The sequence below is a fragment of the Hakea prostrata genome, chromosome 8, assembly GCF_041222555.1.
Source record: "Hakea prostrata isolate BN-2017 chromosome 8, UWA_Hpros_2, whole genome shotgun sequence".
Taxonomy (NCBI): Eukaryota; Viridiplantae; Streptophyta; class Magnoliopsida; order Proteales; family Proteaceae; genus Hakea; species Hakea prostrata.
Window position 1 is genome coordinate 15491161 of NC_142607.1, and position 288358 is coordinate 15779518.

At 38.7% G+C, this 288358-nt stretch overlaps 9 protein-coding genes and 1 pseudogene across 15 annotated transcripts; 7 read left to right on the top strand and 3 right to left on the bottom strand.

Moving 5' to 3' along the window:
* Positions 1-3564: 3564 nt before the first annotated feature.
* On the top strand, positions 3565-19692 carry LOC149007255 (uncharacterized). Its single transcript, XM_089164942.1, has 9 exons — positions 3565-4119; positions 4237-4263; positions 5816-5884; positions 6027-6296; positions 15567-15626; positions 15889-16023; positions 16146-16418; positions 16952-18307; positions 19102-19692. The coding sequence occupies exons 1-9, from the start codon at positions 3904-3906 to the stop codon at positions 19621-19623; spliced, it is 2928 nt and encodes a 975-aa protein (XP_089021068.1). The 5' UTR covers positions 3565-3903; the 3' UTR covers positions 19624-19692.
* A 4733-nt stretch (positions 19693-24425) lies between these two features.
* On the top strand, positions 24426-54554 carry LOC149007256 (uncharacterized). Of its 4 annotated transcripts, none has more exons than XM_089164943.1 (11): positions 24426-24534; positions 24625-25001; positions 25107-25133; positions 28655-28714; positions 28829-29095; positions 32549-32608; positions 32916-33059; positions 33181-33456; positions 34095-34973; positions 40796-41002; positions 53625-54553. In XM_089164943.1, the coding sequence occupies exons 2-11, from the start codon at positions 24720-24722 to the stop codon at positions 53847-53849; spliced, it is 2427 nt and encodes an 808-aa protein (XP_089021069.1). In that variant the 5' UTR covers positions 24426-24534; positions 24625-24719; the 3' UTR covers positions 53850-54553. The 4 variants fall into 4 exon arrangements, with proteins under 4 accessions (XP_089021069.1, XP_089021070.1, XP_089021072.1 ...); XM_089164944.1 differs by having other exon boundaries at positions 24426-24524; XM_089164946.1 differs by having other exon boundaries at positions 24426-25001; positions 32925-33059; positions 53625-54552.
* On the top strand, positions 29814-32539 carry LOC149007257 (uncharacterized). Its single transcript, XM_089164948.1, has one exon. It carries the CDS (start codon positions 31669-31671, stop codon positions 32140-32142), a length of 474 nt encoding a protein of 157 aa, XP_089021074.1. The 5' UTR covers positions 29814-31668; the 3' UTR covers positions 32143-32539.
* A 639-nt stretch (positions 54555-55193) lies between the features above and the next one.
* LOC149007258 (uncharacterized) lies at positions 55194-67491 on the top strand. The gene is made up of 7 exons (XM_089165543.1): positions 55194-56358; positions 56856-56912; positions 61495-61614; positions 61862-62128; positions 62270-62557; positions 62683-62958; positions 65379-67491. The coding sequence occupies exons 1-7, from the start codon at positions 55999-56001 to the stop codon at positions 66957-66959; spliced, it is 2949 nt and encodes a 982-aa protein (XP_089021669.1). The 5' UTR covers positions 55194-55998; the 3' UTR covers positions 66960-67491.
* A 518-nt stretch (positions 67492-68009) lies between these two features.
* Positions 68010-83766, top strand: LOC149007259 (uncharacterized). Of its 2 annotated transcripts, XM_089164771.1 has the most exons (8): positions 68010-68744; positions 68866-68898; positions 69325-69381; positions 71345-71470; positions 71609-71884; positions 76892-77170; positions 77617-77889; positions 79359-83766. In XM_089164771.1, the coding sequence occupies exons 1-8, from the start codon at positions 68475-68477 to the stop codon at positions 83208-83210; spliced, it is 5166 nt and encodes a 1721-aa protein (XP_089020897.1). In that variant the 5' UTR covers positions 68010-68474; the 3' UTR covers positions 83211-83766. The 2 variants fall into 2 exon arrangements, with proteins under 2 accessions (XP_089020897.1, XP_089020899.1); XM_089164773.1 differs by lacking the exon at positions 76892-77170 and having other exon boundaries at positions 79359-83765.
* A 3659-nt stretch (positions 83767-87425) lies between these two features.
* On the top strand, positions 87426-97372 carry LOC149007260 (zinc finger CCCH domain-containing protein ZFN-like). Its single transcript, XM_089165308.1, has 7 exons — positions 87426-88295; positions 88383-88415; positions 88883-88942; positions 91632-91760; positions 92146-92418; positions 93402-93665; positions 96413-97372. The coding sequence occupies exons 1-7, from the start codon at positions 87561-87563 to the stop codon at positions 96503-96505; spliced, it is 1587 nt and encodes a 528-aa protein (XP_089021434.1). The 5' UTR covers positions 87426-87560; the 3' UTR covers positions 96506-97372.
* Positions 97373-106151: 8779 nt separating this feature from the next.
* Positions 106152-208373, bottom strand: GSL8 (glucan synthase-like 8). The gene is made up of 51 exons (XM_089167276.1): positions 207773-208373; positions 201969-202066; positions 201679-201809; positions 198466-198589; positions 197088-197198; positions 196752-196877; positions 196438-196527; positions 190316-190413; positions 190003-190120; positions 189613-189738; positions 186625-186701; positions 186437-186515; positions 178284-178376; positions 178093-178195; positions 177855-177978; positions 177560-177746; positions 177317-177369; positions 176579-176639; positions 176334-176415; positions 172052-172101; positions 168756-168842; positions 168520-168605; positions 168389-168416; positions 162042-162136; positions 161810-161891; positions 161571-161731; positions 161264-161384; positions 146775-146872; positions 146548-146638; positions 146309-146469; positions 146121-146230; positions 144163-144297; positions 143924-143992; positions 143656-143833; positions 136154-136271; positions 129097-129216; positions 126849-126964; positions 126676-126759; positions 116574-116686; positions 116005-116057; positions 115748-115924; positions 115596-115643; positions 115278-115436; positions 114927-115040; positions 114738-114826; positions 114462-114620; positions 114220-114322; positions 109961-110080; positions 109036-109086; positions 108722-108904; positions 106152-107214 (listed from the first exon to the last, which is right to left on the bottom strand). The coding sequence occupies exons 1-51, from the start codon at positions 207978-207980 to the stop codon at positions 106978-106980; spliced, it is 5685 nt and encodes a 1894-aa protein (XP_089023402.1). The 5' UTR covers positions 207981-208373; the 3' UTR covers positions 106152-106977.
* Positions 208374-209543: 1170 nt separating this feature from the next.
* LOC149007262 (pectinesterase/pectinesterase inhibitor 18 pseudogene) lies at positions 209544-210068 on the bottom strand (annotated as a pseudogene).
* Positions 210069-215420: 5352 nt separating this feature from the next.
* On the top strand, positions 215421-220024 carry LOC149007263 (succinate dehydrogenase [ubiquinone] iron-sulfur subunit 2, mitochondrial-like). The gene is made up of 2 exons (XM_089166503.1): positions 215421-216172; positions 219506-220024. Exons 1-2 carry the CDS (start codon positions 215514-215516, stop codon positions 219681-219683), a joined length of 837 nt encoding a protein of 278 aa, XP_089022629.1. The 5' UTR covers positions 215421-215513; the 3' UTR covers positions 219684-220024.
* Positions 220025-221586: 1562 nt separating this feature from the next.
* On the bottom strand, positions 221587-235777 carry TNO1 (TGN-related, localized SYP41 interacting protein). 3 transcript variants are annotated; one of them, XM_089164836.1, is made up of 10 exons: positions 234900-235777; positions 234379-234732; positions 230910-234308; positions 229444-230299; positions 228691-229343; positions 225392-225539; positions 225233-225314; positions 222733-222839; positions 222387-222430; positions 221587-222251 (listed from the first exon to the last, which is right to left on the bottom strand). In XM_089164836.1, exons 1-8 carry the CDS (start codon positions 235320-235322, stop codon positions 222737-222739), a joined length of 6018 nt encoding a protein of 2005 aa, XP_089020962.1. In that variant the 5' UTR covers positions 235323-235777; the 3' UTR covers positions 221587-222251; positions 222387-222430; positions 222733-222736. The 3 variants fall into 3 exon arrangements, with proteins under 3 accessions (XP_089020962.1, XP_089020963.1, XP_089020961.1); XM_089164837.1 differs by lacking the exons at positions 221587-222251; positions 222387-222430 and adding an exon at positions 222437-222587; XM_089164835.1 differs by lacking the exons at positions 221587-222251; positions 222387-222430 and having other exon boundaries at positions 222437-222839.
* Between the last annotated feature and the right edge of the window lie 52581 nt (positions 235778-288358).

Genomic DNA, 288358 nt, shown 5'->3' on the forward strand with positions numbered 1-288358 from the left:
GCTGGGAGACTCACCCACCACAGCCAGGTGTGGGACCCGGGTCGAACACTGGATTAGTCAGGGCAAAGCCTTGGAAACCAGGGTTAGCCAGTTGATAAATTAGTACGTATTGCATTTTCAAATTTTTTTATCCTATCCTTGTTTATTTTACTTAGGCACATTCAAAAGGATGCTTTTCTAGGATTATCTCAATGAGATCTTCTATTTAGGTCTCAACAAAATGAGCTTGGTTGAGATCTTGTGAGATGTCCAAGCATCCAACCATGGTCTTGGTAATATGGAGATTTTTGGTGTTGTATTTTTTAGAATTATCATTATATGTTTCTTGATATATTTTCTAGTTTTCATGCCGATGGTATGTCCTACCATTTTAGTTTTAAAAAAGAAGAAGAATTAAAAAAAAATTACATGTGGATCCTCTTAGCTAAGCCTAAAATCTTTTTTTTTTTTTTTTTTTTTTTTTTTTTTTTTTGTAGAGTTGGGTTTTCTTAGTAGGAAACCTTACATCTAGATATGTAATTCCAACATTGTAGCTGATAGTTGAATTCAAATTTTAGAAGTTAAAATGATCAAAATGTCCCTCTTAGGCCAAAGGTGATATGTTAAAAGTGGTTAAAGATCCAACTTTCCTAGGGAGGTCTTGGGTTTGCACCCACGCGGCATTAATATAAAAAAGCTCTCTTGAGGATGTAAATCGTGGTGCGCGCAAGCATGCCCGTATAAACCTCATATCAAAAAAAAAAAAAATGTCCCTCTTAACAGTTAATGAAAATTTTACAAAATAATCCTTCATAAACTCAAATCAAATATAGTCTCAAATGCCTAAGCGGGAAGAGGGGGGAAAGGCTCGAAATTACCACCAAAGGAAGGGGGGGAGGAGTCAAAAACCGCCCCAACCCCGGGAAGTGGAAGGGGGCCTCAATCTCACCCCCTTCTTCCTCTTCCCCCCACCCCCCACTGTTCACCCCTTCCACCCCACCTGCCAACGCGCCTAAGGGACAGAAAAAAGGGCGGGGGAAGATATGGGAGGATGAAAATTCGAACCCATGAGGCCATGACTTGTCGCCATATAATAGATTGCCACAACGGCACTAAAAGCACGTGAACAAATTATTTTGTTGAGACTAGGAGAATCAATTGTTGTCACTCAAGTGTCTTGCCTTTTACTTTTTGTAGATGTCATTGTCTTCTACTTCTACTCGTTTTTGTTTTTACTTTAGGAAAATGGGGTTCAAATTCAATGCGTAGCTTATTGAGCTACGTATGACCACGATCAAACCGAGTGGTCATTCATTTTGCATTTTCTTTTTGGTTACAGGTAGACCGGTTTAAAAAAAAAAGAAACAAATGGTTGAGATTTTAACTCCACCACTCATTCCATCCTCAACATGCACAACTCAGTGCTACCGGCTATGTATTAATTGTGTAGCACTTTAATGCCCATCATTGAGAATCCGAATCATCTCCCCGTCGGAGGAGCAATCCATGGCTTCCTGACCAAAAACCAATGGGCCCCATTGGTGGAAAAAATTCAAAAAGTGTTTTTCACCGTGGGCCCCACTAATTTTTGTGGTCAGGAAGCGTCGGGGAGCACTCCCCATCGGGGTCGCTAATCCGGACTCCATCACTGAAGCTCTATCCAGAAAATGACATAATAGAAGAGGGATCTTAGTTATCTGAGATGCCACATAAGCTGAAACAGTAAGCATAAACAGTAAAGGTGACAGAGAAATGCTTACCTCACAAATATGACCTACAATTTCAATTATCAATTCCCGTGAATCTTTTTTTTTTTTTTTTTTTTTTTTTTGGGCCTTTCGGGTTAGCCGTCCTACCTAACCGAAGTAACCTCACCAAGAATTTTCTTTTCAAAGATAAAAGAGCAAATTACATTCACACCCTTTCCATTTACAAACAATTACACTCACACCGCTTGAATTTATTCTATTACAAATGCTCCCGGTACCTTTTGTCTTTAGTTTTAAACTTTCATTTACAAACAATTACATTCACACTGCTTGAAATTTATTCTGTTACAAACACTCCCTGTACCTAATGCCTTTGGTTTTTAAACATAAAAATATATATTTACCTGGATTGTATCTTAATCTAAGTTGTAAAAAAGTAAAAATAAAATAAAAATAAACTCACTTTTTTGCATTAATAAAGTAGACTACAAGTGGACCCTCCCTTAAATAAGTGATGATAATGTATGAAGAATATAATCTTCTATGGATAAAGCATCCCAACTCCCATATTAAAGTGGAGTTTTAAATAATAAGAAAAGATTGGCATTTTCATTTTGTTTGGGAAGAATCAAAAGATTCATATTGGACCAGTAATTGAAAATTTTACATCGTCATCTGTGAGACGTAGGCATTTGGAAAAAATCCTTAGTGCACTTTTTATACCATATGATAGTTTGAGATTGGTATCAAAAAAATAATAAATAAATTTGAATTTAAATTTAAAAAGTTTACAAAAGGTCTGGTAATTTTTTTGATTTTCTTAGCAAATTATTTGGTATATATATGCGCTACAGCAATGCGCAGAGCTCAGTAGATGATACGGGTGGTTTTCTATGACCATCTCTAAACCCGGGTGTAAGGTTTAAAGTATCGGTATCAAGTATGTATCGTATCGGTCAGGTGATTTTAAAAGATGTATCGTCCTGTATCGAATATTGTATCGCTATGGCTAATGTATTTTAGTGTAATACAATGAAGAGACGTATCGAGATGTATCATATATGTTGAGTCAAATATGGATACGTATCGACTAGTATCGTATGGTATCGTGAGATACTTTAAACCTTGTTCGAGTAGGGCTAAACCAGACACTTAGTTGGGACCTTTACCGATTTACCAAAGAAGAGCGTCGTTTACGCTGGACCTACATGGCAACAATGCACTATATAGAAGGTCAACTACAAGGATGATCGAGTGGGACAGTCGACAAGGAAGCATAATCCCAGGGGAAATAACAGCCATCGTCGGAAAACCTACCAAATCTAGAAAATGTAACACATACACTATTTAAGCAAGGACTCATCCCATTGATAAGCATCTAATACATTATTAACATAACATTGTGTAGCTCTTGCATGGGATCTCAATTTGTTCATTGTCTGGATTTAGCCATCGAGGCGGTTGCCCAACATATGAGCCGGCCCGCGTCTAACATTTCTTGCAGGACTCATATTCTTAAGAACCAGAAGGGGTTTAGTCAACATCTATATCATAATTGAGACGCATTAGTAGAGTTTTTTTTTTGATATCTGAGGTTCATTTGAGCCAGCTTGTGCGCACCTCAATTACATCCTCGAGAGTAGCTTTAGTGCCTGCAAAGGTCGAACCCAAGATTTCTCCACTGAAAAATATGAATCTTTACCCCCAAAATTATTGTGCTTGTCGATCATCTCCGCTCGCTGATGTTTCCTTTTCCTTTTATCTTTCGCCAAAAGAGAAAAATCATTTTTTTCTTCAAAAAGACCTTAATGCCCTTAATATCTCTCACTTATTTTAATCTTAATTTTTTCAAAGTTACTTTATAGTTCGAGAAGAAAGAAAGTTGCAGGAAAGGGCGAAGAAGGACGAAGATGACAGTGACATCTACCAAAGATAAATGGAGGAAACCTAAAGAGACTGACATTCAGTTCATTGGACGACCGAGAAGACCTTCACTGTTAAGTAAGGGCAGGTACCATCGGCTACTTTCCTTCTCATCTCTTCTCTTCCCAGTTGCCACACTTGCAGATCTGGTTTCCATGCATTCACTCACTGCGTTCATCATCTATTCTCCTTTTTAAGACACAGTAATGTAATATAGAAGAAAAGGTTTCCAGGAGATTGGAGAGATTGGGGTATTTCTGCTAATAGTTGGATCACTCTTGTCGTTTCTACCATGGCCTCTATCCCCGTCTACTTGCTTTCTATTTCTGGGAAAATCAGTGTCCTCTACTTGACCTATAAAGCCATTGAGAAACTTACAAGAGAGTTATGGAGTTCTTCCTCTGTAAGTGTTGATACTGGTGCCCCTGGGGCTTCTGCGGTTCCCGCTGTTTTTCCTGCTCGTGTTTTGGCTGCTGTGGAAAACCGAGAGGAAGTAGATGAAAATGAGGTGCCTACTTTTGATCTTGATCAATTTGCTCATTTGTTTGTTCATTGATTTTGCTTACTGCTTATTTCATAACCGATCCTGTGGTAATGGACAATCACTTTATTTGTGTTTTGACAGAGATCGACATCGCCAGGATCTTCCCAGGTTAGCTTTTTCTGGGCTTGATCTTCCCCTCACTACTCTCTCGCCTCTCCTGCAACCCCTTAGATCTAGGACCAAAGCTGTGTGCTATATAATCTAGTGTGATTAGTGGGTACGGGTGCTAGTACATCACAGTTTGGTGACTTACATCCTAGGATGGTTTACCTTTAGTATGTTGATGATGCAGCATACATGTTTGTGGTGTCAAATAATGTGCCATTATTCTTGGAATCTATGACGTTGAATTCTTATGTGTCACAATCTGAGCCCATTGCATATTAGAGTCCAACAGAGTTACAGTGAGATTGAGCAAGTTCGACAGAGCAGCTTCTATCAGTCTATAAGAGGAATTTCTTTGGTTTTGTATCTCCTATAAATCTAAGTTGTCATGCAAACTCTTATTCTTTGCACGGCTTGCACATGAATTGTATTTGACATTTGGCTACTAATGATGTATCGCCCTATGTTTTATTGTGTGATGCATTTTCTAGTATAAGTTTAATGTTTTACTTCATTATTAATTGAAATTGCTTGTCATTTATTTTAATTTATACTTTGAGCATGTGTAGATATGTGAAAATAAATTCAATTTTGACTGCATATAACCGAGCATGATTGCGAATCCAAATGGCCATTGTGGGTTGTTTTCATTAAACTAAACATGGATATGTGTTTATAGGCCTTAAAGTAAGCTAACCAAGAAGAACCAAACCCAGACCCAAAAAAGGCATTAAACCCACCGAAACATATCACTGAATCCTGACAAATTTTGTACCAGGTTTTGGCAGGGTTTCAGCCAAAATATCAGTACCTCAGTGGTTTCGACCCTACCAAGATGCTGAGACGAAAACGTGATCTTAAACATAATGGATCCCACATTATCTGATCAATTTATTTAACCCCGTGTACATAATTAAGATTTAAGAGTCCAGTTGTGGGTTTATAAAAGGGGCTCATTATAGTATCAAACCCAAAAATAAAAGAAGCATTGTCTATAAAACACAACCATGAGCCAAAACAAAGTGTTGCAAGTCTCGATTGGCCAAGTCTCGAGTGTGCTACATGCATGTTTGTGATGTGAACTAATGTGCAATTATTCTCGGAGTCTACGATGTGGGATTCTTCTGGGTCACAATTTGAGCACAATGCACATCGAGTCCGATAGAGTTACTATAGGATTGAGTGAGGCCAACATAGCAGCTTCTATTAGTCTATGTGCTTCGCTTTACACTACATTTGCATATATACATATACCTATAAATCTCAATTCTTCCCAGGTTGAGTTTAACTCTTGTTAATGCTTTCATGCAAGCCATCTGATTGTTGCTCGTTACTGACTAATGGGTCTTTTTGCCCCTTCATAAATAGGAGCAATTTGGGATGGTTTTCCTGATAAGAGACTTTATTTGTTTTAGGTCAATTTTCATTTGCATATTGTAGTTGTCAATGCATGTTTGATCAATAACAGATGCTCCCCAGTTTATAGTATGCTATGGCTTTTGCAGTATAACCTGTGGCTACAAGGATTAATACCCTGGAAATCTTCTACTTGCAGGAAAAAGAAATAGTGTCACAAGACTCACAACTGCTAGAGTTTAACTTTCTTGACTTGCCAATTAGACCGGTAATTTTATCCTGTGTTCCTTTTCCTGTTCCAACTAATCCATTAGAACTAATAAGTCTGATAGAGTGATAGTTATAGCAAATATTTATTTGGCTCTATGTAAGTGTACTCAAATTGTGGTAATATTTACTTTTGTGGAAAGGGGGAGGAAGTGTGCTGGGATTATATGCATGATGGAAACTGCAAGGATGGACACAGTTGCAGATTTGATCATCCTAATCCTATTGCTGTTGTTGGAGGGGATATTCCTTCTGGTTCTGTGCAATTACATCTGCCTAATGCATCACAACTAGCTTCAACATCTGGGTCTTTTCCACTGAATGATACTATTCCTGATCAAGATGCCGCCAATCCTCCCGTACCAGTGGTGATGCTTCCACCTCAAGGGATTCTTGCAAGTAATGGTGATCAGGTAATTTTTTTTAAAACTCCTACTCCACTCTTCTTTCTCATAGACTGTCCTTTGATATCTTAACACAGCGCAGATAGTCTACAACATCGTATTTAGAGTAAGCCTCGAGGATTCAAGGGGGAAGCTTGGAAAGAGTCACATGACACATCTAACATCCAAAATCAATTGCTCTTTTCTTTTTATGCTTTCTACTACTGTGTTTGAACTTCCTAATCATCATCCTTGATTTCTAGCCTATGCTGGCCAGTTGAATTCTAATACTACTACTATGTTTATCTGGTGTACCCAATAGTGACAAGATTTAATTTTTAATCTCTAAATGGCTTTTGCTTTAGAAAATCAAATTGTTTGTATCATTTCAGATGATACTCAGTCATCCCAAGCAAGTCTTCGTGAACAGAAATTGTATAACATCTTCGAAGCATCATTTGGAGTGTCCAGTAAATGACATCTCCACCCTATCATTGGTTTGTTTTTGTTCAAGTGGTGTTGTACCCTAATATAACATGTTCTGCAAATTGGTTACCCCAAACATGAAAATTTTTGTTCTAGTTGCTTCACCTAATTTTCTATTAAATCTGTCTCAACTATTATATTCCAGAGAGCAGGGTGATCATCTGAGTCTAGTGGATCCAAGATTCATTTACCTACATCTTCCTCTGGTGAAATGTAAAACTTCTGGCTCAATATGAGCTTTGGTTCATAAGTTGAATACAAGGCGGCACCCTCTTATAGATTTATGTCCTTGAAAACCACAATTTATTCCACTGGGAGTCATAGGCTTGTCTGCGATGTTCGTCATGTATTTACCAATGACATCATTTAGTCCTATCAATAGCAATGATTTACCAACTCGTTACCTTGTTTAGCATGCAATGTTATAGAAATATTGCCTTAAAAATATGGTTGTCATGCTTCTTCATCTAGTGTTCATCTCAAGCCTCTACCTCTCGATATGTTGCCATAGAGATCATTCTGAGATTTCTTCCAAAAATCAGATCTGCCTTAGAATATCTATCTTGTTGCTTGCCTTATTCTTTTGGATTAGATGTAGAATGAAGGTTTCTTATGATTCTGTTTGTTTGAGTTACATGGCCTATGATCAGAGGCTTACATGTGTAATGGGATGGGAGGAGGATGTAATCTACCTTAGAATATCGATGTTGTTGCTTGCCTTATTCTTTTGAATTAGATGTAGAATGAAGGTTTCTTATGATCCTGTTTGTTTGAGTTACATGGCCTGTGATCAGAGCATTACATGTGTAATGGGATGGGAGGAGGATATATGGTTCTTGGTTCTTGATTTAGGTACTCATGCTTTAGTTGTATCCTCCTCTTCTACCACTTAGGTGACTAACTTTGGTGCATCCAGCCGCGAGATTGGTCATCTAAACCTTTCCCCCCTTCTCGTAATACTAGCCATCCATCTAGCCTGAGGCCTCCATCCCGTCTACCGTGGTCTCTAGCCATTTCTTTTTGTTTTCCTCACATTCCCTTTATCACTGTTTTTCGTTCTTCATGTTCCACAATTTACCACGATTTGTTGTCAATTAGTCAATTTACTAAATCAATAGATTGCTGCTCTTTCTATGTTCTTATTGTGCATTTCAAGATCTTTAAATCGGAAGGACGAATGGTAGAGTATGATTATTATCGTTACTTAGGTCTTTTGTCACCCTTCAAGCTCTAGTAATGTCCATGAGTATTGCTCTACACCAGGTACCTCTATAAGTTTGTCTATTTTCTTTAATCCATTTGGATGTGGGGCTAGTGGTGGCCAACAAGGAGGGGGTGTGGTGGTTTCCGGCGGTGGTGGTTGAGTTCTGGCAAGTTGTAGGAAGAAAATGGGTGAAGAGTATAGGGGGAAGGTGGAGGTGGTGGTGGCCAATAGGGGAGGGTGTGTGGTGGTTTCTGGCGTTGGTGAGTAAGTTTTGGCAAGGTGTAGGAGGAAGAAGGTGCCCCTTCATCCACCTAAGTATTAGGTATGGGATGAAATACAAGGTTAGTTTAGTAATTTAACATTGGGAGGGTTTTTTGGTCATTTTATATTAGGAGTTAACTGGGTACTAATTCAAACTATTAAAGTTGTGGTAAACGTAATTTAGGCCACTTAAGGGAGACAACACGAGTTTTGGCCCATTTTAAGTGAGGCAAATATAAAAAACTCTAAATAAAGTCTGCCAACAAAATTAGGATGCTTGATCCTTTTTTTTTTCTTGGTCAAAGCTTGATACTCTTTTAAGAACCATCAAAGCAATCACTGGCTTCACTTTCCACTCCATTTTCCGTTTCCGTCCATTTTCCAACCTTCGTTTCTTGACTTCTCAGTCTCTTCCCTTAGAAAGAGAGGACCATCAAGCTTCCATTATTTGGCCTCTTAGCTTTCCATTAGTAGAATGTTTGGTTTCCTCAATCTTACCTAACAGGCATGGTGTTACAGTGAGTCGATACAAATATCAGCAATGGTGCCGGTAATTGAGATTTTATCCTCCCATTTAAGGCCTGCAACGGCCTCTGTGTGGAACAGTTACTTTAGATCTCTTCCCAATAACGCAAATGAAACTCGTACAAATACAAAGTTCAAACACGTATTTATTGTGCCATCGCCTCACTTATCTCCTCCTATGTCAAGGCTTGTGACTAGGAAGAGAAGGTTTTGAATGGAGATTAGATTAAATAGTTGTATCTCTCATTGTGGTAGGTGGCTTCAACAAGGGCATCATGGCCAGTTTCCCCAACTACGACACTAATATTGATTAAGTTGTGGAAAACCTTGCAAAAGACTACTTTTGCACTTCTATTGCTAGTGATAATATGGTGCCCCTGTTGTCAATCCTTCTCTTGCGGCTCCTAATGCAACTATTGCGGATACTATTCCTGTTGTTGTACTTGATCTTGATTCTTCTACCAACCATGCACTCGATGCCATGGGAACTTAAGAGGAAGTGGGTTTAGAAGATTATAGCTTTGATAATGGTGATGATGAAGATGGCGATGATGATGGGTTAAAGGAGGAAAACATCAAAAGGGTTTCTGCAAAACCTAAAAAAAAGTACATTGTCGTGATTGCTTTAATTACCTTCGAATTGCAACTTGTTGCCATAAAACTAATTGCAGGTACAATCATCCTGCTAGAAAGGGAAACCAGGTACTCTGGATCCGTTTGTTTATTAGCAAGTAATAGAGTTTGCTTTATCGTTTGTATGTTAGCTTTTTTCTAAAATAGTCTCTGGCAACTCCCTTGATCAAAAAGGCTAGAAACATAATTGTGTGCTTAGTGCCTACACCTTAATCATCTAGTTTTGTCTTTTATTTAGTGGGTGTGATAAAGAATTTAATATGACAAATTGTGAAGGAATTAAACAGTTATCTCGTCTTGTGTGTATGTGCTTGTCTGTCTTGTACTTATGACCAAGGAAAAAATTTCGATCGAAACACGAATTTCGACCTTGAAAAAGGTCGAAATTTCCAAGTTTATTTTGGTCGAAATTTGTAATTTTTTCTTGAAAATTCGAACTTCATTTGGGCCTCATATGGACTCAAAATGATTTGGATTCTTGCATACTACCTATTTCAAGCATAATAAACACTTTAGAACTACTAGTTTACCAAAAAAACCATTGAAAATGTAACATTCAAGTATATAGTATATATGAGAAGAAACGAGAATGTTACCAATTACAAGTCTACTCTATTCCATGTCTCCCTCTTCTATTTGCACCCTATACAAATGGCAATACAAGTCCCATGATGTTTGCCCCATATAGTTGTCGACGTAGTTGGCAACTGCAACTTTGTATGTGGCCTCATCCACATGCCTAAGATTTCTTGATGGTGGGAAGTTGCGAATCTTTGAATAGGGAATTGGCTTAACTGCATATGGAAAGGCTAGTGGTGGCTGTAGTATAGAGTGGAAGATTTGCTCAACAAATGAAGGAACGCCCTGGTTGTCAGTAGGGGCAGGGACACCATAAGCTCCATACTGACAATAAGGTTCCAGTGGCTGACTCCGATAGGTGACAGTTGGAGGGACACCAGAAGCTCCATAACTATGAGGCTCCACTAGTGGCTAACCCTGAGTCTAATAGCCAGGAGGGATACCATAAGGTCCATAACCATAAGCTCCATAAGTTGACCTAGTAGAATCAATACTCTCCACAGCAGGATCATATGAGGACTCTATAGGCCTATGCCATTCGGATCCTCTGGAGGTGGAGTGTCTGGAATCATCTATGCTCATCGATCTCATAGATCCCACCAAGCTCTCCGCATCAGTCGGATGGTAAGACCCATATAGTGGCATGTCCTCCATGCTATTATAGCCGTCTGTCTTCCCTTACCCTTCCTCGAATATGTAAAGGAAACATTTTTGCCTCGAGTTGCAGCTCCAGTATGGTCTGAATCCTGTGTCGCTTGGGTGAATTGACTCTCGCCTGTGAATCTCGATGGTTGTCCTCCCCCTAACTCTCACGTATTGTTGGTGCTGGTGGTTTGTCCCTAGGATCAATTGAATCCTGATCACGCGGTCCAATACCCCTCCTTATCCCCTCCATCATCATCATCATCATCATCATCGTCATCACCTCGTCGTCATCGTCGGAGGCCTGAGTCGCATCATCCTCAGTGTCGGATTAGACAATCAAATCCTCACTCTGGGTGGATGCACTAGGGTGTGGCATGAAGGGACGGGCGGGCGTTGCATGTGCACTCCTCTCTTGGACCATGAAATCCTCCACATCAACCCCCATTTCCTCTGCAATCTGTCTAATGGGACAACCTCCCTCCTCATTCAACAATGGCTCTCCACTGTTCCTGATCCAGTCAACAACTGAGTTATCATCATCATCCATCTCAAATATGTCGGCCAACTTGATATTGTTACTCTCTCTGTCCATCCTTTGTCTAATATGATCATTCCTCAGTCTCATATTATAATGTAAGTAGACAAGGTCCTCTAGACACTTCACACCCAATCGGTTGTGCCTCTTTGAGTAGATGAGGCTAAAGGTGCTCCAATTTTGCTCACAACCAGTGGCAGAATATGTCTAGGAGAGCACTTTGCTTGCAATTGTACTCAAGTGGGGTGAATCATGTCCAAATTGCAACCACTATTCAATTGGAACAAACATGGACTCCTAGTCTTTCAATACTTAAATAACTAAGGTAAAGATATAATATAATAATTAAATATATAATGAATGAACTTACCCTCAGGGGTGGATTCCTGTCCTGATACAGCCACGAAACAGCTAAAGCTCCTAGTGGCATCCCTAAATGTCTTTATCTAATATAAAGGAAGAAAAAAAACAATAACTAGGTTAATAACTTAGTAAAACTATGAATTGTGAATGTCAAATCACTATCTCACCTCCATGAGGATGATTGCTTGTTTAGATGCATCCGGTTCCAACTTCTCCACTACTGTTTAGATGACATCTATCAAATCTTGCCTCATCCCAAGATTGTCTTTGTAATGATATTTGGGATTTAAATAGTATGTTGTGTAAGAAAAAGAAAAAAATAAAAGATTGATAGTTAATACTTAAATACTTAATAGTGTGATAACATAATGAAAATTAAATTGAATCCTAGACTTAACAACTCACCAGCCTTATCGATGACTTTCTTGTTGCCGTGTAGGTAGACCTGAGCAACTTGCTACTTTGTCCTATCTACTGCAGCCCATATGTGTGGAAGAGTAGGTCTTTTCTGCTGATCGACCATCCTCAACTCATACACCACAGGCTCAAGCATTTTCACCACTATCCTCACATTATGCCAAAAATTGTCATCGAGTATAGTCAACTGTGCCCTCCTTCCTCCTACGGATGAAGAACCTGATGCAGAATTGAAGACATATTTACGAAAGAAGAAGCCCATTGGGTTAGGCCCATCAAAGGCCTAAAGTTGTCACCCATGGGCTAGGGCTGTTTTAGTGGGTTAAAATTAGCCCACATATGTTGAACTTCATAGTCTAGACCTAAGCCTAAATCTAGTTTTTGGAAAGTCAATAAAAGGGGCTTTAGTTTGAAAATAAGAGAACTCATTGTCAAATGAGTTCTCCTTTGTCAAGAGTTAGGTAGTAGTTGAGTTATTAATAGGTAGGTGGTGTTAGCTAGTGGTTAGATGTTGCCATTAATGTTTATGTCTCTTTAGAATGCTATATAAAGAGATTTATGTAAGTGGTGAAAAAACAACTTGTAAAATGAAATCAAATTGCTTGCTAGCATTCCTCCTCTTGGAGAACCCTTGTGTTTGATCAAGGTAGATTGGTGTTCGATCCAATCGATCCACCTTGCGGTGAGAAGCCCAGGTGTTACATGTTACTTTGTTGTCCTTATTGTTCTCTTAATTCTCTTATATTGTTCCATCCATTCTTCTTTATAGCATATTGCTGTTTTGAAAACCTAGTTAGTCCTTGTTCTTAAACCAATATCCTTGTTCTACCACTTCGGTTTTCAGCCTTCCATTATATCTGAATTTTATCTATCTTAAGTCTATCAAGTTTGCAATTATCTCCCTGTGAAAAGGTCCTATTTGGCTACTGTTTTGATCATTCAAATACAATACTACATTAGAACCCTCTCAGTTAAACCACTGCTTTGATGCAAACATGCTCCTAAGGCAGTCTTCTTACACTCAAAGCTCTGTAGTGCTATCTAATTGGTAGCAAATCTAGTTATGCCTAGCCTCACTAAATCACCTTAATACTTGCCCCTCATCATCTTTAATACATATGTGTGGTTATAGATGAAGGTGCTAACTTGTCGAGCTTGCTCCACGGTCTTTTTCACAAGCTTGACCTTTTTGATGTCCTTTAGCATTAGGTCAATGCAATGAGTGGCACATAGAGTCCAAAAGAACCTTTATCTGTCCATCCATCAAGGCATCAATACATAGTTATAGTGTACATGTAATGTAAATATATGTATTTAAAAATGAGAATTAGCACTAGAAGTAGAAGTATGTTTTGGTACCTAGGGTTCCCCTACATCTTCAACTCAGCTTTCTTGTAGTTGGAGCCATTATCAATCACAATTTGGATCACATTCTTCACTCCAACCTCCTTCACCACTTGTTTTAATAATTTATGAATGTATTTTGCATCCTTCTTCTCACCGAATGCATTCACTGACTTGAGGAACACTGTCCTCCCATCACAATTCAACATGAAATTGATGATGGACTATCTAGTGGAACCAGTCCAACCATCTGCCATCACAATCACTCCATAATAAGCCCCTCATGGGCTTTAATCTATTAATATAATCATTTAACTCCTTATGCTTAGGCAAATAGACATTATATATCTCATATGGAGTGGGTCCCTGTACACTACTCTCAGCCTTGCCTATCTCCTCAATTATATCTCTATAGTGGGGCCCTTGGGTTGTATGTGCTTGAATACTATGGTAATAAGCCCATTTGGAGAAAAGTCAAAACCATCCCCACTTTCTCCTTCACACTCCCCCATAGGTGCTTCAACTTTCTCTGCTTTTGCTCAGGCCTCCTAAATAGGGCCGGATCACTGCGAAGAATCTCCAGATCTGGATCTGTAGGATGTGCTGATGAAGCTTGACCCCTTGTTGAGGTCTGTGGGATAAAAACCTCCTGCCTCACACTTTGACTCCTCCTCATTGGGACTTGGGAGCTGTCTGTGTCTCCCATCCCTGCTGGCTCTCTAGAGGACCAAAACCCATAGACCTCTATTGCCTCTTCATTCATCAACCCTCTGTTGCTCTCTACTCATCATCATCGCCCTCCTGATCTGTTCGGGCTCGGGTCAAGGTCACATCCATACTCTCCTGGCTCCTCTAGATCATAATCCTCTGGCTCTTGAAGGTCGTCTAGGCATGCATCCTCGAACTCCTCACTCTGTGTTTTTTTCTCTTTCCTCTTTTGCTTTCTCCCACTCAAAGATGAGGCCATTGCCTTCTTGACCTCTGAGGGCACCTTTTGGCATCCTACTACATCCCTGTTTCCTCCACCAGCTAGATGCACCTTCAGTCTAGTGGCTCCACCTCCTCTTATTTGTTTCTTGTAGTAATTACACTCACTCTTTCTCCTATCAGCTGTTAGTGGCCTCCCGTGTTGCCAGGTTATGTCTGACATCTTTAAAAGAGTCTGATACAAGAAATACACACTAAGTATCTTGAAAAGCTCCACAATATGCTCAAAAATTACATACATACTTCTAATAATAACCTCTTATTTTTAAATATAAAACAAAAATAAATAAGTATCTTTTTAATATCTAAATAATTTAAAAAATATATAAAATACAGACTAATTATCTGAAAAGGCTCCACAATATGCTCCACAAATTGCATACATGCTTGCACTAATACTCTAATATTTTTAAATTAAAAACAAAAATGAATTAGTTTTTTTTTTAATATTTAATTATATATTTAATATAGTAAAAATACATAATTAACAGGAAAAAAATTTGATTCAAACACCATCACAGCAATATGGTGTCTCAACTCTCACATACATTAATTTGAAGCTCATACATCTACTATACATATACACTTTTAGCAATATACATAATTTACAAAATAATTTTTAATAACAGAAAAATAAAAAAAATTGTGGGAAGAACCAAAAATTAATTTTGACCCTACAAATTCATAGATCAACACTCTAAAGTAAACATACTTAAATTTGGAAGCAATTCAAGAGGATTTAAGGCACAAAAAAAAATAAAAAATAAAAAAATGAGGAAGTTAGTAACCACCTTGCAAGATTTGAGAAAATTCACAAATGAATGACCAAATCTAGTGTTTGAATGAAGTGGAGTTCTAGAAATTAGGTGAAATGAGGGATGAAAGCAAGAAGACGAAAAAAAAAAGAGTCGAAACAGGTTGAAATTTCAGTGGGCGATATGGGTCGAAATCGCGAAATAATGCAGGTTTTGATAAAAAAACATTGATTTTTATAACCTGCCAGGTATCGTTTCAGGTTGATATGAAACATTTCATTTTCTTGAACTTGTATTTCGTTTCCTTTTTGAAAACTGCATGCATTTCAACCGAACAATTTCTGTCAATTTTTTTTCTATGCTTATGATTTCCTTGGAAGCTTTCAACGGAAGTTGATAAACAATGTTTTCCTCTCTTGGCATTTTTTATAAATAATTTTGCCTTTTATCATTGGTTGGTTTACTCTTAACCAGGTTGGGAACTATGAATTCATGGTGTTATGATTCAAGTATATGATTGAACAGTGTTTCTCATTTGGGTTCCTATTGCTTTATCCATGTAAAAGGTTAATGAAGAAAGCGAGAAAGGAGTTCCATCAGGAAAAAAGGGACAACAAGAATGCAAGGTCATTATTTTACTCATTTTTTATCATAATATATGTTGCTTTTCTTTATGGGTTTCTAGTTTCAAGGTCCCTGAACTTATTATTGCTGTGTTGTTTATAATTACGTTACTTTCTGTGAGTACTATAAATTGTAGGTTCACTGTTGTTCTTACTTTCTGTGGCTATTGATGTATCTTATACTAATGTGGATGTTCTGGCTACTGATGTATGTTATATGAACAATGGATGTTCCTCTGTTTATAGTATTCTATGGCCATTGCAGTATTACCTGCAGCCAGGAGGATGCAAGCTTGGAAAAGCTTGTAGCTTCAGTCATTCACGACGAAAACCAAAAGTACCACCACCTCTGCCAACACGACCGCTAGATTTTAACTTTCTTGACTTGCCAATTAGACCGGTAATATCATTGTTCTTTCTTGTTCCACCTAATCCATTAAAGCAAACATGTTTTATATTTATCTGGCCGTTTATTTGAGTTTATTGAGCAAGTATACTGAAAATTGTTTTCTCTCTGTCAAGGATGAGAGAGAGTGCTCGTACTATATGCGTGATGGTGTTTGCAAGGATGGACGCAACTGCAGGTTTCATCATCCTGATCCTGTTGCTGTTGAAGGTCATATCCCTTCTGCTTCTTTCTTATTTCCTCCGTCAGGCATACTGGAACCAACTTCTACATCTTTGTCGTTTCCTTCAAACGGCGATGTTCCTTACCTAGAAGCTGCAAATCCTTATGTAACATCAATGGTGCTTCCACATCAATGGGTTCCAGATCCTGAATGGAATGAATATGAGGTAAATTTTATTCACGTTCTGTCTCTCTTGGTAAGTGGGGGTTAAGGCTGCTTCTTATATTATGAGCCTCCCAGACCCAGCAGTGGCAATAGCCTTGTGGACTGGGTACACCCTTATTATTGCTTCTCTTTCTCTCTGTCTCTCTGCCTCTCTGCCTCTCTGCCTCTCTCTCCACGCTAGTATACAACATTATATACAGGGCAAGAGTTGAGGAGTCAAGAGGGAAAGGGGCTTGACAAAAACATGTCTAACATCTAAAACCAATTTTCTCTTTTCTTTTTTATGCTTTCTGCTACAGCAATTGAACTCCCTTATTGTGTTCCTTGATTTCTAGCTTGTGCTTGTCAGTAACAGGGATGTATTATCAGTCAGAGTCATATTGTGTAGCAAAGTCATTGCAATCATATGGCTGTGGATTCCTGATCTTTTACCTTTACCCACTTACATGTTCATCAACTTCATCATTGACCTTTTGAGTTGCTAGGTTGTGGCTTTACTGAGTCCTCGTTTGCTGGAAACTATGCACCATGCAGGCTACTTCCAGTCATGAATGGACACAACCATTGCTCATACCGAATCCTGGTCACGCTGGCTGGAGTTGGCCAAAGACTCCCCCTGCTATGGATGACAATTGCAGGAAGGATGCAAAGAAAACCAAAATTCTGCAGTTCCCATACTGTCATATCTGCAAGGCTTACTATAGCAGCAAGGATAAGTTGGCCCAACACAAATTAGAGAAGAAGCACAAACAGAAGATGGAAGCATTGAAAAAATCAAAGAAAGAAACCAGTGCCCCAGCTGATTCTGCTGCTCCAGTGGTGAAGGATCCCATGATTGGTCCAAGAGAAAGCCCAGAAATTGGCGAGGACAATACTGTTAGACAGTCTGCGGGATGTGAAATCCATAATATTGATTGTAGAAGCAAAGATGTCGCAGACCAACACAAAATGGAAAAGAAACTCAAGAACCTTGAGACTGTGGAACAAACAAAGAAAGAAGCCAAAATTCTGCAGCCCCCGTACTATCGTGTCTGCAAGATTCACTGTAGCAGCAAGGATAACTTGACCGAACACAAATTAGGGAAGAACCACAAAGAGAAGATGGAAGCACTGAAAAAATCAAAGAAAGAATCCAGTGCCCCAGCTGCTTCTGCTGCTCCAGTGGTGAAGGATTCCATGATTGGTCCTAGAGAAAGCCCAGAAATTGGCAAGGACGAGACTGTTAGACAGTCTGTGGGATGTGAAATCCGTAATGTTGATTGTAGAAGCAAAGATGTCTTGGACCAACACAAAATGGAAAAGAAACACGAGAAGAACCTTGAGACAGTGGAACAAACAAAGAAAGAAGCCAAAATTCAGCAGTCCCCGTACTGTCATATCTGCAAGATTCACTGTAGCAGCAAGGATAACTTGGCCCAGCACAAATTAGGGAAGAAGCACAAAGAGAAGATGGATGCACTGAAAAAACCAATGAAAGAAATGAGTGCCCCAGCTTCTTCTACTGCTCCAGTGGTGAAGGATCTGATGATTGGTCGAAGAGAAATCCCAGAAGTTGGCAAGGGCAAGACTGTTAGACAGTCTGTGGGATGTGAAATCCGTAATGTTGATTGTAGAAGTAAAGATGTATCGGACCAACACAAAATGGAAAAGAAACATGAGAAGAACCTTGATAAAATGGAACAATCAAATAAAGAAGCCAAAATTGTGCAGTCTCTGTGCTGTGATATCTGCAAAATTCACTGTTCCGGAGAGGATAACTTGGCCCAACACAAATTGGGGAAGAAGCACAAAGAGAAGATGGATGCACTGGAAAAATCAAAGAAAGAAACCAGCACCCCGGCAGAAAAGGATTATGTAATTGGTTCAAATCCTGAAAGGAATTGCTATCAGGTGCTCTCTCTCTCTTGCTCTCTGTTTCATTTTTGGCCCATTCCTGCTTTGGCAGTAGCCTTAGCTTTGAGCACTGGTTATGCGATTATTACCTGTCTCTCTTCATCATAAATTGTACCTGATATCCTGGAGCGCAGATCCCCTCCCCCATCAGGTGACGGGATCAGTATGTGTTCCCCCAGGTCTTTTCACCACAAAATGGAGTGGGGTTTATATCTGAAAATAATAATAATAATAATAATAATAATAAAATTTAAAGACCTGACCACTAGTGGGTCCCACCTGATTTTGTGGTGATAAAAGCATTGGGAGCATGTATGATTCCCCCAAGGAGGTGATCTGGACTCGGATGTGCTTCTAGTTTTATTGGGTAACAATCTATTGGTAGGAGAAACAAAAAAATTATTACCAGCCACCTGATAGAAACAGAGCCACAGTTAGTCTGATTCTGCCCCCCCCCCCCCCCCCCCCAAAAAAAAAAAAAAAAAAAAAAAGAAGAAAGAAAAGAAAAGAAAAAAGAGTTAGTCTGATTCTGCATAACATATAACATATATTAAGTGTCAAGTATTCAATGTGAGGAATGGCCTTGACAAAGACCAGCTGTCAGAAGTCTTAGCTTCAATATGGTAAATGATCCCAAAGAAGAAAAATGAAGATTTTATATTTTTGGTGGGTTGCAAGGGATGATTGGTGGGGGATGGCTAGTTGTGTTCCATGAGAAATACGCTTCTGTTCCTTGAGTAACCAACCATTCAGTTCTTACTTGAAATCTTCCCTTGTTTCTGGTTTCTCAGACGATGGCAGCTTGGTGTTCTCCGCAAAGGGGTTTTTTGAAGATGAACAGCGACTTTTCCTTCTCAGAAGAAAGAGGTAAGGGTGGAATTGGTTTTGTGCTGAGGGATCATTGTGGTGTTCCAATATGGGCGATTTCAGAACCCTGTGGTTGTTCGTGGGTGTTGATGGGAGAAGCATTGGCCTTGCGGAGCGGGATGACGATGGTCAGGGATGCATCAATGCGGTCGGTGGTGTTTGAATGTGATTCAGAGATGTTAGTAAGGTTCATTCATGAGCCTGCTTTGGTTTGCACCTTGGAGGTGGCCATGTTCCTGGTGATTGAGGACTTAAAGGTTCTGTTGAGTGGTGAACCAGGTTGGTCTGTTCAGCTTGTTTCTAGGTCTGCTAACGTGGTAGCTGATGACCTCGCTAAGAGGGCCCAGTCTATGGCAAGTTGGACTGCCTGGCACATTTCCTCTCCTTGGCTTCTTGAATTGTGTAATCAGGATGCCTTGTCCTCCTCTTGCCCTCCTTTAATTTAAGCTTTTTTCTTATAGGAAAAAAGATTACAATAAATTGTAGTATACTCGTCTTTCTTTCTTCTCTTTTTTCTTTTTTTTTTTTTTTTTTTTTTTTTTTGTTTTTTTTGTTTTTTTTTTTTTTTTTGTTTTTTTTTTTTTTTTTTTTTTTTTTTTTGGGGGTTATTATATATTCCATAGGGAGTGTCTAATCTGTGACATTTTCAGTAAAAAGAGGTGCCAATCAATATATAGACTAAACAACCTCTCAATGGTCAAAATGTACATGTTAAACACAAATAGTTCGACCCTCTAGGGTTTTGCAGAAAAAAAAATATCACAAATTTACCCTTATTCAATAGTTTGGTCATTTAATAAACTCTAATATGTTACATTTATTTATTATTTTTCTTTGGAATCCAAGCATTTAATTGGTTCAAGTAGAGGGACTTAGTGGAACATGGCCATTTGATTGGGCTTGACGCCGAAGGGGCCTTCATGGCTAGGAGATCGACTATAGCATTAGCTCTCCTAGAAACATAAAAAAATCTTACAATCTTGAAATTTCTTGCCAAGTAAGAATATCATCAAGCAAAGGCTTCACCAAAAGCAGACAATCTTTGCTATGACCGTTCACCAAATTTACCCATTGTTGGTTGTTGGTTGTCCGTTTCAACGTGTATGTATTCAATGCAGCCTGCCAAGGAGTAGAGTAATCCTTCTTGAAATGCAAGGGCTTCACTTTCCAACATTGAGGAAAAAGTACTTGGAATAGCCCATGCTATTTGTGGGTTCCTTCCCAATTTCTACCAACAAAAATGAACCTACCTTTTCTTGATTTTCATTCTATGAAGCCCAACTAGAATGTTTTCATATCCAGTTGCTTGTCGATTCAATCCAAGTATAATGTACCTTCTTACCATATGTCCAATATTCCTCATGGCCTATTGAGGCATCCAAAAAGACCTCCCTTGCTGTCCATTTTCTTGTTCCTTTCCCTCTTATCATTTCTAACTTTTTAAGTTGACCAAGCAATAAATGAAATGAGACTATAAGCACTTTCACTCACATCTGTGACCTTCCTCCAACCTCTAACCCATTCAGTCATGCTATTGGGGGTGGTTGGTGGACCTCTCCATGATAAAGGACAACCAAACCAAACTTGTTGTGCAAAGTCACATTGAAAGAGAATATGAGAGATGGGCTTCTTTCCTACCCCACAATCACCACAAATTGTGTGAATCTGCATTCCTCTACTATTCAAACCCACCACTGTGCCAAGACTCTCGTTGCATGCCTTCTATGTTAAGCCACAACACATTAACTCATTTTTTCACATTGTAGCTATTCTTGCTATGGTAAACTCATTTGCTAAATGAGTAACCACAACTTATTAATAATAAGTTGCCCTTCTCATTATCCAAAATACAATTTATCTTCAACAAAAAGAGAATTTTGAAGGAGCTCCATTACCTTTGTCGGTTTCTTTACAATTTCCTTTTCTCCAATCTATTCTTTATGCAGTCCTCTCAAAAGTGTGAAGTTCAGTTTGTGCATGTTCTTGGTAATTTCATTGTCTGACCTTGAAGGAAGAAAGCATGAAAACAGAGACGAGCAGAAACACAGAAATGGGAGGTTATTATATCCATGTTGTGATGTTGTTTGCCTAATTTTAGTCTCTATGACTGCTAGGAGTCAAGAGTCAAGAGGCTCAATGTGAACACAGTTATATCCCTTTCTTTTTCCTTTTTTAGTAAACACAATTATATCCATGTTATATTGTTTGTCTAATTAGAGCCTCCTTGACTGGTAAGAGTCCTTTTAGCTTTTTCTTTATTACAACACAGTCCTATAAGCTAATTACAATAACATCCATTTGATTCATGTCTTCTTGCGTGACCTAATTCCCCTAATTCCCCTTTCATATGGTGGGCCCCGGGGAACCAAGAGGCGAACGATATTGAGTTTGAATTGTCTCTTCCGGAAAATTTATTTTTAAATTTTTTTTGTGTGTGATTTTTATAGTATTTCTCTCGTGATTATATCACCTTACAATTTTATCACAATGATAACAAAAATAAAGAATTAGCAAATCATCAAGATTAATGATCAATCTACCCTATATCTAGTGCTTCCTCAAAGTCAACATGCCAAAGACAAACATACTATGATAGAAAATCACAGTGATGTTGGCCAAGGACACAAAGTGAAATTTTAATGGAAATATTTATTAATAATAAAAGAAAGGGGGTTTATCCAGAAAAATAGGAATTATTAAGAATCAGAACTTGGTGATTTGTAGACTCCCATTATGTAATTTTGGTGGTCGGGAAACGTCGTTTGTGCTTCCCGTCAGGGTTACTGATCCCGACTCGAATTATAGTGCCTATAAGATTAAAGTAATGATTTTTTTATATATTTTTTTATTTTTTACTTGTAAACCCCACGTCATTTGTGATTGTAATGCCTGTCTCCCGGTTAGGAAAGATGATTCACACTTGTAGTCTTGTAGATGATGGATGTGGGAACTCGGCTCTCATAAAAATATACTTCATTTTTTTATTTTAAAAAAAAACAAGTTGTTTCCTTCAATGATGCTGCTTTCAACGGCCGAGATGTGTTGTTTTAGAATATTCTCTGGTTAGGTTACTTAACCAGTTAGGCTGGACGGCTAACCGCCTAACCACAAATAAAATAAAAATCGGCTGACGTGAAATGATGATTGAAACTTTACGTCATCTCCGTGAGGTAGGCCTTTGTCTGTCACATTAGCTGTCTGTGCTGAGGTGGCATCTCTAAACGTTAAAATCCGCGTTTTTTCTTTTATTGGATAAACATTAAAATCCGCGTTCTATTGTATCTTTTTCCTCAATAGTCATGTGAAAGCGAAAGGGAAGACTTATAGGGCAACACAATAATCGATTCTTTGAGTCTCAACAAAATAATAATGACCAATGTGGTCCTGCATGGAAACTTCCACTCCTTAGTCTCCTTTACATCTTTCATTCTTTCTTCCCAAGCCCAAATCACCTTTCCATTGTCTTTGTTTTTATATTATACAATTATGTGGGACCCACTTGAAGGTTCCATATTTGAATTTTTTTTTAATCAATACTTAGAAGTGATGAACCTCACACCCTTGTGTGGTGAAAAAAATACTCTCCCCCCCCCCTCTCCTCCTCCAAGTCCAGGCTTTGTGACTGATTTGATGATAAAAAAACAAAATTATTCGAGACTAAGCTTTGAGATCATGAAAAATATTTTTGTAACATTTTCATTAACTGATGAGGGGATATTTTGGTTCTTTTAATTTTTAAATTTTAAATTCAATTAATAATCACGGTGTTATAAACCTATACCTAAATATAAAGTATAAGACCACCCACACATAAATCTCCCCCCCCCCCCCCCCCCAAAAAAAAAATGGTAGCACATCTCTCAATATACCATCAACATGAAAAATAAAAAGTAGACCCAAAAAAATATGATGATAATTTTGAAAATATAACACAAAAAATGCTAATATTACCAAAACCATGGTTGGATATCCCACGAGATCTCAGCCAAGATTTTCTTTTTGACTCGAGATGAGATCTCATCAAGATGATCCAAAAAAATACAAGATCTTGACTCAACCCTTTTTTCAAAGTATCATATCTTGGTCAAGATCTTCATCTACCTTTAATGGTTTTATTATTTTTGCCAGATTTTTTGTCATAAACTTTGTGAGATCTCTATCTAGGCTACATTAATAAGATATTTAGCTCACTTACAACAAAGATCTACTAATTTCAAAGTCAATCTTAAAGCAAGTGAGCATTCTTCATGAATTTTGTGTTTTGTTTTCAAAATTATATTTTACAATAGTGGAGGTGGTGCTAATGTTAATTGAGTAGGGTTGGAGGAGTTGCTTAGTCAATTACTCTTTTGCTATTGCGGTGTAACTTTTAAGTGCATGAATGTTATAATGTGAAATTGTGAACTATTATACATGTTTAATGTATTATTTAACTTTAAACCTTTATGTTTTTATTGTCAAGTAATGATTGTAGATTTTTTGGTTTGAAAATTAAGAGTTGATTTGGAATTCATATGTACACCGATTTTCTCATAAATTTAAAGTCATCATCGTGATTAGAGAGTCTAAAATAGGTTAAATGCCATTCCAACCCAAATTGAACCATAAAATCCATTGAAACGGACCCATAAGTTGGTTGAATTGACCATGGGTTTTTACCATATCTCATCTTGAGATTTCAAATTTTTTTTAAGGATCGAAATCTCAAACCATGATCAAAACACAATATATAAAAAAATATATTATAATGAACCAACGTGATTTGGACTGCATGATTCGGATTGTAATTGCTTTTAAGTTCTTAATTAATATAAAAAAAAAATTATCAAACTTTCGTAAAGTTTCACTTTTTAGCAAGGAGGTTAACACTTAACAAGTAGTGTTTTTTGGATTGTTGCTTTCTTCACATTTATCCACCACACATTTACAATAAAATTCACTTTTATGTATTAATAAAATAAAATAAAATAAAATAAAATAAAATAGAATACAAGTGAAATCTCTTACTTAAACATGTTTTTTTTTTTTTTTTTGGTAAACATCTGGTCTGGTGAGGTTACTTAACCATGTTAGGCAGGACACTGCGAGCTAGATATTTCTGTGTGACCTTTATTGATTATTTGTGCTTATCTGGCATCTCCGTGCGCTGATGTGTCATTTTTCTTTTAGAAAAAGACCTTGCTGCCCTTAATATTTCTCACTTTAAGAGTCGATGAGAAGGAAAGTTGCAGGAAAAGGCGAAGCAAAGACGAGAAGATGACAGTGACATCTACCAAAGATAAATGGAGGAGACCTAAAGCGACTGATTTTGATTTCATTGGACTACCGAGAAGACCTTCACTGTTAAGTAAGGACAGGTACCATCTGCTACTTTACTTCTCTTCTCTTCCCAGTTGCGATGCATTCACTCACCGTGTCCGTGTTCATCATCTATTCTCCTTTTTAAGGTTTACAGGAGATTGGAGAATTGGGGTTTTTTTTTCTTCTGGAAAGAAACTTTTGTTTCTGTTGGTAGTTGGATCACACTCTTGTTGTTGTTACTATGGCCTCTATACCCGTCTACTTGCTTTCTATCTCTGGGAAGATCACTATCCTTTACGTGACCTACAAAGCCATTCAAAAACTTACAAGAGAGTTGTGGAATTCTTCCCCTGTCAGTGCTGATACTGGTGCCCCTGGGGCTCACTTGGTTCCTGCTCGTTTTCCGTCGACTGTGAGGACTCGAGAGGAAATAGTGGTAAAAGATTTTCACGAAGATAGTAGCGATCGAGAGGAAGACGATGGCATGAAGGAGGACAATCATCCTGCTAATAAGGAAAATAAGGTACCTAGCTCCTTTTGATCTCGACCAGTTCATTGATTGCAGTTACTGCTTACTCTTCGAGCGATCCTGTAGTGATGGACTTGTTCCTCTTTTGTGTCTTAACAGAAATCGAAATCGCCAGAATCTTCCCAGGTTAGCTTTTACTGGTCTTGATCTTCCCCTTACTACTCTCTCTCTCTCTCTCTCGCTTCTCCTGCAATCCGTTAGATCTAGGACCAAACCCGTGTGCTTATATGATCTAGTGTTATGTCTTAATTCTTACCCAAAATAAGTTTTGTGCCTTATTTCATATGATTGATGAGGAATTAATTTGAAAAAAACAGTCGAAGAGTTACTGTCTGGTCTATCAGACGGTGTCGCCGGTCTCATTTGAGTGGGAAGTAGACAGTCATGTCTATTTCTCGTTTATCCTGATTTTTAATTCGTATAATTCCCCAAAATTCACTCTTAACATTTTGACAGGTGGTTATATAAATACCCAAATGCTCTTTTTAAAACTCATTTAAATGGATTTCCTTCTCTATTTGATTCTCTCCTCTTTATAAGAGGATATCATGATTGGCACTATTGTTGAGGCTGGCCATGTTATAAGGGATTCAAAAAATTTGAGATAACAGATGTGTATCTTCTATGATAGAAGGCCTAGGTTGATGAGTGCATATCTAAGATAAGGCCATTCCAGAATAGTTATGGTTTAACCATAATGTGTAATGGATAGATCAATATGACAAAAGAGTCTATCATCAGCATTATGGTTTACTATGGTGGGAGGACTATATTATTGACATTAGTGGCTACATCTATAGAAGTATAGGATGCACATTACATCTATAGGCTCCTCAAACAAAGTGGTAACTGAAGTTGGGGTGTAGAGTGTTGTCCAAATTGTAGCAAACAATGATCGTAACTTCAAGATTGTGCAAAATATTTTTGACAAAGGTAAGGTAGATAACAAACTCTGTATATAACAATAGTTAGCCTTAAACCTATTGGGGGGAAATGTGGTAGGGAAGTAGTGCGACCAGACATAACCAGATTGCCACTAACTACGTTGTATTAAAGAGCTGCGAGAGTAGGAAGTTAAGTACAGAGCTATGTTTGCATTTGAAAAGTGATTTGAGTGAGGACGGTCTAGCACTCAAAGAGGTAGACAAGGACGGGCTACCATTTCAATAGATGACTTCTAGTAAGTATAGGGTAATGTGGGAAAATGTTGGGCCTAGTGATAAAGGTTTTACAAATGGACTTTACTTTAAAGGGGCCCACCTTATCACATTTGAATGCTGTCACTGACTTGATAAAGAAAAATATTTAGAATATTAATCCTAGAGGCAGCATTACACTTTTGAAGATGATCATCAATGACCATTGGAAGCAACAAGTTACATATCTATTGTACACTAAAATTGATAAGCTGACCGTGACAATGTGTAATTGTGAATTTCTAATTGTGCAACATTCTTTTTGAATTCAAGCACCGTGACAACAATAGACTTGGACAAAAGCAATAAAACAAGTGATTGCAAAGTTGGAACTTTGATAATGTTCTCTAGTCCATAAGCAATACTATGGTGAGACAGTTAATTAGGAGTTTTATTTGAAATAGTATAATATGAGTAAGTCAATAGTAATAACCTAACCACTATTATAAATAGTTGCAAATGAAGAGCTTTAGGGATGCAAGTGGAACCTTTGGAACAGAAGCTGTAGTGCAAGGTCAGGCATGTGGTGATCCTGGTCCTAATTTGTAATGTTCTTGTATTAACATTACATATTTAATGATATTTGAAATGTGAATAAGTCTAATAACTTTATGTTTTTTTATTGTAATAATAATAATCTAGTTAAATGTCGGTCTTGTATGGTGGCGCGCCGTAGAGTTTAAGGCAATTAACAATCTAGAGGAACCAGACATGTTCTGCATCTGGAGGTGAAAGGAACTGGAGCACTTTTTCATTGTTCCACTCAAAGAGGCAAAACAAATTGGGTTCTCGATGCCTTAATAACCTAGTGTATGTGCATTATAATTTGAGGTTGAAGATGTAGCGGATACACATAAGGGTGTCGACTTAGTCAGTAGTAGTAAGTGGTATGTTACCAAATACATTTACCTCATAACGTTGTCGTGCCAAATACTCTGTGGTACCAATATATCATACCATTATCCTACCATATTTATTTGGCCTAAAACAGTTGCGGTAATTGGTTGGCATCAGCATGGTGCGGTTCATTTCTATCATTTTGTTCATACCATTACTATACCATATACGAAATGGTACAAGTATGTCATACCATTGCCGAACCATATTTATTTGTTACAGTATCATATGGTATAGGCGGCTCGGTTATGATTTCGGTAAATGGTGTACAATGTGACTTGACACCCTTACATGAATGTAGAGATAGAGGCAGCGAGCATCTGATTGCCATTTATCTTGTCGATATTTTTCAGGTGGACTTAGATGACGAAAACCCTATATATTATGGTTAGGCGAGGGATAGATGTGAACCATTTTTGGATCAGCCTGGAGGGAAGCCTGACCCTCTTATAGTCGAGAAGACTAGCGTTGATGTTGATGAGCTTATAGCTAATGAGGTTAGGTACATGCATAGGATGAATTAGCTATGCATTCTAGGCTATAGTTGGAGCTGTTGCTTGTGTGGATGATGAGGTTTGATCAATTTCCTCATGTGGTGCTGGTGGCAATGGAAACTACTGTGGGGTACAATCTTAGAGTTAGGCTCGACCTTCAGGTCAGGGATAAGATCTCTGGATGAGACCCAAGCTCCTATTTGGTGTCAAATTCAAGCTCGTGGTGGTTCTGATGTTGGAAATAATGTTGGATGAAATTGTTTATCATTAATTTTAATTTATACTTCAGCATGTTTAAATATGTGAAAACACATTTAGTTTTGACTACATATAACCAAACCATGATTGCAAATCGTTTTTCAGCTACGTTCTACTCAGAAGAAGAAAAAAAATACACACACAAAAACAAACAAACATGCTTGTGTTCATAAGTCTTAGAATTAATTAGTTTTCCAAGAAGAACCCAGACCCAGAAATGTATATCTGAAACAAAAATGAGATCTTAAACGTTGCCGATAATTAATGGATCCCACATTATCTGATCCATATATTTAATTCCATGTACATAATTAAGAGTCCAATTATGGGAATATAAGAGGCTCATTACATTATCAAACAAAAAATTAGTAGGCCAACGTCAATAAAACACAACCATGAGCCAAAATAAGTATTCCAAGGATCTATTGGCCAAATTGGACAATCTTAGTTCCATCAATGTATGTATACTAGTAGTAGCCAGACTGGAGGGAACTGTGTACATGGGTAGCTGGGCTTGAGTTTAATTCATGTTAGTGCTTTCATGCAAGCTATCTGATTGTTGCTCACTACTGATCACAACTGGGTCTTTTTACGCCTTCATAAATAGGAAGCACTTGAGATGGGTTTTCCTAATGGCTGATATGACAATTTATTTGTTTTAGGTCAATTTTCATGTGGATATTTTAGTTGTCAATTCATGTTCAATCAATAACCGATGCTCCTCAATTTATAGTATGCAATGGCTGTTGCAGTATAACCTGCGGCTAGAAGGATTAAAACACTGTAATTAATCTTCTTGCAGGAAAAAGCAAAAGTATCACCACCTCTAGAGTTCAACTTTCTTGACTTGCCAATGAGACCGGTAATTTTCTTCTGTTCCTTTTCACTAGAGCTAATAGGTCTGATAGTTATACCAGACATTTATATGCCTCTATTTAAGTATACTCAAATTGTTTATATTTACTATCTGTGGAAGGGGGAAAGAGAGTGCTCAGATTATATGCATGATGGGAACTGCAAGGATGGACGCAGTTGTAGATTCCATCACCCTAATCCTGTTGCTGTTGGAGGGGATATTCTTTCTGGTTCTGCCCAATTACATCAGCCTGATGCATCACAAGTAGCTTCAACATCTGGGTCTTTTCCACAGAACGAAACTGTTCCTGACAAAGATGCCACCAGTCTTCAAGTACCACCGTTGATGCTTCCACGTCAAGGGATGCTTGCAAGTAATGGTGATCAGGTGATTTTTTTTAAACCCCTACCCCTCTCTCTCTTCTCTCTCATAAATCGTCCTTTGATATCCCAACAAAGCATAGATAGTCTACAACATCATATTTAGAGTAAGCCTCGAGGATTCAAGGGGGAAACTTGACAAGAGTCTCATGACACATCTAGCATCTAAATCAATTGCTCTTTTTGTTTTATGCTTTCTGCTGCTGTGTTTGAACTTCCTGAATTGTCATCCTTGATTTCTAGCTTGTGCTTGTCACTTGAATTCTAATAGTACTACTAAGTTGTTCATCTGGTGTACCCAATAGTTCTAAGATTTAATCTTTAAATGGCTATTGCTTTAAAAAATCAAATTGTTTGTATCATTTCAGATGAACGAGTCAACCAACAAAAAACCCCCAAAACAGATTGATAACCTTGAAGCATCATTGGGTCAGAACAAAACAAATCATGTTTGGGGTAAACAATTCCTGAACATGTATGTTAGGGTCACCCTGTATAAGTTTTTCTATTTTCTTGAATCTATTCAGCATTCAGATGTGTGGGGGATCTTTTATGGTTCAAGAGTCTAAATTTTCTCATCTCCATCAGTTTACCTCAACGAATGATGAAATGATCATGTTTGTGGCACTCGTCAACCAATTTGGTGCAGAACCAAAGAAAGGGGGACAAATTTTAAAAAAAAAAAACAAACCCCCAACAAAACCCCCCAGCCTTTTTTATGATATGTTTAGGTATGAATTGATATACCTATACAATACATTACCAATACTTCAAATCCAGCAATAGAAGACCTTTAAGTCTGCAGCAGACTGGTAATCTAATCTAAACAGTGAAGAATCCAGTGTCTTCTCTTCTCTGTGTTCCTCTCTCTTCTCCTGCACTTCCCTTTCCTGTTGAGGCTCTCTGGCAGAGCTACCAACACCATGTTAGGATTGCAAAATCTATCTACGCTGTAACAATTGGAAAGTTTTGAACTCAAGACCTCATAGTTTGAATTTGAGAACTCCTAGTGAGTACGGGTTTTTAGATTGTCAAACCTCTCCAACTGCTGTTGTAATTTTAGCAATTCTCTGGTGTATCTAAAACCAGCCATTCCGATGGACTAATTGCTACCCCTACAACTAGATCAGATTCACCCAGTTGCAAGATATCTGGAGAAGGTGCTCCTGATATAACAAAACATATTTATTGGATGCAGCAATTTCATCACATGTTACATTAAGCATGAAATTAGTAGCCAGCTTGTGTACAGAAAGACATACCACAATGGTTAAATGCAAGCATACATTCAGCCATGCAAGAACAGTCTAGCATCTATCAGTGCACCCCTAGAATTACCCCTTGATGGGCTTCTCAGCCTTGGGCTCTTCTTTTTTCCCCCATTCTGGTTTTTTCTCCTTCTCCATTTGACTTCTCTTCTACTTTTTTTTCCTTCGAGAAGAAAGAAATTAATAAATAAACCACGCATCATAATTAAGAATTTCAATCACATTTCGCATGAGAAAAGGAATTGGATCAGGTGCCTCTCCCAATTTTCTTTATAATCATCTCCCTTCCCCTTTGTTGATTCATTTAGGGTAGCTATTAATATTAGTGGTGTTGCTGTAATTTCTCTTTTCCAGTTATGTATTTTTTGTATAAATATATTAGCTTCCACGTTCTTTATACATAATAAGTAATATAACAATAGCGATGAATTCTGATGGGCTCTAATATGATCAGATTTATAAGTAATTATTTCTTATAAAATATAAGGAACACGAAATCCTTCTAGAGTCCAAACTTCCATTTCTCATACCCGTTGATGTCCCCTGATGAATTAATTTCAGAACATAAGATTTTCCTATTAGAATATGTTGTTTGATTGAATAGTAATTTTTTAATTTATAATAATATTTTACTTTATTTTTACTGATATTGGATTCTAGTAAAATTTTGAAATGAAGATATTATCATTTAATAATGCTTTGTAGAACAGTTTAGGAAACCATTGATAGAATTTGATTATCTGACTTAACTTTAATTAAATTAGAAATTAATAATACCTTTAGAGTCCACTTCTTCCGCGAGGGAAAGAAAAAAATATACAATATTGAATAAAGTACACGTAAAGGTTAGGCACACCGTACTCATTCCCGATTTTTCTGACAAAATGACACTTTTACCCCTTCTCGATTGTGAGATAATGGAGAAAATAAACTAATAGAATCTGCCCACAAAATCAGCACGCTTAATCCGTTTCGAGAACCATCAAAGCAATTGTTGACGTCACTTTCTACTCCATTTTCCGGTTCCTTCCAAGTTCCAACCGTCGTTTCTTGACTGAATTCTTGACCTTCAGTCTCTTCCCTTATACAGACACAGAGAGAGCGAGAGAACAGTCGAGCTTCCATTATTTGTTTGGTTAGCTTTCCATTCGCAGAACATTCGGTGTTCACAATCTTGCCCAATGGGCGGTGTTATGTTACAGAGAGTCGATACAACTACCGGCAATGGTCTCCTCCAACGTCAAGGCCGTGTCACTGGGAAGGAAGTGTTTTGGGGAGATTAGATAGTTGTATTTCATAGTGGTAGGGCATCATGGCCAGTTTCCCCAACTACTTCACTAATATTGGTAAAACTGTCGAAAAACTTGCAAGAGACTATTTTGGTACCTTAGCTGCTAGTGATAATACTGCTGTACCTGTTGTCAATCCTTCTTCCCCTGCGGCTCCTGATGCAGCTGCTGTTGATACCGTTCCCGCTGTTGTTCCGGATCCTCTTTCTTCTACTAACCATGGGCCTGATGCCGTGGAAACTCAAGAAGAAGTGGGTTTAGAAGATTATAGCTTTGATAACGGTGATGATGAAGATAACGACGATGATAGGTCAAAGGCGCAAAACATCAGAAGGGTTTCTGCAAAAGCTAGAAATAATGTCCATCGTGGCGATTGCTCCAATTACCTTCGAACTGGAACTTGTCACTATGGAGCTAATTGCAGGTACAATCATCCTGCTAGAAAGGGAAACCAGGTACTTCCTCTCTCTTTCTATTGTGTCAGGCAACTCTCTTGATCAAGAAGGCTGGAAACATAGCCGTGTTCTTAGTGCGTACACCTTAGTCATCTAGTTTTGTCTCGTATTTAATGGGTACAGTAAGAAATTTGATATGATAAATTGCGGAGGAATTATGGTCTGCTGGCGTGATGTGGCAGTTTGAGTTGAGTAGGAATTAAGCAGTTATGTCGTCTTGTGTGTATGTGCTTATTTGTCTTGTACTTATGATTTCCTCGGAAGGTTTTAATCAAAGTTGGTAACAATGTTTTCCTCTGTTGGCATTTTTTATTTAATATTTGTATTTTATCATTGGCTGGTTTTCTCTTTTAACCAGGGTAGGAACCATGATTTCATGGTGTTATGATTCAAGTATAGGATTGAACATTGTTTCTCATTTTGGTGCCCATCTTTATTCATGTTAAAGGTTAATGAAGAAAGCGAGAAAGGAGACCTATCAGAAAAAAAGGGACAACAAGAATGCAAGGTCATTATTCAACTACTTTGTTCAGTCAGTTGTTTTTCATTTTTGATCACAGTGTATGTTGCTTTTCTTTATGGGTTTCAAGTTTCAAGTTTCCTGAAATTATTCTTACTGTGTTCTTTATGATTACAATACTTTCTGTGAGTATTATAAATTGTAGGTTCACGGTTATAATTAACTTCCTTCATCTGATTTTTTTATTTTGGTTAGTATTGTGGCTATTTATGTGTGTTATATTAATATGAATGTTGTGGCTCCTGATGCATGTTATCTCAATAATGGATGTTTCTCTGCTTATAGTATTCTATAGTCATTGCAGTATCACCTGCAGCCAGGAGGATGTAAATTTGGAAAAGCTTGTAGATTCAGTCATTCGCAGGGTAAACCAACTTTACCGCCTTCTCCACCGACACAACCGCTAGATTTTAACTTTCTTGACTTGCCAATCAGACCGGTAATATCGTTGTTTTTTCTTGTTCCACCTAACCATTAAAGCTAACTTGTATTATATTTATCTGGCCATTTATTTGGGTTTATTGAGGAAGTATACTAAAAATTGTTTTCTCTCTGTCAAGGGTGAGAGAGAGTGCTCGTACTATATGCGTAATGGTTTTTGCAAGTATGGACGCAACTGCAGGTTTCATCATCCTGATCCTGTTGCTGTTGAAGGAAGTCATATTCCTTCTGCCTCTTTCTTATTTCCTCTATCAGGCATACTGGAACCGACCTCTGCATCTTTGTCGTCTCCTTCAAATGGTGATGTTCCCTACCTAGAAGCTGCAAATCCGTATGTACCATCAATGGTGCTTCCACATCAATGGGTTCCAGATCCTGAATGGAATGAATATCAGGTAAATACTGTTCACATTCTCTCTCTCTCAGTCAATGGGGGTAAGGCTGCTTACTGTATGAGCCTCCCAGACCCAGCAGTGGCAATAGCCTTGTGCACTGGATTCACCCTTATTGCTCCTCTGTCTCTCTGTCTGTCTCTTTCGCTGTCTCTCTTTCCACATCATAATCTGTACCGGATATCTTGGGAGACAAGTGTTTGATTAAATGCGTTTTATTTTAATGGGAACAGTGCATTGGTAGGAGAAAAGAAAATGTTGCAAGCCATATAAGAAGCATAGGCACAGCTAGTATACAATATTGTACACAGAGCTTGAGTTGAGGAGTCTAGAGGGAGAAGGGGCTTGACAAAAACATATCTAACATCTAAAACCAATTTACTCTTTTCTTTTTTATGCTTTCTGCTGCAGCAATTGAACTCGCTTATTGTGTTCCTTGATTTCTAGCTTGTGCTTGTCAGTAACAGGGATGTATTATCAGTCAGAGTCATATTGTGTAGCAAAGTCATTGAAATCATATGGCTGTGGATTCCTGATCTTTTACCCACTTACATGTTCATCAACCTCATTAATGACCTTTTGAGTTGCTAGGTTGTGGCTTTACTGAAGTCCTCCTTTGCTGGATACCATGCACCATGCAGGCTACTTCCAGTCATGAATGGACTCAACCATTGCTCGTACCGAATCCTGGTCACGCTGGCTGGAGTCGGCCAAAGACTCCCCCTTCTATGGATGGCAATTGCAGGAAGGATGCAAAGAAAACCAAAAAACTGCCATCCCCGTACTGTCATATCTGCAAGGCTTACTATAGCAGCAAGGATAAGTTGGCCCAACACAAATTAGGTAAGAAGCACAGAGAGAACATGGAAGCACTGAAAATATCAAAGAAAGAAACCAGTGCCCCAGCTGCTTCTGCTGCTCCAGTGGTGAAGGATCCTGTGATTGGTCCAAGAGAAAGCCCAGAAATGGGCGAGTACAAGACTGTTAGACAGTCTGCGGGATGTGAAATCCATAATATTGATTGTAGAAGCAAATATGTCTCGGACCAACACAAAATGGAAAAGAAACACCAGAATAACCTTGAGAAAGTGGAACAATCAAAGAAAGAAGCCGAAGTTGTGCAGTCTCTGTGCTGTGATATCTGCAAAGTTCACTGTACCGGCGAGAATATCTTGGCCCAACACAAATTGGGGAAGAAGCACAAAAAGAATATGGATGCACTTGAAAAATCAAAGAAAGAAACCAGTGCCCCAGCTGCTTCTGTTGCTCCAGTGGTGAAGGATCCCATGATTGGTCCAAAAGAAAGCCCAGAAATTGATGGGGGCATGACGGTCACAAAGTCTGCGGAATGTGAAGTCCCTAATATGGATATCAGAAGCAAAAATGTCTTGGACCAACACAAATTGGAAAAGAAACACCAGAACAACCTTGAGAAGGGGGAACAATCAAAGAATGAAGCCAATGCACTGGCAGCAAAAGATCCTGTGATTGATCCAAATCCCAAAAGGAATTGCTATCAGGTTCGCTCTCTCTCTGTCTGTGTGTGTTACATCTTTTTCCCATTCCTGCAGTGGCAGGTCTCTCTCTCTCTCTCTCTGTGTTACATTTTTGGCCCATTCCTGCAGCGGCAGGTTTAGCCTTGAGCACTAGGTATGCCATTATTACCTGTCTCTCTTCATCATAAATTCTACCCAATATCCTGGGGAAGAATTGTTTGATTAAATGCTTCTAGTTTTAAGGGGTAACAATCTATAAAACAGAAGTATTTCAAGCCACCTAAGCCAAGCCACAGTTAGTCTACGCAACACACACACACACACACACACACATATATATATATATATATATATATATATATATATATATATATAACTGTCAAGGATTCAGAGTGGGGAATGGTCTTGACAAAAACTTGTGACAGCTAAATCAAATTTACTCATTTCATTTTTATGTCTCCTGCTGCATCAATTGAAGTTTGTTATTGTGGTCCTTGATTTCTAGCTCGTGCTTGTCATTGACTCCTGATACAATTCCCTTAGCAACAACTATTGCAACTAATAGTTGACAATATTTGATCCTTAAAAATGGTTGTTTTAGAGAATCGCATTTTTTATGTCAACTTGGATGATACTGAGTGACCCCACACAACTTGCTTAGAAAAGAACTACATAGGATCTTAGAAGCATCATTAGGAGTCTCCAGTGATTTTCAACTCTTGTACACTATTGAACTTGCCTTATTCTCCAAAATAGTGGCTGAAAATGGAGATGTGCTTTAAATATTAGCAAAACGGTTCTATAGGTCTGTACCTAAATGAAGTTGTGTCACACCTCTTTTCAAGCCGTAACAGTTGGATACGTAACCGTGACTCTTGTAGATCGTTGCAAGGAAGATTTGTGTTTTTAAGCAGTAAAATTGGAGTTATCTTTTGAGTTTCTTCAAGCAGTCGGAGATTGCTTTTGTTTTAAAGAGGTTTTCAATTCCTCATGCATTCATAGGGTTATTGTTAACAAAAGTCATCTTGAGTCATAAGGAAGAGGAAAACATCCTTCTCTGTAAGTCCTTAACTTTCCTTTAACTCTACTCTAGCTTTCTCGTATTTCCCTTCTGTTAGTGCCCATCCATGTTGAGTTTTTATCTTAGTTTTAATCTACTTTCCAGAATCCCAAGTTCACCTTAATAATCCTCAGTCAATTTCTTATTGCCTAACTCTAAAGAATGCCTCTTGCCGTATTGTTCTTTGTTATCCTTATTTTATTGATAATTACCTGTTTACCCCTGGCCTTGTTTGTGCTTTCTTGGATTTAATCCGAGTTATAGTCATGCCCTTCTGTTATCAGATTGAGATAATTACAAAATTATTATATTATTATTTGCTAGGCCTGATTGAATCAATTTTGGGGTTCTAATTATTAGAGACTTGACCCCATTCATGAGTCATGACCCTAATTCACTACCATGAGGGAAGCTTGAACTTATCACCTAGGATTTTACTTGGAATGATTTTACTGTGATAAGTGCATTGGGAATTATTGAAATCATTGCAATGCTGCTAATTAGTTGTCATTATTTATCCACATATAATGCTACACATGAGGGGGAGTTTGGAGACTTACTCTATCTAGTTAAGAATTTTATTTGGTGAATTACTACTTACTTGTGTGGACATTGGAGGTACACCTTACCTGCTTGAGCGGACATTGGAGCTGCATAGAATTTTACTTGGTGAGTTACTACCTACTACCTACTATGTACTACTTGCCTTCTTGCGAAGAGCACTTAGGTGAACGTTGGGGCTGCAAATTTTACCTAGTTATGTGGACACTAGAGCTGCATCTTACCTACTAGTGCAACATTGGAGCTGCAGCTTACCTACCTATGTGGACATTGGAGCTGCACTTTTTACCTACTTCTGTGGACATTTGAGTTTTACATTTTACCTTCTTTTTTGAAAATTTCTCTCGATTACTGGCATTATTTTAATAGTGCCTTTAATGTTATTGATGTTGTACTTACGGATATGGTTCATCTTCACTACCACTTGCTATTATCATTGTTGGATGGTTCATGGGGTATGAAGATTGTTCATTTAAGTTGGCTTGATGATCTCTTGGGTGAAGTTCTTTTGGTGACTATTGGTGTTTACTATTGCTACTTATGCTTAAGATTAATGAAGTTGATATTCCACACTGGAGCTCCAACTTGAGGGGGAGTGTTGAAGTCTAGGGATGTTGCAAGTCATATTTTTTGTTATATAGGGTTTCTAACTAAGCTTTTATTTTTGTAAATCTGCCGCAAGATACCAACGGTCGTTTATGTTAAGTTAGAAGTCCTAATTTTAGTAAGTTTGGGATCTTTTCTATTATAAATAAATTAAAGCCTGCAGTTTGGAATATAAGCCCTATTGCAAGCTCTTTTGTTTTGAAATAACCTGTGACTCTCTCTTCTCCTTCTCTTCATCTTCTCTCTTCATTCTTCTTCTTCTATGTTCTTAAGCTAATCACAGATGTTGGAATTCTAACATAGTCTCTACCATTGATGGTCTTCCATTTGCCGCCCTACCTCCAAAGGTGGCCTGGGAATCCGCCAAATCATTGATGTTAACTTAGCTTGCCTTCTCAAACTCATCTAGAAAATTGCCTCAAAGCATGACTCTATTTGGGTTAGGTGGGTCCACTCGTTTCTCCTCCAGTCGGATTCTTTTTAAAATGTTCCTATGCCCTCTAACCCTTCATGGGTTTGGAGGAAAATTCTCTTGCTGCGCATCCGCGCCATCTCTGCTATTTCTACTTCCATCTCTACTGATTCCTCTACCTCCTTTTGGCTTGATTCGTGACATCCAATGGGCATTCTCTTTAACCACTTCAGTCCTTGCACTGTCTATGACACCCGTATCCCGAAATCCACCCCCTTGTCAGCCTTCATCTCAAACGGATTTTGGATCCCTTCCCCCCTACCCATTCTCACATAGGTTTGGGAATCCCTCCCTCCCCTCTCCAGTTCCCCTCGAGACCTCACCAGTTGGCTCCCTTTTCCTACCAAATCCTTTTCCACCTCACCGGCCTGGAACCTTCTCAGATCCCATAACCCCTCACCCCCCTTGGTTTGGTTCAAAAGCCACATCCCTCGTCATTCCCTTACCCTTTGGAGAGCCCTAAACCTTGCCCTTCCACACAATCCTTCCTTATTGATCGCCACATCCCCGTTAACCCCAACTGCATCCTTTGTTGGCCTGGTTTGGAAAACCTTGAGCACATTTTTTTCTCTTGCCCTTTCCAGGTCTATCTGAGGAAAAGCCATTACCTCCATATGGCCAACATTCAAGGCGTTCCTTTGTGTTTGGGCGAGACTATTCTTGGATTTTGAGAAACTTTTCAGGTAATTCCATTTGCGATCGGATCGGAAAGCTAGTGTTTTGTGCCTTGATCCATCACCTTTGGTGGGAGCACAACCTTTGTAGATGGACTTCCAAATCTCACTCTAAAGGTACGATTTGGAATGTCATCTATTTTGATGTCTCATCTAGACAGTTAGCTATTCTCCATGCCCCTGTTGATGATACCCCAAGGAATAGGCTTATTGTTGTCTCCTGGGATCTCAATTTTTCTTTACGGTCTTCTGATTAAAGACCTTGTTTGTTTGTCCTTTTCTCTTTAATATATTTATTTATTCATCCAAAAAATCATTGTCTCTACCAATGGGGTTTTAATGGGAGTCCGATGGTTACTACTTTTACTATAAGAAAATAAGACAAAAATAAAATCTCATGTAAAGTTTCAATGTTTTTCTACCAAAAAGGTGAAGTTTGATGTTGTTATGGAAATTATTTTTGTTTTAAAGGAAATGTTTTATTTGTTATCAAACAAAAAGAAATTGATTTTTTTCCCTTTCTTTTTTGGTGAAGAAAAAGTTCTCATTAATTCAACGGATGGGCCTCTTTAATAGGAATTGAAGAGTTATCTCCCCAATGGGCCTAGTTCCAATTCAAGGGTTTAATGCGTCTATGGGCTTTATAGCTCTATGATTATCCAATATGGTCTCTCATTTGATAATCATGTAGGGTCAAATCATAAAACCAATATATGAACCTCCAGGAGATTAGTTCAGTTGGTAAGGATCAATACCTCATAGTACAAGATTAAAATTTTGGATCTTAGGGTCTGGGGCAAACCCCCCCCCCTTTCCTTTTATATATAAAATTGCCCCTCCTAAGGATGTAGTCGAAATAGGTGTAAGCTAGCCGGAAGAACATTAGTTCCAATAATACATGAACCCTAAGGGGTGGGCTCAATTGGTAAAGACCAATACTACATAAGAGGTCAAAAGTTTGAATCTCTTTTCACCCACCAAAAAAAAAAGTTTGAAACTCCTTGGGACTAGCTTCTATATATTGCCTAATTCTAAAGAATGCCCCTTGCTGTATTGTTCTTTGTTATCCATATTTTATTGATAATTACCTGTTTACCCCTGGCCTTCTTGTGCTTTCTTGGATTTAGTCTGAGTTATAGTAATGCCTTTCTCTGATCACATTGAGATGATTACAAAATTATTATATTATTATTTGTTAGGCCTGATTGTATCAATTTTGGGGTCCTAATTATTAGAGACTTGCCCCATTCATGACCCTTATTCACTACGATAAGCGAAGATTGAACTTATCACCTAGGATTTTACTTGGAATGATTTGATAAGTTCATTGGGAATTAGTGAAATCTGATTGTAATGCTGGTAATTGGTTGTCATTATTTATCTACATATAATGCTACACATGAGGGGGGGGGGGGGGAGATTGGAGACTTACTCTTATCTAGTTAAGAATTTTATTTGGTGAATTACTACCTACCTGTGCGGACATTGGAGGTACACCTTACTCACTTGAGTGGACATTGGAGCTGCGTAGAATTTTACTTGGTGAGTTACTACCTACTACGTACTACTTGCTTTCTTGCAAAGAGCGCTTGGGCGAGGGGCGGCAAATTTTACCTAGTTATGCAGACACTGGAGCTGCATCTTACCTACTTGTGCAACACTAGAGCTGCAACTTACCAACCTATGTGGACATTGGAGCTGCACTTTTCACCTACTTGTGCGGACATCTGAGTTTTACATTTTACCTTCTTTTTTTGGAAATTCCTCTCTGCTACTGACATTATTTGGATAGTGCCTTTAATGTTATTGATGTTATTGTACTTATGAATATTCATCTTCACTACTGCCTGTTGTTATCATTGTTGGATGGTTCATGGGGTATGAAGATTGTTCATTTAAGTTGTGTTGATGATCTCTTGGGTGAAGCTCTTTTGGTGACTATCGGTGTCTACTATTGCTACTTAATGCTCGAGATTAATGAAGTTGATATTCCAAGCTGGAGCTCCAGCTTGAGGGGGAGTGTTGAAGTCCAGGGATGTCTCAAGTCATATTTTTTGTTATAAAAGGTTTCTAATTAAGCTTTTATTCTTGTAAATCTGCCACAAGATACCGTGTGCAATAATGGTAATTTATGTTAAGTTGGAAGTCCTAATTTTAGTAAGTTTGTGATCTTTTCTGTTATAAATAAATTAAAGCCTGCGATTAGGAATATAAGTCATATTGTGAGGTCTTTTGTTCTGAAATAACCTGCAACTCTCTCTTATCCTTCTTTTGAAATTTTTTTTCCCATTCTTCTTCTACTTCTCTGTTCTTAAGCTAATCATAGATGTTGGAATTCTAACATAGTCTCTACCAGTTCTTTTATTTTCTTTTTGATATTTCTGTGTAATTGAGTTTCATCATCTGCTGCATATATGTTACTTGTAAGTTGCAGGTTTGTGGCTTAAATGAAGTCTTCCTTTGGCTTATGCAGGCTACTTTCCAATATAAAGGGAAGCAACTGCTGCTTGTAGCAAATCCCAAACACCCTGTGAATGGCACCTGCAGCTCCAAGGAACACAAACTGGAAAAGAAATGCAGGAACAACCTCGAGAAGTTGGAACAATCAAAGAATGAAGCCAATTCCCCGGCAGCAAAGGATCCTGTGATTGGTCCAAATCCTGAAAGGAATCTCTATCAGGTTCTCTCTCTCTCTCTCTCTCTCTCTCTCTCTCTCTCTCTGTGTTACATTTTTGGCCCATTCCTACAGTGGCAGGTTTAGCCTTGATTACTGGCTATTCCATTATTAGCTGTCTCTTTTCGTAATAAATTGTACTCAATATCCTGGGGAAGGATTGTTTGATTAAATGCTTCTAGTTTTAATGGGTAACACTCTATTGGTAGGAGAAACAAAAGTATTTCAAGCCACCTAATTGAAGCAAAGCCATAGTTATTTTACACAACATATATACAGTTTCACGGATTCAGAGTGGGGAATGGCCTTGACAAAGACTTGTGACAGCTAAATCTAATTTACTCGTTTTCATTTTTATGTCTTCTGCTGCTTCAGTTGAAGTTCCTTATGTGGTCCTTGATTTCTAGCTCGTGCTTGTCATTGAATCCTAATACAATTCCCTTAGCAACAACTATTGCAACTAATAGTTGACAATATTTAATCCTTAAAAATGGTTGTTTTAGAAAATCGTATTTGTTGGCAATACATCAAAAGTAATTCAATTCAATTAATTGATGGGGGAAAAATTTCCTTACCTGGATTTGCTTTCCCTTATTTGAAGTATTCACAGCGGAAGTCTAGATCCACGTCCTCGTTCCACCACCAAAGATTTACCGGCGAGATTCCTCAATCACAGGGAAAGGGAATAATATCCACAACCCAAATGCCGTGGATTAATGGAATGAAGATCAAATGCAAGCACAGAAGAAAATCTAAGCCTGCGATTCTAAGAGAGAGGGAGAGAGAGATGGAGCCGCCGTTTCTCAGAGATTCGCTCGTGCGAATGAATCACTCCGTTACTTACTCACTAATGCGGTGGTTACTAAAATATATAACCTATTTTGTAACCGCCCTAATAGTGAATTTCCAATATTGCCCTTGGGCATTTAATTTATTAATCAAATTAATAAATTCCAACAGCTCCCACTGCACAAGGGCAAGTGTTAATCTTCCAATGTGTCCCGACACACTTGTATATCCCGATATACACATTCAATCTCTCTGCTATGTATCCCGAACATAGACCTCTTGTGTCCCCGACACACAGCATATCCCGGATATACATATATATTGATCTCTTCACTATGTATCCCGGATACATGACCACCTGTGTCCCGGACACTAATATCCACAATCATCGGCAAAATGGGTTGTGCGACCGGTGATATACCTGCACGCGTGAGCCCCAAACTAGAAACCTTCCCGGAAGGCCGAATGGCACATCACCATGAAACAAATCAAATAAGCATTAGTATAACACGGTGTCCTAGGTTTATTCAAACTCACCGGACTAAAGGTATCTCGATCCCTCCGAGAGATCACCTTCTTGTCCTTAAAATGTTCACTACCGTAACACATACGGTTGGCGCCAAGCAAACACTTTTAGGGTGCGTTGAATCAAACCTTTCCTTTCGCCCAGACCATCACTACACTTAGGATTGACTCCTTTCCCGGTAGTGCCCCTTTAGGTCGAATCTATCATAACCATAGGTAACACCCCAAAGTAGCCACATCAACCCTTCGTTTCATGATGTCGTCGAAAGTCACTAAGAACACTAATGGACCATAAGGGTCGGACTCACACAATGAGAGGAGCGAGGGATCCATCCTCTCATTTCCAATGATCGCTAAGCACACATAGTATGATATATGTGCTATGGTGGAGCATTCTATATACAATAGAACGTATGTCCATCTCAACACCATACGGGTCTTAGTCCGTCGCAACCCCTTGCGCCTAACCCGAGTTACTTTATTGTCGCCACCCTAGCGCCACATAAAGTACTCCACCCAGCTCCTATAGGCAACATGAATAGTGGGAACATTCATGTCGATTCTCTTCACAATAGAGAAACTCATCTTGATTCCAAATCAAGGCGACATCATGATTATGAATTGACCTACACAAAGTCATTCACAACCGTCTCATCTCTGCTCGCCTCCAAGGCGCCGAGGCGAATGCTCGTGTGAGTGAGCCATTCTCTTGCCTATTGACATATGTTGTTTTATGCTGAAGAAACACAATCACACGAAAGTGAATAAGAATAAATGCTGGAATGAACTCATATTACTCATTAATAAGAAAGTCTCGTACAAAAATAAGTCACAATCTACGCAAGCCCAAGGATTTTACATGAGAAATAAAAACATCCTTGGCTATAGGTTTGGTAAGAGGGTCAGCTACCATCAAACTAGTAGATATGTGCTTAAGTACAACTTTCTTTCTTGATGTAATGTCTCTAACAAAGTGATATCTCAACTGTATATGGTCTTCCCATGATACTTGGGGTCCTTGACATAGCAAGAGCTGCCGTACTATCCACGGGACAAGGGCAGCCTCTTTGGATGTCATCAGAATCCCAGTATGTCGAAGGAATCTCCTTAACCAAACAGCCTCTTGAACCCCGGGGGGGGCGGCCCCCCCCCCCCCCTCCCGGGGGGGGGGGGGGGCGCGCCCCCCCCCCCCCCCCACCCAGAGAAGGGCGCGCGCCCCCCGCCCAAAGCGGGGGCGGCCGCGGGGGGGGGGGGGGGGGGGGGGTGTTTTCGTGTGCGCTCGGGGCCTGGCCCGGATTTCAGTTTTACTATCTTTCAAAATCTTAGGAAGATGTCTTTGTGGGCCACTCTCAGTAGAAGATATGGTGTTTGACCCAAAACCCATGGATATTGATGATGGTGTTTCCTTATGGAAACCTTACTTGATTTGGTGTTGAACTATTTATTTGTGAAGAAGAACTTGGTTGATGGACCTAAAGCTTAGTTGGACCTGGTTTGAAGACTTCCCTCCATACTAGGTAAGTAGTACAATGTATTGAAAGAAGCCCATCCAAAAATATTGAAGTTAGGCCCATTAAATCCCTATTTTTGAACAAGGCGTCAGGCAGTGGCATTTTGGTAAATATCTGTTTTGAAGGTTTTCAAAAGCTTTATTTCTTTTAATTTCGTGGTAAACTATTCCCACCATGTTTCTAAACCTCTTGATAGCATGGGATCGACCTTTGAACTTCCTCTGGAAAAAAAAAGGGGGGGAAAAGAAGAAGGCATAAAAGGGGAAAGGAAAGTAAGCGGGAGAAGGGAAGAAGAACAAGAAGAAAGACAAGCAGATTGGGCAAAAGGTGGAAAGAAATTCCACGATTTGATCATGAGAAGGGAACACAGAATGACCTTTAAGAGAGGAATCAAATAGAGAAGATAGGGAGATCGAAGATACAAAGCTGAGATAGAATTCACTATCTTATATGTGGGAAGGAATCAAAGACTGGTCCAGAGAGGAGTTGATCCGTTTCCGGAAAATTGGAATAATTAATAGGACCCCAAAATGATTGTAAATTGTCTCTATGGGGAATCTGATCGTCTTTGGGGATATTTTGTAACCTAAACTGATCATCATGTTTTCTGTTTATTGGCTATCAATTTATTTCTCATCGGTGCTAACCTTTCATTGGGAGCCAAAAAAGGGGAAATAATTGGATCAAACAAGAAAGTTTGATTGTAAAAATAATGTGTTTCTTACTAAAATGAACACATAATGTTATCCGATAATATATTTTAGATATGTTAAAAAGGATAAATTCTCGGTTGTGAGATCGGAAAAAGATGATGCATGAACCAATAGATATATGAGATCATGATAATAGATCTAACTAGAAAGATCTAAACAATGAATGAGGAAACGAACCTCAGGAGGGAAACTAGAGTAATGTGTAACATAAATAGATTTCAGATTTGCTATTTTGATAAAATCATTCCCTCTCTTGTGATCATAACCTTTCATGAGCCATATGTTATGATGAAACCTAACTCTTTGTTAAAACTATTAGATTGATTTTGGACTATGATCTCCCCATGTCTTCATTTGGGTTTGGTTGTACTGGTCTCAACCATGAGCAAAGCAGAGAAAATCAGGGGGGAAGGGGGGAACCTAAGGAGGAAGGAGGGTGCTTGGGATGCATGCCCGAGACTTCTATAAAAGGCAAACTGTCAACGATTACTATGATCATTGGGAGTTAAGAGGGGGGAAGATCCGAAAGAGTTGGAGTGGACGGTGGTGGAGGATGGTCTTCTTCTCGGCGGGTGAGGTAGAATAACCCTCGTTCTCTACTCTTTTATCTCGTTAGTTTGGTTTTACCCTTTTTCTGTCCTGGATTACCCCTTGGTTATTCTTTACCCTTTTTTTATCTGCGTGAGATGGAATAACCATAAAAGAAGAACCGCGTGAGATGGAAAATTCAATAAAGGAGAGGGTTAGGGATAATCCACGATGATAGGGGATTGCTTCTCTTACCCTTTTGTCTTTGGGAGTGTTTAATTCGAGACTTAGAATGAGATTACTCGAAAACCGGATTGAAATCGAGTAATCGAAGCCGAGTTTGGATTGAAGCTCCTTGGGGCGGTCACTAGTGGGGTGCAACCTAAGCGACGGAAAGGCGACCGGGTGGCAGATGACCAAATAGATTGGTTTTGATTCAATTTGGTTTATGTGACTTATACATTCTTGTAACCCTATGCCTAGGTGTTCTCTGCTTCAAATAAAAGTCTTATAATAGTTTTTGGATTGCAAGTTAGAGGACTTCTACTAAATTACAGGTAAGGACATGCATTCTTATTTATATGCAATTACATATACATGATGATTCTGTTGTTCTATTTACTATTCTTTGATCATGTAACTTGCTGTAATTGTATAAAGTATGTGAATCTTATTGTACACTTGCGTTTGTGGTATTCATTGATGTACTTCATCTTTTATGATATTGCACAACTGCTCATGATATGATAAAGAGTGTTGTAGTGTGATTGTGATGGAAGGGGTATTCCATTGGGATATCTTGGCTTGGGATATCGAAGGCTGTGGAATGGGACACATGCTGCCGATGTCTCCAGCACTATCATGATTACTTGATGACATACTTAGGGAGTCTAGAATTGCATGGCTAGGTACCCCACATACTATTACCCTTTCGGCGGGGAATTGAAGCCGGGTGACCCGTGACAATGGTGACGTGACTATGTTTCGTCCAACAGCGGTAACCAGTCCGTGCGGAGACTCGGTGGTCCACTATTGGTCATGTAATGGTAGGGTTGCATATGTTAGGGTTGGGCTCATGGACGTCCAAGGAGCGGACCGGGTGTCGCGAGGAGTCATGAGAGCATCCGCCCCAATAATATGTGGATGACCATAGGGTTAAGGAGTGGAGTCCAACAGAGGTAGCCGATCAGTGAGGATTCACACTCCTAGGTTGCGAAGGATACCGAACCGAGTTGGTTGGTGCCATAGGGGAAGTATCTGGACTTCATATAGTATGTTACCATTATGACCTTGCATTGGATTAGAAACCCCGACATGCGCAGCACTCATTGCCAATGGTCGTGGTGAGAGAGTGTTGACTTAACCCCGACCACGGTTTTGAGAGCCGGTGTGGACTTACCCCTTGCCAGGATCCTACGAGGTAACAGTCCTTGCCGGATCGAGTGATGAGACTTACCCAAAGGAGGGCTGGTGTATATCTTAAAGCATGTCGCCATAGAGACTTGCATAGTTAGATCTTAGTAGCATTCATATTTTGCATATCATCCATATCATTTCATATGTGCATTCGTGGATTGTGTTGACATATATATGAGAATTGTTGTTCCTTCGAGTTCGTTGGAACTATTCTTTCATTGTATGTATTATATAAACGCACGAGATGGTTGCACAACGTCGGAAGTTGGAGATGATTCGTATGAAAGAGCCTTGTTTGAAGGATGTGGCAAGAATATACATGAACTTGGAGCATGAAGCCTCCGAAGATGAAGACTATTTAGTTACTTATTTTGCTTGCTGAATCGATATTACTTTGATGGATCTTCTTCGGTTCTTGGATTTTTATTGGAGTATTTGGACTCGTAACTTTTATTAACTATTGCACTATTTTGCTTGATTATCTGTATTTGTATTTTTTTGTAGCTGCGGCCGGGGGGGCACCCCCCCCCCCACCCCCCCACCCCCCCCCCCCCATAACAAAACCGGCCAGTACACACAAGCGTACATAAGGCTACCCATCGCTTGGAATATGGAACTCTTTCCATCTTGGTTTTCTCCTCGAGTCTTAGGACCCATATCAAGGCTCAAATGCAAACCCTTCTCCGGAGTACAATTGGTTTGCGGTTGTGCATCTGGTATCTATGAATGTGATGAAATATGACTGTCCTTTTCTAGTATGCACACATGGGTCCACACACATCCGAATGGATAAGTTCAAAGGAAGAGAGGCTCTCAAAGCCTTTAAATGGTTTCAGTTGCTTTCTGCAGACAGACTCACAGGTTGGCAAATCGATAGTGAACCTGGCCCAAGAGACCTCCCCAACCTGTTCATCCTATCTAAGCCAATATGTCCTAGTCTAGCATGCCACAAATTAGAATCAATACACACGGATTTTGGCAAACAAAAACATTACTAGAATTAAAAGAAAAAACAATGACACAAACAATGAAACCATTATCAAGAAAACCATAACCATAAACCGATCACCCGGATACAAAACCAAAGAATTGTTTTCAAATACAATTCTAAAACCATGTCTTAAAAGATAAATAACGAAACAAGATTGCCGAATGTCCGGAGCATACAAAGACGTCATGGAGTAACAAGCGACGGCCACCTCGCAAAACTAATTTGCATGTGCCATGCCACGAACCTCCACGCTGAGCGTCCCACGTACCTCCCTCGGAATACGACGGTATTCCACGAAGCTCGAGCGTTCCTTGTTATGTCGCACCGAATCAACAATCCACAAAGGATTTAGTTCAACAAGCAAGTAGAACTGTTACATAACAAGATGAGGTATAACACACAGACAACCTCTGCCGGGCAATCACGAGCAAAATGACCGAGCTCGGCACGAAGCAAATCAAAGCTGATTTCTTCGCAAGACTAGTCCCCCGAATGCTTAGGCCCACTCTTGTTTTGTTCCCACCCCGGTTACTTTGCTGGACCCCGAGGTCGAGCTCCCTGCGCGAAGCCCGCACCCTACTAGTGCTAGCAGCAACAAATACATCGAGAGGGGTATCGGCCAACATCCGATCCTCATCAAGCTCAAGGTGCTGGCACTGATCGAAAGTCTTGACCTCATCGCACGAGTCAGAAGATCTTCATATGCTCCCAAGTCTTTGCAATGACCGATGACTGCAGAGACTTGCTCTCATCGGCTTCGGCCCCACATGCGCTCAACTCACTAATCATGTTAGACATGATGGTAATGCCGCCTCATGGTGTGACCCGGCGCATCTTATAACCGTCAAAAGTGAGTCCAGCGGCGGCCTCTGTGGTGGAAGTCCCTCCATACCGGAACTTCACGACCTCCCACAAAGACTTTGCAGCCTATGCTCTCATAACGAAGCATCGGTCATCCCTCATGGAGCTCGGGATTGTAATCCCGGCTACCCGGTCTTTCCTCTTCCAAGCATTGTATATATCAAGGTCCCGCGATCGTGCGGGTACCTCCGGTGGGTTCATGGTCCGGTTTATGGTCTCCAGCATATCCCGCTCTTCCAGAGATATTGCACCTTCCGTGCCAGGTCATAATTCCTCTCATTCAGCTATCTCCTAGGAGGTCAGCAACAATGCTCTGGTAGCAGCCATTTCTAGAGATATTACATACAAGAATGAGTTCAATAAATCTAGCATAAAACACAACTCATGCAACAAAAATCACACTAGCATAGTCAACCATGGATAAGCACTAAACCAAAAGAGATGCTAAAAAACATTCAATCAAATCTCATGCAAACCCACATAGACTTATACACTAACTTCATTCGTCAAGAAACATGATTGATAGACCCATAAATAAAAAATTGTTTTATTAAAATAAAACATGCAATCATGTTAAAGCATGAGGTGGTTCACAGAACACACCTCATTAGCTCCCACTAGGCCCCAATAGGCCCTCAATGCCCAAACATCACACAGACGTCGGCCATTGGTGTCCGAAAAGTTAGAAACACATTCGAACGACAGACCAATATCCAAAAAATCCATCTCCCAGACAACTGCCCCGCACGAATTCGGCCTATGCCCAGGACGGATGACCGCGCCAGACGAAATTCCGTCGGCAGGACCAGACGGAGACCGCGCCCAGCGGAAATCGCGGCATCGGACCAGACGGATGACCGCCGGCCCACGGATGACCGCCTCCCAGACGGAAATTCCGTCGGGTCACCGACCACTCGATAATAGACGGACGACCGCGGTGGAAGGTCGTCCGTCGGTCCACAATGACCAAAAAACGGCGATTTTCAATTTTCTGAACGGAAAAAAACGGTAAAACACGTTTTTCACTCAAAAATCATCCAAAAAACACATGAAAAAAAAATCCAACAATAAATTTAAAAAAAAAATTTCATCATGGATTATCAATTCATGCAAATCTCCATTAGGGAAATCCACAAGGATCTCCCACTCGGATCCGAATCAAAATTAAAGGTTTCCAAAAACCCATCAATTTTCCCATGGGTTTCAGATTAAACCCTTGATCCTCCCATTGGATCCATACAATAAAATTAAACAATGGGGAGGAACAATAAACGTGGGAACCAATGGCTCGATGCCAATGTTGGCAATACATCAAAAGTAATTCAATTCAATTAATTGATGGGGGAAAAATTCCTTACCGGATTTGCTTCCTTACGAAGTATTCACAGCGGAAGTCTAGATCCACGCCTCGCTCCACCACCAAAGATTTACCGCGAGATTCCTCAATCACGGGAAAGGGAATAATATCCACAACCCAAATGCCGTGGATTAATGGAATGAAGATCAAATGCAAGCACGAGAAGAAATCCAAAGCTGCGATTCTAAGAGAGAGGGAGAGAGAGATGGAGCCGCCGTTTCTCAGAGATTCGCTCGTGCGAATGAATCACTCCGTTACTTACTCACTAATGCGGTGGTTACTAAAATATATAACCTATTTTGTAACCGCCCTAATAGTGAGTTTCCAATATTGCCCTTGGGCATTTAATTTATTAATCAAATTAATAAATTCCAACAGTATTTTTTATGTCAACTTGGATGATACTGAGTGACCCCATACAACTTGCTTAGAAAAGAACTATATAGGATCTTAGAAGCATCATTAGGAGTCTCCAGTGATTTTCAACTCTTGTACACTATAGAACTTCCCTTATTCTCCAAAATAGTGGCTGAAAATGGAGATGTGCTTTAAATATTAGCAAAACGATGCTTTAAATATAGAACTATATCAAATGTTCTTTTCAAACCATAACCGTTGGATACATAACCATGACTCTTGTAGATTGTTGCAAGGAAGATTTGTGTTTTTAAGCAGTAAATTTGGAGTATCTTTTGAGTTCTTCAAGCAGTTGGAGATTGCTTCTGCTTTAAAGAGATTTTCAATTCCTCATGCATTCATAGGGTTATTGTTAACAAAAGTCATCTTGAGTCATAAGGAAGAGGAAAACATCCTTCTCTGTAAGTCCTTAACTTTCTTTAACTCTACTCTAGCTTTCTCGTATTACCCTTCTGTTAGTGCCCTCCATGTTGAGTTTTTATTTTAGTTTTAATCTACTTACCAGAATCCCAAGTTCACCTTAATAATCCTCGGTCAATTTCTTATTACCTTATTTTATTGCCTAACTCCAAAGAATGCCTGTTGCCGTATTGTTCTTCGTTATCCTTATTTTATTGATAATTACCTGTTTACCCCTGGCCTTGTTTGTGCTTTCTTGGATTTAATCTGAGTTATAGTCATGTCCTTCTGTTATCAGATTGAGATAATTACAAAATTATTATGTTATTATTTGTTAGGTCTGATTGTATCGATTTTGGGGTTCTAATTATTAGAGACTGGCCCCATTCATGACCCTAATTCACTACCATGAGGGAAGATTGAGCTTATCACCTAGGATTTTACTTGGAATGATTTTATTGTGATAAGTGCATTGGGAATTTGTGAAATCTAATTGCAATGCTGGTAATTGGTTGTCATTATTTATCCACATATAATACAACACATGAGGGGGAGATTGGAGACTTATTCTTATCTAGTTCAGAATTTTATTTGGTAAATTACTACCTACCTGTGCGGATATTGTAGGTATGCGTTACCTACTTGAGCAGACATTGGAGCTGCATAGAAATTTACTTGGTTAATTACTACCTACTACTTGTCTTCTTGCGAAGAGCACTTAGGCAAACGTGGGTCTGCAAATTTTACCTAGTCAGGTGGACACTGGAGCTGCGTTTTATCTACTTGTTAAACATTGGAGCTGCAAGCCTGCAACTTGCCTACCTATGTGAACATTGGAGCTGCACCTTTTAGCTACTTGTGTGTTTACATTTTACCTTCTTTTTTGAAAAATTCTCTCTACTACTGGCATTATTTTGTATTTATTGACCTAGAAAAAATTTATGATAGAGTTCCTAGAGCGTTAATTTGACAAGTACTAGAGAAAAGAAGTATTGCAAGTAAATATGTAAACATAGTTAATGATATGTATGATGGTTCAGTGACAATTGTAAGAACAATGGGGGGACAAAGTAATGAATTCCCAATTATAGTTAGGCTACTACAAGGATCAACTTTAAACCCATATTTATTTGCACTTATAATGGATGAATTAACCAAAGACTTTCAAGACGAGGTCCCTTGGTGTATGCTTTTTGTTGATGATATTGTGTTGATAGATGAGACTCAAGTAGAGATTAATACCAAGCTAGAATCATAGAGAACAACTTTGGAATCAAGAGGCTTTAAATTAAGTAGAATGAAGACAAAATATCTAGTTTGTAACTTTAGTCATGATCGAGTAGACGATGATGTGATGAAACTTGATGATAAAGAGATTCCTCAGAGTGATTCTCTTAGGTACCTAAGTTCAATCGTAAATAAAAGAGGAGATATAGAGGACGATGTTTCTCAAAGAATTAAAATAGGGTGGATGAAGAGGAGAGGTGCATACAGGTCTTGTGTGATTGACGTATTCCATTAAAGCTTAAAGGAAAATTCTATAGGACCGTTGTTCGACCAATTATGATGTACGGTGCAGATGTTGGGTTGTTAAAAATAATTATATAGATAAATTCAGTGTAGCAGAAATGAGGATATGCTAAGATAGATGAGTGGCAAAACTAAGAAGGATAAGATAAGGAATAATCATATTAGAGTTTGTTTGGGAGTTGCTCCCATAAGTGATAAGTTTCAGGAAAGTCATTTGAGGTGGCACGGCCATGTTCATCGGAGATCTATAAATGTCCTTGTACGGCAAAGTGATATAATCCAGATTGAAGGAATTAGAAGAGTTAGGGGTAGACCTAAGATAACCTTAAGAGAAGTGGTTAGAAATGATATGCATAGCTCAAGCCTTGTATCTACCATGGCCTCAAATAGAATTGATTGGAAGGCAAGAATCCATGTAGCCGACCCCATTAGACATTTTTTGGTATCAATTATCATTCTCAATTATGAGGTTTTTTCATTATTTTAAATTGTTTGGCATCTATTATCAGTTTTATTTTTATTTAAAATAATAGAAAAACCTCTAAAATCCATAATGGACTTTTTGTCTATTGTGGATTATGGTGAGAATTTCATTCTCTTCATTTATGCATAAATTTGCTTAAAATTTTATGGTTAAGATGAGGGTAAAATAGTCAATGCACATTTTTTTAAATAAAGACCATACTCTTTCCCTCTTTTATCACTGCTCACTATTATTTTCTAACAAATTTTTTTTTTGACACCAAACTTATTTTTCAATTCCATAATTTATTTTTGACAAAATTCACCAAATCATTTTTCATTCTTGACCAATAATGAATTTTTGTACTTATTTCTTTTAAATAGGCATAATAGAGAATGAGAATTGATACCAAAAAGAGCCTTAGTTGGGACAAGGCTTATTGTTGTTGTACTAACATTATTTGGATGCTGCCTTTAATGTTATTGATGTTGTTTTACTTACGGATATGGTTCATTTTCACTACTACCTGCTGTTATCGTTGTTGGATGGTTCATGGGGTATGAAGATTATTCATTTAAGTTGTCTTGATGATCTTTTGGTTGAAGTTCTTTCGGTGACTATCGGTGTCTACTATTGCTACTTAATGCTCAAGGTTAATGATGTTGATATTCCAAGCTGGAGCTCCAGCTTGAGGGGGAGTGTTGAAGTCCACGGATGTCACAAGTCATATTTTTTTTTAATAAGAGATTTCTAACTAAGCTTTTATTCTTGTAAATCTGTCACAAGATTCCAAGGGCAATAATGGTAGTTTATGTTAAGTTAGAAGTCCTAATTGTAGTAAGTTTGTGATCTTTTCTATTATAAACAAATTAAAGCCTGCAATTAGGAATATAAGCCGTATTGCAAGTCTTTTGTTCTGAAATAACCTGCGACTCTCTCTTCTCCTTCTCTTCATCTTCTCTGTTTTTAACCTAATCATAGATGTTGGAATTCTAAGATAGTCTCCTCCATTTCTTTTATTTTCTTTTTGACATTTCTGTGGAATTGAGTTTCATCATCGGTTGCATATATGGTCCTTTTGGGTTGCAGGTTTTTGGCTTCACTGAAGTTTTCCTTTGGTTTATGCAGGCTACTTTCCAATATGAAGGGAAGCAACTGCTGCTTGTAGCAAATCCCAAACACCCTGTGAATGGCACCTGCAGCAAGGATATCTCCGAGGAACACAAACTGGAAAAGAAACACAGGAACCTGGAGAAATTGGAAGAATCAAAGAAAGAAACCTTATCCCAGATACCACAGAGGCTCCAGCAGAAAATGTACGCAATGGTTAGTCCTGAAGAAACCCAGCAATAACAATGGCAAAACCTCCAAAGTGAAACAGAGTAAAAAGGAGTGTCATCTTTGGGGCCTGGAGAGGACCAAGAGACACAAAGGGTGGAAGGTAGGGTGGCAGCTGAGGCAGTGAAGATATGCACTCTATGTATGGCAGTGTGTAATAGCGGTCTTGACCAACCATTTGGCAGCAGAAGCATGTGTATATAGTGAATAAACAGGCTGTGACAGTTGGAACAGTGAATCCTCTTGGACCTGGGTACTTGCTGCAACTTAGAAGTCAGAAGATGAACTGTTTCATTTTTCATTTTCACCCAAATCTAGTGCAGCTTAATATGATAACAGATGGGTTTCTTGCACTGAATAATCCATAGGATCAGTGATTCAGTATCACAGTTCTGCCTTCTTTTTTTCACTCGCAGGTGTGATTCCATCGGTGCGCCAACAACCCAAAAGGTTGGTTCGGCAATCCAATCTTCCTCTTGTAGAATGGTGATGTAATTTTGCTACTGTGCTGACACGTCACCAAACAGTTAATCTTGTGTTTCTCTTCCTCTAATCTTGCTTATTTTCTACAGATCCATGTTGTAATGGCAATATGGGTTTTCCATAAGCACAAATTAAAATTTTCACCAAAAAAGACAGGTGAAAATTTTCTAAAAACAAGAAAGAAAAAGAAAAGTAAAATGAAATGTTAATTTTCAAGCCAATGCAGAGTTAGTAGAGAGTGGTAAGATTCATATTTTTCAGTGAAGAGGTTATGGGTTTGATTCTTGCTATGGGTGTAAACGGATTGAATAGTGATAATATTATATCCGCATCCCATTGATATCTTTACTATGATTTGAAATCTAAGAATTGGATGATTTAATCGGCGGATGATAGTCTGTAAGAAAAACATCTTTATCATGATTTGAATTGGGTAATTTAATATGTAAGAAAGAGGTATATCATATCCACATCCTATTCCTAATTCGACAGATTTGATACTGCTAAACAGTGGACATATTAATTATACTAGAGTCTTTCTCATATTAATTATAATATATATGTTTTATCTTCATTTAAAAAATTCTTACTTTTGTGGAGTTGATTAGAGAAGATTTTTCAACTTAAATAATTAAATTATGTGTCTACTTTTAAAACAACATTTTCAAAATTTTTTAAGTAAGGTTGATTAATCGAGTTTTATTATTATTTTAAGTAACGATGATTAATAGTGTTAAAACTTTATTTTAACTAATTTATTATAAGAGAATATTTTGCTTTAAAGATTAGATTAAAAAAAAATTGGTATGAAAAGATTGGATAATATATCAATAATTGAAAGTAAAGTTAACAAGTTCAATCTTTCATGTGGTTAGATTCAGATTCCAAAAATAACTTAGCTTTGAAGGAATTTTCTGCTCCTATTCAATTTCATGCCAAAAATTTTCAAATCCTGTCACTCTTTTTGAAATAATTCTCTTGAATTCATAGGCTTGACTCCACCAAGCACATCGCTTCCGAAAACTTTTTCAGGGAAAGCTGCCCCCATGAAAGCTTTTACTAAATGGAGTTGATGGCTCCTTTCCAGTAATCATCCCATGCATTGGCCCTTTCCTTCAACAACCTTCTCTGTGTTAAAGCGATTCGCAATTTACTAGGATAGAAATCGATAATTGAAGATCGTTGTCAGGGAAAAAATTATATTATATTGTGACTGAACACAAATTGATAAAAGCGACTTTCCTGCTCCTTTGAATCATCACAATAGCTTAGCTTCTGATGCATGCCCAATGTTTTGTCCTTATGGGTTATAGGCGCTCGATTGGAGCGGTTGTATAGAATAGGTGAAAAGGGCTTGATTCAATTCATCCATCAGTTAAAAACTCCAACGAACGAAGTGTTTTTTTGTAGATACCCACCCGCCTGAAAACTCTCATTCACACCGCGGATGTCTACAGTTTCGACATCAGAACTAGCAGAGTTCTTTCGGAAAACGCGGATGGAACGCGTACATGTCTTAGCTTCCTTTCTACGCTGCTTCCCTTTGAGTGTTACACATATGGAACGTGTATTTTATTTAATAAACCTTGTTCATCTCTTCCTTCTGCTTCAAATTTAAGCCCATCAAGGAGATTGAAGATTTCCACTTTCCAGGAGTTGGGTTTTTCTTGCCGAGGCCATCATGGCCAGTGTTCCAGCTTACTGGTTTTCAATTAGTAGTAAAGTCACTAAAGCTGTGAAACTTACAAGAGACTACTTATGTTCCTCAACTGCTAATCCTTCTTCTCTTGTTGCTGATTCCACTGATACTGTCCCCGTTGGTGACTCTGATCATGCTTCTTGTACTGCGGATGCTCACGATGATGTGGAAACTCAAGAGGAAGTTCGGTTAGAAGATTATAACAGAGATAATGACGACGAAGAAGATGACGTGAAGGAGAACAACGTCGAAAGGTATTCTCTAGACAGGGAAGAAAACCCAAGAACTTGTCAGTATGAAGACAATAGCAGAAAGGATCATTCTGCTCGAAAGGAAAACAAGGTACTACCTTTTTATTTCAACCCGTTCGCTTATTAGCTTGTGAGTTGAGCTTGATTTATTGCCCATAGTGGTATATGCTTTAGCATTGTTTCTTAGTGATCCTATGGTAATGGATCATCACCCTTCTGCGACAGACCTGTTCTGCAACCCTTTTGTTCTAGAACCAAATACGGTGTGCTTAAACTTTAATTATCTAGTTTTATGTCTTATATAATGTCTCATAAGGAAATTATTAATAGATAAACTGTAGACGAGTCATGGTCCATCAGGGAGAGAGGCGGTTTCAGTTGAATAGCAATTAGACTCTTGTGTTGGGCACTTTTTTTTTTTTTTTGGGGGGGGGGGGGGGCGCTGGTTTGTTCTTCTATTTTTGTGTTATCATCGATTGATTTTCTCTGACTGGGCAACTATCTGTTTTGAACTTCGATAAATTGTTGGTTTGATTCATTCAACTCTTATATCTTACTTTGATGTCCATGGTTTAATTCATGTAAAAGGTTATTGAAGAAAATGATGAAGATCATTCAGGGAAAAAGTTGCAGCAAGAATGCAAGGTCATTACTCACCTACTCTGCTTATTCGGTTTTTTATTTTTTGTTCATCAGATACATTACTTTTTGTAAGTGTTAATAAGTCCCTGAAATCTCAGTCAGTTGTTTTTAGTTTTTTGTTCATAAGGTACATTACTTTCTTTGAGTGTTGCAAGTCTCTGAAATTCTTATTGCATCTATTCTGAATAATCTTTTCTTTTGTCAGTTGTTTTTAGTTTTTTATTCATAATATACATAACTTTTTTTAAGTGTTGCAAGTCTCTGAAATTCTTATTGCATCTATTATGAATAATCGTTTCTTTTTTATATCTTCCTGGCCAATGAACTTTTTCTTTGGGTTAGAACTGATCCTCATTCCTTAAATCACAGAAATTACCATTTTGTTCTCCTTAATTCTATTCATTGAAGGAAAATAGCCTACCAGGAATCATTTGCTCTACCTGATTGTTAGAGTCTGTCATATGTTAACATTTCATTTGAGATACTCATATTAGGCACAAATGGTAATGGATGCAAGATATGCACCCAATCCACCATATCCGTATCTATGTTTTGACTATTAAATACGGTGACTGGGTATTTTCCCATTATTTGGAATAAGGCATGGCTAGGGTTTTGAATCCATCTTCTTTGCTATTGTGCCTGTAGTACTTCTTGTTTACCTTGATAATGGGTTCAAGCTGGTCCTAATTAGAAGTTGGAGGAATTCATTTTGATGCTGAACCGGATGGGTTTTGTGTTTCATTTGTTTTGACTTCTTTGCCTTCAGTCTCTCTGTATGATTCCTATCATTCCTGGTTACAGTAATTTCCAGAGAACTGAAGTCTACTCACTGTTTTACTAAAATTTTCAACCTAGCCCCAGGTTATCCTTCCAAACTAGAAAGCAATCCCGTTTACAATCTGTATTAAAAATATGCTTCAGCATCCTTCTGAATTAGGTCATCAAGTTCTCCAGGAACTCTCGTGACTCCTATTGCATCTGATTTTTTACTCATTTGTATCCCAGTCATGTAATCCGCCATTGGTCTTGTTTTCTCCAGACATGCTTAAATTTCTTATCCTGTAGCATAGCTGCCACCTACCAAATTCTCTCCTTTGTTGACTGATTCCTCCATGGTCATTTAGTATCTCCTTTGATTGTACCAATTGCCAACTTTTGAGTTAGATTGATGGAGATGCTCCTCCAACCTTTTGGTTACAATTCTGAAGACTGGTAATGTTAGCATGCATCTCCATTGACAGTACTGACAGCTCCTCTTCCCTTCTTATAAGAGCCAATATAGCCCCTCATGTAGCTGATCTGATCACTCCTCATAATATGGCTGTTCAGTTTGCAAGCCTCCCTCAGTGTTAAGTGGTGCTGCATCAAGTCTTCCTCTAGGATACACACTACCTGAATCTTGCTGCTTCATTCAGGGATGCTTCTCCATATGTTGTGGTGTCGGTATAACTCTATATAGGATGACGCTTTATCAGATTATGTTTCCTACTGTTTTTTGTGCATGTGTAATGCAATCTGAACATTCAGATTATGGATCTCAGATGCAAGTAGGTCCAGTGATCAGATATTGTGATAAACTTGAGACAAAAGAATCAATTATGTTGTTAGCAAATAAAAGTTAGATCAATAGGTGGATTTCTTTTCTTTGTTTTTGTGTGTGTATGTGGGTGGACCGGGGGGGAGGGGGTTGGACTCATGCACTACGTTTTGAACATAATTTTAATACGTTCAATTTCAATCTCATGAGGAAATGGGTTTTATAATTTTGTAAATAAGAATACTACAACAACAACAAGAAGAAGCCTTATCCCAACTAAATGGGGTAGACTACATGGATTATTGCCTTCCAATCAGCTCTATTTGAGACTATATTAGATTTAAGGCTTATGCTATGCATATCCTTTATGATTGCTTCTTTTTAGGTTATCTTAGGTCTGTCTCTAGTTCTTCTAATTCCTTCATTCCAGACTAAATGTCTTTTACGTATAGGGGCAGTTAAGGGCCTGCATTGAACATGGTTTGCCACTTCAATTAGCTTTCTCATAGTTTATCATTTATTGAAGCTATTCCTATACCAGCTTTGATATGAGCATTCCTTACTTTATCCTTTCTAGTTTTACCACTCATTACTAATCCATCTTACTCATCCATCTTATCATCTACACTGAGTTTATTTATGTGATATTTGTTAACAGCCCAACACTTTGCACCATATGTAATAGTTGGTCGTACGACGGTTCTATAGAATTTTCCTTTGAACTTTTAAGGAATACGTTGAACACACAAGACCTTGAATGCACCTCTCTAGTTCATCAACCCTATTTTAATTCTTTGGGACATTATCCTCTGTATTACCCTTTTTTTTATGATATGATTGAGCCAAGATTTCTAAAATAATCACTTTGTGGAGTCTCTTTCTCATAAAGTTTCACCACCCCCATCATTCGTCCAATCACAAGCAATGTTACACACCAGATATTTTGTCTTTGTTTTTCTTGGTTTAAAGCCATTTTATTCCAAAGTTGCTCTCCATGTTCTAACTTGGTAATAATCCCAACTTGTGTCTCATCCGCCAAAACAATATCATTAGTAAGAAACATACACTAAGGAACCTCATCTTACATGTCTTCGATTAAATCATCCGTTATAAGTGCAAAAATATATGAGCATAAAGTTGATCCTTGATGTAACCGATTGTAATCAAGAATTCACCACCTTGTCCCCCGTTGTTCTTACGGTTGTCACTGAACCATCATAAATATGTTTAGCTATGTCCATATATTTACTTGCAACATTTCTTTTCTATAATACTTGCCAAATTATGCTCTAATAACTCTTTCTTAAGATTTTTCTAGGTTAAAAGATACCATAAAATTTTTTTTGACACACTCTCTATACCTTTCCATAAGCCTCCAGTAAGGTAAATAACTTTTGTCATAGATCTTCCCGGCATATAACCAAATTAGTTCTCGTAATAGTGGTTTGTTGTCGAAAATAGGTTTCAATTACTCTCTTCCATAATTTCATGATATGACTTATCAATTTTATGCATCTATAATTATTATAGGTTTGAATATCTATTTTATTTTTGTAATTGGGACCACAATGCTTTTCATTCATTCATCAAACATTTTCCTTGCGCTCATAATCTTAGCAAATTACTTGGTCAGCCAAGCTAGCCGCCTAGCCCATAAGTTCCGAAGCTCTTCCATAATTCTATTGGGATTTGGTTGGGAGCTTGTGCCTTGCCCACTTTCATCCTCTTAGAGATTCTTTTACTTCCTACATCATAATTCTCCTTGTATATGTTTGAAAATTGGTGTTAACCTAAGGCCCTTCATGATAACAGCTGTTTCTGGGCTATGTTTTAATTTCTGTAAGGACTTTCTGTATTTCTGTTAGTAGACCAAATTTCAGATTTTCTACTTCTTCTTCTTCTCTTATTTATTTATTTTTTAAATGAAGGTGTTTGAAACACCTAATAATTTCTATTTCTGGGTTATAAAAGAAATAGAAACTCATTCATTATGTGCAATAATTCCTGTTCTAGAAATGCCATGACGGAGGTAGTGGCAGTGCTACAGTGGCAGTCATGATCATGACAGAGGTGGTGATTGTTTTGAACATGAAATTACTGTTTAGCCCATCAAATTGAGCATGTGCTGATTAAAGAGAAACTTCTTCCCTGAATTTCTCCCTGCTGATTCTGGAACAGAGAAGTTCAAATTAAAGCTTCTTTTCTCTATTTCACTGCAAAATTTTGTAGCTGTTTCATTCCTAACAAGTAGGAAACAAAGAAATGAATTATGAGTCTATGATACTGACATATCTTTATTCTTTTTGTTTTTTTTAGTAAGGGGGGAAAAGGCTAAAAAGAGAAACAGAAGTGTTATCATGCAGGGGCTAGACTTTCAAAATTATTAACTCGAAAACAATAAAATAAGACCTTTTAGAACTAGTAAAATATCCTCTAATCCTAACTTATGGACATATTGTCGCCAGTTCAAATGACATCTATCTAAAAACATTTTGAAAAATATGAGAATTTACTAACCAGTAACTAACGTACCTATTTACTCCCCAAAAAAAAAAACAATGCACCCAACGTAATTTTATCTATGTACTTAATTCCTTTTACATAATTAAGACCCAAACACGGGCTTTTAAAAGCGGCTCATCAAACTAATAAACTAAAAAATAAACCCACGGCCTGGCTACCTCTCATGAGCCAAAAGGCCTGAATTGGCCCAATTAGACAATCTTAACTGCATCAGCATGTGTATGTCCATTGACAGGCAGGTCAGAGGGATGTGTGTGCATGGGCAATTGAAATTGTGTCTGATCATTCCATTGCTGCTCACTACATCCTATGTTGGTCTTTTTGTCTGTTCTTAAATTTTATGTTTTTGGTAGAACGTCTCATCCTAAATATGAACCATCTGGGAAGGTTCTGCTGAATCCTGATACAGCATTATGTATGTTTTATGTCAATTGTCTTTAATTATTACATAGATATTGTGGTTGTTGATGCATGATATGTCATTAATAGATATTTCCTTTGTTAATGCTATGGTTGTTGCAGTATTGCCTGCAGCAAAGAGGATGTAAGTGCAGCAAGGCTTGTAGAAACAATCAATTGCGGGGAAAACTAGTAATACCTCCACCAGTAGATTTTAACTTTCTTGACTTGCCAATTAGACCGGTAATAATATTTTGTCCCTTTCTTCCATAAGCTACCGTGTCTTATATTTATATCAGCCATTTATTATTCTCTATTTTAGCCATTATACTGAAATTTTTATAATGGTCTCTCTATCAAAGGTGGAGAGAGTGTGCACTCGTTATATTTCTGTCCTTGTTTGCTAACATGTCTTACATTTGTGGTGGCCATTTATTTGTCTCTAATTTAAGTAACTCTAAATTATGGAAATGTTTTCTCTTGGTCAAAGGGGGAGAGAGAGTGCTTGGAATATATGGATGTTGGTGTCTGCAAGGATGGACACAACTGCAGGTTTCATCATCCTGATCCTGTGGCTGTTGAAGGGGATATTCCTTCTGGTTCTGTTCCACTGCATCTGTCAGGTGTATCTCAACCAGCTTCAGCATCTTTGTCTTCTCCACTGAATGAGACTGCTCCTTATCTAGATGTTACCAATTCTTGCAAACCAACACTGATGCTTCCACATCAATGGGTGCATTTGAATCCTGGCTATCAGGTAAATTTTATTCATAATTACCTCTCTTCATCATAAAATATCCCCAGTTGCTTTCTTGCCCCACCTAGTCTATTATAGATGCCATTTATTTGGCTCTGTTAGAGCAAGTATGGCTAAGTTCTAATGTTTTCTTTGTCAAAGGGCGAGAAAGATTGCACGTACGAAATTCATGATGGTTTCTGCAAGTACAGTCGCAACTGCAAGCTTTATCATCCTGATCCTACTGCTGTTGGACGAGGTGATATTCCTTTTAGTCCTATTTCATCACATTTGGCGGGTGCATCACAGGCGGCTTCAACATCTTGGTCTTCACCACCAAATGAGACTGTTCCCTATGTTCCTTACGTTGATGATGCCAATCCTTATGTACCAACACCAGTGCTTCCACCTCAAGGGGTGCCTGTGAATCTAGAATGGAATGAATATCAGGTAAATATCTTCCATGTTCCACTGAATCCATTAAAGCTAACAAGCCTTATACTTATAGCAGCCATTTATTTGGTGTTACTTGAATGAGTATATTTAAATTTTTTATTATCTTCTCTGTGTCAAAGTGGGGGAGACAGTGCGCTTACCATATACATGATGCTTTCGGCGACTATGGATGCAACTACAGGTCTCATTATCCTGATCCTTTTGCTGTTGGAAGAGGTGATATTCCTGCTGGTCTTGTCTCATCGCATCTGTTAGGTGCATTACAGCCGCCTTCAACTTGGTCTTCTCCACCAAATGTGACAGTTCCTTACCTTGATGATGCCAATCTTGATGCACCAATGATGATGCTTCAACCTCAATCGGTTCATCTGAATCCTGAAAGGAATGGACATCAGGTATTTTTCCCCCTTTCCATGATTGCCTCTTCTATCTTCATCATAAACTGTATTTCTCATTGGAAATTGTTTGATAGATGCTTCTTACTTGTTTTAACCTGTAAAGATTCATTAGAAGGAAAATCCCTAAATGTTATAAGCCACCTTAGAAGCAAATACATTGCTAGTCTACAACATTCTACATAAAGTGTCAGGGATTTGAGGAGGGAAAAGAACTTGACAAAAGACATACTCTTTGCTTTTTTTATGCTTCCAGCGGCGGAAGTTGATCTTTCTAATTGTGTTCCTTGAATTTATAGCTTGTGCTTGTCAGTTAGGTTCTTATGCAACTCCTTTGGAGCCCATGTCTCTGGAAGAAGTAAAATAAATCAAATTCCCCTAAAGCTCTAACTGTTGCAACCATACAACTAATTAGTTTACTACATTTAATTAATGAGTCATCCCATGCAAGTTGTCCTAAGGATAAGTGTATAATATCTTAAAAGCATCATTAGGAGTGTCTACCTATTAATATCTAGGACATATGATTGAGTTACCTCTAGTCAAATGGTCTCTCATCTTTAACATGTGTGTCTATTTGTTCCAAACATAAAATATATTGACATTCAACCTTTTTTTTAGTAAAAGCTTCAACCCTATGGGCCAGCTAGCGGGATGATCATCTCGAAGTGGATCCTGGATTCATTCACTTAAATTTACCTCTGGTGAAATGTAAAACTTCTTCTCAGTTTGAACTTCGGCCCCAGTTGCATTCAAGGAGGTATTTTGATCCCTCTGTTCATCTACGGTGATTTATAGCCTTGGCAACAACAAACAAATCCGTAGGGATTTACTAGGTTGTCCTTGGTGTTTTTTCATGCATTTACCAGAGGGATCATTAATACTATTAATGACAATGTGTTTTTTCTATATTTGTTGTTTGTTATATAATGGCCTTATTCTCCCAATTAATTTGCTAATCATGTAGATATGCTCTACACATTGCACGCCAATGTTAATTCCCTTAAAAATAGCATTCTCACACTTTTTAATAAATTGATTCATGACAAGCCTCAAGCTGTGGATATGTAGCTTGAGAAATGTCAAATTATCATTTTGAGATTTCTTTAGGCGAGGTTTGTTTTGAATGTCTGGGTTTTTGGGCTCCCCCTGGCCCCTGCCTATCCATTGGTTGTGTTGGTTCTACACATGTTTCAGGACACATCAATGATATACAATTCTTGAAAAGTAGTAATTTTTCATATCTAATGTGGTTTTAAATTTAGAAGATACTTCACTTTTCCTCTGAGGACCAGATTTGCCTTGGAATTTCAAACTAAGTTCTTGCATAATTCATTTAGAGTAGTCATAAAATGAAGGTCTCTTATGATTCTGTTTCTTTGAGAGGACTGTCCTGTGATCAGAACATTGTGATATGTAGTGAGGTACGAGGATGGTTCTCTATGAAGATTCTAGAGGCTTGCTACACTAACCTCTAGCACTAGCAGGAAAGTGTACTTCTGCACCAATAAGCAGCAGATGCATCCATTTGGTCCAGGCAACTGTTCCTCATGTTTCTGAGCTGGACTACTTCTGGTTTTGCATTTGATAATTCTAATACGCATCTAGAATATTTTCCATTGTTAAAATTTTATCTTCAAATTGAACTCTCCTTTTGGATGCATATAAATCAGAGAAAAGGGGTTTATTTTATTGTGAATTGGCTGTAAGTTGGATTCTGTTGACGTTGGACCTTTTGTCCAATCGGTTTTCATTGTAATGGGCCGCTTAAATTGGCGTAAAAAATTGGAGCGGAGAGGGGACTACAGGATTTTCTTTATTAGTTTGGGTGGCTCTTCATTGTAATGGGCTGGTACTAATATCATCATTTTATCTCTCTTTTTTTACATTGCCATTTTTAGGAAAAACTATTGTTGTGAAGGCATGGCGGACAAATAAGAAGAATAAAACAAAAGCAAAAACTAAAATGGTAGTTGTAGGAAACGATCACCAAACACACTGGACATTTCTTTTCCTTATTATTTATTAATTAGGGAAATTTTGGTTTCTATTGCCATTTCCATGTCTTTTTAGATTCTTGGCATCCTTCTCAGTTTTCCCGAACTCCTATGCAGCATTAGTTTGTGGGGACATGTCTGGGTTAGGGTAATAGCAGAGATGTATTATCAGTACTCATCGTGTAGAAATGTCATTGCTATTTTGTAGTTGTGAATTCTGTTAGTTTTTTACTTAAATCTTTGGCTGCTTCAGTGTGAAACAATTGTCCTGTAACCTCTTTATTTTTGCGAGTCCTGCTTTTAATTTATTTTGATACTTATGTGAGACTGAATTCACCTTCAGCTGCATCTATAATCTATTATTGACCATAAGAGTTGCTAGTTTTGTGGTTTTACTGAAGTCCTTCAGTGGTATGTATGTAGGCGAGCTTAAGACACAACGGAACACAACCCTTGCTTGCAGCAAATCCTAATCTCCCTGGTTGGAGCAAGCCAGAGACTCACCATGCTATGAGTGGCACCTCCAGGAATGGTGCAAAGGAAACTAAAAATGTGCAGTCTCAATGGTCTGAAATCTGCAAGGTTGGCTGTAACAGAAAAGATGAGTTTGACCAACCTGAAGTGAGAAGAAAGAACACAGAGAAACCGGAAATATCAAAGAAAGACGACTGTCTCTCACCTGCTACAGCAACCCCAGCAGTAAAGGATCCTCAGGTTGGTCCCAATGAAAGCCCTGCAGTTGACGCAAGCAAGACTGTTGTGCAGTCTATGTGGCATGAAATCTGCAAGACTGACTGCAATAAGAAGGATATCTTGGACCAAAACAAATTGGTAAAGAAGCATGTCAGGAATGAGGAGAACCTGGAAGAAACAGCAAAAGAAGGCAGTGCTCCAAGTGTTAAAATGGCTCCAGCAGTGAATGATCCAGTGATTGGTTCAAAAGAAGGCCGAGTAATTGACACAGGAAAGACTGTTTTGCAGTCTGCTTGGTGTAAAATTTGCAAGATTAAATGTAGCAGCAGGGTTGATCTGGACCAACACAAATTGGGGAAGAAGCACAAGCAGAATGTGGAGAAACTGGAAGAATCAGAGAAAAAAGACAGTGTCCCACCCTATACAGCAGCTCTGGCAGAAAAGGCTACTGTGATCGGTCCCAAAGAAAGCCCTGCAGCTGACAGAAGGAAGACTGTTGTGCAGGCTATGTGGCATGAAACCTGCAAGAGTGGCTGCAACAATAAGGAAGTCAGTGCCCCAACTGTTAGATTGGCTTCAGCAGCAAGTGATCCTCTGATTGGTCCAAGAAAAAGCCCAGTAACTGGCAAGGTTCAGACTGTCATGCAGCCTGCTTGGTGTGAAATTTGCAAGATTAAATGTACCAGCCAGGTTGACTTGCACCAACACAAACTGGGGAAGAAGCACAAGCAAAACATGGAGAACCTGGAAGAACCAGAGAAGAACGACAGTATACCACCTACTACAGAAGCTTCCGCATCAAAGGATCCGGTGACTGGTCCCAAAGCAAGCCCTGCAGCTAACAAAAGCAAGATTGTCGTGCGGTCTACGTGGCGTGAAATCTGCAAGACTGACTGTAGCAAGAAGGATGTCCTGGACCAGTATGAATTGGGAAAGAAGCATATGGTGAATCAGGAGAAACTGGAAGAAGCAGAAAATGAGATCAGTGCCCCAACTGTTGGAGTGACTCCAGCTGCAAAGGATCCAGTGAATGGTCAAAAGAAAAGCCCATTAGCTGACAATGGTAAGACTACCCTCCAGTCCGGGTGGTGTGAAATCTGCAAGATTCAATGTACCAGCAAGATTGACTTGCACCAACATAAACAGGGGAAGAAGCACAAGAACATAGAGATACTTGAGGAATCACAGAGAAAGGCTTCAGCAGCAAAGGACTCCATTGGTAGTCCAAAAGAAGGGACTGCAGCTTACAAGGGCAAGACCATCATGCAGCCGGTGTGGCGTGAAATCTGCAAGACTAAGCCCAGCAGTTGACAAGGGCAAGACTTGTGCAGCCTGTGTAGTGGGAAATCTATAAGACACTAACAAGAAGGGTGGCCTAAGGAGGAGACTGATTAAAGGCTGGGGTGGCAGCCGATGCTGTGAAGCCATGCACAATATACAACATGGTGAGACTGTTTTCACTAAGCATTTAGCAGGAGAGTTTACCAAAAATAAGGCATTTAGCAGGGGAAAACATGCTTATATGGTGAAGAAACTAGCAGCAGCAGTTGAAGAAATGATTGTCATCATCATCATTTAGTTCTTCTTTCGCTAATTTTGATGAAATATCACTCAGGCCTCCGAATTCATCATCAAGAAATGTATATGTTGATTTATTGCCTATTTTTTCTTTTCATTTTTTGTCTAATGAAGTTCCCGAGTTCTACGCAAGAAAATGTGCTGGTAAATTTGTAAGACAAACTTGGATTTGTAAACCTTCATAATCCATGCAATTCAATGTAACTGCTGTTCTGTCATTGGGTTCACGTATAAGCCTAAGTCGACTGAAGCTGAATGAGGGAAACCCAGGGAGTTTTTCTGTAAAATATAAATAACTCCATTTAAATCCCTGTATTTTCATTTCCAATCATTGGATTGACTTTCAAACACGTGGTGCAATCTGCATGGCTGCCAATCGGACTACTGCAAATTAAAATCTGGGAGATCTAAAGATATCAATCAAGAATTTTAAATCTCAATCTCTAAAGGGTGGCTCAATTGATAAAAGACAGACATCTCCAAGAGAGAAGTTAGGTTCGCAAATCCCCCTGAGACAAAGTTGTGCCTTATGTTAAAATTATATATAGCAGCTATCCTCCTGATAATGTAGTTAAAGTGCACAAAAACTCGCCTAATAAACTTCAATTCAAAAAAAATAAATAATAATAATAAAAAATAAATAAATAAAGTGCCCAATTTTAACCTTAAATTATGTGATACCACATCTCAAATGTAAAATCCCAAATATTAAATCAGACTGTTATACCCAAAAAAAAAAAAAAAATCAGACTAACAAATTTTTTTTTTCAAATCTCTGTTGACTGACTTTTATGCAGTAGTTCTGCCAAGAAAGACTCTTTATCTCCCAAGTTTTCTCACACAGAGAATCTGACAGTACAGGGAGAGCTGTCTTGTTGAATAGAATTGGTTTGTTTATTTAAAAGAAGAAAATTCGAAAATCTTTGCCAAAAGGGAAAAAGTGAAAAATCGAACAAATCCCGGCCATAATTGCCGGTAATATGAAACTACAGCAGCAGCTACGGTCTTCGACGACGAGATCGGTGTCGAATAGACGCTAAAAATCTCATTTCATATCAACAATGGCGGCGGCAGAACTTAAAGCGTGGATGAATTGCCATTTCATTAATTCTGCTTTTACCTCGTTCAGTTCCTGCTTCTGCTTCTGATTTCTTTGAGAAGATTTCCAGGAGTTTAGAGAGTTGGGACGTCAAAATTTTTATATCCCTTTGGCTGTAAGATTGCTTCTGTAGTTTCATCAATGCTGCCATGGCCAGTTTCCTCTTCTACTTCTTTTCTCTTGGCGGTAATGTTATTGCTCTTATTTTTCTATTGGGAAAAGCCCTAGAGAAATTTAGAAGAGAATTCCTGCGTGTCCAAGCTGTTACCTCTGTTGTTCCTGCTGATCATCTTTTATCCGCTGATGAAGAGTTTAGAACTCTTGGATTGGAAGATGATAACAAAGATAATGGCGGCGAAGATGAGTACTTTACAGATTGGAGTTTCGAAGGTGACCTTCCTGCCAGAAAGGGAACCCAGGTATTGCCCTTATCAGTTTCGATTCGTTTGCTTGTTTTCTTGTTAATCGAGCACGCTTTACACTGTTTCAAGTTTATAAAATTAGTGATCCAGTAGTGATGGCGATCACTTTTCTTTGTAGGCACAAAGCTCAGCTTTACGGGACTCTGCTCAGGTTAGCCTTTTTTTCGTCAAGTGCCCATCAAAATTTTCTCTCCCATCCATCTTGGTTCTGGTACCAAAACTGTGTGCTTATGTCTTAGTTATGTTGTTCTCTTAATAAGATAATCCCCTTGAATAATGGGTCCGGCAAGGAATTAATATGAAATGCCATAGAGGAATCATGTTCTACAGGTATGGTGGGGCCGGTTTAAGTTGATTAGAATCAAGTAGTAGTAGTACCTACTGGTTTCTCCTGTGGTTGTGATTTCTTCAAGAAAATGGCTTTTAACTGACATTTTGACAACTTTTTTCCCATTTTGGGTATTCTTTTCTCACTGGTTGGTTCACTTAGACAGGCAGTTATCTGTTAAGGATTCAAGTATAAAGACTGAACTCACTTTCTCTTATTTTGGTGTCCATGGTTTTATTCATGTAAAAGGTTATCAAAGAAAAGAAGGAACAGCGTTCAGAGAAAATGGGGCAGCAAAATTGCGAGGTTATTGTTCAACTACTTTGCATAGTCAGTTCTTATTTTCTGTTCCTATCGTACATTATGTTCTTTGAGTTTCGCAGGTTGCAAATTCCCTGGAACTATTATTGCTTCAATTGTAAATAAATAACCTGCCCCCCCCCCCCCCTTCTCCACCAAAGCCCAAAAAAAGAGGGACAAATTCCTGGACACTGGTATTATGTTTGGTTGAGTCACAGAATTAATTACCACTGTGTTCTTCTTAATTCTACTCATAAGGTACTGCTGTCTATCAGGAATCACATGCTCTATATTAGTGGTTGGAGTTTGTACTCCACCATGGTTCAAAGAGTTGGCACTTGATCAGTCTGAATCAGCTGGTCCATATTGGTTTCAGCACAGGCCAATACCAATTCTGATCATATATTGGTGTAATGGTCCAGATCAAGAACCAATTTGTGAAAAAGAAAAATAGAATGGATTTAGAGAAAAAGGAGGCAAAACAGAACTGTACTGGCTAATCAGTGTTATCTTGGTATTAGTGAGACCAATATTCCTATAACCATATACTTCACTGAATGGGCATGACATCATTTTATAAGCCTAACTGCAAACAGGTTTTTTGTACAAGATACATGTGATACCTGAATCTTTCATTTCAGCTAAAATACTCATGCTAGACATGAACCATAATGGCTGTGAATATGCATCCAATCCACCAGATCCATTTCCATGTTTTTGATTATTGGTATTTTAGATTGGGTATTTTTGCATTATTTGAACGATGCATGACATGGCTTTGAATCTGTCTTCTTTACCGTAGTTACTTGCCTGTCTTCTTGTTTTCCATTTTAACATTTGTAAGCTGGTATTTTTCATGATATTCAAGACAACAGAATTGATTTGTTGACAATGTTTCAACTCTGTACTAATTGGTCATAACTAAAAGTTGGAAGGATCCTCCCTTCCTAAGATGCATTGTTATGATGCTAAATTTAATTGGGATTGGGTTCCATTTGTTTGGATTTCTTTGTCCTCTATCTCAGCAATACTGGTCCGCTCGGATTCCTCTCATCCCTGCTGATTTTAATTTCTGATCAACAGAAGTTTACCAGGTATTTTCATAAATATTACATCCTCTGGATTGTTCCCCCAAAATCTCAAGGCTATAATACAACAACAACAACAACAAGCCTTGTCCCAACTAAATGGGGTCGGCTACATGGATTCTTGCCCTCCAATCAGTTATGTTCGAGGCCATGCTAGATACAAGGCCTAAGCTATACATATCCTTTCTCACCACTTCTCCTAAGGTTATCTTAGGTCTACCCCTAGCTCTTCTAGTTCCTTCAATATGGATTATATCACTTCTCCGTACAGGGGCATTTATAGGTCTCCGTTGAACGTGGCCGTGCCACCTCAAACGACTTTCTCGAAGCTTATCACTTATGGGAGCAACTCCTAGACCAACTCTAATATGATAATTTCTTATCTTATCCATCCTAGTTTTGCCACTCATCCATCTTAGCATCTTCATTTCTGCTACACTGAGTTTCTATATGATTCTTTTTAACAGCCTAACACTCTACACCATACATCAACGGAGGATGTTATATCCAAGGCTATAATATTTGTTTAAATTTTTCTGCATCAATTTCTCCATGGGGATTCCTACTACCTGAATTCTACTCCATTTAGGGGAATGCTTGATAGTATGGTGTTGCATCGTTTTGTGTTGGTATTGAAGGATGTTATATCCATAAAAAAGAACCAGTCTGTGTTCCCTACCATGTTGTGTGTGCAAGTGTGGTACTGACAGGCAGGATAGAGGGTATTCTGCAAGGGTGGCTGGGATCAAGTTTGGCTCATGGTGATGCTTTTCCATGGGTTGTTTCACTCCCTCTCATTTATTTTATATATAATGCTTGTTGCTGCTTATAATATCAATAATGGATGTTCTTCTATTTATAGTATTCTCTGGCTGTTGTAGTGTCATCTGCGGTCAGGAGAGTATGTTTTCGGAGAAGCACGTAGATACAATCATTCAAGGGAAAATCCCATGGTAGCACCACCACCACCTCAAGACTTTAACTTTCTTGACTTGCCAATTAGGCCGGTAATGTTACTCTAATCAGTTTTCTTGTTCCACCCACTCCTTTGAGTATAGAATAGCTTATATTTTAGCAGCCATTTATTTGGCTCTATTCAAATCGGTATACTGAAGTTGTGCCTTAATGTTTTCTCTGTGTGAAAGGGGGAGAGTGAGTGCCCATACTACATGCATACTGGTTACTGCAAATATGGATCCAACTGCTGGCTTCATCATCCAGATCCTACTGTTGTTGGTGAAGATGATATTCCTCCTTGTTCCAAGTCATTAAATTCTTCTGGTGAATCACAAGAAGCTCCAACATCTATTTCTTCTCCACAAATTGAGATGCCTCCTTACCTAGATGCTGCCAATCATTTTGCACCAATGATGCTTCCCCCTCAAGGGGTGCATCCAAATATAGAATGGAACGGATATAAGGTAAATTTTATTTATGATTTCCCTCTCTGTTCTTCATAAACTGCACCTGGATAGCACAAGGGAAATCCATTTGATTAGATACTTCTTCCTTGTTTTTAATGGGGGACAATTTCCTTCTTTTCTTTTTTTTTAAAAATAAATTGGTGAAAGTTATAGGTAGACGAAACACAAAATCTAACAAAAAAAAAAAAAAAAAAAAAAAAAAGCTGCCACCAAAGCAGCAAAGCTGTAGCTAGTTTACAACATTATACATTGGAGTAAGCATAGAGGATTCAAAGAGGAAAAGGAGGGGGTTAGTATTTTTAATTTCCAGGCCAGGAGTTCCATTGATGATGATAAATAATAAACAATGACAATGTTTTATGTAATACAACCTGATATTAACAACAGGTACCTGTGAAGTAAAACAGAAAGGTAAAGAGAGAAAGAAGAACAAGAATAAGGGGGAAACTTGAGAAATGATAAGATTCAAAGTAGAACCTATCATAACCTAGTTCCATTACTTACAGTCTTACACTGACTCAAAGGGTCCTCCTAGAAGTCAAATTACCCTTACAGCCAAACACAAAAGTAGAGAACGATGATTGACATGCGTAATTGTAAACCATGATTACTGACTAAAGACTTGCCCTCATACAACAACAAGAAGAAGCTTTTTCCCCACTATGAGGGTCGGCTACATGGATCCTTGCCTTCCAATCAGCTCTATTTGAGCTCATACTAGGTACAAGGCCTAAGCTATGCATATCCTTTCTCACCACTTCTTTTAAGGTTATCTTAGTTTGCCCTCATGATAGAGTATTGTTAGAAAACAAGCATTAAATAATCAAAACAGCGGCTGAACTTGAACAAAGAAAAGAGAGAAGAAGAAGTAGAGAAGAGAGATGAAGAACTAGTAGAAGAGGCTCGTGATTCTTGCTTAAGAGTCTAGAATCACAAAGCCCTTTTATTTATAACTTCTAATGAATTAATACAACTTGAGAGACAAGTAATTGTCCTCTAGAAAAAGGAAACAAAAAATTACAACTTTAGTAACTTCCTAGCTCCTAAAATAGAAAATTCTGAAAATAGAAACTACTACCAAAATATAAACTATGCTTTCTAAAACCTCCCAAAACTTATGTAGCAAGACTCCAACATTAGAAATAGAAAGTAGAGTAGCATCACTAGCGTATACTGTTCACGTGAACAGTAACACAGATTTTACTATTCACGTGAACAGGACCGTGAACAGTAAAAACAGATTTTTTTACTGTTCACGACAATAGTGTCGTGAACAGTAAATAGCCCAAGCGTATATACTTCAACACTCCCCCTCAAACTGGAGTGTACACAAAGAAAACTTTAGCTTGCACAATAAGAATAAACTTGAAAAGTAGCACCAATCTTGAATCGTGTAGCAATGACAGATGTCGATAAACATTGAGAAAACTTCACCCAGGAGATAATCAACACCAACTTAAAAAAACTTTAATTGTTCGTATCAATAGAACCATCCAATATTGAGAACAATCGACGATGTTGAAGAAGAACAAAGTCATAAGTATAGCAGGATCAAAGACACTATCAATATAATGCCGGTAGTAGGGAGAAATATCCACACTAGATCTTCAAAATTGTAACTCCAAAGTCCATATAAATGCTTCACAAGAACTTAAGTAGTAGTTCGGCAAAAAACATTATCCACGTAATGTCGGTAGTAGGGAGAAATATCCACGCTAAATCTTCAAAATTGCAACTCCAATGTCCAAATAAATGCTTCACAAGAAGGCAAGTAATAGGCAAAGTATAGGTAGGTAAAAGGCAATATTGATTACTGTGGACCAAGTAGGTAGGTAAAAGACAGTATAGGTTACTGTGGACCAAGTAGGTAAGGTAGTATGGGTTACTATGGACCAAATAGATAAGGTAAAAGACAGTATGGGTTACTGCGGACCAAGTAGGTAAGGTGAAAGACAATATGGGTTACTTCTGACCAAGTAGGTAAGGTAAAAGACAGTATGAGTTACTGTGGACCAAGTAGGTAAGGTAAAAGACAGTATTGGTTACTGCGGACCAAGTAGGTAAGGTAGTATGGGTTACTACAAACCAAGTAGTTAGGTAAAGGACAATATAGGTAAAGACATGTAATGATATCGTTGTAGAATGCCATAAGTTGAGGACAAAGATCTTCACAAATAATATCCATCAGCACATCTTGAGTAGATATAGAATAAGGTACCATTCTCCCCCTCACATGTAGCATTACACGTGGACAATTAATGATGACCAGTGACAAGCATCTTAAAGTATGAACACAAAAGAAACCCAAGAAGGAAAAGTAGCAGCCACAGAGCAGTGTATTATTCACCAATAAAGTTGATCAAGCAGCAGAAAATCGTCTCACAGGACAAAGTCTTGTGCACCAAGGGGGAAAAAAATTATGGACCACCGCTAACCCTTAGGCAGGAGCAAATTAGATCAGGAAAAAAAATATATTGAACCAGCTTGGAATTTCAAAATTGCAGTAGTCGTTGCAGCAATCCACTCGGAAGAAGTGCAATAACGATTCTTTGCAATAGCAGATAATATCAGATCTCGGACCATAGCAGCAAACTTCTGCTAGATTTGAAACTCTAATAGATCTCGATATGAAGGAAAAATAGTCCTCTAGGTCTTTGTAGAAGTATTAGATAAAAAGAAGGCTAAACTTGATTCTGAAATAAACAACGGAAGAAGTAGTAAAGCAAGAAGGTAGCAGCAGAATTTTTCAGAAGAGAGAAATTCAATGAAACAGGGGTACTAGTATACGACTTGCAACTAAACTTATAGCACAAACAATGGAAGACAATACTTAGGTCTTGCAATCCAAATTATGGGCATATCTTTGCAAGAATCAAGAGGAATCCCAAGACATCAAGTATAGTGCGATTGAACTTCAGATTTGCACACAAAAAAAGGGTAGTAGCAGCCTCAGTTAAATCAAATAAGTAGACATATCCCCAGAAAGCTTAGGGCCTTTTTGTAGTATTAATACATAGATACTTGGTGCTTCAAAAGTTAAAGAAGAAGGACAACCATGCACAATTACTGGCGCGAGGTTGGGGCTGCCGCCTTTTTGTAGTATTAATACATAGATACTTGGTGCTTCAAAAGTTAAAGAAGAAGGACAACCATGCACAATTACTGCAGCGAAGGTTGGGGCTGCCCTAGATAAGAAAAAGGAAAAAAAAAAAAAAAAAAAAAAACTGGGCAGCCAAGAGAGAGAAAACGGTCCCTAAGTTGATTAAACTTGCTCTGATGCCATGTTAGAAAACAAGCATTAAATAATCAAAACAGCAGCTGAACTTGACCAAAGAAAAGAGAGAAGAAGAAAAAGAGAAGAGAGATGAAGAACTAGTAGAAGAGGCTCGTGATTCTTGCTTAAGAGTCTAGAATCACAGAGCCCTTTTATTTATAGCTTCTAATGAATCTAATACAACTTGAGAGACAAGTAATTGTCCTCTAGAAAAAGGAAACAAAAAATTACAACTTTAGTAACTTCCTAGCTCCTAAAATAGAAAATTCTGAAAATAGAAACTACTACCAAAATAGAAATTATGCTTTTTATAAACTCCCAAAACTTATGTAGCAAGACTCCAACATTAGAAATAGAAAGTAGAGTAGCATCACTAGCATATACTGTTCACGTGAACAGTAACACAAATATTTTATGTGCACGTGAACAGTACCGTGAACAGTAAAAACAGATTTTTTTACTGTTCACGACACACAACAATAGTGTCGTGAACAGTAAATAGCCCAAGTGTATATACTTCAACAAGTATTTAAAGCTTACCCTCTAGGGGGGGGTATGTATCAGCTTGGAAAAAGAATAGGTTTTAATGGCAGAAATAGTGTTTAACATTTGTAGCAGTCATAGATATCAGTGTCCACAAAGAGAACTTTATTCAGGCAGCAATAGGAAAATTTTGTATTGAATTAATCCAGACAGCAACAGGAAAAATAAGTGGAAGAAAATATCAACCGCAAGCAGATATATCATAGAAGCAATAACCACATCGTGAATCCTTCCCTAGGAAAGCAAATAGTAGCATTCACAAAGGAGACAGATAAATATGTGGTTCTAATTCTTTGCCAACACTTGCAGTTTTGTTCGATATATTTTGCACATTTTGGTAATCAACAAAAAATACCAAGTTTCAACCATTTATTACCAGTTTTGACCAGCTCATGTTTCAACAAATTTCAATTTGTTTTGGTAGCTTTGACCAGTTTTGGCAGCACATGGCATGTTAGAGTTTTTCCAAGAAAAAAACAGGTTTCAACCTGGTTTTAACTGTGAGAAATAGTTGGGCATCCCTGAGGCAGATGATGGCACGTTCTCTTGTAAATAGAGCTGTAAGACCCTTGCTTAGTACTTCCTCTACTAGAATAAACAGATTAGGTGATAACAGGTCTCCTTCACAAAGTCTTTTTGTCAATTTAAAAGAACCAGTATGGCCAGGGTATGCAACCACCAAGAACTGACAATAATTCATTATTTTTTCTGTAAGACTAACATAACATAACATAAACTGTGACCATTAACTATATATTCCCCTTCATAATTGTTCTTAGCAATGTCTAATGATATGATTTACTAGCTTAATCATAAGTCATGATCAAACATAACACAAACTGTGACCATTAACTATAGGTTCCCCTTCATGATAAAGTTTTTAACTATAAAATGCTATAATTTGCTTGCTTAATCTTAAGTCATGATCAAACAACCTTCATGTGGTTGGATATGAATCTACATGAATCCATGCATAGGCTCAATAATATTTCAACAATATAAACGTTTATATCTAGATTTTAACTTTCTCAAGTTGCCAATATGACCCGCGTTATTAGTTTATTACTCGGTCACTTCTCTTGCTCCATCCTATTCGTTGAGGCTAATATGTCTTATATGTGTACCTGTCATTTATTTGGATTCTTGAGTAAGTACACTAAAATGTGTGGTGATGTTTTCTGTCAAAGGATGAGAGAGACTACTCGTACCATTTGCATACTGGTTCTTGCAAGTGTGGATCCAACTGCAGGCTTCATTATGCTGATCCTACTGCTTTCGGACATGGTGATATTCCCTCTTATTCTGTGTCATTACATCCAGCTGGTGCATGGAAACCAGCTTCAACATCTTGGTCTCTCCCACTGAGTGAGACAGTTCCTTACCTAGATGCTGCCAATTCTTATGCATCAATGATGCCTCCACCTGAGTGGATGTATCAAAAAAGCTCTGAATGGAATGAATATCAGGTTGATTCTATTCATGATTGGCTTTCTTCATAAGTGTATTCTTTTAGCTTGGGGAAATATTGTTTTGCTAGATGCTTTTCCCTTGTTTTTAATGGGTAACAGTTTTTGGTGGGACTGGAATTTTAAAAAAAAATGTTAGAAGAAGCAACAAAAAGGCAGTCCACAGCTAGTTTTCAATATTGTACATAGTAAGCATTGATGATTCAAATGGGAGGGGGTCTAAGGCTGTAAGTGTGGGGTATATTATGAATCTATGCATAGGCTTAAACAATTTCAGATGTTTAAGCATCTCTATCTAGATCAGTTCTTCTCAATTTGCCAATTAGAGTGGTAATATTATTATTACTGTTTCCTTTTGAGGATCACGTGTCTTACATCTATGGCTATTTGGCTTTGTTTGAGCAACTAAACTGATATTTTGTCACAATGTTTTTTCTGTATTGAAGGGAGACAGAGAGTACCCATACTATATGCATAATGGTTCCTACAATTATGTACCCAACTGCAGGCTTCATTGCCCAGATTCTACTGCCGAAGGATGTGATATTCCTTCTGGTTCTGTCTCGTTGCACCCATCTGGTGCTTTGCAACTGGCTTCAACATTTTGGTTGTCTTCACTGAATGAGAACAATTCTTTTCTAGATGCTGCTAATACTTCTGTGCCAGTGATGCTTCCACCTCGTGGAATATATCCAAATACTGAATGGAATGGATATCAGGTAAATGTTATTCATCATCAATTGGTTATAATTTTCTTTCTTCTTCTTTTTTTCTCCCACGTGTGCAATAAGAAAATTCTTTTTCTTTGGTGACACTTTATTGTTGGGACTTGGGAGGAACTAAAAGATGTTACAAGAAGCAGCTAAAGGGGCAAAGCCACAACTAATTTGCAAAATTATAAGAGTATAACTAGAGGATCCAACAGGTTGAAGCGGGTGTGCTATGCTTCTTTAATTTCTTGGCCCGTGGTTGCATAGATGATTGCAAATAGCAACTACAATGATGTGTAATGCTGTAACTTATTATCTTGGTAGCTTAACCCTACTCATGATAGGACAGTCCTTGATTGGTTATCATGGGCTGAATTGAATCTAAACCTGGGTTAATTCAATTATGTAAGCATCTCTATCTAAGCACACTTAAAGAACAGTTTTAGTAACCTGGTTTTAGCATAGCACAAGCCTGATCCCTACAAAAGTAAGCTTGTGAGTGGGTGTAGGTCGGCAGTTGCAACTTCATCAGTCATTTCAGCTATGTGGCAGGTCAAGTGGGCCCATATTCTGGAGGAAGTGACTTCCACTCTCACTTGTTATGTGCCATGTTGAGCCTCTGATCTGACTTGGGACCATCAAAACAGAAAGGAAGGGTGGTAGGGAGGGAAAAGAAGAATGTGCAATATTAGGTGATTCATGTGATTGGATCGGAGGCCACATTTGAACCTTGACCAATGCATGGTATTATGTTCCCATTCAGAGGTTCAGTTTGTTTAGTAAGTCAGCATTCCACATGGTGGAAGAAGAATTGCAGGAACTACAGTGCCATCTATTCCATCAGAGTTTCAAAGGCTATCAAATTAAGGTGGTGTTTTTAACAAGTCGTGGTGAGCAACCTTCCCAATAGGAGAAAGGATAAGGATCTCTTGGTTCTGGTTTTTCACTTATTTACCTAAGCTAAAAAATCACAGCAAGATGGTAGGCCCCATCATTGCCATTCTTCTCATTCTTTCTTTGCTGCCTGAATTGCCAGCCAGTGTAAAGTTATGGCTCCATTGGTTGCTTCTCTAGATTACTACTCTGACAAAACTTAGGAAGATTGCACAGCACACCCTCACAGATGTGTATGGTCACAGATCCAGACATCTTATTTGTCCCTATGGGTGAACACTTCTTCTGGATGAGATCTTGTTCAGGAAGTTCCACTTGATTGGTCTATTCGTTGTGATGGTGATATGACATGAATGCGATTTGGGTTGGCGTCATCATCTTTTCCATATCCTCCTATGTACTCATTCTCTGCTTTAATATGAAGTAAATTTGTCTCTTGAACCTGGACTTTTCCCTGTTCTGCTTTTTGTTCTTTTTTTCATACATTTTTGGAATCAAATTTCTTTTTCAATTGCATCTATTCACTTCTTAGATTGCTAGGCTCGTGCCTTTAATGAAGTTCTTCCTTGCTGGTAACCATGCAGGCTAGTATAATGCCTAACAGGACACAGCCATTGCCTGCAGCAAATCCCAATACTCTTGGTTGGAGCAATTCAAATAATCATTTGGCTATGAATGACACCTCACAAAAGGGTGAAGAGAAAACCAAAATTGTGACGTCTGTGTGGTGTGAAATCTGCAACGTTAACTGTGGCAGCAAGGAAGTCTTGGACCAACACAAATTAGGAAAGAGGCACAATAAGAAGCTAGAGAAGCTGGAAGAATCAAAGAAAGAAGCAATCACCCAAGTTGCCAAAGCGGCCTTAGCTGCAGAGGATTCCATTACTGGTCAAAAAGAAAGCCCAGCAGCTGACACAAGCAAGACCATTATGCAGTCTGCATGGTTTGAAATCTGCAAGATTGATTGTAGTAAAAAGGATGTCTTAGACCACCACAAATTGGGAAAGAAGCACAAGAAGAAGCTTGAAAAACTGTTAGAATCAAAGACAGAAGTCAGCGCTGCTGCTGCCACAGTGGCCCCTGGAGCAAAGGATCCTGTGATTGGTCCGAAAGAAAGTCCAGCTGCTGACGAGGGCAAGATTGTTGTGCAGTCCGCCTGGTGTGAGATCTGTAATTTTGATTGCAAAAGCAATGATCTCTTAGACAGACACAAATTGCAAAAGAAGCACAAGAAGAACCTGGAGAAACTGGAAAAATCAAGAAAAGAAGCCAGTGCTCCTGCAGCTACAGTCACCCCAGCGGCAAAGGATCCCATGCTTTTTTCACAAGAAAGCCCAGCAGCAGCTGGTGGCTCTGCTGCTACTGTGGCTCTAGTAGTAAAGGATCCTGTGTTTGGTCCAAAAGAAAGCCCAGCATCTGGCAAGAACAAGATTGCTCTGCAGTCTGCCTGGTCTGATATCTGCATGATTGACTGTCAAAGCAATTTTATCTTGGACAAACCTGAATTGCAAAAGCACACAGAAAATATGGAGAAACTAAAAGAATCAAACAAAGAAGGCAGTGCCTCAGCTGCTACAGAGACACCAGAAACAAAGCTTAATGTGATTGATCCAATGGAAATCCCAGCAGTTAACGAGGGCAAAACTGTTGTGCAATCTGGATGGTGGGCCCCGGCAGCAATGCATCATGGAATTGATCCAAGAGAAAGCCGACCAGTTAATGTGGACAAGACAATTCTGCAAACTGCATGGTGTGAAATCTGCAATATCGACTGTGGGAGCAATGATGTCCTGGACAAACACAAATTGCAAAAGAAGCACAAGAATAAGCTGGAAGAATCAACGAATGCACTTGCTGCTACAGTGGGCCAGGTAGCAAAGGATCCTGCGATTAGTACAAAAGAAAGCCCAGCAGCTGATGAGGTGAGGACCATTGTGCAATGCACATTGTGTGAAGTCTGTAACAAGGATGCGTTGGAGCAAGACAAACTGGGAGAGAAGCATAAGGAACCAGAGAAACCGGAAGGATCAAAGAAAGAAGCCAATGCCCCAGCTGCTACAGGATCCCCAACAACACAGAATATTATTGATCCAAAAGAAAGCCTGGCAATTGACGAGGGCAAGACTGGTGTGCAGTACACGTGTTGTGAAATCTGCATGATTGACTGTTACAGCAAGGATGTCTTGGACCAGCACAAATTGGGAAAGAAGCATAAGAAGAACCTGGAGAAACTAAAAGAATTAAAGAAAGATGCCAGTGCCCCAGCGGCAAAGCATCATGTGATAGGTCCAAAAGAAAGCCTGCAAGTTAATGAGTGCAAGACTATTGTGCAGTCCTCATGGTGTGACACCTGCAAGGTTGACTGTGGCAGGAAGGTTGTCTTGGACAAACACAAATTGGGAAAGAAGCACAATAACAAGCTGAAGAAATTAGAAAAACCAGAGGAAGAAGCCAGTGTCCCAGGTGCTACATTGGTCCCAGCAGTAAAGGATCTGGTGATTGGTCCAGAAGAAAGCCCAGCAGTTGACAATTGCAAGACTGTTGTGCAGTGCGCATGGTGTAAAATCTGCAAGATTGACTGTAAAAGCAATGTTGACTTGGAGCAACATGTATTGGGAAAGAAGCACAAGAGGAACCTGGAGATATTAGAAGAACCAGAGAAAGAAGCCAGTGCCCCAGCAGAAAATGATGCTGTTGGTCCAAAAGAAAGCCCAGTAGCTAACAACAGCAAGACTGTTGGTGTGCAACAGGGTGACATGATTGAACCAAACGACTGCCCAGCGGCTGATGATGACAGGATTGTCTGTATGCTTCTGTGTAAAACAATTGATTCAAAAGGAAGGCCAGAAGCTAAAAACGAGGTTGTCTTGGACCAACACAAATTGGGAAAGAAGCACGATAACAACCTAGAGAAATTCGAAGAATCAGTGGAAGAAGTCAGTGCCCCAGGTGCTACATTGGCACCACTAGCAAAGGATCTGGTCATTGGTCCAAAAGAAAGCCCAGCAGTTGACAATTGCAAGACTGTCGTGCAGTCTGTATGGTGTGAAATATGCAAGATTGACTGTAAAAGCAAGGCTATCTTGAAGCAACATATATCGGGAAAGAAGCACAAGAGGAACTTTCAGAAAGTTGATGAATTAGAGAAAGAAGCCAGTTCCCCAACAGAAAAGGATCCTGGTATTGGTCCAAAAGAAAGCCTAGCAGAAAACAGCAGCAGGACTGTTGGTGTGCAACAGGGTGAAATGATTGATCCAAGCAGCTGTCAAGCTGCTAATGATGGCAAGGCTGTCGGTATGCTAGAGGATAAAATGATTGTTCTGAAGGAAAGCCCAGCAGCTAACAACAACGATGTCTTGGCCCAACACAAATTGAAAAAGAAGCACAAGAACAACCTGGAGATATTGGAAGAATCACAGGAAGAAGCTAGTGTCCCAGGTGCTACTTCCGCCCTAGTAGCAAAGGATCCTTTGATTGATACAAAAGAAAGCCCAGCAGTTGACAATTGCAATACTGTTGTGCAGTCCACATGGTGTGAAATCTGCAAGACTGACTGTAAAAGCAAGGTTGTCTTGGAGCAACACATGTTGGGAAAGAAGCACAAGAGGAACCTGGAGAATTTGGAAGAATCAGAGAAAGAAGCCAGTGCCCCAGAAGCAAACAACCCTATGATTGGTCGAAAAGAAAGCCCAGCAGTTAACAACAACAACATTTTTGGTGTGCAGCAGGGTGAAATGATTGACTCACACGGCAGTTCAGTGGCCAATGATGACGAGACTGTCGATGTGCAGGATAAAATGATTGATCCAAAAGAAAGCACAGCAGCTAACAATGAGGTTGAATTGGACCAATGCAAATTGAGAAACAAGAACAGGAACCAGCTGGAGAAATTGGAAGAATCAAAGGAAGAAGCAAGTGCCCCAGGTGCTACATCAGCTGCAGCAGCAAAAGATCTGGTGATTGGCCTTAAAGGTAACCCAGTCGTTGACAATGGCAATACTGTTGTGCAGTCTGCATGGTGTGAAATCTGCAGGATTGACTGTAAAATCAAGGTTGTTTTGGACCAACACATATTGGGAAAGAAGCACAAGCGGAAACTGGAGAAATCGGAAAAAGCCGAGAAAGAAATCAGTGCCCCAGCAGCAAATGATCCTATGATTCATCCAGAAGAAAGAGCAGCAGCTAACAACAGCAAGACTGTTGGTATGCAACAGGGTGAAATGATTTATCTGAATGACTGCCTAGCAGCTAATGATGATGAGAATGTCAGTATGCTACAGCATAAGATGATTGATCCAATAGAAAGCCTAGCAGCCAACAGTTGTGAACAGGAAAAGAAGAAGGAAGCCTCATCTTTGGGTCCTGTAGAGGATCATGTGACACCAAGCCGAAAAATGATGGAATGTAGGGTGGAAGCCGATTTGGTGAATATATGACAATATGCAATGTTGTGTGTAATAAGTATATATATTTTCACCACCCGCATCAAGTAGCTCTTCAGTGTTTAGTTTGGTGATCCTGTTTGGTTTTCTTGTAAATATTTAATAAGGAGCTCATTTGGTGAAAAAAAACATTTTAAATTTCTCTCCATTTTCATCATTATGGAGGCATGAAGCCACATCTTCATGCAAGAAAAAAGTGCGGGTAAATTTGAGAACCAGAGAAACAAAAGTCACTGCCATGTCTTCATTGGATTCATTCATAGGGTTGAAGATTCCATCACTAGATCATATCCATATGCTGCTACGAGGATCCAGAAAAGATGTAATGTGCAACGGTTTGCTAGTTTTTTCTGCTGCTACTGCACTAATTTGCACGTACTCCACTTATCTATCTTTTGATTTCTGCAAGCATCACGAAACTCCTGTGATGGAAAAGGTTCTAATCTTCAACTCAATCTTTCATAATGATACAAAATGGGAGTTGAAAACTTGAGAAGTTAAAGAGTTCCAAGGGCCCAAGGCCGTTGTCTGTACAATATTGGTCATCGTCTAGTCTCATTCAAGCTCCTGTTCTTTTTCTCTCTTCCTCTTATTCATACAGGAATTTTGTCAATCTGGGTAATGGCAGGGGAGCAAGATGCAAATCTGGGTGAAGGCAGAGGTCAGGCCACAGGTGGGTGGTGGCAACGGAGATGTTGGAGATGAACGTGTGGTTCTCTTCACTTTTCATTAATGGTGTCTCCAGTGCACACGACCATGTACAGAATATGAAGAAAGTTTTCTTCACTTTTTATTCTCACTTACCAATTTGTGACCAATCGAATTTAGTCTTGATGCTCTTCCCACCCATTAATTCCCACAAAAGTCAACTTATTTTTTGTACGCTAGAAACGTCTCCAGTCACTTGAATGCACTGAAGAAGAATCAAGCATTATCATTGTCAACTTTTAACACATGAAAGGGTAGTTAGTATTCTGACCAAAAAAAAAAAAAGAGAGAAAGAAAAGAAGGAAAGAAAGAAAAAAGAAGAAGAAAAGGAGAAATTTATCTGTCAGTTGATTGATGTGACCTGTAAATAGATTTTTACCATTTGATGTGATGTTGGAATACTTATCACACATCTACAAGGAAATGGACCATTCATTTTCTTGTAAAAAATGGACCTGATATTAGTCTGAAAAAGAAGGTAGTGTGTCGGATCATCTTAATAAGTGGGGATTTTTTTTTCTTTTTCTTTCTTCTGTCATCCTCAAATCAATCACAAGGACTGAAGCCCGTAAATCCAGGGGATTGCAGGAGGGGAGAAGGAGGAGAAAAGTGAGCGTGGATCATCTCTCCTCACCGGATGTTCCCCGATGTCGTTGCAACCACAAATTATGTAGGGCCATAGCTAAAAAATAATAAAAAAAATTTTAAAAATAAATTTCATCACCCTAATCATGTGGGACCCCTATAATTCGTCATCAACAGCCATTGGAGAGCACACATGTCAGGGGAAACGATCTGAACTCCAAAAAAATTGTAGAGAAAATGAGATTTGAATCGAAAATCTTCTTGTACATACTGTCTTTATATAGGAGACTATCATCCTCTATGTATATAATTAATAGGAAAATTTCATGATAATCTTCGCTTGACATTTGTGCTATCTAATGTTAATATTTTTTAGCCTTTCCTAATAATGGATTTTATTGTCATATTTGGGAGTCAAGTTTGCATACAAGCTTAGATTCTTGACTTTTAAGTTGGAAATGTTCTAGTCAAATCAAAATAATAAACGAGACTGAGTTCAGCACATATGAAGGTTCCTTGCATGTGTAAAGCTAAATTCTTACTTTCTTTGTGCGTCTGTGACTCTTCAACTCCATTATTCCAAGTTTCCATGAATATCTTCTTCACCTTTGCTTGATTCCTAGGTAATCTTCAAACCCTTATCAAAGATGACAAGACTTTCGAGATTCTTGGTTCAAGTGACAAGTAGTCTCTGCACTCTTGTAAGAATGTTTCCATCAATTTCTATATTGACCTTTTTTTACTTCAGAATAAATTACATTTCCACCGCTTTTACCAAATATCTTATGGTATATGTAAGTAGTCTCCACCCTCAATATGTATAAAAGTGTCAATTCTAAAAATAAATAAATAATAATTTTAATTTTATCAATTTTATTTTTGTCAAATTTATTATTTATCTAAGTGCTCCTTTGTGAAGATAATTTTATAAACAGATAAAATAAAATCAAAATTAAAATAGATATACAAATCTTTACTATATCATCTCTACAAATAATCTATCATTATAGTTCTCTAAGCTCAACCACTCAAGTAGGAGCAAAACTTGTTAGGCAATGTACCAAAAATGCAATTGAAAAGGACATAAAAATTTCTCAAGAAATTGACAAGCTCAACAATCAGGTACTTAGTTACAAAATTGACCTCAAACAAAGGATCCAACTCTTCTTTTTTTTTTTTGGTTGCCAACCCCGGTTTCCAAGGCTTTGCCCTGACTAATCCAGGTGTTCAATCCGGGTTGCACACCTGGGTGGTAGGTGGGTGAGTCTCCCAACGGGAAATTTTTACATCCACAAGGTTTCGATACCGGAACCTTGCTTAAGCGAACCAAGTTACTTACCGCTTGGACCAACTCTCGTTGGTAAGGATCCAACTCTTCTAACATAGTAACATGCTAACTTAATGAACATCTAATCATTAGGTTGGTTGGTACATTTTCGTAGCGCATGTAGGGATGTATGCCAATGGTGTTTGATCATCAAATGCTTATTGAGTACTTCTTAGGGAAATGCCTCGAATATAGAAGGGGAGTTCAATGCCCTGAGAGATGGCTCAATTGGTGAAAAATCAACATCTCTAAGTAGAAAGTTAGAGTTCAAATTCTCTCCGGAACTAAGGGAAAAGCCCGCCTTATATTATGTAATACTCCGCATCTCCAATATATAAAATCGTTTATTCAAAAAAAAATAATGATGATAAATGCAAAATAATAGTTCACTGGTTTCATTATGCTAAATCATTGATGCAATTAATCACCATTTGAATATTCTGCTTTTTTTTTTTTTGGGGGGGGGGGGACTTAATCGTCCTTTGAACATGAGTAAAGTAACACTCAAATATGCATGCATAGCACATGGTTCACATCCTCTATTCTCACCCAATTCCTCATAATTTCTATATAAGATTGCGACACGTGGCAATTAATTATCCAAGTGTTATAATTAGAATCTAATTAGGAACTAAATCTAATAAATTCCTAAAATTAAGCTTCCAAAAATATGAGAGATGAAATTGGGAAAAAATTTTTGGAATTTATTAGATTAAATTCTTAATTGAGTTTTAATTGTGATGATTGGATAATTAACTACTAGGTTTAGAGCTTCGGATAACTTTCTAATTGTTATATTCGACAAAAAATCTTGGGATATTGAAGTCATTGGAGAAGATATTTGGATGGTTGAGTAAGATTTTCTTTCTCGACAAAAAAAGAAGTAAGATCTTCTTTGTGATGACTTAATGGGTATCCCATGTTTAATAACACCGGTTCTAAATTTGTAGATTTCATTCAAACACTTCAACAACTGTGTTTTGTATGTTTTTCAAAATGAAATCTATCTTTTTTATTGGATTTTTTTTCGAGTGAAATGTTTTGAGGATTAAATTTCAGGAAATTTTGAATGCCACCCTATGGGTTACCCTTAAAATTGATGTCGCCATTAAGTTTTTCAATTTATCAATCGGACCCCTACAAGTTTAAAATATACCAAAGACACTCTACGCTGTTAGAAAATGACGGTCAAATACTGATATAAATAAGTTAAATATTTCAAAAAGGAAAAAAATAACCTTGAACAAAAATCCCACAATTTTTTTTTGGTCTCCCTTTAGTGTCTCCAATTTATTCTCTCCTAATTACAAATTCTCGCATAAGTTTAGAAGATATATGTATAATAGATAGTGTTTTTAGATTTAAAATCTGGGAGTAATATTGGAAGTGGATAAGTAAAAACCAATCTAGACAAACAGTATTGGTAATAGCCTAATAGGGTGTGCCTGTTTGATAAATTGAATAATTCAAGGGTTGATATTAATATTGAAAGATAGCTCAGGGGTAGCATTGAAATTTTCCAATTAGTCATTTCATAAAGTCCAAAAAACCCTTCAAACTGTCTGAGAATCCCGATTCACCGACCATATCCGTGGACTAGAGATTCTCTCTTCACCGTCACCGCGGGTAAATGAACTTTGGTACTGTTTTTGTCTAGATCTCCGCACTCACTTCTCTCTCTTCTCCGGTTAATTAGGGTTCGATTTAGAAATGCAGGAGGAGCCATGGACATGGAGTCGATGTTGGAAGTGAAAATCCAAGAAGAGGAATCAACTCTACACATCTCAGCTCCTCCTTCTCCTTCGCCTCCTTCATCTCCTTCATCTCCTTCATCTCCAGCTTCTGCTTCTCCTTCTCCTTCTCCTTCTCCTTCTTCACCTATTGCTCAATCTGCTACTGTTGATAGTATCGCCGATGTTTTCCCTGCTTGTGTTTGTTCTACCGGAGATGTGCTTGCTTCCGTGGAAACTCTAGTAGATGAGTTCCAAACTATTGATTTAGAAGATAATCAAAAAGATAATGGCGAGGAAGTTTCCGTTCAGGTCTCTGATCCTGATTACTCTCCCGAGTATGCACTGGCTATCATGGAATCTCTACAAGAAGAGTTTCAAAATATTGATTTAAGTGATAATAACAAAGATGATAGCGAGGAAATTGTTGTTGCCGGTGTGAGTCGTGATTATGATTATTCTACTGAGGATGCGCTAGCTATCGTGAAAACTCTAGAAGATTTTCAAACTATCGATGTGGAAGATAACGAGAATGATAACGGCGACGAATATGACGACTATGAGGAGTTTATCATTGATAGGGATTCTCTGATTAGGGAGACAGACACTACAAAAAATCTCTATCCCCAAAGGCCAGATGCCCCCGATTGTTCATATTACCTTAGGACTGGAAGTTGTCGCTATGGAGTCAATTGTAGGTTCAATCATCCTGGTAGAAATGAAAATCAGGTATTTTTTTTTGTTCTCGACTCCTGGTTCGTTCTTCGACTTGTTTCATAATGATTCTGTAGTGATGGCTGTTCACTCTTTGTGTAGGCTCGAAGATCGGCTTCGCCGGAATCTATGCAGGTTTTCTTTTTGATGGCCCTTACCCCCCCCCCTTTCCCTCAAAACTCTCTCGTTTCTCCTGCGACTCTCTTGATCTAGGATCAGGCCTGTGCTTACTATTTAATTATGTAGCGTTGTGGCTGTTTCGATTGAGTAGGAATAGGCGGTTATGTCGATTCTTCTGGTTTCTCATGCACTCATAATTGTTATCCCTAGAAGCTGGCTTTTACTTGAAGCTGGCAAAAAACAAATTCCCCCCCCTTCCCCTCTCAGCATTTTATCGGTTATGTCGTCCCTCTCTTGTTTTGGTTTGCCCTGCACTGATGATTGACTCAAGAAGCTGGCTCTTAGCGGAAATTGACAAATATAGTGTATATATATTTTAACTTCTATAGGCATCCTTTCATGCTTTTTGCTCATTGTACTCTAACTGGGAAGTTTATCAGTTGTAGATTAAAGTTGATCTCTTATTTTTATTCACTGTAAAGGTTACTAAAGAAAAGGAGAAGGAAGACCTTTCAGAGAAATTGGGGCAGCAAGAATGCAAGGTCATTCTTCTACTTTTTTGTTTTTTCTGTCCATGGTTTTTGATGCATTTATTGTATACTGTTCTCTATTTACTTCAAGGCTCTGTTTTTTTATTTGGGTTGGATCCAATCTTCTTTGTTTTAACTCTGGAATTACCATTTTCTAATTAAATCTACTCCACTCCTACAACCAAAATTCTGTGAGGAAACACATTCTTATCGAAGTGGTTGAAGTTCTTATTCTACTAAATGGGCATGCTATCATTTACGAATCAAAATGCTGAGTCTTTTATACAAGATATATGAGACCTCAAACGTGATATCTAATACTACTTTTATTAGGCATTCAACATAATGCCTGCATCCAATCCACCAAAATTTTGGCAATGCTTTGGTAAATATATCACTCAGTTGATTAGAAGTGGAAGAAATTGGGGAAGAAATCAACTTTTTTATTACATCACAAGCAAAGTGGCTGTCAACCTCGATATACTTCATTCAGTCGTGAAAGCCAGGATTGCTAGCAAAATATTCATTCAAGGATTTGTATCCCTGGAGGAACATAGGGGAGACTAGAGAAAAGCTTTCATGCAAGTCTGTCAACACTTGCTATGTGAGTGTGTGAAATGTCACATTGGATGCAATATCGTGAGCAATACTGTTCTATAGCCATATTTTAGTGACTTGAGTTCTCACACATCCTCTTTCTTGAGCATTAATTGTAGTTGGATCCTCAGTAATGTATTGCATTTTTTCTTTTGCATGAACATAGGCTTGTGCAACCTGTGCCTGTAATGAATATTTCAGAGCTCCAGAGAGTTTGATATTGGGACTGAACTCTGGATGTTGGCTGCTGGCAGCACAGGTCAGCCATGAATAAAGTTTAGCAACAACAAAACATGAACAGTAGCAATCAGCCAATCACAATCAAGCAGAAGCAACAGTAGTTGTAGCTATTTGGTTCTTTATCAGAACCAGATTATGGTTGACAGTACCCTGTAATAGCAGGCGAACAATAATCAGCAGAGTTAAGGTTTGAAAATCCAATCCAAACAGTGATAAAAATTGGCAGAAATGAATTAGATTAGGGTTAATAAACCCAATAACACTGGCAGTAGAACAACCAGCAGAGTCAGGATTTGGAAACCCAACCAACAGCAGCAGTGAACAATCTGAGTCATGGTTTGCAAACGAATCAAATCTGAAAAAACAATTTCACTGGAGGAAAAGAGTCGATGTAATACGTGAAGCAGGGAACCAATTCTCAAAAACTCACAAGCTCACTGCAACATGTTGAAGGATTAATTAGAGAATCACCAGATATGAATCCCTCAATAGAGTGCCATAAGAAACAGGAGATTTTTTCCCCCTAAAAAAAACAACTTCAAGAAGAAGGTCAGTTGAATATACTATCTTTAAAACAAACAATAAAAATCCTTTAATTGGATGAGAGATGAGAGCAAAAAAAATCTTCACGTGGGGACAGCAGCTTCAACTTGAGTCCCCATTCGACTAGCACATCAGCTAGCAATTTGTTATAAAACCTAGTTCCCAATTGAAGATTTTATCTAGGGTTTAAATGTCAGTGATATACAACATAGGGTCCTGTATTCTTTTGGAGAGAATAAAGCTTTAAAAGACTTAAACCAGAATCGTCACAAAAAAACCAGTCCTTTGAGACCATGTTGTAGCACAAATCTTAGCTGACCTTATGTGAAACTGGGAAGAGATGGAGGAGGAGAATGGTGGAAAGGGAAACAGCTCCTTTACCCTTGAACCCTTCATTTATATGTGAGATATGAGAAGTATGATTACAGACACCAATTAACTCCTAGTCCTAGTAGGAATTACATAACCGGAGATAGAAATAGAAATGTAACCAAACAGCGAAATATTAGAAATAGAAACAGCCATGAACAGAAATTGGACTTCGCATGGAGAAATTAATTTGATACCAACTGGTCTTACTTAGAAAATACGGAAATCCTCTCCCCCTAATCTGCAAGACATGCTAGGCCCATTGATGGTCATTCTGATTAGGTATGGGTGTCATTTGTTTAAATTCTTTTCTCTCTGTTCATCTCTGCCCTATCAACCCCATATGAATCCTCTCATTCCTGTTGATTATAAATTTTCCAGTCAAACTTCAGCCTACAGTCAAATTCCTGTTGAATACAAAAGTTTACCTTCCTGAATATTTCAGTCTACAGATTATCCACCCTAGATCTCAAGGTTATTAGATTTATTTACCTGCAACTTATGTTACCTATTGCTGCATCAAGCCATCCTCTAGTTTTCATGATACCTGAATGTTTCTGTTCCATTTAGGGCATCCTTCTTCATATTTTGTGGTGTGGAAACAATTCCATCTTGGATTATGTTTCATCTTTCTAATTATTATTGTGTGTGCGTTCATACATGCATCCGTGCGTGCCAGAAGGCAGGCTGGAGGAAAGTTTCTTTTATTGATATTGGTGGCCTAGATCGAGTTTGATTGATGATAATGCTTTTGGCAGCAGTCATTCATTGTTTCTTACTACTGCATGTGTGGGTCTTTCAGCCTTTTTTACATATGAATAATTTGAGGTGGTTTTTCTGATATGACATTTATGCTTTTATGTTACCTGCTATTAATTTTTCTGTTTGTAATGCTTGTTGTTGCACCAACAATGGATGGTTCCCTATTTATAGTATTCTATGCTTGTTGCAGTATTACTTACGTGCAGGAGGATGCAAGTTCGGAAAAGCTTGTAGATACAGTCATTCACGGGAAAAACCTGTTGGACCACCCCCACCACCAGCACATGATTTTAACTTTCTTGGCTTGCCAATTAGACTGGTAATATACAGAACCCCCCTTGTTCCTCCTTATCCATTGAGGCAAACATTTTACATGGTTCCTGTGGTTGCAAATAATTTTGGAAATGAAAAGTGAAACTTTTTGTAATTTTGGTTGTTCAACCTATGTAATATTTCAAATCAAAAGGGATTTGTTTGCCTAATAAAATCAAATAAAGCTGCCTTATTTGGAATGTTTTGGAGGTGGTTACATAACCATGTTAGGAAATGATTATAATGATTTTCACTTCAGTTTATTTGGTTTTATTTTCCCTTACGTTTATTTCTGTTGATACCAGATGAAGCCTCTATTTTTGACATTCATTTATTCAGCTCTATATGAGTAAGTATACTGAAATTTTGTGGAAATGTTTTCTCTGTCTAAGGGGGAGAGAGAATGCCCATACTATATGCGTACTGGGTCCTGCAAGTATGGTTCCAACTGCAGGTTTCATCATCCTGATCCTACTGCTGTTGGAGGGGTTGATATTCCTTCTGGTTCCGTCTCATCACACCCATCAGGTGCTTCACAACCGGCTTCATCTTGGTCGTCGCCGCCAAATGAGACTGTTCCTTACCTAGATGCTGCCAATCCTTATGTGCCAATGATGATTCCACCTCAAGGGGTTCCTCCAAATCCTAAATGGAATGGTTATCAGGTACTTTCATCATAACAAGCTCTCCATTTTCAGCATAAAGTGTACCCTGGTATCCTGGGGATAAAGTTGTTAATTCGATGCCTCTTCTTTGATTTTAATGGGTAAGAGTTAAATGGGAGGAGGCAAAGAGAATTTGACAAGAAGCCATCAAAGAGACAAATCTATGGTTAATTTACAATGTCATAAAAAAGACCTTCTTTTCAAAGAAACATAGTATAGATACACTTCAAAAGGGGATAGTGTCTCATATAATTCCAGCTTTGATTAAAAAAAAAGAATCCTGCTGTGTCATTGTGTGAAGCACTTTATCTTCTAGGAAGCTCTGTTTTTGTTTTTCTCTTTGCAACCATAATGTTGTTTCATATCTGATAAATGCGGAAGTATTTAAATGAGTTTGTGGCATTTAAATGAGCTACTTAATTTCAGTATCTTGATTAGCTGCTTTTTTTGCCAGTCTTATATTACTGTGAATATATGAAAAAAGAAAGTTAATTAGAAGAGAAACGTCAGTTAAGCTCCTCAGTCTGTCTGTATGCTTTAAAAATCAGAATTTTTCTCGAGATGTTGATGCTTCTATATCTATTATTATCTTAGCCAGCTTCCATTGGAGCATTATTGGCACCACCAATTTGAAATGGAAATCTGTCATATGGCTGATCAATATCATTAGGACACGTTTCTGTTAATGCAGTCCTTAGGGATTTGTGGTTTTAGTACTTTGATTTTCTGTTTTGGTGGTGGTTGTAGGTTATATCCTGTATGCACTGACCATTGAATATGAGGGTTTTTCCAACTAGATTATATTAGTACTTTTATTTTGCCTAACTAATAATAGTATTGAGTCTTGCTCTCAGCTTCTAGTAGTATCTAGTTTTTTTTTCCAAACATATTTTGCCTGAAAATGCGTTCTTGAGTTCCTTTGAAATGTTTAGCAACTGTGGTAACTTCTTGTCTTGCTGTACATCTGTTTCGCTCTTGTTTAGGCTCCGGCATACCCTGCAGAAAGAAGCGTACATCCACCGCCAGCTTTAGTTATGAATAGTCCAACAAACAGACCAGACTTCTCAAGACACAATCAACAACATGTGTTGGATGAATTCCCGGAGAGACCTGGCCAACCTGAGTGTAGTTACTTCATGAAAACTGGGGACTGTAAATATAGATCGGCATGTAAGTTTAACCATCCTAAAAATCGGGCCCCGAAATCGTCAGCTCAACTCAGTCCCATGGGCCTGCCTTTAAGACCTGTAAGTTGATCAGTTATGTTTTCTTTTCAGTTTGATCTCTTCTGCTGGTTTAAATTATTGCCTCTTTTGAGTAAGAATGTTACATTATTGTCATGTTTTGCAACATAATAATTTGAATTTATTGTAAAATTATATCCTCTGAAAACCTTTAGGGTTGCATTTTTATTTTATTTTTTTCTGCATGAGTTCTTCAATTAAGAAGTGATAAATAATTCCTTGAGATGGGAAGACAAATGAGGGCCAATGCCAAGATCTCTAAACAGAACCAGGTCAATGGGATAAACAGCTATGAGTTTAGGGTAGTTCAATTATAGTTTATTGGTTGACCTCCAGTGGGGCGTTGTGGTTAATTAAGATTTAAAAATGTTTGATGAGCTGATGTATGGGATGTTACTGAGAGTTGGGACACATCAGATGGCTAGATTTGTGTAGACCTAAATTCAAGTTTTGGCTTCTTAGGGAGTCCGACAATTTACAAAAACAGGGGGAAAAAAAAGAAAAAAGGAAAGGAGATGGAATGGATGGGAGTGTGCCGACCCTCAAGCTGATCTGCTGTAGGGCCTCTTTTCAATTTTATATGTGGGTTTGATGATGCATGTTGGCTGAATTTACTGCCAAATCTTGGATGTTACAGAAAAACTGAGTAAAAATTACCTTGAATATGACTCATCTAGGAGCCGGTCTAATCTTGGACTCAGATCAGAAATTTGCAGAGCAGCAGCAAAGCAAATAAACATTTTTGCTAATAATCAAGTTATATTCATTCCATTGAATTTACATGAATTATTATCATTGTTAACTTTTTCGGGTGTTTTTTTTCTTCCAAGAGGGGGGATTGTGGTAGGGGTGGCTAGTCAACAACCTTACAATGTGATTCCTCCTTAGAATAGGACTTAAATACCTGCTAAACTTAGGACTCCTAGCTAAAACAGAACTTTGACTTTTAAGATAGAACCTTTAAAAGCTTAATAAGCTGACAAAACAAATAAGCTAAAAAGAATATTATTCTGTGTTTGTAACTAAAACTGGACAAACTTCCAATTTAAATTGAATCAGGCTTGAACCGTCTGTTCAGTTGACTTGACTACAAGTAATGCAGATCTAACAACAAATTGTGCTATTACCTGTTAATCAACCTGGGTTTGATAGATATGGTTGCTGGGCCTTTGTTTCATAGGTTTGTGTGGGCATGGGACTATTCCATGGGCTCAAAAGTAAAGTTTAAAAAAAAAAAATAAATTTTTTTTTTTAAGCATCCGAGTCTAAGTCGGTTCTTATTTGTGTTAGTCTCCAGCTTGGAATCCATCATATGATGTATAAATAAGTCCATCACTTGATAGGAAGGGACCCCTATGATTATTAATAAAGTTATTTTCTGTTTGCAGTCCCTTTTGTGAGTGTTGTTGCTGCAACTGTCTTTGATCCATTTGTAAGGTCCAAAGTTGAAGAACAATTGAGGTCTATTGTGAAGTCAAGTCTAGACTCCTGCTACAACTGGAATGACAGCCTTCTATAACTCCATCTCCACTCAAGTCAAGCTTCTACAAGGCTCTCCATCTTCATCTCTGGTACCCTATATATTCCATTCCCCTTCTCATATCTCCTCTTTTCTTGAATCTTTGGGCTTCCCAAGACTCTCAAGATGTAGACATTTCTTGAATTTTCTACTCCTTAAAACCCCAAAACAGGAACCTCATATGTTCCAATTTAGCCATCCAAACCGCACTAAACTAGGAGAATGATATCCCTATACCATTAACACCTGTGGAGCCTAATTCCCCATCTCAAGGAACTCATCCCATGTGTCCCTTGGGTCAAGTAATCCTTGATATCCTTTGAAAAACCTAGCCCTTTTCCCGACCTCAACCCAAACCATCCCATACATGTATTACAACCTATTTGTCATGCCCATTGTTTCAGAGGCCTCAGATTCAAACCCCGCTGAGGTCATATCCTGTAATAATTGAAACTCTTTCTTGTCCATTTGAGCTGGTTCTCTTGAATATTTTGGAAGAACTTGCCGTTATTCTATGAGGCTACATCAACAAGACAACATTAAACCAAGTGTGGAAAATATTCGCCAGACTCGTACCTATGTTTAATGTCCCATTAAGTTGGGGCTGATTACATTGATAACCTGCCTGCATGACTCATCCCTGGGCTTATATTTAGGAAAAAGGAACTAATTGGATGCTGGATCTGCATCAATAGTCCTGCATATGGATGCGGTCCAGGATGTTGGGAAGCCTTGAAATACCTTCCATGTGTCTTGATTAGTTATTGCATCTCCAAGTGAGGCATAATTACAGATCCATCCATCATTTTTGGATATTTATGGATACCTCACATTTGTGTATTTTTTAATGAGGCATTCAGGAACTTTTTATGTTTGAGATGTGAAGATCAACAGAGCATAAATGTGTTTAAGGTGGTCATCCGTACCCCCTCATCACTATACCATTTTCCTTTTAATTGATATGTTGTCCTTAAAGATATATGCAGGTTTTCTGTTTGGGCATTCTGTAATATTTAGGGAGGTCGAATAGGTTGTGAATCCTGTGCCAGGTGATACTTAAGCTTCTGTCCGTGTGTATATTTTCGCTTTTAAAAACTTGGCTTGGACTTTCTGTGCAGATTCTAGTGCAACAAGAATTGTATTTTGGCACTTCTCTTTCTACTTGTCATCATCTCTCTCTCTCAGTTGGTGCTTTGTTTTAATTACTTTGATCTTTGTCTGTGACTACCAGGATCAGAGCATTTGCACGCACTATCATCGATATGGCATTTGCAAGTTTGGACCTGCCTGTAAATTTGACCATCCAGTAAATTATGCCTTTTAAGCTACTTCAGGTGCTTCGGTACCAATTCTTGGTCCCCATATGTTAGCAACTCTGCAAACCCAGAATAGCTTACAGTAGCAGGATGTGGAGTGGTAGAGGCTCTGTACCAGTAATCTGGTAATAAGTATAATTCTGTCTTGTTTATTTTCGTGATAGGTAATAAATCTGTGTCATGTGACCGGTAAGGAACTAGAAGAAAGGACGGAAGGATTTAGGTGTTGTATTGTTGATTTTTTTTTTACTGTCGCTGGACGTCCAAATTTCTTTTAAAAATCAGAAACCCCAATCTCCTGCAAGATGTTGACTACTCTGCCATTGATGGGAGAACTATGAGGTCTTGAAAGGGCGAGAGGGTTGACATCAAAGGAATCCATAAGCATGGTTTGGTCTATCTCCCGAGAGTGGTGATGCAAGTCACTGCCGAAAGGCTTTCTTTGTTTTCGTTGAAGCTCTCTGGCCTGCGGGCTGAATTTATATCCTCTTCAATCACCTGATGGTGCTTTTTGGTGTTGGAGAGCTGAATCGTCTTGATCATTTGGGTAATCCACCATTTAGTGCTTCGGTTGGTTGGCTCGTTTTTTGTTTTTCTCTAACTGGCACAGTTTTGTGTGTCAGGTGTTGAGCTTTCATCCCGGAGTAGGAATTGTTTTTTTTTTCTTTTTTTATTTTTGGGTAATCAACATTTCGTTGAGAAAGAGCCAAAGGAGTGGTTGGAAAATGGCTTGCAGTGGAAATAGGCCATTCAATTGGGCTCATAATATCGCTGGATCGCCTAAAAATATGGTGGACTCTATAGTCCATAAACTACATTATCACGAATTGGATCTTTTACAATGGGTAATGGGTAATGGGTAATGGGTAAGAGGAAAGGAGGGGCGGGGTGATCCTATGTTACAAGAATATCATTTACTGCTTACGCATATTTAACCCAAATGTGTTCTATCACTTTGCCAAGTGCCTCCAATGGTCTGGCCCTCTAGTCTCAGCCTCCAATGTCGATGAACGCAAAACTGGTGTGGATTTAACTAATCTTGGCTTTACATCTTCACCCCATATTATGATGCTTAGCCCACCCAATTTCCTCTTGACATTTAATTTTCAAAAGGGGAGGTTCAGGTGGTTTACAAATACCTGGGTTTCCAGGCATATTTAGATTAGGCTTATTTTTTGGCAAGGTTGTTTCATGTTACTCCAAAATTTAGCATGGGCTCTCAAGGCTGCATTTAGGATCTCTCATGGTGATTGACTTCTTTTCTAGATATTTTATCATTGTGTCCCTTTCATAACGACTATACGATGAAAGAGCCAAGGTTTTGCAACCGAAGTCAAGTCACCATCATTCTTATTCATGCTTAGATTTCCAAGATAGTAATCCAATCCCAAAGGGAGTTATTTTATTTTTTTTTTTTTGGTAATCCGAAGGGAGCTATCATTTGTTTTCAGTACCCTCTACGAATAAGGGCTGTCAAACTGTACTAGCTTAGCAACATTACAGTTATATAAGATGTGGGAAATAGACTCTTCTGCTACTCCACACTCGTCACAAGTAAAATTTGTTTTATACCTCGAACATTCAATGCCTCTGGCGATGCTACACTTTCATTACAAACTCGCAACATAAAAGTTCTAATTTTAGGAAGTGTTAGATAATTCCATATGTAATTTCTTGTTGCTTCTAGTAAAATTTCTCATTTCTTGACTTTTGAGGAAGAGGCTACGAGCTATTTGGACTCTGCTAGGTCCTTTATTTGCACATGATAGACTTCTTAAATTGCAAATTGTCCATCATTGTTGCCCCCTAGTAAAACATCATCAGTAGGAAATAATGAAAGTGGAATGGCTAAAATTGTTGCTCTCTTGTGTGGGTTGAACCATTGACGAATTAAATCGTCCTTCCAAGTTTGGGTGTGTTGACAAATCAAATTTGCCACCCACTCTAAACCACATCCATTTGGCCTAATAGATTGGATTTTGGATTCTCTCAAGTTTAGTGCCCACTTATTGTCCCAAATTTTAATAAAATTCCCACTTCCTATTTTCTATATCAACTCCAACTTTAGTACTTCCTTACCTTCCAAAATACTTCGCTATGCCCATGATAGATTATTAGCAATCTTTGTTTCTAGAAATGAGGTAATGAGAAAATATATCCTCCTGATAAATTAAGCCCAATTCAGGTTGGATCTAAAAATAATTGACATGCCACTTTAGCATAAGAAGAGCTCAGTTTTGAATGTAAGGATCCTTTAATACCAACCCACCTTTGCTTTTTGCCTTTGTTAACCTATCCCATGAGATCTAATGAATGATTGACTTGGCCTCTGATCCTCCCCAATAAAATCTTGTTGCTCTAGATTTTATTTTCTGATAGATGCTCTTAGGCAAATTAAAATGGGAAGTAACATAATTTGTGTAGGGGAGAATCACAGATTTAAGAAGAATTTCTCTACTAGTATGATTGAGAAGCTTCTTTGACCACCCTTGAAATTTTTGATCCACCTTATCCTCCATTGTATGGAATAACTTCACCTTAGACACTCCAAAATCAAGGTAATCCCAAATATTTTGATGGGCCGCTGCCCTATGATATTTTCAAAATTTTTGAGAACCACCCTTTTGCAAAAAAATAATTGTCTGTTGTGAACATCACTTTGCTATGCACAACAATGCACCACTAAATTGTGACGTGTAAAATACCAGTTTAATGGTTGAGATCAAAATGGTAATTTTTAAGTGTAACTCCTGAGGAAAACCCATTTAACCTATACCTGCTGCATATGAGAAAACCCGATTGATTATCTACTCTGAAAACCCCAACTTACTTCCCCTGTTTCTTAGTGATTGTCTTCTTCTTCCTCAATTCGTGGGTTGCAACTTGCAAGAACTCCCCTTCGTTTAACCAACTACTTCTCTCACTCATCCTTTTACCCATTTTGTACTTGTTTGACATGAAAATGGAAGTTAAAAGGGTTGGTTCAAACGTTTATCAAGTATTGTCGAACTATAAAAGCTTTGCTTTGCTGAAAAAACAATGGCTTCACTCGGCAAGCTGTGTAGCAATCCTCATTTTCCCTATGCTTTTCATGTTTCTCGGTTCCCACAAAAGCTTCAATAAAGCACTTATTGAACAACCAGAGCATTTACAAATGTCCAAACATTGGACATGATGATCCCCAGCCATCCACTCCATGTACTTCCTATTATTGCACGTGTTCCAGTTCCGCCAGATATCATATCATGGTATAGATATATTTACTTCGGCAAATAATATTACAGTTCAGAACATATGAACAAACAACTCAAAACCATCCACACATTCAAAACAAGGACAACGGGCAAGCAAGTCATGTTTTCTATACCCACTACTTTTCTTCTTTTCCTTCTAGTAGGGTACATAAATATAAGAACCTTTTGGGGAACATAAAGGATGAACAAGAAATCAGAAAAAAAAAAAAAAAAAAAAAAAAAAAAGCAAAAAAGAAGAAAAACTGCAGGCAAAAGAGTAAATATGCACCATAGATTATATTCCCCCAGTTCATCAGTCTGGTAGGGGATCTGGAAACTCGCAAGTACTATACCATCACAGCGCCCATGTTCACGGTCTCAGTGCTCCAAAAAGCACTGCAGTTTCAACCACAGCATAACCATTTTCTCTGCCAAATACAATGAAGGAATACAGGAGATTCATGGGGGTAGTATAAAGCTATCAAACATTACCTTATTTACACACATGCCATAATCATACCTTTGTGGTATACTGATAATCTTCATTTTCTCTGTCTGCCTCATTTCTTCCAGGTGACATTCCACCTGCAGCATCGCTGGTCTTCTTCTCATCTCTAGCCTTATTAAATATGACTGTAAACCCTTCAGCTGATGCAGGATTATTTACATCCCACTCGCCAAATTTGGGTAACGGCCGACCCTTATCCTGCTGCAAATGATGAAAAAAGTCACTAGAGGCTGAAGAATCCCTCATGTTATAGTTGGTCAAATGAATTCTCATACGAAACAACATGTTGAAAGTTTTGTGTATCTTCTTTCATAGGGTAGTGGTTGTCCTTTATCCTGCTGCAGATAGAAAAGTCAGCTAGAAGCTGAAGAACCTCACATTGTATAATTGGTAGAAATAAATTCTCACACGAAACAACACATTAAAAGTTGTGTTACTTCTTTCTAGAGTAACAGCTAACCCTTACCCTTCAGCCTTTAGCTTGCTTTTCTATCTGCAGCAGGATAAGTTGTCTCTTCTAGCTGAATTTTCTATCATGGGAACAAATTTTCTCATGTAGACTCCTAATGATAGACTATGTTCCCTTGACTGAACCTAGATGACAAATTGTGTTACTTGGCAGTATATAAATTCTATTTGTGTAGCTCCTTGGTTGCACAATATTTAGCTTCACATATGTGGTAGGCCTCATGAATGTCGTATACAATTCTAGTTTCAGTTTTAGGAGCAGGTCACTTGTACACCCCACTCCCTTCCCCACCAAAAAAAAAAAATAATAAAAAAAAAAGAAGAGAAAAAATAAAAAAAAAATAGAGCACACTCTCTACTTCCACTCAGAGATATTCAATCTCTCCTCCACATAGTTGACTGAACCAGTATGACAAAAATGATCATCAAATATTTTATGAAAGAAAACTGTCCTCTACATGGGGCATCCTAGATATGGAAATTCAACATAGTAGTTTCTATTCTAAAAAAGAATTATTCAATTGCCATATAAAACGTAACTAGAAGAAGCTCAAGGAAGGAGATGTAAAGTTATTTCAATTGCCAAAATTTAGTGCAGAGTTCATGCTTTCCACATGATCAAGGAGTAATATAAAAGGCAAGGGTCACCATTCACGTTTGAAATTGATATGTTAGATTGTGAAAATGATGGAACGCAAGGACAGCGTTTATATGTTACAATCATCTGCCACTCTGAGCATAAATGATGGAAAATAAATCTAGTACCTCTCTCAATTATGATGTAACGTATGGGGTAATAAAGTGCTCCAAAGACTTGAATTCTAGGCTGTTCAAAGGCCAATAGTTTTTATTCCCTCCAACATGCTCAAATCATACTCTGCACTCTCCACTAAAGTAAAATATAGTCTTATCCCAAGTTTAACGGGCTCAGCTACATCTACATGCATCCTAGAAGAGGCTCAACAATAATTAAGTAGATGGGGGGGGGGGGGGGCATACAACATCAAGAGAGCTCTAGGGCATCTGCCCTTCTTAGAAGTGTAACACTTCTTAACTGCCCAACACTATGCTCCAGGCCTAGACATGGAGTGTAATATAAATAAGATCACATCATAGTCCAACTAAATGGAGTTGACTGCATGGATCTTTATTCTCCAATCAACCATGTTTGATGTCATCTTATGAACAAGGCCTTTGAAGAATGCCTTTCTTCACCATTTCTCTTACGGTAATCCTAGGCCTGCCTTAGTTCTTTTGGTTCCCTCAATCAAGATCAAGTTACTCTCTTAACTGTGCATTGGAAGGCCTCCAATGAATATGACAACACCTCGAATGACCCTCTCTAAGTTTGTTAGTATTGGAGCTACTCCCAACCTAGTTCTAATATGTTATTCCTTACTCTATCCTTCCCAGTTTTCTCAACATCCTCATATCTTTGTAACACCAAGTTTACTTATATGGCAATTCTCCAGAACCCAACATGCTGCCCCATACATCATAGATGACCTAATGACAGTCCCATAAAATTTCAAGCTTTAAAGAGGTAAATCCACCACACAGAATTCCAATCACACATCTCCACTTCCTCTACCCTCTTTGAATCCTTTGGGAAACATCATCATTTAAGTAGCCCTCATTTATTAAAAATCCTAGATATACAAGTGATTAGTTTGTGGCTTTTCCCTCCCATCAAATATTCACCACCTCATTATCCCTTCCTAGCCTACTAAACGTATACACTATACTTCTGGTCTTAATTCTGCTTATCTTTAGACATTCAGTATAGGCTTGATACCTTTTCTCTCTTGGGAGACCAATTCTTGTGTAAAACCATTTTTACATGTTTCTACGCTGAAAACCATTCTTTCAATGGAGATGGACGTTTGATAAAATCACTCACATCTGAAATATAGTTTTCGAGGACATGGGATGGGAAAGCAAGGTAAAGACTAAGGAGGGGTTTGCAAGCAGGAGTGGTACCGAGAGACACGTTCACTGATGGGACCATTGTAACAGATTTTTGTCTTCCAAGATAATGTCATACATGTTCTTCAGACCATTTTCTCACTCAGTTTATTGGACAAGGAACGAAAGAATAAATCGTTTTAACCAACACCTATCATCCGTGCTTCTGTTATACCAAACGAAGACACCGATGTCCATACCATGGTTTCTCATAATTCAGCCCTAAACACAGAGGCAAAACTTTTAAATCTCATTCTGGAAATTGATTGATTCGGTTTCCCAAGCAAAAAGGAATTTAAAAAACAAACATTGGACGGAGTTGCAATTAAGTGATAAACGAAAGAGAGACAAGGTGAAAGGAAGAAAATACTTACCGACGACATGAGCGTAAGATCGCAGGCGCTTCGAGTTCCAACAGGAGAGTATCGGAGACGACCGCGAAGAAAGAGAGAGGAAGAAAAGAGACAGAGAACGCCAGAAAGGAAAACTACACAAAATGAAGCAGAAAATGTTGGGGGAGAGAGAGAAAGAAGAGGAGAAGGAGAGCGAGTCTTTCGCAAAGACTACCTTCCAAAACGGACCTGTCCTTGAGGTTACGTAACTTTTCTCTGTACATTTTGTTTTTTTCTTTTTCGTATTTTTTGTTATATATATATATATATATATATATATATATATATATATATATCTTTGGTAACGAGAGGGGGATCCACGCCCTCCTCTATGTAATGTTCTGACTTTAGAGTTGGTCACACACACCCTACCCACATGTAAGTATCGAAAAATATGAAAAATATGGTCATAAGCTTCAAATGGAGTTTGTAGCTTGTGTTTTTATTTTCATTTCAAGGTCTTACAAATTGATTGCAGATTTCTTGGCTAAGGTGGCCCTCTCGGTCGAGCTACCGATTGTTTGGCGTAACACCAATCATTGGTTTCTTCAGATGTGCAATGAAGAAGTCAATGTTTGTACTAGCTCCAGTCTTCAATAAATGTCTTCTTTACCAAAAAAAAAAAAAGAGAAATATGGTCATATGTGTCTTTGAGGATAATCACCATCTTCTTTTTTTCTTCTTTTCTTAGGTTGAAGAGGGATAATTATTCTTGCCCCACATATTAAAGCCTAATTACTACTTTATTCATTATATTTTTTAAAATTATTAATTCAACTTTAGAATTTGGTTGTAATCACAGTACATTATGTCGCCGACTTATTGCAACATTTCGGTGATAAGTCGGCATGTCGCTGAAGGGCGACACGAAACTCAGCTTCGATACGACATCGACCGAAAGTCGCCGGAAAATTGTCAAACAGGCGAAATATCGGACAAAATCGAACTGTTGACGTTGAATCTTCACCTTCTCCAACTTTGATGACGAAAAACTTCACCGCTGCTATTTATCTCTAGCCTGCAACTTTTTTCTTCAGTCTCTCTCTCTCCCATTCTCTCTCTGCTTGCGTTTTCTTTATTTTGTCAAATCCCCAATTCTATTTTAGATTTTAACCATGTCAAAAAATGAGCTACAGCGATACTAGAGCAGATGAAGCTTCACCTGGCCTCCGACACTGGTAAAGAGCTTACCAAGAAGATTGGCCTCGTCTATCAGATCAATATCGCTTCCAACTCATCCTTTCTTCTTCTATTATTCTTTTCCTTTCGTTATTAATTTGGAGCCCTACGCTTGCTACTTCCCTTTCTAATCCTTTCATACTTTGTTTGCTCATAAATTTGGGTTTGATGAGGAGAGTTACATGATTGATCTCAAGAAAGGAGAGGGACAATCACAGAAATAGACAAAGTGTTTCTGCACTCTTTGACCTGCAAGCACATATCCAAAAATCGTTGAAGTATCGGCAAAACATCGCTGTGTCGCCAGCCACCGACACGGCGACATGAAGAGATATATTGAACATTGCTTGTAATTATTGATGTTTCTTGCTGATAAGCTCTATTAGTTAAGTGATGATGATGTTTTATCTTTAGTTTATTCAAAAACTCTAAAATAACTCTTAGGTTTTATATTATTTATTCATACTTTATATTAAATTACATTACTATCCTTACTAATTAGGAAAAAAACTAAGAAAATTTTTCCAACTGGTTAGATTTTCAAAAAGATTTACTCAATAAAATATTTTAAAAGAAAACTCAAATAAATCCTATTTTTTTTAAAAATTGCCAAATCTGAAAGTTTGTGATAATTAATTTTTTTCTTCTAAATGAAGATAATACTGTCATTTGGTTTCTTAATTTTAGAAGGGTAAAATAGAAATTAAACATCCAACCATAACGGTCTATTGAGTATTGACATCGTTAGAAGTGAAGAAAATAGTAGTAATTCCATAAAGAGCAGAGTCCTAACAGTAATTAAGCAATAATATAGGGACCAACAGTTTTAAGTCATTCAGAAGGAATTGGCAGAGTGCATATTAGGTCGGATAATGCTACATTGGTGGATTGGCTCAACGGCGGGTGTGGGAATGGTTTTGCTGAGGTGCAATCAATTGTAAGAGATATCAACTATGTAATACACCACTTTCATCGGTGTTCTTTTGTGTATTGTTCTAGAAAAGTGAACCTTGTTGCTCATTCTCTAGCTAGAAAGACCTTGTCCCTTGGAGGCAGGACTACATGGCCATCTTCCTCTCCTTGGCTCCTTGAACTATGTAATTAAGGTGTTTCAGCTATTGTCTTTAAATGAATGTTGGGTTACCAAATTTTTTTTTTTTTATTTTTTTTTTTTATTTTCATGTCAATCTTTACAATGTTGATGCGTGGTTTGTATATCTATGATATGAAACATAAAAACGAAGGATTCAAATCCTCACCACACAGGTAGTCTGTCGTCCCATGCTCTCATCCTCGCAAAGGTCTTGACACGAGTGGATAATAAAGCTTTCACATGGTATGATTCAACAAATAAGCTGTTCTTGATTTTCTCCCTGCCCTACCTAAATTTCGGTGGCATCTCAAACTCGCTCCCTGTTTTCCGGACACTTTCAAGGAAAACTTAGTTGGCAACTTATAAAATGATTAAGAATGTGAAGTCAAAAGACTGGTTCTTGAACTAGTATGCTAGAATGGCTCTAGAGGACTAGTCTTCTGATTGCACATCCCTTTGGAAATATTAAGATATCCATGATCGGAATTAGCACGAAACAAATGAAGTTCCAAAAAACCATATGAAATTACTTTTGACAGTATCCCTCGCCTAACTCTCAATCCCATAATCTATTGTTTTTTGATCTAAATCCAAGATCAGATAACATATTGGAGACTGGAGAGGAGTGAAGTAAAACCTCACTCAAAAATATTTGCGAGACATTCATTACTAAACAAAGACGATAGAGAAAGGTCCAAGACCTCACTCGCCCCAACGAAGGGGAAAACCATCGATTGATTACCTTGAACCTCAACAGCCAAATACACAAGGACTACAGCCAACTAGAAAGAAGCGTCAGGGCTGAGAGTATCTAATGCATTTGCAACCCCAGGAAACGAAGAGAAGAAAACGAAAGTCGTGGAAATTGAAGAACGTTTGAACCGGGCTTTCATGGGTATGTGTTAATCGGATCTCTCAAAACGGATCTTTTCACTTAAAATTAACCTTTTAATCTCAGCCTTCCTGGTGGTGCTGCACTACTGCACGCTGCAGAGAGAAGTGCACAGCAGAGGGTTCTTATCACATGCAAAATTTTGGGAGGCATACAGCAGCATCAAAATTAACCTCTTCTTGGATCGTTCGTGTATGGAGAACTCGAGATAGGCAACCCCGTCTACACTCAAAAACCCAATTGTACGTGCAGCACATCAGCTGCATTCTAAATACTCTCTAGAGGAATTCCATGTACAAACATTTCAATAACCTAGGGTTAACTTAGCAGCAGGAATCCGTAATGAAACTGGAAAGTCTCACATTGAAAATGCAACCCATCATTTTGGGAGAAAGAAACACAGGTTCATGAGCCATCAGAAACGAAATCAAAAATGAAGAAACCGAGAATCAAAATATAGGAGAGATTAAATGCTCAAATACATATGTACAATATTTGAAGTAAGATAACCTGTACATGGTGCTATTTACGTTGTAGTTATCCTACATGCTCCCGCCATGGAAATCACAGGTCAGAGCTCAGAATATGGTAGTCTCTTAACCACCCAGCAACACAACATGGATAATCAACCCTGAAGGTGTAACCAAAAAGGACGATGACCCCCTTAGGTCCTGGTCATATACTACATTAAAGAAATAGGCAAATGCAGAAAAAAGCTATCATATTTATCTGAAACACAGCATTTAAGGTTCAAGCCTGAACATTGGCTTTGTTTCCGGCAAGGATGATGGATATCTCCAGCCCTCTGCTGAATGCTTGGTTAAAGAGAAGACGCGACTGGAAGGTAGAAACAAATGGGAACCATGATAAAAATGCCACTGGTGCAAATATAATTACACCCATGCCAGCATCATAATATCGGCCAAACTCACGTATTGAGTCCCAAAGTCCCAGCCTCCTTACTATCTTCTTCCATGTGATGGCTAGCTGTGAAAATCAGAAAAGCAAGAGGTTACTAAAGGGAAAATGAAATCTATCACCTAAACTTAATGAGAACATCAAAGACTCGGAAAAGATTGTCAAAACACTAATACCAATCCCAACCTCAAAGACATTGAGTTGGCAGATACTCTTCATGTAAAATTCTATGTAATGTCCTTATCAAACTAGTTTGATTATGAAACAATATAAAATGGCCAGAAACCCCAAATAGCAGCTTTAAGATGAGGAATCTTGCTGCACTTTGATAACAAGACAACATTAACCCAAAACTGTAATGGCAAACTATACTTCCTTAGAATATTTATCCAACTCAAATTTGATTTAGGGATATTTTTGTCCCACACATTCAACAGTGATGCTAATATGTTATTAGCCAAGAATTTACTTTGGGTTTGATTGACACAAATTAGATGTAAGAATTTTCCGTATACAATTCAACTAGTGATGCAAAAAGTCAGAAACAAAAGTAGTTCTGATAATATATGGCATAGGATGGTTACTTCTACAAGATTCTCTCTCATAAGCGGAAATATAAAATTTTAAATATTAGGTGTCAGGGAAATAGAAAGTTAGTTGTCATCCCAAGTCTTAGCTTGCTATGCTTTCAAAAGGTAGTGAGTCTCAAGTTTAAAAGCATAGTTGTCAAACTACTTTCTATAATAAGCTAAACAAACGTTGAATAGTCACATTCATTCAAAAAAAGCAACCATTCAAGAATTATAATTATGAAAAATTATTCAAAAAAAGAACATAAACATAAGTTCATCTCATCAAACGATGGTTGTCAAAGTGTCCGCCTAGGCATTTACTAATTCATTGATTCTTGATGTTGAGTATGGCTCATGCTTCACATTCTTTTTGTCCGACAGTTTGGGGAGGCCGCCCCGGAACAAATATAGGTTCTATGTCACTTTGGGCCTTGGAGTTCCTTTGTAGATGGGGAGTCAATTAAGCGGTTGAAAATAAAGCGTTGAAAAACCACTTTGCCGCCTAGGCGGACGCTTTGACAACTATGTTTGAAAGGCTTAGTGCTTTCAACTTTGGAAGTTTCTCTCTCAAAGGAGTAATTTATTTTCTTCAAGTTACTATTTTCTCTAGCAGAGTCTTAAAGAAGGAATGTACCCACTATAGTTCTTAATGGAGGATGTTTATGGAATCTTTGAGAAGGAAATGGCTCATTTACTCTGAATTGATCAGCAATGGTGAATGGATTTTCTTTTTTGCTTTTCCCATTCGTCTCAAAGTTAGAAATAACTAGGGCTGCAACATGGATGGGCTGGGTAAGGTTTTTGCAAGCCCAATCCCAGCCTTGAATGCTCTTAGCTAAGCCTATTCCTGCCATGACCCTGATTTAGGGCCCAAGATTCTTGTCACTCTCAAGTGCATTGTAGAGCTTATATTTCCCCCCACCCTCTCTCTTGGGGTTTGACAGTGAATTATATATTAGCAAAAAATAAAAGATAAAGAAGAAAACATTAAAAAAATCACTTACTGATAGAACACCCCAGCCAGTAGGAACATATGCTAGAACACTTGCAAAAATATCTGAAATTGTCAGATCTCCTACGGCAACAACAACACAGATTGCAGTAATAATACTTAAAGCTAAAGCTCCCTGTATAAAACGCATTAACAGCTGGATGTTGGTTGACTTCCGGGGGCTAAAGGTGAATATCTGCATAAGAATAGAAGATACAAGTATATAACTGAGAAATTAGCGCTAAAAAGAGCCATACAGAAATTTCATAGCATTGGTGTTGAATAAAATATCGGCCACAGAAGAAAAGATACTAGGGCTGTGCAAACCTTGAATATCATGATAATCGCCACTAGCACAACCCAGGAGAACCCGTAAATCTGTAGATGAGAGAGGCAATCATTATTACAAGAAGAAAAAAAAAAGCTAGTTTAGGAAAGCACAGTTAAAATCAGGATCCCAAAATGTTTAATACATTCAAAATTGACTAAGAAAGCACAGTTTACATCAGGAACCTAAAATGTTTAATACTTTCAAGATTGACTCTAAGGGGATGCGCAAATTTATGGTCAAGGAATTACTCATGTTTATTTGGTTCTGCCTTCATAAATATTGAGAGTTTATTCTGAAACTTTGGCTATTTTAACCCAATAGAAGGGTAGCCAATGCATGAGGCTCTTCAACCACTGGGGGGCAAGGGAGGGTTACAAATTTTGCAGTCTTACCCGTGCTTTTCAGGAGGATATTTCCAAAAGCTTAAGATTCTTTGACACATCCAAATCTATACTCAACTAACTTGCTACCATATATCATATTATATTATACTATCTAAAAAGGGCTCATGTGAAATTGACCTAATAGAATATCTTTATGCCAACTAAGGGACTCATATAATTCAATTCGGATCTGAAATTTGACCAGAGGTAGATCCAAACCATAATCTATGCAATGGTTAAAGTTGCCACACACCATTCTAGTTTCCATGAGGCAAAAACAGGTGGTCTGTATGGGTATAGGAAGGGATCTTATCCCACAGGTTATACCAATACACAAGCAGAACATCATTTTCTTTTATCATGCATATTGACACTAAATCAAAGCCAACAAAATTAAGAAGATAATTCAAAGGGATGATACTGGAACCAAGTTAAATCACCATCACACAAACAACACAAATAAAGATAGTCAAAAACCCTTTTTCTTTCTCTTGTGTTGGGGGAAGGTAGTGAGGATAGTGTAAGTGAAGAAGCATACCGCCAGTGAAGTGCTATCTTTTTTGAACTGGAGTTTGTAGACAACACCATACTGGAATAAGAAAAATCGCAAGCTCAAAATGGTTTCCAATATCCGACCTCTCAGTGTATGGATATGCATCTGTAAAAACAGAGCGGGAGAGAAAGAGTGAGAAATGGAAAGACAAAACAGAATAAACACAGAACAACAAATCATGCTCAAAGCATGTGAGAACAGAAATTAAAAGCAATGGGCAGTAGATGAATCTTAATTGAGCAATATTAACAGCCATAGAATATTCAAAACTACACAAAATTGTAGTGTACTGATACACAACCCATGACCTGTAAATCCGCTACTGAATGCAAAACCACATTCATTCCAGGGACTCCAAATACATAATTTTTCTTACCAGAATATATCTGTATCCAACTGATAAGTAATTGCATTCAGATTCAGATAGTTACTTACCAGACCGGATAATATCCGGTTAAAGTTTTATCTAATTAGAGTAACATGGTTTCATTTTTTTTCAAAACATATAATAGATTTAAATTTCAACATCTTACTTAACGAGGGAACCCTACTTGGCCACTTACCCAAGTTACCCCAATACTCAATCTTTATCCTAGGAACAAGAAAAAAGGAAAATACAACAATAAGCCTTCCAATCAGTTTTGTTTGAAGTCATGCTAGATACAAGGCATAAGCTATGCATATCCTTTCTCACCACTTCTCTTAAGGTTATCTTAGGTTTGCCCCTAGCTCTTCTAGTTCCTTCAATCTGAATTATATCACTTCTCCATACAGGGGCATTTATAGGTCTCTGTTGAACATGGTCATGCCACCTCAAACAACTTTCCCAAAGCTTATCACTTATGGGCCTAGACCAACTCTAATATAATCATTCCTTTTCTTATCATTCCTAGTTTTGCTACTCATCCATCTTAACATCCTCATTTCTACTACACTGAGTTTATCTATATGATTCTTTTTAACAGGCCAACACTTTGCACCGTACATCATAGTTGGTCGAACAACGATCCTATAGAATTTTCCTTTAAGCTTTAATAGAATACGTTGATCACACAAGACCTGGACGCACCTCTCCACTTCATCCACCATATTTTAATTCTTTGGGAAGCATTATCCTATATATCACCTCTTTTATTTATGATTGAACTTTAGTACCTAAAAGAATCACTCTGAGGAATCTCCTTATCGTCTAGTTTCACCACCTCATCGTTTGCCCGATCATGACTAAAGTTACAAACTAGATATTTTGTTTTCGTTCTACTTAATTTAAAGCCTCTTGATTCTAAAGTTGCTCTCCATGATTCTAACTTGGTATTAATCCCCATTTAAGTCTCATCTATCAACACAATATCATCAGCAAAAAGCATACACCAAGGGACCTTGTCTTGAATGTCTTAGGTTAATTCATCCATTACAAGTGCAAATAAATATGGGCTTAAAGTTGATCCTTGATGTAGCCCTGTAATTGGGAATTCATTACTTTGTCCCCCTATTGTTGTTAGAAAACAAGCATTAAATAATCAAAACAACAACTGAACTAGAACAAAGAAAAGAGAGAAGAAGAAGAAGAGAAGAGAGATGAGGAACTAGTAGAAGAGGCCTGTGATTCTTGCTTAAGAGTCTAGATTCACAAAGCCATTTTATTTATAGCTTCTAATGAATCTAATACAACTTGAGAGACAAGTAATTGTCCTCTAAAAAAAGGAAACAAAAAATTACAACTTTAGCAACTTCCTAGCTCCTAAAATAGAAATTTCTGAAAATAGAAACTACCACCAAAATAGAAACTATGCTTTCTAAAATCTCCCAAAACTTACGTAGCAAGACTCCAACATTAGAAATAGAAAGTAGAGTAGCATCACTAACATCATACAAACAGATTTTACTGTTCACGTGAACAGTACCGGAACAGTAAATATTTCAAAGTGCATACACTTCAACAGTTCTTATACTTGTCACTGAACCATCATACATATCCTTAACTATGTCTACATATTTACTTGCAATACTTCTTTTCTCTAGTACTTGCCAAATTAATGCTCTAGGAATTCTATCAAAAAAAAGAAGAAAAAAAAACCCATTAGGTCCCAAAACAAAGCCGTCATTCTTCAAGGTTGGCAAAATGCGAAACCCTAGCTGCTCCGCCCCTTCAACCAGTAACCAATGGCATCGACAAGTGTATATACCTGGTCTATGTGTTCTCCCACATTACAGCCGAGGTGAGAGTCTTTCGTCTTCTTCGTCGCCTCCTTAGATTCAACCCAATCACAATCTGCTGTGTTATGGGATCTGAATTTGTTGTTCACTTGTTCTCCTTCTTGCTTTTCTTCTCTGCTTTTCAACTTTTAATTCTTTTCCCCCTCTTCTTTGGAGTTTATTTACTGCTGCTCAGTCGTCTTCTTTCTCTATATGTCCTGATCTTCTGAGCTCACTGCCACAGCTGTGGGTAGAACCACCATCTGGGTGTAAAAGATCCCCTTGACAGCCATGGTAAAAGACTCTTTTGACTTTTTTGGGGCTATTCTTGGCAATGGTTGTGCTGTAAAACCAGACTTAGGGTTAAGGATAGTATGGTAATTTTCCTAAATCTAAGGACTGTCAGGAATTTCCATCAAAGAGTATGGGTTTCCTAGGGTGTACAGGGTATCCTAGAACTCTGAAACCCTGCTGTAATGTCAACTCAGATCTGAAATTTTAATAGAAATCAGAAAACTAGGTTGGGGGGGGGGGGGGGGTTTAAGGCTTCTAGGGTTGAGTAAGGGATGATTCAAGGGTATGATTAGGCTAGAACTAACACTCATTTTGTTGTTTTACAATTTCAGAATTAATCCTTTAAGGCTATGGTTCAAACTAGGTTTCTTACTTGGCTTAGGACTCTTGGTTAGGGTTAGGGCTTGCTCTGATCGGGTTGAAATTAGGATGGAGGGTCACTAGGGTTAGGGGGATTATGTTCCTAACTTTTGGGAAATATCTAATGGTTAGATTTCCTTAGACCTGACCATGAATTTTAGGTCTGAGAAGAAGTCCGAAAATTCCAGAAAATTCCAGGTGGTCTAGAAGAAGGGGGGGGGGTAGGAAGCTGTGATGGGGTTGGGAGGGGACTGGATTAACCTGGGATTGATCTGGGGCTGTCGTTTGGTGGCTGTAGTTGATGGAAACTTGCTGGAAATTGCAGAACAGAATTCAAAAGCCTGAAAAAACTTTCTGGGAACTTGACTGATGTTGAATATTTGAAGAAAATCTTCTAAAATCTGCCGAGACCCCCTCAAAACAGGAACTCTGGTCCTTAATAACTTTTCATTCAATCCAAAACTGAAAATTACATACACTACTCGGCTATTTATAGCTATTACATTCTTTGAAATCAAATCAAACTCTACTCCTAACTGACTTCAACTAACTCTATCCAGATAAGAAACCACTAGACACTTTAATTGGGACTCTTAAATTAGATTAGAATCCCAACAAAGGACAAAAACCCAAATAAAAATTTTAATCAAAGGAAAACTCTTACAAAATAAGAAACCTCCTAAACGATAGGAAAGAGTCTTATCTTATATACAACTCAAATAAGAATTTAAAATGGTATAACTCACAAAATACTAACCCAAATAAAAAATAAATATAGATCCATCGCCCTTGGATTGAGGGGATTCCAACTAGACCCATATTGAACCCTAAAAGGTCTGGAAAATGACCAAAATACCCCTGGGGTACTCTTGTCAGCTCTGGATTGGGTTTTTTGGGCCTAGGGGGGGGGGGGTTGTCAACCATGGTCACATCAGGTTCTGTATTCACTTCTGAGATTGCAACAGAGCAGAAGAACTGGAAGTTGAAAGGTGTGGGCAATTGACAATAAGTAATTGAATAGTTTCTTGGATTGGATTATTTCCACATATCTGATAAATTTTCATGGAAACCATTTGTAAATTTCCTTCAGACATGGATCGGTGTCAAATAGTCTATTAGCTAAACGGACTTGGATACAAATAGTGGTATATTGGAGCCGAATCTGATCCGTTTACGGTCTACACAATCTCAAGAAGATAAGATGAATGGCATCTTCACTCTTATTTACGAGATCTAGACAACTGAATCATAGTTTCTAAACACTGAATTACATTCACAGTAGAAGAACCAAATACGAGCACCCTTTTAAACAATATAAAACCCTAGGATATTGCAATTATCTTTTTTGTAATAAAGAACAAAAAAGATAACTAAACAATTATGTTAGACCTAACCTGTTCCTCATCCCACCATGATTCCCAACTATTTTCTCCCTTTACTCCAACACCACCTTTATAAAGAAGCCAACTGATCCAATCATTGAAGTCTTCCACGGTCCTGTATATTACACAGGATGAAAACGAGGTCAGTATATGCAGTTGTGCCAGAAGCACTGCTTAAAAAAATTAAATTTACCACCATCCAATTAAAGAAGTCTGTGCATCAAAAACTACCCAAAAAAAAAAAAAAATCTTACTTCTGCCACTCAAATCCTGAAGGGTTGAAGATATAAGGTGCAAAGAGCCATGACAAGACAAGGAACCAACTACTCAGCGTAAGCAAGACAAAAGAAATTGCACCTCCATCCGTATAGCCATATGCTATGTAAACTATAAGAAGCAGTGCCACTTCAAGCCTGCATACAATAAATATTAAGATTGATTGCAATGCAGATGCGCTCAAAACTTTTTAAGAACACACAGAGATGAATAGAAAGATCCAGTGTAACCTATAACAGACAAACAACACTTACGCCTTTACAAAATGACTTCGCGAATATAGCCTGTAATTATCAGCAAACTTGATGTGACGTACCACAAACCCTCTACCGGTTGCTCGGTACTGTTGGGGAAGGTTTTTACATATAAATATCAGTATGCATTCTAATGATGTTAAATATGGCATAAACTTCTTAAGATAACAGTTCAAACAGTGATCATACTTTTGCACCTCCATGGAGTATTGTGCGCCCAAAATAATGAGTTCTAGTTCCTAAAGAGAACGTGAAGAAAACCGAACACAACTGGAGCTGCATGGTGATAAAACTGAAAACAGCCTGCAAATAGAAAACTCATTTTAGAAGCTTTCACCCCGGAAATACAAAGGGAAAGAGTGAAACTGACAGCTCATACTTGACACTTTACCACTAATGTTACTGGGTCAACACAACAAACTATTTGGGTCCATGGTCCTTGTCTGAACAAAGCTAATGTTTTATTTCCAGAGCAAACAAATGAAGTACTGCACTACTGCCACAGTAATGAAAGTTACAGAAAATATAATAAGAACAAACCTTCAACAATCCAATTTCAAGAATAAATCCCATTATCATTGGGATAGCCGTGAACACTCCTATTTGGAATAAGAATTGAGCATTTAAAGCTGCACTTAATGCCGTGTTACCCGACAACTTAGCCTTCTCATTAATTGCACGATCAACGCCAGAAAAAGCCTGCAAGATTTGGCAGCAGTTTGATGATTAAAAAAGTAAGGATGCCATTAATGTAGATAATAAATTAATTATTATCACCCTTTGTCTACTCCCAGATTAACATTTCATGGGAACATCATAGAAAAGGTAAACAACGATATAAAGAGTATGTTGGATTACCAGATAAGCCCTTCCATACAGAAAAATGTAAACAGTGAGAACAGTCATCTGCACAAATAATGACTTTGTCAGAAGCTTCCACTTTGGGACAACAAATATCAATTCAAACAGTTTGCCACATAAGAATAATAGAAGAAAACAGAAGTATATACCATTGTGCACACATAGAAACCAACAGTTGTGAAATAGAAAGACAGCATTCTGAAAAAATCAAAAAGTTGTCCAAGCCGGTATATGTCCCTGCTCAAGACTTGTTCTCCATTTCCACCTGCTACTTTGCCTTCAAATAGAGCAATTTGGTTCAACCCAACATCTCTTCCTTTCCCAACCTGTACAAAAGAGCATAATATAAGTTGAAAGATCTTTGCATTCAACAGAACCATACAAAAGACTTCAGAAGAAATGAAACCTGAATGTATTCATGGTGTGTAATGTTACCCTGCCTTAATGTGGAATTGAATCCTGTAATCAGTGTTTAATTTGCTAAATCAGTAGCCAGTCAATAAAAAAAACTACTTTCTTCTTGGAAGATGTACTTAACAAATTTTTTATTATTTAAAAGTATTTCACTACACCAAGAAAGTCTGGACAAATAAAATATGCAGGGATCTCCCCAACATTCCATCAACATTCAAAAATGCATTAATTGTAACAGCAACAGCAATACAGGTTCTTGGATTAAAACTGAAAGTACAATGGAGAATCTTATTATCTACAGTTATTATCTACATTTAACTGTGATAACTTCAACCATGCATTCCATATGTAATTTGCCACTTGGCAGCACACCAAGCTTGCCTTTTACAACATAAAATACTTACATCTCAAAGACATGATAAAATAAGCCACACAGTGAATTCGATAATCAGCATTCTATAAAATTTACTGCCATGCCATGCAGTAAAGTAGCAATACAAATATCAAAAAACCAAAACCATCAATAGATAATCCATTAGTAGACAGATTTTTCAAGCATACCTGCATATATATCTTCACTAATATTAATAACACGAGATGCCTTACTAATGCCACCACGGGATATATGAAATATCCTGTCAAACACATCAGGATGCCCATAGTGCATGCGGACCCTGTAAAATTAAAACACATGACTAAGTAACTTTCACCTAATACCAAATATATATTTTTCTTGGAAGCAGAACCTTTCATCATCATCACATGAAATAGTCAGCATATAAGTTTCATGGGTAAAAGAACAAGCCTTCAGGCCTAACCAAATATTTCTTCACTTGTCAAGGCGCACAGAACTACACATGTTATAAATCTCAAGTATTTCACATTTCTATGTCCAAGATTCTATAATCATAGAAAAAAGATTACAACATGAGAACAACCAACTTCTTCTCCCACTTACCTTGTTACTTTTAGTTGAGTATCTGCACATGCTTGTCTATCATGTGAAATCCTACCATAAGGTAAAGGGACATCCTCGATCCTCAACAACCCCCAACCCAACCTCTACACCAAATAGAAAATTGAAAAAGAAAAAAGAGAAAAAAAGAGAGACTTGCATGGCCACTGAAGGCAGTATTTTGAGATTTAGAAAATTGACTGACTTAATGACCACTGAACAAGTACAGTGAGTGGACCATCTATACTTCCAAGTGGAATGTGAAACAATTATAGAAATGTGTAGAATAATATTAATAATACCACATTCTATACATTAATATATTTAAATGAAGAATAGAGAGAAAGATATACAGAGAAAAAATAATGATAGATAACAGCCAAGCTGTTGTAACAGGCTTGGCTTAAATTAGCTGTATCCCTAGAACACCTTCTGTAGGTTTTCTATCCTAATACCCCTTTTCCATAAGTCTCAGATCTTGATAGAGGAGACCTGGGAGGGAGTCCTTCCCCCTCACAAGAGTTGCAACCAAAGATCAGCTGCTTTGATACGATTGATACCAACCTTGGAAGAACCCAATCCTGTAAACCAGCTCATGATGCAAGGGAATCCATTCCCTTTCGTCACCAATGTCAGATGACTCAGATCAACCCCCCACGACTGATGGATCACAACAGGTAACTTTCAGAATCAATACTAGTGTAATAGTAACTGTCTCCCAGCATCCGGGTTGACTGAGTTTTCTAGCCTCTTCCGCAATGACTCTATCTGGACAGCTTCTACCTCTTCAGATTCTTCTCGGGCCTGGCACAAGATCCTTACTCTCATCCTCCAGTCATTGGTACCATTTCTTCTCAAATTGGAGACAACTCTACATCATTTAGACTCAATCTTTGGCACCTTTTGAGAGTGCCATTTCATTTAGTCAGGCCTAGAACTCCACTGTCTGGGTCTCCCTAAGGATGCTTTGGTGGCAGATGTTCTCGGCCTGTCTGGGCTAGGTTTCTCTCCTTCCAACCACTCAGTGCTCAACATTATTTGGATTCCTTGACTATCTATCCAGCAAGGACCCACCGAGGAGAGTGACTGTGATCTGATGATTACCAAGCTGGTACCTTCACTGCTAAAGCAGCTTGGAACCTCGTTTGGTTAGGTGCAACAGCTCCATGGCACAAGCTTCTGTTTAAGTAACACGTCCCTTGTCACTGCATCACTGATTGGCATGCCTTCAATAACAGCCTCCCAACGCAGTCATTTCTTCGTCACCACAAATCAATGCCTCCCTTTTATTTTGCCTCGGCTGGAATATGTTGGAAGCTATTGATCACCTCTTCTTGGACTGCCCCCTTGGACTGGAAGGAAACCCTTTAAAATTGCTGGCCCAAAAGCCAAAGATTCCTTAGAGAATGGAGTTCTCAGGGACTTCTTTTTGTGATCCATCTGGGAAGTTGGCCTTTGTAAATCCATAATTTTATTTATATGGAGTGAAATTTCAGGAGATGGACCACCAACTCTAAGCCTATCCAACAAACTTGTATTCCATTTATTTTGAAATTAAACCAACGATTTTGGCAGCAACAAATTCCTTTTTTATTGACATCCCAAGGAAAAAGCATATTGATGTATCTTGAGGTCTTGATTGTATTTTCTTCGTGCCAATGCTTCGCCTGTCTGAAGCTACACTCTTGTTATTTTCTTTCTCTACCCTTTTTCCCTCTGTGGGGCCTTGTAGATTCAGTAATGAATTATTTTATCACCCAAAAGGGGGGAAAATCATTCTCAAATGAACAGACCGATGATCAAACCCCATTTTGAATTGATGGTTTTTTCATTCATTGGTAGATGAAACACCCAAATTCGTTTGAAACGTTACGGACAATCGGTTATTTATCAACTGCCATCTTGATTCATTGTATATCTAGTCAGGATTAAAGGATAAAAGGCATCTGTATCATTTTCAAAGTGAGAAGACTCTCTTAATGTGGTTCAGCATCACCCTCAACATACTGGACGGTATTTGCTTGTAGATGTCTCATAACATATAATTTAATCATGGTACTTCCAAGATTCAACACGACAATTCATAGTTGTCAAGGCTTCACCTAAGGCGCCCAGGCAGATTATTTGGCGGCCTATGCAATGGCCTCTTTATTGATATACTTGGCGAGTTGGTGGCCTAGGCAGTGGCCGCCTTATTGGTATTGAACAAGGTAATAAACCCCTGTTGTCTCGATTTTTCTTAGGGCTGCAACAGGGACGGGTTGGGCCAGGGCTTTTAAAACCCTACCTTGATGTAAACCCCAAATTATAGGGTTAGTCTTCAAGATTAACTCAAGTGAACTAGCAGTAAAATTAGGGTTTTATAACCTTTTGTTTTGGTGTATGGTTGACTTTGAATGATTCTAGGGCTTGGGGATAGAGACTACAGGGTTCAGGCATGACTTAGAATCTAGGGATTGTTGCATTTTCTGAACCTTGCCGTAATTAAAAACATTGAGAACTGAATTTCAAGTCAAGGAGTTAGGGAGGCTAGGCTTTGCTAGAAATTAGGGTTTCCACTGGATGGCTATGTTTATGATTAAGGTCAAAGGTAAAGGAGGGTAGGGGATGATGATCCTAATAAGAAATAGGATTCAAAGTCTTTGAAAGATCTAATTGAAAGAAGGCTAAGGCTCCTAGGGTTTTTGGGAATATTGGGCATCAAAGGAATTAGGGTTTAGACTAGGGTTTGGCTTGTCCAGTTGGGCTGAAATTGAGAGGAAGGTCACTAGGGTAGGGGGGATGAGGTTCCTAAAGTTTGGAACAGATCCAATGGTTAGATTGCCATATGTCTAACTTTGAATTTTAGGTGTTTAGAAAATCCAGAAAAAAAATCCAGGATATAGAAAAGGATACCCCTGAAGAGGGATTCAATGTTCTAGGTTTGTTTCCTTTTCTTCTTCTTCTTCTCTTTTTTTTTTTTTTTTTTTTTTGGGGGGGGGGGGGGTAGGACTTGGGTTGGGATAGAATACTAGGGAAGGGGAGAGGGATCAGGATGTGGGAGAAGGGAGGGGGGTGACCTAGAGTTAGGATTTTGGGGAAAGCCACTAATGCCGAAAGGGAGGAAGAAGGGGAAGGAGAGGGTGTGGAATAGGAGACCTAGGGTTGGGGAGGGAAGAGGGGTTCCACAGGCAATGGGGAGGGGGAGAATGGGCACTGGGAAGAGAGGGAAGAAAGACGGGTAGGGGCAGGAGTGGAGTGCTCGGGTACTTGCGCGAGGGAGACTTGAATAATTGCAGAAATAAGAATACTAATAGCTGCAGGCCTCCTCTTCGGAAACCTCACCTCCAACCAGTTCCCCTTCAAAAAAGTTTATTCAATAGTTCATCAAGCAGTCTCGTTTACAAGTAAAAGGCTATATTTATAGGTTTACATGAAGTATTCATACTAGGACTGAATATTCAAAAGCAATTCAAACTAAGACGTCTACTTAGACTCAAAATGGAAAGCAAAACAAACAAGGACTCTCAACTAAACAGAAGTGAAAACATATAATGACTTCTAATTTAAGAAGGAATCCCTTTGAGGATAGAACTCCAACTTAGGACCAAAACAAAGAACTTCTACTTTTCTTGGGACTCCTATTCTACTAAAGACTCTTAAGTCTTAACTCATCCTACAACGATTCAAATTGCAAAACAAGAGTAGGACTAGGCTCCTAGTAGAATCTGGACTACAATTACAGCAATCCCTTCCTAAGTAGGACTCCTAACTAGACTAGGACTCTTTAATAACTCAACAAAGACTAGCTCAAATATCAGCATAACATTAGGACTAGAATCCTAATAAAATTTTGGTTCTTCTTAGATCAAGTTGGGTTGCACCAGGTGATGTAACCATAGTTGTTAAGGCGTCCAGGCACCCTCGGGGGCTATAAGGTGAGAGTCGCTTTGTTGAAATCCAATAAGTCGGGCGCCTCAGCTTCCGAGGCGTCACCTTGGACCCCAAGGCGTTCGACTTATTTGGTTTTTTTGTTGTTGTTGTTGTTGTTGTAAAAAAGATGCCAAATCAGTGGCCTATAATATAAAGACATATGATGCTAACCTAAAGGTCTTCATTGGTTAGATTGCACATCTATTGTGAATCTATGATACATGGAATCATATCCATTGCAATTCGATTGAAAAAAAAAAGGTTGCGAAGTTAAAACAATCGAAAACCAATTCCAAAACCCCAAATCGAAAACACAAAATTGCAGCGACAGTCTCTCTCTCATCCCTCTTTGCAATCACCGGCGATCATCCAACTCTCTAGTTGCTAGCGGTAACTGGTAAGTGTCTTTTTCTTTTTTTTCTCTCCTTTTTTCCTCTTATGACGGTGACGGAACTAATTTTTGACGCCCAACCTGTATAGACCTCCCTTTGTAGCTAGAGTTGCAGCACCAGACTACCAATTCAAGTTGCAGTGGCATTATTCATCTCAGGAGAAGCCACGAAGGTTGGCACAACAAATTAGTAGATTCAGTACATGATATATACATTTTGTTTGTAGGTTGTACACCGTCTTCTCAGGCAACGGTATGTGTCCGACGACCCTTTTTTTTATTTTTTAAAGGTAGATTGGGCTAAAGAATTGGAAATAATCTTCCCGTTAATTTCTTTCTAGGCTCGTTTTTAAATATTGGAGTAGCTTCGGCGGTTTCAAGATTTCATCAAGCACCTTTGCATTCTTCATATTCTTCTACCTCTTCTGTCTTCATTCCCAATCGCTTCAAGTGCGCCCTTTTCTGTTTGCGCTTACTTCTTTCATGGGCTGTTGAGCTCATTTCATGAATTGAAAGAGAAGAATCTTTATGGTGAAAAACTGTGATTATCAACAAGAAATATCTTATTTGTTGGAATTTGGGTTCATAAGAAACGTGAGTTTCATTTTGTTTCCAGGTCATAATTTCTTTCTGAATCAACTTATTAACAAGGGAAGATTTTAAATTTAAACTTAAAAGTACTTGCTATGTCCATCAAAGGATATGAAGTATTGAGACCACTACCAAAAAGACTAGATTTTCAAGATATTTAGTGTGTATTTCTTGTATCAGGCACTCTCTTTTAAAGATGTCAGACATAGCTTGGCAACATGGGAGGCCACTGACAGCTGATAGGAGGAAAAGCGAGTGTAATTACTACAAGAAACAAATAAGAGGAGGTGGGGCCACTAGATTGAAGGTGCATCTAGCTGGTGGCAACAGGGATGTAACAAGGTGCCCAAAGGTGCAAGTAGAGGTCAAGAGGGCAATGGCCTCATATATTAGTGGTGGAAAGCAAAAGAGGAAAGAGAAGAGAACACAGAGGGATGAGTCCGAGGATGCCTGCTTAGATGACCTTCCAGATCCTAAGGATTATGATGAGTAGGGAGCAACAGAGGATTGATGACATGAGGAGGCAACAGAGGAGTCTGGGTTGTGGGTCCTCTAGAGAGCCGTTAGGTATGGGAGGCACAGGTGGCTCCCAAGTCCCTATGAGGAGGACTCAGAGTGTGAGGCAAGAGGCTCCTATCCCACGGGCCCCTACAAGGGGTCGAGCTTCGTCAGCACATCCTACAGATCCGGATCTTGAGATTCTTTGCAATGATCCGGCCCTATTTGCAAGGCCTGAGCATAAACAGAGAAAGTTGAAGCACTTATAAGGGAGTGTGAAGGAAAAAGTGGGGATGGCTTTCTCCAAATGAGCTTATTAGCATAGTATTCCAGCACATACAGCCCAGGGGCCCTACTATAGAGATATGATTGAGGAGATAGGCAGGGCTGGGAGTGGTGTACAGGGCCCCACTCCATATGAGATATATAATGTGTATTTGTCTAAGCATAAAGAGGACTTAAATGAGTACATTAAGGGATTAAAGCACATGTGGAATCATTATGGAGTGACTGTGACGGCTGATGGTTGGACTGGTCCCACTAGACAGTCCATCATCAATTTAATGTTGAATTGTGATGGGAGGACAGTGTTCCTCAAGTCAGTAGATGCATCCAGTGAGAAGAAGGATGCAAAATACATTTACAAATTATTGAAGCAAGTGGTGAAGGAGGTTGGAGTTGAAAATGTGATTCAAATTGTGACTGATAATGGCTCCAACTACAAGAAAGCTGGGTTGAAGATGCATGAGAACTCCAGGTATCTAAACATATAGTATTAATTTTCATCTCTAAATACTAAATACATATATTTACATCACACATATACATGTACACTTTATAACTTTGTATTGATGGCTTGATGCCTTGATGGATGGACAGATATAAGCTCTTTTGGACTCCATGTGCTGCTCACTGCCTTGACTTGATGTTGAAGGATATCGGAAAGGTCAAGCTTATGAAGAATACCGTGAAGCAAGCCCAACAAGTTAGCACCTTCATCTATAACCACAACTTTCTCATTTTTCTATTTTGGTTTCATTTGTGCCTTAAATCATATTAGATTACTTACAAATTTATGTATGTTTACTTTAGAGTGTTGATCTATGAATTTGTAGTGTCAAAATTATTTTTTTATTCTTCCTACTATTTTTTAATTTTTCTGTTATTAAAAATTATTTACTAAATTATGTATATTGCTAAAAATGTATGTATATGTATAATACATGTATAAGCTTCAAATGAATGTATGTGAGAGTTGAGACACCATATTGCTGTGATGGTGTTGAATTAATTTTTTTCTTCTGTTAATTATGTAATATATATTTAAATAATTAAAAAAATATATTTAAATATTAAAAAAACTAATTAATTTCTGTTTTAAATTTTAAGATAGCAGAGTATTAGTGGAAGCATGTATGTAATTTTTGGAGCATGTTGTGGAAATTTTTAAGATAGTTTGTGTGTATTTTATATATTTTAAAATTATTTATATATTAAAAATTACTTATATAGTTTATATATATATATATATATATATATATATATATATATATATATATTTTATATTTAAAAATAGGATGTTATTATTAGAAGCATGTATGTCATTTTTTGAGCATATTGTGGAGCTTTTCAAGATACTTAGTGTGTGTTTCTTGTATTAGACACTCTTTTTTTAGCAGTTTTATTGGTAAACTAGTAGTTCTATAGTGTTTATTATACTTGAAATAGGTAGTATGCAAAAATCCAAGTCAATTTAAGTGCATTTGAGGCTCAAAATTGACTTTTCAAGATTCAGATAAAAAGTATCCAGTTTCGATCGAAATGTCCATATCGATCGATATTTTTTCCTTGCTACCAAGTCAACTTACGGTTATGGACCATATGGTGTCCCTCCTAGCTATCAGATTCAGGGTCAGGCCAGTCAGCCACTAGTGGAGCCTTATGGTTATGGAGCAGCCTATGGAGCTTATGGTGTCCCTCCCACTGTCACCTATCGGAGTCAGCCACTGGGACCTTATCAGTATGAACCTTATCCTTCTCCTGAGAGTCAAGGTGCTCTTTCATTTGTTAAGCAAATCTTCCACACTATTCCACCACCACCAGTTCCTTCTTTGGAGATTTACAACTTCCCACCGTCAGGAAATCTTATGCATGTGGATGAGGCCACGTACAGAGATGCAGTTGCTGACTACGTCCAAAACTATATGGGGCGAACATCATGGGAGTTGTATTGTCATTTGTATGGGGTGCAGACGGAAGAGGGAGACCTTGAGGCTTGAATAGAATAGACTTGTAAGTATTAAGTAATAAAATTCTCGCTTCTTCTCTGATGTACTATATACTTGGAAAGTTGGATGTTACATTTTCAGTAGTTTTTTTAGTAAAGTAGTAATTCTATAGTGTTTATCATGCTTGAAATAGGTAGTATGCAAGAATCCAAATCAATTTGAGTGCATTTGAGTTTTTAAGAGTAAGATAATAAGTGTCCAGTTTGGTCGAAATTTCAACCGAAACCTGGAAATTTCGACCTTTTGCAAGGTCGAAATTTCCATTTCGACCGAAATTTCTTCCTTGTGGATATGCATGTTAGACACACTCTTGAAGAAGTTGTTGATGAAAGGAGGGCAAATGGAGCTACTCAGACAACAATCTTGAATAGAATAAGATTCAAAAAAGAAAAGAAGCAAGTGGATAACCACATCACTGATTGGATGTATCAGTGTGGTATTCCATTCAATACAGTTAAAGCTAAAAGCTTTGAGGTGATGATCGAGTCTATCGCACAATATGGTTCTCGGTATAAGCCCCCAACTTACCATGAAGTCAGGGTGCCTTTATTGAAGAATGCGAAAGAAAGAACGATGGAGATGAGGAAAAGTTATGAAAGGTATTGGAAGATGTATGGATGCACACTCATGTCTGATGGGTGGACTGACAAAAAGGGTAGGCACCTCATCAATTTTCTTGTCAATTGTCCAGCTATTGATCGTGGGTGACTTGATCTGGCTTAATATATGTATTTTTTTAATGAGGCTTATAACATCACATTTTCTCTGAAAACTATATCATGAGAATGAGAACAGTATTTTATTGTTTCAAACAACGAGAACAGTATTTTATTGTTTCAAACTTCCAATTGCTTGCGTCTCTTGCAGTCATATAAATTTTTGATGAATTTTTGTGGCTTCATGTTGATTTGTCATGAGTTGATGTAGCTTAATATTGATTTTTGATGACTTGTAGTGGCTTAATATTAATTTTTGATGACTTGATGAGGCTTAATATTGATTTTTGATGACTTGTAGTGGTTTATTGTTTATTTTTCATGGCATGCCATGGCTCAACTTGGTTATAGATGACTTGATGTGCTTAATATTGATTTCTGACAATACAGAGGTGTATACAATAACATAGCAGTGTTACAGAATAAGAGAGACGAAAAATTGACAGTTAAGAATCTAGGCAGTCACTTAGCCACCAAAGCACTTAGCCTGTACTCCATCACCTCTTCCTCTTGACAACTATGTAATGATACAGTATCACTTCACTGGTTGGGTCACCCTAGGCTTTGAAGGCTCAAACTGACAAAGAACTGGTCCCCAGTTATTTGGTCCAACAGGGGTCAGAATTAAATTATTTACTTATTATTTATTATTTCAGAATTTTTATTTGAATAGTTAGAATTTGAGTTGCACTCGAATATCTGTTCCAGAGTCCAACTAGGATGTGTTAATGTTTCTCTTTAAATGCTAGCTTGTAGCCCAGCAACCCAAGTGAATTAAATAGACGTTTTGAGTTTATCTTTGAGCATCATTGTGCAATATCTTTTGCTTCTCTCAACAGGCCCACTGTCATGTGACTATTGTAATCTTTATATTAAAAGGTACAGTGTTGGTAGAGAACAATTGAAGAATTACCAGTTAACGGTCGGCTCGTTATCATGCCAATTTCAATGCAAGTGCAAGGAAGCCGACCGACTCAAAGTCAGATTGAACAAGCTTTGACGAATCATGAGTTCCCTTATTTAAAAGCCTATAGTTGACTTTAGACTCAGCTGCCTACAAAGATAACCTTTTGATGAAATATCTAGACACATGCTCTTGACCTAACATTTAAAAAGCTTCATAGGCACAAGGGCACTGGGTTGAACATGTTACAGTCATTTATCATGATATTGAATTTCTTTGGAAGGAACATGACAAAAGAGAGAGACATCATGAACTAAATATTGAGGTTCATCCCTAACTGCAGTTCTGGAAATTTCTAAAGGAAATTAATCAATACTTAGATGTGTAACCAGATCAGTGATTGCTTACTTTAGAGGATTAGCCAAAACACGTTGACCCAAGGTCACGAAGCTAGTTTCTTGATTGGACATGAACCAAGCTAATGATGAAACACTGCAGAAAAAGAGCCAACTAGGACTAAGGACGAGATACTAGTGATGAAACAAGAGGAAGCAGCTGCTGATAACAATTGCATGACCAACCTTCCAGTAAAGACATGCTCTCTTACACCAAGAATTGTTGGGGGTCGAAGACCATGATTTCTTCGAAATTCCTCTACAAGGTTTCTCATTTTCATTGCCTCCTCAAGGTAGTTATCCTGTACACCAAAGTGTATAATCCAATTAGAAACAGGATCCATTTAACCCTTGAACCAATGAAACAAATTAAGTTAGGAAAAGCATATTTACAAATGTAACAAGTCAAGTCAGAATGTCAACCTAATTATTAGTCGGTAAAGATTTTAACTGAAAATGTTATCCGGACCTAAATTGAGTGAGGAGATGAGTGAGAATAACACAGAGAGCTGTAAAAAGCACCTAAAATCAAATTTTCATCCAATTTCAACCCATTCCAGCCAACATCTCCATTGTATGTACTTAAAACTGGTGCACACAGTGCATGAAGTTCCGGCTACTGCATGATCTAGGAAGTCACAACATATGTAAGTCAAGTCACGTGGAAGCCTACTTAAGGAAGTAAATTCTAACTAGAAAACAGCCGCATAGAAAGTGTTTACCCTAGAGGTCAGAACATCACATTCCTGCTTAGTCATAGGTTATTCTATTTTGACCAATGTTGAAACCAAAGCATTTTACGAGATATTGGAAGTTCCCAATGAAATCTCTAATATTGCAAGAGACTGCCGATAGTAATGAAAATGATTGTACAATTGCAAGTGATGCAAAAGTTTTTCCCTAATATATGACATTGTATAAGCTAAGGTACCCACTGAATTTTCTCCACCAGACCTAGACAAGTGCCACCCACTACTTCAGGTCAATGGGATCAAATATCATGGTCGTAAAGGTTTCAAAGAACCTTGCCGACTTCCTAAAGCCAGCTCATTAGATTATTTTATTAAAAACCACCTAACAACTCCCAACTCAGATTAGCTCACATCTGAATTAAGTGGGGTCATACAAACCCCATTTTACCAATCAATTATATTCAGAGCCTCACTTGCAAAATGCATTTGTTTTCTCGCTACTGTTGTTGAAAACTTTTAAGACACGAAGAATGTGCCTCAGATCCATCCTTCAATGATATATTAGCACATGAAATGATTGGAAAAAGAACAAACAATCGAGAGAAAAGTAACCCCCCCCCCAAAAAAAAAAAAAAAGGTAAATAGCATTGGCACTTCACTTGTCTGATGTTATCTTTCTCTTCTTTTCAACTTAGGGCTAGTTGATTGCCTTAGTTTAACTCAGCTTCATACATGGTCCCATTAACTTCCACTGAAGGGATAAAAGAGTAAAGCTTCCAATCAGCACGCATTTGCACATTTCAGTACCACCAGTTAGATTCAACACCTGCTAATTAAATGTGAATTCTCCCAAACTAGTCAACCACTATAATAAACATCCCTTGCTAGTTTCTGTTTTTTTGTTTTATTAAGTGTGCTAGGAAACATAAGCATCACAATTCACGACTCCTGTTCAGCCTCAAAATCAGAGGGGTATTGAATATGATGTTCGCAGGCTAGTCTTGAGATTATTACTTGGTGCGAGAGCTTGCTTACGGGATCTCGTCTCTCATATATTTGGCTGGTCTAACCTCAGGAAGTGGTCGTCTAAAGCAAGAATCTTCCGTCAGATTTGGAACTCCATCGTATTTGAAGTCAAAGAGTAAAGACTGTAAAGTGTCAGCGATCACTCTTCTAGTTGTGCAAACTCCCCAAGGAATGGGCATATTGTTTTCTCCTAAGGCTCTTTACTTGCCAGCTCCATTCCTCTGATTTCTCTTCTTAAAGAATAAGCTTTGTTCTGCAAGTATCAATTTTTGTTCTCCCAAGTCCCAACCACATACAAATCCAACCCTCCCCCCACCCCAACCCAAAAAAGAAAGAAAAAGATAAATGAATAAATTTTTTTCAGGGTTCCCACTTTTTCGCTTCCTTTCAGCAATCAGTTTCTATTCACCCGAAGGAGAGGGAGGGAAAAAAAAAAGGAAAAAAGAGAGGTGAAAACTAGTTCAACCATACCACTATCATCTAGCTGTTTAATTATTTTCAACACAGAATTGTCTATAAAGTTAATTGATTTGATCAGAAAGTTGTTACACCACCATCAGGACATTGTTGTCAGCAGCATAAAACAATTAAAAAGAAAGATAAATTCCTTGCCCTAGTAATCCAATATCATGATTCATGAGCACATATCAGGTTCAGGCAATGATCACATATGCAAATAATAAACAGGTGAATCAAGAATACGAAACAAGTTTGACCTGGTTCATATCAATGGTTTGAACAGCTTCCCCACGTGTGAAGACTATCGCATGGTTCTGATTTTCAGGCTTCCCTTCTCCAAGCTTGGGATCTCCAGGAAGCTTGATGGAATATATTTCCTACAAGGTAAGAGAACTCCAAATATCAATCTGATGATAATTAAAAAAAAAAATAAAAGCATACATGCAAGAATATATCTATTTTAAATTTTTAATCATCTATTTGACTAGTAACACTAGGAACCAAAAACAATATTTTTACTTCAGGATAGGTTCAGCTTAAGGTTTAAATTTTCTATAGTTTAAAATCAGGAACTACAGAAAAAGCAAGACTCTTGAATCTTGAGTGGGAAGTCAACCCAGGAAAACTTACTATGGTGTGTGCAGCCCCTCTAGGAGAGAAATTATTTGCTGAGTTCTCATCCAAGATAAGGAGTTGACTTGTCAACAATGCAAACATAAGGAATGCAAATAAAAGAAAAAATGGTCAACTACTATAATGAAGTGACCAAGCAGGATTTTCTAGTCAATCCCATGTCCGTTCTTGAGTCCAGGGAAGGATTTTTGTGGAGGATGACCCTATTCATCATGTGTTGAAACATTGAAAAGGGACATAATAGTAGAATATTCAAAGGCAAGAGGCAATACTTATACAAAGTCAATCTTCTATCAGTTTATTGGTCCTCAAGATATAATAACACAGACTTATAAAGACTTCTGGAGAGAACTTCCATTTCCCACCATGGTGTTATGATGCGTGACTCTTATTTACGTTAGGGTAAATAACACCTAAGGAAAATCTAATGAGTTTCTCTTACCTTCATTTTAAATGAAAAATACTGCAACTGTATACAAATCGAAAATGACTTCAAAGAAATAGGAAGAGGTATCAACATTCATGAAATGATACATGTCCATGATATGCTGTCTGAGATACTTCATTTCACATGATATTGTGTTTGATGTTCGTTTACTTTTTTCCAACTCCAACGTTATCTTTCCCATACCCACTCTTCCCAACATACCCGTAAATCTGTGAACGCAACTGCATCACACGACCTATACTATGACCAACTCACCCCCTCTCCCGCCGCCCCATTCCCTTCCTGAACCTGTATATACTACGACAGAAACACCAGTTGATGAGTTTCATTTTGTTGTCTAGTATAAGACCACTAATCACTAATTAGTAAATGTCAATACAATGGGAGAGCAACAGATTAAACACGAACAGAAACAAGAGATGTCAATCAAATGGGAGAACAGAAGTGGGTAACAGAAAGGCAGGCAATGAACGGTGGGGCAAGTGGTGCTGCCGGTGATGGGGAGATAATAAGAAGGGAGGTAAGATGCGGTGGGATGGGGTTATGGTGTTAATTCTTTGGTGGGATGACAAAATTTGGAAAAGGGAGTGGATTGAGTTGCAGGGCCGGAATGGGTGATGTAAACCCAGGTTTAGGGTTAGGGGTAGGAATGGAAATTCCCTAAAACTAAGGGCTGCCCAGAATTCCAGAAACGAGAAAGACTATTCTAGAGTGTTTGGGGTGTTCTACAACTCTAAAACACAGCTGCTATGTTTAACTCAGACCTGAATTTTTAACAAAATCTGAAAACTACGGTTTGGGGAGGGTTTTGGCTAGGATGGAGAGCGGGTGTGCTTGCTGCGTTGAACATTCAACCCTTATTTGAATGACTTTGGAACATAGGGAGGGTCTGAACTGCAGTAGGTTTTGGTTTCAGAAGTTTGAAAAATAAGTTGCAGAAACTTAGGAGAAGAAGATGAGGAGGAGAAATTTCATTCTAAGGAAACAAAGCTAAATTGAGAGACCAACAGTTGGGCTATCACCTAGAGGGACGCCGCAGATCCTAAGGGGAGAAGAAAAGGAGATTAGGGGGTGGAGTTCTAGGGTTTCCGTGTGGAAGAAGGGTGGGGGAGTTTGCGGATGCTAGGGGAAGTGGGGGAATGGGCAGGGAGGATCACAGGACTGAGGGGTAGGGACTAGGGGTGTTTCAAGCGGGAATGGGAGCTGCTGCTGTATTATGGCAGCAAGGGGGAGGGAATTACCAAGGTTTACAGGACAGGGGAGGGGCAGTGGAGAGGCTGGAGATGAAGGGGCAGGGGTAGGGGAGGAGAAAATGAGGCTGGGTGTTCACATACTTGTTAGGAGCTTCTGTAGAGCACTAATGGCTTCTGTGAATGGAGATTAGCTGCTGATAGTTGAAATCTTCAAAATTCACCATGGTCCTCACAAAGAGAACCATGAGCCTATGTTCCACAAAGACTCTTGATTTTATTCAATCAAACTTGAAGAATTACAAAGAATACTAGGCTATTTATAGCATTCAAAGAACTCCAGGACTAACTGGGATTCCTTGATAGACAAGGAAGACACCACATAATCTGGACTCTTGATTTGGAATCTAAACAACTAAAGACACGTGCTGAAAAAAAGACTAAATAACTCAACACTCTATCTAAGGAATTCTACTTGAAAAAAAAATCCATAGGAATCTCAACCACAAACTACTAAAAGAAAACTTCTAACTAAACCCTCCTAAAAGATAGGAACCGTCTTTGTACAAGAGTCTTCTCTTATCCACAACCTAACCAATTCAGATACAACTCAAATTAAGAAATAAAAACCAATTCAAACTCTAGAAATTAATCTGGAAATAATTCCAGCACAGAAAAGAGGGCTAAAATGCCTTAAATACCCCTCCTAGGGGTTCCGCCAGCTCATGGAAGCATCTTAAAGCCATCCCAAGGGCCCCACCTAGGATTTGGGCTGGGGGCCTTTGTATTCGCATCATTGGGCAGGGCATAGTTTGGGATTCCAATCTCGATAGGCATCTCGGTTTCTCAAAAAACCAAGATCTGGTAAAAATCCTCAGTTAACTTGACCCAACTCGAGGGCCCATCTTTGTAAGTATTAGGGCTTAGTTTGGTCTAGAATTTGATATTTAGCCTATTTTAAACCTTCTAAACATAGTGGGGGCCTTAGATTCATGAGAAAACAAGTGTATATATGAGTTCAAACTCGATCCTAACTTTGACACCGAATCACCATACATTGAAGGAGTGAACATGTAGACTCATAAAACATGAAATAAAAGCTATTACCTAATAAAAATGAAAATTTAAAGGTTTGAAGTCAAATAATATATCAAACATGTTTTACTGCGATGATACTCCTTGGTTGGTGGGTCATATGTCCATTTCTAACATTCTCTCGGCCTTCGCCCTCTTTGACTCCCTCTCTGGTCTTAGGGTCAATCTTGACAAGTCTACCCTCTTTCTTTCTAGTGTCTTTGATAAGTTGTGAGCCACCCTCCTCCATCTCACTAGTTTCAAGCCTGGTTCCTTTCTAGTTGTCTACCTACGCTCATCCCCGGCAAACTCACTCGTCACCATTGCTCCCCTATGCTTGACCACATTCGTAAGAAGCTCCAACTTTGGAAAGGCAAGCTACTCTCTTTCGTTGGTAAAGTGGTGCTCATTCGCTCTGTTTTTTAATCGTCCAACCTCTATTGGTGTGGAATCTTCTCCATACCTAAATCTATCATCCATGCCATGTAGTCCCGCTTTGTCGCTTTCCTTTGGAAGGGTCGAGAAGCCTCACGCTTCATCCACCCCGTTAGCTAGTTGGCCATCTATCGTCCAATCTCTGAAGGTGGCCTAGATATCTGTCGGATTCGAGATGTCAGCCTATCTCCTTAAACTTATTTGGAAAAAATAAATAAAAAAAATTGGATGAGTGAATAATATATTAAAAAGAAAGAGAGAAGAAGAAATAAATAATGGTACAAGAGGAAAAGGGGGGGGGGGGAATCAGCCACTAAATAGGGGGTTGGAGAGTGAAGTTGAGACCCTAGCATACAACAATGAGTCTGTTCCTTGGGGTATCAACAACCAAGGGGTGGGGAATATTGAGCAGTTTAGCAGAAACATCAAACTAGATGGCATGCCAAATCGTGTCTAGAGAGCAAGATTTGGAGGTCCATCGCCTAAGATTGTGCTCCCACCAAAGATGGTGAATTGTGGCACTAAAGACAAGCTTACCGATGCGGTAACAAATAGAAGTACCTGAAAAAGTTCTCAATACCCAAGACCAATCACAATCAAAACCAAAGGAACGCCTGGAGCGAGGCCAAATGAATGCAAGGGCTTTTCTCCATAGAGAGTTGGAGAAAGGGCTTGAAAAGAATAGGTGCTTAAGATCTTCCAGACCATTCCAACAAAGGGTACAATTGGGATTAGCTGGGATATGGCGGCTAATAAGGAAAGCTTGGGAGAGAAGGGCTAGGTTAAGGGCTCTCTAGAGAGTAAGGGAGTGGCGGGGGATGTGGCCTTTAAACCAAACCAGGGAAGGCCAAGGGGGCAAGGTGGAATGGGATCGAAAAAAGTTCCAAGCTAAGGATGTGGTGAATGACTTGGTAGTGGAGGGGAGCCAAACGAGGAGATCTGAAGAGAAGGACTGGATAGGGGGGAGAGAGTTCCAGACTTGTGTGAGACTATGATGAGGGAGGGGGGCCTAAGTTAATTGGGTCCTACTCTTATCTCCTCCGCTTTGATTACTTTTGGACCGTCCCTATGCCCTCCAATTCTTCATGGGTCTGGAGAAAGCTTCTCCTGTTGAGACTGCGTGCTCTCTCTGCCATCTCTACCCTCTATCTCCACGGGCTCTTCCATCTCTTTTCAGCTTGACCCGTGGCATCCGATGGGTATTCTTTTCGCCCTGTTAGGTCCCCATGTTGTTTATGACACCCACATCCTCAAATCCACCCCTTTGTCCACCTTCATCACTGATGGCTCTTGGGGCCCTCGACCCCCCCCAACCCTTGTCTCATACAGGTTTGGGATTCCCTCCCCCCTCTCTAACTCCCCTCTCGATCTCACTGTTTGGCTTTCGTCGCCTTCTAAAACCTTTTCCACATCCTCAGCTTGGAACCTCCTTCGTACGCCCTCCCCCAAGCCCCCTTGCCCCCCTGGTTTGGTTCAAAGGCCACATTCCCTGTCACTCTCTCACCCTCTGGAGGGCCCTCAACCTTGTCCTCCCCACCCAATCCTTCCTCATTGGCAACCACATCCTAGCTAGCCCCAACTGCATCCTATGTTGGAATGGTTAAGAGGACCTAGAGCACCTGTTTTTTTCTTGTCCTTTCTTCAGTTCCCTCTAGAGAAAAGCCCTTGCTTCCATTTGGCCCTGGTCAATAAGCTCCTTTGGCTTTGCTCGAAATTGGTCCTGGATTTTGAGAAACATTTCTGGCTCTTTCATTTGTGACCAAATTGGTAAGCTAGTCTTTTGTGTCACTATCCACCATCTGTGATGGAAGTGCAATCTTCAAAGATGGACTTCCAAATCCCACTCTTTAGACACGATTTGGAAAGCCATCCATTTTGATGTTTCGGCTAGGCTAATTTCCATTCCCCACCCTCCAGTTTGTTGATTCCCCGAGGAAAGGCTCATTGTTGTCTCCTAGGGTCTCAATTCTTCTTTCCGGTCTTCCTCTTGAATGCTGGTTATCTCTTGTTCCTTCCTTTGTTCTAATATAATTATTTATTCATCAAAAAAAAAAGGAAGGAGTAAAAGGGAAATTCCAAAGAAGCTGGTCGCTTGATTTTACTGAACATTCAGAACCCAAGGTACCCTCTAACTTCTAGTATATTTTGTTTTTTAGGATCATTAGCTGGAGGTGACTTGAAGCAGAGAATATAGATGCATTGTGATTAATAAATAACAATAGAAAGGCTCCCATGTCCATCAAAGTTCAACGGTGAGTTTGTCAATGTCAATTATCGGACAACAATGTACTACAATAAGCACGAGTGACTGCTGAAACTTTACTAATAATGTAGACCCAAAATTCCATGCTCAACATATTGTATCCAGGCTATCTTACTAGACACAACAAATATGTTAATCAGGAAAAGGGGGTGGAAAACCTACTTCAGATTAGGAAGACAGCAGCAAAACAAAGTTGCATATAATTTCGTTGACTAAATACAAGTTGTAGTTCCCCAATGAAAAGAATTCTCTTTACCATTTTCAACTGTGCAAAAGAGAAATACTGCAGTATGTAACTGGTATAAGTGCATCATACAAACTATATTTACAGTTGAGATTCCAAAATCTAAGAACCTCAAATTCTATTAATTTGAGACCCCCAGAACATGCAAGAACATTAGTGCAATAAATAGACATCAGATAGAAATAATGCAACATCTCATGCACGTGACCCAAGAACCTTCTCCCCAAAAAATGCACCCACTCACTCAATCTCACATGAGACTATAAGAGGTTGGTAAGAATAGTAGTACCATAAGCCTACAGAATCTCATGGTATTCTCTTCATGCATGAATTAGAAAGATATGCTATAATCTGCCATTAACTTCAAAATATGAAAATCAACACTCAATTCACTGGTTTTCTCAAAGGTTTACCAGTAACTGAGAAAGCAAAACCAGCGTAGTTTCTAACATTTGGATTCATCTAGTGATCCGCATACATAAAGCATAAACTAACACATGTGGATTCTGGAATGCATCAACTGACCCTCAACCTCACCGTACGTTCTGCTTAAAAAGGGTAACTGAACCACAATAGTAATCAAAAAAATTCAGACATGGGAGTTGGAGCTATGTTTACCAGTAATGTGCTACCCCACCATAGAAAAGTGCAAGAGAAAAAACATATGAAATAGATTTCACTCAACAATGTAATTCAAAAGCAACAGATTCACTGCCAGTTCCATATTTTACCACTTCTATTCTACCACAGATATTTATCCCAGCTAAATACCAAATTCTATGATACCAACAAAATGAAAATAATGAGGGATACCACAGGTTCTTCGGTAGGTTTTTATTCATATAATGAGCATTCCCCATACAATCTGTATTGTAGGACTTCTTGAGTATCGCAAATTGAAAAAGCAAAAAAAAAAAAAAAAAAAAGTATCCAGTAAATTATTAAATCAAGATACATGTAACTTCTCTATCATTTATAGACCAACTGTTTACTCATTATGATTTTTGTTTCTTCAAAATGTGTCTACCTGATCCTTCCCATGCACATCAGCTTTTACAAGTTTTGAGTAGAAACTCTTTGAAACCTGTCCATTATCATCAACACTTTCTTCCATATGTATGTAAGCAACTCGAAGTGCTTCATTCCTAATTAAAACAAAAACAAAAACGAAAAGTACATCATCAAAATAATAAACATAAAAAAGGAAAACACAAACATCCTATGCGATGCCAAGAAAAATCAACAAATAAGTGGAAAATGCGGATAAAATAGAATTATAAAGTAAAATTACCACAAGTTTACAGAAAGCAGAGGTCTTGCAACCTAATGACTGAGGATTCCATAACGGAAGGTGGTAAATATGTTTCCATACTCAAATCAAATAATATCTGGTAGGATGAATTGCAGATACAGCATCAAGCCCAATTTACAAAATTGCATCTGCAATATCCAGTCCAATTTACAAAATTGCACCTGAAACCACAGGCTTGCCAGAGACGGCACCTGGGGTTACCTGTGTACCTGTCATTAAAAAAAATCACATGAACTTCGTGTCACCTTTAGAAACTGGTGATTCTAGGGGCAGTTATGTCCATTCAGCCTTTTAAGTCTGTTTTGGTTGTCAATAATATGGGTTTTTTAGTGTATCAAGTGCAGGACTAGAATGGTCATATGTTTTCCTTTTAAAAGGTTAACAGTGTAAAGAATACCTCTGCAGTAGAATTTAACATAATCTGCTGCATGTCTCCTCCTTCGTGAGACTGTTCTTTCTTCCTAGACCTTTTTCTATCTCATTGGTCTGATTACAGTTTACAGATATTCTAAAATGGTATCAGAGCACCTGTAATCAGGTTCTAAAGTTTATCTCCTTCTGTCCGCTTCTATTTTGGCTTTTTCCCTTTGTGGTGTGATCTGTGCAGCCACCTCCTGCTGATATAAGTCACTCCTGCCATCGTTAAAGGAGATCTCTTCTTGTTCCTTTCTTTTACTTCTTTGAGGATTTTTTTTTTTTTTTTTTTGGGGGGGGGGGGGGGGGGGGTTGCTGGCGCTTCTGCTGCCAGTGGCTCAAACCTGGATATCACATTGTTTGGCCTGCAGCTATTACTGATCCTTAACATGGACATTCCTCTGAAGGTTACTTGTCTATTTATCCATCATGGCTATAGCCATAATTCTCTTGACTGTTGCTGCAATATCTACTGAAGCTTCTAAAGCGATTTCTTATGGCGATTTTGGGTTCTTAAGTTGCCCCTCCCCCACCTTTTTTTTTGTTCGGTTCTCCAAATTTCTGGGTGATCTCAGAACTCAGAAGCCTACTTCTAACATGTTGGAGGTGTTTTCCCAGCATAACATTATTTTTATGGGTTCTTTTATGACATCTGGTCATACTCAATATCTTGTCTTCAAGTTATTACATACTACCATGGCTTTTTCAGTTTCAGCAACAAGTTACACCTTCACAGTAGCATTACAGCACCTTACAGGGACTCATTGAAGAGTCGAATGTATTTCAGCCCCCTACTACATATATTGAAAAAAGTCAAAATAGTTATTTTCTCCAAATTTCTCACTGACCTGAACTCTAATTTGAAGGGAAGTTGTTTATTGGCTGGTGATCTGTTTCGATTGAAATGATACAGCATACTGCTTCCTGCCAAATCTCAATCCTCGCCCAAAGACAACTCTGCTTCCTTGGCCTCTTGCTGCCAGTGATTGATGCAACTCCAGCACCGAATTGGCCCATTTTACTTGAAATCAACCTAGTGGTGGTCAGGCCTTTGTTTCATGCATTTATGTGACCATGGACCAATTCCATGGACCCACAAATCTAGCATAAGGCCCAGCACGAAAATATGTTAGTTTACTAGTTTAATTGGTCTAGTTATGTATTCTGCCCAACTTATAAGACTTGTAAAAATTCCAGTTTACTAGTTTAATTGGTCTAGTTATGTATTCTGCCCAACTTATAAGACTTGTAAATATTCCCACAACTCCTTTACTATATCAATATGAGTAACCAAATCAGAAACATGATTTTCGTACTATTTAGCATTTATCCAAGAATACGTGCATCAACAGTAATCCATGTAGAATCAGTCTTTAATCTGTCAGGTGACCTTGTTAATCCCTACCAGTCAGTTAACATAAGTTTTACAAGCTTAAAAAACACAAGTTCTACAGGCTTATGCCACTGCTGATAGTCACTAACTCCATCAAGTTTATACTTTATAGTCAACAATTCTAGTTGAAGCAGCTTTCAAGTTTCAACTAGAGGGTTGAAATTCAGGTTTTTGCCAAACCGAGACGAAACCTCTATTGATGGAATTATACAGTTCGGTTTTTGACCAAGATGGACCATCACCCTTGTACCAACCAAACTGGACCATTTCGACCCATTTCTCTTTTAAAATGCTTGGAACTCAACCGAGTTATGTGATATTTCACAGAAGTAGTGTTCCAGTTTCAACAAAATGGTCTATTTTTTCTTTTTGGGGCCAAACCAAGACAAAACCTTGTAGAGCATATGGTGGAGTTGCTAATGGCCCTTCCTTTAAGAGTAGATATGGGGGATCATCGACTACTGGTATGCATGATGGGAGATCTCGGCAAGATCTAGCGAGATATCTCGTTTTTTCAAATAGGCGAGACAAGATGGAGGTCGAGAGCAGAGTTGGAATATCTCACTCGAGATCTCGCCATATCTCGCTATATCTCGCTGGAACTCTTAATTTTTGCCTTTTCTTGTGTATTTCGACTGGATTTTCACTTGCAATTACTTTTAGCACATCTACAACATCGAAGGAAGATCAATCATTATCTGCTTGTTTTATGAACTTATGATTTAATGACTTATATAAAACTTTTAATGGTTGTATAATTTTATTATTTTATTCTTGAAAATTGAGATTGTGATACTCATATGGATGGAATTTTGATAACATTTAGGTTACTTGATGCATTGGATACACTTGCTTTTCATTTATATGCCTTAAAGGTTCTATATTACATGTTGTATAACCTTGCATTCCCTAATCCTACAACATTTCAGTTTCACACTATGAGTAGACTTAGAAATCATACTTAGGAGTTGTTTAGAAATCATACTTAAGAGTTGTTTTCTAAAAATCCAAGACCACCAATGTGTTTAAAAGGCCTTAAATAGGCTAAATCCCAAGTTTCAACCTAATTGGGACTCTAAAACCCACCGAGATGGGCCACCGAGTTGACGCCAAAAAATTGTATATATCGACCGAGATCTTGCCAAGATGGTCGAGATCTCGATTTTTCAAGGTAGTGAGAGCGAGATCTTCTACCATGCTAGTATGTCTGTACATGGGTATCAAAATGGATCAAGATCTGGTGTATCATTTGTGGACTCCATCTTTAGATATCCATCATCCTTCCATAGTGGTTATGGTGACACATTCCCTAGGTGGGATATCTAGCTCACACCGACGATGACACCTACAGATTCACAATAGCAAACTACCTGAATAGTTGGCCCATCCCAATTTAGAAGTCTTTGTATTTGTCAGAAATGGATACACATGTCTTACAGATGGCAGTATCTGAACAGGCACTTTCAGTCAGTTTTTTATGCAAAATACCTATTCCATTGTGTTACTTATGCTTTAAATAGGGTGTGCAAAACCCAAGTAAAGAACCCATCAAAATATGGCCGAAACCACCCATTGAAACTTGCTGCTGAAAATCCCAAGTTTCAACCGAGTTGGTCGAAATTTAAACCCCAACTCAGTTCAAGCTGGTCAAAACCAGCCTCGAAACTGAAATTTTGAACCTTGAGTAGAAGAGGAGGATGTAACCTCTGTCATAACTGAACCTTTCTCCTCATCACCCATAATATCAAAAAAAAACCACAACATATATCAGAAATGTTACCAGAAAATCAGATTAGACTTTCGAGCATAGTTCAAATATCAGTCGAAACCACCGAAAATTCAGATTTTTGGCCAGACGAGATGAAACCAAGGGCGAGAAATTTTCTCACCTAGCTTCCACCAAGATGGGTCAAAACCAGGTTTTCAACTGAAATCTGTGAAACCCTGCATAAAAGTCCAAATTCAGTGGAGTTATGCGAAATTTTGCAGAACTCACATGTGCCGCTAGTCGAACTTTCAAGGATTTCCCCCCTTTTCTGGCCATTTTTGCCTCTTTCTTTTTCACTAAAAAATCATCACACCCAGCTACGCCAGTTCAGCCATCATCACTACGTTGCAGTCCATGGCCAAATGACACATTGTCAAGGCTAGGTTATCTAGCTTATATTAATGAGGCCACCTATAAAAGGGTAGTGACGGAATTCCTAGAGAACTATGGGCATACCATGACATGGCCTGCTTTTGTTCAATACTTAAGTATTACGCGTCTCAGTGGATGGAACTACCTGGGCACTCTCAAGGGATGGAACCACCCAAGCATTCAACTTGGAACTGAAACCTGGGAGTTTCTTTTTGGCAAGTGAATTCGTATATTGTATAAAACATTTAATGTATGTAAAACAATTTGTTCCATTTTACAAAGTTTGTATTTCTCCAAACCTCTAATGTATAATTGAATGACAACTTTTCATTGGAATTTTTTAGCAAAATACCTGTGTCATTGTGTTTTTTTATGCTTTAAATAGGAAGTATGCTAGATACCATACAAGAAAATTTGACCGAAATTGTCGAAATTTCAGTTGAAATGTTTGCAATTTCAAAAACAAAACGAAATTCCAATTGTTTATGAAAAGTGTCAAATTTCGACCGAAATTTCGAAGATTTCGACCATTTCGGAGATTTTAACCATTTCGATCAAAATTTCGACCATTTCAACATTCCGACTTGTTTTTCCTAAGTTTTTGTTGATTTCTATCCCATTTTCACCTAATTTCCATGACTCTTTTGCTCATTTTTTGCCTCCAAACACCTCCTAAGACACAAAGGCTATAAAGGAAACTCCGGCAACAATAGAATGTGAAGCATAAGCCACATACCCAATAGTTTCAAACTTCCCCTTTTTTTATTTTTGTTTTGTTCATGCCTTAAATGATCTTGTATTGCCTTGAAATTAATATATGTTTAGCCTAGGACTATGATCTATGATTGTGTTTTGTAAAACTTATCTTTTTATTATTTGCTACCATTTTTTCATTCTTTGATTTTAATAATTATTTTTTAAAGTTATGTATTTTTATGTTATGTATATATGATATATAGGCTTCAACTTAATATATGTGAGACACCATCACTTGATCTAGTCAGTCATTTTATTTTGTTGACTTGTAACACTTGTTGTATATGTAACCATTCTACCAAACAATTCATGTGTGCTGATGATTTTATGTTTGTATGTAATACAATTTGCACTTGTTAGAACCAGTCATTTTTTTTTTTTTTGGTAAAATACTAGTTCCATTGTGTTTATTATGCTTGAAATAGGTAGTATGCAAGAATCCAAATCATTTTGAGTCCATATGAGACCAAAAATTGAAGTGCCAATTTCTAGGGAAAAAAAATGTCCAGTTTTGACCGAAATTTCGGCCTTTTGCAAGGTCGAAATTTCTATTTCGGCCTTTTGCAAGGTCGAAATTTCTTCCTTGTTAGATACCACCCCCCCCCCCCCCCAAAAAAAAAAAATTTTGTAAAATCCCACAAAACCTCATGTCAAACTACCTAGGAAAATTCCCAAGTTTTGACCAAAATTTTACCATCCCAGTCTCAAGGCTGGTTGTAACCGGCCTTGAAACCAAGGTTCCGAACCTTGTATTTGAGAACTATTCACCGTAAAAAAGAAGGCCAGAATTATTGACAAATCAAGAATCCATAAAAAATGTTTTCCTCTTCGGATCCTCAACATCGTTTGTCAATAGGCAGTTGAGTACTGTCCTCAAACAAACTGCTAGCAATTCGCTTTTGATTGTGAATAACCGATTTACCCTATCACAATTTCACCAACAAGTTACACATACAAATATGGAGGTGAAAAACCACCCATTTCACTGAAGTAGTACACTCAAGAAGGATGCATAGAGACCACGACAGCAAGGAAAGAAGAGACTAGGACTTAGAACTTCCTAGGGATTGACCCATTGACCCATACCAAGATGGCTCTGATACCATGTCAACCAAAATATGGAGAAAAGAAATGGAGATCAAGAGAAAGAGAGAAGAAAGAACAGCCAGAAGAAGGGCTGAATATTCTATTGCATTTCGGTAAGATACAAGAGAGTCTCATATATAGGCCCAAAAATACCACAAGGAGAACACATAAAAGAGGCAAAAAGTGATCTCAAGCTGGCACTAGCCAGCGCCACCACAATCTCAAGATCCCAAGGCATATCGAGAAAATATTCCAACAATCAGTATGTGTGATTTCGGCAAACATGACAACCAGTTGTACCATTTACCTTGCTTCAGCATGTTTCAACGCAACTGACATATGATTAGCAAGTATCGGGTACCCCATATTTCGTGCCCAAAACAGCACACAAACCATGTGGCACCAACGGCTGGCCCCATTTCCTAAGGGGTATTTTGGTCATTTCACCAACCCCCTTGGGGTCAAACTAGTCAGTTTCCACATTCTGTTAGGAGTTAGAATTTACTTCTGTTTTCTCAATTGAGTTAGTAGAAAGAGACTTGATCTGAATAGGAGTACAAGTAGGAATTACAGTCCTAATTGGATTCCTTGTTTAAGGAGGAAGTTTCCTTGTTTGAACCCCCTAGAATTCCCTAGCCCATCCCCTTCCCACTGCACAAATAGGATTACACCCCACCCCTTGTCTTATTACTCTTGTCCCTACTTCCATCAATAGACTTTCATTTCATTAGCATAGAATTATCTGCAACCCATCTTCTTCCTCTAGAAACCCTAAACCCTATGTCACTTACACTCATATCTCCCTCATCCCTAAACCAACACGAAACCCTTTTAGGATTACCTTCTCCTATGCCGTCTCTACGTCCTCTACAAGCCCAACCCTAGCAATCACCTCAAGAATCCTAAACCAACTAGGAGACCTATTTTCTAAACCCTAACCTCTTGGGATTAATTCTGAATTTACAGAACCACAAAAACAGAATTAACTCTAGCCTAATCAAACCCTTGAACCGCTCCATACATAAACCTAGAAACCCTTGAATCCAATTCTGCCATTAAAAACAGAATTGAAACCACTTCAAAATTAGCCCTAGCAGAACCAATTAGACCCCTAGAGCAACCCTAGATCATCCTCAAGTCAACCGCAGCGCCTAGAAGTCATCCTCCCATTGTCTCAGATCTCTAAAACCCTAAATCTGCTGCTTCCTTGTTGAAAATCCACCCAAAACCCTAATTGCAGAATTCTAAGAACCCTAAACTGCAGGTGGAACCTAACCTAAGATCCTGAAGATTGGCCCAGTACCCTGCATTAAATCACCAAGCTATAATACAAAACCTATAAATAAAACAACAATCTAGCACCACAAAATTTGCAGAAATAGGTCAGAGTAACTAAAGTATATATAAAGTTTATATATATTTCTTAACCTTTGCAACAAAAGAGCAATATCAGCTGCCTCTGGAGCTTTCTTCTGTTTTTGTTGCCCATAAATTTGGCATGACACCACATAAGTAAATTTCAAATCAGCCTGTGCTCGAGACACACGAGATAACTCAAATCCCTCTGATGTAGGAAAGTTCTCCCCCAAATAGTCATCCCCTATATCTGTCATGAAATTAAAAAGATAGGCACATCAAAAGAATGCTCAACTAATTTGATGATATATGGCATATGAATACTTCTAGTAACAAGTACCTCCTAATGCTCTCTTTTCTAGAAAACTTTGCAGCATTAGAGCCCTTCTGTAGTACATCATACCACGCACTGCAGTCAAAGCAAGAAAAGTATTCAGAGAAAGTATGATGAAAAGGCTTAAGAGCATGTAAATCAAGGGCAATCAATGGGACAAGAAACACGAAGAATGAAGTGCAGCTTTAACAATATGATTGCATGCAATCGAAAAGAAAACGAAGATAAATTAAGCTAGTTCTCACCAGTTCTAGCTAAAGTTTGACCTCGATAAGATACCCAAAACCGAAGCTCTAAGGAATCACTAGAGCTATCCTCAAGATCAGCTTCCTCGGTAGAGTCAGCCCGACCAATTCGTTCCAAAAAATTCACCCATTCGTCTGTCAGTTTTACCAGACCCATAAGTGACATGATACATAATGATAGCAGTAGCAGAATAGCAACATTCAAGGATGGCCAAAATCTTATCCAGAAAAGAATCAAAACTTCAAAATTCAGGAAAGATCTTCATAATGATCGATCCTTTTTTCTTTTTGGGTGAATAAGAAGCCATCAAAAAAATAGAAAGGAGAAAGATAGGGCTGGGGTGCTTAAGAGGGGAAAGAAAATCAAAATACAACAAAGCCATCAAAAGCAGTGCATCCCATTCATCATAATTGCAAGTTGCTAAGTTTAATTCACTACATTAGAAGGAACCAACAAAAAATGAATTACAACTCACAGAATGGCATAATCGCAAAGGTTTACCTGTGAATTTCATGAATAACTCGATCAAATCTGGAGAATGCATGCAGTAGTTTTGCTTTTTTTTTTTTTTTGGAGGGGGAAGAAAAGCATACTCTAAGGTTGAACACTATGGAAAACATACAACTCAATAAAGATAAGCATACTCTAATAAGAGAGAGAAAGAAAAGAAAAGAAAAAAAACCCCTCCATTTAAAAAATATGTTTTCCTACATAAAAAATGTAAAATAAGAATATGATGAATGTACGGTATGGTGATAGATTAAATGTATGTTGAACACCACACTCCACAGGAGCACATACAAATGTAAAAAACTGTATTGATAATGCTGCTTTTTGGGTTTTATATCAAAGACATCATGTAATCTCCTATTCTTACACAATTGCACTTGAGTTGCATTTGATTTAACACTATAATATATGTGCTTATTTTTTAGCAATGTGTCATGCACACTCTAATAAGCTTAAGTGCTTTACTTCATTAACAATTGAAATTGCATATCAATTGTGTGAATTATACTTAGTGTGGAAATACATTCAAATTTGACCCCATACAAGCAAGCATGAATGTGAACCAAAAGACCACTCTAGGTCGTTTTTTTTAACCAAACTAACCATGGACATTGTTAGAAAACAAGCATTAAATACTCAAAACAACAGCTGAACTTGAACAGAGAAAAGAGAGAAGAAGAAGAAGAGAAGAGAGATGAAGAACTAGTAGAAGAGGCCAGTGATTCTTGCTTAAGAGTCTAGAATCACAGAGAGTCAAGAATCACAGAGCACTTTTATTTATAGCTTCTAATGAATCTAATACAACTTGAGAGACAAGTAATTGTCCTCTAGAAAAAGGAAACAAAATATTACAGCTTTAGTAACTTCCTACCTCCTAAAATAGAAAGTTCTGAAAATAGAAACTACCACCAAAATAGAAACTATGCTTTCTAAAAACTCCCAAAACTTATGTAGCAAGACTCCTACATTAAAAATAGAAACTATGCAATTTTTACTGTTCACGTGAACAGTAACACAGATTTTACTGTTCGCGTGAACAGTACCGTGAACAATAAAAACAGAATTTTTACTGTTCACGTGAATAGTAAATAGCCCAAGTGTATATACTTCAACAGATATGTGTATATATATGTCTTAATACAGGCTGTCGAAGAAGAATCAAACCCAAAAAAAGAATGGCTACTGGCTAAATCCCATCAAAACATACCACAAAGATCTGGCATACACTATACCAGATATCAGCGAGATTTTGGGCAAATATTGGTATATCGGTCGTCTCGCTGGGGTTGAGATATCAAAACGAGATGAGATATTCAACCTTGACAACAACCATAATGGAGAGGTAAGAAGGACCTGAGAAAATCTTCCAACAGTATCACCAGATTCCCCCACAAGAGAAGAACAGACTAACAGTTAGTCATACAAATCAGTAAATACCAAAATTTACCTGGAAATATCTTTTGGAGGTAGAACAGAATAGAAATCCCATCCTCATTCTCAGCCCGCAACTCAGAGGAACTATACAGTACAGTCTCACTGTAGTATGGTGTGAACACACTATTTCCAAACACCATATTAATCAATAGCATATTCAAGGAAACAAATAATGTAAAAGCAAAAATAATACAAACTAACCAGAATGGAATCATCTCACAAACTGGCTTCGCAGGAGGCATATTCATGAATAAAGAATTTGTAAAAAACTCTAATCTTCTTCTTGCCTCAAGATTCTTCGGGATATTAGCAGAAGAATCTTTTACAGTTAACAGGAGGTGCAATCGCTTCACCTGCTCCTTCTGTGTCAACCAAATAAATAAGAAACAGCAAAATCTATGTAAAATGGAAGTGATGAAAAACGAGAATTAAACACGTACAATTTCTGGGTCCTTTGGCCATTCTATCCTAGAAAAGAGACGTTTTTCATTTCTAGCTCTCGCTATTATATTCCATGTATCAAGCTGCTCCCTGGAGGATATATGACACCCATTTAGAATCAAACAACAAATAGTTTGCTCAATAATTATTTTCTTAGACAACAGAAAAGGCATACTTTTATCAATCTTAAGCAGCCAACCAAATGCACCAGTTTGTTATTTCTTACCTTAAATCAGGTGACAGCAAGTCATGCGTAACTACTTCATATAGATCATACACAGCTTTTGCGGCACCTCTAGCTAGTTCCGGTGTCTCATTCCGTGTCTGAACATAAGGTTCAATGTTAAATTATCAGAGTTCCCATGAAAGAAAGAAGATTCATGACATTTCAATTCATAAAACTACATGATCTACATGAAATATTTTCAGGATATAATTATCACAGTAGATTGAAAAATAAAATACTGAAGAAACAGAGAAGAAAAGTCAACTGAGCAACATGAATCATGTTTGATAAGTAAACTGTAAACCCTATCTAAAGTCGGTTACATGTAAAAATAGTCCATGTTGGAACTTAATCCCAGAAAACAGAGCATAAAACCTTTCACTCACGAAGGCTATGATACAGAAAATGATGCAGTGGGTTTGTTAAGTACCAGTGACTCTGGTGTCCAATTTACTCATGGCCCCAAAGAATGGGCATTCTGAATGCTTTAGCAGAATTGGCTCTCTTTGGCTTCTCCCCTCACACTAATGCTCCCACCTCTAAGATGGATCACCTTTCATATTTTCAGCAAGACCCCTCTCCTTCCAACGCCTTCATCATGGAAGGTGGTTTCAGCCTTGAGCAACCAATCAAGTACAAAAGGTCCCCTCCCCATGATATCCATTTTAAAATATTTAGGCAGACCTCTGTGGTCTGCTCAAGAAAACAAAAGCAGCACACCCACTGCTGGTGAAGCCGTGGTTTCCCCTTCAGCCAGTCTTCTTCCTAGGCCTTTTCTGATTGATGTAAGCAAGCCCCCCACCCCTTCCTCCAATAACCAGCAACAACTGTCCCAAGAACCAAGTCCAACTGTCCTCAGAAGGGTATTTTGGTCTTTTCCACACCTCTTTTGCACCCAAGAATGGCCCGGTATTTCCTAATATTTTTGTGAGTCCATATCTGCTTTTTGTTTTGCAACTGTATTTGTGTTTAGAGTCATGGTCAGAGTAGAAGTCCCAGTTGGACTCAATTTTAAAGTAAGATTCCTTCTCGATAATTAGTTATTAATTTGCAAGTTGTTTTTAACAGGTTCATTTTTAGTGGACATTTAGTTGTTGGGTTGTAAATGGGATCCTAATTATAATAGGATTCCATAATTGAGTCAAAGTTAGTTTCCTTGTTTAAGTCCAAGCATGGTGGGAGATCTCGCGAGATATCTCGCCTTTTTAGAGAGGCGAGACGAGATCTCTAGCGAGATTGCAGATCTCGCTCGAGATCTCGCCAATATCTCGGCGAGATCTCGCTAACGGGACTATTTTGGCTGCTTTAGGGGCTTTTTAAAGCCCCTGTCTCGCTCGAGAGAGGCATATCTCGCCTCTCTCGAGCCTCTCTCTCTCCTCTATCTCGCTGGAAGCCCATATTTGGCCGGAAAACTTCATTTTTGGCCGGAATTTGTTGGGGATTCAACATAGCAACATCATCAACTCATCTACAACAACAAATTGAAGCATATTTGTAGTGATTCAAGCATATTTCAAGGGATCTTCAAGAAATGTAAGATTTTCCCCCAAATTTGATTTTTTTCAAATACAAGGTTCTACAATGATTGTATGAGTGTCATATAAATATATGTTGATGTTCAAGCTTAGATCTACACTTTCATGGAAAAAATTTTAATTTTCTGTTATTATTATTATTTTTTTTTTGAATTTTCGTATTTAAAAAATATATTATCTAAAAAATTAAAATTAAAGATTATAAATAAATACTTATGATATGAATGTGATTATTATTTATGTTAAACTACATTTAGAGGGCTACAATCTCATGTATTAATATTTTGATTATCATGCTTGCTGTATTTTTTATTTATTTAAATAATTAAATAAAATAATTATGAAAAATAACATTTTATTAAAAAATTATCTTTTTTTTTTTAAAAGGATGCTTATATTATGCAGTTTATTTTAAAAATACAAACATGTCTTATTGAGCATTGTATATATGTTATCTTAGAACAAAGTGTGTGCTTTGTTGTTTTATAAATTATTTTTACATAAAATAATATGTTATTAAAAATTTATCTGTTTTTTTTTTTAAATGATGCTCATATTATGTAGTTTATTTTAAAAATACTAACATGTTTGTTTGAGCAGTGTATACATGTTATCTTAGAACAAAGTGTGTGTTTTGTTGTTTTATAAATTGTTTTTACATGTTTTTATGTATTTAAAAATTATTCTAATGATTATTAGGGAATATTCATGATTCATGTATGTATTTCAGACTTTCAGTGCTGTACATTTGAATCTTAAATGGCAACTAGTGGGAGCGGCGGCACTGGTAGTGGGACTCAGGACATTGCTTGGCAGCATGGGGATCCACTGACTGCTGACAAGAAGAAATCCCGATGCAAGTATTGCCTCAAGACTTTGAATTCTGGTGGTTCAACCAGATTAAAGCAACATTTGGCTGGTGGTTATAAAGATGTTGCCAAGTTTCCCAGGGTTCCTTATGAAGTCCAAAAAGCAATTGCAGCAACTTTAAGGGGAGGGAAACAAAAAAAGGAAGAGATGGCACAAAAGCAAAGGGAATTTGAGGATACAGTGCTATCTAGACCTACTCTTGATGTTGATGAGGAGTCAAGCGATGATGAAGAGAGGAGGGTTATGGGTGTTGAGTCACGAGCCAAATGGAGACAGATGAAGGCTGCAATGGAAGCTAGCAGACAGTCCTTACATGCTGATAGTGTGAGGCAATATGAACAAACAAGGGGAGCAGGTGGTTCGGGGTCAGGGGCATCCATGCCACCTAGACATAGTTTTCAGGGAACTGAGACTGAGAGGACCGAAAGGAGGAGGAGGAAGACTACACATTATGATTCCACATTTGACCAAGACCCCTCCCTCTTCAACCAACAAGACATCTATCAAAGAAGCATTCCCTATATGTTTGCTGGAGGTAGAGAAGGCAGTAGGGAGGAGGAAGCTAGGTTATCAATCAGCAAATTCATGCTCTATAACAACATTGCACCCAATGTAGCCAAAACACCATACTATCAGGGGATGATCAATGCAGTTGCTAGGGCAGGTGTAGGGGTTAAAGGCCCAACAGCTTGGGAAGTAATGAATAAATATTTACCCAAGGTAAAGCAGGAGGTGGATGAATACATTGAATCATTAAAAGAAAAATGGAGTACATATGGTGTTATTGTGATGGCTGATGGATGGACTGGTCCTACTAGACAGTCCATCATTAATTTCATGGTGAGCTGCAATGGAAAGACATCCTTCCTCAAGCCAGTGGATGCCTCAGATAAGATCAAAAATGCTGACTACCTTTACAAGCTTCTTAGGGAGGTGGTCCTCGAGGTAGGGCCAAAGAATGTTGTCCAAATTGTCACAGATAATGGTGCAAACTTCAAAAAAGCTGGTGAAATGTTGATGAGGAAGAAGAGCAGCAGGATCCACCTCTTTTGGACACCATGTGCTGCTCATTCGATTGATCTTATGTTGAAGGATTTGGGGAAAAGAAAGTCAATCAATATTGTGGTTGAGAGGGCTAGAAGGGTAAGTAATTTTATTTATAACCATGGTTATATGCTGAAGATGATGAGGAACCACTGTAAGGGTGATCTAGTCAGACCTGGATTGACTAGATTCGCCACCAACTATGTAGCTCTGAAAAGCTTCCAGAAGAAAGTGGTGGGTCTTCGGCACATGTTTGCAAGTGAGGAGAGGTTTCGTTGGCGTGGATATAGCCATCCTAATGCAGTACTAGCCCAACAAACCATTGCTGATGATTCCTTTTGGAGGCAGCTGAATAGGACACTGGGCATTATAGAGCCTATTGTGTTTGTTTTAAGGATGGTGGATTCGGAGAAGAAGCCCACAATGCCCCACATATATGCTGCCCTCCAGCAAATGAAAGAGTTGGTTAGAGCTGCTGCCCCTAGCACCTTCAAATCCTACGAGAGGATCATCGATAATAAATGGGAGATGCACTTGATGCATCCTTTGCACTTGGCTGGTGAGTCACTTTTAAGTCTTTAAGTTTTTGTTGTATACTTTAATTTAAATTCTTTATTTGTTATAACTTATAACTTATAATTTATAAACAAGTAAGTTAGTAAACAACCAAGTAAATAAGTCACTAACCAAAATTTTTATTTCCACAATGCAAGCTTACTACCTCAACCCAAAGTACCATTACAAGAATGATCTGAGGCTTGATGTAAAGTTGATGACTGCGGTGCAAGAGGTGGTGGAAAAGCTTGTGTCAAATCCCGTCATGCAGGGGACAATTAATGGAGAGGTGAGAACTTATTCAATTGTTTCTTCAACTTCTTGCATTAGTGCATTAAGCATATACATAATACAATAATTGAAGAATTGGTGTACAGATCAGGGAGTTCAGGGATGCCTCTGGGAGTTTTGGAAAGCCTTCTGCAGTTGCAACTAGGAAAAAAACTGATCCTGGTAAATAGTTCACTACTCTATAAGTCATTAAGTCTATAAGTCTATAGACTATAACTCTATAAATAATAACTGATAAGTTATTTAAATATAATGATTTGCTTGCCTAATGCATTCTTATTTTTGGTTATGCAGCTGACTGGTGGTTTCTATATGGAACAAGTGCGCCAAATCTCAGGGACATAGCAATTAAAGTACTCTCACAGACTTGCTCATCCTCTGGTTGCGAGAGGAACTGGAGCACATTCTCGCTCATCCATAGTAAGGTAGGGAACAGATTGGGGAGTAAAAGGCTCGAGAAATTGGTGTATGTGCATTACAACATGAGATTGAGAGTAGGGCACATACAAGATAATATAGATGACGACAATCGTGAACCGATTGAGTTGACTGATATATTCCACGAGCCCCCGCAGAAGATGAGGAAGATGATGTCATATATCAGTGGGTTAGGGATCGAGGTGGCCCAATGCTGGATGGGCCAGAAGGGCAGCCTGATCCTACCATTGCTGCTGCTGCTATGGGCCCAGATGCTGTGGCTGAACACCTATCTTCTGATGAGGGTCAGGCTGCTGTAGCGGCATCAGAAGGATCAGCTGTACCATTTGTGGAGCCACCTGGTCGACTTCAAACAACTGAGGTGACAACTAGTAGTGGGGATTCTAATGATGATGCCGATGATACCAGACGGCCAAGTGGCCCAAATCAAACATCGAGTTCGAGTCATAGAGGCAGTCAGGCTGGTCGTGTTTCTGGTGGAAGTCAGCGTCAACAAAGGGAGTCACCTGACTCACCTCCACCAGGTCCGAGTCATCCGACACATGTGAGCCACGGTTCCCCTATCTCTCGGACTTATAGTAGGAGTAGGAAGAGCGAGATCAAAGCGAGGGCGGGGGCAACCGAATGATGATGCGAGCATGCATGATCTTGAATTGAACATGGGAAGCATGAGCCTAGATCGAGTGATTCACAACAGCGAGAGCTGTCATCGGGGGGGGGGGGGGGGCCCCCCCCCCCCCCCGTACCAATACGGGGACCCCGGCGCCGGGGGGGGTTCGGGGGGTTTTTTCTTTAGAGGGCCCACACCCACCCCCCCCCCCCCCCCCGGGGGGGGGGGGGGGGGGGGGGGGGGGGGGGGTTGAAAGAGGGGTTGAAAACCCAACCCAAAAAAAAAAAAAAAAAAAAAAAAAAAAAAAAAAAAACCCCCCCCCCCCCCCCCCCCCCCTCCGCCGCTCCCCCCCCCCCCTATCCCCCTTCCATCCCAAAAGCAAAAAAAAAAAAAAAAAAAAAAAAAAAAAAAAAAAAGATGAAGTGAGGGGTTGGGGGGGGGGGGGGGGGGGGCCCCGCGGGAATGGGGAGGAGGGAAGAGGGGTGTTTTTTTTTTTTTTTTTTTTTTTTTAATACATAAACGGGGTTAAAAAACCCAAATCAATTTAAAGAGAGCTGGTCAAACGATCCACCTGAAGGAACTCCTCTATACCTTGAGGGGGTTCCTGAAAGAAACGCGTAGGAGACTCCAATGTTGTTGTTCTCTTCGCCATCCAATCGGCAACCATATTTGCTTCTCTATTAGTATGAGTAATGATGATATTTCCATGCAAATCTACCAACTCTCGAATTGCCACAATAATCCTTGTCATCCTTCCTTGATTTTGAGCACTCAGTTTCAAACAATCGATTGTTTGTGAAGAATCAGACTCCACGTAAACAGGTAGCATATTTCTTTCTACTGCATAGCATATGCCTACACAAATAGCATGGAGCTCAGTTTCAAGAACACTTGTCTTGGGGGTTCTATGCACAAAACCTCCCAAGTACACCCCTTCTGAGCTGCGAAAAACCCCTCCAATTTGATTGAAATCTTCTTTACCAACTGCAGCATCTACATTGCATTTTAGCCATCCTTCCGTTGGTCTTTTCCACTTTGCCTTTCTTCTAACACTTCGTGATAATGATTGCGGATTATTTTCCTGGGTCCAAGCTGCCTCCACATGTGAGTAGTATTCTTTTATCATTTCAACCCCTCCCCCTCGGTCGAGTGAAGTCTTCTTCATGAGTATCACGATTTCTCCAACCCCACAGTAGATATAGTGTGATGGCGAAATTGGCTGACCATCCTTTCTGTTGTTGTGATAGGTTTCCACAAATGTTTAGGTAAAGCCAATCACGACGATCACAATTGAAGACCTGTCCTTGTTGATTCATTGGGATTAATCGTTTCCATATTCCACTCGCATATTGGCAATCTCTAAATACATGTAGACTAGTTTCAGCTTCATGAAGACAGAAGTTACAGAATGAGTGGTTCATGAGTCCCATTTTCCACTTCCTATCATTAGTTAGCAGCCTGTTCAAACTTAGAACCCACATTAAACAAGAGATTCTTTGCGGCACCTTTAACTTCCAAATGGCCTCCCAGTACCTGTTATCAAAAGAAATGTCCACACCAACACTATTGGAATCTTCTAACACTTCATATGCAGATTTTATTGTAAAACATCCATTCTGTGATGGATTCCATAGCCATACATCCTTTCCTCCGCCTGTACTTGGTGGTGGGCATGCTTCAATTTTAATGCAACAGTCAGAAGGTAATATATTTTCGAATTTTTCCTTTCTCCAACCTCCATTTCCATCCACATATGATGATATTTTTTCCTTACTCATTCCGCTGGGTATATCATATATAGCTTTTGACTTAAGGTTCTGCCCCATCTCCAGCCAATTATCTTCCCAGAAAAAAGCTGAAGTTCCATTGCCAACATCAACTTTGTTGTTGCTCAGCACTTTGGGAGCTACATTACAAATTGCTTTCCAGATGGGAGAATCACTCGGACTAGCTTTGAATTTCTCTTTTCTTCTACTGCTTCCATATTTTGCCTGCAAAACTGATTTCCAGATAGTATTATAATTTAAGAACCCCCAAGCAAGCTTCATCTGGAAAGCTTCATTCACCTTAACGAGATTTCTAAAGCCCAATCCACCTATCTCTTTTGGTTTGCAGATAGTGTCCCACCCAATGAGATGAGATCGTCTTTTGTTTTGAGTATCACCCCATAAAAAACCTCTAGCTGATTTTTCAACATCTTGAAGTATTCCTTTTGGTAAGGGTCCTGACTGCATAGAGTAAACTGGGATAGCCATAATAACTGATTTAGCAAGGGTTATTCTGCCAGCCAAAGAAAGTGAATTAACCTTCCAATTCGACAGTCTACTCTTCACTTTAGCTAAAATATGGTGGTAATTTTCCTTCTTAACCCGTCCATTCCAAATTTGGGTTCCTAGATATTTACCAATTTCTTTTGTTTCAGTGAACTTGCTGACATGGGTGATGTCTCTAGCTTGATTGCGACTAACATTTCTAGAAAAGAAAATTCTGGTTTTCGAAGTACTGACCTTGCTACCAGAAGCCATACAAAAATTGTTGAGACAATCATTGATTGTTGCTACCTGTTCAATCGTGGCTTCGGCAAAAAGAAGTACATCATCTGCAAACATTAGATGAGAAATGCATGGCCCGGTCCTCCCAATTTTGATAGGTTTCCATCGCCCATCACTTACGGCAAAGATCCCGTATACAATGTGATAACCTTTCTATGCACATCACAAAAATATAGGGTGACAAAGGATCTCCTTGCCGAATGCCCCTACTGGGTTGGAAAAAAGTTGTATCTTCCCCATTCCAAAGAACACCCAGTTGTGCTGTGGTTATACACTTCATAATCACATCAATCAAACTACTCGGAAGATTGGCCAGTGTGAGGGTTTCTTGTATGAAGCTCCACCTAATCCGATCATAAGCTTTCTCAAGGTCAATCTTGATGGCCATAGTGAGTTGTTTGTTGGATTTCTTGCGCATAGTATGAAATATTTCTTGTGCAGTAATGATATTTTCCTGTATATGTTTCCCTGGAACGAAGCTGACCTGATTAGGAGATATGAGGCTTGGCATATACTCTTTTAATCTAGCAGTAATAACCTTAGTAATTATTTTCATGCTCACATTACATAGAGAAATTGGCCTGAATTGAGAAATTAACTCAGGTTTGTCAACTTTAGGGATGAGGGCTAGATATGTTTCATTCAATTTGACATCTATTTTTCCTTCAAAAGCATCTTTCACCATCCTAGTGACTGCTTGCCCTACCACTTCCCAAGATTTTTGGTAGAAGGCAGCTTGGAATCCATCAGGACCAGGTGCCTTCCATGGACTAATCTGTCTAACTGTCTTGTAGACCTCATCTTCATCAACCATTTTCCCAAGTGACAATAACCAATCATGATTTAATGTAGGAAAGCAATGAAGAGAGTGAAGTACCTGGCTATTTGATTGCTCCTCAGAAAATAGATTTTTATAAAATCCAATGACATGTGCCTGTAGTTCAGCTGGATCACGAATCCATTCACCTTCATCAGATTTTAGTTCTTCAATCTTATTCCGCCGTCTTCTGATGATGGTTGAAGTGTGAAAATATTTTGTGTTTCTGTCCCCATGTAACATCCACATTTTTCTAGATTTTTGTGCCCACATAATCTCCTCTCTATCAAGAAGTTTTTCCAATTCAGCTCGCAGTTCTTTTTCCAATTTCTTGAGGAAAGGGTTAGATAATCCATCTGCTAGACGTTTCTGAATACCCCCTAGCCGAGCATGCAGTCTTTTCTTTGCCACATTAATACTCCCAAAATTATTATAGTTCCAAGTAACCAAATGATTTTGTAAAAAGTGAAGGGCTTCCGGAATCTCTTTATTGCTTTCCCATCCATCTGCAATTACTTTAGGAAAATCTTTATGAGTCATCCACATAGCTTCAAACCGAAACACTTTCTTTTTCCTTTTTTGAACTATAGGCTGCAAATCAATGACTAGTGGGTGGTGATCGGATTTAATTCTAGGCACAACCCGAACTACAAGATCGGGGATAAAGTACTCTCCAATCAGCATTGCACATACCTCTATCGAGTCTTCTATACGTTCTCTTGTAACCCTCCCATTTAGGTCCACGCCACGTGAATCTTGGTCCCACTGCTCCCATATCAATAAGATTACACCTGTTAATATATTTGCTGAAGTTCTCACATCTTTTAATCTGAACTGCTGCTCCTCCCTTTACCTTTGATTCATCTAGGACATCATTCAAATCTCCAGCTAAAAGCCATGGTAGTTTAAACTGATCAGCTGCAGTTGCCAATTCTTCCCAACAAAATCGTCTATTGCCTTCCTGTGGGCTAGCATATACAGCAGCAAAAATCCAAGGAATATTATGTGTATCCATAATTTCGAACAAAAGGAATTGGGGGTGTTCACGAAGTAACTTCACCTTCAATTCACTGTTTAAAAAAATGCACCAAATTCCCCCTGCTAGACCTATTGCATCACTCCGATAGCTAGCAACACCTTTCATTTTCTGTATAACTTTTGCTGCTCTTTCACCACTTATTCGGGGCTCCATAATTACTATGCAATCTGGATTATAAGTACTTCTGTAATGCTTAAGAGCAGAGGTGAAGGCTTTACTCTCCTCGCTCCTCTCGCAGTTCAAGAGAAAACTATCATTAAAAATCAATTATTTCGGGGGATCTCCCCATCTATCATCATCTCTTCCCTAATAGCGGAAATATTTCCACTACTCTTTTCACATAAATCATCCATCCTCTGATCCTCCAAGCATGGTTCTTGGCACTGATCCGGTGGCTTCCCATGGTCCCTTAATATATTTGTTTTCCTTCCTTCCTGACTCCGCTCTAAGGCAGAATTGGTTGGTGTTGAATTTTGAATATTCAGATTTCGATTTTCCTGATTTGAAGGAGCTACCACTGGATTATTGCTTATCACTTGATCATTGTTGTCCTCATTTCCAATCCTGAATTTTGCATTCGCTAAAGCTTCTGGTATCCTATAGGGGTGCTATGTTTGAGGCTCTATAATTTCTTTTTCTGGCACATGTCTCTCAAATTGATTACCATCCAATACCACATTATAGTCCTTATTGTTTTGTCTTCTATTCTTCACATGTCTGTCATGATTCAAAGAATTTAGCTGCTGGGATGAGACCACATCAACTTCCTTAACTACATTAGGATTTTCTCCCAATATTTCTTGGTTATTCTCCGTACTAAGGGCCATGAATCTTGATCCAGATACCACTCTTCTAGCTGAGTTTCCGCCTGCCACAAAATTCTCTACCCTTCTATCACTCCCACCGACTTCCCCTCCTCCCATCATTTTCCTTTTGTAACGTGGTTTTTGGGCGATCATCCATGGTCCATAAGTATCAAGAGGAGGGAGATTGTTTCTACCTGTAGCATTGATCAGCTCTGGTTGGGCTTCCTCTCCTTCATTAGTAGTAGGTTCTATTATATCCTTGTTTCTTGTAGATGGACATTGATCTTGATTATGACCGAACTTCCCGCACTTGAAGCACAACAGATGTAGCGATTCATAGAGGATTTGGTGCACTCTTCCTCCTTCCTCGAATTTAGATAATAACGGTTTTTGCAAATCTATCTCCACACAGACCCTTGCAAACCTTCCTCGTGTGGCAGCCTCCGTAGTGGAATCAATTTTAATAACCTTCCCTATCCTTCCTGCAAGATTAGATAAGAAGTGTGTATCAAAGTATTCAATTGAAACTCCTGGGAACCGTACCCACACCACTAATTTTCGAACCTCTGCTTCTATTGGGTTAAAATCAGGTTCCCACTTTCTAATGGAGAGATAATGGTCGCCAACAATCCAAGGACCCGTAGTTAGCACTTTCCTGTAGTCTTCCTGTGCTCCAAATTTTGCAATGAAAAATTCATTCCCTATATCAATTAGGTCTAAAGAGCCTACCGGTTTCCATAGTGAAGGCAAACGCTTAGATAAGAACAGGAATCCCGTTGATCGCCCTACTAATTTAATTATGAGCGATTGTTGCCAAGGAGCTCGTAGCCTCTCCTTTTCCTTTTTTGATAACACAATTGTCGGGCATAATTTCTCTTCCTCATTGAGAATTTCTTCATCAATCTCCTCACTATCCGTCTCCCAATCCGAAAGCCCTTCATAGGAAAACCCGTCTTTGTCATATCCTTCGTCTTCCATCTTTTGGTCATAAGACATCTTCTGGTCATCTTCCATTCGAGTGGTGGATCTTGAGCCTCTAACCATATCGACATAAGAACGAGAGGAAGGAGAAATCCATGCGTCTCTATCCGTCTCTTAGTCTTGTAACTTGTAAGTTGTAAGTTGTAATCTTCTTAATTCTTATGGAGTTATGGTTGTAAAATTTTGAAGACATTTAAGTGTTTAACAATTTATTACTTTGAATCTTTGATAGTTTGAAGTTTGAACTTTGATCACTTGTTGACTTGAATACTTGATGTGTAATGTTATTGTATATTTGTATTTGATACTTGATGGTTGATAAATGATAACTCATTAACTTGAAGTCTTGAATTACTTGATATCTTTACATAATTACATTACATGTTGTCTCTAACTCTCTAAGACTCTAACTATATATCTATAATCTCTATTCTCTAAGACTCTAACCTTGCATTTCACAGAATTTCAGTTTTACACATAGGGTCGACGTAGGAGACATAGTTAGGGTTATTTTCTCACAAATCTAAGGCCACCAATGTGTTCAAAAGGCCTTAAATAGACTAAATACCAAGTTTCAGCCCAACCAGAGCCCTAAAACTCACCGAGATGGGCTACCGAGACTACCGCCAATTTTTTGGCATATCTCGACTGAGATCTCGCCATCTCGGTCGAGATCTCGGTATTTCTGAGTGGCGAGATCTCGCTCGAGAGCGAGATCTCCCACCATGCATCCAACAATCACATTCAATAATATTATTCGTATATAGTTTAGTGAAATTATTTTACAAATTATTATTAACATGACTTTTTTCTTAAATATACACGAATAATATCGAATTGGAATCAGAATTGATGTATCCATTTTTTCCTTTTTTTTACCAAACAGTGCCGACATGATAAATTAATAGATCTCATCATTCCGATTTCCATATCATTGTTTATTTAATGATTCATTGATTATCGATGTAGAGTATGCCTCATGCTTCACATTCTGTTGCCGACAAACACTTTGGGCCTCGGAGTTCATTTGCAAATTGGGCCTTGATTCCGAAATGACTCAACTATTTAATTTTATATATGGCTTTTGTAGAATAAATATGATTAAAAAATAAGAAAACATAATATGTACAAATTACAAAATGTAAAAAAAGCGGTTGCTTTAGCGTCTAGGCGGCAAAAAGGCGCATAAGGCGAAAAAGTGGTAGCGTCTAGGCAAAAAATCAGCATGTCAATTAAACGGTCGAAAATCATGCGGCTTAAAAAAACCGCTTTGCCGCCTAGGCAGACACTTTGACAACAATGCTTAAGGATCTCTCCAATTCTTCAACTTTACACTTATTCGTAATCTAACCATTCCCCGAGGATTAAACGTACTCTGAGGCCACTTGATAGGAGCCAAAAATACAAACAACAAAGATACTGCTGAACATTGAGTTCTAATTAATAATAAAGACTTAATAGGAAATTAAATAACAATGCAAGAAAATGAAGGATGAAAGTTATAGCATGCAAATGCAAGTCCTCCCACATAAAAAGCAACTTGAGGGCCCAACTCTTTACTCAGTACTCAAAAAGCTGTCCTTCCTCACTCCTCTCTCCCCCTTGAACAGTATTCCCGTGTAACCGATTCCCCTCTTCCCACCTTACCCCAACCGTTTCTACATGTGTCCCTTTACTCAGGCCTCCTTTTTCCATGAACCCCATCTACCTTTAAAAGTGTAGACCCGTTTGACTAGAGGTCTAACACTATTCTTCTAGATCATGTTCTGTCATAGCCCACCAAAGCAGCCTATCTCACGTCTGCCTCATCCTTTGCCATTGTCAAGATACCCAGTGAGAAGCTATATCTTCCAGCAACCTCCACTGCTAGATGTGTTCTAACATCTTAATTAAGTGGCACCAAACAGTCTCCTGCAGTTTCAACCCATTTTCCATCTCCCACTGTAGCACTGTTATTGTCACCCCATTTTCTCATCCCCCACCATGGCATCATCGGCTTTTGCCTTTTCCACCGGCGCAACCTGAACCTGCCAAAAGCTTACCCTGGTTACTTCACTTTTTCTTTCCTCCTTCATCCCAACCCGTGTTAAACCTTTTTCCAATGCCATCCCCTCCTGCCTGACCTAATACACCTAAGCACATCCTGGACCACATCACAACAACACTGGGCCCCACAAAAAAGAGTTAAGGATAACAGTAACCTAAGTAGCACACCCCTTCTAACCCATTTCCACCCAATGCCTTATATCTTTCCCCTCTGAACAAATTCACTCCTTCTGAACCTTGACCTATACCTTGGCCCATCAAATCCCATTCTGACCCAAATTCGTCACACATGAACACCCATAAAGCCCATTGCAACCCAAGCTTGCCAATCCTGACATACCTTTAACAACCGTCTAGCACATCTCCCTTAACCCACACGTAGACCTCTCCACTCCCTGCCCCATCTTCCTTAGCCCATCTCTCTCACTCCAACCCAGTCTCCTAGCTTGCCAGTTCTCTAATCCAACCCTGATCTAATTTTTTACCCTAAGAGGCTGTCTTGAATCCCACAAGCTCATCAAGTCCTCTTAGTTCCTCGGTTTGTCTTCCTCTAAACCCCAAAAGCATTACCTTCAGGTTTTTTCAGAGGCGTGACCCCAGCAACCCTCCCCATCCCAAGAATCATTCCTATATGACCTACTCCTTGCCTGATTGTTCAAAAGTTCAACCATTGAGAACGGAAATTAGACGTCAGGCTCTTTGTCACAGGATTCTGGATCCAGGTTTTGGTTGGTGGTTCCCCTTCCCCTCTTAGTCCATGCTGCAACACCTTTTTGCTTTTCCCCTCTCATTGGGTAATGAAAATATTTATTCATCAGGAAAAAACAACATTTTTAAGGGAACAATTAACATCTCAGTCTAAGACAATAAAGAAGAGATCAACATATCAAGGAGGAGGAAATTACCAGAAGCCCAGTCAATGCCGTAAACCTTGAAACCACCAGTTGAAGCTTCTTTAGCTGTAAAGTTATAACCAGTGAACCCTCCGAAATACTGTTATTAATCTCACGAAAGATCCTTTCCACCCTACAATCAGAAGACAAATGTAAAACAAAAAATAATTATAATGAATCTCACGAGATTGATAGGAAAAAAAGAATAAGATGCAAATAACAAACTAAAACATTCCTGTTTAATTTAAAAAATGAGGCACAATTAAGAGAAGACATTGTTTCTCATATGCACAAACGATGTGTGCGATGTGATTCTTACCAAAGCCTCCCTTCAGAATCAACTAGAGAATGCAGAATCTTTTCCACACTGTAGTAGCACTCCTGAACGGCATAAGCCATGTATTCATCTCTAGATATTCTGTTCCATAGATCTGCCTGAGTATCCTTACAATCGAAAGCCAAATCCAAAGCCAAAAAGATCTGGATGATCAACAAAGAAATATCAACACACACACATGATATGTCACAAACACAACATACAGTCAAAACATGACAGACCTTGCTGCAAAGAAGAAACAAAGGCCATTGAACTAATAGGAGACTTCCAGTATTGCTTGGAATAGAAAGCAAGTCCTTCTCCCTAAAGGCATCAAAAGTAAGAGAAAGATCAACAGAAAAGAAAGCACAAACTGAAAAGGATAAAGTGATGTTAATGAACACAGTTAAACATTTAGCTGACATGAATTGATATAAAAAAGATAAATAAAAACATGTTGGATGCATGACCTACCGATTACTGATATAATCTTCCTCACGCAAACTCTTGATGATCTCATTCCAAAAAGGAGAGAATATGGCAGCAAAAATCTTGTTATCCTGAGGAACCTAATCAATAAACAACAACCCCCCAAAAAAAAAAAGGGAGAAAGAAGATAGGAAGGTCATGACATATGTGTGTAAAACATCAACAAGGAAGAATGCACATACAGATAAAAACAATCCATACACTGGGAAAGGAACGGACGTACGATCTTCAAGAAGACAAGCACAATTAAAAAACAAACAAAATTTTCAGCTTAATAGCACACATCAAGATCCATCTCATCCAATTCAAGCAAACACTACAATTAATGGATTTGGAATCACTCCAGGTGGGAAAAGAAGGACCTGAATCAAAGATGAGAAAGGGGGGGGTGGAGGCCCGAACCAGAGCCAATATACATATATAAATTATGCATCAGTAAGCTTTCTCCCAACAACTACTCAACCTCATCCCAATTAAATGGGAGGATCTTTGCCTCCAGTCAGCAATGCTCGAGCTCATAAATTCATACTCAGGAAATTCTAATTCAAGCACAAAAAGGTGCATGCATATATTAATCTTAGTGATTAAAACTTGATTAACATGATTAATTAGGTTGATCTATTCATTAAGAGAGTTAATAAGGATAATAGGTAGCATAGCATAGCATGATTCAACCATGCGTTCTAATTTAGGGCTCATGAAGAATGTGGGGTGGAGACATGATTGGCCGCCACTTGGTATATAGGTGAACTGCAATCAAGAATCAGCAACTTTGTTTGACTAAGCATAACGCCCAACGTGATGGTAATGTTGTAGCAATGGGAATTCAGCCACAGAGCAAGGTGAGGAGAAGGTGACTATGAGGTCTCATGTGCTTGACTAGGTGCAGCCACATATTCCAAGTTTAACAACGTAAATGGTGTTTATTAGGCAAATTAATCTAACTTAGTAAAAGGTATTAGTTAAGTTAAATAAAATAAAGTTAGATTAATGACTCGAGAAGGTACTTACTTAGCATCTCTAAGCTAGCCTGCGAAGAACTGGTTCCAACATTCCTGGTTTTGCTGACTTAATGAAAATAACAAGAAAATAATGAAAAGTCGGTAGCTGATGAACCTTGTTCTCAGATGGTTTGTTTTCTGTTTCGACTTTTGACCTACAAAGCTGGGAAAGTCAATCATGGCTATGTAGGTTTAATTCTGGACTATTGAAATTGGGTGAGGATAATAGCGATGAATCAGGTAGCATACACATTTAGCAAATTTATGAGTTTCGAATCACAATTAGTTTAAATAATGAACCATTAGGCCCTGATGAATGAGTAGTGAGATTAGTTAGGATTATTCATTCAAAAGGGGTATCAATTGAAGAGGAGACCAATTCACTGTATTGCTGGAACTTCAAATTGAAAGGAGAATTTAACTATGGCGCTACTCTAAACTGATTAAATATGCAAATCTTTGTAACAAGCAACAAGAAGAAATCATGTGTAATTGTGTATCTAGAGATGCTAATATAATTATTTGACCAAACTATAAACAGTTGTGTTAAATGTTAATGTTGGATTTGTGTCCATATAATCCGGTTCTTTCTGTAAATGAATATTTGAAATATCTAAGTTGATTATTATCTCATGCAATATGAGCTTTTGGGCGTTATGTGTCCATGGGTTTATCTTTAATGGTCCTCACGACAAGGGTCTTGGGTTGGGGAACAATATTATATTCACATTGGGTACATTCAGTAATTGACTACACATACTTGTATATATTGGCGAGAAACCTACTAGTGTTGATTACCTCATGTGCTACAACTAGTAGACCATATAGGAGAGATAAATGTCACCTAGACACTATACTTGAAAGGACCTAGTTGCTAAGCGTGAACTCATTCTTTGGCTAGTGAACATAAGCCAAGAATGTGTAAACTTTTGATGTGTGAGTGTCGTTTAACAAAGTATCCACTGCTGGGGGCACAAGAATCAATTACGGGCTGCACTTGCATGATTGAATCAAAATCTAGAACCAGTGCCATTTTACAAACAGTTAGCAAAAACTATTTTCACATAAATTGATAGTTTATAGTTATGCTTTTATGGCCTTTTAGGTATCAATTCTCAAATGAATATAAGAATCCATTTTTGGTCAAGAATGAAAAATGATTTGATAACTTTTGTCCAAAATAAATTATGGAATGAAAAATAAGTTTGGTATGTCTAAGTAAAAAATTGATAAAAAGATGATAATGAAATTTAAGAAAAGATCACTAAGGCCTAGGAGCCAGCAAATGAAGAAACAATTGGGTTTTCATCAAAAGAAGAGTTTTTTTCATGGTGCCCACTTAAGTGGGGCCTTAATTCTTGACTGCCCACTTAAGTGGGCAAAATTCCAAACTACCCACTTTTCACTTTTGTAAAATTCCAAGTTACCCACTGTTAGAATTCAAAGGTGTTAGCTTTTCAAATTCTATGGGAACTAACTAAAATAACCCTCTACTAGTCAAATTACTAAAATGTCGTCTCACTCACTTAAGTGACCCAACCCCTAGGTGAGTGAAGGGTCATCTTCCTCCTACACCTTGCCAGCAACCCCACCAATGCTGGCAACCACCACCCCTTCCCCTGCCAGCGACAGCTGCCCCACCTTCCCCACCTCTGCTGGTTCAAAACCCTACAACAAAATGATTCTTCAGTCGTTGCATCTACCAAAAACCCTAACTGCTTTCAGAACACAGCAAGACATTTCAGTTCGAAAACCCTAAAATGTGATCTATCAGATCTGGTGGATCTAATTTCCCGAAAGGGAATTGCAGGCAAAGAAGAAAAATCGTTCAATTTCAAGAACTCAGATGGGCTTATTCCAATGCGGAGAATAGGGTTAGGGTAATTATCTGCATCCCGGTGCAAAATCACAGCCCCAGAATTCTCACACTCCAGTTCACTAGGCAGCTCTGAAGGAGTCGTGACAATGAACGCATCTCACTCTTCCCCAAGAGACATGCAAAAGTCTTGTTTTTTGATGAAATTGAAACCTCTGCTTTTATGGAAGGCAGCAATCCCCCATCATGCCTTCTAATACATCCAAAACCCCTAGCGTCAACTATCCAAATTTTGTACACTTGCTCCTTTGAATCAACCTCGTTACGAAATCGCCTAAATGTGATAATCTGTAGCTTGAACAAACTGACATGTTCTTTGCCAACCTTGTAGATTCTCAGAATAAAAGATACTTAAGCAGATCGACAAATGAACAGAAAGAGAGATCAGAAAAATACTAAACACTTGTTATCCTATCGGCAACAAACTCTTCATCTCTAACCTCTTCCTTCATTTACAGAGTTCTACAGACATTTTACCCAAAAAAGAATGGAGTTTTGCAGATATAATTGAGTTCCGCCAGTGGTCGCCGGAAGGGGAGGAGTAGCGGTTGCCAGCGATGGTGTGGTTTCCAGCAAGGTATAGGGGTAGGGTCATTTAAGTGAATGAGAGGGCAATTTAGAAATTTGACTAGTAAAGGGGTATTTTAGTAAGTTGACCCATAAAATTTAAAAGCTAACAGTCAAACCTTTGAATTCTAACAGTGGGTAACTTGGAATTTTACAAAAACTGAAAAGTGAGCAATTCGGAATTTTGCCCACTTCAGTGGCCAATCAAGAATTAAGGCTCCACGTAAGTGGGCTCCATGAAAAAAACTCTAAAAAGAATGCAACTTTACTATTATACCCTAAATTTGCATTTGGATTTAAGTGTCTTTTTCAAAAATGAATAGAATATGGCCTTTTTTTATATCAATTCTCATTCTTATTTTTTGACATTTTTCATTAATGTGTTTGGTATCCACTTTACATCCTAGTTTTGTTTAAAACAACAGAAAAAAACCCCAAAACCCACAACAGATTTTTTGTCTATTATGGATTATGGTCCAAAAATACATTCTATTCATTTTTGCACAAGCCACTTAAAATTCAAATGCAAATTTAGGGTATAATAGTTAACATACATTCTTATTATGAGAATCCTAATGTTTCTCCATTCTCTCACTCGCCAAACCCTAATGCTCTTTTCTCGATATTCATTATCATTTTTTTATCAATTTTTTATTTAGACATACCAAACTAATTTTTCTTTCCATAATTTACTCTTGACAAAAGTTACCAAATCATTTTCCATTCTTGACCAAAAATAGATTATTTTGACATAGCAAACTAAATTTTCATTCCATAATTATTCTTGACAAAAGTTACCAAATCATTTTCCATTCTTGACTAGAAATGGCTTCTTATATTCATTTCTTTTAAATAGGCAAAATAGAAAATAAGAATTAATACCAAAAAGGCCTTGCATTTTTAACCCAGAATCCAAAATAGACAAAAAGTCTATTGTGCATTTTGGGGGGTTTTCTATTCTTTGAAACAAAAATAAGATTTAAAATGGATACCAAACACATAAAAATAATGAAAAATGTCACAAAAATAAGAATGAGAATTCAAAAAGGCCCTTCGTCCGTTCATTCACGATTTTGGATTTGTATCATGCACAATAGATTTCTTATTTGGGCCCATTATAGAAAAGGGGATCAACACTAATGTTTTACATGCTCAAGGTTCCATACTGCAATTGTTTGGAAGGTGGAGGAACTTTTATGCAATTATTTAATTCATTCAAGGAGTTCGATATGATTTGCCAAATAAATGATTACCCTCATTACTAGTGCATTAATTTTAATTAGGACAAATACTACTTTCCCTTTTGGATTTTGCTTCTCTGCCATTTGAAATGATCTAGGACTTTCATACTCAAACAAAGACAAGGAGAGGGATCCAACTCACAGCAGGACTCCACTGGGAGCTAGCTACGCTCCTCTATTTCTTACCTCCACTAATCCCACCCCCACCCCCAAATCTCAATTTTTTGGTCTCTTTGATTGTTTTAGGGCCGGGCAGCAGAACAAAGACAGAACGAGAATACCCGGTGAAAACAATCAGACGAATCACATTACACAAAACGGCGAGATAGGGAAGGGGGAAATCCGAAACAGTTCTCCCAAAACATGTCGACAAAATTTAAGAGTCCACAAATTCTCCCAACCAAACACAAAAAAAAACCCAGCTGAAATCATAGATTTGAAATCTCTAGTTTGATCTCCGGGCCCATGTAACCAAACAGGCGTTTAAAGTATCTAGTTCATGGAATCTAGTTGCACACTTAGGATTCAAAGGAATTACATAGCATGCCCAACAGAACACCAACCATTATCTAGTGGATGAACAAAGCAAGATGATCATCAGTTTTACAAGTTCTAATTATTTTATGTAATGAATGCACATGCTTAATAATGAAAAAAATGCTAATACATGAATCATCTCTTACAGTTACGCATTCAGGTTTAGGGATGTGATCTACCTCTACCTAGTGTAGAGAAGTGATATTCTATGTTCCATAGGATGAATTTATTATTTTTCCCATTCCCATAAAGGAAAAGGGAAGATTACATAACTAGGAATTTTACCCTAAAAGAAGATTTTGTAAAGTGTAATTGTTCAGCCTATGTGCACATGGCCAAGATTTTAATGTCCCTTCCCCAGCCCCATTAATTCCACGGGGTGACCCATCCCCTACTGTGATACCTATGGGATCAACTAGAAGTTAATTGTGCGGGTAAGAGGGATGGTCATCTGACTGCCGACCTCGAGACCAGTACCTTTTACCTTTGCTTGGGTCCCACATGGAGGGGAGGTGGGCATCACTTCCAAACTGGAATATTCAGATGAATTATACTGTGCCTTTAATTTTATAGCATTCTACGCATTACTAATCATGAGAGCATTAGTCAAAGGACATGCAAAAATCAATGCCAGCTGCATTTAAGGTAACTTCTTCAAATTTGCTTCCCACTTCTACATTCATAGCCTTCATGGTAGCCTCATTGATTTTACCTATATAAGATGGATAATACACATGCCAATGTGTCATCCCAAAACTGTAGAACACTTGATCTAGCAGAAAGAGCTGTTGAGTAATCTTTATTCCATAGTTTTGATCTCAGCACAATAATATTTAGATATCCAAATGACATGAATAACCAAAGTCACCAAAAGCTCAATTTCTAACAACATAAAGTACACCTCTATGCATTTCAATTTAAGAATTCAGAACTTACACGCAGATAATACGCAAAATGCAACATACATCCATTCCAAAAGAATCACTAGCAAATAAATAAATAACCATGAAACCAAAGAAAATATAGCCCTCACCCAAGAAAGTTATTGAAGTGACAGATGGAATGGCAATCAGAAGTAGAAAAGAAATAAGAAATGATGAGAATCCTCACCTGTGATGGTTGTGAATCAGACGGCATCCTGTCAACAAAAATTAGCACATCTGTCAACTAAACTAAATGTAAAAGAAGAGAACAAAAAGTATAACCCACTGATGGTCAATGGCAAGTCATTAAACAGACACCTTTTTGTTTGGGAAGATGCAAGATTCTTAACAAAGGCTTCAGGAAAACTCTCAAAACGTTTATGCACCATTTCAATTGAACGTATCTATCACAAATTCAACAAACCTTAAGATTAGTCTCACAAAAAACAGAAAGGTTTTTTTTATAAAGAATCAGACCAGAATAATATAAATAGACACAGAATACATAAGAAATTATAAAGCAGCGTCATAATGAATACAAATTGTCACAGCACCTCTCCTAAACGCTCCCGAGCACCGATCACACCCCCAATAACAGCAGATAAGACTGTGTACCATATGTGGATATCCATGAGGTAGATCTGAAAATTTTGAACAAGTGCAATTATCAATTTATAAAGTTTCAGTATCCACAGGCTTTAAATATTCAACTGAAAACAGAATCATAACCCACTCAAGGGATAAAATGCGTCAACAAGGACACTGATTATGGGAGAGGTCCCAAACCACTTTTGGCCAAAAATCTATAATGTTTGTTTATCATAGTTTTGCAAATGATTAAGTGACCTAGACATTGGAGGGACACCTAGATGCTCAAGGAGTGCAGTATATAACTATAGATGACATAGCAACTTAGCAATAATGACCCAATATGAGTACAAATAATTCTAATAAAAGTATGAATTCAAGTTGTGGTAAATCTTTCATCAGACAAAAACGATCCTATTTGCTATCTGCATAGACTACCAACAAAGTGATCACAAATAAAAAAATTTAGTTATAAGGCCAAATTTGACCATTTATTTCTGAGGCAAATTATTTTGTGCACAAAATTATCCTAATTCCTACTTTGCAAAAACTACCCACATGTTATTAGAAACAGAATTTTGAATTTTCATGAGGTTACAATCTCATTTTACCAGCCTTCTCCTTTAAAGCTCTGCCTTCTATTACAGACCAATTCTCACATATTTGTAGGGAGGACAAAGGGAAAATATTGAAGTGAAAGAAAAAGAATATGTTGTGAAACCGATTTTAGTGTTAGAGTTTTAAGGGTTCACCGAGAATCTTTGATAAGTTTGAAAGCAAAAGAATAAGGTTCTAATGGGTGGTTCTAGAATTAGGGCAGAACTTAACGAAAAGGGCATGGGATGATTTAGGGTCTTTCAAAAGTTTATGGGTGATCCTGGTTTGGTAAAGACTAACTAAAGGGTCTATGGGTTGTAGGATTTGGTTAACCAAAAATTATGGGATGGGTTAGGGTTTTAACAAAATGGCATGGGGGAGTAGGCGAAAACCTAGACTAACCCAAAAGTACCCAGTGAAGTCTACAGTTGGGTTAAAAAAGGGTTGGAGATGGTTTTGATTCACTATGGGCTGAATCTCTAATGGAAGGAGAGGTTGTGAAAAGATTTTGGAAGGCTTGATCTCTCTTTCTTTCTTTTCTTTTTTCCATTCTTCCTTCTTTCTTATTTTTCTTTCATCTTCTTTCTTTTCCTTCTCTTTCTTGTTTCAGATCTGCCACAAGTCAGAGGGGGGTTGGGAGGTAGCCAACTGGGGGGTTCGGGGATGCTGCAAGGTAGAGAAGCGGGGGGTTCGGGGAGTGCTGCCAAGGTAAGACAGCAAGGGGAAGGGAGTTTTTGGGTTAAGCAAACAGGGGGAGGGGCAGGGGGTTGCTGCAATTGAAGCGGAGGGGCGAGGGGCAGGGGCTGGGGAGTTGGTACTTACCTGTTTTACTGCTCAAGAAGGAGAAAGCTTGCTGATCTGTTGAAGAAGGCTGCTGCGACTTGAACACGACAACAACAACAACAACAATAAGCCTAGTCCCAACTAAATGGGGTCGGCTACATGGATTCTTGCCTTCCAATCAGTTATGTTTGAGGCCATGCTAGATACAAGGCCTAAGCTATGCATATCCTTTCTCACCACTTCTCTTAAGGTTATCTTAGGTCTATCCCTAAATCTTCTAGTTCCTTCAATCTGGATTATATCACTTCTCCGTACAGGGGCATTTATAGCTCTCCGTTGAATGTGGCCGTGCCACCTCAAACGACTTTCCCGAAGCTTATCACTTATGGGAGCAACTCCCAGACCAACTCTAATATGATCATTCTTTATCTTATCGTTCCTAGTTTTGCCACTCATCCATCTTAGCATCCTCATTTCTACTACACTGAGTTTATCCATATAATTCTTTTTAACAGCTCAACACTTTGCATCGTACATCATAGTTGATGCGACTTGAATCAAGACTCTTAAATCTGTCATGGCCCTCCCAAAGAGAACCACAACATGTTTCCCACAAACAATATTCAATCTTTATGCAAAGCAAACTTAAGTTTACAACCATAGTCTGGCTTATTTATAGCCTAACATGAAAAGTAAGAACTTAACTCAAACTGGGAGACTCTAATTAGACTCAACTAAGACTAAGAAACCAAATTAACTAGGGCTTCCTTTAAGTTAGGATACCCTTTCACAACTTAATAACAACCACATAAATTAAAAGAACTCCTCTCGAAATCAAAGACCTAATTATCTACAAGAGTCCTACTTTTAAGAAAGATTCCGAACAGCTCAAGAACTCAACTAACAACTCAAACAAAGACTTTCAAATACCGGACTCTGAAAATTAAGATTAAACTTCTGAAATTAAATTACAGCAACTAATTAGGGCTCAATTTGACCAAAATACCCCTTTTTAGGGTTCAGCCAGCCCTAGGTGCGCCAACTAGTGGGACCTTGGGGCCCACAGCAGTGTTTCAGGCATGGAGGGACCCTAGTTCACATCAGAATAATGGGAGTTACACAGGCTACATTTGTTAACATCATGGGTGATTTATTCCTAATAAAAACTGCCTCCCACCTTTCGAATTTTTCCACTTCTCAATATATTGAGTAGAAACATTACTAAATGGTATCACTCTCAATAAATGAATTAAATAAAATGAGTTCACCAATTGATTAACCCTCGAATCATTTTGATAATATTCATGCATACTCTGAAATCTGAATAATTAACTTGTCAACCTAGCCTTTTTGTTTCCCTACCCAAAAGATAAATCTAGCTCTCTTAATTTTCTTTTCTCCTCTCAATTTCTGTCTAAATCTCTAAGTTTTAAATGTGAAATCAACTCAGCACCACTTGCCTCATATCTGTATGTCTCTCTCATTGATTAGAATTAGGGGCTATCAAAAGAAAATCTTCAATGTATAGGAACCAGTTAATTAAAAAATATATTAATAATTGTTTATTTCAGTATTCAAACTTGAACACATGCCAATACGTGCATTTGCACGTCCAATTTTACTAGTAAAATAATAAGACACATAATATAAGCTTAGTCATCAAAAAAACAAACAAACAGACAAAGCAACTAACATAAAGTAATGTAAACCCGTGAGGTACAACGCATACTGTTTCCTAGGGCCCATGTAAGAGTCTGGAAACATAAGGTAAAACATTGAAAACCATGTTGAGTATATACAATCAATTACCAACTACTTATGCACTTGGTCCATACCTGCATTCTCAAGGCATGAAGATACAAAAAGAGTTAAACATACTTACTGCCACAACAGGAGCCCAAAGACTAGCAATCGTCAATGCATTTTTATTATCTGAGCAACATTAAGGCATAAATCAGTGAGAAAATATTACAATATTACATATTTTAGAAAATCTAATAGAAAGCATGTCAATAAAATTTTCAACATGAAAAAGTCAAGTAAACCAACATACTTGCAGTTTTTTTTCTTCCCTTCACCATTTATGGTGCAAAAATGATAGCATAAACAGCAAACTATAAATAATGCATAAGCATTGAAGACACCACCAGGCTCCAACATACGAAATTGATTAACATCTAAAAAAAGTCATAATTAATCTATATTTTAAACAAAACACAAGGAGTTTACCGATGCTGCTGCGCATAATCTAAAAAGGTGGACCTCCAAGTCTATGTCCTTTCAGCAGAACTGAAACTATCCATAAAATCAAATCCATAACTTCGGGATTTCCAAGCCAGTTTTGACTACCCCAGAAATACACTTATTTTAAATTCCTAGGGCCTCTCCTCTTCTTTCATATAAACGTAATCCTCTTCCCCTATGTAAGGGCTAGGCTTTGGATATTCCTTCGAAAAACTCTTATTCACCCTTATATATGGTTGGTGTAAATTTAACCATACTATCCTAGGAGATCAGGCTAGGCTCCAAATTTAACCATACTATCCCCTATGTATTGAATGCCATTGAATGCCTCCAAACGTAATCCTCTTCCCCTATGTATGGGCTAGGCTCCAAATTTAACCATACTATCCATTTGATTGCTGGAACATTCTGGCCTGGCATGACACAGCCCCAGCACACATCATGCCAGCCCAGTTGTTGAATGCACTATAAAAGAGGCAACGCAAGCCATTGGATGCACTGTACGAGAGACGTTGCAGGAGAGGATATATACAGTCACCTAGTTGCCACTCGACACGACAACACTTTGACACACCTTAAGACCTGAAAGCTAGTCCTTGTTTCACACATGTTTTTCTTTAATACTTATGATATTATTTCTAATTTCTCATTAGCGGTCATACAGAATTACATGCACTACAGCTACATAGGGTCAAAGCATATAAAAGGAGTGAAACAGCCATGCCTTTTGCAATTTACATTCTCACGCACTGGAATCACAAAGCCCAAACCTTTTAAGTTGTTTTATCATCTACAACCCTTGAACTAGAACTTGTTTACTCGATGCATCACATCGAGTATAAATAAGGAGCCAATCAGCCTTAAAAAAAGGTCTTCAGACTAATGGGAATCAATATACAAAATATAAACAGAATTAGGAGTAAAGGATCCTATTTACTAATTAAATAAGAACAAAAAGTCCTAATACCCTTAATTTAAATTGAACCAGAAATTAAAACAAATGAACCAATTGATATCCATCGTCAAATTAAAAACATTAAAACGGACTGCGATAACAATATGGAGAATCCTCATATTCAACTCAATACCCATATTTTAGGTCCATTACAATGGTAACCCAAGGAGCGAAGGCCCCATTGTTCTGCGACCAGACCCTAGGCCTATTCCTGGGGAAAAGACAAACAAGAAAAGAAAATATTAAGGGCAATCAGAAAATAACTCCGATAGACTATAAATACAAGTGATGTCCGAGCTGGTAATAGGCATTTGCAACCAAGGGCACTGAAGGAACTGGAACAGAATGAAAAGATGCAAAGAATAGGTCCTAATGAATCTAAAAGACGAAGGCTAATGGAATGAGAAATGGGTGAGAAAAAAAATCAATGGCCATGCACTCCCAGAAAAGTATTGCCTCAACCAAAGTTGAATGGCTTTATATGGTCCATGTGGAGAGGTCAACTTAATCGAGAAAATCCTTTGTTGAGTTATGTAGGGTTATGATTAATTCTGACAAGCTTCACCACGAACAGAAAATATGTCAACCAAAAAGTAAACATACAAAAATTCAAAGAAAAGGCTTCTATCTCAAACTAATTTATTATGCCATAGATGGAAAGCCACTTCTTCCAATGCCTACTCCAAAATGTCAAATAATTCAACACTCAAAATCTAATGATTTTGTGCTCTAGGTGCATAACCACGTTATTAATTTGCTCATGTAATTGGGGTCAATCAGCACACCAATAAGGATTGAAGAAAAATAAAATAGTAAGCATCTTAGCAACTAGAAGAGAAGATTAATGGTTGGCTGTCCTCTGGTTTTAAAAAACAGGCAAGATGAGCCAAACCAGATCAATGCACAATACAAGCCAATACATGTCTATGATTTTAAACTTCCATGGTGCATTCTCTGTATAGCAATGTATCGACTCGTATGATTGTTAAATTGCGACATGGGCACTATTCATAGAAGAGGTTTTTTGCACGGACCCCCTTGAAAACAACCCTTTTGCATGTGCCCCATTCAAAAATCATGAATCATGTGCACCCACTCAAGGAGGAAGGGGAAAATAAAATACAATGTTGGCCACTAAAATTTAAAAATAAACTAAATCGACATATCACACTTTTATGTTACATACATGCACCTCCATTGGATTTCAACCCTATCACGTGTGCACACATCACATCCAAAAAGAAACAACCAACCAGGAGGGGGGGAGCAAATTGCACGCACCCACTTGACAAATAATCCAAATTACACCCCCAAAAAAAAGATAATTAAATATTTTCCTCTTATGTAACCCTATTTCTATTTTATGTTTTTTGTCCTTCACTTGATTAATAATAATTGCATCTTTTGTACCAGTTTTTATAATTATTTCTCTCATTCAGAACAACTAGAATTGTTTTCAGAACTCTACAACGAAAATAGGATGATTCGAGAACACTGTGATCCATCAGTTCTGGAGCCAGATGAAAATTCTTAGCATCTACAATTCCAACTAAAGGGAAGAAATGAAAAAACCATACTTTGGATTTTCTTTACTTCACTCAGTCCCTCACAGCCCAGAAAAAAATTATTACTTATCTTCCCAGTTGTCAGTTCTTCTCTCCAGGGTGAGCTATTGGAAAATAAACTTAACAATATACTCTAGAAAAAAGGTTTACTGAAAGGGTATAAAGGTCATATTATCCCCTTTGAGGGGTAATATCGCTATTTCAAAAATATTTTTAAAAGCAACACTATGTAATGTTCTCTTTTTGGAGGGGAAAAAATGATCTTCTGTCAAGGAGGTGCACATAATTTGCACACAAGTAATAGGTTTTATATCCTCGAAGGTGCATGAAAAAACTCCCAATAAAAAAAAACTTATTTAGACCGTCCACCCAGTGCCGTTACCTACTTCTACTAAGGCTGGGCTTAATAGGAGGCTAGGAGCAAGAGACTTGGTGGCAACAACCAAAATGAAATATTATTTGATCATGAAAATGCCAAGTTAGGTGCAACTATCAGAATCGGAAAAGAACTTAACCAGTATTTTATCAAGCAATTTTGAAGATTTTGAAAGAAGTCCAAAGCAAATCGACTCATTGGCTGATACATATCGATAAGAATGCTCAAGTTGGCTGGTATACCAACACTACTCTCCCTCTACAAAATCAGTTTTGACCCATTTCTTAGTCATTTCCTTCAAAATTGGTTGGATCTGCACATCTGTGGTGGATATCGGTGCCATTGCTCAAGAAACATCAGGCTCTAGATCAATCAACAAAAATCAAAGTTTGTTGAGACAAAAAAGTCTGAACTCGAAAGTTTCTTCAATTTTTTCTTGAAATCTTGTATTTACAGTTCCATTTTTTGGCCATAAATTGTAACTTCTATTTAGTAGTAAAAGGCAGCCATTATTTATAACATACCACAATTTAAGTTTTAACACACATGATACAATATGAAATGAAACGTCTCTTAGAATGACCGTAACGATACACCACCAATACACGATACTTTAAACACTGGCTGTTCACAATAATCAATTTAAATAAGCCCTTTTTTTCATGCAAATGAGGCTCACCTACTTGAATTGTCCACTAAAAGGCTCTACCCAGTGCATGAGGCTCCAGCTTTTAGTGGCATCTAGGGAGGGCTAATTTAAGCAGCCCTACTAATTTTTCTAGAGCAGCTGCTTCTATAGCCAAGCACTCAGCAATTGAGCACTTGATCAAAGTGCCAAGCATGATTTTCACTTGCCAAATTTTCTTTTCAGGAATTAAAAATTAAAAATTAAGGGAAAACAAAAAAACAAAAAGAGCAAATGTACATGTTAAAGCAACAAATTTAAATACTTTATCTAATACAGGATCATGTCATCTGCAAGTCAAGAAGACGATTGTGTACAATACAAGAGAAAGGAACTTACGCTTTGAGAAAACATCATGCCATGAGTAAGTTAAATCTGTCATATTGATGATAATTTGGGTAGGATTCACCAGCGGTTTGATCTGCATTGTGACATAATTGAAATGATATTTCAATGTATAGTACATAAACCTCTGTGAACATATATTTCACAAAAGAAAGTGATAACATAACAAGAAAGAACCCAAAAAAGAGAAGATTTTTGACTAACTGGACAATAAACTTGAGGGAGGAATTAAAACTTGCCTGAAGAAAGTAAGCAAATGTAAATTTACATCCAAAGATCACCAACCAAAAGAGCACATACCTGTATTTCAGGTTTGAAAAGAAAAATCATACAAAATTTGAAGAACTCACAAGACATCTCTAGGTTAAGAAAGCCAAAAAAACAACTCTGATGAATAAAACAGAAGGAAGAAGCTTCGAAAGTAGGCCCAAGTGGGCAAACTATAAAGAGTAACTTGTACAAGCACCCACGCACACAAGTAAAAGATCACACTAGAGATTAAACTGTAGAAATTCCCAACATTCTAATGGGAATGACACAGCTAAACACCATTTGACGCCTCACACCACTTTAACAGGTGAAACCACAGCCAATTATTTTACAGGTTTCCTCAATACAATGAGTCAACGACATTTATGAACACCTACTGGGACAATAATATGTCCAAATCAGTTCAAGATTCAACTTGATTAATCCTAGTATCCAAACACTTCTCATCAAGAAAATCGTTGGCTAAGTCTTCCATCAAGGACAACATGATATCATTAAAAAGCAATTAAATATAATTATGACGTTTATAAAAGATAGAATAAATTATCACAGGGAGGAGGTAAACACCATATGATGAATCCAAAAGCAACCAACTGATGAAAGACACACAACTTAAATTTGCACAAATGTTTCAAAAAGAGATGACAAGGGAGACGAGCACAATAAAGAACAAAATGAAATAGTTTATTCCAAGTACTACAGCCAACCTCAAGTAATCACTAGTCTTTTCATAAAGACCGCGTCCAACAAAGAACCGTTCCTGAAAATCGCAGACAAGAAAAGACTTAAGTATTTAACCACCAGTAGGTCATTCCCTAGACATAAACCATATCCTGGTTATCCACCCCCCCCCCCCCCCCCAAAAAAAAAAAAAAAAAAAAAGAGGAAAAGAAAAGAAAAGAAAAGAAAGAAAGAAGAAGATAAGGGAGAAACACTGGGAGATTGCGTACCTGATATATCCACTTAAAAAACTGAAAGAAGGACTGGTCAGACATTTCAGAAATCCCGTGACAACAAGGAAATTTTAGAAACATTGCAAAGAGGAACCGCAAAGCAGCGTAAACACCCAGCACAAGAATATAAATCCGAAAGTAGGACGAATTTGAATTCCGATTATTACTCTCCTGAAGAACCTTTCTGCAAATGTTAGGTTAAAATCATAATCATATCCATAAAATTATCAATACTAAATCTAGGTACGCTATCACATACATATATGAGCATCAAAGAGAAACCTGGACTTACATGTACACATAAATCACAAACACGCAGCTTATACCAAACCAGAAAAGTCTGATAATCAGCCTTGAGATTGCCATGCCCCGTGCTGTTTTATACGCTCCAAACGTAAGCAGTACATCTAAACAACCTATTAATGCAGATAACGTTCCATAGAAAATTATGAAAAAAAAATTAGATATTGCTACAATAAAGGATAAATTATGAGGGGACAGTGCACAAAGCTTTGACAAGTGAGACATACTCTGAATGAAACAAAGAACAGCAAAGGTTGGTCCAATGCTAAGAACTTTCTTGAAGGTATGAAGATCAAGAGTTCCACCGCTGAAAGCAATGACTGCCAACCCCTGCATTTACACAATCAAGTAGAAACTCATCAAACTGACCACTAAAAAAAATCTCACAATCAAGTTCATGAATATAGTAGGAACAAACCTGGAACATCAGGGCTAAAAAAATCCACAAACGATGAAAACTCCGATATAAGTGAAGAAACGTTCGATGCTCCACAAAGTTGGTTTTCCCCGTCTATCAATTTTGAGAGGAAAAGATGAGAAAAGTTCACATTATAAGGATGAATCAAAACTAAAAATCAAAGACTTGAGTACAAGCATAACACAGAAACATCTGCAATAAAGTCAAAATGATGAGAGGAAAAAATATGCCTTCACATGTAAACAGAATAACATAAGAATGTTCAACCATGGTTGTCAAGGCGGCAAAGTGACCAAAACGGTTGGGGCTCTGCCTAGGCGATTAGGTGAAAAAGTGGCGCCTAGGCAGCTATAAGGCAACCAAAGCAGTTGGATCAATTTTTTTCAATACAACTACTTTTAAACTGATAAATTTCTATTACAATCTAAACAAACATTCATAAATCACATTCATTCAAAAAAAAACAAGCATTCAAGAATCATAATTGTGAAAGATTATCCAAAAGAAGAACACAAACATAAGTCCATCTTGTCAAGCATCATAAGATATGACAATGAACTATATCAAATTATAAGTATGAAAATGAAAGTTGTACTTTTACATTTTCACTTACCTCAATGATAGTGTGATGCCAAATAAGTGCCTTATCCATTTAATGACTCATTGACTCCTGATTCCGAAATGACTAACTATTAAATTCATATAAGGCTTTGTAGAATAAAATTTGATTTAAAATATATACATATGTGTGTATATATATGGGCCTTCTTCCTTCACACAGCATTGCTCCGTTAGACTTTCGCCCATTGCGGAAAATTCCCCACTACTGCCTCCCGTACGAGTCTGGGCCGTGTCTCAGTCCCAGTGTGGCTGATCATCCTCTCAGACCAGCAATTAATCATCGCCTTGGTAAGCTATTGCCTCACCAACTAGCTAATCAGATGTGAGCCCCTCCTTGGCAGATGCCACCTTTTGCTCCTCAGCCTACGGGGTATTAGCAGCCGTTTCCACCTGTTGTTCCCCTCCCAAGGGCAGGTTCTTACGCGTTACTCTCCCGTCCCCCACTGGCAACACCACTTCCCTTTCGACTGGCATGTGTTAAGCATGCCGCCAACGTTCATCTTGAGCCAGGATCGAACTCTCCATGAGATTCATAGTTGCATTACTTATAGCTTCCTTGTTCGCAGACAAAGTGGATTCAGAATTGTCTTTCATTCCAAGGCACAACTTGTATCCATGCGCTTCATATTCGCCTGGAGTTCGCTCCCAAAAATATAGCCATTCTTACCCCTCCCCCACGTCAATCCCACAAGCCTCTTATCCATTCTCATTTGACCACGGCGCGGGAGCAAGTCAAAATAGAAAAACTTACATTGCGTTTAGGGAGAATCAGGCTCGAACTGATGACTTCCACCACGTCAAGGTGACACTCTACCGCTGAGTTATACCCCTTCCCTGCCCCCATCGAGAAATAGAACTAACTAATCCTAAGGCAAAGGGTCGAGAAACTCAATGAATGCCACTATTCCTGAACAACTTGGAGCCCTAGCTAAAATGTTGAACAACAAAGTTTGATTTTGGAAAAACACCATCATTATGGGAATGTACACACGGTAGAAAAATTACGTCAATCCATTGAGATATGCTATGCTACAAGTGAATATTTGCGACAAGAAATGAATCCTAATTTTAGGATGACGGACCCTTCTAATCCAGTGCATCTCAGGTACACCAATTAGTAGGGATGAGAGGATTAATGTCGGATCCCCAAGGGCAATTGATTGATTTACCTATTCAAACCAATTTACGTGAAGGACCCTCTTTAACAGAATAAATCATTTCTTGCTACGGAGCCCATAAGGGGGTTGTGGATATTGTTGTCCAAACATCAGATGTTGGATACCTCACTCGCAAGCTTGTTGAAGTAGTGATTCTTAGTGTTTTAATGTTAATTCTCATTAAATTTTGTTTTAGTAAATCTAAGTTTTTGTAATCTCGTAAAGGTCTTTTATGTCATTTAGGCATGAATTTCCCTTAAATTAATGCATGGAATTGATCAGCCCTCTTTTTCTTGGCATTGAAGGAAAAGAAGCATAAAGGATGAAGATATGACATGAAACATAAAAGAGAAACAAAGAACAAGTCTTCTCAGCTTGCTATAAAGATGCTGCAGCACTGCAGTAGCATGATTTTTCCAGATTGAACACACGTGGCATCACCTAGTGAAATTACTGAAAAGGGCTAACTAATTAGATATTCCTCTTGTCATTACGTGAAGGATCTTAGCCGTTGATATCAGAAGGAAAAGTTCTAATCCTACAATCCATTTCTACCCTATCACTTAAGGAAAGTTTGAGGGAATTGAAAAAGAGGCGAAGGAGCTACTAAACACGGGAAGAAAGAGAACAGAACCAAAGACGGAGAGGGAGCTCGTGCATGAGGAAGAGTTGCTAGAGCATTGTGGAAGCATCCTCCTAGTTCTCTATTTGGTTTTATACTTCTTACTTCTTCATATTCTAGCTGAACTCTGTTAATGGCTGCATTTATGTCTCAGTATTTGAACTTTAATATGAGCTAATTTCTTATTTTGTTTGGATGATAAGAGTACCCGAACCTGTGATTTGAGCTATGATTATCCAGTTTGTTGTAGCTCTACTGTAGCACAGTTTTTTATCAATGTATTCAGCATTCATGTTTTTGAGTAATTTCATTTATTGAATGACCATCAGAGTGAATGTTGTGGTTTTAATTAATTGGAAAGTTAATTAGAGCTAGATCAATGTTGAATAGCGTGAGTTAGCTTGATCCTTATGTAGGTTTAGCTAATTACTGGGTAGGGTAGGAATACTCATTTGTCTCATGTAACCACTATTGGAACTCGGGCGTAATTTGCATCCTTAGTTCAATTCTCAATAGGAATATGAGGGTTTTGAAATAGGATGTTAGTGCATATGTGAATTGGAAGATACCCGTGTGCAATTTTGTTCCAGGTTCTTTGATATGCCTCGTGCTGTAGCATTGTTGTAGCATTCACAGCCCAAATTTATTCGTACCACTTATTATAGTCCTTCTATTGTGTGCTCTCCATTTAGGATCTCTAGTTTAATTCATCTGTCCTTCAAAATATTTAGTTCATTAATCACAAAGTAATTTTGTCAATCTTGTTTAAATTAGTCTTCTTTATACAATGAGATTTAACGATAAAATTCTCTGTGGGATCAATACTCTACTTACTATTTACTACTTGATTGCAACACATGCACTTTGCATAGCATTTTTAGACACAAGCAAACGGGAATTTTAAGATCCTTTATTATGGTAGTATGGTGGAAAAATTGAACCTCTTGAATGGACAAACCAGACGTGTCAGTGGTGGAGAAAGCGGACGATGGTGGGTGATTTCCAGCAAGGGGGGAAGGTGCGGGCAGCGGTCGCCGGGAAGGGGAGGGTGTGTGGTGGGCGGTGGTGGGCGGTGGTGGGCGGTGGTGGGCGGTGGTGGGCGGTGGTGGGCGGTTTCAGGCAAGGTGTAGGAAGAAGATGGTTGAAGGGTCACCCACCTAAGGATTGAGTACAGGAGGGTAATTCGATCATTACATCAAGTAATTGTGGGTAACTTGTAATTTTTGGCACTAAAGTCGGGTGCCTGAAGTTTCACCCCACTAAAACGGGTAAACTGTGAAAAACTCTAGACTTATTATCCTGACGGTGTTGTGACTTCTATTGCTGCTATTACCACTGCTGGTGATGTTTCTCCTATCCAGTGCCAGTTACAATGCAACATATGGTTCCCAACTGCAAGCCTTCTTGCCAGGAATTTAAGCGTACAAATGGAGCATCATGAGTTGTCTTTTCCTTATCGTAGTATGTCTAAAAGTCCCTCCTTATTTTCTTCAGTACATTCAGACATTTAAAGTCCATGTCATGTCAACCATAAGTCTGGCTTTTATTGTTCTCACCAAACTTTGTTAGAACACCATGAAACACAAATTGTTGTAGTTGATCCCCTACCGAGGAGAAAAACATGTTGCGTACTTGCTATATTCCCACATCCATATCCAGATTGTTCTTAGTCACAAGTGGTTTTGTTTCGGTCCACCAAAATACTAATGTCTTGGCAAGTTGTCGGACTATGCCCTATCTTCATAAGGTTTCAATAACAGAATCTTTTAGATCTTTTGGTTCTGGGACAGAAACAAGCCTACACTATAAAGAACCAAATAGAATTGGTTTTGTCATGCAAATTCATTATCAAAACAGTAAGTCTAGATTTGAGTTCCAAACAGGCCTTTGATGGGACATGTTATCTATGTAATAGGTTACAGAACTCAAAAACAGGGTTGGGTATGGGATTAGTTGTTTTAGTTCCAAATATAGCTTAATTTTTATGTCTAAATCGAACCAGTTCAACCAGCGAGAGATTGTCTTGTAAGATATCAGCACCGGTGGGATTGGTGGGCTTGATCCCTGGCAGTTCTTTCAAAGCTTTCTTTGGTGTTCTTTGTGCAACATTCAATTTTTATTCAAGATTTTCCATTCAACCAAGCTGCTGCTCAGAAGCTTTCAACAACAGTAAATTCAAAACATCCCCAACCCATTCAATCTTCTTCCAACCCTTTATAGCCCTAAAGCCATCTCCGGACCTTTTCCAGTTTTCCTAAACCCTGAACTCACCACAGAACAAAACAAGTGCACGACCACACCCCGATTGTGATCAAGTACTCCCCTCACTCAACAGGAAACCCAATCCAAGCTGCTCCCTCATCTGACCATTAGAAACCCTATAATCCTTTTTTTTTTCTTTTCAAAAACCCAAACTAACCTAACCAACATCAAAACTTAATTTAACCTTTGACTTCCCTACACCAACTTAAACAACAACAATAAGCCTTGTCTCAACTAAATGGGGTTGGCTACATGGATTCTTGCCCTCCAATCAGTTCTGTTCGAGGCCATGCTAGATACAAGGCCTAAGCTATACATATCCTTTTTCACCACTTCTCCTTTTTCCCTAGCTCTTCTAGTTCCTTCAATATGGATTATATCACTTCTCAGTACAGGGGCATTTATAGGTCTCCGTTGAACGTGGCCGTGCCACCTCAAACGGCTTTCTCGAAGCTTATCACTTATGGAGCAACTCCCAGACCAACTCTAATATGATCATTTCTTATCTTATCCATCTTAGTTTTGCCACTCATCCATCTTAGCATCCTCATTTCTATTACACTGAGTTTATCTATATGATTCTTTTTAACACCCCAACACTCTGCACCGTACATCATAGCTGGTCGAACAACAGTCCTATAAATTTTCCTTTAAGCTTTAATGGAATACACCGATCACATAAGACCCCGGACGCACCTCTCCACTTCATCCACCCTATTTCAATTCTTTGGGAAATCTCATCCTCTAATCACCTCTTCTACTTATGATTGAACCTAGGTACCTAAAACAATCACTCTAAGGAATCTCTTTATTGTCAAGTATCACCACCTCATCATTTGTCCGATCATGACTAAAGTTACAAACTAGATATTCTATCTTCGATCTACTAAGTTTAAAGCCTTTTGATTCCAAAGCTACTCTCCATGATTCTAATTTGGTATTAATCCCCACTTGGGTCTCATCAATCAACACAATATCATCCGCAAAAAGCATACACCAGGGGACCTCATCTTGATTGACTTTGGTTAATTCATCCATTACCAATGCAAATAGATATGGGCTTAAAGTTGACCCTTGATGTAGCCCAACTGTTATCGGAATTCATTACTTTGCCCCCCCCCCCCTGTTCTAACACTAGTCACCGAACCATCATACATATCCTTAACTATATCTACATACTTACTTGCAACACTTCTTTTCTCTAATACTTGCCAAATTAACGCTCTAGGGACTCTATCATAAGCTTTTTCTAGGTCAATAAATACCATGTGAAGGTCTTTCCTACATTCTCTATACCTTTCTATAAGTCTCCTAATTAGGTAAATAGCCTCCGTTGTAGATCTTCCCAGCATAAACCCAAATTGGTTCTCCATAACTGTAGTTAAGTGTCTCAAACAGGTTTCAATTATTCTCTCCCATAATTTCATCGTATGGCTCATCAATTTAATGCCCCTACACCAACTTAAACCAAACCTAATTTGACCAAATATCACCTATTTGACCAAACCAAATTACCATTTCCATAAGAGATCCTTGACCGCTGGCTAGTGGCTTCTAGTTGGTCTCCTACCAATCTAGAACTACAATACCTTGAGCCCTACGTTTACCCTCAAGGAGGGTGAGAATGCACTTTAAGCATGTTCGGTATGTTTTGAACCTTGGGAAATAATCTAAGCATAAATTGAAAATTATGATAAAAAGGATAAAGCTTACTCTTATAGATTTGGAAGTTCGAGAGTAGCATAAGCAGTATCCCACAATTGATTTGCAATACCAAATGTAAATTGAGGGGAAATTTTGTAGTTCTATTAATGACAAAATGAGAATTAGTTACAAGACAAAAAGTTGTTATTCTTTCTGTTCTTCAAGACAATTTTAGAATGGTGACAGTGGATGTTTTTGGCATTCAATAATATAGCTGTTTGGACTTTTAATGTGCAATTCAGAACACAATTTTTAGTTCTTGAAGTGTCTAGAATGAGTTCTTATGCTTATGTTTTGCTGTCATAAAATACTGCATTTAGTTTTACTGTTTCTACCTAATTCTTTCTGATTGCAGAAAGTCAAGGTTACTATTGTTCATAAATTTCTCCAGTAAGAATCAGTCGAGATCATTGTTGAGTCCTATTTTGGCAACCAAAATAAGAATTTTTGCAAGAGAAGGTGATTAGGGAAGACTGGGACCTGCAAACCAGACTTGTAGCTGGTTGTGAGAACTTGAACTTGTCTAGACCATTAACCAAAACCTTTTGATAGTGCGCTAAAAACTTCTTGGTAAATGTTTCCACCAGTCTCAAACTGGAACTTAATTTCGATAATTTTTGGAAGCATGATCTACCTTTGGCAAATTAAACAAATTGAACTAGTATCACTAAACATGTTACAGTTATCAGATTAAGCAGCTATAAGCAATGTAATGGTTCTTGGTACTGTAAAATTCAAACAAAGCAAATTTCAATAATACATTTCCCAATAAGCTCTAGCTAGTTTCGTGATAGGATTCTGAAACCGGGTTTGATGCTTTCATAACCTTAAACTTCAATTAGACAAATTTCCGTTCAACTTTCTGCTTCCAATTTTATACAACATATTATTTTTCTTAGAGAATTCTACCCAAAAGAGCTTTGAAGAATCTGAAATATCAAACCCATAGCCATAAGCTTCACTTGCACAGACAAAGTTTCCCCTCAAGTCCCCGCTATACTAAAAAGCCTAATCCCCATTGAGTTTTAGGGTTGTACTCAAATCCAAATCCAGTTTTTGAATTTTAGAAATTACTAATAACACCAACTACTATGTTAAGCCCAGTACCCACTGGTATAGGGGTATTAAATCATGCAATGAAATGAATGACTTAAAAAAAAAATTAGCGATCAAAATAAAATGAAAAGATAAATACAGAAGACCTTCATGAGCAAATACCATCGAGTAACCTATTAACTTTGTTCCAACTTCCAATTACTAACCCTGAAGACAAAAAATAACCTACCACTGCAAAATAGTTAGTCACTTATGAAATCCACCTAATATCAGGCTTGCCAGTTGCCACTATGAGCCATATGATGGCTAGCATGCCCTGTAGATTGGTCTTATTTCAACTAATAGACCTACAGTATTGAATTTTAACCTTGTTGCTATCATCTCCTGAATCAAAGTTAAATTTTAAAAACAAATGAACAAATAAAAATCTAGAGCGTTAAGTTCCATGTCAGCAAACTTATTAGGTTGCAAATTAACATGACAAAAGATAGTGTGGACAAGAAGTCTATGAAATGCAACCGGTCCAGCTAAGCTTATCTTCATGCGGAAATAATCCACCCAGGAAAATACACAAAAAAAGTTGGACCAAACTGAGGATAAAGATATGTAGATCAGCTTTGACAGAAAAGCCAGAAAATAATTGGACTCCACCTCAACATCTTAAAACATGAAAACTCATACAAGTTCTCAACATAGGACAAGATAAAGGCAACGGTGATTTTCAAACTAACCCTTTTCCGTTTCTTAGGCTTTACTAAAAATGAAGATTCCTCTCTCAATGGCCATCCCAACTCAAAGCAGGCACGCGACCTACACATGTTGGCATTAACAACAAAATTATTGCAACATAATATAATATGAATTAAATACAAAATTATTCGTAGCCCCCAACAAAATTATCAACAAGAAATGGCCATACCAGAAAAACTCATTGAAGTCATCATAATTCCGCCATGCTGAATGTGCTGCTTTCCCATTGTCATTATGATCAGCCTCCTGTTGATAAAGAAGATGAAATGTAAGTGAAACTGCTAACGCAAACCAGCTGGAGATACCACAACAACAACCCTTATCCCCACTAAATGGGGTCGGCTACATGGAATCGTGCCTTCCAATCAGCTAAGGCCATGCTAGATACAAGGCCTAAGCAATACATAACTTTTCTCGCTAATTCTCCTAGTGTTATCTTACGTCTGCCCCTAGCTCTTCTAATTCTTTCAATCTATATTATCTCATTTCTCTGTGCAGGGGAATTTACAGGCTTTCACTAAACGTGGTCATGCCACCTCAAATGGCTTTCTCATAGCTTATCACTTATTGGAGCTACCCCCAAACCAACTCTAGTATGATCATTCCTTATCTTATCCTTCCTAGTTTTGTCACTCATACATCTTAGCATCCTCATTCCTGCCACACTGAGTTTATCTACATGATGCCTTTTAATAGCCCAACACCATGCACTGTACATCATAGTTGGTCAAACGATGGTCTTAGAGAATTCAAGGAACACATCGACCACAAAAGACATTGGACACACCTCTCCACTTCATCCACCCTATTTTAATTCTTTGGAAAACATCATCATTTATATCAACTTTTTTATTTATGATTGAACTAAGGTACCTAAAGCAATCACTTTGAGGAATCTCCTTATCAGCAAGTTTCATCACCTCATTGTTTATCTGATCATGACTAAAGTTACAAACTAGCTATTTCATCTTCATTCTACTTAGTTTAAAGCCTTTTGATTCCAAACACTCCGGCTAATTGAAAAGGAAGTTCAAAATCTCCAAAGGATTCACTAGCATTCAAGCTCCCACCGGACCTGCCTTTCTACACCTACAACAGATTTTCAGAATTGATTACCCACCAGTGTTGGCTAGGATGGAAAACCACCCCAATCCAAATGAGCACAAGCTGGAAAACAAGAGGTAAGGTAAGCATCTCAGATTCAGAGTGCCAAGCTTTCACAGAAAGTAAGGTCTGGTTATTTTAAAGTGGGCAGCTTTTAGGTTGGACATGTACTGGAGTCATCAGGGTTTGCAGGTCTAAACATTTCAGAAAGCCAGGCATGCATAAGGAGAAAGTCATTTTTCAACAAAACATTCTGACATCATGAACATTTAGCATTCTTTTCAATCCAAACTGGAGTCTAAGATCCATCAGAGTATGGATTAAATAAACTTTGCCAGGTCTTCCCTCAGAAAAATCACGCTGAGTTCTGGATGATAGAGTTGTAAATAAAGTTTTGTGGACCATGAAGCAATAGCCAGCCTCAGGATGCTGCTTGACATTATCAAAAGTCAGGCAACTGAAAAAGAGTCAACCAGTTGTTTTCCTCCATGAAAAAAAATGCCTTAATGAAAACTACAGATACTAATCCCATTTAGTAGGGGGTGCAATGGTTATCAATGCATCACATAGGCATCCAAGCATTCGTCTGAGGGCCAAGCAATTGGTCACTTTATTACAAGGAGCCTTCAACTGTCTATATCAGTGTTGAATCCCGCCCTATTTATGTCTAATATCATTTTAATTACTTAAGATATCACTCATAAATAAGAAGAAGAAGAAAAACCCTCCACTTGAATAAGTAGTTAAAAAATGAATAAGGAAAAAGGTCATCCCCCTCCCCCGGTTCAAGAATAAAAACAAAGAGAAAATGACCACGTATATAACATTTCATTTAATGGAAAAACATATAAAAAATTAACGATAGGGTTAAAAAAAATATATGAAATAAAACAAGAAAATATAAAAGAAAAATACAAAAAACATAACATCACCGTAACCAACAAAAACCTCAAATATGATTAAAAAAAATTGAAATTGACAACACGAACAAAACTGGAGGTTAGTTTTAAAAAAGAAAACATGAGATTGACAAAACATGAGGTTAGCTCTAAAGAAAACATGAGGTTAGTTTCATGAGGTTCTAAAAATTTCATAAAACTTAATATGAAAAATCATTTCTAATGAACCAAAAGTGCCGCAAAATTGTTATTTAGTTTGACATATAAAAAAATATTTTGAAAGCAATATTGACAACATTTGCACTAAAAGTGTAAAATGGAACCAAAACTGAAGGAACCCACTTTTAATGGACGAACCACACCACATACCACTACACAATAATGATTTTGTTTTGATTTCATTCGTTGTTTTTCTATTGCAATTTGATTTGCACCATAAAACCGTCAGTTCTAAATCACAAAAGAACCAGGAACTCGAAAGAGAGAGAAAGATGGATAAAGATGGGATGACATTATAGCGTTACACAAAGCAGAAAATAGGAAAAGGTAGAGAAAAACAGGAGAAATGGGGAAGCATAAAAGAAAATATGAACTTTCAAAGCTAAGTTTGTCCTCATTACTGTTTCACAAAACGAACTATAAACCGGATGTAAATCAAATAATGGAAACCAAGCGCAACCCATAAAATCTGACCATATGCAAAAGAATTCTGATTATGTTGCTTTCTATCCGGTTATATTTTGATTTCACCTTGATCAAATGCAAGCTTTACAGCAACCGAACCTTGTATTCCAACTGGATAGCAGAACAGGTTACCCAAAATATGCGTATACTGGTACACAAACAACATATAACACGTCTCCCACAATGGCCAGAATTCTGATGAGTAAGAAGCATAGCACTTAAACAGCCATGATGATACCAGGAAGGCAGGAACCCAAGGAGACCATAAAGTTACCAAATATCCATTTCAAAATTCCTTGCGTGTCTTGAGTTTCACAATTAAAAAACTCCCCATAGGATATCTACGATTGGATAAGTAAGACAATTCTGAATGCTTAATCTCTCAAATACTAAATGAAAACTATTGATATTTTGATTGACAGACAAGTCATACACCCACTATAGGCAATTAAGTTGAAGAATGCACTAACCGCTTTAATTGTATCATAAATAGGAGTAATGACTTGTCCAAGAAAAGACACAGAACCATCCTTCAGACAGCTAGCAGCTGGTTTAGCTTCACCATGGTCCATTATTGCATCCAACTCCTTCGCCATCTGTAATTTTACATTACATAAATACATACTTCACCAACATCAACTACCCATCTTTTTCCCCCTTCCCCTAGGAGGGTGTGTGTTAAAGATTAACATGAAATATCCAGTCAGACACAAGTGGAACCAATCACATATATTGCATACAACTGTGCATGTGTGTCACATACATTGTCATTTAATAGACTTTGGAGGATGACGGTCTATCAAACAAAGGGAAATGAAAAACACCTTGAGGCAGACCAAGCAGCTACTTAAGATACTTACATGATGAAACAAATAGCAAATGCATTCAGGAAGAAAGCGAACATTTGCAGCTTCACCCCAGATAAGGAAGTACAAAGCAACATAGGTAAGCTTCCTATCCTTGTTAATTGCTTGCATACTGCAAACAATATAGCAGGAAATTTGTCAGTGCCATGAGTATAGAAGGGGAAAAAACACAAATAGTTACAAGGATGCATATCAAGCAAGGCGATCCCATTCTGGCCCAGCCCATCCTGAAATTTGATCAAGGATTTGAAGCCCATATTGTAACCTACTCCTGATGTCCAGTTAGGTGCAAATTCATCAGAACTACCTATTCCATGCAAGACGAGTCCGCAAGTATTTGCACCACTTGATATAGTTATCAAGTACTTTCAGAAAAACCTCAGTGACAGCTTTCTCGTCTATCTTCTGCATGTGAAAGCGAAAAATAAGAAAGAATTGATTAGAGTTAGCTAAGCATCATAGTGTATCTACATTTTATAATATACTTGCATATGAAAGCTTAACATTTCTAACACACATAAAAAAGTATCACACCACCAATAAACTATTAACCAAATTTGCATAACAATAAGCAGGAAATCAGAAGCTAGGCTGCCAAGATACTGCCAAAACCTAAACATATCTGAAAATCAGTAGGCACATCACATGATAGACCATATAACTTAGGCTTCTCTATCCTGTTAATATTTGTACTCGTTAATCCAAACTGTCAAGTATTTTAAGATTCAAAGCATCAATGCCTTCATGAGAACAGAACATGAGAATGAATAGATAAAACTAACTTGAGATGACCCAGGCACCCAAGTACAGCTAGAATGGCAGGAAGCATTTTAAGAGAGAGAAGTAAAACGGGGGGTGATAATAAAGATTCTCAGGTGTGAAGTCATATAGGTCAAATGGTAAATACACAAGTAAATAAAAGTAGGTTGTTCCTCAAACGTGATGCAAATTCATCACCGAATGTGCTTTTTTTCTTAGGATTAAGTCTAGACAGTTGGGTTCTGCACATGTTGGGTCTTCGATCCCATAGGTTTTCACTGTAATAAGCCACTTTTATGGGCCTAAACCATAGATAAAAAGGTCGTATACGATATTAGGTATTCTTAATTTCAAACTTGGTTTTTATTTTAAGTCCTAAATTCAACCACTCTGGATGTTTTCAACCAGCAGTTCAATTCATAATATTTTGGAATATTCTTCTTTTGGCTGAAGGAAAATTCTTTTTTTAAGTTGTTGAATCTGTTTTCAGTCTAGTTCAATGTCCTGGCTACATAAGTAAATAGATGGAGGATGGGGTTTGGCCCTCACTCTTTAGTATAAGAGTTTCTTTTGAGTGTCTTACCGGAGGTAGTAATTGGGGCCAATTAATGCAAACAAATGGACAAACAGAATTTAAGTTTTAGTTCTGGCTACTAGTAAGACACAATGGCATAGCCATGGTTGTATGACCACATGGTTCTCTTTTCTTCCTCCCAAGAACAACTTCAGCCATTCAAGCTGCTGCCACAGAAACCCAACACTACAGCAAATATGACCAAATATGACCAATCCTATCAATATTCATTCTTCTCCCAACCATCCATAGCATAACTTTACAACATCACAAAGACAAGAAGACATGTAAGCCCTGCAGCAGACTCAAAGCAACAATAAAACAAATATACGGCAGAGCAAGACAAGTATACAGAATACCTCTATAGTAAGCATATACCACATCTTAAACAGACACTTTAGGGACATATCTTTTATCAACCCATGTCATAATACGCACTGTAGGACATATCTTATCACCTTGAAGCACTCATCTATCTATTTTCTTTAATATAAAGTCATTTCCATCACTCTCAGGATTCTTTAACGACCGCCAACCATCACAGTTATCAAACTGTGGAATGGGATGAGCAGGTATACCAAAACAAAGGTAAGATAGAATCCCAACCATCTTTCACTTACATAAATGTTATGGCAACTAGGTATAATGTTTTGTTTTCCATCCATCCCTATCTTGGACCTTCTCAGTTATACAAGGGACTTGTTCCAGCCTAAGTTGTCAAATACTCCACACTGGGTTCATCCTTTAAGACAACTGTGGAGGTGATTTACATGAATGTAACAAAGTTGTACCGCAGTTGCATTCTTTTCTATCAAGTCATAAACACATTCTAACAGTTCGGCCCCACCAACCACAGAAACAGCCGAACAAGCCATGAATTGTTTTCCCACTCCTACAATTTTCTCTCTCACTTCCTCCTGCTCACCGGCTTGCTGTTTTGCTTTCTACTCATATCTAAGTTGTATAAGGGACTTGTTCGTCTCTGAGACATCCAAATCCCCATACTATGATGAATTTTGCATCCGCTGAGATCTCCGATAGATGATTTACAAGCATGTCATCCCCACTCTGAAGAACCAGTGCAGCAAATCTATACAGCTGGTGTTAGCCTCATGGAAAAATTTTCAATAACCGCAAAATTGAAAACGAAACGAATCTACAAGAATTTCCCTATAGTTCAAAATTTCGACCATTTCGCAAATTTCGACCTAAATTTAGCAGGTTTCAACACTAAAACTTGTTTTTCCTCGGTTTTTTGTGAAGTTCTATCCCATTTTCACCTAATTAACACGACTACTTTGCCTTCAAACACCTATTTTGCTCCTTTTTTGCCTTCAAACACCTTTTAAGCCACAACAGCTACTCATGGGCCTAAGCCAAACTACAAAGGAAACTCGTCAGCAACAAAATGTGAAGCATGAGCCATACCCAACAGTTTCAAACTTCTATTTTTTCATTTTTATTTTCTTCAAGCCTTGATGATCTTGTATTGTTTTGAAATTAATTTAGGTTTAGTCCATGACTATTGATCTATGATTGTGTGTTGATAAACTTATATTTTGATTATCGCAACTATTTTTTTATCTTAAAAATATTTTCTAAACTTCAAAATACATATGCATACATGATATATGAGCTTGAAATTAATACATGTGGGACACCATCACTTGATCTAGTTGGTCATTGTATTTTGTTGACTTCTTGTATATATAACCATTTTATCAACAACTCATGTATGTTGATAATTCTATGTATGTATGCAATACAGTTTGTACTTGTCTTGTTCGAAACCAATCATTTGTTAATACACTTGAATGATAACTTTTGAGTGGTCTTTTTGGGGCAAAATACTAGTTATTTTGTATTTATTATGCTTCAAATAGGTAGAAAGCAAGAAATTAGATGAAATGGAGGTCACATAAAGCCTGAAACCTTGGGTCGAAATTTAAAAAAAAAAAAGTACTAGGTTTCCACCAAAATTTTGGTCGAAAATTTTCTCCATGGTTACCCTTGCCAGTGGAATACGTCACTGGTCTGATCAGAGCAGTAATAAGAATCAGTTTCGAGTCATTCAAGGTTCTGGGTTGTGTACGGTAAAATATGCTCTCTATTCCAATTTGTGAGACCCTACTTAATAGGAGAAAAAGAACTAGGGTTTCGATGAGGATTAAAGCATCTACATGATGGATCATACCAGTACCATTTTTTTTATGTATAAAAATTCATTAACCAAAAGACAGAAAGAATAAGAGGGGGAGGGGGTGAAGATCACACCAAGAGAGGAGAGCAGAGCAATACCTAAGCCAACTACCCCTAAGCAAAAGCAAAGAAAAAGAGAGAGAGTTAGGCATTAAGGCCGAGACCTAAGCCATGACAAACTCAAGGACTAGAGCTAGTGATGCCGAAAAAATGACACAGATGGTGTTGAACTTGCTGCCGAATTTCCTGATTTGTTTGGAAATCTATTCTCGAATTTGTTCCCAAAACTATTGCCCTTTCTCTTGCACTGCCCTTCCACTTTCAAAGCCAATCTGCACACATCCTCATAAGTCCGTACTGTTGCAACTGAACAACATTTGAGATTTCAGATCACAGCCCTGCCAAATATCAAGCAATTGTCTATTCATCTTCCTCTACCACATCACACCGCATTCGCAAGCGATCAAACTTATAGCTTGTCCTCATCGTCAGAGAAATCAAAGAGGAAGAAGCCGTGGTCTAAAAGGTATATCTCCATGGTGCGGTGTTAGTTCATCCCATCACCCCCAAATGGACAGACAATCAGAAAGGACCATTCAAATTGTTAGACATGCTTAGAGAGCGTGTGTTCTAAACATCGGAGGGAGCTGAGATGAACATCTATCCCTGGTGGAGTTTGCATATAACAACAGTTACCAAGCAACCATTGGTATAGCCCCTTTCAATGCCCTATATGGGAAGGCGTGTCGGACGCCACTCTATTGGGATGAAGTCAGGGAAAGGTACATTTTAGGCCCAATATGTTCATCAAACACTCATCGCAATTTTTAATTCAATTAGGGGGTTTCCATTTTTGCAAGATACGAGGAGGAAAAAAAAACACAAATTGATCTGGTCGTAGTTAGTTGTTCCAATTAAAATTTTTTGATTCATCAGTCATTATCATTTTAGATAGCACTAACAAAGAAACAGTGACAGGATTAAGGGGTTAAAAAAAATAAACAGAAATTGATTCATCATCTGTGATATCTACCCATCCCGTGATTGCCCAATCCTCCATTGCTTCCTTAGTGAAGTTTTCACAATAGGAAATGGGGGCACAAGAGCCTAGAAAGTGTCCCACGATGCAGCAGCTCCAATGGGAAGACTCAATGACACACACACCGGCAGGGCAAAAGGCCGTCTTCTGGCCATCCACTAAGGGAGCGGGAGTCTACTGTAAAGGAAACTCGGCATTGGGGAGAAGGGAGGGAGAGGATGACAGTGATGACCAAGGAGGGTGGGCCAAAAGAGGGTGGTTCCAAGGTGGAGGAGAGTGGTGGAAAGGGACTGAACTAGGGTGGGACGCAGAATTGGACTAAGGAGGGGTGGGTTGCAAAGAGGGTGGTTCCATTTGTTCATGAACAATGCATTGTGATTGGTCGCAAATTCTAAGTCACAAGCATAGATACTACCAGGGAGACTTGTTTCATAACCAATTCTCCTGCTGATTGAACCAATCCAATCCTCTTATTAAAGAGTTAAAAGTTTCACCTACTGCTGGAAATCCAGCTTTTGTTGTTGAACTGGGGTTTGACTCTTTCCTTTTGGAGCTTTATTTTTTAACTATTTTTATTGGATTCAAGTAGGGATAATTTGCTTATACATAAACAATCTCTCAAATAAATGGAATATCGGAGATTAATCGTTCATTAAAATGATATTAGGTATAAATAAGGTCCAATACAGGATTTGTGACCAATATAAATAGTAAAGACACGACACAATAAAGCAACCAGCCCTCGAGAAATGTAAGGATACTTGGGCGTCACCTAAGCCATGCTTTGGCAACACCTTGGTAAATACGATGGTCAACAGTACATGGAAAATTATCATGGTGAAGCACCAAAACATACATACGTAATGACACCACAGGTGTTATCAGCCATGCCTCACCAGCGAAGATCCCCTCCTGGTGATATGTCTAATTACTCCCCCTCCTCATAGTAACACCATGGTCATCTATCTACCTCAAGATAAGTTCCATCCCAGAATTGAGCTAATTATAAGAACACCATGGGTTAAGGCATAACTCAACAGAATAGAGATTTATAAAGACAGAGTTGATGCAGCAATAGGCATAGGGGAAATAATTAGGAATGTATCTAATTTTTAAATTCTATTAGTCTCAGTCTTTTAGATTCCTAAACAGCAGGTAGCATTTCAGTTCATGATGTAGTTAAGAGTGTCATTTTGCATTCAGTTTTAAAACAGCATTAGGATTTATTTTGCTTTAATCCATGTAATAGCACTAAGAAACAATTTTGGGTATGTTTCGAAATCGAAAGACATTTTTTTGACATGACAAGAGCTGTGGTGTGCAAATCTGTTTATTCCTCCCCGAATCCCTCTGATCTTTTCCCTTTTTCCCCTTCAAAAGTGTCCTCCACAGATTCTTTTATTTGTTTTCTCCTTTTTCTTATCTTTCTTCCAGTTTACCATGTTAAATAATTACATATCCTTCCTGTTGTTTTTGTATGGTTGTCTTACCAAGCCCGTGAAACTTCAACTTATTACAAAATTGTGATCATTTCTTGTGCCTTAACTGTTTGCGTAGAGCTAAGTGGTCTGAGGGTTTCAGAACCTCAGACTGCATGTGCAGCAGCACCAAAGGTTTTCAACTAAGAATCCACAGACGAGGAAATCATGGAAATTCATAATGTACAGAAACTCCAGACCCTAAAATAGTAAGCAGTAAACAATTTATGTCAGCCTATTTGACACATAATAAGCATTAACTGGCAGAATAACGGAACTTATATTTAACCAAAAAATAGCAAATGACAGAACAAACAACAAAAGTAAAACTGAAACAAGCATAATTGCTTGGAATCATGTAAGACCAATCACTCACTCACCGGTTCAGCTTCCACAGGTATACCAAGACGTGATTGTGCATTTGCTATTAAGAGAACAACATTTTCACGCTGGTTCCTGATATTGTCATTCTGGAAACAAAAAATTGCAATTAGACAATTAATCAAGTATAAAACAAAAAAGTTCCACAGTCAACTGCATGTCTCTCTGTCCCTTTGTCTCTCTTCCCAGCACCAACTGAAATCATCAATAAGGCACTTGCAACAGCTGATTTGTATATTCAGGCATTGAATAAATAACAAAACTAATAACAGGTTTTAAAAGGAAACCAATCAAATGGAATATAAGCATATACCTGGAAACCAAAAACACACTCCAGGAGATCAAACATATCTGGGTCTCTATGTCTAGAAATCTTAAAGTCAGCAGGAAGCTTGGGCAGGTTTTCTGTATATCTTATGGAAGACATTGCAGCTTTAACCTGGATTTCAACACAGGCAGATACTGCGTTATATATGTAAAAACACTCTGGGGAAGCCAAGCAAGATGTACCTTTGAAAAAGTTCAGACAGGTACAAAATATTATATAGACATGAAAATGTCCATCCATAAGTATAATAGGATTGGCCTGATAAATCACTAAATTAAATTTATTAAACAATAAAAAACATTAAATGGTGCCCGAACTTACTTCAGGGAACACTCCAATAGCATTGGTTAAGGATGGCGCACCAAAAGGTACGATATTGTAAGGCATAAGTTCCGCAGTCAAAGGTACATCCGACCTCTTAATTCTTCTTAACTGAAAAATGCCATCAGAAAATGATTATTGTAAAACAAGATTCAAAAATAAAAATCTGATCATAACGATACGACGACTCCCAAAAAAACTAACAATAATCACAAACATATGGAATTAAAAATTTTTAGCTGCGAATTTTTCAGTAAATTTAGGAATATGGTGATCCCTCCCCCCCCGCCCCCCTTTTTTCAAACGCCAAAATTAAGAGAGAAAAGACAGAAGAAAAACCAAAAAAATTCACTCTCACATACAACAGGGCACCATTTCCAACCATATGAATCAGCTCTACTTTCTTTCATTTGAAAGAAAGTCAGGGATGGAGAATGCAGCACTTTTAACCATGTTAATGCCTTTGGAAAGGAAGATCCAACATATTCCTTGACAATAGGAGGACCCGTACTACAAACCAATAATCCCAAAAAAAGGGAGAGAATGAAGAATTAACATCAGTACTCTCCATGAAGTTAGGCATCGTTTGTTTGCTAGATAAAAAAGGGTGGGAAAAATATATATGTGGAACCCACATGTTGTGGGGTGGGGGAATAGAAGAGGAAAGGAAAGGAAAGTATTTGGGGAAAAGTTACACATGTGGGTCCCACTTTTATTATATCCCTCACTTTCTCACAAAATCCCACTGATTTAGTGGGACTTTAAAAGGGGCGGGGCGGGAAAAGTAACATCTTACAAGTTACATCAGTAAACAGGCTTCTTTAATTTAAGGAACCTTGTCTACCCACTTTCCCACCCCACTGAACCAAACAAAGTATGCTTTGGGATTTTATGGAAAAGTTTGTTTTTTCCCACCCCACTTTTTATCTAGCCAACAAACAATACCTTAGGCAAGCCATAAAGCATGGCAACATTACGGATGACATTGTAGGTTTCATTAGTGCTGCTTTCTACTATGGGGACATATCAGAGTCGTCACAGCGCCTAGGAGATCCAAAGCATTGGAGAGGGTAAAATGGATGCAACACCAACACGAAAAGCAACGATGTAAACCAACTTTTCTAGCCTTTTCCAGGTTTTCGCATACAATCAACCCATATCTAAGGTTTGCGTTTTGTGGAAATAAAAAGTTACGACTGAAATTACAGGTCAACTGAGATCATAAGATATTTAAACACAAAGGTGTGTCTCAAGGATCACCTTTGGTAGGATGTGGACTTCTTGCATAAGGTAAAATGCAGCAAATTTCAAAAAAAAACGGCAAATGAGTAAATCTGTATCCTCAAACCCCAACTCCAAAGGAGAACAAGAATGCTACCTCCTCTTGAATAAGACTTCCCACCCCATCAGGAGCTGCATCTTTGCTAAGTGCCTCCATCACCTCAACTAAAGCCCTCAAGGTAGCAAAGACCTTCTTCATCTCCCTGTAATTTAGCTCCAACCTGAAGCATGAACAAAAAATTAGAAATTTATTACTGTTTCTCTAACCTATTCAGCAGCTTGTTTCCACAGCTTCTTTGAAAACTTCCAATGATTAAAAAGATAATGGGGCATGGATCACTAAGTAATAACAGTTTGAAAATAATTTTAAAGCTCAGCAACCTTAGTGATTTATGGTTTGAAATTTCAGTAGTCAGTTAGCATGCAGCTGACTTTATCAAAATTTCCTGGGCTATTTTCTTAAGTCCCTTTTTTTTTTTTTCCATTTTTCATTTCTCACTTTTTCTTATCTCATTTCTTCATTTTTGTTCTTCATTCCTCCTAAAGTCACTACCCTACATGTGTATCAATATTTCCTACTCTGTTTTGAAGGATCCCTAACTCCACATAGCCAACCCCTTTTAATTAAGACAATGTGCAGTTGTTGTAGAACTGGTCAAATGTCTGAGTGCTAGGTGATTGAAATCCTAGTGCCTTTCTTGACTGTCTGTGAACTGTGAAGTTATCCTCCAGAGGTGATTCACCATAACAAGTTGCAGATTGGGAAGTGTGTTACTTGGTTAGGAGATTTACACTCCCAATCCCATTTCATCCCCCCTCTAATCTCTATTTCCGTATTTAGAAACCCCCATTTATAATGTTCATCCTGCAGCCTGTATACACCACTAGAGTCCTCGAAAATCCATCCCACGACCTAAACACACCATCCTTCGTCTTATCAAGAGTACGGACCAATTTACAACACAAGTTATTAGGTTTTACGCCTCTCTTAAATGTTTCAGATTCCCCAACAAACCCAAATTTAAAGTTCAATCTACATCAATCTAATCATCACGTTTGCCTATAACTAGAGTATCATCCCCATGCATCAACCCCTAAGTCTGATACCAATTCAGGTCAATCAGAAAACAAGAACCTTGCTTCTTGGTTACCCCCATTAATTTGAAAGTACCCCTAAAATCCCATGGTGTTCAAGAAACTAATTTTTACCAAACCAATTGGCTTCAAAGTCAATACAAAATTGTGTTATTCCTTAATATATATACCCCATGATTCTTGAGTTGATCTGACCACCCAAAACTCAACCAGAGGTAGCTCATCTCAAGAAATCCAAATATAAACTATATTTGCAAGAATCCTAGTTCATTGTTGATAGTTGATATTAACTTAACTCCCCATCACAGTCCAAAAGCTCATCGAGGTCTCGAAAAGTTCAACTACCTGGTCAAGACAAGAAAGTACACAAGATACGAAAATGTCATATCTCGACTGACATCTTAAGATTTCATTTGGGTCACATGCCTCATAATAAAAGTTATAACTCAAAACCACGCTACTCGAACTTTCGACAAAAAAGGCCTCCAAAGTTGTTGTCATTCAAAGTTTCAAACCATGTATAGTACACAATATCACATTTTTCTTTTCTTTTGGGCAATATCACATGCAATAAGGGTTCAACCTTTATTGCCAATCAAGGGTGCGAATACAAATCTCATTTCCATTTAAAAGCCTACGTATGTTGATTAACATTAGAACAAGCCTCCTTAAAGTTACAGAACCTACAATGCCCAATTGGCCACCAAACCCCAAAAGAAAAGAAAAAAAGATCTCAGACAGATTTTGAGAATCTTGACCTGGTCAAGATGGTAAGTCGAGATGAGTTTTCGAACCTTCCCCCCACTGCCTCACAGCCCTAAAAGCTTCAACCAAGACCAAAACCCTAGGACCCTATCTGAGATCATCCATGTTAACCTGAGAAACTCAAAGAAATTTCAACAAATTCCTTATCTTACACCCAACTCGAGTTGGTTCTGAGTAAAGATCTTCCAATTGGCCCTCGTTTAATTGAGGCTACATCATGGCAAGCGTGTGGGAGAAAGGAAAATTGCAAAGGACAGGGGAAGTTATCACATAAGCACACGATCTCAAAGAAAAAAACTTCCATTGAATTCAGCCAAGCTATGTCCAAGTTACAAACACATATTTACAAGAAGAAAATAACGCTTATCTTCATAAAACTGAAAATAATCCGCAACTCAAATTCTAACTACAATTCATTCCTACAAGGATAGCCCATTACAACAAAAATATTGAAATAATAAACACTATATAAATTAACTAAGTCCAACTCTTGTTGAACAAAAAATTATAGGATCATTTTTGGGTTTACGTCTCCAAAGCCTAGCATGCCGGCCCAGCCAACCAAAAGGTGAAAGACTTTGAAGGAATTTCATACCAGGAGGAAGGCAGGAACCAGCTGACAGACCTCAGATACCATGTGACAACATGTTGAATCCAAAGACCGGTAGCTACAAAGAATTTAAAATAAGAGCTATCACAAGGGAGTTTGAGAAGAGTAAGAGAAAACTACCCACTCACATAACTTTTAAGTTAATGTCATCAACTTTTAGGAATCCTGCTAAGATCCAAGTCAAATTACAATAAAGAGAAATATAGCCACAAGGCTATAAGCTAAAAATCTCACACGCTATACATACACCATGAAACCTTAACATCCACATAGCCACAAGGCTAAAAGCTAAAAATTTCACACGCTATACATACACCATGAAACCTTAACATCCACGATACATCTTAACAACACACAGCCTGTAATGCTAGCAGTCTACCAATTCTTCCTAGCATGTATATGTTTATGCCTAGTATGGAACTGAAACCTAGAAACCAGATAGTTTTTTATATTAGATACCGAAGAACACATAAAAGCAGAAATAATGACCATGCAAAGTAAGCTTGATGGGTAACAAGATTTTATTAAGCAAGAAAAGCAAGAGTGGGCTTTAAGTAAACAATGACAAAACGAAAACAAAGTAAAATCAACATAGCCCCTAAAAATACACCCAAGATACAAAAGCACAAGGTATTAAATGATCGAACATGCCTCCCTGACAAACTAAGGCACCATCCTTCAAAGAGTATGACAGCAAAATGGTTGAATATTAGCACAAGGTATGACAGAAAAATGGTTTAATGTTAGCACAGAGTTACAAACTCAGATTAAGGAAACTATATCAAGAACACCATGAAGTGCACATACTCTCCCAACTTAGTACTGAATGTTCCAGATTACCTCCATCTCTGCTCCTCTCTTTGAATATCATCAACTCTATGTTGTTTCTTATACAATTGGTAGAATTCCCATAAGCGCTCAATATCCTGACTACGGTCAAATCCAGTTCCATCCTTCTTGGAGAGTTTTTGCTGCACAATATTCACAATTTATGAAGTCCCAAAAATTACCCATCCAACACAAAATGAAAATGCAGCCAGAAGCAGACACGAAATTAGAACGGATAATACTATGCATTACAAAACACACTATCTGAATTTACCGGCTTGAAGCAAAATTCGCCATAGTACCTTAATTACAGACATTAGACCAGTCTTGAACTGAAGTACGCCTCTTCCATCACTATTGGGGTCCAGGTCATGCGCCATTTTATATGCTTGCTCACACACTAAAACACCAAACAAAAGAATTCATTTGAATTATAACAATACACTCTCTATTAACTCCAAAACACAAATAGGACCATTTCACACTAGGGTTCAGATTTGTCTGGCAGATGACATAAAGGCATAACAACAGAAGATCATGGGTAAACCAGCCCATTCTAAATAACAATAAGAAAGCTAGCTTGGCCCCAGTCTTCCTACCAAGTAAAGGAGAAGAATTGATTATTAATTACTTGTGCCACTCTACTTATTATTTAAACATAATCATACCAACACGTACGGCAGTCATAAAATCCTATTTATTTTCTCTTCTTTTTTTCTTTCTGTATTCAGGATTATGGCATTGAAACTCCCAGGAGCTGGGACAATAAATTAACAAATTATAGGTGTGCAGTGAGCAATCTTTACCAATTACACTATTATTTGAACAAGACAAGACAATCCTGTGATTACTATGACGTTGAACTCCACAAGTTCATGAGTTCAATCGAAACTCTTGTAGCACTGAGAGTTTGACAAAGCCAATATGAACACAAGCCAAATCCATGAATGGCAATGTGAATAAGATCCACTCAGTCCATTGTAAATAGAGGAGCAAACAAACTGGAGTCGGATCAAATAGTGGCATTGCCACTCCGCATCCTACTATATTCGGATGGATTCAGATAATATCCTATCGGTTTTTTGATTGACTCAGTTGGATTCAAATGGTCTTTGGAGAGTAGTTTTTTTTTTTTTTTTTTTGCGGGGGGGGGGGGGTACAGATTCTTCTAAATGGGGACGAGCATAGACTGAACACATATTTTCGACTACCTATTGACATCCTTACCATTTTATTAATTATTAGTGAGGATTTGAGCCAATATTTCAGAATTCAACAATTATACTTCTACTCTTCTTTGTCTTGGATTTTCTTACACCTTTTACTATTGATTTTCTTCTGTATTTATTTTCATAAGAAAATCTAAAAAAATATCACATTATCATAAGATAAATTCAGATCCCCCTAAACGGCCAAATGTGGAATTGGAAGCAGATCTCAACAATCCATTTATAGCCCTAGTTGTTAACCATTTGGTACATGGTAGTTTGGACTCTAAAGATCCAAGAAGGCAAGGACAGCCTACTACTCCCCTTAATCTATCCACTCTGATGAGGAACTTTTGTCCTCACCCATCAGTCCAACCGTGTCCTTGGTCCTAATGATTTCTGCTTGGACTTCTACTCCTATTGTTGGAACCATTCAAGTTGACTAGGCTAATGCGACTAGTAGCTTCGCTCCTCCACATCAACAAAACTTTCCCCCATCTCTTCACCAAAGTTGGTGGTGCATCCACTCTCTTAATTTAGACCCATTTCCCTGTACAATCTCCTCTACAAGTTCACTGATCTAGTTAACATGCCAAAATTGGAAGTTCTTTTGTTGGTTAATCCCAATCAGTTACCTTCATCTTGATAAAAGCATTGCTAATAACATTCTTCTCTGCGTGGACATTGTCAAAGGGCTCGATCACAAATCCAGTTCCACACTACCCCCTCCTCAAGATTGACATCCATAAAGCTTATGAATCTCCCCATTAGGATTTCTTTGATAATGTTCTCATCTAAATGTCCTTCTAATGTAGGAAAAAACATGAAGAAAAGGAGGCCAAAACTCAGTTCACATCATTTTTCAGAGACAAATAGGTTTCAGTCACCCACAAAAGAATGTGAAAAGTTAGTGGCAAAGAGCTAAAAAACAGAGCCATTTTTTCTATAAAAGAAAAGGATTTAACTAAAACCCGAAAAACAACAGGATTTTTAGGCCTCAATGGACCACTATAGACAAGCAACCAAGATTAATCTGAACTCGTTTAAACCAACTGATATGTTGTGGCCCAATCAGGCAGTGGATATGGATTATTACTGGGTTTCAGAGCTGGTGAATGACCTTGACTGAAGAGCCCAGTCCTCATAGAGCTTCAGGTAGTAGATGAAGATTAATTAGTGAGGAATCAAACATTAACATCCATAAGGATAGGCTTGTTCTAACTTCTAATGGATCCAGGTACTTAATAATAGGAGATCTAATAAATCCAAGAACAGGACCTTAAATCAGCAAATGAATGAAGAATCAGACTGCATGAGTACTTAAAACTGTGACAAGGTTGATCGGGAAGGGCATAGAACAGAATAGAGGAAGCCAGATTGTACCAGCTGCTCTTTTTATAGAGTATATTTTAAAGAAAAATAATCCTTATTTGAAACTAAATCAAATATTTTCTGGCTCAACGGAACTGGTTTAAGCCCTTCAGGATCTCTATATGACAGACAAGCACCAGCTTTGCTTGCTCCACAGTATTTGGCGAAGGTGTACGATGCACACGTATGAATTGGGAATGACATGGATGTAGAGGCTTTGATCTGAAACACAGTGGGGATTAATGCCAAAAGCCTGCATTCATGTGGCCTCAATAGGACGAGAGCCAAAATCCAGGATCAAGTAGGGAATTAACAGACAAATCAGGGTTTCAAAAACCCTGCGGCCAGGTTTTAGGGATTGTTTAGGGTTTTGGGGGCTTAAAGGATGGGAGTAGAAGATACAATTAGGGTTTAGAGGCTTAGAGTTGTCGAAAACCTAAACCTGAACATGCTGTTGGGGTTTCAGCTCCAAGTCTCAAAAGTTTAGGGTTTTCAGAAATTAGGGTTTCAATTTTCTAGGATCCCTAGGGGGTAATTAGGGCTACGGTTGGGGTCGAGTGTTGGATTTGGAATGGGGATTGTGATTCTGAAAAGGGAAGGGATTTAGCAGACAGAATTAGGAGATATGGGATTCAAGGGTTTTGAGAAGAAGATGTGCCACAAGAAAGAGAGGGAAAATAGTAGGGGGAAGATGGGGGGGTGGGAAGCTTAGGGATAAATGCTTAATGATGTTTGAGGGGGGGGGGGATGAAGTTGATCTGAAGGAAAACAGCCCACAGTGATGCCGCAGGGATTCTCCTGACAAAGAAACCCTAGAAGCCTGAAACGAACCACACTCTCAGCTGTAACTCCTCTGCAATATTTTTATTCATCAAACTGATTTGGTTATAAGCACAGGCCATCTATTTATAGCCTTTATTACACAACTCCTAATATTAATTAACTTTGAGATAAAGACAAAAAGGGACTTCTATTTTATATAGAACTTCTATTCAAAATAGGACTTCCACACTTGACTACTCGTAGGCTGACCAAAATACAAAACTATCAGAAACCCCTGGAGCCAAAATTATGCTTTTGTGCTGCTATTCAATGCCGTAGGCTGCTGGTCCTGCATCACATATGCAACTAACAGGCTCTGGTCTTCCCTGCGGAACACCTGACCCCAATATTAAATATGGGAGAAGCAGAATAACCGCAGATAAGGGGATCCGTTGGGTCAGAAATTCTGAACAAGTTCCCCTCCAGAGTAGACTAAAATTTTATCAAAATATTGGCTAGTTCTGTAAGCAGATTGGAGTGGAAGTGGTGAACTTGGAGAGTGAGAAATTAGAAGGTTGAAGGGTGGAATTACAAGCTAACAGATGACTGGACTAACTCAACAGTGGAATAGTCGTTTTCAAAGACCTTCTAGTGGCTATCGAACAGTATAGGGATGAAGAACACAATTGGTAACTGAATTCACTGAACAATTGAATAATTGTTGGAGAAGACCTCCTAATGGATGTAGAACAGTATGGGGATGAAGAACACAATTGACAACAGCCTCCCAGCAGCCCCACTATAAGGATTCAACTGGATCGAACACATGGGTTTTTGCCCTGTAAAGTTTTGGAGATAATGGAATCGAAATACGTCATGTCAGTCACAGTCTATTCCATATTATATTGTTTTCCCTCAGTTTTTGGCTTGTCACCGGCTAGTTTTGAACCATAGAGTTTGACATCATTTATCTGATGCTGTTATAGACTTCATCATTTATACCCCTTTTCATCAGATTAAACACTAAAGGAACTCCTTGAGTAGCAATCACACATGCAAACAACAGCAATGATTTAAAACAGAAACCGTGGGGCTCTTGCACCCTCTTGGGTTGCACTATATATATATATAACAGAAGGAAGTGGCAAGGGTCCATACTTAGCAAATTCTAATTTAGTCTCCCTTCACCTGGACTACAAGGCACAATCAATTTGTAAACTGATACGAACTAATGGATGACAATTGCTGACAATGAAAATAGAAAGTTACTAAATTCAGCAGGACCACCACTTAAATTAAACCAATGGCAACCACTTCATACAAGATTCAATAACTTCAAATCAGACAAAATAACTCAGGAATGGAAAACCAAAAGATACATGGTGCCTAGGCAGCAGCCGCGGTCTTCATCTTCCCCAAAATACACCTTCAGATATGCATCACTTAAGAAGAAATGTTGGTTCCCCACACAAGCCAATCCTGGTGATCTGATGCCAACAGGGGTACACCGGCACCAGATAGACGAGAGCCAATCTGATTAAATAAAAACAAATGATGCATGTCTTCAATAGAAAAGGTTCTAGCAAGAAACACGCCGTATGGGGTCAATGACAAGTAGCAGCAGAACACCAAACACTTCAATGATTCTGAAAAATAAAAGAAGGAAAAATGGTCGAAGAAGATGGATATAAGGAAGGGTAACAGGTTGCAGCAGAACACCAAACGCTTGAATGATTGAAAATTTTAGGAGGATAAAAGGGAGTAGAAGATGTATAGAAGGGTAGGGTTGGGCCTTAGTGGCCCTGCTCTCATCCACAGTTATCCCAGGTGTTGAAAAAGGAACTTTCTCTGAAATCAAATGCAGCAACATGACTCTACATTTTGTTCATCACTTCTGTAATAAAATATCACAGTGGGTACTATTCATTGACTCAGACAGTATTACGAAATTAGAAAATAAAAGGTCACAACTGGCTGAAACTAGAAACTGAATAGAAATAGAAACTACTAAAGGTTTCAGCCTTGGACAACCTCAATGGCAACTAACAAGTCAAGAACTACTATGAAGACGTTGAAATTGACTGATCAAAAACTCCTTGCTGGGAAATTTAAGCAGCCATTTCTGAATTTTCTCTTAAAAAAAAAAAAGGCACGCTGGTTTCAGTTGATCTGGTTCTGGTCCACCAGAAGATAGTTCAATAGGGCTGTGGCACTGTTCACATTAACAGTATTTTAACCTTTCATTCTTCATGTTTTGATCTACATCACCATGACAGAAATGAGAGCTTGCATTAAATTTAAATGTAGCCAGTGCAGGGGGGGGAGACAAGGAGATCCAAGATTGGAGCTCGAAGTGATGATGATGGTGATGGGAAAGAGATAAACAACCAGGAAAAGGTATACCAGTTCAATTTTTACCTGCTCAATTTTGCCTGAAGCTGAACTGGCAAGTGAACACACTCAACCATTCCAGTAATCACATGAAAAATTTTAATGGGGTGTCATTTGGGTTGTGACGATGTGAACTTTCTACACACGCGCGTCATTATGATAAGGGAGAAATGGAACAACTGAAACCAATACTGCACTAGGGATAGTCACGGCATACGTGAGTCTCCATCCCCGGTGAAGAAAATCTAGGTTTTACTGCACTAAATTAGATAACCAACTGAAAGACTTGATCTACTATAGAAACAGAAAGACAGAATTAACTAATATAGCCACGACATATTATGCACCGAGGAAACTAAAGAAATATAACTCACGGATCCGAGCAACATTGGGGTCCTCGTCTTCTATCTCATCGGCAGCCTGTAAGATGGCGTCAATGTTCGTATAACTGCCAAGTGACGGAGGAACATCAGCAGAAATCCCAGCGGAAACTCTTCCATGCCTTTTACCAGCATCACGAAGTTGCTCTCTTTGTAGGGTGGCTCGAACCAGTCGATCCCAGTTATCATAAATTCTATCCATTTCTTGAAGAACCTCTGAAGACTAGAATTTCTACGAACAGATGTTACGGGCGAGCAAAAACCCGAGACATCAAGGAGCCGGCAGCCCCAGAATCCTCAATTCGCCTCGACGGAAACAGATCTAAGGCGAAGATAAGCGGTTCCTTTCTTTTGAGAAGGTTTCAACTGAATCGAAATGGGAAGAAGAACAGTTCAAGATGACAAGTCAGTCTACAGCTACTCTCAAACACACCGCGTAGAAATCTAGCAGAGCAACGCGGTTACCAGAGATCACCGGGAAAGGAAGAGTACAAGAGCTAAACATAGACACGGCTGCTTAGGAAATTTAGAAGCACACCATTTTGTACTTTCTTCTTCTCTTCTTCTTCTTCTTCTTCTTTTTATGTTTTTTTTTATTCTTGTTCTCTTTCTTTTCTCTTCGTGACCTTTTCTCCGGAAAAAACTGTTAATACTATTTTAAGGTTAAACATTTTTCCAAAACTTTTTTAATAAAATACATCTTTCCGTGTATTTACCTTTCTATTAGATGTTCTTCAGAGTTAAGAAAGCTTATGTATGTAATAGATTTTATGTATTTTTCTGACATTAAATATTTATTTTTCTCTTTCTTTTAGGAAAAAAAAAAAGGTTTTTCTACTCTACTTGTGTATTAAGAATCTCAAACATTCATATTATAATACAATAATTAGAAGGTTTCAACTGAGGATAAGAAAATTCATTTAGTGGAGGATAATGTAAATGTTCTTCACGTAATTTTAAAGGTTGATTTATCAATTATCCTTATCTCATTTATATCATTGTAGTTACATGTCTTTCAAGAGTTTATTACATGTCTTTGTTGGTTAAGTTGATAAAAAACCTGCTTGAGGTTAAGATTTTAATATTATATATATGAAAGAAAGCCCTAGGTTTGATGCATCTTTGAACTTCAGGCATAAGTATGCAATATCACAATTTGTATGCAATATGCAAGTCAACAAATTATTTTTGCCATGTGCCATGCCAATTAAAAAAATATATTAAGAAGAAAGACTTAGTGTCTAAGTTGGGTTGCATTTGGTGTACAAATTTTATATTTGAACTTATAAGGTTTTCAATTTGCACAGTTTTCCTCAAAGAGAAAATCTCCTTGAGACATTGTAGAGCTCATTCAAAAGGTTGTTCATGGTTTTTATTTATTCATTTTAACATCATATAAAAATAAAAAAAAAAAGGAGCAAATTGCACTAGCACCCCAAAATGGAGGCTTTAAAACACTGACACCCCACTTTATGTTTAAAAAACACAGACACCCCATTCATTAAACACACTAATCCATTCTGTTAGTGAAATCATTAATTCACTGTTTATTCTTTTTTAATTCCAAAAATATCCTTATTAAAATTGAAGGAGAAAAAAATTAGCCATTAGATAGTTGACACGTGTTCTATTCTCTCATCTGCTTCTCTCCACCTTCGGCTCCCATTTTCTCCGCCATCTCCACCGTCTGCACTGCTCTTCCTCTCCTCTTTCATCATGAACTCTTCATTGGTGCAAGATCAGAACTGGGTATGACCTCACACCCCTAAATCGAAGTTCCTGCGTTCTGGTTTGGATCAGTATGGCCTTGAGCTGTCAGCATATTCTTCTGCCCTTTCATGCATTTTCTAGCAACAAATTTACAGTTCTTGATCACCACAGCCGCGTTCCCAAAGATGAAATCCACACTTCCAGTGATGTAACAATCTCTATAGAACTGACGAAGAGAATGGGTGTAGAGGGTGTCTTGGTATGCATCTATGCAGCGGTTGATAACAGATTGATCTGCACCAACACGTAGCTCCACGGCTTGGTGCTTCGTTGCTTCTGCCGTGTTCTGGAACCAAATGTCTTGTGCTATGAACCCATCACCAACGGCAGCTGCCACGAATTGAAGATTAATTATTTATAATTATTAGATCATAGGAAGAAGTAAAATGAATTAATCAACTAATTAGTTACCTGGTGTAGCAGATTTGAAGGTTGTGGAACCGTCAACAACATTGAGACTTCATGTGATGATGGTGGAATCCATGCCATCACCAGTAATCATCACATTCTTCTTCTTCATCCCTGGTTAGAAAGGGAAGGAAAACAGAGTGAAAAGAAAGTCTAACAGAGGTAATATGATGGTGACCAGAGGAGGTGCCATTATCGACCGGAGCAAGAAAGAGGAGAGGAAGAGCGGTGCAGACGGTGGAGACGGCGGAGAAAATGGGAGCTGAAGGTGGAGAGAAGCAGAGGAGAGAATAAAACATGCGTAAACCATCTAATGGCTAATTTTTTTTCTCCTTCAATTTTGATAAGGGTATTTTTGAAATTAAAAAATAATAAACAGTAAATCAATGGTTTCACTAACATAATGGACTAGTGTGTTTAATGAATGGGGTGTCTGTGTTTTTTAAACATAAAGTGGGGTGTCAGTGTTTTAAAACCTCAATTTTGAGGTGTCAGTGCAATTTGCTCAAAAAAAAAATTTTTTTTTTTTTTTGGATGAGGTTCATCCGGGCCGGCTTACTCGCACCACGATTACATCCTCAAGGGAGATTTTATATATATATAATTAATACCGTCGAAACGGGTGCAAACCCAAGACCACCCGCACTTTCCCCCGCTAAAAACTACTTGCATGCATGGGTTCACACATCTTTGTTGCTCTTTGTCTTCATCATTCCTCTAAAAAATCTCTATCAAAGTTTGTTTCAGTATTTTCGTCTAGTATTGAAGGATGTCTTCGTTTCTTCTTATACCTTTAGCAGTAACCATACAAATTTAATGGAAAAGAAAAGAGCTCCTGGTTAGTTTTCTTGCTTGTGATTTGCTTCAGTTATTAACATCAAAAAGGTTCCAAGCAAACCTCTTGTTTTCGGATTCCAAGAAAAATATGGCATATGATTTCAGTCTAGGTAGAGGAGCTTCACTAGTAATTCTTGCAATGATTTTCCCCTACGGTCCCTTCAAGATCTCAATGTTCAGGCCCTTATCAAGTTTTTGTGGCTCCATTGGTAACTTTTCTCCTATTTCTTGGTCAAATACTATAAATTTTTCTTCTAGTTTATTTACAACTAAACCAAATACCAAAGACAATAATTCCTCGGGCTACATTTGTTTGTTGGAATAAATGTAGGGTGGAAAAATTATTGAAAAAAAACAAATTTTCTTACTTTTATTTTAAATCTTAAAATTGTAGATTGTTTGGTTGTTTGGAGTGGGAAAGTTAAAAACAAATTCCTTAAATTAAGGAAATTTGTCTATTTAGGTGATAAAAAAAAAAAATTAGTGAAGAAAATACCTCACAAACCCATCAAGAAAACTACATGGATGAACCCAATATTGTAGTTATTGGGCAATCTTCAGTCGGGGATTTCTCTGACAACAATAAAAATCAAAGCTTGATTAGTGAAGATGGGAAACACGTTGCCGAGGGAAAATACCAATGGAACTTGTCAAGAGGAGTTCACAATACAACTGCAAATATAACTTGTTTGGGAAAATCCCCGGAGAAGATACTAATGCCGAGTCAGACAAACAGGGTTACTGACTATTGGCATGCATAATGTTTATAATTGAGAAAATGTGGGATTTCTTGGCACATATGAAAGGGCTTTAGAGACAAGCATGAAGAGACTTTGTTTTTGGCAAGGGGAAGGTGGGGGCGGTGGTCCAAGGCAATGTGAGGGAGTGTGGTGGTTTTCGGCGATGGTGGACAGTTTATGGCAAGGTATAAGAAGAAGATGGGTAAAGGGAAAGTCCTTTCACCTATATAAGGGTCGGGTATGAGAGTATAATTTGATTATAACACTACACTTAAGGCTGCGTTTGTTTGTTGGAATAAAAGTGGGGTGGGAAAATTCTTGAAAAAAGTGTAGATTTTTTACTTTTCCCTTAAATCCCAAAATTGTAGATTGTTGTGATGTGGCACCCCAACTTTCCCATCCCAAACCATTTTAAAACCCCACAAATTTGGTGGGACTTTGTGGAAAAGTTTGGAAAAGTAAAAAGTGGGACCCACCACTATCGCTTTTCCACAAAACCCTTTCCTTCTCCCTCACCCCACTACACATGGGATTCGCATGTTTTTTTTTCCCACCCATTTTTTCCCACCTCACATTTGCAAACAAACGCAGACTTCAATAATTATAGAGATTGGGGGAATAGGAAATGGGCAAGATTCATAGATATATGGTGACCCCTGGATTCTATCTTAACCCTTGATGTATGGTTTCAGCCCTCTAATTCAAGGAGACTCAACCAAAGTAAGTGAGTTTATTTGTTGGTAAACTTATCCATGGAATTATTCTAAACTTAGATGGTTATTTTCAGGGGTAGAAGTGGCAGCAATTCAAAAAATATCAATTGTTGACCCCAATAAAAAAGATCGGTGGATAATGAGTAGAACACTCAAATGGCATTTAAAAAATCTGCATACTATATGGAACTAAATAGTTTGAATTTGTTGGAAAATAGAGAAACTACATCCTATGGAGCAATATTTTGGAGAATTTGGAAAATCAAAACAATTCCTATAAGGTAAAGTCCTTCCCGTGGAAAGCATGACACAATGCATTTGCAACAGGAATGGCTCTTTTTGATAAATGTGGAACTGTCTCCTCATTGCGCCTTTTATGTAAGAATGCATATGAGTCAGTAGTTCATACACTTTTTTCAGTGTACTTATGCCAAACAGTGCTGTAAAGCATAATTATTAAGGTTAGATATGAATAATTTTGTTGGAGATGGCATGCTAGATTGGTGGGATTTCATTGAAGGAAAATTAAAAAATTCAGGAAATATTGACCGCATACATACAATATGGAGTATTTTATGTTGGATTATCTGGAAATCAATAAATGATTATATTTTTGGGAAAATGACGTGATTAGCTGCTTTTAAGTTTCCCCTTACAAAAATTAACCACTCAATGTTTCACTTCACAAAACCAGTTAAAATTGAGTTTGCATTTACAAAACTAACCAAAATAGTGTTTTTTTCACCTCCTTTTACATTTGTACCCCTAAAATTGACCATATCGGCATAGAGATAAAAATGTCCAAAGGGTATGAAAAAATAATGATTTTTCCATTTTGGACAAAATAGTGATTTATCCACTCGATGTGATTAGTTTTAGGGGTAAAAAATGTAAAAAAAATGGTAAAAAATCAATATTTTGGCTAGTTTTGTAAATGCAAACTCAGTTTTGACTAATTTTGTATAGTGGACCTAAAATTAGCTAATCACGTAATTTTCCCTATATTTTGTTTTAGCTAAATTTTCTAATATTCATAGCTCAATGATTTATCTTACTAATTTATTAAGTGAATTGGATGCGATTAAGGATTCTAGAGGCCACCAAACTGCGGTAAATCAAATAAATTCAGAAGCAAGGGTAAGATTTCACCAAGAGCCTCATCAAGTTTCTACATCAAGTTTGTTACAGATTTATATGGATGGTTCATGGGAGGATGGTGAGGGTTGGGGAGACAGAGTTGGTATCATTTTAGTAGCAAAAATCAAGACAGGTCGAGCTTTATTAGTAGCTAAAGTTGAATTGGAGGCTATCAGGAATATCATTCAAATATCATGGATGGTTAGGATTAAGAACATTCGACTAAATTATGATTATCTTTTGGTAGTCTTAAGTTTTTTGAAAAAAATGTGTGGCTTGACGGTCCTGTGCATTCAAGCAAAATCGCCCAAGCAGGAAGTTAATGTAGGGTTGGTAGAGTCAAGAGTGGTAGGATCCATACTTCTCAATGGAGAGGTCATGGGTTCGACCCTCGCGAGAACGACAAAGCTCCCTTACAAGATGTAGTTAAGGTGCGTGCAAGCTTGCCCCGATCGACCAAAAAAAAAATCAGCGTAAATGAAGTGGTCCAAATGCAATAGGATATGACCAAAGCTGATTGGTCCAACCCGGTTCATACCCTGAAAGCAGGAGATAACTGGTTCGAAGTATATTCAGTTCGGCTAAACATTGCCAGAGACGGTGCAGAACGAATGGTTACTGTGACATTGTTAGTTTTTCTTCCGTAGACGGCAAGAATCGAATTGATTGAAGCGCTGGCTGACCACGTCCCAAAATGAACCAAGGGCGAACAATTCGACACGTAATAACCGCACAGCGAAACACAACGGCTTTAAACATACGGTATCAAATGGAGCCAGCAAAACTCAAGTTTGGCCTCTCATTTCTCCTTCCATGCCGATAATGCCCTCCACGTGCTTAAAAGAAATAATAATAATAATATTAATGTCCTCCATATAAACTAAAATCGATAAATTTTCAGTGTCATCCCTAGTTATTCCTCTAATTAATTATACAACATGAATTATTCAATTTACCGATCAGACCCCTATAAAATAAAATATATTAAAAACACTTTTTCATTAGGAAATTACAATTAAGGGCTTATGTAACAATTTAAATATTTCAAAATGATACGAAAAACCCCGAACGCTTGATTTGTTTTTCGGTCTTCTTCTACCTTTTGTGACTATTTTTCTTCTTATCATAAATTTCTATAAATTTGATAGATATACATTATTAATAGTACTTTTAAATTTAAGATGTGGGGATAATATTTAACGGTGTTAATTGCGTACCGAAACCGTATCAAAATGCGCCTGTACATACTGAAATCAAATTTCTTTGGTACAATTCGAGTTTTAGGTATTCATACCGTCAGTATGTACGGAACATACTGAATTTGTACCATACCAAATTAAGGGATATAAATGTAATTTTATAATTAAAAAATTGTACTTTTACAAATGTTCATAATTATTTATTTCAGTTTTTAGTTTCATTTTTCACTCATTTTCTTAGATTTATTTTATTTGTCTCTATTAATTAGATTTATTTGCTTTGTTTCTGTCAATATCATATTCTATCGATCAATTTCATTAGGATCTTAATAAACTAAAAATAAAAGTGGCATGATTTCGTTTCGTATTAAAATTGTACAGCACTAGATATCGTGTTTAAACTGTTTTTCTGCATTGATTTATTACTTAAATCGTACTGAACCGTTTTTATAAATACCAAAACGTAGCATACCATGTAAATTTGATACAGTACATTTTTGGTTTTGATTCGATATTCAAAATTAGTACAGTACTGACACTATACCGAAACATACCAATTGACATCCTATTAATATTAAAAATAAATTAGATAAAACTAACTAAGGGATAAAAATGTTAGTAATATAAGATACATTTGATAAATTGAATAATCAGGGACTGTCATTAATATTAGGGATAAGTCAGGGGTGCACTGATAATTTCCCATTAAAATAGTAGCCAATAGGGAAATAGCGAAACAATTTTAAGGTAAAAAACACATCCATTTAAAATAAATTAGTAAAAGATAAATATAGAAAAAGTGATAAAAATAAAAGGCTGATATTGTCATTTCGCAAAACTTGAATGTACAGCGCCTGGTTCGTTGTTCTCTATTTCATTTGCCTCTGTTTCGTCTTCTTCAGAGTGCTTGAATTTTGCAGAGGTAGCAGCAATGGCGACCGGTCTATTACGCCGAGTGGTTTCACGGGTCTCAGCTCCGACCTCTACGCTGATACGAGCTCGAACTCACGCCTCCGAAGCAGAAGCCCAGCAGATTCAGCCAAAAGCAAAAGATACCTCGAAGCTGAAGACCTTCTCCATCTATCGATGGAACCCTGACAATCCTTCTAAACCTCAACTACATGATTACGAGATTGATCTCAAGGATTGCGGTCCCATGGTCCTCGATGCTCTCATCAAGATCAAGAACGAAATTGATCCATCGCTTACATTCCGTCGATCTTGCCGTGAAGGCATTTGTGGTTCCTGTGCCATGAACATCGATGGATGCAATGGCCTCGCTTGTCTCACTAAGATCGCCCCTGATTCTACTAGCACTGTTACCCCTTTGCCTCACATGTTCGTTATCAAGGATCTTGTCGTTGATATGACAAACTTTTATAATCAATATAAAAGCATCGAACCCTGGCTGAAGAGGAAAAACCCGCCCCCAGTTCCAGGGAAGGAGATTCTGCAGAGCAAGAAGGACAGGGCGAAGCTTGATGGAATGTATGAGTGTATATTGTGCGCTTGTTGCAGTACGTCGTGCCCCAGTTATTGGTGGAATCCTGAATCATATCTCGGCCCTGCCGCTCTTCTTCACGCCCATCGGTAACTGACTAAACACCTAATGTTTATGCTAACCCTGTAGACGAACATAATATAGTCAAACAAATTAAAGGAGACATTTCGTTTCGTTCATGTTCAGAAACATAGGATTCATCTTAGGTTGAAAAGAATTTTTTAATTTATTGAATTTGTCTCAGTTTTTAGGCCTTTTAACATTTCCCAGTATATTGGTTGAGATGAATTTGTGTTTTCATACTATAATTGTTTTGGTGCTCCTTCAAATGTAACATTCAAGGGAACTTTTTATTGTCACGTCTGCTACTGCGAACATTGTTATTTCTCTTTGAGCTTCAGGAGTGGTGTGTTCAATGGAACTTGTGGTTTTATTAGGTTTCGTCTTACTTTGTGTTTATGGTATTTATTCATTATTTTATGCATTGACCTGTTTGCTGTTCAAACAAACTAGACAGAAATCTCTATGCAGGCAACAGTGTAAAGTTAAGCTCCATCATCATATCTTTATAGGTTTCCTTTTTTCTAGAGGATTTGCCTGAGTAAATTTTAAAAAGACAAAATTTCAAGTAAAAATTAAATTTTTTTGTCTTTTACTGAGAAGGAGAACCAAAATGATTAACTGATAATCATATTGTTTTTCCTTTGAAGTTAATTGCATGACACAGTTTATCAATCTCCTATTACACCTTAACCAAATGCTACACATGGATGATGAAGTGTTCAAGTGTCACCTGTGCTTGGATACTTCCTCTTTCCAATCTGCATGAGGCCTCACTTCCTTTTAGTGCGACTGATTTCTTTCCTTGATATGTTTCTTCTTTATTCTTGCATATTTATTTTTTCCAATGCATTTTTTCTTTCCACTTGGTACATTCCTTCAGAAACGTCTACCTTTTTGTTGATTAGTTAGGAAGCCGTATTGCAGAGATTCTAAATTGAATTGGGTATAAATAATCTAGCTATTGGGAGAGGGAGGAGGGACAGAATGCTTCCAACTTGCTAGATGTGAATTTTGTACCTGAGCAAGTGAGAGCAGATCTTCATTATCTTCTTTTCTCTTCCTCTCTTGAATGAGTGTGAACAAAGTCTGCATTTTTCTCTTGACAGAATCTATTTTCGTTTCATTTTTCACCTTCTCCATTAGTTGGTTAATGAAAGGGGAAATAAGAAAGGAAGAGAACATTCCTTTTCTTCTGGAGGCACCAGGTGTTTCATTAAGCTATTGGCCATAATTATGGTTGTCTTCTAAGGCAGCCATATTCAAAAGCTCCATATTATAGAGTGATATATTTGATGAAGTATTTTATCTTTCTTTTTTCTTCTGTTTCTTGCCATTGGTGCTCCACACAGCTTTAGTATGGAGTCTTTTGTATTGTTATGGTATTCTATCTATCTGATCTTAGGACCATCCAGACTTTCCCAAGTGCCTATGTGCTGCAGCCGCTTAGGCAATCAAATTGTAACTCTGTTATAGTTCAACATCTAGCTAACTTAGATAGGTATCATGAAATGATCGATCTTTATATTGTATGCTTGATATGATGTCTCAGCTAAATCACTCATCTGTATTGGAGCTTATTTGTTGAAATGAGCATACTATCTCAACCAACTTTTCCATAGCTTATAATTATTGGAGTCACTTCCTGACTGGTTCAAATATGATCGTTTCTTACTTTTAGCTTTCATAGTTTTGCTACTCACCCGTCTCATCATCTTCATCTTTGCTTCATTTTCATCCACATGATGTTTCTTAACTGCTCAACATTCGACATCATACACCATAGCCCATTGTATGACTGATATATGAAAAATTTCCTAAGATTTTTGGAGGAATATGTTGATCATACAAGACCCGAACACAACTCTCGACTTCATCTATCCTGTTGTTACTCCTTGTGAAACATTATCTCTATGTTTCCTTTTTATCATGAATGAAAGACAGGTTGAGCCGTAACACCCCACCCTGTGATCAATTTTGAGTTTTTGACCAGCTCATCATACGAGTGTAACAAAGTTACACACTGTATACTCCATCTTCATTCTACTTATCTTAAAACCTTTTGATTCCAATGTTGATCCATGATTCCACTTTGGCATTAAATATCTGCTTTTGTCTCACCAAAAAGCATACACTAGCCTCATATTGAGTCTCTGGTTGAATCCTCGATCACAAGTGCAAACTAGTAAGTTGTTCCTTTATGTATTGTAAGTGGGAACTATAGTGAGTAACCTGAATAAAAAAGTTCTTACAAAGTACTAACTTAAATCTCAACATTATGGTGCACACATTTTTGATAGATTTTATATCTGTATGGTTCCATGGACTAACTAATTAATGTCCAAACTCCAAAGCCAAACTAAATTCTCAACAGCCAAGGGTTTAGAGGGAGTTACGGACTGTTGCTTCGCTTTTGGGCTTAGGCTATGCTTGTATCTAGATCTGGCCTATGACTGTGGACTTATCATCCTTCCCTTAAGAACTTTTTTTGGGTAAAGCTTTGGTTCAGAACTTTTAAGGGCATTTTGCATGTCATAATAAAATTTGTGAATCATGTGAGTTAACATAAATCATGTGTATGGTTTTATTTATTTATTTATTTGGGGGGGAGGGGTGCCAAAGTTAATTCTATATCTGTAGTTTCATCTGATAGAAACCAAGGCAACTCAAGACGGCTCTTGAGGATAAAGGTTTTGACCTATATTGGCGATATTTGAATTTTTTTGACCAATAATGCACTGAGTTTTGACTGGTAAAACCAAGGTTGTACCAGCTCATGATATTTCAAGGTTGGCCAGTACAATACCAGGTTCATATCAACTTTGGCCAGAAAAAATGTCAGGTTTCAATTGAAACCTGGGGAATACCAGTCAGCCAGGATTTAGTTGGCCGTGAAATTGAGTCCTAAAACCTTGGCTACAGTATCCTCTTCCAGGCAATTGTCCAGTTGAAGTAGTAAGTAGCCTTGCTGAAAAATACATCATTGTATTGTATGAGCGTGTTTGAACTGCAGGAATGAGAAAATATGCATGTAATTTATCCTGGAAAATTCCATCATCTGTGTTCCCTTAATTAGCTGGCTATTTTGCTTATTTTTGTTTTATTGTGTATGTGCCAACGCTGGGGAATTTTACCCTTTTTTTCTTTTTTGTTTTGGGGGATGAAAAGAAATTTACACGTTTCTTCCAACTTTTTTTGTGATCAGGGTTTACATTTTCAAATATCATTCTGGAAACAATTATTAGTCATTTGTTCAATGTTCCTGGCTATTACAGTTGGAATCATTCCATACCATGTAGTTTGTGAAGCACTTGCTTTTTGCTGGGATTGACCATTGGAAATATTTTGGATCATGCATGTAGGTGGATACAAGATAGCCGTGATGAATACACGAAGGAGCGGTTGGATGCAATATGTGATGAGTTCAAGCTGTATCGCTGCCATACAATAATGAACTGTGCACGGGCCTGCCCCAAGGGATTAAATCCTGCAATGCAGATTACTAGCATCAAGCAGCTTGAGCTCTCCAATGGTATTTAAGGTTTTCCCAAGGCAAGTCTCTGTGGAAGTAATGTTTTAGCAAGTGTGATCTTGAGCATTCATGTGACTGAAAAATGCCATGGAGATCATTCAGTTATTGTACTGGATCATTTTTTTGGGCAATTTCACAAATCATTGTTCTTTTCATGTGGGTTGAATAGTTCATTTCTTTGTTTCCGAAACATGTTCATAGAACTGTTCTTGGTCTGAGAGTTGTCATTTTAATAGCATTAACACTGGGTCATATAACATATTATTGTACTTTTGATGTGGACGGAATTCTCCACCACAACGTAGCTTTTTCAAAAATAACTGCTCATGGAACCATCCTTGGTGCGCTAGTTGTGTCCCTTCAATATGAATGTGTATCAAAGTAAAGAGCTTTATGTTTTGAATGCACTTTGATTCTTTTGGGGTGGTTGCTATGGAGACACAAGACGAACCTCTGCCAGCAAGAGTGTTTTGTCTGCAAGAGTCATCTCGGGGTCTTTCCAACGCATCCAAGCAATTGTATCCGATTGAAACATAGAAACCATGTTTTTGCGTCTAAAACTTGCTGAAAGCACAAGAGCTTGATAATTGATCTCACTGCATGGAGGAAGATGGTGTTGATTTAAGAGGTGACGGAGGCCTTAAGGACTCCTTTCTCTGTAGCAAAGAATCCATACTGGGTAGCCGTAGAATCTGGGCAGATCACCTGAATGGGAATCAGCTCAGTCATATGGCGTTGCTGGTACCATTTACTTCGTCATTTGAACTTTGGATGAGAATGGCTGAATGACAAGCGTTTACATTTCTTCCTGGGCAAGTGCCAACGAGATGGGGAGGATAGAAAATGTGAGATCGCGTGTAACAATTTGGACATCATTTTCCTTCTTCTCTTTGAATAAGAACGAATATACATTTTAAAAAACCATGATGAAGAAGCGGAAGGGTTTTTCAAAACCTTCATGTTTTACTATACAAAGAGATCATTCCAAACACATCCCACAGTTAAAATAAGCAACCATCTCATACAAAGCATAAATAGGTGAACAAACCGAGAAGTGTCATGGTTTAATCCAAATAAAAATTATCTGCCAATAAGTATATCATTCATCTAAGCAAGGGGGATTTCAAAAAAAAAAAAAAAAAAAAAAAAAAAAAAAAAAAAAAAAAAGAGAAGAAGAAGAAAAGAACAAAAAGAAAAACAGTATTTCTCTCCCTACTTACCGCTCTTCCAACCTAAAACTCTCCAACAACGCCTTGTACTACTAACTCAATTAATATTTTAGTTCATCAAATATTTCCTTACTGTCACCCGTGGAAGGTGGAGAAGTTTGTAATAGTTTCTTAATACTTTCTAAAGAAAAAACTGTTTCACTACAATAGATATAAAAGTGGAGGCTTAAGATCCCTAGGTAGTGACCCACTTGTGCGGACATTGTGATCATAGATTTTTACTGGAATTGCCAAAGACTATTCCCTCATGAAGAAGTTATGTAAAATTCTAATATAACCTCCTCTACTAGTTGTAGAGTTCTAAGTATTAAAGAAGCCGGATCACATGAGTTTGGCTCTACCTTTTCTCCTAAGCCAAGATTGTGGAGAAGCCTATATAAGTAGACGTGTAAGGAGTTAAAATCAACGAAAAAGGCTACTCCACCACCAGCAATCCAGCACCATATGCTAGCACAGAGCCATGGCTAAGTTGTTGGCCTTGGTTTGTACATTGCTTTTCATGGTTTTCATTCTGGTCAGAACCAATATGGTTGAAGGAGGCAATCGGCATCCTTTTCTGATCGATCAACGAGACTTGGAACCTTCACAATATATAACAGTGACAGGTGATGAAAACCAAACTCCTCCACTCCTCAACCTCAACTCTTCTGGTCACTTGTTATCAAAGTTAGAATCGAAATCAGAATTGGCGAAGGCTAATCCTGTTGCCAGTTGTGCTTAACACTGTTTCTCCCAATCTAATCCTCTTTTGAGATTTCCTTTGTTGACCCAAAAAAATCAAAATAAAAATCCTCTTTTAAGAAAGCTATTGAGGAGTGTTGGCATTTTCTTCTTGTAGGGTGTAAAAGCAACTGTGAGTATGCTTGTTGCCACTGTGACGTCGGAAAACAGCCACCCATTTGCTTGAGTTGCTGTCTGGAGATGCCTTGACTTTGTAAGAAACCCATTACGAAATACTAAAATATAACACCCTCTGTGAAGAAAAAAAGAGAAGAGAGAGAGATCAAATTATAGCTTCTGCTCGTGGTCCATGCAAGCTTTCAACTTCAGAGACGGCGCTAAGCATGAAATTCTGTTCTGGGGAAGCTGATAACTGGCATAAAGAGTTGATGAGTTTCCATTTTATACCAAACCAGAAGTAAACGGTTCTCTATGCCTTCCTACATTCTAAAAAAATTATTTATTAACTCTCTTTTTCTCTCTTCATGAGGGTTTCATGTGGATTATACAGGTCTCCCCGCCGCCATTAAGAGATTGGATCGTTCGATTCCAAACCAATGGTCAGCTCATCTCCAATTCTAATAGACATTAAAACATCGGTTCTAGATCGATCTGCACCCTGCAAGGCTGCAAACCAATAAAAATTTGACTAAGTAGCAAAACTGATATAATGTATAGCCAATGCGTGCCCAGAGAGAGCCCACGATTTAAGGATGTTTACCTTGTTATGAACAATTGGGTCTGCTGACGAGGAAATATTACCTGACAAGATTGATGAAACAGAAATAGCACTTTCTGGTTCAGAGCTGTGAAAAAAGATCAAATCTTCAGTCGCATGGATATCTTCATGTATCACATATTTGATATTTCCCTCTTTAACTTTATATATTCCATGGGAAAATGAAACAAATGTACTCTCCACTTGCATGGGAGCTTGATTCCTCCGAATCCCTAAAAATGTGGCTGCGGAGAATCGAGAAACAAGATTTTGTATGGATACATCATCTAAATAAGTAGCTATTGTAAGAAAGACTAAACCAACATTAAATACAATACACAACTTGCCAAATGAATGTGGGTGTTAAAGCAGAGAAACTGGTTCAGTGACCTTGTTACAAGATGCTACCCAAAAACCATAGCTGCAAGAAAATCCAATAAGCTATGAGCCCTAGTCTTGCTCCAGGCCGGCTCGTTAGAACTCGACCACCAGAAACCCTGCAATGCAAAACCAACAAATTAGTTTGATGAGTATCACCTAAACAAATATGGCCAAAACTTCTACCTAGATCCACATTCCGTAGGAGAGCTTCTATTAGGAAATACATGGTTTTTTGGGGTAAATTAACAGGAAATAAATGGTTAACCTGGAAACATTTGTTGAACAAGAAGCTTCTATAGGTGTTCAGGTTGTTAAGCTATAGTGACGCACATTTCATAAGCAAGACCACAGTACACACAATCTCAATTCATGTTCAAAGTAAAAAAGGAAGCCACAGAGAACTAGTTCTTGTGGGAGTGATCAAAAGGAAATAGAAGCAAAAAGGCGGATCTGAAAGTTAAGTTTGTGAAAGAAACAACATGAGAATTTTGACTAAAATTAGAAAAATACATTAGCAAGTAGGAGACCAAAAGACCTAACTGGAAACAGAAAGAAGTGAAAACTGGACAAGGACGAGAACACAAAAAAGAGGAAAGAAGCAGAAGGATTGCAGAAGCAAGGTATTTACAACTCAAGTTATAAACCAGTTACACAATGATGCAAGGAATTGCAAGACCATGGGCAGGCTATTGGACCTGAACAGAACAAACTAGCAAAGAGCCCAACACAGGAAAATGGAGCATTTGGAGCCATTGATATGTCGGGCTTTAGCACACTGGCTCAAATCATAAATATGGACTGTATGTGAATTGTGATATGGCCTACCTAATATTCCTGAATTTAAAGGGAGATCCATGCTCTCTTAACTTGTTCCTCTGTCTCAACAATCAAGATCACATTCATTATGCTGAGCAGCCGAGTCTTGGTACAACCTGTTGGTTGCAGGTCCAGAACTGGGAAACAGCGTCTCCCACAAAACAGGGGTCAAGGCACTAAGGGTCTAAGGTTGCATATATTTGCCCTTCCCAAAATCTGCAGTAGCAGGAGCCTTCTGATCTGGACTGCTCCTTCTTCGTCTTCTTTATTTATTTTTTAATTTATTGTTATTATTATTATTATTATTATTATTATTATTATTATTATTATTATTATTATTATTATTATTATTAATATTATTACCACTACTTTTTAAGAAGTATGCATAAGCTACTGTATCTATTGACTCAATCAACGAAGATAATTAGCACCTAATTTGATGAATACACAGGCAGTAATGACAAATGCTACATCTGCATGGCAATTGATGTTTTTGGGCAGAAAAGGAGATGCAGGTAGCTTGAATTTAGAGAATATGACAACCAAAGTGCATCTGAAATTGTGTTGAGCACAAAATTTGGCACATCATCATCATCATCCTTTCCACCTACTTTCCTTCACTACAACACTAAGCATAAAGATTACTATCATCTCTCAGGAAAGATTCACCCTCATATTTTTTTCTTCAGCAAACCATGTCTGCAGTATTTCAAATCTTTAGCTAACTACATCTTAGATTGTCTCTAGATTCTTGTAACTTAATCTCTCCAAACCATCGTCATAGCAGATCCCCAACACAAGAATTCAGCACAGATGAAGCCGGCTTTATTGAGCAACTACAAGCAAAACCTTTTGGGATTTTCTCATCATGTTTTTTTCTTCCACTTTTCTATATCAAATTATTATCTAAAAAGACAGTCAAGACAGTCATATAGGTGAAGTTTGCAAACTCAAGGATTTTTCATTGGTTTCACTTAGCTGGTTGATTTGGTTTCTTTTTGAAGAAAAACGTTGAAAAGAAAGAGGCCTGCAAAAAAGGGCAGCTTTTCCATGTCAGGCATCCATAAACTGAACGCTCTTTTCTTGGTTTGGAGGGTGTACTTCTGGCCAAAAAATTTCAACCAACCTCCAAACTCCTGGAACTATGGAATTGAACGCTAAAAGAATTAAGCCTCATCTCTAAAAGAAATTTCAATCCACTCAAAACCCCAACCACACAAAAATAATAAAAAGAAGTGCAAACTAGATTATATTCATTTACTGTAATCCACAAATACACTTTCTTCCAAAGGTCATTATCAAAATAAAGAAACCTGATTTAATACAAATGAAAAATAACCTTTTAGGCCTAACTTCAATTCTTTTTATTTACACAACATTTGACTTATAGTTCCACTTAATTTCAATAAACAAAAAATAAGACAAAATGCCTGTATACCGCAAGCTAAATCCTTCCCTTTCTCTTCTCTCAAATAAGTGCTACTTAAAGTTATGGGGTATAAAAATCTAGCAAATCGGTTAAAAAAACCTCAATCTCTTTCAGACTATATTCAACAAACAAACAATTTATTAAAAACTACATACACGTTTCTTACTCCATGACAAAAGCCTAATGTACAAGAGCAAGAGACATGCCACTGTAACTGGTAACTAAATGAAAAAGGGGGAAATTGCAGCAAGTATAATACTATACCAGATCCCATCGATTCTATCTGCAAGAATCTTTCCCTGTTTTGGAATGAGACCAGAAGTATTGAGAGACTTGAATACATGACCTGCAAAAGAAAAGCTTCAAATTAACAGCTAAGAGTCTTGAATGAACTGCTAAGGAAAACTAGAAGGTCATCTAAACCTTTGTCATCATCAGGCTCCAGGTGGTTGATTAGACGATCAGATTCAGAATCTATATTGAGGGCCAGATGGTCACTTGATTCCTTCCGCATTGTTCTCACATGAGCAGCAGAGGAAACAGGAGAGATTGTTTTCTTTGCAAGAGGCCCCTGTACAGACATTAGCAAGTAACACACTAAGGTCGAATGGTCGATGCACTTCACTATCATGAACCATGGAAAACAGAATGAGGAAGCATTAAATAGATGAATTAATAATTATGGAGGTAGTGTTTGATAAATGACATGGAAAAGGTATAATGAGGCCTTTTTCTTCTTCTTCTTCTTCTTTTTAAAGGGTAGGAACTGACAAGGTAACAGCCAGAAATATCAAACTCATGACCTCATGCTAAGCATGGGCTTTAGGAGCATCACAACACCTCAGCTGCACTAGGTTCTTGACGGTAAGTATAACTAGGCCTGATAACCCCACAATCTCAACTCCAATCAAGAAATATTAATTCTAACTTATTCTAACTTATTGTAGACTATTAAATCAGCTTCCTCAAATTCATTCTACCTAGGTTAGGCCATGTTTCAGACTTTAGCAACATAGCACAAAACTGAAACAAGACACTTTAATGTTGAGTGTGAATGTCACCAACCAGAAGAACACAGAAGAATGAGTGGACAATTATTGATTGCAGGTGATGAGTCGATGATTGATTCTTCAATTATTAGGGTGGATGTGGAACTCATGATCAAAGATCAGTTCAAGGAAGGACCATAAATTTTATTTTATCATTTATATTATTTTTTTCTCTGGATCTTCCAGATCTCATCCATATTCCTCTTGAAGTGGCAGAATTTTTTGAATGAAGTTTCACAACAGAGTTCAACATTACTCAAGTGTCGCTCAATGAATTCTTTTCAAGTCTGATTAGCATTTACAAAGATATTACTTCACATCCACATTCCATAGATGTAAAACCTGGACAGGACTGAACCAGGTTAGGATGGACCACAACAGGGCCAGGTCAAGCCAGCCCAGCAGGTCTTCTTAAAGGGAGGCCAAAATGTTGTTCATGAGGAGAGTAACTTAAAACAGTGTCACATCCCTTATTTTGCCAATGTGTGAATGCTAATAAAAGATCTAGTGGGGCCCAAGACAGTCCATGAGAAGATCCTTTAGAAGGCTGAATATCTTACATAGCGTGGCATTTGGTAACACTTCTGATCTTTGTTTCTGGTTTTTTTTTTTTGGGTGCCAGTGGAACAGATTCAATAATCTTCCAATTGGGTATCCTGGTCTGTGTTTATCAGTTTATTGGCCAAAGAGATGGGCTAACCTCTTTTTTTTTTGCCAGAAACAAGATTTTGGAAACACCAAAAAAACCTTGTTTCATCAAATTTCAAAACATATTACTTAAATCGTTGTTTTTTTTTTTGGGGGGGGGGGTGTGGGAGGAGAGGGGAGGGGAGGTTGACAAAGCTAACTCTAAATAAAACAAGTCCCAAAATACTTGTCAGACTCAAATGAAGAAGAGAGAAGAGTGGAAACCTTGAAGTCTCCATCTTTTTTGCTCCTGCCTTTGGAAACGGTTTGGGAACAAGTTCATCAAACACCATTGTTGTAACCCCCAGATCGATGTTCAGTCTTCAGGATCAATCCAAATGAACCAGCAGTAAAATTAGGGTCATATTAACACTGGTTATGGTGTAGGGCTGCTTTTGATTGATTCTAGGATCAGGTCTAGGGTAAACAACTTTACCAAAAATAACGGTAAGGGAAACAAGAGTTGGGTATGGTTAGAAGCTAGGGTTTGATGAATCTCAAATCTGAACCTTGCTGTATTTTGAATTCAAAATTGAAATCCAAGTCAAGGGTTTAAAGAGATTAGGGTTTGTCAAAAAAATAGTACAAAATTTCGCGCAAGTAACATACCCTCCATCAAATTCTTCCACCCACGCCCTCCAACCCAAAAAAAGAATCTTAGTTATTTTTGTTCTGCTACTGGAAGACCATTCTAACCTACATATCCCTCAACATTTCCATTAAAACCAACTCCCCCCAGTCCAGGAGGAAAGAACCCTCCATCTCCCCCTTTAATACACCACTACAGCCCCATTCCTCTTGAAACATAACTCCATTAAACCTGAAACTGACTGACCACCACCATTATCATTACATCCTGTCCAATCAGAATTTCAAGGCTTTTAGTGGAATCGTCTACCAAATATACCTTCTCCTAGATCCAAAACCTAGCCTGAAACAACCCCACCAGCCCCTTTGACTTTTGATCCTTATATTCTCTCAATCACCCTAAATTTTAGGAAAAGCGTAACCATCCATTAGTATCTGCTCCCAAAAAGCATCAAACTCTTTTGCCATTACCCCTTCACTCCCTTAAAATCACAGCCCTGTCTGTTTATCCTAAATCATAAACAAACACCACCCCCTTCCTTTTCTCAACCAACTGAAGCCCTATGTTGCTGGTTCTGACTTGAAGATCTTGGCATTGGGCCTCAATCAAAACTGAAGCTACATCACAAGTTGGACATGATTCATAGCTATGCTATGGCATGAGGGTGGAGTGTTGGTCAAGAATATACAAGCCTCGGTAGTGCTAATACCGAGATGGCTAGGGGTAGTTTAGGAATTATGTCTTTGATTTTTCTTTTTCTTAATTCCCCCTTATGTTCTTGGGTTAATTGTATATATATTGAAGGAGTGTTGGTCAAGAATATACAAGCCTCGGTAGTGCTAATACCGAGATGGCTAGGGGTAGTTTAGGAATTATGCCTTTGATTTTCTTTTTCTTAATTCCCCCTTATGTTCTTGGGTTAATTGTATATATATATTGAAGGAAGTGGGAGCTCCAACACAAGTTGTGACTCCCAGAGTTCATAAGCCATCACCTCTCCATCTCTCATTTTTCTCTCATCATTTACAACCAGAACAATATATCACTTTTATTTGCCTGTCTATATAAAACAGTCAAGACATAGACATAGTAGAAAGGTCACACCATGGGATACAGAAAACGGAAAAAAGAGAAGAGAAGATAATTTATCCTTCCAAACACCCCAACACGTCAGTATGCCAACCACATGTCTAACATCAATAGCATGCATTAAAGCTAACAGTTTAATTCCTCTGGAGACAAGGAGTAAATTATTGAAACACATTAAATTAAACTAAGTAAAGGGAAAATGCAACCCTCACTCTAACACACAAAATCTTGGCAATTTGAAGAAATTAATAATTTATATAACAAGGTAAAAGAAACAACAGAAAAGAAGATGGAATAACAAAGTTTACCACATTTTCAATTTCAGATATCTCTGATGCATTTACTGATGAAGATGCCTCATAGATGCTCCTTTCTTGCACTGTCTTTGGCATAGCAGGCCTCCCATTAATTGCATCTTCAAGCAATTTAACCTTGTTTGACAATTCATCAACAACCATTTGGCTCCCAAGTAACTTGGCACTCAGTTCCTGAGCTTTTGTCTTTGAGCTTTCAGAATCCATAATGGTAGCTGAAACCAGTTTTTCTGTTACTTGTAGGAGTCCCCTTGCACCAGTATGTTTCTTGTCTTCAACTAAATCATTTCCTCCCAATTTCTGAATAAGTTTTTCCAAACTCGACGCAATCTCAGTTAACTCAAACTTCAACTTCTCTGAGTCTTGGCTGTTACTGAAAAGATTTTCAGCTTCCTTCTTCAGATTGTCAATTTCATGAACCTGTGCCTCAAGACTAGACTGCAGCTCTCTATTTTCATCACATAATAGGTTCATCTGATGTTGCAAGCCAGCAACACCATCGATGATGTTAAAGAGCTTATTGACAGGATCTGGATTATGCAAATGAGGGTTTGCCTGTTCTAACCCTCTGAAAGGGATTTCAATCCGATTTATTTTTTCAAAGAGAGTTTTCAATTGGTCCTGTGGTAACAGATATACATCTGTCTCTGGAAAGACAAGGATGAACAAAATAGTCAATATACAATAAAATCAAGGAGAAACACCTAAAATATAAATGCTCTTTAAGATTAAGTAAAAAGAGACTACCTGCTCTCATAGTTAAAGCACCATTCTCTGTTGAGAGCTCATCTTCTTTTCCCCTCAACTCCTCCTTCTTGGCCTCATAATCCTCTATTTTATGTCGCATCTCGCTGCAATCCTGTTGTAGGGCTTTCAAATCACTCTCTAACAGAGAAACCTTGTCATGATTTAGGTCCCTTTCTTGAATAGCATTTTCAAAGGCTAGCCTCGTTTCCTTCAGACCATTTTGCAAGTCTTCAATGGTTCTTAGCAGAACATTCTTCATGTTCTCAAACTGCCTAGTTTGATTTTGGATTTTCTTGGCAGCCAATAACAGATTTTCTGACTCCTTAAAATTTTCGGAGCCATCAACTCCTTCCTGTTGTTTGTGCATGGTGTCTACACCACTTTCTCTCTCCCCTGGATATGATGCATCGTACACTTGTTCTAGTTCTGTATTGTAGCTCAGATCCAGCACACTGTTGTCAAACTGCAGTTGATTGGTAGCATCTCTGCATGTCGACAGTAGCATGGCTATTTCATTCTCTAATGTAGAAATAATACTCTCTTGTGACTGACTATGAGCTTCTAAATCTTTTACTTCTTTATTCAACGAATCCATGCGCTCATGCATGACAATGACATCATCTCTTGTTGCTCGTAATGCATTTACAAGAAATGCAATAAATTCATCCATATAACTAGAAAAACATTCAAATTTGTCAGTAAGAAGTTTGTTTTTCAAACTGAATCCTTCTACAGCCTTTGTCAAGCATGTAGAGATATTCTCAACTTCCACTGCTCTTGTCTCACCATTAACCATCATACCATTTGGCATAGTGTCAAAGTTTGGTGAAGAAAGCTTTGCAGCATATAGGTCTTCCTGGAAAAAAAAGTAAAGAAAAAAAAGAGACATCGTTAAGTTGATCACATGGAAACTTTTTATGAATCATGTGATCATTAACTAAAACCCTGTATACCATGTTGATGTACTCAACAACAACAGAATTCCAGTTCATGCTCAAATATGCTAATTGCAATGTGCCAAAGCATCATTATTAAATTTTCAATAAACAGCTGCAGCTGTTAATAAGCAATAATATAATATGAACCATTAAACAACACTTCATCAAGGGTAATCAATGAAAACTTCAATTAATGCTAACACAAAAAAACCCAACCATGTATTTTTTTGAGCACATTCAGAGTTTCAATCTTAGTAACCCATAGCCATCCACCACATCTGTCTGAGAGTATCTCCACCCCTGTCAACGGTAAATAAGGTGCCACATGGCAGAGATGATGGGTTTCTTCATTATCTGTTTGTCCTATTTATTTCTTAGACCAGGAACAGAAATAATTCTAGTCATGGGGAGAAGCACAGGAGAAAGTATTTATATCATATAAACATATCTCAAATATATAGTTAATACCGAAGAATAACAACTTTAATATTGCTAAGAACTATAAGGGGAAAAAAGGTTTGGTTTTACCTCATTAGCAGGAGGTGGGTGCTGAAATTCAATAATCCTTGCAACAAGACAATCACGTATCTCTCCAAGAAGGTGGGTCATGTCTTCCAGCCCCTCAAATTTTTTCTTAAAGCCTTTTGTTAGTGAGCACATCAAGGAATCATCTTTGATAAACATTTGAAGATTACTAACTTGATATAAGAGCTCCGAAGAATGGCTTTCTAAGCTACCGTGAGTACCAGCTAACTCTTCCATACATGCAGTCAACTTATCATTCAGAGTTAATGCCTCCTGCTCTGCAGTTCTCTTTTCGTCAACAATAACAGAATATTTGCTCTCTACTTGTGACAAGGCATCCTGCAATGAATTTATAGTCAAATAAGCTTCTGAGAGTTTGCTATCTTGAGAAGTAGCTTCCTGCCTAGCTTTCTCTAGCTCCTTCTCCAAGCAAGCTCTACCATATTCTGCACTGTTCTTTTCTTCAGCAAGGGTGGAAACTTTCTTCTCCACTTCAGATAATGTATCTTTTAGTGACTTTATGGTAATGTCGGCTTCCACTAACTTGCTGGCTTGAGATAGAACTTCTTCTTTCTCTTTCTCCAGTTCTATCTCTACAGAAGTTTTAGCATTCTCAGCCATAGATAGTGCATCTTCCATTGACTTAATAGTTGCACATAGCTCTGCAAACTTACAAGCCTGGTTCATGGTCTCCTCTTTCGCTCTCTCCAGCTCTTGTTCCATGTCAATCTTAAGGGCTTCTATGTCTTTCTTTTCTTCAGCAAGTAGAGAGATATTCTTTTCTGCCTGTGACAATGCTTCTTTCAGTGATGTAATAGTTGTGTCTACCTCTGCAAATTTGCTACCCAGACAACTGGATTCCTCCTTCATTTTCTCCAGCTCTTTCTCCAAACGAGTCTTATCAGCATGATACTCCTTGAAGTACTTTGCAAGCCATTCCAACTTTTCAATAGGCTCCTCAAAAGCTGTATCAACAGGAAGAACAATACCATTCATACACTTAAGTACCCCCTGTAACACATTATTGCTCTCCACCAAGAATTGTTCAAGTTGATCCCTTTTATCTTTCATAGCACTAAGATCAGATTCAAGTGCTGAAACATGTTTCAGATTACCAGACAAATTATTAATCTGATCTCTGCAGTCTAGTACTGCATATTCTTGCTTCTGCAACTCAAGCTTTATATTTTTAATTTCTGTCTCCTTTTCATGCAAAGAATGTTTTAGGCCGTCTTTCTCTATTTCAAGCTGATCCTTCATATCTTTCATGGCACTGAGGTCGGATTCTACTGCTGAAATAAGTTCTATGTGACCTGACAGTCTAAGGATTTGATCTCTGCAGTCTCTTAACTCATTGTCTTGATGCTGCAACTCAAGCTTTAACCTTTCAATCTCTGTATCTTTTTCAAGTAGAGAATGTTTCAAGCCTTTCTGCTCTTGAACTAGCCCCTTGCCCTTTTTCACAGCAGTTGACAACTTTTCCTTGAGTAGAGAATATCTCTCTTCGGATCGATGAAGATCTTTTTGTAGTGAATCTCTTTCATCTTTCAATGTGGCAATTTCTTGAGATGCTCTTCTAATTTCATTTGACAGATTAGTCACCTTGGATCTGTCTAGCTCTTCTTCTAGTATTTTCTCACAAAGCGCCAATTCTTGATCTCTTACATACAACAAACTTTGAATAAAATCAAACTTCCCAACCTCAACATGAGAAGATTCGAAAGAGGTACTAACTTGTTCTCTGATCTTCGCAATGCAATTTTCTATCATTGAAACTATGTCCATGGAAGATTCATTTGTTGTCTCTTGATTGTCTATTGTGATCCCAGAAGCTGAGTGAATCATTTTCATCATCTGATCCTTCTCAGACGAGACCTGATAGAGCTTTTCAACCATTCCTTCATATTTGTGCATCAGATTTTCCATGCCCACCTGAAGGGAATCTTTTTCCAGCTTTTCTGCAGATAGAGATTCAGTTAACCGGTCAATCTCATTATGTGCTTCTAACAATTTTGACTCATTTGCAGCAATAACTCCCTGGGTTTTAACATTTTCATCTTCCAACCTGATTATATCATATTTAGCCTTGGAAAATGACTCTGAAAGCCATTTAACTTGAGACTCAAGATCAGAAGATATAGCTTCTGGCAGGTCAATTGAAGAGAAGGCATCTTTCAGTCTGTGGAATTCCAAGGAAACACTCTCTAATATATTTCTTCGATCCAAAATCCATCTAATCATGTCTACAGTATCCGTAGGTTGCAAAGCCTCAGGTATGTCTATTTGAGAGAGAACTTCTTGAATTTCCTTAAGAACCACCTCTCTTTGTGATAATGATTCCTGAAGTGAAGCCACCAGATTTTGGTATTTGACCAAATCGTCCAAGCCGACTTCAGCAGCCTCCAGGGCTTTTGATTTCTCTTGTAGTTGAAGTGAACAACTCTCAAGCTCACTTGTTTTCTCAGCTAGAGATTGCTTCAACAAATCCCGCTGCTGAACCAAAGCCTTACCTTTTGTGACAGCCATGGTAAGCTTTTCTTTGGTAGTGTTGTACCTGAACTTTTCTTGCTCAAGTTCTTTCCTGATTTTGCTTGCTTCTGCATTGGACTCTTCTAACTTTTCTTTTTCCTTGCTTAGTTGCTCCAAGAAAGCCCTATTCTCATTTTCAATTTGATTGATTTTCTCAAGAAAAATTATTTCCTTCCTTCTAGATTCATGCAAGGCATCACAAGTTACACCAAATATAGATCCAAATTCTTGCTCTTCAGGATTTCCCATGTCCAGCTTGAGATCAGCCAAACACTGTTTAAGTTGGTCAATTTCAAAAAGGAACCTGTTATTATTCTCAATCAACACAAGCATACCCTTCTCAACACAAGATATTTTCCCATCAAAAGTGTCATCCAACAAATTGTTCTCCTGAAGTACATTAGATAGAGAAGATACCAGTTTGTTCATGACACCCTCAACATGCTGGTCCCTTTCAAGCTGAACCTCAGATTGTCGTTTTAAAGATTGAAACCATGTATTCTGAAGTGACCCCAAATATGTGGAAACAATGTCTAGGGATACTGATACCTCAGTATTTGTAGCTCCAAGGTCTCCAATCTCTTGATCCTTCTTGGAAAGAAGGGCTTGAAGCTCTCTAACTGTGCTTTCAGTACGCAGCCGTTCATCTAGAGCCCTTTTTAGATGCAGGATAGACTTCGAACAGGCACCAACCATTATTTGAAATGGGGAATTTGAATCATGGGGGATGTCCTCACTATCTCCTGTGTCTGCTTGAGGAAAAGAACCAAAGGAACAATCTTTGTTATCATCAAGCAAAGGATGCTGACGAGTCAGATCTTCAAGCTGGTGGTGAATATTAGCAAGTTCACTCGTGAATAACTCTTGCTCATCCTGGATAACAAGCACAAAGTCAAATGAGAAAATTAGCAGGAAAAAAACAATGCAATCCATGGTTATATACCTTATATTGTTGTGCCATGATTTCTTTCTCACCGACAACTTTGTCTAGCAAAGACCGCAAACGTGCCAGTTCATCCATCAAGTGATTACCTTCTCCCACATCCTCCACCACCTGATTAGCTTCTCCGACGTCCTCGACCACTTGAAATGGAGATTCATGGACATCCAGCTTCTTCAAAGGACTCTCCTGGGTTTCAACGACAGTCACTGATTCGTCCGTATTTCTCATAGAATAAATAGTTAGTTCATCAGGTGCATCAACAAACATGTCTTCCTTCCCTGCATCCTCGTAGAGATTTCCTTCTTCCTGAGTATCATTGTGATTCGCCTCATCCACCTCCAAGTGCCTGGATTCCTGCGTTTTGAAATTTCTTAGAGAAGCAGAAATACATTTAGCATAACAAAGAATGGAAGTTTCAATTCAAAGAAGAAAGAAGAAAGAAGATGGAAGCGCATGAAATCGGATCAGAAGTTGTAAAAGAAATGAAGAATTGAGAGTTCCATTTAAGATTGTAACCATACCTTGTCAACTGGGTCAACTACCGCAATTTGTTCCGTCTCAGGCATGAATCCCTCACTCCTCGTGGATTCTTCCTCAACCGGAATTTCGTTTCCATTACCACTCGCCATTTCACTGTCAAAGACCACAGTTACCTGCTGACCATCAGAAGTTTGTTCAGTTTGGGTGCTTGATTCTTCCTCGGGTGAAGCAGGCATTTCAGCTGTGAGGTTCTGCTGGTTCTCCCCATCAATGGCCTCAGACATCTCAACAGAACAGCCTACACCATCGCTGGATAACAATCTTGGATCTGGAGAGGCAGCAGATTCCGCAGAAAGCTCTGCAGATCCAGTACCTACACCGTTCCCATCCAACCCTTGGCTTCCAGTGTGTGCAGAACCTGGAGATTCTAAGACCTGATCCGAGTTCTCAGGAATTTCAGACATGTTGATCAACCATACTCGGATTGCACTACCAAGTTAGAAGATTAACCAGATCACCTAACGAAACCCTAGATTTTCTCGCTTGTTCACGCTCGGATTACGACAGGATAAACGATAAAGATGGAAAAGCTCGTCGAAGAAGAACAAACAACTTCGTACAGACTAAGAGAAACTAGGACCTCTGCAGTGGTGAACAAGAAAGTGTCGAGAGAGAGGAAATTGTAAGAGATGGGAGAAATGAGTTGGGTTACCGTGTAACAGAAAAAACCGTCACTTTTCTTCGAGCGATCGATGAGGTTTTAAAAAAAAAATTCTTACCAACCGGAAAAAAAATTCCTGTTGATTTTCTCCAATCTAGGTTCATAATTACTCAACAGTTTAAGATTTAAGGGTGATTTACATGTATCTCCTTTGATGGGATTTTAAGGTTGGAAACCTAGATTTTGATTTGAAGTCTTTAACTTCTTATTTATGAGGTATTGGACTTTTATCTTTTCAACACACTTTTGGCATTTCAGAAGGAGAACAATGACCATTTTATTTCGATTATACGCATTTAGGCAAGCCACTATATTATTGTTATGTATAAGGTTCACATTAGTATTAGAAATCATATTGGTCAAGTGATTTTTAGGAGATGTATCGTAGAGTATTGTATCGTATTGGTCAATACATTTTTGATGCAATGTGCGTGTCTTTAAAAATAAAAGAGACATTTATTTGTACTATATCAATTGTATCTAACATGGATATGTATTGACCAACATCGGATCATATTGTGAGATACTTTAAATTTGGTTATAAATGGCGTATCCTGCTTGGCAATAGAAGGCTTTACTAGCAAGTGAGAGCTGGTGAGTGCCACCTAGTGGATCAATTAAAATGGGGTGCTGACAGATGGTATCACATCGTATTGTGAGATACTTTAAAACTTTATTGTTTTTGTTAGCTAATAAGGAGCCTATCTAGTAATGTGTCTCTTATGTCTAAGTGCAAGCTATGTAAAGTGACCACTCCACCCTCACTGAAAGGTGTAAATCCCTTTTAGCTTTGTGTGCTCCCAACGCAAAGCCAACATGAGTGTGAGTACAGATCACCTCCTCAAAGGGGTGCTTGTGCTTCGCTGATGGATTTTAACCGCATAAATAGGAGTAGGGCCGACTAGATTTTAAATTTTTATTTATTTTTAATATTTATCCAATGGATCACATCCCTATTTATGTGTTCAAAAACTATTTGAAACCCCGTCAAGGGAGGTGATCCAGACTCTATGAGTGCACTTTAAGGGGGCTATATCTAGGGGTGTAAACGGACCGGATTCGGATCGGACAGTGATATATCCATATCCGCATCCTATTATATTTGGATGGATTTGGATAATATCCTATCGGTTTTCGGTGGATTCTATCGGATTCATATGATAAATGGATAGTTATTTTCTTAAGTAGATTCTTCTAAATGGGCATGAATATAGATTGAATACAAGTTTTCGACTACCTGTTTACATTTTTACCTTTTCATTTGTGAAGGCTTGGTTTGAAATTTAAGAATTTAATAACTTTGGTAATTATTTTAGTAGAAAATCTAGAAAAATAGTCACATAGCACAGGTAAAATTTATAAAAATAAGAATAATAAATCTAAATAAGTAACTTAATCGGATAATTTTATCGGACGGATAATAATCGGTAAGAAAGGAGTATACCATATCCGCATCCTATTAATAATCGGACGAATTCGGATGATTAATAGGATGCAGATATGGATATACCTTACAGTCCAAATTCTCGCTATTACCTTACAGTCCAAAATCTCAAACGTGAATTGGGCATCAATGAATAGAACCGCAACAAAAGGCCTAGTCTCACTAGTTTCACTCATCTTCTTTGCTCAGAGACTTCCAACCAAATAACATTAATCTAAGACTTCATTAAAAATCCACTACCGTACCATACAAGATAAAAAGCCTAAGCTTGGATGACCCTGCCAAAATCAATTCCAACTGATAATCGATCCAACCTTGGGATCATTAGTTTTTTTCTTGGTAAGATTGGAATCATTAGTTCATTGAGAACAAAAAGAATCGAAGTAATCCCCTATAACCAAGGTTAAGATCCCACGAACCACGATATTGAGCATCCATATCCCAAACGACATACATATCGATACGTTGCTATTAATACACTAATACATTAACACCTTCACCTTGCACACTGTCAACCTACACTATAAGAAAATAACTTTTCAACCTCGACCATTTTCCATCAGTAGAAATATTGTGAATTCAGTGGAAAAGAAGGGAGGGGGGGGGGGGACCATTTTCCATCAGTAGAAATATTGTGAATTCAGTCCCAAAGGAGAGAAGCTGCAAGTAGATTAGCAGAACCAGGTCCACTGAAAAGGACTACTCAAGAAACAATTGATTGCTGGATGTAATAGCTTACTCTTCCTGCAATAGGTCATGCAAAGCCTCTGGGAAAGCTCAAAGGTCTCTCCAAGTGTCTCTCCAACTGCTAATATTGGCTACCTATCTTTTTTAGGGCTTTAAAATACATATAGATATTCTACATGATCAATAGATTTTAGAGGGACTCTGAACACATCAATTGAATCAGATTTCTGAAGCAGAAAACAATTCCAGTCACTCAAGCCAACGTGCATAAGATCTCAGAAGTCTCAATCCCATGAGCATATATGAAACCACAAGGTTATATTACCTCTAGGAAACCGTTTTAAGTGATACACTGTGTATCAAATTCTGTAAAATTCAAATTTATGAATACAAAATGTTGTACCTGGTTAGGATTAGAGCGATTAATCACACACAATTGAATAGAAAACAAGAAGGTGACACGGCTATTATAAGAGAATACATATATGCGCTTAGAATCCCTAAGCCACAGCTATTCATAGGGCCAAGTCCAAACTATAAAGAAACTCTAAGGCCCATAGAAACAGAGATTCTCTACAGGCTATGGGGGCACTGCCCCCACACCCCTGCCGTGGCAGCCTCCCTTGTATCCGTCAGCAACACAATGTAAAGCATAAACTATACTCAACATAACCAGTTGAAAGGTAGGTGAATCTCATCTGAACTTAAGAATTTTACACTTATACCATAGAGATTTCTTTGACATAAAACTTGGAAATCTGTTTCTCTGCAGTTTCATCAATCAAAACCCATTTTAGTTTTATCATTCATAATCTTTACATCCATTATTTATTTTACACTTGTATCTACTCAAGTTTATAAGTAAATAAAAACCGTCCCCTTTTTTTTTGAATTTTCCATCTCAATGATGTTGATTAACCATCTGTTGCATTCACTTTTGACACTTCCAATATTTTCAAGTAGGGCTGCAAGGGCCGGGTTTTTGCAATCCCAAGCCCAACCTTATATGTTCTAATTTGAGCCCATTCCCACCATGACCTTAATTTAGAGCCAATGATTATTGTCCCTAGCCCTAAGCTCTATAGGGCCAAGCTAAGTCCATTCCCGCCCTGATTGGGCCGGGTCGGGATGGGTTAGCCATGAGTGGCCCTGACCTTGACCTTGATTGACCTTATCTTAGCCTTGGCCCTCATTGGCCTTGTCCCTAGCCTTAATTGGTCATATCTTTAGACCTAAAATATCAAATGTAAATTCATTAAAAAAAATAAAATAAAAGTACCACAAGTAAACAAAAAATGAAATTCTTATAAATATAAGATGATTCAAGCTCCTACAAAATGATAAAAAAGTTAATAAGTTGATAATGTTGCTTTAAATATAAATAAATTCACACTCCTTAATTCTATATTGAACTCTAAAAGTCTCCCATTGCTTTGGTGATGGAAATTAAAACCTCTCCTATTGATATCCTTATTCAATAAAAAAAAAAAAAAAATATATATTCAAAACCTTGTTAACAAGTAAATCAACGATAATTTAGTATTGATATTATTTTTGTAGTTTAAAAAAAAGATGATATTTTAGTTAATAAGGTTTTCAATGGAGGTAAAAGAAATATATCAATATTCATGATGAGAAGTTGGGGTGTAAATTTGTTAGATATTAATTCTCTATATACTAGTTTTTATTATTTATAATATATTATTTCGCCTAGAAAAAAAAAAAAAAAAGTCAATGCTTTTTGGGAACTAAAAATAACTTAGTTAAAAAAATAAAAATTACCTGAAAAATAATACAAAAAGTGAACTCATAGTCTAATATGATCAAAATGACTTAAGGTCAAAATTGAATTTATAGTTATATCAATGTTAATATGAAGATTATGATAAAATCTAGTACATGATCATGGTCAAATTAACTAAGACTAGAGCCAAACTTAGGGTCAGGATTAGGGCCAAAATTAGATGGATGCTTATTACATTGGTAATGAAGATATAATTTATTCATATTAATTTTTCTACAAAACATGATCATGTCTTTAAAATTTGACACGTGTCAAGTATTCACCCATGTGGATTAGAATTAATTCCTCTCCATAAGGGTGGAGGGTCCAGACTCAAACCAAGGCTAAGATTAGGGTCAAAATCATGGCCAAAATTAGGGCTAAAATCAAGACCAGAATTAGGGCCAAGATGAGGGCCAGAATCAACGTCAAAATTAGGGACGGCCTGGGAGGGCTAGAGAATAGTAATCCCAGGCCCGCCCTTGGCTTTAGTTTAGGGCCAGAATATTTTGGCCATAACTCGCCCTTAGGGCCAAAATCTTTAGCCTAAACCCTATTCGGGCCTCCAGGGCCAAACTTGCACCCCAATGTCCAAGGAGTTGGCTTACAAAGAACAATGCCAATAGATTACTTTTCCCCCTCTTGTACTATAGTTTAATTACTAAAAGGGTTTTGTTCTTTATGAATTACTATTATTCTCCTCAATTCTAATGGTGTTAAGAAACTGTTACGATTGGATGTTTAATGTCTATTTTGACATTGAATTAAAAAGCCAAAAGACAATATTATTCTCTTTATAAAAGACAATAATGAAAGATCAATTTAAAAATTGCGTCTGATGGATGTTTAATATCTATTTTTCCCTTCTTGAATTAAAAAACCAAAAGATAATATTATTCTCATTATTAAAAACAATAATGAAAGACCAATTTAAAAATTGCATTCTTACTTCTTACTATTGGATTAAAAAAAAAAAAAAAAAAAAAAAGAAGAAAAGAAAAGAAGAAGAAAGAAGAAACCTATCAGCACTAGGAACTTTCTAAATTGAATGTTTAAATATAAAAAAGTTAGATTACTCCTAGTTCCAAAAAATAACAAGCACTTCAAATATCATAGAGATAAAATCCATGTCTCTAACTACAACATAGGTTTGTGTTATTATATTCCCTTCTTTATTGTCATTTTCCTTAAGTACATGGGGATTGAGAAATTTTTGCTATTCAAGATATTTATCCTACAATATCATAGTTACACCCATTCCACAGTACTCTCCTTATTATTTGTCACAACTAAAACTGCTCACTGTAACTTACCTATGTCATTGGAAAATTAAACCCATTTTCCACAATAACTAAATAAATAAAATAATTATCCACCCAAATATGAGATTAACTAGGTACTTATCAACGTTTTTATTTTCTAGAGACTAGTATTTAGGAAGACTGTTTGTTGATATGCATTGACCAGTTTACCACACTTTGATTAGTAGTCATTGTAAAGGGACTAATATACACATATATTAGGTACCAAGGGAATTTGACCTATTGACCTAATGATGTTTATCTTGAATCTCTATAAAAAATGGTTTGAATTCTTTTAACTTGGTTTTGAATGGTGTATCCAATGAGTGCTGCCTAGTGAATCAATTAAGAATTGAGGTGCTAGCAGATGCTATGACCTCAGACATTAATCATTCTCTAGACCTGCTCAGCCTATGTGGGGATGTGTCTTCATGTCTTAACGCAAGCCATTTAAATGACCACTACCACTTCACCTTTGCTGGAAGCTGTAAATCCCTCCCTTGTTGATGCCCTTTAGCTTTGTGTGTGCTCCCATTTTAGAGGCAATATCCTTGTAGTTGGAGGAATCGGGCTTGACAAATAGCATTGAGCAAGGGCTCCCCATTTTGGTTGAAGCCTTCTTAGATTTATAATCTTTTGCATTTGGGAACAAGGTTAACCGTTCTCCGTCTATTTGGGGGTTTTGTGAACATTGAGTTTAATTTTTAGATAATACAAGTCATCATGACAACCACAAAAAGCACAAGTTATATTAATAATTCAGTTTGGACCACAATAGAATCCACCTGTTCTCCCTTCAACATTTGAGTACAGTGTGGGCTATTCAATGTCCTATTTCTATATTTTAGGTGGCTACAACGGTACAGATTTTATTGTGCATGCCGAGGGTTGTATGCCCTCTAAATGGAAAGGAGAGAATCCACAAACACCTGAAGATAGAGAGAACAGTTGAGTTTGTGAAGGTGATGGCAGAAGTCTTTGCTCAGTACGCCCCTTCATAAAGAGGACTCAACGTGCAGGGTTGTTGTTGCCTTTAAACTGGGGTCGAAAGGTATGTCTATTGGAAGCAGTCGGCAAAATAGGGATGGAGCGTTGTTGTTTGCGAGGTCTATATCATTTACATAATTCAATCTATTTCCCTCAATCATCATCGTAATTGTAAATCCAAACTTGATTCATCCACCTCTTGATGTCTTTTGTCAACAGTAGCCAACAAATGTAAGAAAAAGAAAGGTGGTCTTTTGTCTAGGCCTGTGAATATGGCTATCATGACAGTAGAATCATAGCAACAACTATATCTGCGTCAATCTTTGTTTTCATCATTAACGATTATCATAGTCCAATCCTCCAGCCATATCCCTACCAAAAAATGAGAGGTACCCAAGTAGATACCAATTTATAGACTTCCAGACCAAAATACCAAGAATAAGTAGAACATGAGAAATTGGGAATTGAGCAATGGAAAAACTTTGGACCTTAATATCCTAACACACTGTACAACCTCTCATAGAGCTAAGATAAAAATTGTATCATGTTGGTTTCCTCCAATCCCTGAGAATGGTATATCATTCTTTTCCATACACCATGGAATTCTCCCATATAATTGTTTCCTCCAATCCCTGAGAATGGTATATCATTCTTTTCCATACACCATGGAATTCTCCCATATAATTGTTTATCATTCATTATAAACAGAACTATATGATATCTGAAAATCTTCTTCATTGATAGAAGATATTTAAATTTCAACAAGGAGATATTTCATGTGAACAGAATTACATTTAAATCATGTAAACTAAATGACAATTGATTGGTCTTGTATGTGTAACTTCTGTGAGCAGTGGAATTGAGAGACTAACAATGTGATTCAACCTTGAAAGAAAAATGAGGATATGATGAATACATATGCTCTTAGTTTGAGGAAATGACAAATAGACTCCGATTGTTAGTTTCAGCTATTAAATGATCATTTGTCTTAAAATTAAATGTAAAGACCAAGTTACCCGCATCCATAACTTCATACAAACACCTCCCCCTTCAAATGGAAAAACATCATCTATTGCATAATAGTGCACATTTATACCAAGTAAGTGTTTGAGAAAGCAAATAAATTAGAAGGCAATTTTTGACATTTTAACTTTAAAATCACAGCAGCTGATTTTTTTCCAATTGCTACCTGGCATCCTGAAGTTTCCTTGTTTCACTTACTAAGCCGGATGGCTTGTGAAATTATCACGGGACCTAGTCATCCTTAATGAATGAAAACAGGTGATCTAAGGGCCTGTTTCGTTACATGAATCCAGAGATTTCAAATCTCTAGATTCATGAATCTGAGAATTATACCCGTTTGGTTGTAAAAATCTCTAGATTCATGAAATTTAGAGATTCATCTTTTTACACTAAAAACGTGAATCTGTAGATTTATGGGTAAGGGGTGAAATCTAGAGATTTCAAAAAAACTATACATTTGCACATTCACAAAAATCACGTCAATCAAATAGTTCTTAGGATGAATCCACAGATTTCATTCCACAACCAAACATCTAATTGTATAAATTATAACTCCATAGATTTGAAATCTATAGATATTTGAAATCTCCAGACTCATGTAACCAAACAGGCCCTAAATGAGATTTTCTACATTGATCCCATAGAAGCCGTTAAGACACTAACTAATTAGAACCGGTGGCCTTCAGAAGGTGTTTTGTGTTTTATTTTCAATTATTTTGATGATTATTAAGCCTTCAAATTATAACTATAAAAGCTATTATTGGAATAGCAAGAATAGATGTTCACTGATTTCTCCATCTCATCTGAATCCTTTTACCTAATTAAACGTATGACTACATTCCCTTCAGTGCCCGTGAGAACGTATTTTTCGCCTCGGAAATTGTAGAAGCTCTGCCATTTTGGAATCTGAAAATGGAATCTTATCATCGGAAGATTCTGTAATTTCTAATGGTTTGCCTTTCCATTTAATGTGAAGGCTTAAGTCTTTTATGGCTGACGGATTTAACCTATGCTTACTCTAGAAAAACCTTCTTAACTTCAGCATCTTCATAAAAACACGTAATCTCTTTACAACATTTTGTCCGCTGTTCACTTGTATTACCGTAGAGATCATCTCCACCCAGCCTACCCTTCCACCCATCTACACACTCGTATAAGTGTGAGACTCATGTCAGATTGGGCAATGTAGGACCCACTCAAACACCTTGATGAGACTTGTATAATTTCCAAGCAAGACTTAATGTTTGACCATGACCCACTTGGCTACAGATTCTCGGTTGAGATCCCTATGCCACCATAGAGGAATCATATGCTTTTTTGTTCACACTGAAGACAGTCAATCATGCTACAATCCCTCCCTCTTCTGTGTCTATCAAACTAGAACTGTAAATAGTAAAGATGCACCAAAGGAAGTGATCAAATGTAAACCATGTGGTAAACCATGCTATACAAAAGAAAAGTATTGTAAACTGCACAAGAAGCCCGTAGACTTCGAAAAAAAAGAATGGCTAGCCATGTAAAGAATAGGGGAAAGACTTAGGCCAGTTAAACAGACTCCGCAGTTTCCACTTAAGCTAACATGCTCTCTAATGAGGATTTGCATGCTCTGTCAGTTACGAGCTGCCCCCACTACTTCTGGTAATCATCAAACACATTTAGATAGGATCTGGACATGCAGGGTTTGCCTATTTTGCCTCTAAAATCATCTGATTTTGTAATCCAGCAAAACCATGTATGGTGTTAAAGAGCTTATTGTTAGGATCCAGACAATGTAATTTGGGGTTTGCCTGTTCTGACCCTCTGAAAGGGATTTCAACCCAATTAATTTTCTCAAAGATAGTTCTAAATTGGTAGTATGGTAAGAGATATGCATCTACCTCGGGAAAGTCAAGGATGAACAAAAGAGTGAAGACAATAAAATCAAGGAGTAACACTTAACGTATAAATGCTCTAAAAGATTAAGAAAAATGAGACTACCTGCACTCATAGTTAAAGCACCATTCCTAGTAGAGCGCTTGTCTTCTTTTCCCCTCAACTCCTCCTTGGCTTTATAATCCTAGACATGTCGCATCTGGATGCAATCATGTTGAAGGGCTTTCATTACACTTTCTAACAGAGAAGCATTGTCTTGAATAGCAAATTCAAAGTTGAGCCTTGTTTCCTTCAGACCATTTTGAAAGTCTTCAATGGTTTTCAGCAAAACATTCTTCAGGTTTTCAAATTGTCTAGTTTGATTTTGGACATTTTTGCCAGCCAATTACAGATTTTCTGACAACTTAAAATCTTTGGTGCCATCAACTACTTCCTGCTGTTTGTGCATTGCGTCTCCAACCCTCCCTCCCTCCGACATAGTACACTTGTTCGAGTTCTGGAATGGAGCTCAGATCCAGCAGACCATTGTCAACTCTCAGTTAATTGGTAGCATCTCTGCATGTTGGCAGTAGCATACCTGTTTTATTCTCTAATGGAGAAATCACTCTCTTGCGACTATTTAAGAGCTTCCAAATCCTTCACTTTTTTGTTCAACGAATCCATGCACTCAAGCATGACAATGACTTCATTCTCTTGTTCCTCGTAATGCACTTAAAACAAATGCAACAAATTCATCTACAGAACCAGAGAAAACCTTCAAATTTGTCTGCATGAAGTTTGTTTTTCATACTGAATCCTTCTACAGTCAAACATGTAGAGACATACATTCTCCAGTTCCACTGCTCTTGTCTCACTATTAACCATTGTATGATTTAGCATAGTGTCAAGGTCTGATGAAGAAAGCTTTACAGCATAGAGCTCCTGACAAAGAAGAAAAGAGAAGTAGGAAGAAGAAAACAAAAAGATCAGTTGATCAGATTCAAACTTTCTACAATTCAAGTGCTCATTAACTTAAACCCTGTATATCAATGTTACTGCACTCATCAACAAAACTCAAGTCTGTGGTCAAATATGCTGACTGCAATGTGCCAAAGGATTGTTCAAAATTTCTTAAAATTTCAATAAACAGCTGCAGCTGTTAATAAGAAATTACATAATATGAACAATTAAACAGCATGTCAACCAGAGTAATCAATGAAGAACTTTGATAATGCAAACAAACAAAAACATCTGAGCACATGGAGAGTTTATGAAATATGTTCTTTCAATCTTTAACCCATAGCCATACACCACATCTGTCCGTATCTCCACCCGTGCCAACACTTAATACGGTGCCACATGGCTGAGATGATGGGTTCATTGTCTGTCTGTGCTATAGATTGTGAGGTCAAGAGCAAAAACAATTCTAGTCACTGTGAGTACATGAGACAGTACATGTATCACATAAACAGATGTCAAATATAGTAAGTACTGAGAAATAACAACTTTAATATTGTTATTCTATAAGGGGGAAAAGGCTTGATTTCACAGGTTTTTACCTCCTGAAATTCAGTACTTACAACAAGGCAATCACATATTTCTCCAAGAAGGTAGGTCATATCTTTCAGGCTCTCAAAATTTTCCTTAAAAGGCTTTTCCTAGTGAGGACTTCAGGAATTCATGTTTGATAAACATTTGAAGATTACAAACTTGATATAAGAGCTGTGAAAGAATGGTTTTCAAACGTACCGTGAGTTCCAGCTAACTTTTCCATACATCAACAATATGTAACAGAAAAATTACTCTCCATGTGACAAGATATCCCGCAATGAATTTAGAATTAAGTAAGCTTCTGAGGGTTCATGGCGAGATCTTGCCAACTTGAAAAACTGAGATCTCGACCATCTTGGCGAGATCTCGGTTGAGATATACAATTTTTTGGCGTCAATTCAGTGGCCCATCTCGGTGGGTTTTGGGGTTCTAATTGGGTTGAAACTTGGTATTTAGCCTATTTAAGGCCTTTTGAACACATTGATGGCCTTGGATTTGTCAGAAACAATCCCAAGTATGATTTCTAAGTCTCCCCATAGTGTGAAACCAAAATGTTGTAGGATTAAGGAATGCAAGGTTATACAACATGCAATATAGAACCTTTAAGGCATATAAATGAAAAGCAAGTGTATCAAATGCATCAAATAACCTAAATGTTATCAAAATTCCATCCATATGAGTATCACAATCTCAAATATCCTTAGAGCCAAGCTTTGATGCCGTATGTAAAAAGTATATCTTCCCTCCATGTATTATATGTAAAGCTTGTTCGAACCTCTCAATTTCCAAACAAGAAAAGAGGGGGTGGAGACAGAGGTAAATTATGATGTTCACTCTCAAAGAGTCTTTATTAGGGAGTGGGGACATCACTTTGTCGGAAAAAATTGCTCACGTTCTTTTCAAGGTAAAAAAAGAGGTAGGTGTTGAGATGACAGTGCATGCATGTTTGGATGTGAATGTATCCACCTACTTCCTGAATTAAGCAAGCTTCAATAGTCTCACCCCTTTTGAGGTTAGTTTTATCTATCGGTATTCAAAAGTGGATTTAACTCATATTGTGTGATAAAAAAATGTGAGAGAAAAACACAGGACTCTACCAACCGACAAACCCAGTAGAGAATCTAGATTCCAAGTGCATCCTCTTCTTGATATATAGTGAAAAGGTGTGAAAAAAATATTGTTGGGTTCCTTTGTGTAAAGGATAAATCTCGGAATTCGAATTCAAATTCAAATCTACTGTAACTAGCTGTATCCTCGGTTGATCTTATATCCAACTGATCAAAAAGAATTTAAATTATAGTTAAACACTCAAATGTGTTTCCGTAGATGAAGTTATAGTTAAACACTCAAAGGGAAGTGGGTTTCTTGCACCAGCATTTACGTCTTCCAGGTAGAGTGCCGCTTGTACAAGGAAGACTATGATCTTATCCTTTTTCGGGGGTAGTTATTAGGTATTAGTTACAGTCAATAATAAGTCTATAATCTTCTTTTCTAATAAGCGAGTTGGGTATTTGGAAGGAATATTCAGGTTTCAGTGTTTAATTGAGTAAACCTGAATTGAATTAGGATTTCCTTGTTTTACTTTCTGGGTTCATTCTGGTTCTGGAAGGAAGAAAGGAAGAAGATGACAGTAGCTGTTGAAAGTTATTATAACGTCAAATAAAGGTCCTGGATTAATTATAACGTCTAGAATGCTCGAGAAGCCTAAGTCCAAATCTTCTTGGAGAAGTTAAGGGCTTGATACACCTATACTAAATACTATTAAGATATAAACCCACGTAATCCCTTGATTTGATGTGTGCACTCGTAAACTCTAGACAAATCATCAGGAAGCAACCCTAAGGAGATTAGGATAGATTAATATCCTAGTGATGGATGTTAAATGTCCAATTTAATGCTCTGACACATCTTTAACCAGACTCCGGCTTCTTCCATCTCCTTGCTATCTCTCTTGAGAAATAACATCTCATAAGATATCTTTTAGGGGCTCATTCCGTCATGTCCTAACGTCCACATGGCTCTTGTAAGGGTGACCTCCTTGAGAAGTCACTTTCCAAAAGGAATATATCCAGTGGTTCTCCCATGCCCCTCAAATTGGGTCGAAGCCAAAACAACACGTACCAAATTAAACGGCCCACCCCGGTTCGTTGGCCTGAGAAATTATGGCATAACATTAGCCACCCTTAGTTTCTAGGTTTGGTGCATTGAAATCTAACACAGGAAGTAACTTCACGGGAGCACCTTTGATCCAGTGGTGGCACGGACAAGAACTCGAACTGTCAAGAATGCTTTTTAAACATCACTAATTAATGCTCTGACGATTATGTTAGTAAATGATGCAATGTGTGCGGACCCCAATGTGCACATATGATGGCCACATTCACCATTTATTCAAAATTTACCTTGTTATAAAAGCCTTTGTGTTCATCGTCTTTTGTTCTTGTTCCTTTTATTGTTACTGCAACTCTTAAAGCTCTCAAGTCTTCAACAAACTATCGTGAAGTCATTCTCTTGCCTGCAACTTTCTACTCCGTAGTAAATCAAATTTTGAGTTAGAATCATGGGTAGAAAGCTTAATAAAAAGTATGATTCCCAGGGGAACCTTAACATTCCCAAGGAACCTTGGAGGGGTTTGGCATTTGGAGACCCCTTTCCCACTTCATTTTCCAATTTTGCTTCTGCCTCTAGTAGTGATCGTGTCCAAGAAGACACCTTGTCTGAAGGTACGATCGAATTAGGTTCACCCTTTGGGGTAGGTTTTAAAACCCCTTTAGATAGAAGACATTCTAGCATTACACCTAGAACAGGTCCCCAGTACTTTCCAAGTCTCTTACGTCCCATCTGACTAACAGGTGAGGATTCCAAGCCCATACAAGAGGGCCTACTTGCTGAGAGAGGGAGAGTTCCCTCTTTATTTCAACTCCATGCTTAGAGGAATGAGACTACCTTCCCATTCCTTCATCATGCAAGTCCTCTTCCATTTCAATATATATCCTAGAATGTTGGCACCCAGTGATTGAAGGAGTTTGGTAGGATTCGTGGTTAGTGCCACAATATGGGGGTACAACTGAACCTTAATGTGTTTTGTTGTGTCTTCACTTTGAATTCCATAGAACACGAAGAATGGTATAGTTTCAGTAGGAGGGGGACTGCTCAGGTGAAAGTCATGGTTTTTGTGGAGGGTACCCTACCATCCAATAACAAGGGCTGAAGGGACAGATAGGTTACGTGTCACCCTCCACAAGACTATGTTGTGTTGGACTAACCTACTTACCCCAGAAGTAAGTTGAGGAGGACCAACATGAAGCTCAAGTTGTCGCCAGAGGAAGAGAAGTTATACTGGAAGTCTATTCGGTGTGAGGGAGTTATCGTCCATGGGAGGGAGATGGACTTTGCTATCTCTCTGATGAAGTGGGGAATCATGGATGGTGAGGGACCTTCAACGTTATAGCTTTAATTTATAATTTACTTCACTATAGTACGAATCATTACGGACCTTTTGTTTATGTTCACTAGTACTAGGTCCTCCGATGGCTAACTGTAGAGCCCTGTTGGCGTCATACCTAGCTGCCAAAGCTGCTGCGCACTAGGAGTGCGACAAGACCAGGGAGACATGGAGTGGTCCCCTTATTGATCGCAGAAGTTTGCCAAGTCCTGTGGCCAGGGTCCTTATCGAATTAGAAAAGAAAACTTTGATTGACCTTAACAAAGAGGCCAAAGAGGAGGCAGCACGCGCTGCTTTGGAGAAGGTCGGAGCCCCCAAGTCACAAGTTCCTACTACCTCCCAAAAAGTCACTTCCCAGCCAGTGGCTGAGCCAGGGCTTCAAACCAGGGATAGTCAGAAACACCCTGGAACCTCGCAAGGGCAAGGAGAAGACCATAGGGTCTGGGAGCCAAGCTGAGAACATCCCATAAGAAATGGCTTGCCCAGACCTTCCTTCCTATGGTGGGCTAGAATGAGGGAGTTAAGGGACTCTCGGAAGGTCACTTTTTGGAGCAATCCCACCCGCTGAGGGTTCCTCTACCATGGTGCCAAGTGAGGGCCCTACGTTGAGGTTTGCCTAACCATCTTCTGCAGCCACCACCATGACTACAATAACTTCCAAACCAACAAAAACAACAACCACAACCAGACCAACACCACCACCAGCAATAAGCATAACAACAGCAACAACTAGGGTTGTCTAGGAGGATTCTTCTAGAGGAGAGTTCATGCGATGGGTCCCCCAATGTTTCATCTCTACCGGAGCTTCTATATCTAAGGACTCCTTCAAGTGCAAAGAATGGTTAGAGAATGTTGTTGCTTCCTTTGACCAGAAACGTTTGCAGGAATTGGCCCTAAGGAACCTTCGAAGGATGCAATTGTCACCAACCTCCAAGTCAGTGACCTCACGACCAAGCTTAATGAGGCTACGGTAAGACAAGAAGTAGCTAGCAATGAGGTTGAGGTGGCAAAAAAGGAGTTAGGAGAGGCCTAGCCAACTCCAAGTATCACAAGAAAGGGAAGGAGGCACGAAAAGGGGAGAAAGAAGCCCTTGACGCCAAGGATGCTACTACCAAAGAAAAAGCTAAGGTACAAGCTGATTTACCCAAAAAGGTGAAAGAGGTAGAGGGTAAAGAGCAAGAGGTGGCCAAGCTCCATAATGAGAATGCCTTGAACGAATCCCTTGAATTTCATCTTTAAGGAATCAATCACCCAGTTACTGATCTCAGGGAGAAGGCCAACACAGTTGAGGATAGGGTGTTGGAGAATTTTAATGCTTCTTAAGAGTATAAAGATGAAATCATCAAGGCAGCTATGCTAGGTTTTGAGCAAGGCCTTGACACAACCTTCTCATACCTAGTTGAGAAGCTACCTGAAGAGATGCTCAGGCAGTTCAAACCATTTTTTATTATCTGCTGTGAGGATCTTTGGAAGACTAACCTATAGATGATTTTGGTTAAAATAAAATATAAATCTCCATTTGTTTTTTTTGTTATGGAGGCCATAGGTTCAGCTTCCACCCATTTGGTGAAGTAATCTATGGCAACTATAAGAAACTTTCTACGTGCTAATGATGGGGGTAAGGGACTTAAAATATCCATCCCCCACCTTGCAAAAGGAACTAGACTTTGAATTGACACCAATGGTACTACTGGAGTTCTATGAATAGGCAAATGGATCTAGCATGGAACACAACTTTGCATATAATCTTGAGGATCTTTAAGCATAGTTGGCCCCTGATGGTGCCCCAAATGTGCTCCACAAATGCACTCATGTACCTCAGCCAAGGATATTGGTCCCTGATGGCCCTACACACTTTTGAGAGGGCCCTCAATTGATCGTCTGTAGAGAGCTCCCTCCATCATAGTGAATTTTGCTGCTCCCCTTCTGATAGTACGAGCCTGCTCCTTGTCCTTTGGTAAATGATCATACTAGAGGTAAGAGATTAAAGGATCCTAACTCTTCATCTATATCCATTAACTCTAACTCTTCAATACAAGTTTCCTAAAGTACCACTTAATAGACTGTGGTGGAGTTGAAATATTGTGCATGACTATAAACATGGTTGACAATGTCACTTGGCGGGGAGCAGTTCCCACCGTCTGAGCAAGTTGGACATTTCCTCCCACTGTGGTGGAGCTTCCGGCAAACCCATAGAGAAGGGTTGCACTTGGAGTTAGGGCCTTTTGGTCTATCTTGAGATGACATAAAGCATCAAGAGATAAAATATCTATTAATGATCCAATGCCCACCAATACTCTATATACCATATGGGTGGCTAGTCAGACCTTGATGACTATGGTGTCATCAAGCGGAGTACGTACATCCACCAACTCTTTTTCAGTAGAAATGATAGGCTCACATGAATAAACCGCGTGTTCTTGGAGGGCTCAGTGGCGCTTATCACACGCTTACTCCTCTTTGCTTGGCAGAGAGACTCAGGAGTTGGTTTCCTGAAGATTGTGTTGATGTTAGGATGATCCTCATCTTGGGAAGTGATGCGTTCAAAATCTGCTCTGCCCTTAGATCTCCTCGTGATGACCCTCGAAAGCGAAAGCGTCAGATGTGGCCCGACCGCAGGGGTCGGGAGTCCACCTCCGAAGGCTAAGTCAGTTGATGAACTTAATCACAAACGGCTCTGCTAGAAGCACAGTGAGGCAACTATGTTGGCGTCTGATGAAGGTGTGGTCCCAGCAGGTGCCGCTCCTATTTCCAACTCCAGTGCTTGTTTGGCATCCTCCTCCTCTCGTTTGGAGTTGGAGGATTTTGCCACCAGGAAGCGCCGTCGGGTGATAGGTGATGCAGCTCATCCTTCTCATCCTTCGCCCGAATTAGTGTCAAACGAGTTTGACAGAGCGTTGGAATGGTGCATCTGTTGCTCGAATGACTTACGAGAGCGCAGTTCTTTACGAAGTCACTGGTGATGTAAGTCTTTCTTCATTATCTTCTGATTTTGAAAAATTACTCTTCTGGTCCTTTTTATTTTTTATTTTTTATAACTCAGAAGTTATTTGCAGGAGTCTTACTGGTAACTTCCACAACCAAGTGGAAGCAGCCTCTAGGCTTAATAGGTTGAGCAATGAAGTTTCCAGGCTTCAGGAAATCTCTGAAGCTAAAGATGCTGAGATTACTCGCCTTCGGAAACTAGCTTGGGAGGTTGCAGGAGAAAAGAATTCGATGATTGGTCGTCTTCAGTCGGAATTGGATGATGCCAGGGAGAAGATCCGGCAACTGGAGTGAGCAGTTGGAAAGTCAGGAGCCAAAGGATCTGAAGCTTTACCACAAAGGCAAGCTGTCGTTCCTTTGCCTGAATCCCTTCCAACTGATGTTCGCAGAGCCTGCGTCTTCAAGTATTTACACAGTAAGCCCTTTGTTGATATGCTGAATGCTTATAACTTGAAGGCGTACCGGGATGGTGAGAACGAAGTATGGGAATCAATATTAAGGAAGGATCCTCATTTTGATACGACTCCCTACAATGCTGTTTGCCATCCTGAAGTATTTACCGACCTGGGTATTTTTCCTCCTGACTGGACCAAAGATAAGATTGATCCTCCACCTTCCGATCCAGATATTATGCATTATCTGGAAGATTCTCCTGTTTATTCTCCCCTGGAAGAAATCAATTATGACGAGCTCGTCTTGAATGCAAGTTTGGTCGAGGACCATACTTCTCTTGGACAAGTTGGACAAAGAGTATGAAATTGCGGAGGATTTTATGCATACCGAAATATTTTTTGTAATCCTCCCTTCTCCTCTTCTTTTCCTTGAATCCACATCAATGGTTGACTCATATGCTTGTTCCTTACTCGGGTTTCAAACCGACGCCTTGCGAAAGAACTCACTCGGATTTTCATTCGATGCCTCGACTGAAAAAGATTCGAAAAAATTCCATAAGTGTTGAAGGACCCACACGAATTTTCATCTGATGCCTTATAGTTGGATCTTGTTCTTGAATGTGGTGTACGATGCCCCCCAATTAAAAAATAATTTGTGGAAAGCCAAAAATTGCATTGATTGAGTTGAAAATGTTTACATCGCGAACAAAATCGAAATCATCATCAAGGATAAAACTTTTTGAGATGCCTGGCATTCCACGACTGATCCAACTCTTTTTGGGTGTTGATGTTCTTCAGCCTATAAGCTCCTGAACCAACTGGTTTTACAACCATATAAGGTCCTTCCCAGGAAGGGTCCAATTTTCTTTGGTGACGCGGGTCGGAAGCTAGGGTGTTTCTCAACACCAAATCTCCGGCTAAGTACCGGCGATTCTTTACTCGAGTATTATAATAAGACGCTATCCTTCTTTGATAATGTTGAGTTCGTGCTATTGCCTTTGCCCGAACTTCGTCTAACAGATCAAGACTATCAAGCAGTCCTTGTTCATTTGCTTTTTCCTCGAACTCACGATCCCGTAATGTCCCCGCCATTATCTCCACTGGTGCCAATGCTTCGGATCCATATACCAACCTGAATGGAGTTTCTCCTATGGGTGTTCGAACCGTAGTTCTATAGGCCCACAGTACATTATGAAGTTCTTCGACCCAAGAAGCTTTGTCAGCTTCGGGTCTTCTCTTTATTCCTTCCAGTAGCGTTCGGTTAGTAACCTCTACCTGTCCATTGCTTTGGGGGTATGCCACTGAGGACATACAATGCTCGATCATATATGTTCCGCAAAATTGCTCAAATTGCGGACAGTCGAACTGAGTACCATGGTCAGTGACGATAATCTTTGGAATCCCAAAGCGATAAATGATTGATTCAAGCACGAATTTCTCCACTTTTTCTCGATAATTGCTGCCGGTGCGGCTTTAACCCATTTCGTGAAGTAATCAATTGCTACTATCGGATATTCCCGTCCTTTGACGCCTTGGTGAATTTGCCCATGGTATCAATTCCCCACATCGCAAAGGGAATGGGATCTAGAATTGAAGTCATGGTTTCCGCCGGGCGCTTCGACATCTTGTAGCATGAATTTGATGAGTTACCACATCGACGAACATATTCCATAGCAGCCTCTTGGACCTTAGGCCAATATAACCCAAGTCTCAGAATTTTGTGAGCTCCACGAATTCCTTCATGAACCTCAGCCAAAGCTGATTTTGCTCCTTCGGGGCCTATACATCTCATAAGGGGTCCAGAATAAGATCTTTTGTATAGTCTCCCATTCTGAATGACAAATCTAGCTGATCGAATCTTGATCAACTTTGCCTCTTTCGGATCCTCAGGTAATTTGTCATCTCTCAGATACTCGATTATCGGATCCATCCAGCAACGCTTCTGCTTCAATATAAGAAATTTCTTTCTCATAATAACTTGGAAAAGTTATTTCTTCAATATAGACCGAAGGGTCTAGATTCTTTTCTTTGGCATTGGCTAGTCGGGATAGCTCATCCGCCATTGAATTTTCATTCCTCGAAATCCGAGATATCTTCAAATTCCGAAATTGGTTTTAAAATGTCTGCACTATCTCTTGATATTTCTGCAAGCGAGGTTCTTTAATACTATACTCCCCCTGGACTTGGTTGACTATAAGTTGAGAGTCACTATAAATAGTAGCATCTGCAATAGACAATGCTTTTGACAACCGAAGTCCAGCTATCAGAGCCTCATATTCTGCTTCGTTATTACTTGCTTTAAATGCAAATCTCAAAGCATATCGAATAATAAATCCTGCTGGACTTTTTAATAGAATTCCAGCTCCTGCTCCATCTTTATTACTCGAACCATCCATATATACCTCCCAAGTGGTTGGTATAATGGGATCCTCGATGGTGGGTTCCACCGGTGCAGTAGTTTCTACTACAAAATCGGCTAATGCCTGAGCCTTGATTGCAATTCTGGGCTTAAAGCTCACTTGGAACTCACTGAGTTCAATTGACCAGGACACCATCCTTCCAGACAAATCGGGTTTATTAAGAACTTTACTAAGAGGAAAAGTTGTAAATACCTCAATTGGATGAGCACGAAAATATGGCCTTAGCTTCTGGCGGCCATCATGAGAGCCGAGCACGCTTCTCAATCTGCGAATATCTTGTCTCCGCATCTAGCAACACGTGGCTTACATAGTAAATCGACCACCGTTTTTTATCTTTTTCACGAACAAGTACCGTGACCGACATTGAAAGGGACGTCGCTAGATATAGCTGTAATATTTCCCCCTTCTCTGGTCCGGACAAGATCGGTGGTTGTCCAAGTGCTTCTTTTAACTCCTCGAAAGCTTTCTGGCACTCTTCAGTCCATTTTGTTCCTTGCTGCCCTTCAAGTCTTTAAGTGCCTTGAAGAAAAAGGCAAACATTTTTCTCCAGACTTGGAGATGAATCGATTCAAAGCAGCAACTCTCCCTGTTAAACACTGCACATCACGAACAGTTTTGGGAGCCTCCATATCAACCAAAGCTTGTATTTTGGCAGGATTAGCCTCAATTCCCCTCTGTGATACCATGAAGCCCAAAAATTTGCCCGAGGAGACTCCAAAGGCGCACTTTTCTGGGTTTAGCTTCATTTGATACTTTCGCGATCTTCGAGAATACCTCAGTCAAATCTGCAATGTGATTTGCTTTTGTTAAGCTTTTCACTAGCATGTCGTCAACATAAGCTTCAACATTCTTTCCTATCAGCTCTTTGAAAATCTTGTTGACGGCCCTCTGATATGTTGCTTCAACGTTCTCCATGACCTTATAATAATAGCTTTCACGATCAGTCATGAAAGCCGTAAACTTCTCATCCTCTTTATTCATAAGGATCTGATTATACCCTGAGTAGGCATCCATGAAACTTAAAGTTTCATATCCTGCAGTCGCATCTATCAAGAGGTCAATCAGAGGCAACGGATAGCAATCTTTAGGGCAAGCCTTGTTAAGATCTGTGTAGTCTGTACACATCCTCTACTTCCCATGCGCCTTTTTTACCATTACCACGTTGGCCAACAAAGTTGGGCATTCAATTGGTTCTATGAAACCAGAATTCTTGTGTTTTTCAACTTCGCTACGAACGGCTTCATATTTTTCAATGGAGAAATTTCTCCTTTTCTGTATCACTGGTTTCGCCTTAGGATCTATCCAGAGTTTATGCTCTGCGACAGCCCGATCGATTCCCCGGCATGTCTTGGCGAGACCATGCAAATACATCTTTATTCTGTTGAAGAAATAACTTCCAACTTATCTTTAAATTCCTCAAGCTATTAAGACCCGATATAAGTAATCTTTTTCTCATCCTCGGTACACAGCTGGATTTGTTCCAGCTTCTCCACTGGTTCGTGTCTTTGCATCTCTGCCTCTTCCCGATCGTCTCGAAATTCTATAGGTAGGGCAGTTACCTTCCTCGGGCCCTCCTTGTCTTTTAAATAGGCAACGTAACATTGCCGAGAGATCCTCTAGTCAGAGGAGACTAGACCAATTCCCATATCAGTCGGGAATTTTATCTTCAGGTGTTTTGTCGAAACAATAGCACCTATCTTGGATAAAGATGGTCGCTCGAGGATAATATTATAAGCTGGCAGTTCCCGAACCACCAAAAAATTGATTCGGACGGTTGTTTCCTTAGGAAAACTTCCAATAGATAAGTCCAAGCTGGACCGATCCTTCCGCCACCGCTGAGATGACCCCTGCAAAACCATATAGATGTGTGGATGAAGGTTTCATCAAGTCCTGATCCACCTTCAATTTTTTATACACTTCGTAAGAAATTAGGTCAGCTGCAGACCCTGTATCAACCAAAACTTCATGCACTTCCCGACATGCAATCTCTACCTTGATGACTATGGCATCATCATGAGGTAAACAAACATCTCTTTCGTCCTCCTCGCTAAAGGTGATAGAATCTTCACCATTCAGCTTTTTTCACTTCTGCGTCTCTCCGGTTCCAACAAATTTGGATTTTGTTTTCAGACTTCGGCGGGCTCTGGTCCCTCGAAAGATGGTAAGGATCGGTGACCGAGTAGCTTCAATCACCTCCTTGCCCTTCTTAGACTTCGGGGCCTCCCTTGATCGTTCTGAACTAACCGAACGATCCCTTTTAGGAGCAGCCGCACGTGGCTCACGTGGCTCCTCCCTCCTGCTAACAAAACTAGACAAATGTCCCTGAGATATTAATCTCTCAATATCTGCTTTTAGATGACGACAGTAATTTGTATAATGACCATAGTCCTTGTGGAATCGACAATATTTTTTTCAATTCTGCTGCTCTCCGGGTTTCAAAAGAATTTTAGGCGGCCACTTCAAGATATTTTTTCTTTTGATAATATTTAAAATATCAGCCCGAGGAACATTCAATGGAGTATACTCACTTTTACCGAGAGACCTTTGGCGCCAAGCCTGAGATTTTCCAACCCGATCACGAACATTTTTCTTTGGCTTCTGCTTCTGCTCAGGAGCCTTCTATTCCTTATTGGAGACTTTATTATCTCCTTAGCGCGCGTCTAGAATCTCCATGACTTCAGCCTGCTTTTGGCATCTCTGTACCAACTCAGCATAAGTCGCAGGCATATCCTGTAGTAATAACTCCAGGAGTTTCCGATTAGTGAGTCCCGTGAATAGAGCAGTTTTGGCTACTTGCTCATCCAAATTTTCTATCTCCATCGTTACTTTGTTGAATCTTTTCAGAAACTCTCTAATTGATTCGTTCTTTCCTTGTCTGACAGTAAACAAGGTTTCTTCCGCTTTCTTGACCTGTATTCCACTCTGGAATTGCCTTATGAACTTGTGCGCCAATTCATCAAAGTTTACGATCCTTCCAGAGGGGAGGTTTGAAAACCAATTTTGTGCTGCTCCAGCTAGAGATGAACCAAAAACCCTGCATAAAATTTCATTAGAATTACCTGAAACTACCATGGTCTGTTGGTAATTGCCGATGTGAGCTGTTGGATCTCCGGAGCCATCGAATGTAGAAAAGGTAGGCAAACGGAAGTTATGGGGAAACTGATATCCCGCAATTGGCTCGGCAAAGGGGGTCTTCCGAATGACTAAGTAAATATCCTTAGCAATCCTGCCCTTAGCCAACTGCCCTAATTTCTCATTGATGTTGGCCAATTCCTGACCAATCTGGATCGGGTGATCTTCAGGAATATGATCACGACCTCGATCATCACGAACGGCCCGTCCTTCCCGAACATTCCGCTTGTCGCGAACTGCTCGATCATCGCGAATGGTTCTTCTGACAGTTGGTGAGTGAGTTCTTACCCCTGTATCCAACCTTGTATTTGAATCAGTTGTACTCTCTTGCGGTCTGTCGAACCGGTCGTCTCGCCTAAGTTGATCATGAATCCTCCTAGGTCCTCGGTCTCCTTCACGAAAATTCTGACCGATATTCCGATCTTCAGCCAATCTTTGCTTACGTGGTAACGCACGCCTCCCTGAATTGCGTTGATCAGGTTCTTGTGGTAAAACCACTCATCTGGTGAGCAGGCGGAGTGCTTGGCTCACCTCCAAAAGTTGAATCTTTACCTGATCCAATTGATCTTGGAATGTATCAGGAGGATTACGTCCTCTCTGACCATCATCTACCTCGATAGGATTTTGGCTTCCCGGGGAATATCCCGGATTATTCGCTCCGGGGATCCGAACACCGGAATTGCGCTGTGCGGCGGCTGCTGATCTAGTCACCATGGCTTTTCAAGTCTTTCCCACACGACGGCGCCAAATGATGCGTTCAAAATCTGCTCGGCCCTTAGATCTCCTCGTGATGACTGCAAAACGAAAGCGTCGGATGTGGCCCGACCGCGGGGTCCGGGAGTCCACCTCCGAAGGCTAAGTCGATTGATGAACTTATTCACAAACGGCTCTGCTAGAAGCACGAGCTAAGGAATGAAGAACCGGGAAAGGTGATCTAGATCGTAAGCCGGCGATAGTTTAAGTCTATCGGGATATATCCGAACTCGAGTCTCAGATTGTGTGTTTTCGATCCCCCTCACCTTGTATGGTAGTGAGGTTTATATAGAGTGTACCTTCGAATCTCCTTCGTTGGATGCACTTGAGCCTTCTTCGGGTAGTCGTTGGATCTTAACAGTTTGGATTAGTAGAGGACTCCTGAGATAACTCTTTAGGTTATGCGATGATTATCCCTTCGATAATGATTAGCCGCAGCCGTCAATTCGAGTCTGCCATCATTAGGGTAATTACCCTAATCCATAAGTAGGATTAAGGCGTGCTTGTTGCTGAATCAGTTTTCTTCTTCAGCAAGCCATCTTCTGGATTCGGTTCGCTCGGGAGCGAGTCGGTTCCCTCTGCCTCGACCGAGGTCGAGGGTCGAACCAGGTATGAACCCGGTTTGATCATAGTTTCTCCGTATCAGGAAGTGACTAGGGCCTTCCCTCAGGATTAATCTCGTTGCCTGGGTGGAGTTTTGTTGCTTCTTCTCGGAGAGATCTTTCTCCCTGATGGCTAGACTTGATGTACTGGTTCAAGTGTCCACCAGAAATTAACTTTTATATCTTAATCTTAAGCATGCAGCAATCATTAGTGTGATGCCCTTTATCCTTGTGATAGAGACAATACTTTGTCATGTCGGCTCTATTTTTTGGCCAGGCATGTAACTTTTTTGGTCTCTTTTGCAATCATGTGTCTTGGATCTGCATAAAAATGGTAGATCGTGAAATGTTAAGTGGAGTGAAGGCCTCCTCCTCATCATCGATACTCCTGCTTCACAATTCTTGCTTCCCTTTCTATGCTCTTCTATGGGGTCTTGGCCTAAAGCTTTCCTCCCGAACAGTTTGTTTGAAGGGCTTCTCTCTATCTTTATAATACCCCAAATATAAGAGTTCAGCCAGAGTTTTGGGCTTCCTCTATTCTATGGAAGTCACCAATTTTTCATTGGTAACAACCCGCTTGAATGCGGTTACAACCACCTTATCATCCAAGTCCATGATCAGAATTGAGATGTTGTTGAAACGAGTTATGAACTCACAAATCAACTCGGTACACCTTTGCTACAATGCTAGAAGGTTGTCTTCTGTCTTATCTTTCTTGATCCCACTTTTAAAGCGAGTTGCAAAGGCATAACCTAATTCTAAAAAATTGTTGATGGAGTGTTTTGGTAGACGCGAAGGAAGCATCTACACTTTATAGCATCATCTCCCCAACACAACGTCATAATGGAGTTAAAATGACTAATATGAGCCATTAGATCTGTTCTCCCATCATATTAGTGAAGGTAGGAGTGTGAAAACCGACAAGTAGTGGGGTTGTCATAATCTTAGGAACAAAAGGATCTTGATTAAGTACCAACTGTATTTCGTCCGAAACCTTCTTATCTAGCTAATAAAGACGATCATTCATGTCTTTGATTTGCTGATACAAGTTGTTGTCCCGTCTTGCTGGTGAAGCATTAGAACCTCCATCAGCTGCTATAGATGCACTGGACTCAGCTGAACGTTCCCTGGGAGCCTTTTCGACCAAAGGGAGTTGGCAGCCTTTGGTTGTGGAACCGGGAAATGAGTGCCTATCATGTTGAGTACCCAATCTGTTGAAAATTGAACGATGGGCCGCTTCATGATGATCCTTCCTACAATCAACTAGTCTGTTCTTGGCTGAATTAGTGGTGAGCAAAGACACTCCATCCCTTTGGGCCCCATCATGGCAAGACTACAATTGGACCTGATAGTGGCATGAGCCGACTCCACTGATTTACCGTTGTTTGAAAGGAGCTTATCATCTTCACTTGGAGGGCATGTGCTTGCACCGAATCATACATGGGAGTTGATGTGGCTCCTTGCTAGGGAAGTCCAATATTTGAGGCGGTCCCATGTTCGGGAAGTTGTATCTCACATGATGGCTAGTTGGAGGTATCTTCTGAGGTTCCTTCATTTCGGGTATTGGCCTTCTTCTTCCCATGTGGACATCCCGGAGATTTGGAACTGTTACTATTTGAATTTCCTCTAGCCATCGTTCTCGATTAGGTAAAACACAAGAGAAAACTAAATATCTTTCCCATAGACGGCACCAAATGTTGCTCCTGTAATCTGCTTAGCTCCTGAGTTGGTTTGTAAACACTTGGGTCAACTTCAAACCAATTGTCTGCACATGAAAACAACCATAAGAGTGGGCCGCTTTTGTGGAAGAAAGCCACCTCAGACGATTTAGTTAGATTCCGGATAACATAATACCTCGTAGTGAGGAGATAAAGCTCAAAGCAAATTCAATTCTTGGGGTAGTGGAGTAGAACATTAAATGCCGAATTTAATGCTCTGACGCGTTTTTAACCAGACTCCAGTTGTCTTCTATCTCCTTGTTATCTCTCCCGAGAATTAACATAATCTTACCGTCAAATCTTTTAACATTACCACGTCATTCATTCCAATTTCATATGCTGTGACACCTAACCGATTTTTTTTTGGATTTAACCAAATTAGCCTAAAAAAACTCAACTGCCTCCTCCATCATATCCTTAGGGACTTCAATAAATAACCCTTAATGTCTTTAAACTATAAGAAGTGATCACAATTCCATATACAGTCGACCACATTATGGAAAAACTGATATTCCCTTCTCCAAACTGTAAATACAACACCTAAAAAATCTACTTTATGACTTTTTTCTCATGCAGTGCAACCTACTCCACCACCTTTGCTTCTCTTAACCCAATATTGTATCATCGAAGGGTGAACAACTTTGTAGTTGTTGAATATTCTCCAACTTTTGTTTAGATTCCTCCATTACTAGATAAGTACAGCAAAAGCCTTATTTCATTCTCCAATTTACTTCAACTTCTCTTCCCAAGTTGTCAAGATTGTGCTCTTGTTGGCTCTCCTTGGTCTGTAAGAAACTCCCAAATTTTCGTAAAACCTTGGTCTCAATCCTCACCACCCGCAGGGTTGACTTCAACTCTCTTCATTGTGGATCAATCTCCGCTGCCTCTTGGTATTCCCTTACTACGAACCAGACCCTGAAACAGCCCTCGAGACACTCTCGTATGCCAAGTTATGGGTAGATTTCCCTGCTACTAAGCCTCTCCTTGCCTTGATCTCTGTCACTTTTGACAATGGTCTATTGTATGAACAAATTATAGTTTATGACCGGATCCCTCTGCGATGCGAAAAATGCCTTTCGTTTGGTCATGAAGGAGCATCTTGCTCCAGCTCCGCCTCTCAGATGAAGCCCCCTTCTGTCCAAAAAGTCTATACTCAAGATGCCCAAGATTACCAATACTAATCGAGACCTATTGATTTCCTAGAAAGGGTAATCGTGCCGAAACCCTCCTCTCGCTGCTGACGTCCTTGCCGGCAGAATTGTTGACTTGAAGAAGCCCTCCTCTCACCAGCCATCCACTTACTTGGCATAATCTTCATTCTAGTTTGGCCAATCTTTCCTTTAAGTTGGATCGCTTCCTAGTGAATCCTTCTTGGCTTTCCGCCTTCCTATCTTCCCATGCTTCTTTCTCTAACTCTAATCTCTCCGATCACCCTTCCTGCTTTATTCCCTCTTCCTTTGGTTCAAAACCGTTCAAATTCTTTGATATGTGAACTTTGGACCCTTCTTTCATCCCCACTGTTCATGATGCTTGGGCTATACCGGTCCATTGTCACTCTCTCCCTCTTATTGCCCTTGCTCGAAAGCTTCGTAACACCAAGGAAACTCTTCAATATTAGAACTCCTCCGCCTTTGGCAACATCAACTCTAGGGTCTCCTCAAGTAGATCTAACCTTCAACTCACTCAATCCCTCCTCCAAAATGATCCTTTCAATCCCTCCCTTACTGAAAATGAGAAATCCCTTTCTCCTGAGGTTTTCCCCTCCTCTCCTTGGAAGAAAGCTTCCCCAGCCAGAAAGCCAGAATCAAAAGGCTCGAGCACGGGGACTCCTATTCTGCCTACTTCCTCCGATCCCTCAAGGCCCGAAACAACTTCAATTCCAACCCCTCCCTCATCACTAACAATGGCACTTGCATTTTCGACCCCTCTACCATCAAGGTTGAGATCGTCTCCCTCTTCTCTAACATTCTCTCTCCCCCGTCTCTGCCTCCTCGCAACCCCCTCCACCCAACCACATTAATAAATTCATTGATCCTTTTATAGCCTCCTCTCTTTGCGCTATCCCTTCCACAGAAGAAATCCTTCTTGCCATCCACTCCCACTAGCCCAACAAGGCATCGGGTCCTGATGGTTTTGCTATAGGTTTCTTCTTTGCCTCTTGGGGTTTCATTGAGAGCAATCTTGTCCACGCTATCCGCAGCTTCTTCTTCAACCCCTCCCAACTCTCCTCCATCAATCAAACCTTCCTCTAGCTCATTCCCAAAAAGCAAGAAGCATCTTCGCTTTCTTATTTCCGTCCCATCTCGCTCTGCAACCTCATCTACAAATTCATCTCTAAGGTCTTTGCGAATAGACTCAAAAAAGTTTTTGCGTTCCTTGTTAGCTCGAATCAATCGGCCTTCATCTCAGGCTTGATAACATTCTTCTTTGTGCGGAGATCGTTCACAGCTTTGATAGATCCGACCACTCCCCGATGCACTCCTTAAGGTGGATCGATACTTGTCTCTCCACTCCCCTATTCTCCATCTTAGCCAATGGATCCCCGGCTGTCTTCTTCCCTTCCCATGTTGGCATCTGCCAAGGTTGCCACCTTTCTCCCTACCTTTTCTCTTTAGCCTTGGAAGTGCTCTCCCGTAGCCTTCAAATGAAAATTAATCAGCTCCTCATTTCCCCCATTCTCGAGTGCAAATCCCTAAATCTCATCCATTTTGCTTTTGGTGACGATCTCATAATCTTCTTTAAAGTGGACCACAATTCCATATTCTCAATCCTCTCATCAGCTCTCTCGCATTTTAAATCCGTCTCTGGCCTTCAGGTCAATCTTGGCAAATCCACCATCTTCCTCTCTGGTATTATCCCTGAGAAGCTTCGTGCCTCTCTTCTCCAGGTTTTGCGTTTCTCGCCCGGCTCCTTTCCCGTGGTGTATCTTGGCCTCCTGCTTATTCCCGGTCGGCTCACTTGTCATCACTGCCTTCCAATGCTTGACAACATTCGTAAGAAATTGCAGCTTTGGAAGAGTAAGCTTCTTTCCTATGCCGGGCGAGTCATTCTTATCCACTCCGTGCTCCAATCCTTCTTTCTATGTTGGTGCGGAATCTTCTCCGTTCCTAAGCCACCATCCATGCGATGGAATCTTTATTTTGTGCCTTCCTTTGGAAAGGGCAGGAAGCCTCGCGCTTCATCCACCCCGTTAGTTGGTCCTCCATCTGTCGCCCTACCTCCAAAGGTGGCCTTGGTATCCGACAGATCACCGATGTTAATTCAGTCAGCCTTCTTAAACTCATTTGGAAAATTGGCTTAAAACATGACTCTATTTGGGTTAGGTGGGTCTACTCTTTTCTTGTCCACATGGGTTTGGAGGAAAGTTCTCGTGCTTCGTCTTTGAGCCATCTCGGCTATTTCCATCTCCATCTCTTTTGGTTCCTCCACTTCCTTCTAGCTTGACCCGTGGCATTCGATAGGCATTCTCTTCAACCACTTTGGCCCCCACACTATCTATAAGACTCGTATCCCCAAATCCACCCCATTGGCTGCCTTCATCTCTAATGGATCTAGGATCCCTGTCCCCCTGCCCATTCTCACAAAGGTTTGGGAATCTCTCCCTACTCTCTCTAGCTCCCCTTGCAACCTCACCATTTGGCTCCCCTCACCCGCCAAATCTTTCTCCACCTCATCGGCCTGGAACCTTCTCAGACTCCACAACCCTAAACCCCTTGGCCCCATTTGGTTTGGTTCAAAAGCCACATTCTTCGTCACTCCCTAACCCTCTGGAGAGCCCATAACCCCGCCCTTCCCACCTTATCCTTCTTTCCCACATCCCCGTTAACCCCAACTGTATCCTCTGTTGGTCCGGTTTGGAGAACCTTAAGCACCTTTTCTTTTAATGCCCTTTCTCCAGATCTATCTGAGGGAAAACCATAACCTACATTTGACCTCGTTCGAGGCATTCCTGTGGGTTTGGGCGAGATTGGTCTTGGATTTTGAGAAACTTTTCAGGTTCTTCCATCTGCGATCGGACTGGTAAGCTAGTGTTTTATGCCTTGATCCATCAGCTTTGTTGGGAGCACAATCTTCGAAGATGGACCTCCAAATCCCTATCTATAGACAAGTTATGGAATGTCGCCTATTTTGATGTTTCTTCTTGATTGATAGCTATTCTCTATTCCCCTGTTGATGATACCCCAAGGAATAGGCTTATTGTTATCTCCTGGGGTCTTCGTTCTTTTTTCAAGTCTTCTTCTTAAAGACCTTGTTCTCCTACTTTCGTTTCTTTAATTTAATTATTTATTCATCCCAAAAAAAAAAATATCCTTCAACAACAAAAGATTGATGGAGAAAATCCTACTGCCAAATCTTTTAACATCAACCACATCATTCTTTCCATCCTTATCCACTATGCCACCCATCCTAATTTTCTTTGGATTTGAAAAAATTAGCTTGTAGAAACTCATTGCCACCGCCTTCATATCACCCCCTTAATGTCTTTGAACTACAAGATGTGAACACAATTTGGCCTATTTGAACCACCTTATGTAAAAACTGTTATTCCCTCCTCCAAACTAAAAAACACTGCTAGCATGACATCTCCTTTATGACTTCTTCAACATGTAGTGTTACCTACTCCAACTTTGCTTCTGTTAACCAGTAGTGTATCATCAAAGGATGAACCACTTTCTCTCCAATATCTCGGATTCTACCCCAGCCTCTCTTCAGGAGCTCTCAGGGTTCAATCCAGGCTCCTTCCATGTGACCCACCTTGGTCTCTCTCTCATCCCGGGTAGACTCACTCGCCACCACTTCTCTCCTATGCTTGATAACATTAGGAAAAACTTTCCAACTCATGAAAGGAAAGCTTTTATTCTTTGTTGGGAGAGTCGTGCACATTCAATCTATCCTCCAATCTTCTTATCTTTATTGGAACGGTATCTTTTCTATACTCTAATCCAATATCCAGTCCACGGAATCCCTCTTCTGTGATTCCTCTATAAAGGTCAAGAAGCTTTCAAATTCCTTCATCCCATCTCTTGGGCCGCGGTCTGCAGTCCCCAAGCTGAGGGTGGCCTAGGCATCCGTTGCATCCTCGACGTTAACTTGGCATTCCTCCTTAAGCTCATTTGGAAGATTGCTTCCAATCATGACTCTATTTAGGTCTCTTGGGTCTATTCTTATATTCCCAAACAGGATTCTATTTGGCCTGCTTCTTGCCCTTCAAATCCTTCTTCGTTCTTTTTTCAAGTCTTCTTCTTAAAGACCTTGTTCTCCTACTTTCGTTTCTTTAATATAATTATTTATTCATCCAAAAAAAAATATATCCTTCAACAACAAAAGATTGATGGAGAAAATTCTACTGCCAAATCTTTTAACATCAACCACATCATTCTTTCCATCCTTATCCACTATGCCACCCATCCTAATTCTCTTTGGATTTGAACAAATTAGCATGTAGAAACTCATTGCCATCGCCTTCATATCACCCCCTTAATGTCTTTGAACTACAAGATGTGAACACAATTCGGCCTATTTGAACCACCTTATGTAAAAACTGTTATTCCCTCCTTCGGGCATGCCTTGCTGAGGTCTGTGTAGTAGGTACACATCCTCCATTTCCCATTCGATTTTTTGACCATCACAACATTGGCTAACCAAGTTGGACACTCGATCGGCAGGATGAACCCTGAACCTTTCAGCTTCTCGACCTCGTTCCTGATGGCTTTGTGCTTCTCAATTGAGAAATTTCTTCTTCTCTGTATTACATGTTTGGCATACAGATCTATCCATAGTTTGTGCTCTGCAATTGATCGATTAATGCCAGGCATGTCGTAAGCCGTCCATACAAACATATCGATGTTTTCTTGAAGAAAACTCTTCAATTCTTCCTTGAAGTCTCTTGCTTGTTCAGACCCGATAAAGGTTGTTCTTCCGGCATCCTCAAAATCCAATTGGATTTGTTCCAACTTTTCAACAGGTTCAGGCCTCTACATCACATCTTTGTCCCGATCATCACGAACCTCTTTTGATAGGGTTGTCACCTTTCTAGGCCCATCCTTATCCATTTAAGTACGAAACATAACAGTGTCAGGAGGTTTTTTTTTTTTTTATATCATAAGTTACCTCTCTTATTCCCTTATTAGTAAGGAATTTGATCATATGTTTAGTTGACACCACTGCCCCCAACTTCTTAAGGGACGGCCTCCCGAGTATGACATTGTATGCTGGCAGCTCCCAAACAACCAAGAAGTTTTACCCCAATAGTTGTTTCTTTGGTAAATTTCCAACTGTTAAATCCAGTTGAACTGATCCTTCTGCGATTGCTGACAATCCAACAAACCCATATAAGTGAGTTGAGGATGGCTTTAGTAAATCCTCCTCCATCATATGATAAGAGATCTGCGGACGATTCTATGTCAACCAATACTCAGTGCACCGCCCGACGGCCAATCTCGACCTTGATCACGATCGCATTGTCATGGGGTGTGCATACACCTCTTTCATCCTCTTCACTTGAATGTGATACTCTTCTCCACATTCGGTTTCTTTCTTTTTTGTGCCTCTCCTAAACCCACAAACTTAGATTTGGCTTTTAACTTTCTAAGGGACTCGGGCTTCGAGCCCCCAAAGATGGTAAGGATTGGAGATCAGCTGGCTCCAACAATTTCCTTTCCCATCTTGGACTGAGGAGCTTTGGGTTCACGGTCTCTGCTTTCTGAATGCTCCAATCTTTTTTCACTTGTCGCTCTTCGTTCTTGATCATCACCTCGTCCTTTTACGAAATTGGACAAGTGCCCTTGGGATATCAGCCTTTCAATGTCAACCTTCAGATGTCAACACTCGTTCATATAATGTTCGTAGTCTTTATGGAAATGGCAATACTTCTCCATATTTCTTTCTCTTGGTTTGGCGACCATCTTCGGTGGCCACTTCAAGATATCCTGATCCTTGATTTGCATCAAGATTTCCAACCGCAGAGTATTCAATGGTGTGTACTCTAAACGGTCGGTGAATGTCGCCTCCATTCCGAACGGTGTTTTCTGCCCCGATCATTGTTCGGCACCTTCGACCCCTAGCCTCTCTCATATGTCTTTTGCTCTTTATAGGTTGACCTCATCTCTCCTTGCCGAGCGTCAACGATCTTTGTAACCTTAGCCTGTTTTTGACACCGCTGTACAAGTTCGGGATAGGTAGCAGGCATATCTTGAAGCAACAACTCCAAAAGTCGTCTATTGGTGAGGCCTATGAAGAGAGCAGTCTTGGCTACTTGTTCATCTAAGTTCTCAATCTCCATTGTAGCTTTGTTAAACCTTTGCAAGTAGTCTCGAATAGGCTCCTTCCTTCCTTGCTTGACGGTGAACAATGTTTCCTCAGTCTTCTTGGTCTAGAAACCACTTTGGAACTGACCTATGAACTTTCGAGGCAATTCTTCAAAAGCACCGATTCTTCCTGAAGGTAGGTTCGAGAACCACTTTTGTGTTGCCCCTGTGAGTGATGACTCGAACAATCTACACATAATTCCATCCGAATTATTAGTAACAGCCATGGTCTGTTGGTAGTAACTTATATGGGCAATTGGATCTCCCGATCTTCAAATAGGTAGAACGTTGGGAGTTTGAAAATATGGGGGAACTCATACCTAGCAATGGTGTCCACAAATGGAGTTTTCCAAATGATGGAGTATATGTCGTCAGTCCTTCTGCCTCTCATGAGTTGCCTCAGTTTCTGATTAATGTCTACGAGCTCTTTATCGATGTGTACTGCCCAAGTACCATCCGATCGAACGCTATCTCGACCTTAACGTTGGGACGTTGGCATATGTGTGCGCACCCCTCGTTCCAATCTGGTAAGAGTCCCAGTCCAACTCCCTTATGCCTGATCTTGATTATGTTGTTCATCTCTTCTGGGAAATTCCCCAGTTCTTCTTGCTCCCAGTTGACCTTCCTGATCTACTTACGGATCCTGCCTAAAGTTATGGCCTTTGTTTTGTTGTCTAATTCACTGAGGGGAACGCCCTCGGACTGGGGAAAGTCGTATCCCAGCCCTTTGTGCTCACCCTTGAGCCTCCTCTCGATCGTGGAGATTAGGATGTCTGGGAGCTCCTAAACGCCTAGCCATCGTCCAAAGCATTTGCTGCATCTCAAAAAATTGGATTTGCATCTGGTCCATTTGTTCCTAGAGGTTATTCGGGTTGTTTTGGCATTTTCCTCCAGTCAATCCTTCGTCTTCATGAATCTCTCCGTCTGGAACACGATTTCATCCCGGGGTTTCCTCCTGGAAGAGGGGGTACATTCTGATTCCTCAGCGTCGTAGATCTGTATCCACCATGCTTTTTCGAGGCTTTTTCCCACAGACTGTGCCAAATGATGTGTCCAAAGTCTGCTCAGCCTTTAGATCCTTAGGGAATGACCTGCATAACAGTGTTAGACGTGGTCCGACCATGGGGTCGAGAGGCCACCTCCGAAGGCTAAGTCAGAAATGGAGCTGATCACAAAGCTCTAGCAAGTTACGGGGCTTAAATTGAGTAGAGTAATTGAGGGAAAATGATCCAGATCCTTCACTACGCGAAACTCTCTAGTTTAAAGAAGTTTTACCTTTAATTCTTGATCGTTGGATTCTCTCATGCGATTTTAGGGTTTTACACCTTTTTGGTAGATAATGGCAGCTACCATGATTAGCACGATTGCCCCTTTCATATAGTGGCAGTAGCCAATTATGACCCAATTATACATCCTGAATTCCACAGGATCATGCTTATCTCCGAAACCACAAGGTTTCTTCCTCCCTACGCAATTATCTTGCTTGAACCTGAGGCCAGTCTCGATTATGGTTGAGCCTCTCCCGACCGGAATCTATGACCCGACCATGGTTAGCAATGTCACTTGGCGGGGAGCAGCTCCCACCGTCAGATCAAGTTGGATATTTCCTACCACCGGAGGTGGAACTTCCCCGCAAACCCATAGAGAAGGGTTGCACTTGGAGTCAGAGCCTTTTGGTCTATCTTGAGATGACGGAAAGCATCAAGAGATAAATTATGTGTTGATGATCCAGTGCCCACCAATACTCTATAGACCATATGGGTGGCTAGTTAGAACTTGATGACTATGGCATCATCAAGAGAAGTACGTACATCCACCAACTCTTTTTCAGTAGAAATGATAGGCTCACAAAGTGAATAAACCGCGTGTTCTTGGAGGGCTCAGCGTCGTTTATCACATGCATACTCCCCTTTGCTTGGCGGAGAGACTCAAATGTTGGTTTCCCGAAGATTGTGTAGATGTTAGGAAGATCCTCATCCCGGGAAGTGGTTGGGGCCTTCCCCTAGATTCATCTCGTTGCCTAGGTGGAGTTCTGTTGCGTCTTCTTGGAGAGATGTTTCTCCCTAATGGCAAGACTTGATATGCTGGTTTAAGTGTCCACCAGAAATTAACTTCTATATCTTAATCTTAAGCATGCGCCAATCATTAGTGTGATGCCTTTTATTCTTGTGATAGAGACAAGACTTTGTAATGTCGGCTCTATTTTTTGACCAGGCATGTAACTTCTCTCTGTGTCTTCCCTCCCTCACTCTTTTCTTAGCATGTTCGTTTCTTCCATTAACCATAATTCCCTCTGAGCTATTCCCTCCCCGAGGAGATCCTCCCCGCCATCCGCTCTCACAAAGCTAATCGTACCCCTAGCCCCGATGGATTTAGTATGGGCTTCTTTCTGTCCACCTTGGACTTCAATGTGGATGATCTTGTCCATGCTATCCGGAGCTTTTTTCTCAATCCTTCCCAACTCTCCTCCATTAACCAAACCTTCCTTTGCCTCATTCCCATGAAGCATAAAGCCTCCTCTCTTTCTGATTTTCGCCCCATCACCCTCTGTAATGTTATCTACAAATTCATTTCCAAAATCCTTGCCAATCGAATCAAGAAGGTTGTTCCCTTGTTTGTGAGCCCTAACCAATCTACTTTCATTTGGAGTCGAAGCATCTCGGATAATATTCGCCTTTGTGCGAAAATTGTTCAAGGCTTCAATAGATCTTCTCACTCCTCAGCTCCTTTTCTGAAAGTCGACTTTCCTAAAGCCTTCGATTATATCCGTTGGGATTTCATTAGGGAGGTCCTCTCTACTATGGGATTCCCTCCAGGATTTGTATCTCCACCCCTTCTTATCCATCATCACAAATGGCTCCCTTACTGGCTACTTCCCCTCCAGGGTGCGAATCCGCCAAGGTTGCCCTCTCTCCCACCACCTGTTCACCCTGGCTCTCGAGGTCCTATTATGTATCCTTTAATCAAACACGGATCAACTTCTCATCTCTCCCATTCACAAATGCGGATCCACAAACCTTACCCATCTCGCATTTGCAAACGATCTCATGATCTTCACCAAAGCTGACCATCACAATCTATCTCCACCATTCTCTCCTCCCTCTCCTCTTTTGAATTTCTTCCGATCTCCGTATCAACCTCAACAATCCCACTCTCTTTCTCTCCGATATCTCAGATTCTACCCCAGCCTCTCTTCGGGAGCTCTCAGGGTTCAATCAAGGCTCCTTCCATGTGACCAACCTTGGTCTCTCTCTCATCTCGGGTAGACTCACTCCCCACCACTTCTCCCCTATGCTTGATAACATTAGGAAAAACCTTCCAACTCTGGAAAGGAAAGCTTTTATTCTTTGTTGGGGGAGTCGTGCAAATTCAATCTATCCTCCAATCTTCTTATCTTTATTGGAATGGTATCTTATCTATACTCTAATCCATTATCCAGTCCATGGAATCCCTCTTCTGTGATTCCTCTATAAAGGTCAAGAAGCTTTCAAATTCCTTCATCCCATCTCTTGGGCCGGGGTCTGCAGTCCCCAAGCTGAGGGTGGCCTAGGCATCCGTTGCATCCTCGACGTTAACTTGGCATGCCTCCTTAAGCTCATTTGGAAGATTGCTTCCAAGCATGACTCTATTTAGGTCTCTTAGGTCTATTCTTATATTCTCAAACAGGATTATATTTGGATTGCCTCTTGCCCTTCAAATCCTTCTTGGATCTAGAGGAAGATTCTTCTCCTTCGTCCCCATTCTCTCTCCATTGGGCATTCTCTTCACCCTATGGTCCCTACACAGTCTATGAGACCTGCATCCCCAAGACTGCCACCCTTAACATCTTTGGGGCCTGGTCCCTTCTCCACCACCCTAGTCTCACACATGTTTGGAATGCACTCCCCCCATCCTTAACCTGTCCCGAGATACCTCCATTTAATCCCCTTCACCATCCAAATCCTTTACAACTTCCTCCGCGTGGAACCTTCTCAGCTCCCCTCACCCCCCCCAGTCCCCTGGTCTCATTTAGTTTGGTTTAAAGGTCACATTCCCCGTCATACCCTCACCCTTAGGAGAGCTCTCAACCATGCTCTCCCTACCCTAGTCTCACACATGTTTGGAATGCACTCTTTCCACAAATCCTCCAATCTCACCACCCCCGACTCCCCTAAAACACAAAACTTTCCCTGAACCTTCATCCCCTTAAACCAACTCTTCCATAAACCCAGATATCTTTGAAACCCCTTCTCCTCTTAGCTCCCCCGTGTGAGAACCCTTTCCCCCTCCCCAATAACGAAAATGAAGCCCCCCACCCCTATGTTTCAAATGTTTGATTTCTTTATTTGGAATGGCAGGGGCCTTAATTCCCTTGCAAAACAAGCTAATGTTAGAAATACCATCAAAACAACAAATATCTCATTTTGTGCCCTTCTTGAGACTCATGTCTGAATGGAAAATGCCAAACGGATTGTCAAGTCTATTGCCCCCTCTTACTCTTTCCTTTAAAACTCCTCTCAATCCAAATCTCCCTCCTTAGATCCTCTCCCCAACTCATGCATCCTAGTATTCTATGCAATCTCACCCCTCCCTTTCTTCTCACTGTCACCTACAGTTTCAACCATGCCGTTGATCGCGCCCCTTTTTGGGAAGACATTAGAGCCATCCCTTCTTCCTCCCTTGATCTTCCCTGGAGTATTGGTGGGAATTTTAACATCATTAGATTCTCCCATAAGCATTGTTGCGATGGATGACTTCAATGCCGCATTGATGAATCAAACATCGCAGACCTCCGTTGGTCGGGCCATCCACTTACTTGGCAAAATCTTTGTTCTGGTTTGGCCAATATTTCCTCAAAGTTGGATCGCTTCCTAATGAATCCTTCTTGGCTTTCCGCCTTCTGTCTTCCCATGCTTCTTTCTCTAACTCTAATCTCTCTGATCACTCTTCCTGCTTTATTCCCTCTTCCTTTGGTCAAAAACCGTTCAAATTCTTTGATATGTGGACTGCAGACCGTTCTTTCATCCCCACTGTTCGTGATGTTTGGGCTAGAAAGGTCCACTATCAGTCTCTCCATCTTATTGCCTTTGCCTGAAAGCTTCGTAACACCTAAAGGAAGCTCTTCGATTTTGGAACTCCTCCACCTTTGGCAAAATTAATTCTATGGTCTCCTTCGGTAGATCTAACCTTCAATTCACTCAATCCCTCCTCCAAAATGATCCTTTCAAACACTCCCTTGCTAAAAATGAGAAATCCCTTTCTTCTAAGCTTTTTCCCTCCTATCCTTTGAAGAAAGCTTCCTCCGCCAAAAGCCAAATCAAATGGCTTGAGCTCGAGGACTCCAATTCTGCCTACTTCCCACCGATCTCTCAAGGGCTGAAACAACTTCAATTCCATCCCCTCCCTCATCACTAATAATGGTACTTGCATTTCCGACCCCCTAGCATCAAGGCTGAGATCGTCTCCTTCTCCAACCTTCTCTCTCCCCCCTTCTTGCCTTTTAGCAACCCCTTCCACCCGAACCTCATTAATAAATTCATTGATCCTTCTATAGCCTCCTCTCTCTATGCTATCCCTTCCACGGAAGAAATCCTTCTTGCCATCCGCTCCCACAAGCCCAACAAGGCCCTGGGTCCGGATGGTTTTAGTATGGTCTCTTTCTTGCCACTTGGGATTTCATTGAGAGTGATCTTGTCCAAGCCAACCACAACTTCTTCTTCAACCCCTCCTAGCTCTCCTCCATCAATCAAACCTTCCTCTGTCTCATCCCCAAAAAGCAAGGAGCATCTTCTCTTTCTTATTTCCACCCCATCTCCATAACCTCATCTACAAATTTATCTTTAAGGTCCTTGTGAATGGACTCAAAAAGGCTCTTCCCTCCTTTGTTACCTTGAATCAATCGGCCTAAATCTCAAGCCAAAGTATTGCAAATAACATTCTTCTTTGCGCAGAGATCGTTCACGGCTTTAATAGATCCGACCACTCCCCAGTTGCGCTCCTTAAGGTGGATTGATACATGTATCTCCACTCCCCGATTCTCCATCTTAGCCAATGGATCCCCGGCTGGCATCTTCCCTTCCCACTTTGGCATTTTCCTACCTTTCTCCCTACCTTTCTCTTTAACCTTCGAAGTCCTCTCCCATATCCTTTAAACGAAAATCCATCAGCTCCTCATTTCCCCCATTCCCAAGTGCAAATCCCTAAATCTTACCCATCTTGCTTTTGCTGACGATCTCATAATCTTCTCTAAAGTGGACCACCTTTTTACACCCTCCATCCTGTCAGCTTTCTCGCAGTTTGACTCCCTCTCTGGTCTTCTGGTCAATCTCGGCAAATCGACCATCTTCCTCTCCCGGTACCCCGAGCAACTTCGAGCCTCTTTTCTTTAGCTCTCGGTTTCTCATTCCCGGTCGGCTCAATCGTCACCACTGCCTTCCAATGCTTGACAACATTCGTAAGAAATTGCAGCCTTGGAAGAGTAAGCTTCTTTCCTATGCCGGGCAAGTCGTTCACATCCACTCTGTGCTCCAATCCTCATTTCTCTATTGGTGCGGAATCTTCTCCATTCTGAAGTCCACCATCCATGCGATGGAATATTTATTTTGTGCCTTCCCTTGGGAAAGGGCAAAGCCTCGTGCATCATCCACCCGGTCAGTTGGTCCTCCATCTGTCTCTCTACCTCCGAAGGTGGCCTTGGAATCCGGCAGACCACTGATGTTAATTTAGTTTGGCTTCTCAAGCTCATTTGAAAATTTGCCTAAAAACATGACTATTTGGGTTAGGTGGGTCTACTATTTTCTTCTCCACATGGGTTTGGAGGAAAATTCTCCTGCTTCGTCCCCGAGCCATCTAGGCTATTTCAACCTCCATCTCTTCAGGTTCCACCACTTCCTTTTTGCTTGACCCGTGGCATCCGATGGGCAGTCTCTTCAACCACTTTGGCCTTTGCACTGTCTATAACACTCGTATCCCCAAATCCACCCGCTTGGCTGCCTTCATCTCTAATGGATCCTGGATCCCTGTCCCTCGGCCCATTCTCACACAGGTTTAGGAATCTCTCCCTACTCTCTCTAGCTCCCCTTGCGACCTCACCATTTGGCTCCCTTCACCCGCCAAATCTTTCTCCACCTCATTGGCATGGGACCTTCTCAGACCCAACAGCCCTAAACCCCCTTGCCCCCTTTGGTTTGATTCAACGAGGTATGCCTTTTGTCGTTCCAGTTCATTTGTATTTGGTTATAACCCGAGTATGCGTCCATGAAACTAAGAACCTTATGACCGGCTGTTGTGTCTATGAGTAAATCTATTCTCGGTAGTGGGTAGCAGTCTTTTGGACAGGCCTTGTTGACGTCTATGTAATCGACGCACGTCCTCCACTTCCAATTTGCTTTTTTGACCATTACTACATTTGCTAGCCATGTCGGGCATTCAATCGGCTTAACAAAGCCTGACCGCTCTAATTTATGCACTTTTGTTCTAATTGCTTCGTAGTTTTCTATTGAAAATTTCGCCTCCTTTGGATGATCAGGGTTGCATCTTTTTGAATCCACAGTTTGTGTTCAGCTACCCTTTAGGGCCAGAATCAAATGGCTCGAGCACGGGGACTCCTATTCTGCCTACTTCCTCCGATCCCTCAAGGCCCGAAACAACTTCAATTCCAACCCCTCCCTCATCACTAACAATGGCACTTGCATTTTCGACCCCTCTACCATCAAGGTTGAGATCGTCTCCCTCTTCTCTAACCTTCTCTCTCCCCCGTCTCTGCCTCCTTGCAACCCCCTCCACCCAACCTCATTAATAAATTCATTGATCCTTCTATAGCCTCCTCTCTTTGCGCTATCCCTTCCACAGAAGAAATCCTTCTTGCCATCCGCTCCCACTAGCCCAACAAGGCATCGGGTCTTGATGGTTTTGGTATAGGTTTCTTCTTTGCCTCTTGGGGTTTCATTGAGAGCGATCTTGTCCACTCTATCCGCAGCTTCTTCTTCAACCCCTCCCAACTCTCCTCCATCAATCAAAGCTTCCTCTAGCACATTCCAAAAAAGCAAGAAGCATCTTCGCTTTCATATTTCCGCCCCATCTCACTCTGCAACCTCATCTACAAATTCATCTCTAAGGTCTTTGCAAATAGACTCAAAAAAGTTTTTGCCTTCATTGTTAGCTCGAATCAATCGGCCTTCATCTCAGGCTTGATAACATTCTCCCTCTGTAATGTTATCTACAAATTCATTTCCAAAATCCTTGCCAATCGAATCAAGAAGGTTATTTCCTTGTTTGTGAGCCCTAACCAATCTACTTTCATTTCGAGTCGAAGCATCTCGGATAATATTCGCCTTTGTGCGAAAATTGTTCGAGGCTTCAATAGATCTTCTCACTCCTCAGCTCCTCTTCTGTAAGTGGACCTTCCCAAAGCCTTCGATTATATCCGTTGGGATTTCATTAGCGAGGTCCCATCTACTATGGGATTCAATCTATTATATCCGTTGGGAAAGCTTTTATTCTTTGCTGGGAGAGTCGTGCACATTCAATCTATCCTTCAGTCTTCTTATCTTTATTAGAACGGTATCTTTTCTATACTCAAATCCATTATCCAGTCCATGGAATCCCTCTTCTGTGATTCCTCTATAAAGGTCAAGAAGCTTTCAAATTCCTTCATCCCATCTCTTGGGCCGCGGTTTGCAGTCCCCAAGCTGAGGGTGGCCTAGGCATCCGTTGCATCCTCGACGTTAACTTGGCATGCCTCCTTAAGCTCATTTGGAAGATTGCTTCCAAGCATTACTCTATTTAGGTCTCTTGGGTCTATTATTATATTCTCAAACAGGATTCTATTTGGCCTGCTTCTTGCCCTTCAAATCCTTCTTGGATCTAGAGGAAGATTCTTCTCCTTCGTCCCCATTCTCTCTCCGTTGGACATTCTCTTCACCCTATGGTCCCTACACAGTCTATGAGACCTGCATCCCCAAGACTGCCACCCTTAACATCTTTGGGGCCTGGTCCCTTCTCCACCACCCTAGTCTCACACATGTTTGGAATGCACTCCCCCCATCCTTAACCTGTCCCGAGATACCACCATTTGCTCCCCTTCACCATCCAAATCCTTTACAACTTCCTCCGCATGGAACCTTCTCAGCTCCCCTCACCCCCCAATCCCCTGGTCTCATTTAGTTTGGTTTAAAAGTCACATTCCCCGTCATACCCTCACCCTTTGGAGAGCTCTCAACCATGCTCTCCCTACCCTAGTCTCACACATGTTTGGAACGCACTCTTTCCCCAAATCCTCCAATCTCACCATCCCCGACTCCCCTAAAACACAAAACCTTCCCTGAACCTTCATCCCATTAAACCAACTCTTCCATAAACCCAGATATCTTTGAAACCCCTTCTCCTTTTAGCTCCCCCCGTGTGAGAACCCCTTCCCCCTCCCCAATAGCGAAAATGAAACCCCCCACCCCTATGTTTCAAATGTTTGATTTCTTTATTTGGAATGGCAGGGGCCTTAATTCCCTTGCAAAACAAGCTAATGTTAGAAATACCATCAAAACAACAAATATCTCATTTTGTGCCCTTCTTGAGACTCATGTCCGAATGGAAAATGCCAAACGGATTGTCAAGTCTATTGCCCCGTCTTACACTTTCATTTCAAACTCCTCTCAATCAAAATCTCCCTCCTTAGGTCCTCTCCCCAACTTATGCATCCTAGTATTCTATGCAATCTCACCCCTCCCTTTCTTCTCACTGTCACCTACAGTTTCAACCATGCCGCTGATCGCGCCCCCCTATGGGAGGATATTAGAGCCATCCCTTCTTCCTCCCTTGATCTCCCCTAGGGTATTGGTGCGGATTTTAACATCATTAGATTCTCCCATAAGCATTGTTGCGATGGATGACTTCAATGCCAGCATTGATGAATCAAACATCGCAGACCTCCGTTGGTCGGGCCATCCACTTACTTGGCAAAATCTTCGTTCTGGTTTGGCCAATATTTCCTCAAAGTTGGATCGCTTCCTAATGAATCCTTCTTGGCTTTCCGCCTTCCTGTCTTCCCATGCTTCTTTCTCTAACTCTAATCTCTTTGATCACTCTTCCTGCTTTATTCCCTCTTCCTTGGTCCAAAACCATTCAAATTCTTTGATATTTGGACTGTAGACCGTTCTTTCATCCCCACTGTTCGTGATGTTTGGGCTAGAAAGGTCCACTATCAGTCTCTCCATCTTATTGCCTTTGCCCGAAAGCTTCGTAACACCTAAAGGAAGCTCTTCGATTTTGGAACTCCTCCACCTTTGGCAAAATTAATTCTATGGTCTCCTTCGGTAGATCTAACCTTCAACTCACTCAATCCCTCCTCCAAAATGATCCTTTCAAACCCTCCCTTGCTAAAAATGAGAAATCCCTTTCTTCTAAGCTTTTTCCCTCCTATCCTTTGAAGAAAGCTTCCTCCGCCAGAAAGCCAGAATCAAATGGCTTGAGCTCGAGGACTCCAATTCTGCCTATTTCCACCGATCTCTCAAGGGCTGAAACAACTTCAATTCCATCCCCTCCCTCATCACTAATAATGGTACTTGCATTTCCGACCCCCTAGCATCAAGGCTGAGATCGTCTCCTTCTCCAACCTTCTCTCTCCCCCCTTATTGCCTCTTAGCAACCCCTTCCACCCGAACCTCATTAATAAATTCATTGATCCTTCTATAGCCTCCTCTCTCTATGCTATCCCTTCCACGGAAGAAATCCTTCTTGCCATCCGCTCCCACAAGCCCAACAAGGCCCTGGGTCCTGATGGTTTTAGTATGGTCTCTTTCTTGCCTCTTGGGATTTCATTGAGAGTGATCTTGTCCACGCCAACCGCAACTTCTTCTTCAACCCCTCCTAGCTCTCCTCCATCAATCAAACCTTCCTCTGTCTCATCCCCAAAAAGCAAGGAGCATCTTCTCTTTCTTATTCCCACCCCATCTCCCTCTATAACCTCATCTACAATTTATCTCTAAGGTCCTTGTGAATGGACTCAAAAAGGCTCTTCCCTCCTTTGTTACCTCGAATCAATCGGCCTAAATCTCAAGCCGAAGTATTGCAAATAACATTCTTCTTTGCACAGAGATCGTTCACGGCTTTAATAGATGCGACCACTCCCAGGTTGCGCTCCTAAAGGTGGATTGATACATGTATCTCCACTCCCCGATTCTCCATCTTAGCCAATGGATCCCCGGCTGGCATCTTCCCTTCCCACGTTGGCATCTTCCTACCTTTCTCTTTAACCTTCGAAGTCCTCTCCCGTATCCCTGAAACGAAAATCGATCAGCTCCTCATTTCCCCCATTCCCAAGTGCAAATCCCTAGATCTTACCCATCTTGCTTTTGCTGACGATCTCATAATCTTCTCTAAAGTGGACCACCTTTTTACACCCTCCATCCTGTCAGCTTTCTCGCAGTTTGACTCCCTCTTTGGCCTTCTGGTCAATCTCGGCAAATCGACTATCTTCCTCTCTGGTACCCCGAGCAACTTCGAGCCTCTTTTCTCTAGCTCTCGGTTTCTCATTCCCGGTCGGCTCAATCGTCACCATTGCCTTCCAATGCTCGACAACATCCGTAAGAAATTGCAGCCTTGGAAGAGTAAGCTTCTTTCCTATGCCGGGCGAGTCGTTCACATCCACTTTGTGCTCCAATCCTCATTTCTCTATTGGTGCGGAATCTTCTCCATTCTGAAGTCCACCATCCATGAGATGGAATATTTATTTTGTGCCTTCCTTTGGGAAAGGGCAGAAAGCCTCACGCATCATCCACCCGGTCAGTTGGTCCTCCATCTGTCTCTCTACCTCCGAAGGTGGCCTTGGAATCCGGCAGACCACTGATGTTAATTTAGTCTGGCTTCTCAAACTCATTTGAAAAATGGCCTAAAAAACATGACTATTTGGGTTAGGTGGGTCTACTATTTTCTTCTCCACATGGGTTTGGAGGAAAATTCTCCTGCTTCGTCCCCGAGCCATCTAGGCTATTTCAACCTCCATCTCTTCAGGTTCCACCACTTCCTTTTTGCTTGACCCGTGGCATCCGATGGGCAATCTCTTCAACCACTTTGGCCTTTGCATTGTCTATAACACTCGTATCCCCAAATCCACCCGCTTGGCTGCCTTCATCTCTAATGGATCCTGGATCCCTGTCCCTCGGCCCATTCTCACACAGGTTTGGGAATCTCTCCCTACTCTCTCTAGCTCCCTTCACCCGCCAAATCCTTCTCCACCTCATTGGCATGGGACCTTCTCAGACCCAACAGCTCTAAACCCCCTTGCCCCCTTTGGTTTGATTCAAAAGCCACATTCCCCATCACTCTGTAACCCTCGGGAGAGCCCTTAACCTCGCCCTTCCCACCCAATCTTTCCTTATTGGATGCCACATCCCTGTTAACCCCAACAATATCCTTTGTTGGTCCGGTTTGGAGAACCTTGAGCACCTCTTCTTTACATGCCCCTCCAGATCTAAGGAAAAGCCATTATCACCATTTGGCCCCGTTTGAAGCATTCCTATGGATTTGGGAGAGATTGGTCTTGAATTTTGAGAAACTTTTCAGGTTCTTCCATCTGCGATCAGATCGGTAAGCTAGTGTTTTGTGCTTTGATCCATCAGCTTTATTGGGATCGCAATCTTCGAAGATGGACCTCCAAATCTCGATTTATAAATAGGATTTGGAATGCCATCTATTTTGATGTTTCTTCTCGATTGTTAGCTATTTCCCATCCCCCTGTTGATGATACCCCAAGGAACAGCCTTATTGTTGTCTCCTGGGGTCTGTTCTTCTTTTCGGTCTTCTTCTTAAAGACCTTGTTCTCCTGCTTTCGTTTCTTTAATATAATTATTTATTCATCCAAAAAAAAATTCCTTCAACAACAAAAGATTGATGGAGAAAATCCAACTGCCAAATCTTTTAAAATCAACCACATCATTCTTTCCATTCTTATCCACTATGACTCCCAGCCTAATTTTATTTGGATTTGAACAAATGCTCTTTGCATTTCAAAGTAAGTACTTACATCAAGTAAATAAAAAGCACCAGCAAAATCTAAAAAGGAAATACTTTCCTCTTTCCCATCCCCATAACCATATCCTTCATTCATGCTTTATAACCCTTTTGAACTTCCCAAATATATCCACTTGGATCACCTCTTATGATAATTGCATTTGCTTGACAAAATCATTACCCCAAGCATCAATTTGTTATCAAAAACATAAAGTAGTGCCCACATCCTGTCCTACTTTAGGTGCATATGCACTAATTCACAATCTACTTCAACAAAAGATGTTTGACAGACGTAATCTCACAAACAAACCTTTTAGCATCAACCACATTATTCTTTACATCTTTATCCATGGAGACACCAAGCCTAATTTTACTTGGATTCAACCAAATTCACCAAGAGAAACTCAACAGCCACCACCATCATATCCTAGGAGTCTTCAATAAATCACCCATTAATGTCTTTGAATTATAAGATGTGATCACGATTCCACCAACAATTTACCCCCTTACGGAAAAACAGTTATTCCCATCTCCAAACTGTATCTACTGCTCCCTAAACATCTCTTTTATAATTCTTTCTTCATGTAATGTTGCTTACCCCTTAACCTTATAGGATAAGTACAACCGCAAGCACCAGAGTGTCAAAAGACACGAGGGCATATCTCAAGGTAGATGATACACCCTCAACCTCATAGGAACATTATAACCACAAGGAGAGGAATAAATTTATGACTAAAATCAAGTGTAAAAATTGAGGAGGGCGTATCTCAAAGCGGGACACACCCGCAACCATATAGGAAAATTACAATCACAAGGAAATGCGTTGACTTATAACCGAAATAAAGTGCCAGAATTGAGGACAAATAATCACAAAATGGAGACAAACCCTCAACCTTATGGTTTAAATAAAGTGTTAAAATCAAGGACGGTGAATCTTGAGGTGGAGATGCGCCAGCAACCATATGGAAAAACTATAATCACAAGGACAGGCATTGATTTACAACCAAATCAAGTTTCAAAATAGAGTATGGTGAATCTAAAGGTGGAGACGCACACTCAACCTTGTAGGATATGTATAATCATAAGGGCAGGAATAGATTCATGATTACAATCAAGTGTCAAAATCAAGGAGGGAAAATCTCAAGATAGAGACCTATATAAGAGAAAAACAATCACAAGAGCAAGAACAAAAAAATATAACTGAGAACAAGTCCAAATTAAGAGGGCAAATCTCTAGATGGAGATTCACCCACAACCGTATAAGTATAATCACAAGGGCGAGTATAAATTACAATAGAAATCAAGTGTCAAAATCGAAAAAGGCAAGTCTCAAGGAGGAGATGCACCCTTAACCCTTATAAGATAAGTACAATCATAAGGACTGGATTAGAATTATTACTGAAATTCTGTGTCAAAAATGAAGAGAGGTAATCTTAACATGGAGATGCACCCAAAACATTTTAGGATAAGTGCAATCACAAGGACAACAATAAAATTATGATCAAAATCAAGTGCCAAAATCAAGGTGGGTGAATCTCAAGGTGGAGACGCACCAAGGGCAAGCATTGATTTATGACTCAAATCAAGTGTCAAAATCGGAGAGGACAAATCACAAGGTAGAGACAGACACTCATCCAGAAAAAAATAGAACTATAATCGAAATCAATAAAAGCGAGGAGGGCAAAACTAAAGGTGGAGACACATCCACAATCATGTGGGACAAGTACAATCACATGATCCATATTAGAATTATAGTCGAAATCAAATGTCAAAATCGAGGACAAAGAACCTCAAGGTGGACATGAATCCTCAACACTATAGGATAAGTACAATCACAAGAATAAGAATAGAATTATGACTAAAATCAAGTGTCAATATTGCGGAGGGAAATCTCATGGTGGAGACACACCCTCAACCTTTTAGAATAAGTATAATTGCAATAGCAGATATAGAATTATGATTGAAATCAAGTGTCACATCAAGGAGGGCAAATCTTAAGGTGGAAACGCACCCTAACCTTATAGGAAGTACAATCACAAGGATAGGAATAAATTTATAATCGAAATCATGTGTCAAAACCAAAGAGGGCGAATCTAAAGGGGGAAATGCAGCCTCAAACTTATGGATAAGTACAATCACAAGGACATAAATAGAATTATGATTGAAATCGAGTGTCAAAATCAAGGAGAGAGAAACTCAAGATGGTGACACACCCTCAAACATATAGGATAAGTACAATCACAAGTGTAGGAAAAGAATTAAGATTTCAACTAAGTGACAAAATCGGGGAGGGTGAGTCTCAAGATGGAAACACACCCCCAACCTTAAAGAATAAGTACAATCACATGGATATGAAAAAAAATTACAATTGTCAACATGTGTCAAAATCAAGGTGTGGGCGAATCACAAGGTGGAGATGCACCCTTACCCTTCAATAAAGGCAATCACATTGATAGGAATGGCATTATGATTAAAATCAAGTGTACAGATCCAGGAGGTGAAGACACCACCTCAAACTTAGAGGATAAATATGATCAAAAGGGCGGAATAGAGTTACAATTGAAATCAAATGTCAAAATCGAGTAGGTCAAATCAAAGTGGAGATGGATCCTCAACCTTTTAAAATAAGTACAATCACAAGGGCAAAAACAAACGCATGGTTCAAGTGTCAAAATCGAGGAAGGTGAATCTCAAGGTGGAGACACACCCGAAACCTTGTAGGATAATTATAATAACAAGGACAAGCATTGATTTATGACTGAAATCAAGTGTTAAATTGACAATGGAAAATCTTAAGGTGGAGATGCACCATAGGATAAGTACAATCACAAGGATAGGAATAAAATTATGATAAAAATCAAATGTCAAAATCGTGGAAGCTGAATCTCAAAGTGGGGATGAACCCGCAACTTTAATAGGATTAAGTATAATCTCAAGGGCAAGAATACAACTATGAGTGAAATCAAATGTTAAGAACAAAGAAAGGAAATCTCAAGGTGGAGACACACTCAACCTTATAGGATACTTATAATCACAAGGACAGAAATAGAATTATGATTGAAAACAAGTGATTAAATCGAGAAGTGTGAATCTCATGCAGAGATGCACCATAAACCTTATAGATAACTACAATCACAATGGCAGGAATAAAATTATGAGTGAAATCAAGTGTCAAAATTGAGGAGGGCAAAATCCCAAGGTGGAGAAGCACCCGTAGCATTATAACAAAATTACAATCACAAGGACATGCATAGATTTATCAACAAAATCAAGTGTCAAAATAAAGGACAACGAATCTAAAGGTGGAAACACGCCCTCAACATTACATGATAAGTACAATCACAAGGACAAGAATAGATTTATGATCGAAATGAAGTGTCAAAATTGTGGAGGGCAAATCTGAAGGAGGACACAGAGTACCCTCAACCTTACAAGATAAGTATAATCACAAAGGCAGAAATAGATTGGTGTTTGAAATCAAGGTTCAAATCGAGGAGGACGAATTTCAACGTGGAGACGCACCTTAACTTTACAAGATAAGTATATTCTATTTATTTTTTCTAAAAAAGATAAGTATATTCCCAAGGGCAAAAGTACAATTATAAACAAAATCAAGTGTCAAAATTGAGGGTGAAACTCAAGGTGGAGACACACCCTCAATCTTATAGAAAAATACAATCACAAGGACAAGAATAGATTTAATGATTGAAATCAAAAGTAAAAACCAAGGAGGTAGAACCTCAAGGTTCAGACGAACCCTTAAACATATGGGATAAGTATAATCATAAGTGTATGACTTAAATCAAGTCATAATATCTTGGACAAGGAATCTCAGATTCTCAACAAGGAAGCGCATCCTCATCCTTATAGGACAAGTAGAACCACAAGGACAAGAATAGATTTATGATGGTAATCTAGTGCCAAAATCAAGGAAAGCAAAAGCGAGGAGGGCAAAACTAAAGGAGAGAGAGTCTCAAGGTGAAGACGCATGCTAAGCCTTATTTGATAAGTATAATCACAAGGACAGAAATAGAATTATAATCAAAATCAAGTGACAAACTCAAAGCCAGATACACACCCTCAAACAATATACTATAAGTACAAGCACAAGGACAATAATAGATTTATGATTAAAATCAAGTGTCAAAATAGAAGAGGACAAATCTTAAGGTGGAGACGCACCCTCAATAGGAACATTATAATCACAACGATAAACAATGAATTATGACAGAAATCAGGTGAAAAAATAAAGGGAAAATCTAAAGGTGGGACACCATCAACCTTATCGATGAGCACAATCAAAGGAAAATAATAGAATTATGGTTTAAATAAAGTGTCAAAATTGAGCACGGTGAATCTTAAGGTGGAGACGCAAAAAAATCCCCTTAGGAAAATTATAATCACAAGGACAAGCATTGATTTACGACCAAAATCAAGCTTCAAATCGAGTACAGTGAATCTAAAGGTGGACACGCACACTCAACTTTATAGGATATGTATAATCATAAGGGCAGGAATAGATTCATGATTACAATCAAGTGTCAAAAACCGAGAAGGGAAAATCTCAAGGTAGAGACACACCCTCAACCTTATAGAAGAAAAACAATCACGATGGTAGGAAAAAAATATGATCGAGAACAAGTCCAAATTAAGAGGGCAAATCTCTAGGTGGAGATGCAACATCAACCGTATAAGATAAGTACAATCACAATAGCAGGAATAGAATTATGATTGAAATCAAGTGTCACAATTCAGTAGGGCAAATCCCAAAGTGGAGAAGCGCCCGTAACATTATAACAAAATTACAAACACAAGGACATGCAAAGATTTATGACCAAAATCAAGTGTCAAAATCGAGGATAGAAAATCGTAAGGTGGAAAAGTGCCCTCAACATTACAAGATAAGTAAAATCACAAGGACAAGAATAGAATTAATGATTGAAATCAAGTGTCAAAATCAAAGAGGGAGAAGCTCAAGATCGAGACGAACCCTTAAACATGTGGGACAAGTATAATCACAAGTGTATGATTTAAATCAAGTAGTAACATCTTAGATGAGATTATCAGATTCTCAAGATGGAATTGCATCCACATTCTTAAAGGACAAGTAGAATCACAAGGATGGGAATAGATTTGTGATTGTAATCTAGTGCCGAATATCAAGGAAAGCAAACCTCAAGTTGAAGACACACCCTCACCCTTATTTATAAGTGCAATCATAAGGAGCGAAATGGCATTATGATTAAAGATCAAGTTTAAAAATCGAGGGGAGAGAATATCAAGGTGGAGACACACCCTCAAACATAGAGGATAAATATAATGAAAGTGACAGGAATAAAATTAAAATTGAAATCAAGTGTCGAAACTCAAGGTGCAGACGCATACTAAGCCTTATAGGATAAGTATAATCACAAGGACAAGAATAGAATTATAATCACTATCAAGTGAAAAACTCAAAGAGGGCAAATCTCAAAGTGGAGACGAGCCCTAAACCTTATGGGATGGGTATAAACATAAAGACATGAATAGATTTACAATTGCAATCAAGTGCCAAAATTGAGGGAGGTGAAGATGCATCCCAAACCCTATAAGAAAAGTAAAATTACAAGGGCAAGAATAAATTTATTATTGAAATCAAGTGTCAAAATCAAGGTGGGCAAATCTTAATGTGGAGACAGCAACAAGGGCAAGCATTGATTTATGACCCAAATCAAGTGTAAAAATCGAGGACGAATAGAACTATAATCGAAATCAATTGTAAAAATCGAGGACAAAGAACCTCAATGTGGACATGCATCCTTAACACTATAGGATAAGTACAATCACAAGGATAAGAATAGAATTATGATTGAAATCAAGTGTCACAATCAAGGAGGGAAAATCTTAAGGTAGAGACGCACCTAACCTAAAATGAAAAGTACAATCAAAAGGATAGGAATAGATTTATAATCGAAAATCATGTGTCAAAACCCAAGAGGGCGAACCTAAAGGGGGAGACGCAGCCTAAAACTTATGGGATAAGTATAATCACAAGGACATAAATAGAATTATGATTGAAATCGAGTGTCAAAATTGAGGAGAGAGAAACTCAAGATGGTGACAAACCTTCAAACATATAGGATAAGTACAATCACAAGTGCAGGAAAAGAATTATGATTTAACTCAAGTGATGAAATTGGGGGGGGGGGGGGGTGAGTCTCAAGATGGAAACACACCTCCAACCTTATAGAATAAGTATTATCACAAGGATATGAATAGAATTACAATTGTAATCATGTGTCAAAATCAAGGTGGGCGAATCACAAGGTGAAGATGCACCCTCACCCTTATTCGATAAAGGCAATCACATTGATAGGAATGGCATTATGATTAAAATCAAGCGTACAGATCGAGGAGGAAAATCTCAAGGTGAAG

What these genes read in the sequence shown, in the direction of transcription:
- LOC149007255 (XM_089164942.1), top strand. Translation starts at nt 3,904, where the DNA reads ATGGCCTCTATCCCCGTCTACTTGCTTTCTATTTCTGGGAAAATCAGT. An exon ending in TTGCAAGTAATGGTGATCAG is followed by an intron (nt 6,297 to 15,566) that starts GTAATTTTTTTT and finishes TCCATGTAAAAG; the next exon opens with GTTAATGAAGAAAGCGAGAA. An exon ending in CTGAATGGAATGAATATGAG is followed by an intron (nt 16,419 to 16,951) that starts GTAAATTTTATT and finishes TGCACCATGCAG; the next exon opens with GCTACTTCCAGTCATGAATG.
- LOC149007256 (XM_089164943.1), top strand. Translation starts at nt 24,720, where the DNA reads ATGGCCTCTATACCCGTCTACTTGCTTTCTATCTCTGGGAAGATCACT. An exon ending in CTGCTAATAAGGAAAATAAG is followed by an intron (nt 25,002 to 25,106) that starts GTACCTAGCTCC and finishes GTGTCTTAACAG; the next exon opens with AAATCGAAATCGCCAGAATC. An exon ending in CTGAATGGAATGAATATCAG is followed by an intron (nt 33,457 to 34,094) that starts GTAAATACTGTT and finishes TGCACCATGCAG; the next exon opens with GCTACTTCCAGTCATGAATG.
- LOC149007257 (XM_089164948.1), top strand. Translation starts at nt 31,669, where the DNA reads ATGGCCAGTTTCCCCAACTACTTCACTAATATTGGTAAAACTGTCGAA.
- LOC149007258 (XM_089165543.1), top strand. Translation starts at nt 55,999, where the DNA reads ATGGCCAGTGTTCCAGCTTACTGGTTTTCAATTAGTAGTAAAGTCACT. An exon ending in TTGACTTGCCAATTAGACCG is followed by an intron (nt 61,615 to 61,861) that starts GTAATAATATTT and finishes TCTTGGTCAAAG; the next exon opens with GGGGAGAGAGAGTGCTTGGA. An exon ending in TAGAATGGAATGAATATCAG is followed by an intron (nt 62,558 to 62,682) that starts GTAAATATCTTC and finishes TCTGTGTCAAAG; the next exon opens with TGGGGGAGACAGTGCGCTTA.
- LOC149007259 (XM_089164771.1), top strand. Translation starts at nt 68,475, where the DNA reads ATGGCCAGTTTCCTCTTCTACTTCTTTTCTCTTGGCGGTAATGTTATT. An exon ending in CTTTACGGGACTCTGCTCAG is followed by an intron (nt 68,899 to 69,324) that starts GTTAGCCTTTTT and finishes TTCATGTAAAAG; the next exon opens with GTTATCAAAGAAAAGAAGGA. An exon ending in CTGAATGGAATGGATATCAG is followed by an intron (nt 77,890 to 79,358) that starts GTAAATGTTATT and finishes GTAACCATGCAG; the next exon opens with GCTAGTATAATGCCTAACAG.
- LOC149007260 (XM_089165308.1), top strand. Translation starts at nt 87,561, where the DNA reads ATGGACATGGAGTCGATGTTGGAAGTGAAAATCCAAGAAGAGGAATCA. An exon ending in TGGGGCAGCAAGAATGCAAG is followed by an intron (nt 88,943 to 91,631) that starts GTCATTCTTCTA and finishes TGCTTGTTGCAG; the next exon opens with TATTACTTACGTGCAGGAGG. An exon ending in CTAAATGGAATGGTTATCAG is followed by an intron (nt 92,419 to 93,401) that starts GTACTTTCATCA and finishes GCTCTTGTTTAG; the next exon opens with GCTCCGGCATACCCTGCAGA.
- GSL8 (XM_089167276.1), bottom strand. Translation starts at nt 207,980, where the DNA reads ATGGATAGAATTTATGATAACTGGGATCGACTGGTTCGAGCCACCCTA. An exon ending in AGAGAGGAGCAGAGATGGAG is followed by an intron (nt 198,590 to 201,678) that starts GTAATCTGGAAC and finishes TTCATGCTTCAG; the next exon opens with GTTGGAGCTAAATTACAGGG. An exon ending in GAGCATGTCTTTACTGGAAG is followed by an intron (nt 126,760 to 126,848) that starts GTTGGTCATGCA and finishes CTTTTTCTGCAG; the next exon opens with TGTTTCATCATTAGCTTGGT.
- LOC149007263 (XM_089166503.1), top strand. Translation starts at nt 215,514, where the DNA reads ATGGCGACCGGTCTATTACGCCGAGTGGTTTCACGGGTCTCAGCTCCG. An exon ending in GCTCTTCTTCACGCCCATCG is followed by an intron (nt 216,173 to 219,505) that starts GTAACTGACTAA and finishes TCATGCATGTAG; the next exon opens with GTGGATACAAGATAGCCGTG.
- TNO1 (XM_089164836.1), bottom strand. Translation starts at nt 235,322, where the DNA reads ATGTCTGAAATTCCTGAGAACTCGGATCAGGTCTTAGAATCTCCAGGT. An exon ending in ACCCACCTCCTGCTAATGAG is followed by an intron (nt 230,300 to 230,909) that starts GTAAAACCAAAC and finishes TTTTTTTTCCAG; the next exon opens with GAAGACCTATATGCTGCAAA. An exon ending in GATAGAATCGATGGGATCTG is followed by an intron (nt 222,840 to 225,232) that starts GTATAGTATTAT and finishes TTTGCATTGCAG; the next exon opens with GGTTTCTGGTGGTCGAGTTC.